Source organism: Xenopus laevis, chromosome 6L (genome assembly GCF_017654675.1).
Source record: "Xenopus laevis strain J_2021 chromosome 6L, Xenopus_laevis_v10.1, whole genome shotgun sequence".
Classification (NCBI taxonomy): Eukaryota; Metazoa; Chordata; class Amphibia; order Anura; family Pipidae; genus Xenopus; species Xenopus laevis.
The window spans coordinates 36,812,716-37,101,073 of record NC_054381.1 but is presented as its reverse complement, the minus strand read 5'-3'; the positions used below and the strand labels follow the sequence as shown (position 1 = coordinate 37,101,073).

General features: G+C 36.7%; 2 protein-coding genes and 1 long non-coding RNA gene across 3 annotated transcripts; 2 read left to right on the top strand and 1 right to left on the bottom strand.

Annotated features, from left to right (window-relative positions):
• Positions 1–46,417: 46,417 nt before the first annotated feature.
• Positions 46,418–112,240, top strand: meox2.L (mesenchyme homeobox 2 L homeolog). Its single transcript, NM_001171982.1, is given in 3 exon segments — positions 46,418–46,925; positions 105,879–106,051; positions 111,635–112,240. Coding segments are annotated over 3 exon segments (906 nt in total). The 3' UTR covers positions 111,860–112,240.
• An 18,186-nt stretch (positions 112,241–130,426) lies between these two features.
• Positions 130,427–286,709, top strand: agmo.L (alkylglycerol monooxygenase L homeolog). The gene is made up of 13 exons (XM_018267345.2): positions 130,427–130,760; positions 139,769–139,896; positions 154,748–154,899; positions 201,995–202,098; positions 212,260–212,355; positions 236,500–236,566; positions 237,958–238,023; positions 241,320–241,399; positions 242,361–242,495; positions 243,967–244,083; positions 246,972–247,054; positions 248,059–248,164; positions 286,313–286,709. The coding sequence occupies exons 1-13, from the start codon at positions 130,635–130,637 to the stop codon at positions 286,391–286,393; spliced, it is 1,341 nt and encodes a 446-aa protein (XP_018122834.1). The 5' UTR covers positions 130,427–130,634; the 3' UTR covers positions 286,394–286,709.
• LOC121394543 lies at positions 141,572–159,432 on the bottom strand. Its single transcript, XR_005961761.1, has 3 exons — positions 159,366–159,432; positions 147,046–147,105; positions 141,572–145,232 (listed from the first exon to the last, which is right to left on the bottom strand). It is a non-coding gene; the product is annotated as an uncharacterized LOC121394543 (long non-coding RNA).
• Positions 286,710–288,358: the final 1,649 nt, after the last annotated feature.

Sequence of the window (288,358 nt, the reverse complement as noted above, 5' to 3'; positions counted from 1 at the left end):
TTAAAATTTGAGGGTCGCATTGCAATTCCTGTAATTCAGTATCCTCAGGAGGAAGTGGTCTGGTGGAGACTCTGTGTCCTCTTTCTACCACAAACATACTGGAGAACACTTCTATTCTAAAGGACTCTTTAATTAAGCCAATTTTCCAGAAACAGCTTTAAACTTTGGCCTTCTGATTGTTTAGGTAGGCCTACTTCACTCATATTGTTTCTGAAAAGTCTGTTCTCCAAACCTTCAGTTTTGTCAAGTGCTGTCTTACATTCCTGTTTAATGGCATTAATGTAATTTGGAAGATGGAGATGGTGTCCTCCAGTGGCGATACTCTAGCTTCACCTCCATGAAGTGAACCATTATGTTTTGCAGATCATGGTGGAGAATCGAGAGTTTGATCTCTATTAAATCCGTGGCCATTGTAGTGTGACTCTCTGTTATTGCTGTGAGAAATTTGCTTGGCTCAGTGCCTGCTGTGGAAGAGGTGGGTGACGGTGATGGTGAGTTTCTAGCAGAGTTGGGTTGGAGGCCTTGGGGCTTGGTTCGAGCAAAGCACACAAGTCAGGCACCCACATCTGATTTTTGTTTCTGTGAGTGTTTCCTCATTTTGCTGCAGGTGTTGAGTAGCTGTGCCTTGCATTTTTTTCCGCTCATGGGTCTGGCTTGCAAAATTCCTGGCAGGAGATCACTCGGTGCAGAGAGCTATGGCAAAGTGATTCTGCTTAGTTCACCATCTTAGGTATGTCCCCCAAATGTTCGATTTTTATCATAGTGCATGCAATACTATTAGTAACTACTGTTATATCACAAAATTCTTTTGTTGCTGGAAAATAGGCTAGCATTTTTTCTTAAGCTTATATGTGCTCTTTATATGTGTTGATTTGCTTGCCTATTGTTTTAATCTATATGGAAACTTTGTACTGCTCTATGTTTGGTCCTTGGGAGTTAAATAATTAGATTACCAGTATATCTCATTTCCTTCCCCCTTGTTGTGACTGTTTTGTTAGCAGGAGTCAATTATGAAGGGGTATTAGGTATGCAATAGTAATATAAATATCTACCTGCACAAAGACCAAACATGGTGTAACTTCAGTTTCCATGTTTATCTTATTTCACTCAAGAAACAACAAAACATAGATTTTTAATGATTAATACAAAACACAAAAAGTATGTTCAGAATAAGCCATATTTATTGAACTCATGTTGAACAAGGTGTGCACTGCCATTTAAACACCTAATTAGGGCAGATATTAAGTAGAAGGCTACTGCCCATGAGCACTCTGTACCCTGGGCCAGATGTACAAGCGGTTTAAGAGTACTATGTGTATTGCATGTTGATACACACAATTTGTAGTCCACTAATGCACATATACCTACTGTATATGTAATTAAACGCACTACATTTGCACAGGAGTAAAGCAATTCATAAGATGATTGCTTTTTAATAGGTAACCAGTAAATTCTTTCTCTTTATTGGTTGCTATTAGTTCCTGTGTAAATTTTGTATTTTTCTTCAATAATCTCAAAAGGTCTTATGTCCAGCATTGGTAGATGAGTCCATTTTTTTCAAACAAGTCATCTCAGCAATTGAAGAACACCTTTGCTCATTAAATTAAGGAATTACTAGTTGTGCCTCAAAAGTAAAAAAAAAAAACCCTGTCTTTAAAATAGCAATTGGCTTTCTCCCTGCATTAACATTCTATGTGTATTGACATTAGTTACTGTCTGCAACCCTGGATATCCTTCTTTTCCAAAAAGGTATCCAGACATTTTAGACTGAATTAAATGTATCTGCCAACAAAACTTCCTCTGGCAAAGAATTCCATTATTCAACTGCTCTCTTAGTGAAAAACTGTTTCCATTGCCGTCTGTAAAATCTTATTTCCTCTTAACTTATGGAATGACCTTTTGTCTTTGTAAATTTACCAGTAACAGGTTCTCATTTAACAGAATCTTCTTCAAATGGTTTCTACAGTAGACCATATTTAAGAATCACCTTCAAATGCTCACTCATGGGTCAACTTCACTTTAAGCTTTTGTTGGAGCTTTGGCTAGCCTAGGATCCAAACCACCATATCCACCATCAACCATAAATAGGATCCAAGAGAAGGACTTCCCCCCAGATGCTATAGTGGGGTGAAATAATCCTACCTGCCATATGAGACCCTAGACCAGTGATCCCCAACCAGTGGCTCACGAGCAACATGCTAATTTTTGAATTCCAGGCTTAGAGGCAACTTTTGATTGTATTAAAAGCAGATTTACTACCAAAAAGGGCCTCCTGTAGACTGACACATAGCCAACCACTTTCCTTATGTGGCACCCCCTGTGACATTTTTTAATGCTTTTGTTGCCCCTCCCAACTGTTTTTACATTTGATTGTGACTCACTTGTAAAAGCTTTGGGGACCCCTGCCCTAGATACTCAAAGAAGAAGTACACTTACAACTTCTTACTGTCTTCTATCTTATATTAACCTCCTGGCTAGTAGTTACAGATGAAGCAACTTTGGTTTGTATGTTTGACACAGAATAACTAAACCCAGATATCCCACGTATCCCATTTCACACAGAAAATTGTCACAGCATCCCAGCTAATTAAAGCATTCGCCATTGTGAACAATGGTGCTTTGGTATGCTAATGAAAATGTTAAATGCATTAAATGAGTTAAAATGACTTTAGATAACACAGTTTCTTCAGTTAATCCCACATTTAACACACAAATCCAAGTGGCTTCATCTGTATGTTATCCATTTTACTCACTAGGGTACACTATGGGGCAAATTTACTAAAGGGTGAAGTGACTAATGCTGGCCAAAATTCTCCAGTGTGACATCATTTCGGTACTTTGCCGATTTACTAACGGGTGCAGGCGTAACTTCGCTAGCGAAAGAGACTGACGCTGGCACTCATTTGCACTCAATAGCCAGACAAAGTTGCGCTCTGGCGAAGGGACATAACTGCGCGAATTTACTAAGATGCGAATTTTACTGAACGTTACCTCTTGTGCCAGACTTGCCTTCGCCACCTCAGACAAGGCGAAGTGCAATAGATAGGACTTCCTAAAAATTTAGTTGAACATTTTTCAGGGTGATAGGCTGCAAAAGAGCGTAATTTTTTTTTTGTGGTAACCAGCTTCCCCCCTACATTTCCTAACATTTGGCACCTAAACTATACACTGGGCTCATTTGTAGGGCAATATAACAACTTTATTTTCTTTTATTAAGGTTCCCTGGTAGTGTAATGTATTTGCTGCAACATATACGCCCATTTAACTTCCCGCCGTATGCAAATTAGCCAACGCTAGCGCATCTTCACTCTGCTTGCCGAATTAACACTAGCGCAGCTTTGCTAGCGTTCAGCGCCCTGGATGCAACTTCGCATGTTAGTGAATTAGCGTTGTCTGAGTTGGCAAGTCAATAAGACAGACCATTGGGGATATGAGTAAAATCTTCGCCTTTAATGAGCAGCTTATTGATTCCACACACTTGAGACCTGATGCTAAAGGGAATTCATTCTAAACAGGTAAAAAAGTTGGAAAAGCCTGGGAGAGGAAAGGCTGTTTTAGCAGCAAACAACATCATATTTATACTCTTGGTTTTGGAATAAGATGTTGGACTGGCAGATGTCCACATACTTTTGACCATATAGTGTATTAATTAAAGATCCATTACTCCTTCCCATTTTATCTTTGGAATAACCAACATTTTTAATGTCTTTTGGACATCTTTTATATTTAAACAAAATTCAGTTTATGAAGTTGAGGTGTAATGGAATGAGCTCCACTCAGCGCTAGTAGAAGCAGGTCATGTGGTTTGGGAGGCAGACGTGTGAAATCCAATGAAGTATTCACTGTATTAAATGAGGTGTTGACAGAATTTTGGGAGACTGTGAAGAGTCATATATAAAGCTGCTAATGGCTTGATTATCTAAGGTTAGAAGGTAAGAGTAAATATATTTATTTTTCCATTAACAATGTACCTTATGGAAGTCTGATATCATTGAGGGATTGCTGCTGGATCCTGTTATTTTGCCACTAGTTTAGCAGTCTGACAGAAATCTGAGAAACCATACATGACTGATATAAAATAATAAGTTAATAGCAACTTACACATTCAAGTTAGTCTTTCTTTTATATTTTCATTTGTTTTGTCTTTGTCATCTTTCTGTAATGTATGCAAGACAAATACAAGATGGAGTTCATTTCTATGCTAACATTTAGGGAAAAAAACATTTTAAAATTGGTTTTTATGTGATTGATTTAAATTGAATGATTCCCCAGCAGCATAACATATAAATGTCTCAATGTGGCAGTACTGGTCTAGAGATACAAACCGTTTATGTTATATTTTTATATCCTTCCTTTTTGACTAGATAACAGATAAGATCATCACCGAAAGTATCATAATACAAAATGACAGTCTGACAAGTGCAGCATGAATCAGGCTCTACTTTTAGCTCAAAATTTAAATAAACATGTATTTTTTTTGCAGTGTAACCATAAATATGGATTTTGTGTACAGGATCTTTTCAGACTAACCCAGCACAGATAAACCAAATCACATGCAGAAATGTGAACAGGACCTGCACAAATCGTACACCCTGCCTCAATAGATCTGAGCAGCATCCAACTCAGTCCCTTAAGACTGCAAAATGCACCAACTACATAGAAAATCAAAGGAAAATCCTATGCGGGTGGTACAAAACACCTACTTCCCTCCACCAAATATTTTCCTCTCTTTTACCAAACTGTTGGTGATGCAGCCAAGCCAACGGGACCCTATTTCACATATGGTGGCAATGCCCAACTATCACCCCCTTCTGCAGTAAGGGAAGGCAACAGATAAAACAAGTTAACCACATACACATACCCCATACTCCGATCTTGGCCCTACTAAACCTTGGCCTGCCAAAATAACTTTATTTAAAATTATTTTCAATATACCTATACACAAGATCAATCTTTATACATCCAAGATATGCATGCAGTCTGATAACAATCTAGAGCCGGAAAAAAACCCAACCATTATCAGTGAGAGACTGCTGTACATGTCCTATTTCTGGAAAGTCTTCAGTATTTTTGCTCGAACATCAAAAGATGTTGTTGGACCAGCAGATATGAACAGTTCAGTCTCACTTTTTAGATTTGTCAAACAACACAAAATAGGGCACCAAATTCTTATGACCCTACCTGTCATAGAAGTCTTCTTGCTTGATTGAGGATGATGTGGAAGGAGACATTAATGCACTGTATGCACAACTCATGCTGAGTGCAAACAACTCCATCTCACATGCATAGCTCTTGATTTGTCAGTACCGTTAGTTTCTCCGGTTTACTTATCCTGGTTCATAAGGCAGTAGCTCTTATGTAGCAGGTATTCAAATTGCTTTAGGGGACACACTTAACGTGTGCCTTGAAGTTACAAGACCAATTGCTCTGCTTGTAGTCAGAATTCTTAGGCAACATTCATCCCACTGTAGTTTAATTTTGCTTTAATTTTTAGATATCACATTTCTATAAAACCTTCTCCTTCTCTGGTCTCCAGTGGGGTACTTCTACCTTACAGTTGTCTCTACTTTGGATGCCATACAAGCTCTCTTCAATGTATTTCTCTCCAATGCAGAATCTTTTTTTTATATAGGTCCTTTCAGGCTCATCTGCTCTATTTGCACCACTACAGGCTTCTCCCTGGGGTTCTTTCCAGGATCCTGTTTTCGCCATCGTCCTACAGTAGCTTTATTCTGGGATATCTCCTTTACTCAAACTCTATACTTTTACTTTTGCAATGGCTTGCACTGGATTAAATGAAAATATATAGGTGCGCCTTAACTTGTAGGAACTTGAAATGAAGAATCACCATTAGAGAAGTAAATAGTGGTGGCATATATCACACTCCTGCCCTGGCATATAAAGTTGCCCATAGAAGCCAGTCCGAAATGTACTTTTATTATGTGAAAAAAAAGAACACTTTTTAAAGGTAATATCTGTAGATTAATAGGTAATCTGATTTGTGATTTGGTCTTTAGTAAATCTTGGCTCTAGATACTGGCATATTGCTGGTATACACTAAAGTTTCTGTATCAGTTTCTTTCAGGCAAATGTTTCCCCAAAGGATAAGCAATGTAATATATACTTAAAATTCAATTTCCGTCTCCTTTGCCTATGTACTCATTTTTAAATATTAGTAATATGTGTTCATTGTAATTTTCTGCAGTGCACAGACCAATAAACATGCCAACATTCGATTTATAGTTTCTTTCACTGTAATTGCAATTTCTTGAAAACCACATTTTCTTGCTTTATCTGGAATGAAGCTGCCATTTTCTTTTTTCCATGACAAAGCTCTTGTTCCTTTTCCCCACTTTCTAAGCACACATATTTGGCTCATAGTTGCAGCTCTCATGTGCTGCCTCCGGCATGGTCTTCGCCAAGCACCAGCCAGTGCACATAAAGTGCAGCTTAAAGCTTTTTTGGCTCCTGTTCGTCAGTGACTCATTTTGGCCAATGAACACAGAGGACTTTGAAGCTTTTAAAAAGGTGGGGGGGGGGGCAAAATACACCATAGTTTGTTGAAAAATATCTAATTTTATTGAAAAAGTCAGGGAGAGATTAGTTGGACTAATAGAAAAGACAGTAGATAAATAAAGTAGTAATTAAAAGTTTATATATGTTTAAGGAAGGCTGACTTAATTTGCAATAATGCTATGTCTACCTGCTACCCTGTTTACACAGCTGTGTAATTAAAAATGCTATTAAAACAAAAAATGACAATGCTACGTAGTATAGTAGAGGAGGATGATAAAGTCATTTCATCTAGCTCGACTTTTTGTTTGGGTGAAATTTGTTTATATTCTAGCAGGTCCAGAGGAAGGTGGAAAAAACCCATATGAAGCCTCTTCAATTTCATTCACTACAAAAAGGCAGTTGGACCAGTCCAGGGATTAACTTTGTATGTAACCACTAGGTATGTATCTGCCAGTCCAACCACTTGTACGTATCTGTCAGTATCTATCAGTTCAACCACTAAGTATGTATCTGCCAGAACAACCACGTGTATGTATCTGCCAACTCAACCATTTGTATGTATTTGCCAGTACAACCATTATGTATGTATCTGCCAGTATAACCAGTATGTATGTATCTGCCAGTATCTGCCTGTATCTGCCAGTATAATCACTATGTATGTATCTGCCAGTATAACCACTATGTACAGTATGTATCTGCCAGTATCTGCCTGTATCAGCCAGTACAACCACTTGTAAGTATCTGCCAAAACAACCATTTCAGGGAGAGATTTCCACAAGTAAAAAAAAACCATTTTTTACACCTTAAGATGCAAACTCTTTATTTCTAATATCAAGGGATGCCTTTGTGTCGAAGGCTCTACAGGTGAATAAAGGGGCCGAGAGTTGATCGATTTGATCAATGTAAAGTGTTAATAGCACTATGGAATAAATGTGGGATAATCCCGTTTGCTGCAAAAACAGGTATTGGCTGTCTTTTCATATATTGCATTCATTACTGGCGTGGGCTAGGCCAGTACCAAATACCTGAATCCCCTCTTTTGACTTTGTGTGAAGCTGGTAAACAAATATCACTTTAATAAATCTTTCATAATTATGTGACTGGCCTGCCACTTAACCTATAGCTTGTGCAATAAATGTGCAGATACATACAGATGGAAATGAGATGAACACAATTTGACCTCCAGAGGCTGCTCTGTTAAAAGAGTATAACAAACATAAACAACTTGCTCTTATGAGGAAAAATATGGCAGCTCACATTCATACAAATAAAAAATCAAATACAGATAAATAAGGCCACCGAGGCAGACTAAGGGATCTTTATACGAACATTTGAATTACTCTTTCTTTCACAAATCTCTAAAAATATGTGTTTTTTCTATATTAATTTAAAACTCTAAAAATTCGAGATTTATTAAGTGTAAAAACCACAACTCTAATACAAAAATTCACCTGGTAAAAGTTGTCGAGATCCTATAGAAGTCAATGTGCTGATCCTATTTTTAATCAATTCAGACTTTTAGAGGTTTTTGGATTTTTCTTTTCGCTAATTTACCAAAAATGTACATTTTTGTAGCAGTTTTCGAGGTATTGATATTTTGTTTAGTGCATTGTTCAGTGTTTTTTTCCAGTCATACTTTTTATATCCGGATCTTTTAAATAATTCCATGACATTCGTGGTTTTAGATAAAATGAGACTGTTGAGCCTTCACAAAAGTATATATGCTTTTGTGGCCATTTCCAACAGTTAACCTGTACTTATTGATAAACTATACTTTTCTGTATCATTCTAAAATGTTATGTGTATTGCCCTTAAACCCAAAAAATTGGAATGTTTACAATCTGCAGGGCTCTTTAAAATAAAGTGATGCAAGTATACATGCCCTTATAATTAAATATGATATTCACTGAGTAGTGAACATATTAATCATGTGGTTTATTTCTAGAATGAACAACATAACCTTTATGTTATACATATTTTGTATGGTTCTCTACATGCTATAAGTAACTTGCTGTAAGTAGGGTTGCCACCTTTTTGGGAAAAAAAAATACTGGCCTTCCTATTTATTTATCTTTTTTTCCCTATTAATAACATATCGGAAAGTGTGGCTGCATAAGATGTCACAAGGATACATTTTTATCTCTAGTCATATCTCACAGTGGTCTGGATATCATTTTCTCTTTTGCTGCTCTTGGTATCACTGCAAAGAGTTTATAGTTATTTTGTCGATAATAATGCTTGATCTAAAGAGTATGACATTCTCTCATGATTATTTATAAAAAAAATAATGGCTGTAGTAAGGCTTATAATCCACTACTGATGTAAGTTTTCACTAGAAACACAGGATTACAAATCCAAAAAACACCCAACAGTCTGAGTGATTTACCACATCAAGGTGATTTCTAGATTTTCAGGAAACATTTACTTTTTGAATTTGGAATTGAAGAAAAAACATTGCCCGTTAAGAGAGGCAAAATCTCAATGCAAGACAAAGTAATATCTTGATCAGGTTATACACGTATAGGATCTATTATCCGAAATGCTTGGAAAGGGAGGATTTCCATGAAGACTCACCCTGCCTAAAGTCTACTAAAAGCAATTAAACACTACATGAACCCAATCAAATAGTTTTTTTTTCCAACAAAATTGATTCTTGCAGCTTAGATATCATCAAGTACATAGTACTGTTTTATTATTAAAGGGAAATTAAAATTATTTTTACAAAAATGAATTATTTGTTTAAAATGGTCTCTATGGGAGATGGCCTTTTTTAATTCAGAGCATATTGGATAATCATCATCATTTATTTATATAGCGCTGTCAAGATACGCAGTGCTTTACTGCAGTTATAGCAAACAGGGAATAAATGGTGGCTAACAAACAAGGATTACAGAATACAATGGGGTTAGAAGGACCTAGAGATTAGAGTTAACAACCTAAAGGATTAGGGTACAATTGAGACATTAGGATTATATAAACATTTTGTCATTTTTGATACAGCAATGATTAATTAAGGTACATTGAATAAGCCTCTTTAAACAGAAGGGTCTTTAAGGAGTGCTTGAAAGTTTGGAAAGAAGGAGAAAGTCTGACAGCTTGTGGCAGAGAGTTCCAGAGAAAAGCAGAAGCCCGAGAGAAGTCTTGTAGACGAGAATGGGCAGAAGTGACCAGAGGAGAAGTGAGGCGAAGATCAGAAGCAGAGCGTAGGTTTCGTGAAGGAGTGTATTTGGAGATTAGAGATGAAATATAGGGAGGGGTTTCATTATTAAGGGCCTTGAATATGAGTGTAAGTAATTTGAATAATGGGTTTCCGGATAAGGGATCCCATACCTGTACTATATATTGCTGGATAACTGCTGAGCATGATTGGCTTTAAGAAGGGGTGATTATATATACATAGGGGGAAATGTAATAGAATTCAAAAATAAAAATTTGCATGTCGCAATGTAATATTCTTCATTTGGCTTTTATTGCATTGCAAATCTTAATTGCGCATTGTGAACCTTTAACATCTGCTCTGGAATTAAATATTTTATCTCAAAAAACAGTTTCTAATTTTATACAATACATACACTGCATACTGTTGCAGACTATAAAATTCCCAATCATTATTCTAAAGTGTTTGCAAAGGCAACATTTTTTACTTTTCGAACATTTGAATGATATTTGCATAAGCAACCAATATTACATCCCCCCTTATTGTCCAAGAGCCTAAATCCATATGTAACAAGTTAGACCAGAGGGAGGCAGTAGGATGTAGAAAATAGTAAAACTCAATCACCTGTTCAAATTGTTTTTCAGGCCATGGAGAACATGTATGGCTTTGAGAAAGTGATGTGACTGATTTGTGACTAATTTGGTCAATACTCACATAAACTCTTAAACTGGAAAAATAGTGTTTTTCCCCCATAAGTTGTTGGAAACACAATCTAAAAGGAAAAACAATGTTTCCCAAAGTAACTCTTGCTGAAGTATATTGAACAAAGTCCACAATGAGCAATAATGAAGAAATGCGTTGAATATTGAAGAAATGTTGCTGTAAAAATTTCTCGGGATGCAGACAGCTTTCATTGCCCTAAAGCATTGGACAAGTGAGTAATTATCCAGAAAGCTCAAAATTACAGAAAGGCTCATAAACTCACATTTTATCCAAATAATCTAAATCTTAAAAAATGATTTCCTTTTTTACTGTAATAATAAAACACTACCTTGTACTTGATTCCAACGAAGATATAATTCATCCTTATTGGAAGCAAAAACCAGCCTATTGGGTTTATTGAAGGTTTCAATGATTTTCTCATAAACCTAAAGTATAAAGATCCCAATTAAATATAAATTGAAAATAAATTAAAATATCTGATATCCAGAAAACCCCATTTATACAGCATTCTGGATAACAGGTTCCATACCTGTATACATTTACATAGGCTGAAATTGTGCGCTTGAGATGGTTGTACTCTTTCTGTGTGCAGATTATGTCTACAGGTATGGAACCTGTTATGCAGAATGTTCTGGACCTGGGATTTCTGCATTGTTTTGCCTCTAATAAGTTATATCTTAGTTAGGAACAAATGCAAGGTACTGTTTTATAATTACAGAGAAAAAGAACATGATTTAAAAATAAAATTAATTATTTGGTTAAAATTGAGTCTATGGGATATGGCCTTTTTGGAATTCGGAACTTTCTGTATAATAGATCCTATACCTGGATATCATTTATAGTTCTACAGGCAGTCTACAGTGCAGGTGCTACATCTCACAATTCATAAACTGCAAGCAACAAGGCATCTTCAGATGAAGGGTAATTGTTCCTATTTTGTATTGTGACCTGTCTTTAAGTGACTTTAATGCAAACACACCACAAATAGTATGTTAGCAAGGAAACCTAATTCAACACAAAATATCACAATTAGAGGGACAGAGTCATGCCAGATACCAGAATGGATGCAGCCACATAAACACGAAGTAACACAATATCATCAATTCTTGTTTTACTTTGTCCAAATATGTGAATGGCTGGAAAGTTGGAAGATAATGCAAGGCTCATAGTTTAACAGACAGATTGTTCACGCCGTGTTGTCTCTCTTTTCAGAGGCCTTTGATTTTTTGTGGCTTACAAATTCTTGCAGATGGCTGTTTTAGCAGGAAACCCTTCCCCCTTCCTTAATGGAACTCAGGGGATTGCATGGATCCTGGAGTTGAAGTTCTCCTTTCCTTCCAAACCTCCTGTTTAACCCCTTTTAGTGACTGCCAATAAAAAAGATGAAAACAGAAGGAAAAAAAAAATCGCAGCATCAATGGTAAAGTTCTGCGCGAGCTCCCCGTCCATTGTAATAGAAGGAAATTAACCGTTTCGTTTTTTATAAAATAAAAATTTGTTACACAAGTGGTTCATTTTTAATGTCCTGAAAAAAATCCACCACCCTATTAAAGGACCATTTGGCTTGAATTATGTTGGGCCTATTTATTAAATATACAATTTGAAATAAATGAAAACAGCCTCAACTCCCAAAATAGAAATATACTTCCAAGCATGAATCCATTGCATGTTTAACATTTTATTAAAATTTTCCACTTTACAGCGGATGGCATATCTGCAAAACTGTAATAAACATACTTTGAAACATTATATTTAATACAGATTGCCTCGTTTAGAATTACAAAATGCATATCTACATTTTATCTTCCTATAAATGTGTATATGTTCATACAGTGATATTTATATACAATATATGTCTTTGCCTAGAAAATAGAATTTTTTCTATATTTATGAATGGGAACTAAAATAAAGCTGGTATAATTGGCCTGACAATGCTTGACTCAGTTGGCAGTGTATTTGCCAGTGTATCTGGAAAAAATTTGAATGGAATTTGGTAAGATATTGTAGGCTGAGAAATAGGGACAATTATATGGTCTTCTCTTGAAGGGTCTGCAGTGAGTACCCTGTATGGTCCTCTCAGTTGGTTCAGGCCAAACAACTGGATCATCTGAAGGTGGCCTATGACCTTGGTGACCACATCAGCAAAGATTTGCTTGTTTTTTTATTGAAAGTTTATTGGTTTCTACATGCAAATTAGAAACGTGTACAGATAACAATTATGGTAACACAGTAGTGATGAGTGAATTTCTCCCGTTTCGCCTCAGCGAATTTTGACGCCGGCGACATTTCCGATGCCGGCGACATTTCCGATGCCGGCGACAATTCTGATGCCCATTAAAGTCAATGGGCACCTAGAATTGTCCCCGGCATCGGAATTGTCACCGGCGTCAAAAATATTTTGACGGCAGCAAATTTTCACAGCAAATGCCAATTTGCGCCTGGCGAATAAATTCACCCATCACTATAACACAGATTGAGACTGCCAGCGAACGAGTCTGCTCTGGTTTTTAGCTAAATAAAAATGTGCTCGTTTGCATTGTTTGAACCCCCATGGTATATATTATTATATAGTATTTAAAATCCCTCATATTCACTTATATTCCACTGCTGCTGTTAGGAGTGGGGCATCAGACTCATGGCAGGCTGAGGTAGTGGAGGCGTTGCTTTAAAGGCAGAGTGGTCCAACAGGTCAGGGTAAATTAGTAGTGATGGGCGAATTTGCGCCGTTTCGATTTGCCGAAAAATTCACGAAACGGCTCCGGCGTCTCGTTTTTGATGCCGGCGCCCGTTTTTTTTACGCCGGCGCCCGTTTTTGATGCGAATTTTCGCTGGTTATTTGCTGGTGGCGAATCGCGCAAATTCGCCGCAAATTCGCGCCTGGCGAATAAATTCGCCCATCACTATAAATTAGTTGTGTCCTCAGAAAATATGGAAGCTAGGTGAACCAAAATATTATATGGTAACAGTTCAGTGCATTTAGGGACACAGTTGTTCATAGGGTATAGTTCAGAGTTGTAAATAAAAAAATATAGACTTCTGGTTCAGAGGTCTTCTCTTTGTCATCATACATTTCAAGGTTGCAAATGTTTCAGATGGATAAATAAAAGTTAGATTTGAAAACTAAAATCCAGGTATGGTATCTGTTATACAGAATGGTTGGGATCAGGACAAGGGCTATTAAATAATTGGGATCCGGACAAGGGCTATTACATAATTTTTAGGTCTACTAAAAACACCTCTGCATTAAATAAAGCCAATAGATTTGTTTTGCTAAAAACATGGATCAGTACAGCTTAATTAGAATAAAGTACAAGGAATCGTTTTATCATTAGAGAAAAAAGTAAATAATCAAACATTTTTGAAATTATTGGCTTGAAATGGACTCAACAAAATGGACTGAATAATGGGTTTCCAGACAAGGTATCTCATACCTGTAAATTAAAACCTGTGTGCCATTATTGAAAATAATGGCTATAAATCCACAAACAAAGGGGCACCAAGGGTATGGTCCCTCACACAATTAAGCCAGAATTCCATGCTTAAAGTTGTGGTCAGAATTTCAATCAATGATTATTTATTTATTTAATCTCTTCATTCGTAGCCCTGATAGAAGGAGTAGGAGAGTTAATTAATAACATGAACCTAACATTAATTTGAAATGGCACTCCAAAAAAACTCTGTCTCCTAGCCCAAATCTCAGCACAGGTGAGCTGAAAAATGCAATGGCTTCATACTTCATTTTTGAGATTTGCATACAGATACTGAACAAGTTTAGCAATAGCATGCAGAATAAAATAAGTACCCATTGACATAATCTGGACACAACAATCAATGAGACTGCAACATTACCTCCACTATATACAGTATTAAATTTAAACAAAGACTGTAAAGCCTCAGATCTGACCTGGGCCTAATGTCACTGTGAACTATTCCCACTTAATGCAAGATCAGGTCCAGTTAAACTTGAGGAACCCTTTGTTCAACCAGAGTGCCTTGTGACCTGCAACAACATGATTTTAGGGGGTATGCATGATCTCTAGGTGCAGCACTGGGACAAAAATGTGTGCAGAATTACACCATATGAAACACCATTGCCTAAGGTATGTATAGGTCCCTTTTAACTTGCAAGGATCACCAAATAGCGAATTGCGAAAGCTTACAAGTGTATGGCTTTCAATGCAAAATGCCAGGTCTCAGGGGCACAAAGGAGCCATGGCAGAATTTGCATTACATGAAATTTTTGCATCAAGCATATGCTGGAAGGCTGGATAAGAATGATGCATTGTGGGCACAACATTGAGTTATTATACACTTTGTATGCATTGTCAACTTTGTAAATGAGCCCTTTAATCTTTTTGTTTATTATTTATAATAATTATGTTAAATGCACCATGGGATGTATCCTTAACACTTGAAAAATATATATAGCAGCTGTCAGTGATGGGCGATCTGTGCTGAAAAACTCTAGAATTTGTGAAAACAATTGCGAAAAGCATTGTTAGTAGTCATCAAAATCATATTAACGTGAGTGACAATTTTCATACACGCAACTATTTGGTCCAAATGCATTAAAGTCAATGCCCATCTGAATAATTTTGTCACGCAACAGTTTTTATTCCCGAGCCAATTTCAACGCGCGCCAACATTTTTGATACAGCGGATTTTTCACTGCCGAATTGTCGCCGCAGTTTTGTGAATTAATTCACTTGCGGCAAAAGCGAAAATTTGCAGCAAATTTGTGTCTGGTGAAGTTATTCGCCCATAACTACTGGCTGTAGCAATCGCTTACTATATTTGACTAGGTCCTTGTCAAAAGCACAAGATCAAAGCAAAAATGTGGTTCCTTCCATTAAGACTTTTTTTAAATTGTGTTCAGGGAATAAATATATAAGAGAATTTTTAAACTGAAATGTAAGCATTGCTGAAAGATACCATCAGTCCAAGCACCTGTAAGGCACTCATTTTATACCTTAAAGAAAACTTCAAGCCAAACAGGATGCATGTGTGCCGCTATTTCCAAAACAAAGACTATTAAAAAAGGGTAAGGTGGTTATTTCTGCTAACAGGACTTCAAAGTCCAAATTTTAAAGAGGAATTTATAGTGGAAAATATCCATTTGTTCTAAGTGCAGATCCACAAAGAGAGAAACATATGGTAACCTTGAGGTGCCAGTTTCTGTTAATGAAACTGCAGAACATGTGTTAAGTTTGATATTGAGCTTCAGCGCTAGCACATAAATATCATAGAGCTTCTTGGGACTGCCTGGTCTTTGTTTAAGTCTTGTATTCTTGAACAGAATTGCAATACAGAAAAAATATCCTATTGTGTAGCTTATTGTTTAATGGTTGAAAAGTGCAAAATGAGTCTTTCAGATTCAACAACTTGAGTACTTTCTAATCGACTGTCGAAAAGACTATTATGTTACTCTATGAATCCAAAAATGTTATATAACAGGGATATATAAAATACTATATTTAAATAATAAAAATAATAATAATAATGTTTTACTTTGTATTGTTGTCAGCAAAGTTTGGGATGCATTTTGTCATGCCAACAAAATATACAGTACATGTTTATAAAAGGAAAATCATTAAAAGTGTACAGGAATTGATAATGGAGGATCAGTGCTACTTTATACCTTTGAGAAATACCCATGGAAGAATGGGGCCATTAAAAATGTTTTAATATTGATTTTCCGTTGCACCTGCAAAGGTAACAAAAAAACACAACTAGTACCATACGGGAGATTATCTGTACTACAAAAGTCTGTTAAATTGGCCATGTGTATGGTTGGTGTTTTTCAAAGGCAGATTTACAACAGGGTTTTCCAGACTGGGAAGAGACATTCTACAAAATCCACTAAATGAGAAACATTTCTTTTTGTATATGATCTCATTCAACAGCTATAGTGGAGCTGCGACCAGCCTACTGGAACCATGCAGGTATATTGATCCCATTGAGCCAAATCCATCTCCAGTAATGAGGCGAGTTTCTATTTCAGGCATTAACTCAAAAAATATGAATCATGTTTCTGAAGTACCATGTATCCTGGAAGTATTTTGACTCAATTTCTAATCACTTTCTAAGAATAAAAGCAATAACGATGAAGGATAGCGATGAGGAATAAAAAAAGGAAATGCATGGCATTTTGCTACGCTTTCCAAGATTATTACGTTAATAATGATTCAAAGCGGAAAAGGCTTGTAAAGAATATTTGGCAGTTCTGCGTGGAAGTCTGTATTATAGTTGTAATAATCCATAAAAGCACATAAACCACAGCATGAAGAATACCCACTGTAGCATACATCAATTTCATTGTCACTGAATTCTACTATACAAAACTATAATGCTACTGCATTGTACAGATGAGATCTAAATTAGGCCAATTCATCAGTTAAATGAATAATAAAGCACTGAAATGGTTTAATAAATGCCTGAAATCAGCATTGCATGTTTATTTAGGAATTGGCTAGCCATAAATCACTGAATATCCACCCTAAATAATTTATAAGGCGAGTGAACTTGAATGAATTGATACTGTTCTAATTAGAAAACACCTGGATTACTAAGAACAAGGCGTTATAATAAGCAGGCGTTCTATTTACACTGACTGTAATGTTCTTGGAAAGTTGGCAAATAAAGCACCACTTTCTGCATGCAATTAAAGTGTATGGTTTATTGCAAAGACAAGGAAATATATTACAGATGTAACTGACTTAACAGGCTACAGATATCCCAATATTTCTAATTCATCAGCTTGCAAACTATTGCAGTTAAAATTCTAGAAAGGTTGTAAAATGTGCATGCGTGCATTGGGCAGGACTAAGAGTGTTTCACTTTGATGTGGCCCCTTTTTAAACAGATGGATTAGAATGAACGTTGAACTGTAATGCTCAACAATATGGAGACACTGCAAGAGATAGAGGCATTCAAATACCCTGTAATTTAATTCATAAGGTTCAGAGTCGCCTCATATCAACCTGAACTGGCAAAACTCCATGAGGTTTGGTTTTAATCCAACTCATTTTTTGGTTCTTTGCTTAGTAGACAGTTTAATTCAGCACAATACATTGAGATGTATAGATAAAGTATACATTCTAGATATTTTCCAGAACACCCTTTTAAAGATGTGTTCTGTTTGGCATTTTTTCTTTCCATCTGCTTTTTCTTTATCGTTTGCTCTTCACTTTCTCTCCATTAAAGAACTGCACCCATACCCCAATGGCTCTTCTCATGCCTATCCTTTCCTTCTAATACAATTTACACAATGTTATCACAATCCACCTAAAAATTATTTGTTATTATTTAATCAATTAAAACAGCTAACCACTTTGTTTCTCTCCTAATGTGCTCCTGACACAATATGACCACATAGTTAGCCATGTACATTGCCTCTACTCTGCATAATTGCTCACATGCCCAATTTCTTCTCTATTCCCCCACCTGTTACCCAGCATACTACTATTTCCCACTAGATATTACGATTATCATATTTATAGCTACATTATTTTCACACACTTAAAAAAGCGTAAGAGAAGAAATAAAGAGAAGGTAGTATAGTCCCCACTCACTGCTGTGTGCTATGTAACCTATTACATACAGTATGATGCCTAAGGTAAAGAGTTGACAATTTTTTTATTAGCAAACAACTCTACAGGCTACAATTTTTCATCTCTTTAAATTAAAATGGTGGAAAATGTTCCAGTTGGTGTAAACTATAGAATATTTATAAGTCTAGTAGTTGGTCCATCAGTTCCCACCAGCTGTGGCTTAGTGCTCTTGGAAAGTCAAAAGGAGTGATCAGCCCTCATTACAACCCCTCCTCACCGCTCCGTGCTTAACTCTACAACATTAGAGCAAGGGGGTTGCATTGTGCTCTTTGCACGAGAAGAAGGAATTCATAATTTCAGTTTTTAAAGTTACCAGAAGCAGAATTCTTGGCACCCCTGGTAAACTGCTGGGGCTGCCATCTGAGTCAAGTTTCTCCCAGTGTCCCTGGGAGTTATTTACAAAATGACCAAAGTTTTAGCACATTAAAGGGTGCAAAATAAACATACCTTAGTGTTCATTCAATAAGCACTTGTGCCCAGGCCTTCCTGTTCATTGCACGTTACTGATGTGTATTAATCAGTGATCCCCAACCAGTGACTCGCAAGCAGCATATTTCTTACCAACCCGTTGGATGTTTCTCCCATTGCCCTCAAAGCAGGTGCTTATTTTTGAATTCCTGGCTTGAAGGCAAGCTTTGGTTGCATAAAAAAACAGGTGTACTGCCAAACAGCGCCTTCCATACAATGCTAGCTCACATAGGGGCTACTAATGGCCAATCACAGTTCATATTTGGCACCCTCAGGAATGTTTTGCATAAGCATTACATATGTTGTCCTTGGGGACCCCTGGTCTAAATGATGCAAGTTAGGAGATACAATAGGTAGGGGCAATAAGGTAGTTGCCTATATAGCACCCAATTCAACCCTAATGAATACAGTGCTGCCGACTGCAGACCATGCTGTATTCATAGGGAAGAAGCAGTTCTGTCTATTCTGCAAAGCGCAGCGCAGGGTTGCACTCTGCCCTGCATTACCCTGATTAAAGAAAGGCAAAATACAGTAGTTAGCTCCACTGAACAAAAATGTAAGGTACATAATGTCCAAATGTTAATTAAATATATCCATAATTAGATTTGGGATTTTGCACATAGCACCATTAAGGGAGTAAAGATATTTTTGCATTATACAATTCAACAGCCTACAGCCTATGGTATGGTATGGTAGAGGTTATTTGTTGTATCTCAGCACCATATAATTGTTATTGCTAAAAAATTAGTTTCTCCAATAGCATAATTAGAAACATATCCAAAACATAATGTTGTTTAAGAGGACAATTAACTTCACATATCATAATAGAATCAATTGTCATAGAAGATTTGGGGTAGAATTTGATAAGGTATGCAAAAATTAGCGTACAGCACCACCTGCTAGAAAGCCTGACCCAGACACACTGACCCACTACCCAATCTGCACCCACCACTCCACTATTATGCCTCCTTACCCAGACCCATTACCTGGCCCTACCTGCAATGGGCATTCGGAACTTTTTGCCTGAAACTAACCAACCCAATGCAGGACTCTACCAACTCATGGTTTAGCTTGGAGAAATGTGGACATCTGTCAGGTACAACCACCTAGGTATGGAATTGCTGGAGTCCATATGCTGGACAGCATGGATGATGGAGACATAGACAGTCTGCTGATGGCAAGTTATAAAAAACATTCACAACTGACCAAACAAAGGAACTAGTGCTATAACTAGCCTAGGTCTGGGCAATCAATGTCTTATAAACAGGCCAAGGTCAGAGAAGGCAGAGAAGGAGTCCTGAAACAGATACTAGGTCAAAATCACAATAAATTGCCAGGACTCAGGAAAAGGAAGGGAATACAGGAAACAGGGAGCCAACACCAAGGAGAAATCAACAGGGTAAAGCATCTCTAGATTATCAGAAAGTCCAGTGTTTGAATTTGGTCGGTTTCTGACACTATACCCCTGCCAGCTTCTAGCTTGTCATTCAGATGAGCAAGCTAGGGAATGACATGGACACAAGACACAGCAGAGCATTGTTATTACTACATGGTGTAGTACAGGTTTGCATTGTGCACACAGCACTGCACTCTGCATCTTGCACCAAATTTAGCCTAAGGTCTAATGCACAGTCTGCACCAAAATCTCACAGGCACAAGTGCTTTATGGAAAGGTCATCCCATCTATGCCATTAGGCTAAGGAGATTTTGACAGAGGAATAATTGCAGAGAACAGTGAAAGAAGAGCTTTGAGAAGAGTGCAAAGTAGAAGTGGGATGTCATTTCCAGTAATAATTTTGCATGGCAGTGTGGCATTAGGATATAAACCAGTAACCATCTTTCTAGTATGTACCTTGGTTGGTGGCAGAGCCACACATGCACGCACTTGTCTAAACTATAACAAACAAGGGAAAGTTGTGCTCACCCCTATTTTTTAAAACCATTAGGCGGGGGTGCAATGAGGCTGTGACCACAAAATACATATAGTCAAATACAAGAGTCCTCTGCACTCAACCCATTATCAATATATTTAAGACAGCAACATTTTGTGCATACTGCTACTAAAAAATGCCTTACCCTTTGAACAGTTTTGTTTTGAGAGTGACTGCTGAGTAGTAGAAAGAGCTTCCTTTAAGGTGGGACAGAATTAATCAGAGCACTAGTGTGTGCAAGTGATCCCTGTGATAATTTATTGGACAGATAAACATCACATACTACTTTTGTATCAATTTACCTTTTGTCTTCACCAATTGCAAGGCACATGCTTAGGCTGATCGTTTTCCAACACAAGCATGAAAAAAGTTCCTGGGGATGCCCCTGGGGACTGTGATTGCTATTTGGTAACCCCTATGTGGACTGGCTGCCTATTGGAGGCTCTGTTTGGCAGTGCATCTGTTTTTATGCAACAGGAATTCAAAAATAAGCTCCTGCTTTGAGGCCACTGGGAGCAACATCCAAGGGGTTGGTGAGCAGCATGTTTCTTGTGAGCCATTGGTTGGGGATCACTGAAGGCCCCCATACACTGTCCCATAAAACCTGCCGACAGTCGGCAGCTTATCGGCCCGTGTGTAGAGCCCCCCGACAGGCTTTCCCGATCAATATTTTTCTAACCTGTCCGATTGGCATTTGCCCGACTTTTGGGCAGATGCCGATTGGACAGGTTAGACAATCCTGTCGGATCATGGCTGCACCTATTCGTTGATGCGGTCCCGTGATCCAACCACCCATTTGGCCTTCGTTCTGATCTGATCATTGGGCCCCAAGTCCCACGATTGGATCAGCCCAATATCGCCCACTTCAATGTGGGCATATCGGGGAGAGATCCGCTCGTTTGGCGATGTCGCCACGTCTATGGATCTCTACGTCTATGGCCACCTTAACAGTTTACATTTTTACTGTATGTTTGTGAAGATTCTCATTCATCCAAGTCATGGTATATCTGTAGAAATAATTCAAATCAACTGGACTTGCTGTGTATTTTTTTGAGAAAGACAGTTGGATGACACGTGAAACATCTTCAAGAAAAAAAAAACACAGCAAGTCCAGTTGATTTCTCTTTTTACTATTTGATCATTTTGAAAAACGTAACTTTTCTCAAAGGAGAGATAAACCCTAAAAGTGTATATGGCTAAAAATGTCATAGTTTATATACTGAACGTATTGCACCAGCACAGAGCATGGGCAGTGAATCAATAAGATGGGGAGCTACTGGGGCATCTTCAGAGACACAGGTTGTGGTTGCCTTGGGCTGGTACAGAAGTTCAGAACATAATGTACAACATTTCTAGCCACCTTTTTTATTTAAGCTTTAGTTCTCCTTTAAGAACTAGTATATTCCACAGGTCACAGGTCTGTTTTTTTACCCAATTAAATGACAATCACAAAAGCTGGACCTTTTAAAATGCCCATCTTTCTCATTAGCATGTAAGTAAAAAAAAAAAATTCAGCAAGGGAATATCTAAAATAAAGTATTTCCTGCACTTTGAAGAGTAAAATGTAAATATTTCTCTTGTGTTGTAAACTCCCTCAGGAATACGTATTCTGTTATTTTGTTAAGTCACGCTATGTGCTAAAATTCTATGCCAGGCTATGATCGTGTGATCTGTTAGCTTAAAATATAAAGGAATTAAAACTATTTCCTGCAGAGTTTTGGCAATCTCACATTCCAGGAGGAAGACATTCTCTGATTAGAACAAATGATTGTAAAGGCATATGTACCCGTTTCCACTTTATAAGATTTCACCTATTTGAAATCCCCTGTGCCTCGCTACTTAGAAAATAACTTTTTGACTTAATATCCTTCAATTGTTGAAAACATGCGTCACTGAGAGATCCTAGTGAAATGTAGCAGTCCCAGGCTTCATACATTCAATACATTGGCATCTCTCATTGTGATGGGGGAGTGCCTGTTCTATATTTGAGCTCAAAAAAAGGTTAGAAACTTAGATTTCCGATGTGCATAATGAATGCAAGCATAATTACACCCCCGAGCCAGTGACTTAACAGTGTGAAATGTTCACAGGTTAACAAGAGCAGCAGTTGGAACTATAATTGTATTGAAACCCAAGAGGCTTTTTTTACAGAGTTGGAGAAGTAGTTGGACTTAAAATATAGTCAACAAATGTAGGCAGAAAAAACAAAATTACAATTAACAAAAATAAACATTTAAAACCCCCATGGTAGCATCAGTTTTTAAGAGCATATCTGTTTTAGTGCTCCCTTATTTACGCTATTGAGCAGTAACAGAAAAAGCTGGTGAAAACTTAAATCTGACAATAACTGGATGCAAGCCAATCAGCTATCAGTGATAATGGATGAAATTGTTTGGAGCTTACCATATAATGTTTCTGCTCTCTTATATTGTCTAAAATCTCTGGATATTTCATGAGGAGCATCAGCTTGCTAGGAGCATTTATCTAGTACACCAAGCCATCTTTGTAGCATACTGAACAGGAGATCTCCAGTTAGGAGTGCTACGTTTGCGACGCCGTAACATTGAGACGCGTGTAGCATTGCGCCAGTGTGACGTCATCATGCTTAAAGGCGAAATTCAACGTTACAAGGACATTTATGCCCAAATAGGTTCATCTCCTAAAAAAGTTCCTGGGTGCTCTATAATTGCTATTAGATTGATTTCTGGTTCCTGACTCTTCTGCTTTGACTTCTGACTACACTGATCGTGGCCTGACCCTGAGTTTTGCCTGAACACCAACCTTGATCTGCTTAACCCTTTGTGTACCACATATTGGACTATTTCCTTGGGAAAAGGAGTGATGAATTCCAGTCAAACGCAGTGGGTTGCTGTAAAAACAGTGCTTTTATTCACACAACATGTTTCGAGCTGTGCTCTTTATCAAGTAATAACACTTGATAAAGAGCACAGCTCGAAATATGTTGGGGCCGATTCACAAAGGGTCGAATATCGAGGGTTAATTAACCCTCGATATTCGACTGGGAATTAAAATCCTTCGACTTCGAATATCGAAGTCGAAGGACTTTAGCACAAATAGTGCGATCGAACGATCGAAGGATTATTCATTCGATCGAACGATAAAATCCTTCGAATCGAACGATTTGAAGGATTTAGATCCAACGATCGAAGGAATATCCTTCGATCAAAAAAACTTAGGAAAGCCTATGGGGACCTACCCCATAGGCTAACATTGAGTTCGGCAGCTTTTAGATGGCGAACTAGGGGGTCGAAGTTTTTTCTTAAAGAGACAGTACTTCGAATATCGAATGGTCGAATAGTCAAACGATTTTTAGTACGAATCCTTCGATTCGAAGTCGAAATCGTAGTCGAAGGTCGTAGTAGCCCATTCGATGGTCGAAGTAGCCCAAAAAACACTTCGAAATTTGAAGTTTTTTTACTTCGAATCTTTCACTCGAAGTTAGTGAATCAGCCCCGTTGTGTTGAATAAAAGCACTGTTTTTGCAGCAACCCACTGCCTTTGACTGGAATTCATCACTCCTTTTCCTATGTGTCATTGGCTTCATTGGACGGAAGCATAGTGATCGAACAGTCTAACCGAATCCAATCTATTTGCCTTGGACTATTTCCTGTCATTCCAGCTTCTTCTTTGGTCCCAACTCCAACCTGCTAGAGCTGTAAGGCTTTGACACGTACATTAAATATTTTTCCTGGCACTCGATGTGCATATTCAAAATTACTTACTACAAATAGATTGCTGTATACCACAAAAACCATGGGTCATTGAGGGGGAAAGAACAGATAAAAATAATATAGTGCAGTATTTAAAATAAAATTGTTGCACAAGCGTTATTACAAAGTTTTTTGTGCTTATTGACACTCACAGTGTTCGCAAAAACATTCATTCATTGGAACGCCAAACACTACCATTATCTACTCATTTCTCATTTCTGACCTCTCTCTCCATTTTTTCCGAAAATCTGTTTTCTGGGAAACAAAATCAGATTTTGGTGATTTTTTCAGATTTTTTCATTCGATTTTCATGATGTTTTTGGATTTTTCACCCGAAAACTCGGATTTTTGCCCGAAAACTTTGGGGTATTGCACGAAACCCAACGCACATCAAAAAATCAGTGGGACTTCTCCCATTGACTTATATGCAACCTTGACAGGTCTGAGATGCTGAATTTTCTGATTCTGACTTTTCCATCTTCGGGGTTTAATAAATTCCAAAAAATTGTGATTTTTTAAAAGTCCAATTTTATAAAAAAAAAAATTACAAATTTGTCGTGATTTTTGCATTCAGAATTTAGTAAATAACACCCTAAGCGTCTTTAATCCCATTGCCATCCATTTTTTTTTTTTTTTTTTTTTTTATCTTCCTGTGCTGTCCTTTTCTTACTTATTCAATGAAATCATTAAAAAAATAACACCTTTTGTGTAGGTGCTTTTATTGTGTGTTTAAATTGGGGATGGTTGTTTATTCCTGTAATATTTACATGAGTTTCTTTCTTATAATAAATTACTTAAACACCTAGGGAAAGATTTATTAAGGGTCGAGTTTTGTTTTCCAAGAAAAATGCCAGTTTTCAAGGGTATTTTTGAGTCTAGAATTGATTTTTCGGGTTAATTTTTTTTTAATTGTTTGAGATTTATTATACCCCAACCCTGGAAATAGCTTGAATCCAAAATTCACCATCTAAAACCCATCATGGTAATTTAGGAGTCAATGGCAGAGATCCCTTGAACCATTTGAAAATATTAATAGCCTTCATGATGTTTGAGTTTTTTTCAGTAGGTGTAACTAAAAAAACTCTATCAATTAGAGCGATTCAAGATTTTTCCCACAGAAAACTGGATCAGCTCGAGTTTTCAGGTGTTTTTTTCTTAAATTAGAAACCATTCCAGTTGTGAGTTCATTCGAGGTCTAAAATAGCTCACATAGCTCTAAAATTCGACCTTTGATAAATAACCCCTTTGAGGCTATTCAATTGCTTTAAAATATTAAAAAACAACTAATTTATTTATGGTTAGATAGAATTTAACTTAATTCGTAGTTAAAACCCTTTCTGCAATTATGCTTGTTAAAAACATTATTGAATGTTAATTTAGGATATGCAGAATGTAGTATGAAATAGTGTGTTAATTGTTGAAATGATTGAAACATGGATGACTTGTAACACATGATTCTGTGTACATGTAAATAGATACTGTAGTATCAGATGGGAAGTTTGGTTTACAAAGTAGCTGCAGAAAAAAGTGGCTTCCTTAATCTAAATGGGATGTTGTTAATAAAACCAGTGCACTTATGCACCAAACACTTTCTCCTAAAATTCCACTTAAGCAAAGTTAAAATAGCCTTCCCTTGGAATATAATGGAAATTTCCAGCCTCAGTGGTGAAATATTTATTGTTTATATTCTCCTATAAAATCTTATTTTAAAAGTAATTTAGAAATTGGCATTTTCTTCTATTCTTGGTACTGTTTCTGGTGAGTTAGAAAAGAATGGTATTCAAATAAAGTGTGCCAGGAAAAGGTACATTATGTCCTTTAGCAAATTGGCATAGCCAATGATTTTCTTTTTATTTCTAGATAATTATTTCACTAAATGTTATACGTATTTGCTCTGAGATAAAATTGCTCCTGTTTTCCATATTGAGAACATGCACAATTTTAAAACTAGTTTTTAAAAATGAGTGTATTTAAAACTCTCTATACATCTTTACAGGTACTACATTAAAATATGTTTTTGGAAAACATACTGCTACTGGACATAGATCATGCTATTTTAAAATGTTTAATGAATGATATCTTAGAAATATCTTTTCTGATTTTATTTGTATACTCTGTGTGATAAATAGAATTAATGTAATGTGTATGATGTGTGAATTAGCCTCAGTGTGATTTGCAAATGAATTACGAAATATTCAGAGCAATGAATTAATCAGCAATATTAAAACAAAAGCATAATTCAGACAATTTAGAGCCCATTGCTTGAGAATTTCCATTCGAACAATCATCAAGAATAGCGATTAGCAAATCTGCTTTTTCTGTTTTGCTTTGGCGAAAATATTTGCAAAACTGCTGAAGCATTTTCCAAAATGCATTGACATCAAAAGGTGTTTATTCGTGCAACTTTTTTTCACTCCAAATGCATTAAAGTCAATGGGTGTTTTTTTCTCAAGTTTTCGCCAGTTATCGCATTCACTGAAAATAACGCTACGTACACATCAACGCCAGGTTTACTAAACAGCGAAATGTGCAAAAGACTAAATTTATGCAAGAATATTTTCAAATTATTACCGCCACCTATGTAGTGGCATAAAAAGTATTTTTTTGCCAGAAAATTCTCAAGGGGCAGGAAATATCCCATAATACTTTTTTTTTACCCATCATTCTTTGCTGACAGGAGAGAGATCTGTAGCTATTGCTGACAGGATGTTTTGGTTTCTGCTTCTATCTGTTGCAAAAGCAGCAGTTTCAGCTCAGAGTTGTATTATTGGCAGCGGCATCACAGTCCAACGATTCCTCAGCCGCTACGCTTTTTTGGTTTCATTGTGATTGGCTACAAAACTGTGCATTTTTATGAGGCAAAGAGATTGACTGGTATGATTTCTTGTTCATATGATTCTATTGGCAGAAGGGTTTATATGATGCATAAATGTTTGATTGGTGTTACTCTGGTAATGTTGTTGGATGGTTTAATCATCAGTCAATAAAGTTTATAAGGTTTTGAAGATGCATTTCTGGCCATAAATGTCACAGTAAAAATTGCCATAATAACCGCCATAAAACAAAACTAGTTTATAGCATAAATATTCACAAAAAACGTAATTTGTCGCCAGAAAATTCGCAAACTCGATAAAATTACCACTAACGTAAGCTGGTTCTTTAACGTAGTTACCGCAATGATCGCAATGACTTCTGAACACATCGCTGTTTAGTAAACTTAGTTGCTGCGAATATTCTGACGGAAAATTATTCTCATCGATAATATGCGGAAACTTAAAGTCAAATTTACTGCACTTTAGTAAACGGACCCCTAAGAGTCCCTTCTTCCCTATATGTCATTACAGCATAAGGGGTTTGTGCAACAGGACCTGCCAAATAAGGGGTGTTTTAAAATTGCAGTGGGTTTAGCTTTTTCTGATTATAAATATGTGAGTAAACCTATGACAACTGCTATAAAAATTATTTTTTTTGTATTGTCCCATTGTCAACTAAGAGACTGTTTCAGTAACATACAGAGTATGAGTAGATATGTCTAAACACTCAGGTGTACTCTTTATTAAATTTTTTTGTACCGATCCATGTGCAATACTAACAAGAGACAGTACCCAAGGATGTTGGGCTTTGACCCGTGGTTGGGTATGTAACTTTGAGCCCTGACTGGCAATCAATCCCATTAAATGTGTTCACTAAAAGCTTTATGTGAAATTGCTCATTAAGGGAGTTATTTATCAAAATTCGAATCTATCTCAATATTTTCTGCTACAAACTCCGACCAAATCCGCTCAGGTTTTTTTACGCTTATATGCAACCTCGACAGGTCTAAGATGCCAGATTTCCTGATTCTGACTTTTCCATTCTCGGGGGTTTAATAAATTCAGAAAAATTCGTGATTTTTTAAAAGTCCAATTTGATAATAAAAATCAGACATTTTTCGTGATTATTGCATTCGTAGTTTAGTAAATAACCCCCTAAGTAATTGCTTCATGGCTGAAGGTACCTTTTTTGAAACTAACTAATCCAAATGGGCCAGACTAGCTTAAAAAATATTCACAGGAATACTAGTATTTAAAAGCTAAAATAATAGTTGTTCTACTGTGTTTGCAATTCATTTAGAAAAGAAGATAACAGGAAAATTTGTATTTATTTTTATAAACTTGTCTCTAATTATACAGTTTACATAACATTTTTGTAGTTTGGAAATAACTATTGTAATGATTACATTCCATGATGTTCACAAAGCGTGGCTTCTGTACTGTTTATGTATAAACCATTTTACCATGGCAACAATATATTTTTTCATCTTCCCATGTCTGTCATGGATCTAACAGTACATGTAATGTTACTGTATCAAAGAACTAACAAACCACCTGTCTCACATATGTACTGTTTAAAAACTTATGGCTGCAATAATTACTACTTAAATACATGTAGACTCAGCCCTGAGTTACAGCTAGAATGGAACAGACTATAGCAGAGATAAAAGCAAGCACTGCCTCAGGAGGAGGACTAGGACACAGATATGGCACCCCTTATACGTAATCCCATATCCAGAAAGCTCCAGTCTTCCAGAATAGTGTCCACTATCCAGAAAGAATCCATTTTAAGCAAATAATTCTAGTTTTATAAAATGATATCCTTTTTCACTGTCATAACAAAATTGTCCCTTGAACTTCATGGTAACTAAGCAGAATTAATCCATATTGGTGGAAAAACAATTCTATTTATTTTATTTAATGTTTAAATGATTTTTAGAAGACTTATAGTATTGGTGATCCAAATTAAAAAAAAAAATCCAGCAAACCCCAGATCTCAAACATTCCCTATAGATGATCTTTTACTCAAATCTTTAAACATATAGGAACCTGGTGAGAGTAAGTATAGGTATCTTGATAAAATTTGTTTTTTTTAGAAATGTTAACAATGAAATATGAACCATAGCCCAAATCTTTATGACTGCTGTATTGGGTTTTGTAACAGCTGTTAATGCTGAAAAGCAGCTGTCTTGGCAGGAAGGATTGTTACATCACATCCTGATAATGTGATGTCACTTCTGCAAAAAACAATGTTTATTAAAAAAAGTGAAATAAAAAAGTTAATGTTGATATGTTCACAGAATACTGTGTATCCCTAATATAGCATACTTCCTTCACTTTACATTCATCTGTATAGTAACGCTCACAATCACAATCCTTACAGTAATGCTCACAAATAATACACATACGAGAATGGAACTTTTCTCATCCTTAGATGGGCATCAGTGCCTTCTTACCAAGTCCTTGCCTTTAATACATGATACCCAGGGGTATCTTTATTTGATAGTGAGCTCTAAAAGGCATAAAAATGTTATAGTGATGTAAGGTCCTTTGTCAAAGCTGGGTACTATAGCAAACAAACCATTTTGGTTTGTACTAAGCCTCACGGACTTACTTCTATATTAGGAAGGCAACATGGAAATCATGAAGTATAAAACAATGACCCTGAATGCAACATGTCCACTCTGGAATACCAGTCAGTCAGATAGATACCAATTTTTTTTTGCAGGCTGTCCTTTCCAAAATGCCCTTGACTCTTTTTCTGGTTGATATGTAGAGTAGTATCACACATATTATTATCAGTGTGCAGGGGCTTACAGAATCTAGATGGAGCGATGCAAACCTTTAAGCAATACAGATAACCTTTTTGTCAACAGCGAAAGAGTTGAACACCACATATTCATTTAAATTTCTTACAATGCTTTCATTTGTGGTAAATATGTACCTGTTTGTGCCCAACCTCTTAATTAGCCTCACTTCTTTTCTGAACTTTGCAAGCTTTAAAATAATGTAAAATTCAGAAACTGCTAACTTATTTTGGAAGAATTCATCATTTTTACATTTTACCTAACATAATAGCAATTTCTTTCTGAAATATGTCATTACACATTTGACCACTTGGTGGGAGGAATACACAGTCCATAAACCAAAGTCATTGCTTCCTTGAACTGATTTAAAAATGGGAATTATTTTGTAATGCTAAATTAACATAATCTCAGGTATTGGAATGTTTTATATTTTTCAAAACAAATTTGATTTTTTTTTTAAATACATTTCTTCAAAGAAAATCTGTTGCCTGTGCTACTTACTGCACCAATATTTAAACTTTTCTTTATTAGTTGTTGTTTATTTTTTAAATGAGAAATTATGGGAAAGAGCAATACTCCAAATTGAGGCAAAGTTACGGTGTTTGATAAATCCAAGCCATGTACTGTGAACAAACTTTCACCTTTGTAGTTACAATTGAAAAGTGGAAAAAATTACGAAAACTTTAATGGATTCCTGAAGACGTGAACCAGACACGGTTACACAATCCTACTTCCGAAACAGAATTGTAGTGTTCCAATTTTTGAGACATTTACCACCTGCAAAACACATTTGGTATTATTCATTTGCATGCCAGTAGCGCTGCTTATATCTGACATAAATATTGTTTATGTAATACAATTTCTATTTTTATTATAAAATATAGACTCTGCACCATTGCTGTTCAGACCAAAATAATGCAGGTTTCTTGGGATGTAAAAAAAAGTGAGGGTTTTAAATTCCAGAGGCGTGACATGCTGAGCAAATGACAGGTGTGAAACCTCATATTGAAATGATTGATTTTTTTTAACCTTGTTCAGGTTAAAGGGAACAGATCAATATCCATCTAGTAATAAGAAGTAAAATTATTTTTGTACTAAGTTACACCAAATGTTTTACTTACTTTATTAATCATAATAACAGTCAGTATAATTAGACACAGGTGAAGGTTACCATGAAACTCTATTTTGCAAAAACACATTATTAGCTGTGCATGAAAAAAGCATTTTTCTAAGAGATAGTTTAACTTCACAATATTCCCATCAAACATATTAAGTTCTAACTAGCGATCAAAGATTAAGAAACAAAGCTGAAAAACAATGAGAGCTGTGGCAGAAAGATAATGGGAGCTGAAGTTCTGCATGTAGTGCTTAGAAATCTTGCTCTCTCACTGGTATAGGCTGTGTGCATTTGTATACAATATATACAATATACATATTACACTAAGGTGACCAGATTTTTGGAAAGAAATCCATGGACAGGGAAGAATGTAGCTGCGCACGCAGACCACACCCACTTTGTAGGACCCCCCCACTAACCACTCCCCATTTTACAAATACACCCGCTTTGAATATATTAATGAACGTAGTGGCAATTCCATGCATAATGCCTTCAGAACTCACTGCAGGATGGCACAAAGGAAATTTCCATGTACATTACCCCAGAATTCATAGTAGGATGGCATAGAGGCAATTCCATGTACATTATCCCAGAATTCATAGTAGGATGGCATAGAGGCAATTCCATGTACAATACCCCCAGAATTCATAGTAGGATGGCAAAGAGGCAATTCCATGTACATTACTCCACAATTCATAGTAGGATGGCATAGAGGCAATTCCATGTACAATACTCACAGAATTCATAGTAGGATGGCATAGAGGCAATTCCATGTACAATACCCCCAGAATTCATAATGGGATAGAGGCAATACCATGTACATTACCCCAGAATTCATAGTAGGATGGCATAGAGGCAATATTGCTAATTAAAGCTAAAGAAATGGTTAATGGTGGCACAATGGGACAAACTAGGTGAACCATCTAAAACTTTGCAACGCAAGAGTATTGATACGGGAATAGTGGGGGAGTGAAACAGACAGAGAAAATGAACAGAACCTTACCAGCATTCTCTGCCTGCCACTGATTGTCTGGGAGGAGGGGGGAATTTGCATCATAAGGAAAATGATCCTGCCTGATCAATCAACCGAGTCCACCGGAGGTTTGCATAGGTGCTCCTTGCCTCTTCAGTCTCCTCGGTATGTCATCATTCTGCTGCCTTCTTGCTCGCTCCTGCATCCCCTGCCTGTAGAATTTTGCTGGCCCTAATCAGCTGCTTCACAGGGATTTTTTAAAGATTTTTCTGCTTCTGGGACGCTTCACGGGGCAATTTCTTACAGGGACCAAAGAACTGAAAAGGGGCCTGTCCCCATGAGACGGGGACAAATGATAAGCTTTTATTAGACCTAGCACAAATCTGCAACTTTTTTAATTACACCAATAATATTGCAGGTTAGTTCGTGAGTGAGGTTTTTTTTTAATGTTTCAAAGTCATAGCATGGAACAGTGTTTGGGTGATTATATGACTGCCCTGTCCATTACGTTTTTAAAATGGGGCCTTATTCTGGACTTAGACCAAGAGGGGAGACTGTAATAAACATTGTTAAAGACATTGTCCACCTTTTGTCCTGGAAAAGTGGTAGAACTTTTGCAACAATTAAATAAATACTGTTTGTGCCTACTGATCCCAGAGAATTCACTTACGTATTTGGGCCTTCTTTATAAAGTCACAGAAAATGTGCAAAGGGGAGAGAAATATTCTGCAGCCAAAAAACACTCCAGCACTTCTGCACATTTATCATTCATTTGAATAACCTGTATAGGCATAATGCAAAATGATGTAAAGGGGGTTGGATTAACCTATTTGGTTTTGATTGGTTTTAACTTAAAATGGGTGGGATCACCTGGGTACCAGAGGATATAAAATGCGTAATGTGGGCCATGTGGAGTCAGTATGTACCATTTTAATGTGATATTTAATACATTTTCAATTTTCAACTTCAATTGAGTCTTGGGACATATATCTTATAGTATTTATATACTATATAGTATCTTATAGTATATATATAGTGTATTACTGAAAAAGCCATAACTTTTGCTCCGAAAGAGTAAACCACCTTTGAGTAGGCCTTAAAAGTGTGTTATGTCAAATTAAAATTCACAATACAACTTTCTAATGTAGAATATTAAATTGATAAATGTACTTTTTGTATTTCTGCAATTTTTTTAATGACCTTTTTACCCCCCCCCCAAATTTGAATTATGATTAATGAAGTGGAGAAGTAAGAAAATGTCTAATTCCCTTAAAGGGGATTACTTCATCACTCTAGTTCATCAGGCAGCTTATGGGCAAAGAAAATGCATTTGATTAATAAATAGTGTGCAGTTACTTGACTTCAAATTCAAAGAAAACGTAAACAACGTAAACATCACAATTACAAAAATAGTAGCTGTTGTTTTACAATTCTATCATCTGATCAAGACTTTGCCATCTCTTTTAGTATATGTAACATTCTATTATGTGTCACAAGAGGCTTTCAGTCTTGAGAGCATGCCTTTCTGGCAGATGCTTAAAGCGCTGTTAGTTTGACAGGAAATTTCAAATACAAAGTGTGTTTATGAAGATCCTACAATATAAATATTACTGCAACTAATACTGCATAAATCAACTGGAAACATGGAAAAGCCCGAACTGTGCACATGGCTTTCTTGTCATAAAGAAATTATAGAAGAAGCTGTATCAAAGTCTGTCATGGACATTGTATAAAGAATCGTAATTACTCTTCTTGAAGTTAACTAACATGTGAAACCACCAAGATCTGTTGCCTAACAATGTAACTATACCAAATGTTTATATGCAGAACTATTTCGATCCGTTTAATGTTGAACAAATTGTGAGCCAGCATTAAGCAACAGGATTTTAAACATTCTTGGTAAAGTGCTGTGTAATATAAAATAACAGGCCATAGCTGCAATAATCATTAGGGGGCCCATTCACCAAGCTCGAGCGAATGAATAGAGGGAAAAAAGCTCGAATTTCGAGTCGTTTTTAGTGCTCCTCGACTATCGAATTGGCGTAAATTCGCCTGAGTAGAATGATTCGAATAGATCGAGCGCAAAAACGCTACGACTATTCGCCCATTCGATAGTCGAAGTACTGTCTCTTTTAAAAATATGTCGACTGCCTACTTTGCCACCTAAAACCTACCGAATTGCTTTAAAAGCCTATGTTTTCCAAGTTTTTGATCGAATAAAAAGGCATTAGATCGAATGAAAATCCTTTGAGCGAATATTCGATCTAGCGCCTATTCGCCTGGCGACTATTCGCCCATTCGTCTATTCGACAGCGCGTAAATTCGCCTGAATTGCCTATTCGATTCTATTCCCCAGTCGAATTTCGAGGGATTTAACCCCTCGAAATTCGACCCTTGATACATCTGCCCCCAAATATATAGAATAAAATGCAGCTAAAATATATATTTAAAAAAATTCTTAATTCTTTTTTTCTATTTTATAATACAGTTCTGCATTTTATTTCAGATACAGACAAAACTTCTGTTTGTACCTGTACAAGATCATAGTTCCATGAATGTTTCCATTTTTTAAAACAGTATTTAAGAAACCCTCTCCATGTTTCTAATAAATGATAAAATATTTCCGTTGCCTGTGTATGCTTTCGCTTAGAGCATGAAGCCCTATATATCGAATGGTTGATTGACAGCGGCAGGTTGCGAAGCAGTTTCAGGGCACGTCGTTAGCAAGTGACACTGAAAGAAAATGCAAACTCTACATATGTTAAAAGGAGACTGCAACTCCAGGAAATTCTCTCGTGTTACTGCAATAAGCTGCTTGTTGTATATACGACTTTGTTGTTTCCAGTCCTATTTAGCACATAGTCACTAACAAAGCATCTCCAAGAAAATATTTTGTTTAGATAGATTTGTAACTCTGAAGTATATCCACTGAAGGTGCTAAGAAAGAGAAGAGGAGAGAAAACAAGAGGCAGAGAAAAAAAAAAAGAAAGCTCCATCGGTTTATTTTGGCCTAAAACAAATAGTTTACATGCATTTTATCATTATAAAGTGCAGGTATGGGACCTATTATCCAAAATGGGGTTTTCTGGATAATTGATCTTTCCGTAATTTGGATATTGATACCTTAAATCCACTAGAAAATCATGTAAACATTAAATAAACCCAATAGGCTGGTTTTGTTGCCAATAAGGATTAATTATATCTTATTTGGAATCAGTAATTTTTCAAATCATTTTTAAACATTTGGATTATTAGGATAAAATGGAGTCTATGGGAGACAGCCTTTCCATAATTTGGAGCTTTCTGGATAATGGGTTTCTGGATAACGGATCCCATACACACACACACACAACATGCACATATATGTGAATTACAGTCATATAGTAGTCTAGATTACAAGATATTTGCACATCGGCTCCCATAATCCTTTGCGACGTCTTAAAATTCAAATCCTGAATTTAATAAGAATATGCTACAGAATTAAGCTTCCCTTAAATTTGGGTTAATGGAATCCTTCCCTCTGTTTAGTCTTTCAGAGAATAATCAGTAAAAAAAATTTTTTTAAATAGAACAATGAAAATGTCTAACCTACGAATACTTTCGCATCACAAGGTAACACACATTTATTCTGTTTTTTTCTCATATTCTTCTAATCATTTTTGCTAAAGAGCTCCTAAGCTTTAGCCCTGTCTATGAACTTAAGGCTGCTTAACTGTGTCGGCCTGGGACACTAGGGGCCCACCCAAAAACCTTAGACCAGGGGCCCACTCTCAGTACTATTATTATTCTTTTCCTCACTCAACCTCTATTCTCATAGTCTCTATTCTTTATATACTATAATATATTATAGTATAATCTATTATTCCATCTATTTAGCCTCTTTGTTCTCAAAGAAATAGGAAATGGCCATGAAATAGGCCAAATGTTTAGCACAAGGGCCCCCTGACACCTGGGCCCACCGGGAGTTTTCCTGGTATCCCTTTAAGGCCAGTCCGACACTGACTGTGCACAAAACCATCTTGAACAACTATGGGCCATTTTAATGAATATTTACAAATCAGAAGAGAAATATTTATTGTGTTCGATTTTTCACAATTTGTTAAAACAATTAAAATGCAGGATTCACATCTCTGTAGTATTTCTATGGTTTTCTAACACCCGTAGCAAATTCCTAACAAAGCAAATCACATTTTGCAACAACAATGCTTTGCCAAATTAATCAGATTAATAATTAATATGTTATGAATATTATAGTGTGTGAATATAAATTTAAAAAATGACACATCACCCTATAAATTGCATTGCACTCCTCAATCCCTCTCATTCTCCATTCTGGTACATTTCATTTGTAACATAATGAAATAGAGAGAAATTTAATAACAATATCCAGCAAATTTATGATTTAATTCTGGAGTAGAGTGATTGCTCAATATGTATAAAAGAAACATATTTGCTTTCTTAATAAACATGGAGCAATTATTTTGCAGCAGAATTCCTAGACTTTTATGCATGTCATTCATTGTGCTATTCTGGTACGATTAATTCATTCTGCTCAAAGCTGTGAGGCCATAGTTAAACAGCACCCGAGATTTCATGAAATGCAGTGTATTATAGGTTCTAGTAACCTCTCCTACATCTGTATTAATATTTGCAGTTTAAAAAGTTCAAGGAAATTACACGTATAAGGAAGCTGAAGCAGAGGCATTTCTAGAAGTTACAAAGGTCTGCAAAACCAATTTCCCTTAAAATAAAACTCAATTTCCTTCAACAAACTGGCTTTCAGAAAACGAGTAGTCATTTACTGACTGTTGGTAGCTGCATTTCAAGTGCAGAATAAGACCTGTTTATTTTATTTGTTTTTTTTCTATTGCGGCGCATTTGAGGACACTCTGAACCATAATTCTGTTTAAAGACTTTAGGAAACAAACGCTTCTTGGTTCTTTGTGACTTGTCAAAAGTTTTGATGGATGAGTTTTAATCAGAATATAATTCTGTGCAGTAGTTTGTATATATATATATGGTGAGCTTGTGCTGCACAGGCACCAGAAGCCCAAAACATTCCACTGATTACTATGGAAGGGGCTACATTTATACATGTGGAGCAATCTCTCTAACTTGACTGTGACTTGTTTTACCACTGTGTGAATCTAAATCCAAATATTTAATGACTTGCAAATGAATTTGCAGAAATGAATTTTTGCAACTTCCTAATATCAATTCATCCTGTAATTTGGTAGCTACAATATTTAGATGAATTTGGCAGAATATTTGCACCACACATTATACATTTGTACCAAAAAGTATACATATACAGGTATGGGATTTGTTATCCAGACACTCGTTATCCAGAAAGCTCCGCATTACAAGAAGGCCATCTCCCATAGACTCCATTTTAATCAAATAATTCAGATTTGTTTTTAAAACAAGTACCTTTTTCTTTGTAAAAATAAAATAGAACCTTGAACTTGATCCCAACTAAGATATAATTAATCCTTATGGAGGCAAAATAATTCTATTTGGAATAATTAATGATTTTTTTTTTAGTAGAGATCTTAACTATGGACAAATCTTTTATCTGGAAAACACTAGGCCCGAGCATTCTGGATAACAGGTTCCATACCTGTATGAGATTTTGCAGATAAGGGGAGAACATACATACCGCTTCCAAGCACACACACAGATCATTACTCATTGTTTATAAGGGTATCATTTACAAGATATTCATGGCTTTTGTGTAATATATATATATATATATATATATATATATATATATATATATATATATATATACACACACACATAGATATGCTTCCTTAGAATATATATACAGCGTTACCCTATGTTTACTATGTTTGGATTTTTCTAGTGGGCTGGATTTACCAGTATGCCTCCATACATTGTTTGATGTGTCTTCCAGTTTGTCACATCTTGAGTGATTTTAAACAGCAATTTAACCACTTCACTGTGCTAAATTAACCTAATTGTAGCTGAGTAGTAAAAGTTGTACACCATTTGCTTTCGGCCCTTCCCACACATATTGGAGTTGATTATAGCTTGCCATAAAGAGAGTGAGGAAGAACCAAGGGATTTTCTTTAATGTATTGACACTCTGGCTGTTTTATGGGTTTGTGGCTATAAGGGCTTGTTTATTTATCAGTGAGTTAAGTGTGTAATTGGATTGAGGGTTATTATGTCCGCATGCCTGGAATACTTGCAGCAGTTGGGATATGTGTATATCTGTCTTCAAATGTGTGTCTGTTTGTCTGGATGCAGAACGTAAAGCCCCCAGGGAAATGTTACGAGTTTTGTTAGTTTTTGCACTTATTTATATGGTCTATGTTCCTACTAGAACCTAACACCTGTATGAAACAGACTATCTATCTATCTATCTATCTATCTATCTATCTATCTATCTATCTATCTATCTATCATCTATCTATCATTAGTGATGGGCGAATTTGGGCCGTTTTGCTTCGCTAGAAAATTAGCGAATTTTCGCCAGCGTCCAATTTTTTTTGACGCTGGCGGTTTCACAAATGTATTCACCGGCGGCGAATCACGGGAAATCGCCGCTAATTTGTGCCTGGCGAATTACCTTGTACCTTACCTATCTAACCTATTAAAATCAGTGTGAATGATATATCATAGAGGTCAGGGAGATTCTGAATGTTAGCAGAAATCTGCCAGCACCAACCTGCCAGCACCAACACAGAATGCATCAAGTGATACTTTGGATTACACCACACTCCATCTGTATAACCTGATTATTGTCAGGCTTCCATAACCTGTATTACAGGTATAGAAGCTGTTGTGCAGAATGCTCTGGACCTGGGGTTTTCCTGATAATGGATCTTTCCATAATTTGGATCTTTATACTTTAAGGGGCCCATTTACTAAGGGTCGAAATTCATTTTCGAATTCAAAAACGTTTGGGTACTACGGCAATTCACCACCTTAAACCTGTCGAATTGCTGTTAAGCCTATGGTGGACCTCCTAGAAACTCTGAGTTTTTGGCAAAGTTTTTAGAAGTCAAAGTTTTTTTTGAACGATCCTCGAATCGTTTCGAACGATTTTTACTTTGCTCGAAAAATCGGAAAAAAAATACTTTAACTATCGAAGTATCAAATTCGATGGTCGAATTTCGACGTTTTTTAACTTCGAAATTCGACCCTTAGTAAATGTGAACCCCTATGTCTACTAGAAAATCATGTAAACATTAAATAAACCCAATAGACTTGTTTTCAATAATGAATCATTAAATCTTAGTTTGGATCGAGTACAAGGTACTGTTTTATTATTACAGTGTAAAAAGAAATCATTTGAAAAAAAAAATGGATTATTTGCATAAAATGGAGTCTATAGAGCTTTCTGGATAATGGGTTTCTGGATTATAGATCCCATACCTGTACCAGGAAGGCAAAATCTTTTAAAAATTGATTACTTGCATTTACATTTTTGGGGGTGGTGGTTCAGGTAATGTGGTTTACAGTATATGTATATCATTTATAAAGGAATATATAGGAGAGTAAATAGAGAGTGAAGCACACACAGGCCCACACCTTTCCATACCTCTTTCTGCTATTAATGACTGCAATGTTGTTTTAGCCATGGGCCTGGCATGTGGAGCATTAGCTGAATGTCAACCCATTATGTCGACAAGTTGTGTAATTTTTATCACAATATGAACACATGGAGAGGAAGGCTTGGCAGTGGGTTATCTCCTGAGTCTTCCTGTGAAAGCTGCTGCTAATCTGGGAAGTGCAGAAATAAAAGCATTAAGAGACAGCATCCAAGGGGAGTAATTACAGGGAGGGGACTTTATCCATTATTAACTGCCTTCCTTAAGCAGAAATGATTTGACCAAAACACGTGTCATAAGCAAGTGTATGTGTGTGTGTGCCGGGTTATGCTCCGCAGGGGGTTCCACATGGTTGTAATCCTACTCTAGAGTAGAAATATGGAACGGGCTGCTTCAAAAATCAACATCAAATTGTTAGATAACCATTTCCACTGCCAGCTTGGCCATGACTACTGGGTGCAGGGCTCATGATCATACAGGGCCAAGGTCAAAAGAAATTTGCTCTTTTTTGCAGAACTGGGCCTACTGTACAATTAATCCTACAAGTAGCATCTGAACAATAATCACTGGAATGGAGGTTGGTGTTGGTAACAAGGAGGGTGGTTCAAACCTAATATTGATACTAATTCAAGTCAGCATTAGTATCAGGCTGTCCAAGGCAAGTAAATGTGTATTAATTAAATAACTGGAATGTTTGTATATATAAATAAGATAAATACATGTTGCAATGTGACCGTATTATTCCCTCTTTTTGGATGTAAAATAAATCACCACAAGGCCTATAACATTACTGCTAATGCCACATACTCATAAGTGATTTAAACTGCGACCAAAGGAATGTCCAGATGAAGTGTCAAAAGCTGAACCCTGCTGCATTACATTCTAGTGAAGTCACTGTGATGAGTTAAATCCCACAACATCTGTTTGCTTTGAAGTCTCCCACTCGAATGCACCAATCAAAGCTAACTCAGAATGACGGGAGTTGTAGTCAAGGAACAACTGTAGCAATGCTAATGTCATACTCACGGCACTCAAAGCCTTTTTATGAATAAATGTGGGAAATTGTTATATATCATTACACTTTGCAGTAAATAGGGAGATCCATAATGCACCATTAGAAACAAGTGGCTGGCACAGAACCAGATCACAGTCAAAAAGGGGTTTCCTAACAATATTTATTATACAAAAATTAAATCTGTCAGGAAAGCCTTAAGCGTTTTGTGCCTCTTTGGAGTCTATGCCTAAGTGACCCAGAAAGGCGCGAAACATGTAAGGTTTTCCTTTTTGTGTAATAAATATATTTAGCAGCACATTTTTGACTGTGCCAGCTCGTTGTGCCTAATGGTGAATTCATGAAACTAATCCAATGGTTTGGGCAGTAATAATTTTCTCTAATGAGCTAAATGTTATTATTATTATCTTTCATTTATACACAGTAGACATATTTACACAATGTTTTACAGATATTTTTCCTCATTCCCTTCAGTCCATGCCCCAGGGAGCTTACAATCTAAGGCTCTTATAGTGGGCATCATATATTTCTATATATTAGGGAAGCACCGAATCCAGGATTCGGTTCGGGATTCGGCCAGGATTCTGCTTTTTTCAGCAGGATATGGATTTGGCCGAATCCTTGTGCCTGGCCGAACCGAATGCCAATCCTAATTTGCATATGTAAATTAAGGGTGGGTAGGGTAATCACATGATTTACCATCACAAAAGAAGAATTTTTTCCACTTTTTACTTTCCTGCCCCTAATTTGCATATGCAAATTAGGATTCGGTTCGGTATTCGGCCAAATCTTTCACCAAGGATTCGGGGATTCGGCCGAATCCCAAATAGTGCATCCCTAATATATATGCAGCACTTCCATATCATTTATAGCAAACAGAGGTCTTACAATTAGTGATGGGCAAATCTGTAGCATTTTGCATCACAATAAAATTTGCGAATTTACCGAACAATTCACAAAACAGTGAAAAATGTGCGAAAAGTCAATGGGCGACAAAATATTTTTGATGTACGACAATTTTGACATTTTTTATATGCGCGACTATATTGTCCAAATGCATTAAAGTCAATGGACGTCTTAAAAAACGAAAATTTATATTTCTCGCGGTGGATTTTTCACCAGCGAATTTTCATCGCAGTTTTGTGAATTTATTCACTGGTGACGATATGCGGAAAATTCCTTGCCTGCCGAATGTATTCACCCATCACTACTTACAATGATTTAAAAAGAAAACAAGGGTTATAGAATCAAATTATGATCAGCTTACATGGACTTCATTTACAGTTAATTTTACAATTGAATTCTAGATTACAGTTTTGTAATTGTTGTGTAACTAGACCAAGTCTCACCCGCTCCTGGTGAAAATTCAGGTAGCCAGATTGTTGACTTCCTACACTAATAACTGGTCACCACAGGGGGGTAACTGGACCCATTCCCTGTGCCTTTCCTTTGGTGATTAATTACCATGGGAAAGTGGCCCATCTGGCTAGCCTAGATATGTATGTTAACCTGTCACCTAATGTTTTTCAAGTTGTTTTTTTACCCTTTGCAGGGTTTTTTTTTCAAGAGCCTAACTAATTATCATTAAAGGACTTTGCACCGTAGTTACAAATATAATTCATTAGCATTTAAATTAAAGCCACTGCATAACGCACTCCCTATGCCCTTCCAAAACGTTAATGCACTTAGTAGACTTAAGTATTTAGGTATTTTTTTCTAGATGAGGAGCAATATTTGACTATTTCCCAAAATCTAAAAGGAAAGGATTCAAACAATTATTTTGTAGGCTGAGTCTTCCTGTGAAAGCCGTCGTTGACTTGGGAAGTGCAGAAATAAAAGCATAAAGAGACAACATCCAAGGGGAGCAATTAGTAGGAGGGGGCTTTATCCATTATTATCTGCCTTCCTCAAACAGAAATGGTTTGGCCAAAACATATGTCATAAGCAAGTGTGTGTGTGTGTGGGGGGGGGGGTATGGTGTGTAGGGGGTTACACATGGCTGAGATCTTGCTCCAGAGTAGAAATATAGAATCTGGTGTTTCAAAAAACATTGACTTGTTAGATACCCCAAATTAGACCAAGCTAAATATATTAGGCACATTCTCTCCTCCTCTCTGTCCTTATGTGATCAGTTTATCACTGTAAATCATTTTTCGTTAGGCATCATTTAATTGCAAGTGTATAATAGCAAATACATTAAATAATTAGAGACATTAGAGCACTACAGAGTGAGACACATTTATACTTTGTTGGATGAAGGAGATGTAACCCTTCTACAGGTGCTGGCACAGAAATAAAACTGAGGCTAAGATAACCAAGAAACCACTAATCTGCTGTTTGGTAATTATTTAACAACTATTTTATGATTTTAATCGTGTTAACAGTTCATGCTATGCTGGACCCATTCTTTGCTGAAAGGTTGAGGCCACAATGATAAAAAAAAAACTCCCAAAGTGCCCCTAAAAATCTTAAAGTTGTTATTGAGATTCTGGGAGTTGTATATTAGCAAAAACTGAGGAGCCACATATTCAATCAAACTGTCTTACAGGTATGGGACCTATAATCCAGAATGCTTGGGACCTGGGGTTTCCGGATAAGGGATCTTTCTGTAATTTGGGTCTACATTCCTTAAGTCTACTAGAAAATCATGTAAACATTTAATAAACCAAATAGGTTGGTGTTGCTTCTTATAGGGATTCATTATATCTTAGTTTGGATCAAGAACAAGCTACTGTTTTATTATTACTGAAGAAAAGCAAATCCTTTTTAAAAATTTGGATTATTTGGATAAAATGGATTCTATGGGAGACGGCCTTTTCGTAATTTGGAGTTTTCTGGATAACAGGTTTCCAGATATGGGTCTCATACCTGTATATGTTCTTTTTATTTACATCAATAATCAACCATTTGATATATATAGTGAATAAAGTACCCCCTTTTGTAAATTATAAGGATATTATAAGTTACAGAGGAGTTTCATGACCTGAATAAAAACAATCGGCCTTTGGCCTCGTGTTTTTATTCAGGTCATGGAACTCCGAGGTAACTTCTAATATCCTCATATTTTGCAGCTGGGGGTACTTTATTTATTATAATACACAAGTTTCAGTGAGTCATGTGACAGAAATGATATCAGAACTCACCGTTTATAACTGATGACATCAGAACTCACCGTTTATAAGGATATAATTTACAAGATATTCATGGCTTTTGTGTATTATAAGGATATAATTTGCAAAATATTCATGGCTTTTGTGTATTATATATATATATATATATATATATATATATATATATATATATATATATATATGTTATGGATCCCCTGTCATGCTAGGGACACAGGACCAATGCCCTATAATCCCTAATCCAAATCCATCTCTGCTTTGTTCAGTCAGAGTTTAGTTTCTCAGCACAGTTCTTTATGTGTATTGATATACTTTGGCTTTTTTAACCTCCCTCCACATCCCACAACTTCTGGGAGATTGTTCCATGGTGCACCTACTGTTTCCGTGGAGCAGTGATTTGTCATGTTTCCTGTCGCTCTCTGTTTTTAAGAGCGTGACCCCTTCTGCTGCAGAACTCGGTACTGACAGTGTATTCACTGCACATAACACATACCATTTATTTATTATTGAGACCATTCTGCCATATGTCATTTGCATTTTTAAAAAATTATACCAAAAAAAAGTGTTAAATAAGGAACAATTAGTGAGCTATTATTTTAAATGTTTTATTAATGTTGCCGGTATTCCTCTGGGCATTGTGGGTGCTTGCATTTGTGCTTGCATTTAATATGAAGACGTAGGGGCTGAGTAATGTACGCAGGTGGTATCCAGAGCCAGCACAGACTACACCGGGCTCCTTATCATGTTCATCTTTAATCTGTATTTGGTCAGCACAGACTCCTTATAGTATTCTAATATCTCCCATAGCCATGTACAGTTATATGAAGCTCTTAAAAGTATAAGAACAAGAACCTTCTGAATTCATCATCTATGATGGGTTAAAAGTAGAGCCTTAAGGGGGGCTTTTATGTAAAGAAACCCTATAAACATATTGTAGATATTTGTTGCAAAAAAAAAAAAAAAGAGCAACTGGAGTACAGTGCTCGATGGGCATATCAAATTATTTCTTGTCAATTGCTAAGACTAACATTAAAAATGTGCAATGTGTAAAAAAAAATGATACATTCTACATACATTGGTCTATTTCCTAAATAGGTGGAATATATATACTTTTACACACACAGACATGTAATTGCGTATTCAATTATGGGATCCCTTATCCAGAAACCCATTATCAAGAAAGCTCAGAATTAAGGGAAAGCCATTTCCCACAGAGTCCATTTTAAGCAAACAATTCTACGTTTTAAAAATGATTTCATTTTTCCCTGTACAGGTATGGGATCCGTTATCCAGAAACCCATTATACAGAAGCTCAGAATTATGGAATGGCCATCACCTATAGACTCCATTTTATCCAAATAATCCAAATTTTAAAAAATGATTTCCTTTTTCTCTGTAATAATAAAACAGTAGCTTGTACTTGATCCCAACTAAGATATAGTTAATCCTTATTGGAACCAAAACCAGCCTATTGGGTTTATTTTATGTTTAAAGGTTTTTCTAGTCGATTTAAGGTATGAAGATCCAAATTACAGAAATATCCATTATCTGGAAGCCCCCGGGTCCTGAGCATTCTGGATAACAGGTCCCATACCTGTAATAATAAAACAGTAGCTTTTACTTGATAGATAACTAAGCTTCATAAATCCATATTGTTGGCAAAACCAAAAAAAATCATGTTTAAATCACTTTTAGCAGACTACTATGATAATCCAAATTATGAAATGATCCCTTTTTCCAGAAAACCCCAAGTCCCAAGCACTCTAGATAGTAAATTCTATAGTAGAATCTATTTGATTCTATTTGCACTACACACTAGGCTTCTCTGTCGCCGTGAAAGGATCAGTATTTGTCCTTATGAATAAGACAATATTGCGGTATTGTGCGGTAAGCAGTAGTCAGAGCAGATTTCAGGGACAAAACATCTGAAAAACACAGGTGTGACTTTTTACTTGGGAAAACACACATGTTTCCTATTTACTAAGAGGATGTTACATCTTCCTATTTCTCAAAACAATTTTCAGAGAACATTAGGTTATACATTAGTCAGAAGTGTGAATTCTCATAAAACAACTCACACATGTATAATGCTCACTTCCCAGTATAGAATTGTGTATATGTGCACACTCGTTGGTATAGAGTTACAATTTATTTTAGCTTGCAGGGTATTCTAGGTGTTATATATTCAATAACAGTTGGCTGATGGTTACAGGCTTGACATCCCTTAGTTAAAACTATATTTTGTGTCATATAAAACTACACAGACCGCTTGCATCAAACTTCTGGAATAGCTCTATTCTTTTCCAAATACTGCTACAGGCGAATACGTTTTTATTTTTTTCAGCTGTGAAATTGTGTCATTATATAAATGACTAAGACCTACGTGCCGTTTCTGCGTGTCCATATTAGCAATGGTCAGAAGCCTTTTCAGTTTTACATAGACAGTGCAGTGATGCTGTCGCAACTTGGAAGGATCTGTGAGTGCTAAAGTTTTGGAGAGAGTTTGTGGTCAGTACTGTGTTGCTAAGACAGCCCCCAGCTCACATTACACACTATTTATATCCTCTCTTAGCTGTTCCCCCATTAAAGCAGCTCCTTGGGACCACCTTCTGTTGGCTTTAACCTCTCCTACTCTTGACATCTGAGCAGCTCTGCAAAAGCTCATCTTGGTCAGAGCAAACTGTTTAAGCACAGGAGACTGGCCACCAGGCTGAAGACCTGGATTATCTGATCTGTACTGAAAGTGTGCCGTTACTGTTTGGGAAAAATATCATTTTACAGTAGAAAGTGACAGCGTTGTGGAGTTTAATCCTGCCAGAATCTCAAGCCTGAAACTTGAAACTTGCATGCCATGGAACACACACTATTTGGCTGCCTGCGCAGCCCTCATGCCACCTCTCAGGGCTTACATCCCTTTGCCCAGTCTTCTCTTGCCCTCCATGGAAGATCCGACCATATGTCCTATCCTGATTTATCCTCGTCTTCGTCCTCTTGCATATTAACTGGCTATCCCAATGAGGAGGGCATGTTTGGGAGTCAGCATCACAGAGGACATCATCATCACCATCACCACCATCATCATCATCACCAGCAACAGCAGCACCAGACCTTGCAATCAAATTGGCACATTCCTCAGATGTCATCTCCTCCTGCCTCTACCAGACATAGCCTTTGCCTTCAGCAGGACTCGGGACCTCCAGATCTAAGTGGCAGCCCCTCTATTTTGTGTTCAAACACATCTAGCCTGGGCACTAACAACTCAACGGGTGCAGCTTGTGTGACAGGGGACTATGGCAGACAGAGCCTCTCCCCTGCAGAAGCAGAAAAGAGGACTGGTAAAAGAAAAAGTGACAGTTCAGGTAAGGATCTTTGTGTTTACAATGTCCCAGCATGCAGCAAAAAAGGAAATCTTTATTAGCTGGTAAATTATCAAGCTGCAAAAAATTTTATTGGATCGGCATATCGCTTATACATTGCATTGCATTGCAGAGAGTAGTACAGTGGTGCAAAACTCTCCTTTTCTGTATGCCCTGGACATGCCATTAGCATCCATGTATACTGAAACTGCTTCTGACAGTTAAAATTGGACGGAGAGGGGTTTTTTTTTCTTTTGCTCCGTTGCTCAGAGATTTGTGTCCGTGCTCACTGGCTAATACATTTAGCAGTTGAAATAATACTAGCGAGACACTTGCTACAGTAACTAGCATGTATACAATACAGAATGTACAGCCTGCTTACACTATAGGAATGTTATAGAAACAATGCAAGCCAAATCGCAAGTGAAAAGTTGCTATTTAAACTTGCGTACTTTATTACAATTGGACGGACAGAAACAGTTCCCTTTTTTCAAAGCTTTCCTAATGTATTCCTATATTCCCATTAGCATCAATAGAATATAGCATTTCTTTAGTAAGCAAGATTTAATCCAAGTATAATATTTTCATATTTAATTATTGACATTATCCTCCAGAAAGCAGTGCTGCCCTCCATCTTTATTCAGCCTGTTGCAGTATCCCTGCAGTATCATCACAATGAATGGAGATCACTTGTTGACTTCTAAGCGGCCTAACCATTACGTTTACAAATACAATTATACAGCAGATAACAAGATAATTGTTTAGGCTGCCCATTCTCCGTTTTGCAGGCATACAATAGACATATTTCATCCCAGAACAGCTATTTTTTTTTTTTTGCCTGTCCCAGAAACTGCAGAAAAGTGTTAATTATATTATCAGCTAACACCTCCTCTGGGAAAGCCATACACACAGTATGCACCAAATTAAGAGTTTAATTAACAAAGTGCAAAGTGATGGGTCATATTTGATTTAATTTCAACATCAGACACTTTTGTGTCTTTAGTGTATTTACATCACTTTCACTGACCAGAATCTTTATCCAACTATAATAACAACGATAATAACTTCTCCATCATACGTGAAATACCAGACATAACACTAAAATCATCTTTTCCATTTAAAATGGCTATTAATTAACAGAAATACAATATACACTTACCTTTCATATCAGCAGCATAGGAAAGATCCCACAGTGTCATGCTAAAGATAAACATAATTAAAAACATGTACAGATATGGGGTTTATTATCCGGGAACCTGTTATCCAGAAAGCTCCAACTTACAAGAAGGCCGTCTCCCAAATAGTCAATTTTCTCCAAATAATCCAAATTTTTTAAAAATGATTCCCTTTTTCTCTGTAATAATAAAACAGTACCTTACTGTATATTTGAATATTATATTTGTATATTTGATGCAAATTAAAAAATATTATTCATCCTATTGGTTTTATTTAATGTTTACATGATTTTCTAGTAGATTTAAGGTATGATGATCCAAATTAGAGAAAGATCCATTGTCCAGAAAACCTCAGGTCCCCAGCATTCTGGATAACAGGTCCCATTTCCTTATTCATTAATGATTGCTTATAGAAATGAATATCTAATTTTATGCACTAATATTATGCCATAATTTGGATCTACTAGAAAGTCCTGTAAACTTTAAATAAACCCAATAGGCTGGTTTTGCTTCCAATAAGGATTCATTATATCTTAGTTGGGATCAAGTACAAGGTACTGTTTTATTATTACAGAGAAAAAGGAAATCATTTTTAAAAATGTGGATTAATTTGATAAAATGGAGTCTATGGGAGACAACATTTCCGTAATAAGGAGCTTTCTGGATAAAGGGTTTCCGGATAACAGATCCTATACCTGTATGTATAGATACATATATATCTGTTTATTTGATTCTCCAGTGTGTGTGAAGTTATTCAGTGGAGTAGCTTTATCCTGCCATAAGATGATGACGAGAGATAAGTGCAACTGTAATAACTTTCAGACGAGTGGCCAGTGGATTAAGTGAAAGCTAAGTCATAATTTGAGATGACCATGCTTCCAAATTCCTCATGAAGTCTTATGAGATATTGTGATTGGGATGAATGATTATACAATAGTTATGAGACATGAATGACAAATGAGTAATCCATGACATATGCTTGACCTTATTTTTCTTCCAGGCTTTGGGGCTTTTAAACAAGACAACTTTTCAAAAGTTATTATTCCAACGTTTAATTAGTCTGTCTAGGTATGCAATACTTTTAAACCTCTCTCTCTCTCTTTTTTTTTCTTCCACTATTTCATCAGTTTGGGGAAGATAACATTGGCAAGCGTTTAAAAGAAAATAAATTACCAGGAAATCTATACCTAATCACAGAGCAAAAATGACAAACTAGCTTCATTAACCATGGTGTATCCAATAACTGGGTCCTGGTGAATTTGAAAAACTGCTGTTCTTTCTTTCTAGTCACTTCACAAACAATTGTTTTAAGGGCATTTGGTTTCTGGAAAAATGAAAGGACAGCTTTGTGAAACAGTATACCTATCCAAATTATACAATCTAGAGTCAAAGTTAATGGCCCAGACCGTGTCCTATCCATTATATGTGCATATTTTGACAAAGAAAAATCTAAAGTGTGGCCGTCTAGGGGTTGCTGAACTGCACTCATCAGCTTGTAGCCTTTGGCTATGGGGCGAATGCTGTAGCTGCAGTTTATCAATAGCTGGAGGGCCCCAGGTTGGAGGTCAGTCCTGTAACATAATTTCCCTTTATGTTTTATACTGTGTAATAACTTTGAAGCTTCATCCATCACTCAGTTACTTTTTGTGCTGGGATTAGATTTGATGAGAATTCCGCCTATATGTTTTAATACATGTAAGTGATGATAAAAACCTGGTACTTATAATTAAGCCTGCTTTGGTCAGTGATACCCTTTAGCAGACCACCAGAATAGCAGCTCGAGAAAAAAGGGCAATTACGATAATCCTTATCATACCCTTTCAGCCATCTGCGCAGTTAAAAAGTTTTGCATTCTGTCTGCAGTATCATGTAGAATTAGGTTAAGGTCTAACATTACAAGCTACAATCAAAGGGCTTTCCTCTGGGACCAATAAGGAAATTAGTACTTTGCCCTCCACAATATTTTAAAAAACGGTGTGGAATATGCTATATAAACATTGATATGCATTTTAGAGCACATTTATTTAATCTGTACTGTCTTTTATCCAATTAGGATTTCCAGTGATCACAATTCTAACAATCCCCTGGCAATTTCAGTTATTTTTTGATGCATTTTGTTCAAACTGCGTAGTTAACTGCACCTACACCTTAAACCAAAATGTTTTAATATTTTTCTAATAGTCAAAAATGAAAAAAAATCTCTTTTCCTTTGTATTTTCACTGACATGGCATTCGTTTTAAAACAGGTATGAATTAATTAATATAGGTTAAAAAATATGATTTCATTCTGATAAAGTCTGAAATAAGGGGTTTTTTTTTCACATGTAATCCCACAGACAAATAAATAGTTTTCTTTAAAGAATGTGTTAAAGAAACACATTATATGCATGTATTTATTTATCCAGAGAATTCATCAAAATGAGCAAGCAAGAAACAATTCTGGTTGGTGTTTGTGGAGTAATGATTAGAGAATTTATAGGGAACACTCTCTTGTTCTGTGGATTAACGTGTCCCTGAAATTCCTAAATTGTTCAGAAATTTAACATAAAATTAGTTACAATGTATTATTCTCTATTTGTGATTTTGGATTATTTGCCCCTCTAGCATTTGGTTAAATAAATGAGTTTCCAAGCGCTTTCTCTTTTTTGTGTGCTCTTGGGAACATCATATTTACAAAAAGGCATTTATTGGAAGACTAATACTCTATCATTTCACTTTTACATAAGCGTGTTTTCAAATCACATCTTTATTGGAAAATAAGTGTAAATATATGCTATAAAATGTAATTTTCATTTTTAAAGTAACCTGCATAGCAGTATAAGAAATTTCATAAACTAAATATTCGCTGCTTCTGTAATCGTGGGTTTTAGAACATATTTTAAACTTTAATATTATTCCGTTCTATTTCTAAATGTATAGAACAAATGGGAGCTCTGTATAAAGTTTAACAATTTATTTCTCTCCTTTTCGTTCCCTCGCTCTCTGTTTCTATACATAATATTCGCAGTAAACCTTGAAAAAAAAACCCACAAACCTAATGCAAGGTTTCTCACTACAGCTTTCACATATTAAAGAACAACAGTGACATACATTTTTATAGAGAAACAGAAAAAAATTATAGACTAAATGAATACAATTATTATTTTTAGGAGAATAACACGTTTCTTATTTCTGCAACAAACTGTTGTGATGATTTCTAAAATAATACTACTGTGTTACTTGATTTTGCAAACATGGGGTTAACAGCTAGAAAAATACACTGTATATTTATCATTGACTGTAGAGTAGTGACCAAAATTTTATCAACAAAAAATGTGGTCTTGTTTTAGTGTTCAGTAGCACATATTGGATGAATACTATATATAGTATACTATAGATACTTTCATTCTGTACTGAACATTTTGGAAAAGCTCTATAACAACCCCATGTGTTCAAAATTAATTATTCTTACAAGTGCAGGCTATACATTACCCCCCCTTTTTTTTGCTTACATCGATAAGAAACAGCAAAGGGATCTTAAATTTACTTTGCCCCCAAACGTATCTGTCTTTTCCCTGCTGGACAAAGCTGCCAAAAAACGAAATTCAGGAAAAAAAGGTTTTCTATTTTTTAAATAAATGCAGGTTAAATAATAACTGTATATATTTTGTGTTGCGATAACTTGTCGTGGGTTTTTCTTTCGCTAAGACACACGGTGCCTCCTCCATTTATTTATTACCTTGACCCTTCTGCAGTTATTACTAGAAAAAATATTTGCGCTATGGTTTTTGTTGTTTCAAGACATTTTCAAAGTGAAAAACTGATTTGGTCAATTGCCTTAACTACTTTGTCAATACTATTATGGTTATGACTCATTAGGTGGCCAAAATGTGTTGTTATAAATAACACCTCATCTAACTGAAGTGCAAAGTTCATATGCATTTAGTATAGATATTTTCATGTCTTAAATTGACAACCCATACCATCAGATTACTGCCCTGGTTGAATTATTTTTGCATGAAATAGTATTAGGGTTGTTACTTTAATAATTTAAACGTCTTTAACCTTAAAGGCCAGTTTTTTTATGCCGCAAATGATTCAGATTTTTGTTGCTGTTGTTGTTCCTTATCAACATTTGAACTGAATGCAGTTAATTTCAGGCACAAATGGCCAGATAAGCCAATATGAGCCTGACTTTGGCCGTCCAAGCTCCTAGTGATAGTATGGCTTGGTAGAACAGGATTTTTATTAAATCTGAAGCACAGTCACCTTCTTATTTACAGTTTGAGGGCAATATTTCGGTTTTGGGAATGGATGATGTTAGGCAAATATTTTGACATAAAAAACAACTGGTAATGTGTGCCTGCTAAATATTAGTGCTTGTGCAGTGTATGGACTGTAGGAGACAGTGTTCACTGTGCAAATTTTTATGTATACAGTTTATGTTTGTATAAATACACATTATATGAATCGAAGAAGGTCCATTGTGTGTCTTCGTTCAATTGAGGTGTTACTCCAAAACAAAGCTAAGCATAAATTCTACTTAAGCAACAAACAACTCACTCACATATACAGTGCCCTTGAGGCCAGCTAAAACATAGAGAGAATGATATTATATGGAATTAAAAATGATGCCACTGTATTTGTTACACAGCATATACCAGGACTTAATGGATAAAAGATGACAGTGTATATCCATTATGAATGGTCAGGGATCATTTATTGTTTTTGTTTACTACCATTCAAGAATTAGAATAAAATATTACTTCTATCAAATACATTATCGTCTATTGATTGTAATAAAGAACTACAAAGAGATGCACTGTAGAAAAATACCAATAAAAGGACCAGGTTCTAGAGGGCAGAATGGAAGTTCTAAACATAGGCTTTGAAAAGGTGTGAATACCTTGCAGAGTGGAGTCCTAGGTTCGATTCCAGCTAGGGCACTATTTGCAAGGAACTGTATGTTCTCCCTATGTTTACATGAGTGTCCTCTAGGTACTGCGGTTTCCTCCTACACTCCAAAAATATACTGGCAGGTTAATTGGCTTTTTATAAACTGACCATAGTGTGTGTGTACGAAGGTATAATGATGTATAATCTATGTAATGAGTTGTGGAATATATAAATAAAAGATATTATGTACAAATAAAGGATATACAATCAATTTTAGTGTTAATTGCCACTTGAAGCTGAAAATCGGCTTACTGTTGAGCGCATGATTCGGAATAAATCAACTTTATTTACTGTTTGCCATACCTAAAATCCCACCCATATTACAGATACATATTTGAAGGCTATAAAGCATTCAGGGAACTCTACGTTAATAACCAATTACTCTGGAATTCCCACTGATATTATTTCACAGTTATACAGGTAGGGAACCTGTTTTACAGAATTATCGGGACCTGAGATTTTCTGGATAAGGAGTATTTCTGTACTTTGGATCTCCATACTTTAGTGTATTAAAACATATTTAGATATTAATAAAACCCAATAGGATTGTTTTCCCTACAGTAGTATCATGTACACGCTACTGTTTAATTTTTACAAAGACAATGGGAAAGCATTTTTAAAAATCTAAATTATTTTAGTAAAATGGGGTCTATGGGAGATGGCCTTCCTGTTATTTGGAATTTTCCTGTATAATGGATTTCGAGTGATGGATTCCATACATGTATTGTATAGTACCTCAAACAACAGTAAGTTAATAAATGAGCCCCAAGGGCTATGTAAGATGCATGCTCATTCACTTTCAGGGAAAGGTGTTGGTAGGGTGTTAGAGTACAATGATGCTGCTAAACTCGAATATACATCGGAAAGCAGGCATGTCAATTCTGACAAATAGGCACATTTTTCTTGACTTTAAAGGAAACTTTAAGACAATTAGGAAAGTCTTAATAATTATTATAATATTTGAAACTAATCTCTAAATTTCTGAAATTATGACCCTCTTTTTAATAGACTATGCTAGATGTCCTTTCTAACTGATGTTAGTGTAAAGTGTACCTTATTACCCTATAGTATATGACACTACCAGACTTGTTGCTAGCTTGAAAATAAATGATACACAGGATTCCAAGACACCCAGGGCAATTTTTGAGGCAAAAAATATTTGGGTGTCTTAAAGATATTCTTTCATTTGGGGAGTAAAGGGAAGATTCGTAGAGTAGCCAAAAGGGGCAACCATGAGTAGACAATGTGAGCCAGGGCTATAAAAATGTTGAGAAAGTGTGGCCTGAACAAAAGGAATTCTGGATAATTTCTGTTATTTAAAATTTAAATCTATTACATGTTATAGTCTCTCATTGCTACAATGGGAGACTATAATACAACAATAAAGATAATGTATTGTTATCATTTTGTTATTGCCCTATACAAGAGGGAATTGTGATCAGTTGATATGTAAGTCTGCCCAGAAGCTTGATAACTCGCAAATATTCAAAGAAAATATTATAATCTTGAGTTTTGCAAAGCTCCTCTACGTTTTTCATTTTAAGTTTGCTCTTTCATTCTGCACTTTTATTAAACTGTTAAATTCAAGCTTTGTTAATTTAACCTCCAATGAAAATGCCATATAATTACATTCTATTGCATTTCACTGTTTTCTTTGCACTAAAATATGTCTGTTTCAATGGTTAATATAATTGAAATGCTGTGTAAATATAAATTTTGAACTATATAGAATAGAATAGGGGATATGATATTATATATATGATATAAAATTATTTCTTACCCAGAAAATGTTACTGTCGTAAATAAACAATCTATCATTTGAGAATGATTTACTTATACTCTGTAATTATACAACAGAATTTTGTGTACTTGACAATAACTTACCATGTTGATGGCAACACAATCTGTTTTTGAAATTAACGTCTTTTTTGTAGCCTTAAGGAATGGTGCTCATTATTTTAGCAGGACCCCTTATCTAGAGAAACCCAGGTCCTAGGCATTCAAGATAATAAATTTCATTTTTGAGTTGTACATTTTATAACATAATATCAAAAATACTGCATCTTATTTTAGTGCAAAGAAACTCCCTAGAATAATGTGGAATTACATTGATGTTAATTCTAAATGGTATAATATGCACAAGTTTTCTGGATTCATATTTACTGTATAAGTATTTTTTCTTGGTGAATTTTCAATAAGCAGCTAACAATCTGTAAAAATACAATTACTATTATTCTGTAGGGTATTTTGGAGTAAATGTAATTTTATTTACGGGGGTTGAAAAGACCTAACTGCAACCATGAACAATCCTATGAATGCTGCAGTATTCTGCTGATTTTCTTACCCACTTCTGTTGGTTAAATAGGAATTCTGAAATCAATTATTGAATTACTAACAGGTGAAAATGAGGAGTGCCCTGTATGTATGTCTGCCATTAACTATTGATTAGACTGAACCTCATATAAGAGATTTCCCTTTAATAGCCCCTCTCCCCATTATAGGCTGCTGCATTTAAGCATTCTCTGATTTTTGTTTTGTCTGTTGGCGGGGGGGCATCTTAGGGTTTCTTTTACATGTACATGAAAATTTATTTTTGGGGGACATTCCGTGACTCCATAAGTTGTCCCACATGTATATATAGTTTCTTCAAACTGACATTTGTGCTTCTTAAAGGACATGTAAACCCCCCACACAAAAATGTAAACAGTGAACAGCCTCTTTGCAATATTTAGAGAACTCCCCCTCTGGTTGTTAAAAGGTTAACAGTAAGGCTGCGGAATCCCCTTAATCACTTAGAAATTCTTCTACTCCTCTAACCCACTCTGCCCCCTCCTTTAGGAATTTGCTTCGGCTGTTGACTTATGAGCAAGCTCACTTCTTCTCAGCTCAGATTACTGAAAATGCTCTCCACTCTAACAGCCAATGAAGAGATAGCATTGCTGGTCCCCATAGAAACTTTGCTCTAGTTGTTTGAATCTATTTTTTTTCTCCTAACCACCTCTCCCCAGCTCAGCTTAACCATTACAGTTCTCAACACCAGCAGATCCTTTTATCAAACTAAGTTGTGACTTTGTAAACCTGCATTCCGCATTGCATGGACTTTACAGCATACATGTCCTATTTGCAGATGTCAATGTTGCTGATGATTTGTCAGTGGGAAAATGGCAGCCGGGTGAAAGCTGCTATTTGTCTTAAGAAAATGTGATGGCGTTAGCAAATGAAGGGGGTATATGCAGTACAAATTATTTGGCTTGGGTGTGGAAGATATGCCCAGTTTATATAAATGGTAGGAAAATGTAGGCTTTGCATGTCCTTTAAATGATTGCAGATACTATGCAAAGTGACTGCACCCCCTCCCCTTTAGATTCTCAATCAACATATGAAGTATCAGCAGTCTATGTTAACCAACAAATTCCTTGCAACACTGCTAACAAGATTAACACAGCTGTATTAAAGTCACGTACAGTTCATGTACAGTTCACATTTTATTTACAAACAGGCCAAATGTATTTCCATTTCCAGTTTTGCACAAAATTTGCAGAAAATGGCTCTAAATAAGGGCCCCTGTTATAAATATGCCCTAATGAACAATGCACAAGGAAAACAACTTGCTTTTAGCAAGTAGGTTTTTTTTCGGTGTGATTTAGCAAATCTACTACAAGCAAATGAAACCCCATGCATCTGGAAGATTTACATTTGAATGTGAGAGACAAAAGGAGATGCAGGTGTTAAGATGCCGTGACCATTTTATGGCACTTGTGTTTTTTCAGCTGTGGTTAAAATGAAAGTTCTGAACAAGCTGTTTGTGAGTTCAAAGGTGGCTAGAAGATTAATATATACAGGTATGGGACCTGTTATCCAGAATGCTTGGGACCTCATGGGTTTTCTGGATAATGGATCTTTCTGTAATTTGGATTTTGCACGCATACTGGGTTTTCGCCGCGATTGTGCATGCGTGTGCTTACTTTTTTTTTTTTTGACACTTGAAGATAATTTTTGAAGGGAGTGGGTCTGGGCCGGCAAGACCCACTGGGTTTTTTTCCCGGTGTCGTACCGGCCCAGTCTGACCCTAATGGGAGATGGTCTGTCTGTAATTCAGAGCTTTCTGGATAATAGGTTTCTGGATAATAATATTTTTTGCGAGACCATGAATGTTATACGCTGCAGGTAATTTGGAAATGTCACTAGGATGGAACCCTCCTAACCCCTACTAGACCCCATCCCCAGATATAGATTCCAAAAAAATCTATTTTATAAGAGCTTACCCTTTAAAGGATCTCTTATGAACCTCTTTTAAATTTGTAATTGTAAAAGTAATTATTAGTGTCTTCTAATATTATCCAACTGAAACTGTGAATCAAATCAGGGAAAATATTTGTCTTGCAATTGTACCCCTTTACTCTGCAGTGCTGCAGGGAAAGATGGCACTATATAAATATTAATAATAATAATGTATTTGCCTCTTCTTTATGCTAGTTCTTCTTGTGTTTCTAACAATGACTTGGATGTTTCTTTTCAGGCCACTACAGTGTTTTATTAGGCAGAACCAGCATTGCATTCACTAGAAAGAAAGACACTGATTCTGCTCTTGATAGCAAATACATTTACAAATAACTCAAAAGGGGAATCTAAACCTCAAAAATGAATTTCAAATTGCTCTATGCTCTTCTGAGCACTTTTAAAATTTACATTAGTTTTTTTATTCTCTTTAGTTATATTAAAGCTCATATGATCTTTCCACGGCAGCTGAATTGCAATGCTGACTGCTAGGGGATCTAATGGCTGGTGCAGGCAGTATCTTTTTTCTACACAGTATCTTTCACTTCCTCCTTATGATGTTTAGATTTTAAAGCTGATAGCTGATGAGTAGAGTGATAACTGTCCATAATAGCATCTTACAGTTTACACCAGTCATTTAACCTCTGACGGCCAGAGAGCTGGTGTAGAAACAGATTGATATTGGCAGTTTAAATCATGGTTCCAGATTACCCAAAGGAACCCAGGGACCTATGATCTCTGATGGCAACCCTTCAAAAGACTGTATAAAACAATGTCAGTAATTAGGGTTTTTCTATAAGTGTAGCCATTTAAAGTGTAACCTGACATATCTATATTGAAATTTTTATTTGCAAATTATTTCTTTAAATAACATACTTGTGACTGGTGTGACCTCCTGGTTCAGGGTAATGCTGTTGCTATTTGTACATATGTTTGTACAGCAAGGGTCAAAATAGTAACCTCCAGCTGATGCTAAACTACATGCCTGAACTTGGGGAAAGTTAGGAAAAATAATTCATATGATATGAAATATATAAAACTATATATAAATTATATAAAGCAGCCAGCCCTATCTAGTGCCTGATATCACAACTGTAATAACATAATGAGCTTTTATAGTAGGGATGCCACTGATATTGACACCAAATTGCCATGGAAACAGGAAAGAACAGCTGCACAGACATTTGATTCACTATCATTTGTTAATGGATTCCGCATGTTAAGTAAGATATCAAATTTAATGCACCATGCCTTCATTTTCAACTTAACCATCATAAACAATGATAGAATGTTTATGAATCCATTAATCTGTATATATTACACACAATGGGTATGTTTCAATGCCATATGGGGTAGCAGCAGAAATAACATACTATACTATTGTACATAGAAAATTCAGGCTTTTGATCCAAGCTATTCATTTATATGTGATCTTTAAAGGAGAATTCAACCCTTAACTAAAAAAAAACCCTACCCCCATGCCCTACGTAGACCCCCCCTCCCTCCTCCCCCGCAGCCTAACTTTTTACTTACCCCTCCATGCAGATTCAGGGATCTTAGTTCAGGGTAGCCATCTTCCGGGTCATCAGTAATCTGAGACTGAGACCAGCGACGTGGCGCTTGCGCAGTTGGAGCAATCTCCCTGTTCGCATGTGCCGAAATAGACGGAGATTGCCAAAGCGACGGAAGAAGACACGAAGACCCAGGAAAGATGGCTGCCGTGAACTGGGATACCTGAATCTGCACGGAGGGATAAGTAAAAGTTAGGCCATTTCCCCGGATTAGCAGCTAGGTGGGGGGGGAGCGAGGGGGTCTACGTAGGGTAGGGGGTAGGGTTTTTTATTTAAGGGTTGAATTTTCCTTTAAATCTCCTGCATGCCTAATCTCCAGTACCCCAGCAGAAACCAGCGTATACATGTGTTTGTGGGGTGGGGGTGGTTGTGAGGAGCAGTCACAGGACCATCTGGTCACACAAATCAGAAATCCGGGCCTGCCTATACACACTTGTAAGTTGAAGGTAATACACTTTACTCTATCTCTTCTCATCCAATGTGATTTGGAACTGATAAAAAAAAGTAATAATAATAAACTGGTCACTCCAACTATGTAAAGGCTGAGGTTGTGTAAAGGTTGCCATACACATAGAGATCCACTTGTTTGGCAATTTCACCAAATGAGTAGATCCCTCCTCGATGTGCCCACCATGAGGTGGGTAATATCAGGCTGATCTGACCGTGGGCCCTAGGGCCCAACGTTCAACTCATAATGAAAGGAATACGGGCCGGCAGATTGCGGGACAGCATTAACGAACAGATGCGGTCCATGATCTGATGGGATTTTTAACCCTGTCTGATCGACATCTGGCCAATTCTTGGCCAGATATTGTTCGGGGAAGCCCATCAGAGGGTCCCACACATGGTCTGTCAGCAACTTTTATCAGCCAATGAATGGCCACCTTTACCCAGGAAGGGATCCACAAGCTCCACCCCAGCCCAGGTAGATGAATGAATGAAGGATGTGTATAGTAGCAACTCTAATTTTTAGCCAGAACAAGTAGTATGTCTATGAAGATGTCTATGAAGTATTAGTAGATGTAAGTCAAGTAGTAGTAGTTTTTGGTATTGTGTACAAACCTCCAGGACTGGCTGGGGCAATACAAGTAAAATTTGACCTGCTATACCAAATCCAATGTCCTCATAAAACTAAAAACATTAGGGATTAATCTTTAGTAAAATAATTTTTGGAGGAGACATGCACCTTGCAACATCAAATACTGGCATAGTACTGCACCTAGTATTTGCAAATACTTATCTTTCCTGGTCTAGCATTAGAGTAGGGCATCACAGGCATTCTCATATGGCATCCAGCTTTAAGAGGCCTTTGTGACTTGTGCGTGAATTATTGTTTTTACCAATGGTTGTTTATACTAGAGCTTTTCAGTTGTCAGAAGGCACAATGAGTTGTGAACAAGCATCAACTGCAGGATTAGAGGCTGGACATGCCACATGCCCAAGATATTCTTTTCTAAAACTCCTATGGTATTTTCAAAATCTACTATGCATTTCTAAAATATTTGGGAGATATATAACACTTAGGAGACCATTCTTATGAAAAGTCTAGATTTTCTTCTACTTTTTTGTTTTTTTAATAGGAAGAATGAATTCTTAACACCCATGGTTTTACCATTGCTGAAAGCGCTTCACACCTGAAGACACTGAATGAATCACTTAATCAGAGTTTCTTATTCCTTCCTCAGTATTCTGCGATTCAGCCAGACCGACTTTTTAATGTTTCATCTAATCTTATATGACAAGTCAGAGTTGAAATCAGAGAATTATATTTAGACTGACTGCCTTGAAACTCATTGCCATAAATGCTGTTTTTGTCATTTATTAGAGGAAATGAATATTAAAAAGAAACCTTCTGGAAATGTTATACATCGAATACAAAGCTTTGAAGGCTGCAAGACAGTGATTCACTATCAAAGTAAAACATCCAGATTGTTCAGTGTAACTGTGGGATGGATTCCAGGTTAAGCTTTTAAGAAAAATCTGGGGAAATTTGTAATACCCGATCTTTACTTTTAAGTAATTACTAGACTTAATGCATCTTTTAAGTATTATTATCCGGAACCGTGCAGTGGTGACTTTCTTGGATCCAGAAACGGCTAGGAAATAGATTTGCTCAATTATCGTACAAGGTTTCATATCCATGATATAATGCAAAACACAGTGAGAATGTTTTGTCGGTAGGAAATTTCAGGTGAAGGGTGCATTCAGAATGGAATGTACATAGGACTCTAGGAATAATTTTGTGGCCAAATAAAATAAACTAGACCTGCAACACAGCAGCTGCTATGCACAAGACACAATGTCTACAGAAAGCTAACAATACAAAGGGAAGTGAATCAGTAGTAAATTGATCTCATGCTTTAGGTTTCTCTGTACAAGTCAGTGTCGGACTGGCCCGGCGGGGACACCGGGAAAAAACCCAGTGGGCCCCCGCCGCGCCAGACCCCCTCTCCCAATATTAAAATGTTGAAAAAAAAAGTTGTTGGCGATGCGAGAAACACCGCTCGTGCATGCGCATGGCGGCGTTCTTGCATTCACACAGTCGTGCCGAGTTCGGTGCATCGCAGTAGGGGGGCGGGGGGCCGAAGGGGGGCCCTGGACCAGTAGTCCCTGTGGGCCCCGGGCCCCCCGGTCTGACCCTGGCCTCAGTACTTTTGCTGCAATGTTATGGCTGCCCCTGGAGAATTCATTGAATGTACAGGGACAAAAGTGATGATCAGAGAGTGGGTTGTCTGTATTCATTAAGGCATCTTCTCGCTAGCACAAAATTCCCATTGCATATACAAGGGAAATATGAATGGAACAGTTTTCCCTATAAAATATTCTACTGTAGAAAATACTAGTGAAAGGATATGACACCTCTGGGCAGGCTGATTCAGTCCTGGTAGTACTTTGAAAGGTGTATAATTTAAAACACCATATCTGAAATAAATACTCTACATCTGTCAACAGTAGTGACGTGCAAATCTGTCCCGATATATTCGCAGAACGCATTGAAGTCAACGGGCGTCAATATTATTTTGACTCGCAACAATTTTTACACAAGCGTCAATTATTATATGGGCGACTATTTTGTTCAAATGCATTAAAGTGCGTCCAAATAATCTTGACGCCAGCAAAAAGTTTGCCTCAAATCCATACCCGCCGAATAAATTCACCAATCAACAGTCGCTCTGATATAGAGAAACACTTTCTACGATATTTTACATGCTCATGTCCTATTTATAATTATAGTAGTTGCTTAAGGTTATGTGCCTAGCAAAAATAAGCAATAATACCTAACAACATTTTGCCTTGCACTGATTTACCCTAGCAACCATTCATTGATTTGAATAAGAGACTGGGATATGAATAGGAGAGGCCCTGAATAGAAAGATGAGTTATAACAAGTAGCAATAAAAATACATTTTCAGCCTTACGGAGCATTTTTTTTTTAGTTTGAATGCTGGAGAGATTTAGAAGAAAGAGGCAAATAATTAAATAACAAAAATAATAAATAAATAATGAAGACCAGTTGAAACGTTGCTTAGAATTAATCATTCTATAATGTACTAAAAGTAAACTTAAAGGGGAACCACCCGTTTAATTCAGTGAATTACTAAAAATGAACGTACTGTAAATGTGAAGAATTTTGGTCATTTGTTGTTCATCCTTTCAGTATAAAATTATAAACCATATAGACATACACAGCTAACAATAGGTAGATCATTTTCTCAGCATTTATGGGCACTATGGCAGTTGTCCCCCTTTCACATGCTGCATCACCACTTGACTTTCTATTATGCAATTCAAACACTCAACACAAATATAGGTGCAATACTGCAGCCGTGGAATACTCCACCAAATAAAAAACATTCAGATGGCACTTCCCCAATTTAAACTAACTGCTGTTTGGTTGTTATGGATTACTGCATGGGTGCATTTTGGCTCTTGTGTTAATAAATGAGTGCCACTGAGTCTGCTCTTGGCTATAAATTCACACATTTATTGAGAAAATACACCATTCCAGTTGAAGAGAATCCAACAACATGGTTTATGCAAAAACACTTCTACCTTTGATAAATTTGCCCCTAGAGAATAAAGGAAAGAGGAAAAAGGGAGACTTTGAGGGAGATATTTTTCTTAAGTTATGAGACACAAAGTTGAAAAGTACATAAAAAGACAGGCCTACTCTTTGGCAAGGTTTCTGTTTAATTGACTGAAACTGTAAAATGTGTCTGAGTTTACTTCCAACATATTAATCCTTTCTGAGAATATTACATTTTTAGGAAAATATTTCAAAGCACACTCATAATTTATCACGGGTTAAAATTCATAATGAGGCCCATTTTACTGCAAACTTAATTACATTTTATGTAATAGTAACCATTTGGGACATCCCTATATATATATATTTTGCAGCCACATCATCTTTAGAAATGAAAAAAAAAAAATGAAATAGTTTCAGTGTATGGGGATTGGCTTCCATTTTGGTGGTTATCCAGTTACAAATGTATATTTATATTTCACTGGCAAAGGAAGATCCAAGTGGAGCTCTCTTTATGAAATGTATAAAATGATGAATTTGATTAATACAGACTGTTGAAATGGTCCGGAAAAATTGTAATAACCTAAAAATAAAAGTGTTTCCTTGCCAGAACTTATGAAAAGAAAAGGGAAAGAAAAACGCAGCACAGTTTATTTCAAAACTAAAGTGCCTGTTTATAACATATATTAAAGGGGTTATTTACTAAACCTCGAATTTACCTTGTCTGGCTTTTTGGGGCAAAGCTCGAATTTTTGGGGTTTTGGCCAAAAACCCAAACAATCGTATGTGTTTGGGGGAAAAAGCCCTAAAAAGTCGTATGATTCGGGGAGAAAGCCTGAAAAAAAATCAGATTTTTCGTACAATTTTTTCTGGATTAATTTGAGGTTTTAAAATAATAAATAAGGTCAAATTGGGTATGAGAGTTTAGTTGTGTTTTTTTATTAAAATAATGAGATAAAATCGGATTTTAGTAAATAACCCCTAAATGTAAGGGTGCTGTATTTGAAGGGCATGGCCGAATTGTTCTGTTTATGATAGCATGGATAGTTATGGAACTAGTTCATAGTCAAAGTCTGTTGGCCCCATGCAACACCATGTAAAAATTCTCAAGGCAAGACTGAGCTTCCTCAAAATATAGGTATGGGATGAATTATCTGGAAACCTGTTATCCAGAGAGTTCCAAGTTACAGGAATTCTCCCATAGACTCTGTTTTATCCAAATACAGTAATTCAAATTTTTAAAAACTATTTCCTTTTTCTCTGTAATAATAAAACAGTACTTTGTACTTGATCCAAACTAAGATATAATTAATCCTTATTGAAAGCAAAACCAGCCTATTGGGTTTATTTAAAGGAGACATATAGGATAAATGAAAAAACCCAAATTTTTTAGGCAATTATAAGTAATATATGGTGTTACTTTTATATGGTACTAAAATTTACATTATCTTTAAAAATAGCCCCTTTATTGGAGCTCCATATAGATGTTCACTGGTCCCTGTTTCAAATGAGGGGTGGACGTGTCCTAATGGTCCCTAACAGAAGCACAGTAGGAGGGGGACAGCCAATCACCGCCGTGCAGTCACACAAGCAAAGACAGGCTTCAGTTCCCTATCAGGTCCTGCTAGCTGCTGATTGGTTCCTGCCCTACAGTGCAGTAAGCTGAGTGCCACTGGCTCCCCTGCACAACCTGGGATTTCAATGAGCAGGAAGTGGAAGAGAAGGGGTGGATTATTAGGGTTTTTGCAGAAATTTTCAATAAATCAACCTGAAACACTACTTTTTTAAGCACAATTCTTCTATCTGATTATCACTTGTGTCCCTGTGCATTCTTCTATTCTTCATCTAAATGAGTATAATGCACTGGTACATTCTTATTTTTTTTTTACACAAAATGTCTCCTTTAATGTTTAAATGATTTTATCAGTAGACAAAGTGTGAAGATCCAAATTACGCAAATATCCATTATCCGGAAAACCCCAGGCCATGAGCATTCTGGATAACAGGTCCCATACCTGTATTGCAATAGCTTCAACCAATGAAACAAAGTTTGACAACTTGCAAACAAACTGCACAAATCATTACAGTGATTTCTTCAATTAACAGATTCTCCAACTTCTATAGGGCTATGGTTGTAGTATCCTTTGTAGGCTTCAAACTGACTTTGGGATTAATGACACACACTGGGGTTATTGTCATTGTGACTTCTGTTTTTCGTTTGTGTTAGTAAAGGCAATGGTTACATGACTCTCTCTCAAAAAGACTCAATAGGATCTGTTCTGTTTTTTTTTTCAGGCCTTTTAATGGATTATAATGGGGAATTTTTAACTTTTTGACTCTTCATTTATAGTAAGCTAAAAACTTGGTGGGCAAGTCTCCTAACAGTGTTGATAGTCTTACTGAAGTAAGTGGTAAGAACTGAAGTTCAGAAGTAAGTACTGAAGGCTGACTGAAGTAATTGCCAACTGGATAAGATGATATTTTCATGGAAAATACAACAGCGTTCAGGCAATGTAAAATATACTCAACTAACTGCATGGAAATTGGATGGACAGCTTCACAGATATAAGATGGTGATGAAACTTTTTGTCCAACTGTTCTGGTGGGAGCATAGACTGCCAGAATCTTTGTATTACCATGTTTAGGTTATTCAGTTTTCATAGATTTAATTAGACTATGGTTCTGCTCATTGGACCAACTGAGTTGGTTCAGCTGTATCAACTTACAGTGGCTCCATATGTGTATTACAAATGAGGTCTGCATACGGCACAAAGGGGGGCAATCCTTGCCTTGCTGTCAGAGCCACCTTGCACCTGGTGCCCATAATTTAAAATAAATAGAGTATACTGTTAAAGGCCATGAGGGTACTAGGCCATCTTTCATTAATTAAAACTTGCAAGACATGACTCCTTTTTTTAAGCCAAGGGCACAGTGGGCTGTGCGGATAAATGAGGGTGAGAATTAGCCCCTACATGCTTCTTTGTCTGCACCTGGAAACACTGCATCGGACCAGGTCCAGGCACACAGTTTGGATTTCAATGTTGAAATTCATACTCTTGTGTTTCAGCATCAAAATACTTATGTTCTGTTTGCCTGTTCCTAGGCCAACTGAGTGTAGGCACAGAAGATTCGAGCATAGGGCTAATTTTTCGCCTGCTGAGAATCCTCCACTCTTAGGAAAGAGTTTTATATAAGTTGGAAACGGAATCATTATACAGCACAATTGTCAGCCTTAAAGCCCTGTTGCTGCTGTAAACTACAACTCTCAGCATTCTGTAACATGTGATTACTTGTCAGGGGTTGTAATTCCCAACAGCTGCAGATCCATGATGTTGACATCCCCTACCTTTTTGCTGAGGTTGGGTATTAATAAATAAACTAATAAAATCTCTGCTCTGAAATTCAAACACCTGCCTGTTTGGTGTGCTACTGTGTGCGTGTGCGAAACCCAGTATTAATCTGTGCAAAATCAAATTAAAACACGCTAGCATCTGTGCAAGCATAAAAATGTGTTAATAAAGTGCCTTATACATAAAGCAGACCATTAGTCAAAGAATTGTAAATAAAATACTTGGCAGAGATGTTTGAACCTGAAACACCAGGAAAAGAGCCTGAAATTGATTGATTCCTTTCTGCTATATGTATCAGGTAATTCCACAATACCTTCTGAAATAACACCTCACAAATCTCTGCTTTTACCGCGACGCAGTACAAATAGGTTTTCTTTCATTCAGGCAGCTCCAGCGCAAGACGCAGAAAAAAGAAAGTGTTTCAGAGGGAGAGAAGAGAAATAAGCCTGAATATGTGTCAGATGCTGAGTTGTTAAATGAGCACAGGAGGCACTTAAACTTCTAGTTTAGCTGCGATATGTTCCTGAAATGCTGGCGATCCTGTGTCTGAATAGTGACAGAAGTAAAGCAGATACAGATGTTCCCTTAATCAATTCCCCTTGTAAAGCAGATACTACACATGACAAAATTGCAACGCTTTACACAGTACACACTTTATGAATAAACAAAATAATACGTATTATATTATATATGCAGGAACATTCATTTTCTCTTAGTCCTGCGTGGGGTGTATCTAATGTCAGCTATCGATATTACACAGAAATCAACTTAACTAATAAATATTTTTTGACTGCAGTAACGCGCATAGTACAGTACAGGTGGTCTAAAAACTGAAAGAAAGATTAGCATCTTGTTTATGAAGAATGGGTGCAGTATTAAGCATGGGATTTCTAGACATACATCAAATGTGATTTTGTTCCTTTAATGTGGGGGTCCCCAAACTTTTTTTACCTGTGAGCAACATTCAAATGTAAAAAGAGCATGAAAATAGTATCTGGGGGTCCCAAAAAGTGTAAGGGCTGTGACTGGCTATTTGCTAGCCCCTATGTGAACTGGCAAATAGGAGGCTCTGTTTGGCAGTATCCCTGGGATTTCTGCAGCCACAAGTTGCCTCCAAGCTGGAAATTCAAAAACAACCACTTGCTTTGAGGCCACTAGGGCAAAACATCCAAGGGGTTGGTGAGCAACATGTTGCTTGTGAGACTCTGGTTGGGGATTACTACTTTAATGGCTTAAAGTGGACCTGTCACCCAGACATAAAAAGCTGTTTAATAAAAGTGTTTTTCAAATTAAACATGAAATACAAATTTGTTTATTTTATTAAAGTGGTCATAGCTGTTGTAAACTCGTTTAAAAATCTCAGCTGTCAATCCAAAATTGCCTGCCCCTCCTCTATGCCTCAGCACTTACTAGATGTCACTGTCTTCCCAACATTCCCCCTCTTTCTTTACCATTTAATTGTGTAGCCAGTACAGGGGGATGGACATCATAACCCCCATTCTGGTGTACAAACAAGATTTTCAGCTGATAACACTGTCCAGAAAATATAGTTATGAATTCCCAGACCGAAAGAAATAATATTCAAATAATTTACAGTATAAATACTACTGCCTCTTAGGAACCTTATAGGAGTGTCCGAGTGGCCTTCATGTCTATCCCCCCCGCCTTCAAATACTATGGCTGGCACAAAAATAGAAGCAGCTGGAAAGTGATAAGTAATCACCCAGTAAAGTTGCAATGCTTAAAATTTTATGCAGTCCTTAGTATTCAGTGGGATGTTGGAGCTCAGTGCTGTCGCTTAGCTCTAACACCCCATGGAGCAGAATGGTATTCTACTGCTCAAACCAATTGCTCACAGTATGACCAACTCACACATTTATCTGCTCTGATAAGTATGTTAAGTTGCTAAACACGGTTTTCTGTAAACCCCTAAATCACCTTGCAGGCATCCTGATCCTGAAAAATTTGTATTAGCGGTTTGCTGGGTCTGACTGAATTTAAGCCAAAATTGCTTCAATTCTGTTCTATATAATATATTTGTAGAACTATTTTCTGTTTACAGTATCCAGGGCCCTGAATACCATTCTTTTTAAGTTATAGTTAATTATATTTATGTTGCTGAAAATGTCAGTATTACTATTGTGGCTGCTAGCATAAAACTGCCCATCGTCTAACACCGAAGAGTCAGACCAAGGCTTTTACTTCATATTCTAAGTGAAGCTTGGGATCTTCATTTAATAACAAGAGTTGTCCTCTTCATCTAGATTGATTAGCCTTAGCTTCATAGTTAAAAGAGTAAACTATGCACTAGTGCAGTACTCCATACCAAGCAATTAGAAATTCACTTTATAGTTTCAAATAAACCAATTAATGAGGTCAGTGCAATTGCTTCTGTGTTAGTAGATGAGTTATGTTCATAGCTCTGTCTAAAGCGAGACACTCTCTCATCTAAAATGCTGAGCAGTCACATAGTAGCACTTGCAGCCATAAAAGAGTCATCTTAGGACACATAATTAATCTATTTTAGGGTGGCAAGGGGCCACGTGATTATACACAGTGCAGAGGTACTTTCATAAATAAGTTATTGATGAGTCTTAAAATGAAAGAGCCCGTTTATAGGACTAGGGTACCTGTCTGTGCCACTTTACAAGAGTTTCTTGTAATAATTACAGGCAAATATTTCCTGATTTCCCCCTGTATGACTGAGGCATTTTTTTGCATGTAAAGCGCCTGCAGAATATAAAGAATAATGATAATTCCTGTCCCCTGTTAAAAAAAATTGAAATATTCGCTGCCAATCCCACTTAAAAAGCAAATGAAATAACATTGAATGAAATATCCACATGATATATGTTACCATGTGAAATATTGTTTCATACAACATGCCTTATATTTTTAGCCCTAGGTCATTTTAAAGATGATTACCGTAACATTTATTATTAATGTAGCTAGGTAGAATATATGAAATTGGCTGCGCTGCAAGAGAAATAAAGTGTGCGGCTTAGAGTCGGTGGACACATTTTACCGAGACTGATGTGAAATATTGGAGGTGGCATAAAACTGTATGGCAATAAAAAATAGTTAGACAGAAGCAAACACATAAAATTTGAAAAGTACACTATTAGGTCAGTGGAGAAAAGTAAAAAAATAGATTTTTATATGGACGCATGCGGGAACCTATTAATGCAAAGTAGCCCTAGCAATCTAATGAGAAGTGTGGGATCATTTATACATGTCTCCAAAAAGAGGGCAGACATGGCAAAGGGGTTTTTCAAAGCTAAGATGCCATTTTTCTAGCTTTTACCCCTTTCACTGCTGACTGTATCAGCTGCCAAGCAACCGTCTAAACCCCCCACAGAATAAGCAAGAACTTGTAAACATAGCATCTACCTAGCCTGGAACTTTGTAAATACATATAATTGAACTAGTCTTTAGCTGCAGTAACTAAAAGCAATGATAAAATGAATACAGACACTAAAATGTATCCCAAAAAGAAGCGATTGGCAGAATTTCAAATAAATATGGCCAGAGAAATGGAAAAAAAGGCAAATTTGTATTTTGTATCATTCGCAAGGATTTTTGCAGCTGGGTCTGGAAGATTGTTAAGTGCAGATAGGGGATCCTTTATCTGAAAATCAGATATCCAGAAAGGCCATCTTCCATAGATCACATTTTAAGAAAAATCCAATTTGTTCTAAATTATTTCCCTTTTCTTTGTACCTTGGACTTTAAGGTAACTAAACTGCACACATCCATAATCCATCATGTTGTACCCTCCACTGAAATGGAGCACAAATTGTAATTTCATTAATGTATGAAATGCTTTATACACAGGGGGTTATTTATCAAGGTCTGAGTATCCAAACCTCGAATAATTCGTAGTTTTCGAGCAAAAAAAAAAAAATGAAATTTTTGAGATTTATTAAAGTCTGATCGTCTAAAAACTCAGAAACCCCGGCATCTAAAAGCTCTTGAGTATCTCTCTTGTATAAGACAATGGGGAAGGTCCCAGTTTTGCGTTGATGTCTGTACCAATATTCAATGATTTCGGGGTTTCAATGAACTGAAAAAAACGTAGTTTTTGCTGAAAAATCCAAACAATTCAGAGTTTTCGGGGGAAAGCTCTGAAGTTTGACTGACCATATTTTTTCTGGCTTTTTTCTTCATGAATAAGATCCATTTGGGAATTTGGAGTTGCTCGAATTTTGACATTAGAAATGCTGAGATAAATTCGCACCTTGATAAATAACCTTCTCAGTGTTTTATCTAGTTAAAGGAGCCACATAGAATTTGAAAATAGAAGTGAACAAATTAGTGGCCTGTGTGTATAAGTTAGTTAATTGGCATAACAAAAGCAACAACATTAAAAGGAAAACTATACCACTCAATCAATATTAAAATATATTGAATAAAAAAGCTCATATGTAAAATCCTGCTTCATGTAAATAAACCATTTTCATAATAATATACTTTTTTAGTACTTAAAGATATTGGACCTATTATCCGGAATGCTTGGGACCTGATGTTTTCTGGATAATGGATCTTTCCATGATTTTAATCTTCATACCTTAAGTCTATTAGAAAATCATTTAAACATTAAATACTGTAAACCCAATAGGCTGGTTTTGCATCCAATAAGGATTCATTATATCTTAGTTTGGATCAAGTAGAGGTACTGTTTTATTATTAGAACAAGAAATCACAATTTTATATTATTTGGATAAAATTGAGTTTATGGGAGATGGCCTTTCTGTAATGCAGAACATTCTGGATAATGGGTTTCCAGATAATGGATCCCATACTTGCAGTATATGCCATTGGGTAATCATAAATAGAAAATTGCCATTTAAAAAAAATAAGGGCCATCCCTTGTGAACCTAGGATTCACGGTGCACACAAACAAACCAAACAAACCAATGAAGTTAGGTCACATTGACAGACAGAGCTAAGTCTTTTGGTTCCACACTTCTTCCTGTTACAGTTAGAGCTGTAGTATTTCTGGTCAGGCAATATTTACTTAAATATATATACCAGTTTAGTAAGATACTTTAATATGCCACTTAATTTGATATAAACTATATCATCTATTGCATAAGTATTCATATATATATATATATATATATATATATATATATATATATATATATATATATATATATATATATATATATTGCATAAGTATTTATTTTGGGTGTATAGTTTTCCTTTAAATGAATATCTAAACCAGCTTGACCCTTTACATTAGATAATAAATATTAATAAGAAAGCTATTAATTACATAAACTGATATGCCGTGGTGTGAGGCTAATGGGCTGGAATTCAAATAATTAATAAGAGGAAATGAACTCAATGTGTTTGTAGGAACAGGACCAAAGTAATCCGTGATAACTTAGAGTAGTCATAATTACTGATTAAATTATTTGTTTCAGTCCTGTATATTATTATATAGAGTTTTGACAGTATAGTACTGCATTGAATTAATGCAAACATCCTTATTCATAATTTTCTACTTAATGAGAATCAATAAATGTTTTACATGCAGGCAACAGCAGCTTGGGGCATAATCTTTCATTCATTTACTAATTTGCATCAATGGTGAGATTTTAATAGTTATAGGACACCCATTTGCTATTATAATTAAATAAAAAATTTTATATCAATAAAGGTGTACAACATAGGCATTTTGATTACACAATGCTTCATTATAGATACCAAACATACTGTACCAGTAAGAAGTTTCAGCAGGCCAATAACAGTAACAATCTAGGCCTTCATATTGACCACAGGAGCCATTTTGGATCTTTTTGTGCACATGCTCAGTGTGTTCTTTGTCTAGCTAAGCTTAGGGGTTATTGGAAATCATCAAGCAGAAAATGAGGTTCATTTGTTATAGAAGCTGATATTACAGGCCTGATATACACTTGTTTATCAGCTGCAATGTAATGAGAATTTAAATAAATTACTAACCTACTTCTTTGATATTCCTTAGTTCTCCATTACTAAAGGATATAGGTACAAATGGAAGTCAGTAATAAAAGAATAAAGTATAACAAACATGTAAATAGTGATGAGTGAATTTCCATGGATTCGCAGGGAATTTCCACATTTCCCCACCTGCTAATGTTTTCGCGAGAATGTGGTGAAAATTCGCAATTTTTGGAGAGGCGAAATGGGACAGATTCGCCATCACTACATGTAAAGACAAGAAGAGACGGTCACATGACGTCCCAAGCGAATGGCAACTGCAGCCAATACAATCTATCCCACTGCCTACATTTCAAATTAAATAATGAAGACCTCCCATGATAAAACAACTACACCAAATACAGGGCATAAACTTGCAGTGAACAAGGTGCAATATGATTTAATGGCTGACACATGCTTATCAGTGGTTTCATGTAGTCGATCAATATCTCCTATACAGTTGTTGACTATTTTAAAAATAGTGGATGACCATTTTGAAACTGCAGACTCAAATATAACATAACTTTAAGCATGTTTAAAAATGGCTTCTCTTTTCCATGAACAAGAAAAATGAATCGATATGAAATATGGACGTGAATTAAATAATAATAAATAGCCTAATTGCATTTGTGGGCATATTGAATGATTTATTCACGTCTAAAATAACTGACCTATTTCCTGTAATGTTACACTTAAGTCTTTCATGAATATTTACTCGCAAGGTCCAAAATATAAAAAATTGTTTGATTCATGCGACGTGCTATAATTGATGATTTATGTTAAACTGTCCACAGATTTTCATGTTTGACAAATCTCTCCTGTTTTCTTTGAAGGCAGTAAAATTTGATAGACATCTGCATTACAGTTAGATACTACACTGGTTCAACAGTTCTTGACAGATTCATAACCCCTTAAGGCCAGCGGTAGGAAGTGACATTGTGGAAGTATTTCATGGCTTAAAATCAAAGTTATGTACATTCCGCTCACTTTTAATATACCATCAAATCTGAACAGGAACACTTATGGCGTGATTATAATTCAGTCTGCCTGGTTTGAAAAGAAAAAATAAGAGATGTCCACTTAACCAATAAATCTGTCATCACTGACTGGTTTCCATTTCCTATGAAATAAACAAATTACTATTAGGTTCTTTAGCACAGTAGACTGCTAGGAAATACAAGCCTCACTTGTGCTTCCATCATTCAGATAAGTTAGTTTGAAAATGGCAATCAACTGCAACTGAACGAGCCTCTATCCTCCAACACCTGCTAGAAAATAGGCAAAAGATTTCCATACAGCATGAATTCAAACAGAATCCTAAGTCAATACTTTAAGAGAAAGTGCTCTGGAACAGCCAAAACTAAATCCTGCGACCAGAATTACTGCTTGCAAACATCCAGCATGAATGAAATAAGTACTGTGCCCCTTGCTCTTCTGATGACTTTCCCAGCACAGGTGAATAGTTTTATGAGGAAAATAGCAATTCATATGTCTCCCTGTAAAATAGATCAATTTAATCCAGTCTGCTAAAAGTGTCTGAAATGGCGCTTCTAAAAAGAAAGCCTTTGTGTTTCATAAATATGTTTTCATTTTTGTAGAATCTCCTTCCCTATAAAATATTAATTATGAATATCTAGCCAGCTTTTGTACAAAACCTACAAAGCACAAATGTGATAGGAAAAAATGGATGGGGTTGCTTTAATGCTTTCTAAAATTTCTTCCTCCATTTTTTTGTGTTTAAATACATTACAAAAGATGTTTCATAAATATTAGTATATTGTTTGTCCAAATGCATAAGAATATTTTTTTTTGTACAAATGTTAACTGTTCAAAATAGTCATTCCTTCCTCTATAACACAACTATACATTTTTCTTTTTCATTTTTTTAAAAAAATACTGATAGAATATAGGGTTATAATTGCATATCTTCGTGTTACATATAGGAAATTATGTTTCACTGGTAGTTATAAAATATGCAATGAAATTACAGTGCAAACAAAATAATTTCTTGCGGTGAAAACGTACATCGCGCACATTTCCCTTTATTAAGGGGGATTTTCTTCTTATATATATAATTCTTATATAATATATATATATATATATATATATATATATATATATATATATATATATATAAAATTATACAGAGTAAAGAAGACTTACTTTAGTCTAACGATCCAAAAATATGTACGTTGTATGTATATATATATATATATATATATATATATATATATATAAATAATAAGATTTTCTGTTTTAAAAGGAGTTCCGGTAACTTTTCAGACAGAAAATTAGCCCTTCCTGTAATTTGTTAAAAAAAAATTATTCATGAGTAAGAAAATATATGTATGCAAAATTATAGATTGCCCCTTTTCATGGAATATTAATGCATGGAAAGATTCCCTGAGGGGTTTCTAGCCTGATGGAGGTCACCTGTTTGGGAAATGAATGGTTGGCCTGCATATAACACATATATTGACTTTACTGAGTATATTATGCATATATAAATATTAATTAAAGGCAACAAAAGTCTAGAAATAAAATACAGACTTTGTTTAACCCTGACCCCGGAGGTTTCCCTATATTTCCAGAGGCCCCCTCCCAAATTTTTTTGGCTTCATGATGATGCATATACAGAGAGCTTTAATCTCTGTTAAATATACTGAAAAGTTACACTTGTCCAGCACTCACAGACCAAACATAGGGCCACCAAAAGAGAAGACAGGTGTGGCCACAGAACGGGAGGTGAAAATACAGCAGAAATTGAGGTTTGTATTTTTATTATCTGGAGCAGTAGAAATGTGTGGGGGCAAATTTCCAATATTAAAGAAAAAAAAAAATATAGTAGTTTTAGAGGGAACCGCACTCCCTGTATTGTGAATTCAAAACTTCTTTATTCAAACGTGCAACAAGCATGTTTGGATAAAAAAGTTTTGAATTCACAATACAAGGTGTGCAGGTCCCTCGAAAACTACTTTATATCCTAACTTGACCCTGCACCCACTAGAAACTGAAGACCAGTTAGAATGCGGACACCATGCTGAATATATATATATAAGTATATAGATAGATAGACACAGTGTTAATTTAACTAATGTAGAATCATTCAGTTTGTATTATAACACTAATTTTTTGACGTTGTATTGTTGTAGATAAAAATAAAAGTAGAAGGTTTAACAGGGCCAAGTATAAATGTGGAGATGCAGCAGTGAAAATACTTTAAAATCTATTTCCTGTGCCTGCCTCGCATATCTTATTTTAAAACGAAATTGAAAAAAAAACACAAATGTGGGTTCATAGTGGCAGGAAGACAACTGTTGAAAAATATTAAAGAAAATTTGTCTGAAATCTGTAATTAAACATATTTTGAATATTTTACTGGCCATATATTTTTGATTTGGGTTGGTTCACTTGATAATCATGAAAATGTTTTATTGTATATACCTCTCCATAAAACACAATAACAATATTTTAATTCTATATCGCTATTGTAATATTGTCAACTGTATTGACAAGACATGTTATTGATTATATGATATTCCTTTTTTTGTTAAGAGAAGAATATGCCAGGAAGCATTGTCTTATGGAAGAGAAGTTATTTATGATCCGGTGACTTAAGTACTGGTTGCTGGAGTGCAGCTCATTCTTTAGTGATCATTGTCATATGAAACAACCACAAAATCACTTCTGACAATGTTAACAATACATGTTGCTAAAGTAGCAACACAAAAGTTTTTTTTTTTAAAAGACCTTTACTCACATCTGGTCTTCTTGCTAGATCTGTTGCTAGATCTGTCTGTTGTCCCTTCATTCTGTGCTGGGGAGAGATTTGGATCACTCATAAACATAAATATGGAGTATGTTGATTTTCCAGACTATTTTAGCTAACATGGTAGATTTAAAATTGATGAGCTATGTGTGCTGGAAAAAGGTATATTATAAATAGAAAAAGAAAAACAAACCAGCTGTGTTTCAGGCAAATAGAATTTTTATTAAATGTTTGGGTGTGCAAAGATTAAGAATTTTAATATAATCAAGTTATACTTTCTATCCAATGCATATACCTAAAATATACTTTTATCAAAAATGTTTATGACCAAATAACATAATTATCATTTATGGATTCTTAAAACAGTAAATGTTTACTAGAAATGTCGATATAAAATAATTTCAGTAAGTTCTTTTTTAATGTGACATGAAATACAAACCGTAAGAGTGATTGCATAAATGTAAGGAATACCATGCACATGCTTCAGCTATTTCTGAACAGTTCCTGGTTCACTTGCCAAGCATCTTGAAAGCTTGGCAGCTTTGTGGTTCTACTATATCATAGTATATTTTAGACCTACTGTATAATGAAACATTATAACTATTATCTAAAGAGAACAGGTGTAAACAGCTGCAAGAGGGTAGAAAACACACTGTCCACACAAATCAATTATGATGCCTATTTCTTGGTTAAATTCAACTATACGCTTCATGGACTCCATTTAGTGCTGCAGATCTATTTGAGGAAGCAAAGACTTTTTTGAAATATTTAAAGTCATATTTAGCTACCACTCGTGTTCATTTGTGCATATATTTATTTCAGGTAAATTAACAATTTCATTAGTAGAAAATAAACTAAAACAGAAAGATACAGTGTAGGTAGAGTTTTCGATAAGTTCAGTATGGGTGTGTTTAAGTGAAACTAGCAAAAATAATACTGTAAATAGTTTGTAAAATATCCACATATCCATATTCAAAAATATTACTGTATAAACCATACAAAAGAATAGAAATATTAAAATGTAAACAGTTAAAATGTTCAAATTAAAATAGATATTGCTGTATATCATTTATTCTTTGAAGGAAACACAATAACATTTTTGCATTTAAATACATGTTGCAATGTTATTCCATACTCCTACACTGTGAGGGCCACTTAAACAGTGAGCCTTTATAATAACAAAGAAACTCCTTTTTTTAAAAGGTATTTATTTATCAACGTTCATGAGGGTACAAGACATAGTGCATATACAATGGGATTGATACAGGCATATTCCATTTTGCCCCTCTGAAAGCAATTTTCAAAAATTTCAGACCTTGGGATCCCCAACATGAGAATAGGTGATAAGAATGAAGAAAGAAGGAAGATAGGTAGGAGGGAAAAAGCAGTATGAAGAGGGGTGGGGGGAGAGAGAGGTTGACCATTCTGCAGAGGGAAAATATAAGATGACAACCCAATATCACATTCTTTGCAAGCCTATCTAGGACAGCGACATGTTACAAAGAAACTCCTTAAGTAGTTATACGTAGATGCAAAAAGTACAAAACTGCAATAACTTTACAAAAATAAAATCTTGATTTCAATTTATAGATAAGCTCTTCTTTAGGGGACAATTTAAAGTAGTTTTTTAATGTTATTTTTTTACCTTGTATTGATGATGGTTAAAATATATATAGAACATTTCACATTTAACAATTTATTTTCTAGAGTGGAAAAGATTAATCCAAATCATCATCCACTTTACAGTTAGGATTGGGATTAAACATTTAGAGAGATGTTAGAGCTCAGCACCGCAAAAAACTCTAACACCCCATCAGACAAAGCAGTCACACACATGCCGATGATTTTGACACATTCATCTGCTTTGATAAATGTGTCCGTTCGTTCAAACTCTTTTTGAAAAATGTTAGGCTGGAAAGGGAACAATTTAAAGAAGTTTTTTAAAGTTATTTTTATACAACATTTGACATGTAACAATTTATTTTCTAGAGTGGAAAAGATTAATCCAAATCATCATCCACTTCACAGTTAGGATTGAGATTAAACATTGAGGGAGATGTTAGAGCGCAACTAACTCTAACACCCCATCAGACAAAGCAGTGGGAACCTTTGAGATGGCTTTAGCTCCAGGGTTCCCCTATGAATGAATTCCATGAATGCCTCAGGTTCTGGGGGTATTATAACATAATTCATTCTGGATATCATAAGGTTCTTGTAGCACTCCATGGTAAGGGTGCCATTTTCCAATATGCTGAACATTTTCAAACCATTAGAATATTTCCCCCTAGCACTTTTCATTGCCTGTAAATTTTCCTACTTTTCTATGTTTTTATTCATGTTTGCTCTAGGCTTTTATGGAACTTTTAACCAACTGCCATAATGCATTCTCTACACTTTCTTATTCTCAATGGGAGTATTGTCACAAGTACAAAAGTCTGTTGAAAATTCTAAATGCAAATTATTTTAAAAATACTAAGAAAACATGTATGATTACTATGCTGGAAAAGATAACTAACCCTTAATCTAATATTCAGGTACTGAAGTACTGAATCATACATTTCAGGTGACACATTTTGTTTCTAGGGTTGGTTTTCAAAAATGCAAGCCTTAAACATTTAAATTATAAGAAAGAAAATATTTATCTGTCAAATAGTTTTCCTACAAAGTTAACACGTAAATCTTTCTTTTTTCTTGTAAAAACATTTGTCATTAAAATATATTTTGCCAATGTCAGATATATACAGAGTGAATTTTAAAGAATGGGAGTAAATTTTAAAGAATGGAGGCACAGTGTAAGTGGAAGAAAAACAAGGAAACAAAAACAAGAACGGGTGATTCTCACATATCTGTTAACCTAGTGTGTAATTAGTGAACACATTTGGCATGAAGTGTGAAAAGACTCACTAGGTAAAGGTCAAACTGTTTGAAATGGCAAATGTCCTTTATTGGCATGTCTTTGGTTTTGTTAAAGTTTGTTCTATTTGCAGATGTACTAGAGATAAACAGTTTATACTTTGAATGACTTAAGACCTGTCCATCACTGTGTAATGTGAGTGTACACCCATACATTATTCTTCTTCTTTAAACTAATATAGTACTAATTATTCACTGAGATATACACAGAATTATTCTAGCACAGAGATTTTCTTCCAGAACCTATATGTAGCAAGTTAACAACATGGGGAGGCACATTTATCAAAGGTTGAATTTCAAATTCATTCGAGTTTTTTTATAACTCCCATAAATTTGAAATTCGACCAATCGAAATTTATTATTAAAATTGAATTTTTAAAACTCTGATGAATTCGATCAAATTCGCAAAACTTGAATGTCAGAAAGGCTGCAAAGAGCTCCAAATTGATCCCTGGACCTCTCCCATTGACTTAAACAGCAGTTTGGCAGGTTTTAGGTAGTGAATAGTCAAATTCTAATGCTTAAAGGGCAAGAGTATGATAAACCTGGAAAATTTAATTCAAATATTTTTAAAAAACTTGAATCGAATTTGAATAACTCCCTAGTCAAAATTGACAGTTTTGACCATAAACAAATGTGAAAATTCGAATTCAAATTTTCAGTTCGACCCTTAATAAATCTGCCCCATATAGTCTATGATTAGAATACAGGTTGAATTATTATAAATAGAAATCTTTATAAAAATCTAAAAAAAATTGCCCATGTTAATTTACTGAAACAAGGGTTCACGTCCAGGACTCAAATATAAACCTTGAGCAATTTTGTCCTAATGCAGTAACCAGTAAGCAATTTGTTTATAATAAAAGCAAATCTCATTGGTTGCTAGGAACAATCTACCAGTCTTAATAAACAAGTTCTTCTGACTTATTTTTCACACTCGTAATGCCCATATAATGGGCAAGAAAATCTGGCATTCAAAGGGGCGGATGTGGTGAACGTGGCTGGTGCAGCGGTCAAGGATCAATCACTCATTTGGGATGTTTTATTCAAAAGTACTTTTGCTGTTTTAGGAAATCATTTGGTACTGGAACAGTCTTTGTTTGAGAAGGCATTGTGCAATCACACACACAGGCTTAATAGGGGAATTCTCATAAATCTGTTAACTGGAAGTGTAAATACTGCACACATTTGGCATGTGGTGTGAATGAAGAACCCTAGGGAAAGCCACTTTGAGATTTAAAATGTAATTTGTGTCACAATCCCATCCCTGGGTACTCACATTTATCACGTGTGTTGTGAGGATCTTATAAATGTCCCCCAGTCCCTTTTTCGCCCACAAATGCTCTTACTACCCTGTTTTGTGTCTCAAATACAATTTTGTTACACTGGATGAAGGGTGTTTTCATTTTAGCCTTACAATTAAAACGAAAGATAGGAAACATTTTTATTGGATTTAGTAGAATTAGGAAGGAAGAAGTCAAGATACATTATGGGGCCAATTCACTAAGGGTCGAATATCGAGGGTTAATTAACCCTTCGATATTCGACTAGGAATTAAAATCCGTCGACTTCGAATATCAAAGTCGAAGGATTTAGCGCAAATAGTTCGATCAGGATAATTTCTTCGATCGAACGATAAAATCCGTTGAATCGAACGATTCGAAGGATTTTAATGCAACGATCGAAGGAGTATCGATCAAAAAAAGTTAGCCAAGCCTATGGGGACCTTCCCCATAGGCTAACATTGACTTCGGTAGCTTTTAGATGACGAACTAGGGGGTCGAAGTTTTTTTTTAAGAGACAGTACTTCGACTATCGAATGGTCGAATAGTCAAGCGATTTTTACTTCGAATCCTTCAATTCAAAGTCGTAGTCAAAGGTCGAAGTAGCCCATTCGATGGTCGAAGTAGCCCCAAAAAAAACCTTCGAAATTCGAAGTTTTTTACCTTCGAATCCTTCACTCGAAGTTAGTGAATCGGCCCCTAAATTTAATGTAATAAATGCTACAGAGTTTCAGGTCTATTAACCTATATGTTGTTGTTTTTCTCCCACCACTGCCTTCTGTAAATTTATATTGAGACTTTTCTTCCAGTCATTGTGCTGGTAATGAAGAGATGTAAAGAGGTGATTAAACCAGGCTATATATTATCTTATGTAATAGATAATGTCACTTTAGATGCTAAATTGTTAGGAACAGCAAATAGAGATTTTTATCTGTTATGTTTATTGTGCCACGTATTCCACAGTGCTTTACAGGGATTATACACATTCATATCACTTCCTGTCCCAGTGGAGCTTACAATCAAAGATCCTGCTGGTCTTTCTGTTTGCCATTATTTATAGGACTCATATTTTTCATAATACTCAAATAGAAATATAGATGGGCACATATATGTAAAGACTATAAGGTTAATAGCACACAGGACAATTCCACTATATTTAAATTCCTGTGTTTCATGCAAACACAATCCCATTTTATTTGGAAAGCAGCACAGAATGTCTGGTTCATGATTGAAATTATTAACATTGTTGGATTAAATGTGAGAAATCTTCAGGTGTATTGAGTCTCACATAGACTACAATGTGAAATGATTAGTGATGGGAGAATTAATTCAGCAGGCACAAATTTCCACATTTTACCGCCAGCGAATACATTTGCGAAACTGCGATGAAAATTCGCCACGACAAAAACATTTTCATTATTGCACGTCAAAATAATCACACACATAAAATTGTCACGCATCAAAGTTATTCGGACGCCCATTGACTTTAAAGCATTTGGACAAAATAGTTGCGTGTATGAAAATTGCCGCTCGCCTCAAAATAATTTTGATGCCCATTGACTTCAATGTGTAAAGCAAAATTTTTACCATTTCGCTAATTTTTCGGTAAATTCACAAATTTTTCAGCGAAGTGAAACGGCACAGATTCACCCATCACTAGAAATTATCCATTGCCATTCCATTTGTTGCTGACTTTGGCACTGGAAAGTAATGAAAAACCTGACAATTCTGTAGCCTAAGGACTTTACCACTAGCAGACATTTCTTTTATATACACAGTGTCTACAGAAGCAGAGTGCACAAACTAACAAAACAAAAGACAAACTGCTAAAGGATATTTACCATTTCAAAGAGTGTATCTACCCTAGGAACCTCCCTTAACACCCCATGCCAAATGTGAGCATTATTCACTCTCCCAGTTCACAGATATAAGTGAATTATCCTGGACAGTCTTTTCAAATGTTAGTTTTTTTTTCAATAGGCTATGTCGTTATATTATCCCTCTACACATAATGTAGGTAGACATAGTGCTCTTGTGGTTTACTGGTTGTCTAAGAATCATTCAAATGATTCCAGTGAAGGTCATCACTGTGCCTCCCTTATTTGTTTTCAAATCCAGCCACAATTAGGCTTTATAGGGGTGGTTCACCTTTAAGTTTCTTTTTAGTATGTCATAGAATGCCCAATTCTAAGCAACTTTTCAATTGGCTTTCATTATTTACCTTTTTTAATTATTTGCCTTCTCCTTCTGACTCTTCCTAGCTTTCAAATGGGGGTCACTGACCCCATCTACAAAAAAATACCCTGTATGGCTACAGATGTATTGTTATTGCTACTTTGTATTACTCATCTTATTTTTCAGGTCCTTTCCTATTCATATTCCAGTCTCTTATTCAAATCAATGCATGGGTCTAGATTACCCTGGCAACCAGACTGCTGAAATTACACTGCAGAACTGCTGAATGTAAAGTATAACTTAAAAACCACAAATAATAAAAAATAAAATTTGATTGCAAAACTACATAATACTAAAGGTTAACTCAAAGGTGAACAATCCCTTTAAGTTTAGTTGCTGACATCAGAAATTGTGATAGCTTGCTTGATTCTGAACTACCCATAATGTTTGGGAATCTATCATCCCAAATAATGAATCCAGGAATGGGATTAGTTATTCAGAAACTCGTTATCCAGAAAGTTCCAAATTATAGAAAGGCCATCTCCCATAGACTCCATTAAAATCAAATAATCCAAATTTTAAAAATAATTTCTTAATAAATAAAACAGTAGCTTGTACTTGATCCAAGCTAAGATAAAATTAATCCTTACTGGAAGCAAAACCAGCCTATTGGATATATATATATAATGTTTACATGATTTTCTAGTAGACTTAAGGTATGAAGATCCAAATTATAGAAAGATCCATTATCCGGAAAACCCCAGGTCCCAAGCATTCTGAATAACAGGCCCCATACATGTACTAGGAGAAATTTGTGGGAAACTGTTAACTTCTGATAAACTTATCCTTTTAGTGTGTGCTCAAAGTGTACATAAGTATCTGAACATAATTTTTTACTATGCTCTTATGTAAACATAGCATCCAGAACCAATTTCATGAAGGACAGCCACGCTGCCAACTGACTTGATTAGCTGGAATATGAGTATATGTGCATTTAGTAAATCAGTTCATTAGATACTGTAAGTAAATCTGCACGTTTGAGCAATTTGTACTTTTGGGTAGTTGTCGTAGATTTATAGAGCTTCCCAGCAGCTGAAGTTGGCAAGATGGATGAGTTTATATTAGACCTCACATATTCTATGTGTATAATCTGTTTGTTGGAAAGGTATAAATAGTCACATGAAACACATGAAATGGTAATCATTATTATTATTCTTTTGATTCAGCTTTACAGGGATTATATTGTCACCTAGCTTAGTCTACAGATGCTGTGTTTACTAAAGGAAGAAGGAAATGATCCAACACATGGCACTATGGTCAGGTAGTATCGTCAGCAGTATGGAGGAGGGGGTTATAAAAATATCTATCATGAGCCTCTTTTAACACTTGATTTCCAACATAAATAGCCTTTGCTTGGAAAAAAATGCAGATGATTGTTTCCGAACTAGCTTGAGGCTGTTTGCAGACTATTGTGTCACTTTCCATTTTCGAAGTCATAGTAAAATATAGTCCAATATACGGTATATATAATATTAAGTTCAGAGAGGGAATTGAAACCAAAACTAGATTTTAATGTTAGTTAATTCATGTGTTCTTATAGTGGCCTTTACGTTTACAGTACATATTTAAAGAGAAAGCAAATTTAGGAATTAACTATTAGCATCTGTAGTTTAGACTTTGCAGTGGTTTTTATATTTCTTCTTCTGAGTTTTGTATCATTGTTATATCATTTAACTCCTGGAATTTAAACTGCTTTGTACAGATGGGGTCCTGGGTTTCATTCTAACTACGTTGCTATCTGCAAGGAGATTATTTATCTTCTACCTGTCTTAATGTATTTATATTTATCTGCATGATCTGCCTGCATTTCTGTTTGTGCTCCTGAGGAAGACCCCCCCATGATATTGAGATTTTCATTTGTGTTATTGTAGTTTTTAATGGCGCCTGCATAAAATGTTAGTGTTATAGAAGTAAGGAATAATAATATAATTTCCCCTTAAAAGCATATAAACGGGAGAAGGTTTTCTTTATTATGGTTAGTATTGTTATTATTACTTGTGTTTCTCTTCAGGCCTGCTTTGTATCCATATATATCCTTTTTTTCAAATCTGTTCAGATGCAAAGGCCAGAGACACAACCAACCCTATTTTGGGCAGATATAATTAGATGAGATCAAGTTTAGATCAGACATAAGTAACATGGCCAGTCACAAGCCAGCAACACTATCCTATGAATCTTGGGTTGTCTTTAATATTAATCTCTATTTCCTCTTTATTATACTGGCTTAAAGCCCATTTCACATAACAGCACATGCTTTACATATGTCAGCCACTGCAAATACTAGACATAATCCAATACTGATCTGATTAGTTGCCCAATTTTGACTAGGTACATAAATCATAATTTCTGGTTAGGAATTCCATTTCGCTTGAGTTCTTGTTCATTCAAATTTTAAATATATTCTTCTAGAACTACTTACTCTTGAATCAGATGCCCCCCACATTAAGGGGGTTATTTATTAAAAGCAGTGTTTTTCCTGAAAAATTCAAGTTTTTCAAGGGTAGTTTCATATTTTTCTGGATAAAAGCAACCCTTACATTTTTCGAGATTTATTATACCCCGAATCTGCAAAAAGCTTGAATATGGATATACTCCAGCTAAAACCTGTTATGTAGAAGTCAATGGCAGAGGTCCCATGGACATTCGAGTTGTGAGTTTATGATTTACAAATTTGACCTTTGATAAATAACCCCCTATTACAGTATATTCAACATAGTTCACTGATCCTGTCACACCCAGCGAGAACCTGGGACAAATCCACTATAGCGCGAAGTCCCTAACGCTAGCGCAAATTCGCCAACGTGATGTAATTTCGTTACTTTGCTGATTTACTACGGGGTGCTGGCGTAAATTCGCTAGTGAAGTGGACCCACTCTAGTGCTACTTCGCACCCTTACGCCAGATGAAGTTGTGCTATGGCGAAGGGATGTAACTACACAAATTCACTAACTTGCGCATTGCGCATACTGAACATTACCTCTTGCGCTAGACTTGCCTTCGCCACCTCAGACCAGGCGAAGTGCAATAGAGTAGATAGGGATTGCTTCAAAAACAGTTGAATTTTTTTCTAAGTCCCAAAAAACGCTGGCGTCTTTTCCTTTTTTAAGGGTGATAGGCTGAAAAAGATCGTAAATTTTTTTTGGGGGCACCCTCCTTCCCCCCCTACATTTTCTAACATATGGCACCTAAACTATACAGTGGGCACATGTATAGGGCAATATAACAACTCTATTTTATTTTATGAAGGTTTCCCAGGCTTGTGTAGTGTAATGTATTTGCTGCTACATATACGTCCATTCTACTTTAACTTGGCGCCGTATGTAAATTAGGCATCGCTAGCGTAACTTCGCTTTGCTTGACGAATTAACGCTAGTGCAACTTCACTAGCGTCGCCTCCCTGAGCGCAAATTCGCATTTTAGTGAATTTGCGTAGCGCTGGCAAAACTACGCCTGGCGAAGTGCGGCAAAGCTGTCGCTGGCTCAACTTCGGATCTTAGTGAATTTGCCCCTTTGTCTTTTGTCTATAAACGCCTAGAGAATCTTGCCTTGAACCCTCTCATTATTTAGTGTTCACTTCTGTACATTCCATTAAAACTCTTCCAACAAGGAGCATATACATTGCTAAAAGCAAATTACATTGTACTGTGCTTACCGGCCTCAGACTTTTTGGCAAGGTAGATATTATATTTCTCATATATATAACTTATATGCCTAGACTAAACTTCCTCCTAATATTTCTAACATTGTTTCATCGCTTAACACCCACTCTGATACTCTTGACCTTCATTTCAGTGTGCTCCAAGGATCAGCCCCGGGACCACTTCTGTTTTCTCTATACACCCTTTTACGAGGTGACCTCACAAAATCCTTTAAGCAGATGGTATACAAAGCATGCTTTCATACATTTTTATAACCCCGGTTTTTCTTCTACTGGCCAAGACAATGTCTGCCATAATTGCCTCATATCAAATATGTCCCAAAACCCTGCTATTGTCTCTATACATTTTCTCAAACAATTTGCTGGTGCTCCTACTACAGTATTACTACATCAGCAGGCAATATCAGCATAAACTCCCGTGCTTCTTAAAATAACCTTCCTGTGTACAATTCCCAATTACTTCCTCTCCTGCCATATTCTCACCATATAAAAACTGTCAGTAAACACTGATGAATCTTCCTATTCACTCCTCTTTCATAATTTCAACCACCATAGAACATTGATATAAACTGTATGTCCATAATTGTCTACTCAAAATTATTTTAAATAAACAGGATTGTTTTACCTCTCATAAGGATCAATTATATCCTAGTCAGGATCAAGTATAAGGTACTGTTTTATTGTTACAGAGAAAAAGAAAATATTAAAAATCTGAATGATTTGATAAAAATGGAGTCCACGGGAGACTGACTTCCCATAATTCTGAGCTTTCTGGATAATGGATCGCTGGATAACAGATCCAATACCTCTATATACAATTTAATGATTTGTATAAAATGATGCACAAGTTTAAGTATCTACTCCTTCATAGAACCATCCTTTTATGTAATTTATTTAAAAATCACTCCCTTGTTTAAGGAGGAAAACAATAAACTACAACTGTAAGATTCCTCCAAGACTATTGTTTACTAGTTTGGTTGAGGTATCTGTGTTACCATGATGGGTTGAACTGTTGATTATATTATTGTTTTTTTAATTGTCAGTCATTGTCATTGTTAGTGTTCAAGTTCTTCCAGGAAAGCTATTAATGGAAAGGAAGAGGGGGTGCTTGAATCATTAGTAAAGGGAAAATCCACTCAATAGGACAAGCTGTGAAAAAGCAGTACTTCTATTGCAACCTATTACAAGTGTTAAAGTCAATAAAGTACTCTTTATGAGTGATGGGTGAATACATTTGGCAGGGGCGAATTCGGGGGGAACTTCCATGTTTAATAAATAAATTAGCGTAACTCCTGCAAAAATTCGTCGGCGTCCAAAAAATTTGGACACACGTCGGAAAAGTCTCTCGCATCTAAACCGTCATTCATCAACACTATTCGGACGCCCATTGACTTTAACGCCAGCATCCAAATTGATGCGAATTGACGCGGGCGGCAAAATTGACGTGAATTGACGCATGCATCAAAACTGACGCGGGTGTCAAAATTCGAGTTTCACAAATACTTCGCTGTTTCGCAAATTTCACTGGAAATTCATGAATTTTTTAGTGAAACGGGAGAAATTCACTCATCACTGCTCTTTATTTAAGTATGAGCTCACCTAGATTATGCAGAGTAGTTAGTCCGCAATGTGTACATTCATTTGCTGGAGAGAGTACAGAGACATGCATCTTAACTGTTTTAAGGAAACATTTCCACTACGAGAAAAGACTATCAAAGCTCAGTTTGGGATTCCTCCTTAGAAATACATTAGAGGGTATTATAGATGAATAGCTGGGCATTTTTCCTCAAAGAAATGAAAAAGAAAAATAGGACCCCTTTTTTAGGCAATGGGAATTTCCACCTAAAGCAACACAAATGGTTCTGCAGTTTACAGAGAAAGACAGTTGTCAAGAGTTAGTTTTTCCCTTCAGCGATGTTGGAGGTGACGATTAAAGGTTGAACTAGATGACCAGTTGTCATTTTTTTAACCCAAATTAACCATGTAACTATAATACATAATCTTGAAGGCAACTTTCTCTGTACTTTGTATTACAGATAAAATCTCTGTATTGTAAAAGAAGATATTTAGTGACCTCTGCCCATGAATGTACAGTAAATTCACTTAAAGAATATGGATATATAGCATTTTAATAAGCCAGACAAAGTGATTGTGAAATTTCTGTAAAAGAATGCAGTGACTAACTGGTATCTGAAGTAATGACTACTGAACATACAGGTATGACACATGATTATGCTTCACACAGATATCTAGAAGATAAACCCACGGTTATCAGACACAAACATATTTAAATGATTAAGAAGTGCAGACATTGTAATGTTTAATGTGCATTTGTATTGACTGATTAGAAACCACTCAAATAACAAAAATATATGAATTTTTCTTAATGCTATTCAGAATACACATTCACTCCTATTTTTGTCCTTTCACATTCTAAGTTGACCATACACACTAAGGGGCCCATTTACTTAGTTCGAGTGAAGGAATAGAGGAAAAATAGTTCGAATTTCGAATGTGCGACCATCGAATGGGCTACTTCGACCTTTGACTCTGGCCTTCGACTCGAACAATTCCTACTAAAAATCGTTCAACTATTCGATAGTCAAAGTACTGTCTCTTTAAAAAATTCTTCGACCCCCTAGTTCGCCACCTAAAACCTACCGAGGCCAATGCTAGCCTATGGGGAAGGTCCCCATAGGCTTCCTAACAATTTTCTGATCTAAGGAATATCCTTCAATCAATGGATTAAAATCCTTCGAATCGTTTGATCGTAGGAATAGCGCTAAATCCTTATATTCGAAGCTGAAGGATTTTACTTCGGCAGTCGAATATCGAGGGTTAATTAACCCTCGATATTCGACCCTAGGTAAATGTGCCCCTGAGAGTTTGGAGAGGTACATAAACGAGCTGATCTCTGCCCAATTTGCCCACCCATGTGTTAGGTCAAATCAAGCTGATCCAATTATTGCCCCTCCCCCGGGCAATGAATTTGGACACACGTCGGAAAAGCCACTCGCATCTAAACCATCTTCATCAACACTATTCGGACGCCCATTGACTTTAACACCAGCATCAAAATTGATCCGAATTGACGCGGGTGTCAAAATTTACGTGAATTGACGCATGCATCAAAACTGACACAGGTGTCAAAATTCGAGTTCCACAAATACTTTGCCCTCGGGATTTTTAACCTGCTCTGCTAATTGTCAGATATTGGTAGGGCAGGCACAAGGGGCCCCGACATGGGTCAATAAGCTGCAGACATAGTCTTGAGGGACTGAGTCGGCAGCAAAGTCTTGTTTCCTCTGGGAGCATAGCACTTGACACTGAGGTAGCAGCATTTCTATTAGCATGAATATATACTGCCAAAATTACCTAGTTAGAATTATGTTTCTATATTTTTCACTGGAATTTCAAACAAGGTGATCGTGAAGAACAAACTGTAGTTAGAAAGGGAAAATGTTCAGTTTTAAAATACTGATACCATACTTAAATCATTTGGGTTTGCCCCAGTTTCCCACAATTTAATCTGATCTGGCTGAAAGGTATCAGTGGACATATTTAACAGTTACCCAGTAGAAAACTCTAAAAATGTAATTCTAATGAAGAGAGAGAGTTCTCCTCTTCAGAACTGAGCTGCACTGAGCTTTCACTATGTCAGTTGTAAGTGCCAAGAAGCTGCTGTAGGTTTCTGAGTGCTGGTCTCAGGTGGCACTTGCTTATATGCTTTTTTTTGATTTTAGAACAATCTGTAACAAAACCTAAAATATAATGAATTAATAAATGCATAAATATACAAGGGATGTCCAACATGCAGTGCTCCTTTACTGAATTCTAGCTGGTAAAGGTGTACAGACTGAACATCCTTGATATGTATCTATGTATATTTGTAGTGTCGGACTGGGACACCAGGGGCCCACCCAAAAACCTTTGACCAGGGGCCCACCAATTAATCTTAGACCAGGGGCCCACTCTCAGAACTATTTTTCTTCCTCTCCTCACACAACCTCTATTCTCCTAGTCTCTTTTCTGAACATACTATACTCTATTATTGCATCTATTTAGCCTCTTTGTTCTCATATATATATAGGGAATGGCCATTAATGTTTAGCAGCATGGGGCCCACTGACACCTGGGCCCACCGGGACTTTTCCTGGTATCCCGGTGGGCCAGTCCGACACTGTATATATGTCTTTATATAACACTACTGCATACACATTGCTGTAAATTTCATGATACAGTAATAGTGCAGGAGGAAATGTATTATCTGGAATCCCTGGGACAAGGAGTTTTAAACACTTTAAACAGTTTTAAACATTTGAACATGAACATTTGAACAGGATTGTTTTGCCATCTATATGGATTAGTTACCATCAAGTACAAGGTACTGTTGTATGATTACAGAGCAAAGGGGTCATTAAATAAATTTGAATTTTAATATATGCTTGGCTTTCCCGTAATTTAAGCTTTCTGGATGCAGGGTGCTACATTCAGCATCATGTTTCTTTTAAATCGCAATAGCTAATAGGCATCTTTATATCTTGCTGATCTGTGTTATGCTTTAGGGGTTGTATGGCCACAAATTGCTTTAGCCTAAAATATATCTGTAATGGATATACTAGATAATAACAAATTGTTGTTGGCCTACAGATTGGCTTTCAGAGGATGCTCAATACCACAGTACATAAACAGTCAGAGAACCCAACTTTATATAAAATCACCATCATTGAAATAATATAAAAAATATATTTAAAAAATTACTGATACAATCATTATTTTCTTTATTTTTACAAAGTACATTTTCTGACCCCAATATGCCGAATTTTGTCTGCCCAGTACAGATGTCACTTTTTTTCTGTACTGGTTATGTGGTTCTTTAAGCTAGTTGTGTGGGTAAAATAAGCATTTGTGGAATAATATTCTCTTTGAGTCAGATGCTACATGTGACAGCAAACACTCTGCACAGCTGAATTTGGAGGGGGCAGATATGGGTTGAGAACTTTAGAAGGGTTGGTTAAGGGTGTAACGTTGGGAAGATTTTAACCTGTTTATATGACTTTCTCATCTACACACAGTACATTTATCATTTTCTGTTTCGCTCTAAACTGAGCAGCAATTATATCCATTTGAAGAGCTCAATTATAAAATGATGACAAAATTAAAAAGTAATTCTAATAGAATATAATCTATTACGCAAAATATAATATATGCCAAAACACTTGTGGGTAATATTCAAAATATCAGCAGACTGTCTACTCATGTTTCTCTCCTTGTCCTTATTATTCTAGGTAATACATGTCTGTTGATGAATGTAAATGTAGCCCTTTCATGTCTGGTCCAAGGGTTGGAATGTGATAACGTTGTAGTTTATTACACTGGAGAGGGTGATAAAGCATCTCAGATTCCAGTATGGTAAGGCTGGTGATTAAAGGGTCTGTGACACTAAACAGTTTGATCGGTGGAACGGTGCTTAATTTTCAGTATTGTATAAAAAAAAAGAACATTTGGAAAAGTATTGATGAGCATTAATATATATTATTAATGGCAGTATAGGATAATATACAGTATATAGATATATGTAATAGGAAAAAAGGTATACTGTAGCACTCAATAGGTCTTTATTGGTTCAATAAATACATCTATCTATTTATCTATCTATCTATCTATCTATCTATCTATCTATCTATCTATCTATCTATCTATCATCTATCTATCTCCTTTTATTAATTCCCCCAAAGTAAATGTCAAGGGGCCATGAATTTATACCCTGAAGATTTTAATCACACTTAAATGAATGAAAACTAAGATGTGAAATGAGTGAAAAAATTATATATTCACACTCATTTAGGATTATAGGTTAATGACCATGGCCTCAGATTTATGACAATAGATTGCACTTCTTCTTTCAAACTGGTTTTGGATGCAGTCTATATATCAAGAACTATCTCTCTCTCTCTCTCTCTCTCTCTCTCTCTCTCTCTCTCTCTCTCTCTCTCTCTCTCCTTATATTAATTTATTAATTCCCCCAAAGTATGTCAATGTCAAGGGGCCATGAATTTATATATCTATCTATCATCTATCTATATATTATTCCCCTCAATGTGTAGGGGCCGCCACTTCAAACAAGTTTCTGCATAAAAATGTTAGAAAAAAAGTTAAAAAGCAATGTAAAAGTTTCAAAGACATTGCAAACACATCTCCATTCTGGCCAATGCACAGATGGGCTTCTTGTAATTTGGACCGTTCTCAGTATCAGATAAGGTTTTCAGATAAGAGATGCCATACCTGTACTTTTTTAGTCAATAGAACATTCACTTATGAAAGGAAACCCAATAATGGAACCTATAGCTTCCAACAAATGTTATGCCTATGCTTCCAACAACTTTGGTCTATTTTAGATGTAACGTTTGTAGCCAAATTAGCTTTTAGTATGATTTAAAACTCTCAGGACAATGAATTTTAACCACAGAATAATAAAGGTAACGTTTTGTTCAAGCTGTTCATTTAGTATTGCCACCTGGCAAAAACAGATGCCAATGTTATTTAAAGGGAAGAAAGATTGAAATAAAGGAAGGTATTTTTCCCCTAAGAAATGGTGACAATCCCATGCCCATTTAATGTTTCCACATTCAAGCTCACATGAGAATTCATTGTTTTCTGAATATTCAGACTACATCTGGATCAATCATTAGCACAGAAGCATTGCATATTTCGGAATGACTCGTTTACTGGTGGATTCAACAATTGTTTGTAGCACAGGACTTATTCTAGTTTATACAACCCAGACCTTTTAGTCTAAATTAATTTTTATTAGTTTAATTTTTTTCTTTTATCACTTTTTAAATAATGAAATATATTTAGTGTAAATACCCAAACCAAACTTGAATCCATCCCATAGGCTTCAGTAGGACAACCAACTTCATATTTGCTGAGACAGCCATTTTGGCTCTAATTACACAAGGTCCTCTCATTTTCCCAGTGGGCTCCTGGCATGATTCAATACTAAGCAATCAGTCATCTCACTGCAAATGTGCATCTCCAGTACCATTACTGGCACGGCATATAGAGCTATTTAGAGCTGATGCTGATACACTAGAAGGATCCATGAACTAGTTGCTTTAACTGAAAGGAAAATAAAATGAAATGAAAAGATAATACAATAACTAATCTATTTTAACTTTGATTTACATCATAAATACATATTAGATACATTAGGAATTAATTAGAACTATGGTTTAAATCTGGGGTAGTGATGTCTTTTTAAAAGTCAAATAATAATGAAACCGTTGGCTGTTAAAACATAACCTTCATTGTGAAGGTTAAGAAGAAGAACACCATAAATCTAAAGATGGTTGCAAGTGATGACATTTTTGTGGGCTGATGGAAGGCCATATTCCATCGATTGGATCTCAGACACTGCCAAATTTACATTTAATTTATGATTGATTTAATTTCACTTGATTTGAGTGAAAAGTGCCAGTAGGCTTTCCAGTAATGATTGACTACTTTGAACCAGTGAGTTAGAATGTCAGAATGATCATATGTAACCCTAGCGGTGGACTTATGGTACCCAAAAATTGTTTGCAGCTAGCTTAAAGCTACACACATGTAACCATTTTAGAGCTGTTATGGTTACATGTTATTTTTGGCTGCTTTCACCACTTATTAAAAGGCAACACAATGAAAAATTGTGATCATTCAGACTCTGTTCATAAAGACTTATTTCAATGCCTGGATATTTTAAAATGCAGAAATAGTAGTACTTGTCCTACTTTTCCTGTAGTCACAGATGTATTCAGAGATATAGGCACATCCGGATGTGTCTGCATGTGTCAAGATCATTGGGGATCAATGATTCTTATTTTTTCTTGCCTTTCTGTCTGTTATGGCAAAAGAATGTGTAGTAACTTGGACAGATGATAAAGTCCCATGTAAGAGCCCTTGTTTAACATTTTAGAAAAACATATGTGTGTCATTCTTCATTTTAAGGAAGGAAGGAATAAAGAAAAATGAAAGAATGATGGGTGGAAGGGATGAGGAGAGATGATTGCATTTAAATGGTAGTTGAGATGGTCCCAAGTAATTCAAGAAGCTTATGCGTTTCTTTTAACTTTTATGGGGTGACACAATTTCAATTCTTTTAGATTCAGATGGTCATGTATTGTGCCATGACTACTGCCCCATACTTTTAATTTAAGACATGTCATAGAGTATGACAAGATGGGTTTTACACAACCATGAAATCATAGAGGAAGTAACAAGTATTCCTGCAAGTACCCTCTCATCTCAAACTGGGCCCCATAGGACCCACCAGAGAATCTTCTTGAAAGGTTAATGCCATTGCTTTCAATGTAAAAGTAAATAATTATTTTCCTGAAAACTTGACTTATTTTAAAGTTACATACATACTCCAATGTCTGAACACAATCCCTTTAAAAATAACATTAATGAAACTAAATAGAGGCCTGGAAGTGAGATTACATTTACTTAATTGCCAAGAAACTACACCGAGCAATCCTTAATGCTATACATGCTCTCCATTTGTTCAATTATTAACTATTTCTCAAACAAGATGAGATTTAAGCATTGATGGGTAATTTATTATGTGTACACTTCTTGTCAATGAAGATTAATTTCATTCTTTCAGCAAAAACATTAAGAAATTAGAGAAGTAGAAAATTAAACATGTCATATTTTCCAAAGGAAATGAGGAAAGTCTAACTACAGCACGAATTAAGGCAGAAATAATACACAAAGGCAGGAATATATATCAAATATGTAGGGGTGATTCAATGTAAACAGCAAAGTATAAAGACTTAAGAAGAAAAACAGCAAAGTATAAGAGAAACTGTATGTGTCTGTCAACATTGTTAAACACTACCAATAATCTTTAGATTCCATTCCTCGTACTAGAATTTAAGTACTGTAAACTAAAGAAATGTAAGCAGATTAAGTTATTTTTTCTCTGTGGTTTTATGGGTGGGGATGCTTGGTACAGATGAAAAATAAGCCACATAATGTTGCTTTTTTAATGTAGGAAATTAAATGAAGGTTCAGCCATGGCATGTCATCAGTTTTCTTTCAAGTTAGAAGTAGGAATCAGTACAGTGTATGCAGTTTGGTTATTCTATTTTAGATCTGGACTTGAATTATAATTATGTGAAAACCAGTCCTTTGTAACTGATAAATAATCAGTTCATTGACCAATTATCCCCATACATTGTAGGCCAACATTGGACAGGAAAGCTGATCAGTAGTCAATTACAGCAAAGATAATGGCTCAAGTTCAAGTACCCCAATGCATGTGTTGCTCCAATATAAATTACAAAATTGACCCCAGCACTCCAACATATAGCCCCCTAGGAAAACCTGTGTTGCTCCAATATAAAGTCATGGGGGCAAATTCACTAAGATTCGTAGTTGCGCCAGCGTCCGCTTCGCCGCACTTCGCCAGGCGTATTTTCGCCAGCGCTATGCAAATTCACTAAAATCCGAAGTTGCGCTCAGGGGAAGCGTAAGGTTGCAATGTTGCATTAGCGTTAATTCGCCAAGCAAAGCGAAGTTACGCTAGCGATGCTTAATTTGCATACGGTGCTAAATTGAAGTTACAATGGAGGTATATGTAGCAGCACTACACAAGCCTGGGAAACCTTCAAAACAGCAAATAAATTTTTTATTTTGCCCACTGTATAGTTAAGGTGCCATGAGTTAGGAAATGTAGGGAGGAAGGAGGGTAGCTCCAAAAATTTTTTAGATTTTTTCAGCCTATCACCCATAAAAAAAAGAAAAAACGCCAGCGTTTTTTAGGACTTAGAAAATTTTTAAACTTTTTTTGAAGCAATCCCTATCTACTCGATTGCACTTCGCCTGGTCTGAGGTGGTGAAGGAAGTCTGGCGTAAAAGGTAGCGTTCAGAAAAATACGCGCGTCAGTGAATTTGCGTAGTTACGTCCATTGCGCAAATTCGCTAGGCGTAAGGCTGCGAAGTAACACTAGCGAATTTACGCCAGTGTCCGTTAGTGAATCAGCGAATTAACAAAAATGCGCTACGCTAGCGAATTAACGCTAGCGTTAGGCGCTTTGTCCTTTAGTGAATTTGCCCCATGGTATCTTACTGAAGAGTGTATTGTATAAGATAGCATAATATATAATTTAAAGGACAATACACATTTTACTTGCATATCCACCAGGTTGAAGAGTTTTTTTTCAATCATGCTTTGCTTTGTGTGTCCATGTGTTACCAACTTTTAGAGAGGACTACAAGCAACCTTACAGCAATTTCAGGCCAACCTGGGGAGAATGAAAGTATTAGAACTTTTTTAGATTTAAATCTTCACAGAGCAAGCTGCCAATAAATTATATGTGACACATGTCTCGATATAAAGTTCATATATCCAACTTGTTACCTTGTCTTTTCATTCTCTCAGATGTCTTGCACAGCAAGGCCTCCTAACCAGGAAGGAAGGTGCGTAAAAGAAAATTGCCTGTCCCAGCCACAGCAAGCACCAAATATTAAATACTGTAAATGTTACCACATGTTCTTTCAAAGAAAATCATTGCTCATTCAGTGAAATTATATTTTACTGTTAGCATCCCTTTGGGATGTCTTGTATTGCACATGCTGCTTTTCAGCAGGCTGGGATATACAGTTTCCTTTGCACTTCTCACAGCTTCCTGACTAGGAAATGAGTGTAAAGAAAAATTGTTTTCCCATCTGACTAAGATAGTATATTTAATATTTTAAGTACTATCAACCATACTAATATTAAAGACTGTAATTTAGTCTTAGAAAAGCAGTACTGCTATATTGCAAATTGCTGAGAATGTTATCAGAATCATCCATATCTTATTCTTGAAATTGATACTGGCATAATCAATAATCTTCAGGCTTTATCCTATATATATAAAGACATAAGAAGTGCAATGCAGATTTTGTGAAGTTAGATAAAATGTAATTTTTTAAAAATAAATATAATTTACACTCGGGTAGGAATTTATATAGGACAAACTGGTGAAAACATTTAAAGAACAATTGTGTGGTAATTTATATAACTTGGCTCAATTTGTAGCAGATACACTCAGAGACACTGTCAAGTTGTCCATGCAAGTTGAGGGGATCCAGCAGGAGCTGGATAGACCCAGTTGGGTTGTCCCAAGTCAATGATCATATCACATTAGGAGCCTGTGGAGAACTATTGGTAGAGAGCTACACCCCATCCAGATGCAGAACTGACACAGTTTTGAATCCAGAACTAGTGATGGGCGAATTTGTCCCATTTCGGTTTACCGCAAAATTTCCAGCAAACCTTGCGATAAATTAGACGCCGGCTATATTTGGCATGCATTAAAGTCAATGGGAATCCTCGTCTGCCGAATAAATTCGCCCATCACTATCCAGAACTAATGCTTTTTTGCTGAGCTCCAACTTTTTGGAGGACAAGAATAGATGCAAAAGGTTATAAAGCAAATATATATATAATTTGTATTAAGTGTTTGACCATATCCTACCTGCCTGCCTTTCTTCTCACTCACTACAGCTTTGCTGAATATGTCTCTCAAAGATACCTAGTAGGTCTGTGTCCACTGTAAATATTACCAGCTTTGGAAAAATGCCCCACAAAATTGACTTACTATCATAACAGGTTAGAAATGGTTTCCACTGAAACTGTTTGAGTAGATAAACTGTTCTAACATTGTGCCAAAAAAGGGGCTTTTGAAGTTCAGAAATGTGTCATGCTGTGTGGATGCCCTTGAATATGAAGTGGCTAACTTATTGGAGAGTGAGTCATGAAAGCACGAGTATTCAGTATGGTTGATTGTGTTGCACATTTCCATTTTAATCTTTGTGGTGTGACACTAGCCCCACCCTAACATTTTATTCTCAGTGCAGCTGGTTACCCACTGAGCATGGCATACAGAGAGTGTGTCAGGCATGAACTCTGTGACTGTGGATTTGCATTTAGTTGCCACATGAGCAGCTGACAGTTTAGCAGGTCTGGAAATAGGTAGCAAAGTGCTGTAAATGCGCACATAAGCAATGTTCCATGCACTGCGGATCCAGCTTCTTCTGGCTGGTACCTACAGTGATGGCAGAAAGATTCCATAGCACTTCCAAACTTTATAGGAGCACAACTGCTTTTATTGTACTCAGAGATCAGTGAAGTGAAACACCATCTTCAGACCATTCCGGATGTCTGGAAAAAAGCCCCGCCACAAGAGTTAAAACTATTTTTTTAAAGCATCACCTAGAAAAAAAAGAAGCCGTTGTATATAAAAGCTTCCGATCACAGCACTGTAACATTATGTTTACCTTAAAATAGATATTTCCTGATAGGAAAGGTAGTCTTATAGCCATAAATGAAGAAGGATTTGAATGACCTGCATCCAGATGAAACTGATTATGTTTAAAGCCTGACAGTGTCAAGTTTAGCTGATAATGAAATGTGGGAAGGATATGGCAGGGTTAAGTAAGGAGAGAACAGGGCTGGGACGAACACAAAGGGAGAGCGGGGAAAGAGTTTAGTATTTTGGATCTAGCGAAATCTAGCCCACTCGCATACATTCATGTGTTTGGTAATCTATTTTGCAATAAATGATTTGGGGGCACATTTACTTAGGGTCGAATATTGAGGGTTAATTAACCCTCGATTTTCGACTGCCGAAGTTAAATCCTTTGACTTCGAATATTGTAGTCGAAGGATTTACCGCAATTCGTTCGATCATACGAAAATTAAATCCTTCGAATCGTACAATTCGAAGGATTTTAATCCATCGATCGAACAATTTTTTTTTTCGACCATAAAATTGTTAGAAAGCCTATGGGGACCTTCTCCATAGGCTAACATTGCACCTCGGTAGGTTTTACTTGCCGAAGAAGGGGGTCAAAGTTTTTTTTAAAGAGACAGTACTTCGACTATCGAATGGTCGAATAGTCGAACGATTTTTAGTTCGAATCTTCGATTCGAAGTCGAAGTCATAGTCGATGGTCGAAGTAGCCAAAAAAAGCATTCGAAATTCGAACTTTTTTTATTCTATTCCTTCACTTGAACTAAGTAAATGTGCCCCTTGAAGTCAGTCACCATTATACTGTAGGTGTTCAGCAGTCCTCTGGCACAGCAGTGGAAAGACCTTGTACTTTTAAGGGTAACATGTAATGGAAGGACCTCCACTACTGCATACACTGCATACACTACATACCAGCATGCTTGCACTCACTCTCACTAAAATACTGCATATTGTGAGCCATCAGGAGGGCTGTCTTCTCCCCATTTATTAATCATCCCTCTGGATGCATTTATTTATTGACATGTTATGCAGATTAACATGCATTCTTGGGCGTTACAAATGTCTGAGCCACATGTTACAAGTGCATAGGTCATTAGACAAATGTCACACGGGTCTGAAACTAGGTTGAAAATTAGCTCCTTATCTTGCCTGCACCGGGACCCATTGCACTGGCCCTGGAGGGTGGTTGGGGATCACACTGCTTTGGGCCCCTCTGAAGATTTTTTGCAGAGGGGTCTGGTGCTCTCTAGTCACACCACTGGTAGTGTTTAATCCAAATCCAAGAAGCCATAAGCAGAGCATAGCATAATGCCTATGAATGTAACATATTGTGCAAAGTGTAAAATTCAAATGCAAAGCATCTGAAGTGCAGCATTTACAGCAGAACTTAGTTTTATTACAGAGCTGGGATTGCCATCTTTTTACTTCTCAACCATGGGCGTGGGGTGGGGCTGGTGACATCAGGGCTGGGGGCGGGTGATGTTGGAGGCTGGGCGGATGCTTTAAGGGATGGGTTTGATGATATTGTGGGCTAGGGCGAATGATATTTACATCAATGTCCTGTCGGACAGGCTGTTTTCACCTGGACAGCCCCTCCAAAAACCAGGCTGTCCAGGTGAAAACCAGACAGGTGGCAACCCTATAAAGAGCTTCTCTCATATGTGCTCCCCTATGTGGGCAGGTCCAGATTCCCCATCACTTCCTATTACATCACTAGTTAGTCCAGAACTGCTGCTACCGGTGCTGACATAGTCCAATATACGACACGTATGTTGTGATGCACATTTTTCTTGCTGCATTAGTGCACAAACTGTAATTTTGTGGTGGAGCATCAATAACATCATTACCATTCAGTTCACTTGCAGTTCCTTTTCAGATAGATGCTCACGGCAAGTTGCTAAGGCAAGTTGCTAAGGAGCATTTATTGCGGGTATTGTGAGTAGCATAGATACCAGTTCAGATTTAAATTCATTTTAGACCTTTGCAGTTGGACTAGTCCAACTAGTCTGTGATCATTGGGTACTTCATAAAAAAAATCACATGTGATAGAATTATACAGGTGTAGCATAACATAAGCATTACCTTCTACTAAACACAAATCAACAGGAATAACCTGAGACACAGTAGCTTATAAAGCATCCAATATTTTCACTACAGCATAAAATGCCTGAGGCAAGCAATACAAGCACATACATGTGCACCTAAAGGAATTTAAATACACCAAGGTATGTTCAACAAAAGTTTAATATATCATTTGTGTTTAAAAATTCACCTATTCTGATTTCTTAAAGAAAACACACCTATTGTTATGTTATCATGTATAGAGTGTGTTTGAGATTATCAGAAATGCATGAATCACAACTTTACCTAAGCAAAACCCCCTACAGAATGATCAAGGGACACTGCAGTAGATCAAGTTAAAACCCCCACTTTGTTCTCTTGCTTGGGAGCATGTGTGTGTGCATGTGTAATAAGGCTCTTTCTTTAGTTCACACCAATTTTTTGTTGCTATTAAGTTACCACCACTTGTGTTTGTTAGTTTTTACACTGTGCATTTTTGCTTTGCTTTTTCTGCCCCCAAAGGAACTGATGAACTTTGCAAGCTAATGCTATTCACCACTCATCGCTTTGTTATTCCTGCAGGAGTGAAAGCCTACAGATATTCTCTCTCAGTGAGACATAACACCCCATGTGGGTGTAGAACAACTGATAAATATGTACTAGTTTTTTGTATATCAGCTCCACTGGAACAGGAAAAGATATGTATTATATATAATCTTTAAAGAGCACTGCAGAATATGTGAGCGCTGCATAAAAAACCCTTAATGTATTTATTGTAAGGCGAATCCTGGGTTACCAATATCTGTTGTTGGCCATAAGCCATATCAGCTTTCATATACAGGCATAGGATCTGTTACTCGGAAACCCGTTATATAAAAAACTCTGGAGTAGCTGAGCATATCAGTTAAGACAGTGGTCCCCAAATGTTTTTGCCCATGAGCATCATTCAAATGTAAAAAGAGTTGGGGAGCTACATAAGAATGAAAAAAGTTCCTGGAGTGTCAAATAAGGGCTGTGATTGACTATTTGGTAGCCCCTATGTGGACTGGCAGCCTACAGAAGGCTGTTTGGCAGTACACCTGGTTTTTATTCACCAAAACTTGCCTCCAAGCCAGGAATTAAAAAATAAGCACCTGCTTTGAAGCCACTAGGAGCTACATCCAAGGGGTTGGTGACTGGTGAGCAACATGTTCCTCACAAGCCACAAGTTGAGGAGCACAGAGTTAAGGGATACTTAAGAAACCATATGAATATCAAAATGACCACCCTAAATGAAACCCTAATGATTGTCAATCTCTACCATTGATTTTCACAAGTACATTCAGTTTGAACATAATTAATGATGATAGTTTGTCTGTTCAGCAGCTTCTAGGCAGTGTAATGCACCAGATGTGGCTCTAACCAATAAAACATTGGTTGAAAATCATTTCACACCCAGCAGAAGCAGATTCTCATGACATACTTTTGCTATGAATAGCTATTAACTTTAAAAATCAGTTAATAATGAGACTGATTTAAACAAGCCCTTTATATTTCCATTGTAAAACTGACAGTTGTTTGCTTTTTCTTCTTTTAATGATCATTTGCCAGGCATTCTAGTTCCTGCCTTATTTGTTTACTATTAGACACACATCTTGAAGTACTTGTGACCCAGTGTGACTTAACACTCTCTGTTTTCACTTGTTATAGGTCAAACTAGCAGCTGATTTTATTTTCCAAGTACAGTAGATATATATACAGTATATATATATATATATATATATATATATATATATATATATATACAGTATATATATATATATTTATATACAGTATATATATATATATATATATATATATATATATATATATATATATATATATATATATATATATATATATATATATATATATATATATATACCTACAGTCATAACTAATGATTAAGTGATGTTCCATATGGTTTGGAATAACCTCATTGTATTACTAAGTAAGTTGTTGCAGTAATGAAACATTGCCTTACATGAGCTTCTGTATTCGTGCAACAGATGTCTCCTTAGCAATGTTCTCAAACTTTTGAACTTCATATGCCACAACCACATGCCACAATCTAATATGCATATTGATTGAATCTATCTATCTATCTATCTATCTATCTATCTATCTATCTATCTATCTATCTATCTCTGCTCAGCCCATATCACCTCCCTTTCAGTTAAATGGGAACAACCAATTATAGCCAAATGCTATCTACCACTGCTCAAAAATATGAGTTTTCAAAACATTTGTAGTGGGTGCCTACAGAACGCATTTTAGGACATTCTGCAGCAAAATACCTGTACTGCATGCAATGTCCTATGCCTTCAGAATGGCGCATCGGTTGCTTTTGCCGTCACCCATCGTCCAAATCTGCAATCACACCTCCGTCCTCTACCCTCCCTTCTCAGTCGGCACTTATACGAACTCCCCCGTCAGCCTTCTGCCCTCAGCCTTCCACCCTTTGCCCTCAATCCTCCGCCCTCAGTCCTCTGCCTTCCGCCCTCAGTCCTCTTCCTTTTATTCCTCTTCCTTCCGCCCTCTACCCTCTGCCCTCGCTGCTCAGCACTCCCCCCTCAGATCTCTCTTTTCAGCCGACAGTCTTATCCATAAGTTTCTAAAGTGGTGAGCGAGGGCGGAAGGAAGAGGACTGAAGAAAGAGGACTGAGGGCGGAAGGCAGAGGAATGAGGGCGGAAGGCAGATTACTGAAGGAGGAGGATGGAGGGTTGAGGGTGGAAGACTGAGGGAGGAAGGCTGAGGGCAGAAGGCTGATGGCGGAGTTCGTATGACTGACGACTGAGAAGGGAGGGTAGAGGACGGAGGTGTGATTGCAGATTTGGACGATGGGTGACGGCAAAAGCAACCGATGCGCCATTCCGAAGGCATAGGACATTGCATGCAGGACAGGTATTTCGCGGCAGAATGTCCTAAAATGCGTTCCGTAGGTGCCAGCTGACCCATGCTCATCTTTTGTAGCAGGTGCAAGTGACCTATGATTCCTCCTATTCAAACTAATGGTAAATAGTCTGCGGGGAATAGCAGTGATTTTAAACACTGCAACAAATTACAGTGATTAAACCTTTATGCAGGTTTGGTAAAAAAAAAATCTAAGGACCCAAATCAACATTGCCATTTGTTCTCATTATCAAGGTGCTGAATGCTATGAATTTTATTAGAAACATACAAATAGAAAAAGTCTTTCTTGTATGCTCGTAGCCAAAACAAGTTTTTGTAAAAGAGCAAAAAAGAGATAATATTATCTCAAAATATGTAAACACTGCATCCTTCTAACACCAGATTTCCAGGTAAAGCTAATGATTCTTCTAGAATAGTAAGGTATCGTTCAAAGCAAGCCAGCTACATCTGAGTTTGGTCAAAGTGGTACTGGGTTGTAAATAAACCTTTAAGGATATACAGCACAATTACATCACTGGTATTTGGTTTTTGTTTGTAATGAACCATGTATACATTCTACACGTATACAGTAAAAAAAAAAAAACATCAGTTCATAAAGAAATCCTGTCTGTGATCTTGGAATTTTACCAGCTCTGTCTTTAGAATGTGTCAGTTTATTTGACTGATTCATATAATTTAATATACACTATGTACAGTATTAGCATATCCTATACCAAATGTATTTTTAGTTAAAAAGAGTACAGAGGGTCATCTCCCTAAATCCCATATGGCTAAAGTTTTTAGTCTTAACATCGATCACAGAGCATTCAGGAAAGAGTCCTTATAAAACATTACAAGACTTCTGAGTAAGTTGTAACATCTGCAGAACAGATGCAAATGGATATGAAACCTGCCAACATTTTTTTGGGCCTTTCAACCCTTTTTCCACCAGAGAAAAACTATGAGGGCCTTCATTTGAATGATGTGAAAATAGACAAAAAGGTCAGAAAGGGATGGTATCTCCAAGCTCAAATCCCTGAAGGGCTGTAAAGCCAGGATATTTCCAGAAACAAATAAAAAAAAAATGAGATTAACTTCACGCTATTCGAAACAAAGTACAATGTCTGGTAAGGTAAAACAAAGACAAAGGTAGACAAACAAAGGCAAAAACAGTGTCTCAAACAAAGAGGTATAAAAGGAAACTGAAATGATTTAAACTATAAATTGGATGTTATCCATGTATCTATTTCAGTGCTGGGCCTAGACAGGGAAGCATGCACATGATCATGCATGTGATCACACATGTGCACTGACAGCAGTCGAAGGATCTGGAGACTGGGAGATCAGCTAGGGGCCAGGGGATAAGGACCCAGAGTAGGGGTAGGCAAAGAGAAGAGGTTCTTGGCTAGGGCCCTAGGCACATGCCTCTTATACCTACACCTAGTCCTGGCCCTGATCATTATATATCGATGCTGCTTATTTAAATGTTTTATATAATGTAGTAGAACATTATTACACATGGTATATCAAATCTATCTATCTATCTATCTATCTGTCTGTCATTAGGAGCCAATACTCCTGCCTGTATATTAAGGAGTATAGTAGGAAGCTAGATTTATTGGCAGAATCCCACACAGGGAGAACATACAAACTTATTGCAAATATTACTCAAACTGTAATCAAACTCATGACCCCAGTACTGCAAGGCCAAGATGCTACACACTGAGCCACCTTTTTTTATTTAGCAATAAGCTTTAAATTGCTGCAATTGTGTATGTTGATTGATCTGCCAAGTGTAATGTGTCCCCCTCCTCTGAAAGGGCTAATGTGACAGTTTAATTACACCACTTCGGCAGTGAACTAATACTGGATGGAGCAGATAAGACTTAGGGCAAGGCCAGACGTAGCCTTTTTTGTGGCGTTTTTATGTTACATTTTTAAAAAAGAACAGCCAGGCGTAAATACGCCACTGAAACCACATGTGACCGTCAACATGCGTTTTTCAGCGCGTAGGATTCTTTTCCCAACATGCACTTCTCATTGTTCTCATCGAATTTAGACGCCATATTTAAAATACGCTGCATATTTACGTAAAGTGTGCTTTCAAACGTGCAGATCCCATAGAGTCTATCGATTTGGTAGCTTCTTGGCGTATTGGCGTTTCTGCTAAAAAACGCCAATACTGGCATCCTGTGGCGGATTTCAGCTTGCAAGCGCCCTGTGTGAATTGCCATAGTGCGTTTTCCATTAGTTTCAATTATTGTAAATGCAATTCAGTCAATAGAGTAACTTGAAACATTCAATGTACTGCTCATATAATCATTTGTTAAGTATTTTATTTATTGTCATTGGCAAAACTTTATTTTTTTCTTAATTTTGCCTGGAGTTGAACCAAAGCATGTGCTTTTAATAAAGATTTGCATTCTTGTTTAGTGACTTTCATTGTAATGAGTCCATTGTTGGTTGGTATGAATATTATTTACATTTCTTTCACAATAGGAAAAAAAGAAATGATATAAACTTGTTCTTGTTCTTTTCACAGATTCCCAAGAAGGAAGCTACAAGTCAGATGTGAACAGTAAACCTCGGAAGGAAAGAACAGCATTTACAAAAGAACAAATTAGAGAGTTAGAAGCTGAATTTGCTCACCACAACTACCTGACAAGATTGAGAAGATATGAGATAGCAGTGAACTTGGATCTTACAGAAAGACAGGTATTTATCATAGCTATTCCATTGTTCTCTATAAGAAGTATAACAGTATAACAGCTTCCTTTTCACGGCTTATGTTTATTCCTGAGTTAAGAGGTCTCAGAACTATACACATGCCATACAAGGCCAACTGGCAGCCCCAATGTAAACTTGAATGTATTGTACGCTTATATACCTGGAATTTACCTCGAATTTCAAAAACTCGATTAATTATAAAGCACAAAAAAACTTGAATGTAGTAAAGTGCATTCTACTCATCATTTTCAGTCTACCAACTTTCAAGAATATTCAAAAAATTTGAATTGGGAAAACTACTGACATTTTGCCTAGGTGAACTCGCACTGAATCTTACATGAACTCACCATTTTACATTCAAGTTTTTTGGGCTGAATAATTAACCCACCAAAAAATTAAATCACTCTATGTAAGTAAATCTGCCCCTTAGCATGGACAATCTTAAATGGTGTTCTTTGTGCCACAATGAGCCTCTAACCCTAATACTGTTGCCATGATTTCTTTTTTTTATTTGACTGGCTACCAGAATGGATGGGTGCTGCTGATTTAGACACCTACTATTTTAGACACCTACTATTTTTGTGGACTGACAAAATCACTGTAGTCATTGCTTAAATTTGCAAAGGGAAATCATTATGCTGTCTATAGTAATGTGCAAATTATTAACTGCAAATGTAAAGCAGATGACCTGTGCTTTAAAAAATGTCTTAAAAAAGAATTAGAAAAGGCACAATACCAAGAAATGAGGGAGTTCCCATCGTTCACTACAGTGATGAAAACAAGTATTTCCAGTTCTCCAATTTAACTTTTTGTGTGAGACGTGCAGAGACGTGCAACTAAACTGGTTAGGGGATGGAAGACTTAAATTATGAGTGTAGACTGTCAAGGTTGGGGTTGTTTTCTCTGAAAAAAAGGTACTTGCAAAGGGACATAATTACAATTTACAAATATATTAGAGGACATTATAAACAAATAACAGGGGACCTTTTTACCCATAAAGTGGATCACCGTACCAGAGGCCACCCCTTTAGACTAGAAGAAAAGAACTGTCATTTGAAGCAACGTAGGGGGTTCTTCACAGTCAGGACAGTGAGGTTGTGGAATGCACTGCCGGGTGATGTTGTGATGGCTGATTCAGTTAATGCCTTTTAGAATGGCTCGGATGACTTTTTGGACAGACATAATATCAAAAGCTATTGTGATACTAAACTCTATAGTTAGTATAGATGTGTGTATATATAATTTTTGTGAGGGCATGGAGGGGTGTGTTTTTGGATGTTGTGTTTTTATTTGGAGGGGTTGAACTTGATAGACTTTGTCTTTTTTCAACCCAATTTAACTATGTAACTATGTAACTATGCCACTATGTGTGCCAAGGCTGAGACAAAGGGTAGCCAGGACAAGCAACCATCTAAGGCACTTTTATGCATGGACAAAGCAAAAAGATATCAGTAACTGTGCTCCCCATATTTTTATTCAGATCACCACGTGAAACAGGAATAGTGATGGGCGAATTTATACAGCAGGCGAAATTGCCGTGAAAATTCACCAAGACAAGACAATTCTGACGCCGGTGACAATTCTAGGCACCCATTGACTTTAATGGGCGTCAGAATTGTTGCCAGCGTGCGAATTGCCACCGGCATTGGAATTGTCTCTGGTGTCAAAAATATTTTGATGCCGGCGGGAAAATTCACGTTCCGGGAATTTTTTGCAGTTTCGCGAATTTCGTGGGAAATTCGCGAATTTTTTGGCGAAGCAAAATGGGAGAAATTTGCCCATCACTAAACAGGAATGAAATACTCAATAATCAACCCAATGATCACTGAACTCCTCATACCATACTTTCTACTTAGTACATTAAGGGTTTACAACATTGCATGAAGAAATAAAACAGGTGAAATGAGGCCTACTATCAGTATAATAGCTAATTCAATTACTGAGTTATAATAAAAAAACAAACATTATATTAAAAAATGTCTTGCTTTCAAAATAACACATATTTTGTAAAAAAATAAAGCATTATTTAAAAAGTTTTTTGTTTGATAAGGTCAAACAAATTCACCACTAGAGGGCCCACTCTTTTCTGATTCTTAGTTAGTAGAGCAACTATTACTGCCTCTTATATTTAAAAATAAATATACTGTACACAGTGACATTTGCCTATTTCTAGAAAAGCATATTTATACCTTACTTAAAATTGGGGTATGTTTTCCCTTTAAGGGCAGTTCAAACATCCCTACAGATAAGATTAACCAGGAGGAAGCTGGCAGTGAAAGAGTCACAAGAAGAATTTCTTTTAAAGAAAACTACTCTATAGTAATCATTGTGCCTTTATAAACAATAACGTTTCTTGCCAGCAGGAAAGTGATGGAAACACTGAGCTTTCCAAGAGAAAGAAGAAATGTAATACTCAAACCCCCCCAACCCACCCCGTCTGTTTGAATAAATTGAAACCTTCACATTTCTTAACCATGCCGTTATTTTAGATTGGATTACACTACGGATGTCTAGTCTGCCACAATCCAAGAATTGTATGACTACAATTCCCAGCATCCCTCAACATTCTTAAACTGTTCAATGATGCTTACAGCTACTGTTTAACAATATCTGGATAAACTCAGGATACATCATTATAATTAATAATAAAGTGTAATTATGAATCGTCAACATATTCCACAGCACTGTGCAATAGATGTGTATATACACTGAACATACTGATTTACATACAAAGCAACCAATAACCGATACAAGAGGTAAAGAGGTCCCTGTCCTAAAATAGTTTACAATCTAAAAACATCTAAAACGTTCAGACTGCTGACATAGAGGGGGTTATTTACTAAAATCCTAATTTATTTCATATTTTATTTTACAAAACCACGACCAAACTCCCATGCCCAATTTTAGCTGATTTATTAACATTTTTAACTTTTAATTGGAGTGGAAAATCGAGCAAAACCACCATCGCTCAAATTTTTTAGGCGTTTTCTTAAATTTTCCCAAATTTCTAAATTGTGAAATCAAGCAAAACCAGATTCACTCAAATTTTTCAGGGTTTTTCCAAGTCTGCCCAAATTTTTCAGCCTTTTTTCCCAAATTGCTCAAATGTTTTGAGTTTTTAAACTCAGCACAAACCAAGAAAACTTCAAATTGAGATCCTGTAGGTGCCTCTCCCTTATAAAGGACCTCGACAGGTCTGAGATATTAACATTCGGATTTTAATAAATAACCACTAGAATGTGTATTTTCTACTATATACAGTAGGGCAATGTCTGTTTTATTTTTTGTTTATTTTTGTAACATGACCACTCTTAAAAAAAAAGAAAGAAGAGATTCGCAGTATGATTTCCAACTAAATGATAAAAATAGCATTCCATAACTTGTGTGCAAGGTAACGCATTCATATTCCACAAACTATTTAAGCAACAACTTAATCATCATTCTGAGGACAGGATGCCAACCCAGATTGCTGACTAAGGGAAACATGCTAGTTAGCAGATGCACCCAATAGATCAGTCTGCAAATGCTGATTTAGAAGTTGTTTTAATGCCATCTTTACTGTCACTGACAACATGTATTTCATTTCCATTTACTACTATGGAATGGTACAGTAAATGTTGGCATGGTAAGCCAAGCACTAAATTTAGGAATGTATCCTTTGATATTTGAGATTAAATAAAGTACTGTAACTGCACAAGGGTGTAGCTTGCCAGATATATATATATATATATATATATATATATATATATATTTTTTTGGGGGGGGTTATCAAGGTCTGAATTTATCTGAGTATTTCTAGGTTTAAAATTCAAGCAACTCAGATGGACTTTATTTATGAAGAAAAAAGCCAGAAAAAATAGGAAGTGATGGGCGAATCTCTCGCTTTTCGCTTTGCCGTAAAAAATCATGAAATCGGAAAGTTCACGAAAAAATCTTGAAATTCAGATGTTTTCACAAAAAATTAGAGCAATTCGAAAGTTTTCACTAAAAAATCAAGCAATTCGAACCTTTTCACGAAAAGAATCGAGCAATTCCAACCTTTTCACGAAAAAATCGTGAAAATCACCGGCAGCAAAACGTGGGAATTCACTGCGACTTCGTGCCAGGCGAATTTATTCGCCCATCACTAAAAATAGGGACTTTTCCTGAGCTTTCCCCGAAAACTCCGAATTGTTCGTGGTTTCTGCACAAAAAACTCTGAAATCTATGAAAAATCTTGGTAGAAATTTATAACAGTATTTGTGTAATAACTTGTAGACTTCGGTATTTGGAATATATTCTCTGATAAATACATATGAGAATATATTTTATTTAATACAAGTTCCCCTGGTGTTGCAGTGTACCACCACAAGGCTGCATTGCGTGTTAAAAAATTTGACATATTGAACCCAAAATTGCACTTTGCCTTCTGCACAAGTAAATGACATAAATGTATTTGTTGTTCTACTGCTCCATCATCAGCATTGTCTGCATGTGCTACATTTAGTCTTCATATTCTCCAAAGCGTCCTACCCACAATATACATTAACATGTAGCGGAAGTATCAAATAATGTATTGAAAAGAATCCTACACTAAATTGTCGCATTAATGGATATGCCTTGAGTCGAAAATATGTCTTCCTTATATATGTACGACAAGCGTGGCTTTATCTGTATCCTCCTCTTGTTCACATTGTTTTGAATAAGCCTGATTTCATAAGGCTTTCCTTAGGATTTCCTGTAGACATTAATCTTCCTGTTAGAGGGCAGATGGACCATTCAGCAATTGTACCATTGTGATTCTCATCACAGGGGAGTTGGCCAAGACGTGCAATGAAGACACTCACTGGTCCTGCCATAAGATTCATCAGTTAACCTCGTCACACCCTCATTGCTGCAACGGGTACATTGACAAATACAATATCTACAATCTCAAAAGCCATATGAAACCAATTATCCCATTAGTATTTATTACTAACAGCTCATGGATGTTTTTGCCATTTGCAGTTTGGTAAATAACCCCCTAAAGATTTTTATTTACTGTATTAAATATGCATCATATTAAAATCTGATTTGATTCTACATTGAACAAATTTTTAACTAAAATTTCTTACCCTCGCTGATACAATGGGTACATTTCTGAGGTTGTTAATAAATTACATCAATAATATACCTGAAAATCCAGCCAACCACATTCTTACTTTTTAAAACATATATATAGAATGTTCAATTACAACCTAAGGATAAAATAAATATAAGGTACCTGGGGACAGATTTAGGGGATCACACCCAAAATAAAGTTCCAAAACTAGGGCTGGTCCTTGTAAGGGACCAAAAATGAGGATGGAGCGGCCTAATGAGAATGGCAATTACAGTAGAATTTGGGGTAAATAATTTCTTGCTGTTTATAAAACCATTTTAAAATTAGCGCCAAACTGTTTAGGTTAGCAGGTGAATAGATGGCAGTAAATATACATCTGGTAGATAGGCTCAATACAGCATTTGAAGGCTTGGTTTGACATTGTAGGGGAGTAGTGTAAATAATTAGCAATTCTCAATGCAATTATACAATAATTTTATTTTTATTTAAAGGTCAAAGTTTGGTTCCAAAACCGAAGAATGAAATGGAAGCGAGTAAAAGGGGGCCAACAAGGAGCTGCCGCTAGAGAAAAGGAACTGGTGAATGTAAAAAAAGGAACTCTTCTACCTTCTGAGCTTTCTGGGATCAGATCAAATAGCCTTCAGCATACAGCTGACTCATTAACCAATGATGATAGCCACGATAGTGATCAAAGCTCTGAACATGCACATTTGTGATTCCAAAAAAATAAAAGACTTTCAAGCAGTTTTGTTCTCAGGAAGAAATTGCTACATGGCAAGACTTATTCAAACAATGTCGATGTACACAGATATTCTGCTGAACGAATCTGTTTGTATTTTTCTTTTTGAAGAGTTTACTTAAACACCACACTAATGTCTTAAAAAACATGATTATGAAGAAGGGAAAACTGGTTTGGAACATTCCAATAATTAAATGATTACAAAACTGATGACTATGGGCAGGTATACTTGCTTAAGCTTGCACTGACGTTTACTCAGAAAACAGTTTACTTAATACAAAGATAGTTTTCAGTTTCAAAAAGGCAGTGATAAAAACCCGCTATTTTATATGCAAAACTAAAACAAACCAAAAAAAAATAAAATACATTTTAGCTCTGTAAATATTCATATCGCAGTATCACTATGTTCACTACTTTTGCAATGCATTAATGTATGAAGTAAGCATTGAACAAAAAAAGACTTTGCAATATGACTTGTATCTTTCTCTATTTAACAACATCAATCCTGCACATAAGTTCAACCTGGAAATATTTATATTATGATTATTATTATTAAAGTGACTTCCTCAAAGAGATTTAATTCTTTCTTGTGATGTCAGGGATGTCCACGCTAAGTGCCTTGAGTTGTGAAGGAAAAACTTCCAACATCCTCTGATATTTATCTACCATAACTGTAGTTCTAACATCTCTTTATTGGTTGTTGCTGAGACTAGAACGTCTTACTTTGTTTGCCCTGAAATTCAGAATGGTGAATTGTGTTTACTACATTGGAACACAGAAACACAGATGGACAATTCAACAGTTGCCACAGATAATGCAGTTTCCTTGAAACACAGTTGTTCAGGTTAATGTGCTGTAATGTTGAAAGTACTTTTCCATTATCTAGACCAGGGATCCCCAACCTTTTGAACCCTTGAGCAACATTCAGAAGTAACTAGCTTGAAAACTGTTCTTGGGGTGCCAACTAATGGCTGTGATTGGCCATTTAGTAGCCCCTATGTGGATTGTCAACCTACATTAAGGCTCTGTTTGGCAATGCATCTGGTTTTTATGCAACTAAAACTTGCTCCCAACCCAGAAATTCAAAAATAAGCTCCTGCTTTGAGGCCACTGGGAGCAATATCCAAGGGGTTGGAGAGCAACATGTTGCTCACAAGCTACTGGTTGGGGATCACTGATCCAGACCAAGACTGTTTAAATTTGAGACAAGAAGAATATTATGTCTTCATGCGTGCCCATTTATCTGCGTTACCTTCAAATACTCAGGGTAATATTGTATGTACATTTAGCATTGAAATACAGTCGCTTTAAAGCCATGATGGAACACCATGTAAAATATCAGGAGTCATTACTAGTGATGGGCAAATTTAAAAATTCTTGAGTGTCAAAATTGTCGCGCACATAAAAATTTTGCGGACATAAAAATTGTCGCACGTCAAAATTATTTGGATGCCCATTAACTTTAATGCATTTGGACAAAATAGTCGCTCGTGTAAAAATTATTGTCCTTCAAAATCATTTTGCAGCCCAGTGACTTCAATGTATTTCACAATTTCGCATATTTTTCAGGCGAAGTGAAGCGACAGATTCACCCATTACTAGTCATTACTGAATTAAATTGTGTAGCTTTATTGTGGTATAAAAGGAGGTGTCAACTTGGAAAGAAATGGGTAAACCCAGCTTGAGTGCCACAGCTTTTTACACCACCTTTCAAACCAGAATGCATTGCTGTCTGAATTTACTGTCCAAATAGTGTAATTTATGGTGTACCTTTTGGTTTTAGCCTGGCGAAAAAGGAAATACGGACCTTTATAAATACAATGATTATTCCTTTTATAGTGGATTACAGTATCTCTAAAATTGTGATATACTGTATGGCGTTTGATGCACCCATATGGACTATAAAAAAAGTTGTTTATACCATTTTGGGTGTAGAATCTTTCACAAGGCTTTATAAAAGTGCCCATTTAGCAAACAGAAGCCATTAGCTCAAATCAAATGACTGGGAGATCAGAGTGTTCAGTGATTTTCCAAATTTACAAGCTAAACTAACACATTCTTGACAATTATCAAGCACTAGCACAAAAAAGACATTTGCTCAAAACATGGTTATTATACTGTGTCACTCACTCATTTACTGAATTTACAGTGTAGCCAATACAAAAAATCAGTCTATTCCACATCCTGGACCCCCACCCACACACACAGAATCTGCAGCAGCTGTGGCCAGACAGGTTAGATGACTGTAGGGTTGGAAGGAGGGGGAACTAAACTGGGACTATCGGTATGTCAGACAGGGGACTGCCTGAGGAAATAAAACAGAGGGATCAGCCAGAGGAGACAGACAAGGTATTATTGGACTGGGTAAATTAGCAGGTGATCAGAGTGACAGATTGGGGGTCCAGCTGAGGAAACGAACAGGAGATCAGGAAGGGGAGACAGACAGGTATCATTGGACTGGGGAAATTAGTAGGTGATTTGAATGCAAGATGGGGGGATTCAGCTGAGGAAACAAACAGGGGATCAGGCTGGGGAGACAGACAGGATATGACTGAATCTAAAGCTCTATGAATACATAATATTCCATGCGACTCTCATTCACAAGGAAAACCAGGTGAACCTTGAGGTCCCTCTTAGCCTAGGTAGTAGAAAAGTACCCAAACTACTCACTTTGTTTACATAAAGGTGGATACAAAACAATAATGGTTGCACTTATTAATGTGTACTGATTGAAGGAACAAAGCCAAAATTAAAGCTAGCAATGCATTGTCTTAACCTTGTAAAAAATGTTCAATAAAATTCTCTTTAACTACCATAAACTGCAGTGTTATCATTAAACTCAATGGTTTTGTCTAAATGTCAAAAGGTTGTATGAAATTGTTATACTTTTTTAAATGATTCTTCTTTCTGAAGAATGCATGTAGTAAAATAAAATGTTTGTGCTTTAAAAATATTTCTATTTTACCTAAGCTGTTGTGATCTCTGGTCACCGAGTTTTACGCTGATCCCAAAATTGGGAAAAAAGTGTGAGCAGGGCTGCTTAAAGAAACCAGTAGGTAAAGATCATATTAATGGAACCCAGCACACCCCAATCCCCAACAAATTTGTGGAGGTACTGCTCTTAACCAAACATAATAGCTGGAAAAACCATAATATAAATAAACTACATATTCAAAGTTCTTCACGGAATCAGTACTTGTATTGTGTTAGTGTTGCTATTTCTATTATTTACATTATGCAAATATATATATATATATATATATATATATATATATATATATATATATATATATATATATATGTAACGGAGAAAAAGCAATCCTTACTAGTAAAGAAAAAGTTAATAAATCATATTTCATTGGATCATTCCATGTGTCTTGTAGAAAATTTGTGAGCACTGAAAATAAGAATATGACTGGGGCCTTAGAATTCTTTTTTTGAAAAAACTAAAGTAAAAAAAAAGAAAAGCAACACATCCATTGCTTAAAATACTGCCCTTTCAGTTGTATAAAATGGCGAGTCTTTCATTTGTGGTGGAATCTTTTTTTAAACGTTATTACTGATGAAATGATAAGCCTGGGGGAATGACCCCTTTGTCCATTTATTAAATCTGACCTGGGGGATGGGATTGAGACATCGTTACATCAATAATCCAGCCTACTGCAACATTCAGTCAAGAACAAATAGTACAAGAAATAAATTCCACTGCAGCACCGCTTAGTTGTAAAAGTGAAAAATGTAATTTATTCCAGGCCAGGCCTGGTTGTCTGACCTAATGAATTCAATTTTTAACTTCTGCAACTAAGAGATGCTGCAGCTGTATTTTTTTCCTGTATCTCTATGTAACTCCTGGCAAGAGTTTCCAGACTACTTTGCACCCTCTTCACAAGTTCTTACAAGGTGGTTGAAGCACACACAACTTTTACTATTTAAATAGAAATACTAAAGACTTAGCACCAGCAGAAGGAGCACCACCCAGAAGAAATATGTATCTTAAGGTTATGAAAGTGGATTGAAAAAAACAGGTTTTTGAACAGCACTGAATTAATTTTTGGGAGCTCTATCATCCAGAAACCCATTATTCAAATTTATAGTATTGCCTTTTCCCCATAGCTCTTGATCTTTTTATAATATATGTACACTATACAGTATATGATTAAATACTTTAAGTTGTCCTACAGCACGGTGCTCTATATTATCAAAACACCCTAATCTGTAAAATCCCCTAGTCCAATACATTCTGTATAATTGATCCCATATTAGTATAATATTTATAGATGTGAGTTTCTCTTATAGGCCTCTTAAATATGCTTTCACTGGCTTCTAGTGTTTCTCACTTTTCACAAGCATTTCCTAATGTTTTCCAAACATCTCATTTTATGGATTTTATATGGATGTTTTAATAGCCACCAGCTTTTTTGCATCTATCCAGTGAGCAGAGTTGACCACACACTCAGTTTCCAACCAAACTCTATGATAGCATGTGCTTGTATGGGCCCCTAAAATATTATATTGTCTGAAGAACTTTTGGTACATCAATGGTCACTGGCCAAAATGCAAACCTGGATGATGTCCAAATATGACCAAACCATGAGTGACCAAACTTTGCTAATGACTACTGTGTGACACTGTTGGATTGATATAGAACAACTTGAACCATGTGTGGCCCAGTGAAGTTTTTTCCATGACTGATATTCTGAAGTGCAAGACATTGAAACTAGTGGCTGCAAAAATTTTCATGTTTTTTTTACATCTTCCCTACTTTTCTTCTAGGGACCTTTTCAAATTGATTTTTGTTAATCGGTTATGCAAATTGCCAGTGAATTTAGAATACCCTTTATTTTTATGCTGTGTAAAAACAGCAGGATAATACACCAGACATCGCCAGGCTTTGCCATGTAAAAAAACGGCACAACATTTTTACATGTTTTTACTTAGAGTGACTTCCGCCGGAAGCAATGTAAAATAATGGCGGCAAATCTGGTGTTTGCATGGCGTAAAATATTCGTTGTTATTTTACACAGCTTTTTACACCATTTTGACACATTTTTACACCATTTCTGAGAATTTGGTTTTACACAGCATAATAAATATGCCCCTTAATGTAAAATATAAACATGTCACTAGTGCTACCTAAAGGGGGCCTTATTGTTTTTATGTGCGTAACGCTACTTGTGGCTAGGCAGACCAAACGGGGTTAATGTCCAGCTAATGATTAGAGCAAGGGTTACACTGACTCTGACACTTCAGGCAGGGCCTTCGCTAAGAGGAATAATAAAGGTGTGGTATAGTGTACCTACAATTCCCACAGGCTACTGTGCAATAAAAATAGAAAGAATGGATGCCAGGAGGTTCTTGCAGTAAAAACAGATGATAACAGTTTATTTGTCAGAGACAAATGATCAATAGGGTTACTTACAATAATGAGGCACATTACAAGCAGACTAGTACAGGCAGATGAGACAGCTGGGAATGTGCCCCCCCTGAGTATGTAGTCAAGTAGTAAGGCAGACTTCCAAGTAGATATACCTTGAAGTGGTCAGGGAGAAGAAGTCTAAGCCTGACACCCTATCCACTGTGGTCCCTTCACTAAAGGCAATATAGGAGCCTTGGGAAGCTACTCCCTGCTACTATCCTTGGTGGAGCACAAAGCTTCTCTTTCTCTCTCTCCTCACTATCTTACTCTCCTAGAGAGTCTATAATAGATATATTTCTGCCACTCACTAGCCTCATTCACGGTCGTCCCTGCTCCCCGACTTAGACACTACAAGTACTGGTCCCTCTAGGACAAAAGGGCTTTACTGGGCCTTGGTGTACCCAGGAGAACATCCAGATGGTTAGGACACCTGATGACAAAAAGGAATTTCATCCCTTTACAAGTACTATAGTAAAGTGGTCATAACACCTCTTGGCCAATAACTGGGATAGGTGAAAAGTAAACTAGGAGGAAGGGTAGGGATTTAAAGCCATAGGGGTATATTAAACCTATGGGTCCCTACATGTGCAACTGACAAGTACAAGAGATATACACATACTGTATACACAGGCAAAAATGTGCAAAGGTAAAATATAAGGGGATGAAATATAAAGTTTGCTATGAATCTAGTTACCTATAGACACCAATAAGCATTTACTGTTCATTTGCTTAAAAACAAACATCTTATTGGTTGCTATGGGTATATAGAAACACAAGTTCCTTTATTTGTACAGAAAACTGCTAGTCTATCACTGTTTGCATATAAGTTTATGAAGAACAGTGTTTAACACTTCAATTGCCACATAAAGCTGCTTTTAATAAACCATCTAGAAAGAACTAAAGATTTTGGCAGAACCATCTGTTAAAACCACCGGAATTTGGAAGCCGTTTAGCACTAGATGTAGTTATTAGTGGAAGCAAGGTTTAAAATCCATTATCACAAATTTCCATAAATACTGCCAACATTATCTAATAGATGCAGTTAGACATCAGCTATACAAACTATTCTTTGCAGCTCCATCCATTCTCATTATTTACTTACCTCATATAAAACAAATCACATTTAAAGGCTCACTAACATGAAAGATTTTTCCCTTGCAAACCGTGATTATCCTCAGACATTAAAAATGTTCATTTGTTATCATGACTTCCTCTGCTTACTTACATTGGTCATTACTTTTGCAAAATGACAACGGTCAAATCAAAGGAGAGCCCCAAAAAAACTATTCTGTGGAAGATTTAATAGAGACAATGACATGATTGTATAAATTCGCCTGGCATGAATTTGCGGCGAATTCCCGCGTTTCGCTGCCGGCGTCAATTTCCAATTTTCACAATTCTTGTGAAAACGTTCGAATTGCAAGATTTTTTCGTGAAAACTTTAGAATTGCTTGATTTTATATTGAAAACATTCAATTGCTAGATTTTTTCATGAAAACATTTGAATTTCATTATTTTTTGATGAGAACGTTCGAATTTCATAATTTTTTCGCGAACTTTTCACAGTTTTGCGAATTTTGCGGGAAATTTGCGAATTTTTCGACAAAGCGAAACTGGAGATTCACCTATCACTATTACATCATAAGATGTAAGCTGTATGATTTTCAGCATTCAGCTTGATATGGGATGTTACAACATGAACATGAACTAGGTATGTACTGAATCTACATCTGATGGTGTGTTTAGGTGAAAGGTGGAAGACAATAGGAATCATTCAAGAATGCTACCAAAAACGTGGGTGCTCTAAAATAGATGCATATTTTAATGTAACTTAATATATTAAGTTACTTATATCCAAGCACGCTAATGCACTTTCACATGCTTGCCAATGCGTCTATCGTGCTACATGAACAGTGTGCAATTGCCCTTTTTGATACTGGAATCATGAAGTGAGCAAAACTCTGGACCGGGAGGTCACTACTGTGTTATTACAGAGTGTTGCATCAATAACCAGTGATTTGGATACAAACACTGTTTTGAGTGTATGCTCTGGTAGAAATGCAACCGCCACTCTGAAAATGCTAAATGCAACTTGCACAGAGCTGTTATCTTCACCTTTTTCTTTGGGAGTTACCAAAGTTTTGGCGCCATCCCACGTCTCCTATCATCCTACAGAATTCTTCAGATTTTTCAGAATCCGATTTTTTTGAAAGTTCCCCTTTAAATTCCTGGTGTGCATAGCGTCAGTTCTGTCAGAGCATGATGTCACTTCCGGGTCACAACAACAGTTTTCAATAACATGCCCTTCGACTATGTGGATGCCAAGGTTCACAGCTCGGTTTGCTTCAAATCTGTATCAACATGCATGTGCTATTGAATTTGTTTTTATGCATCAGACAAAATTGAAGAAGACCCATTTACACTGGAATTATGGGGCAAACATGGCATCATGGGTAAAAAAATCTGACACACATTGTCAGTTTGTACACTACACTTTGTAAATTTGCAAATATTATAATAATTTCCTGCATATCTAATTTTACATATTCTGTAAATGTAACCTATTCCAAATGTGATTGAGTTCTTTAAGTACTGAAAGTACTAGAAATCAATACTGGGTTCAGACCTATCCAAAAATGTTATTAAGAAACTAAAATGTTCATAAAACCGATGTATTGAATTTCTCTCTTAGCTGGGAAATACTTCATTCAAGAGTTACGGTGTTTCAAAGATCAGCTTATTTATCTTTAGCACAAATCTATTTAGATCATTGCCTGTGGTACTTTCTCTTCTGCATTGTATAGAAAAGATCTTCCTTTAAGACAAGCAACTGATAAATCTATAAATTATTTCTTGCAGTTAAACATCAGGTCAGATGTTTTTAACCAGATGTGAGACATCTACAATATATACAGTATAGATGAATCAGGCTTAACATAACAAAAGCAGTCGTCATGTCACACAAAGTCATGCCGCCTCTTAAAATAGTTTGTTCTACCTATCAGGCCTGGACTGGCAGTCTGTAGATCCTGGCAAATGCCAGAGGGGCTGCTGTAAAATGTCATAGACAATCACTTTTTATTGGGCTGTTGGCAGTGTCGGGCCAGGCCGGCCAGGCACCCTAGGCACCCTGACCAACTGTGCCAACTCTCATGTGCTGACATGCACGCATACGATACAGCCGTCTTGATAGAGGAGAGAGGTGACCAGATTGAGGGTAGGAGGCAGAGAGGGTTCGTGCCTGGTGCCCCCCTAGCTGAGTGATCTAGGCTCATGAATACTCTGCCTACCCATAGTTACAGCCTTGGCTGGTGAGAAACTGTTTGGGACTCTGTTTGGGCTGTTTGGGTATCTGTGTACCTAAAATACCAGGATCTATTTTGATTCTCACTCTAGACCTGCTACCTATACTGTTTACTTTGGAAAGTTTAAAATGAAATCAGCATCCAGATACTGTCCTATCATTAAGTTGGCAACATAAAGGTCATGGATGATATGTGACTCATATTAATGCAATATGGGGCTATGTATTGTTGACCAGCTTGCTCTAAATAAATCACATTGGCTTCCCCTCTTTGCATGAAATGGCTTTGAGTGGGCAAAGGACGAGGATTACGGGGTTCAGTCTATATTTGCTGAATTAACACGCAATCTAGTGATAGATTTAAGAGTTTCAAATTAAATAAAAGTTAAGAGAAAGTTTTAAAAAGTGTATTGAAAATCAGTAATTAAACAAATGCGGACTAGGCTAACCTAAAATGTTATTTGATTCTAAGGATGAAATTTCTAACTATAAATCATTGGTTATATCATATCTTGATTATAAGATGCAGCTTTGAACATATAACTAACAGAATAACAATTTTAAAGAGGAACATCATGCAAAAGGATATGCAAGGTCAGTGCAAACGGTATCTAGTATGCTTTTCTGTCTGTCTGTAGATGGCAAGATCCAAGAGGAAGTTCAATGACACTAGCAGTTCTGGTTGTTTGTCCCCAAAGAAGATCACTTTATGTGACCCGAAATGTCAGATTTTGATGATAAGGTCTGTGAGTATGTTATGCTTTGTTGATGAATATATTCTTCCACTTTACAAAACACTGGTATGGCCCCCTCAAGAGCATGCTGTGATATTTTGGTCTCCAAACAAAAAAAGTCACCATAAAAAATCGCCCGTTAACTTTAATGCATTTGAACAAAAAAGTCGCAGTGACAAAAAAAAGTTTCCACATGAAAAAAATTCCCACTGACTTTAATGCATATAGAGCGAGAAAAATTGTTGTACGCGACACGTGTAAAAAAAACCTTGAGGCCCATTGACTTTTTCGTGAATTTTTTTGAAGTTTCACAAATTTTCCGTGAACAGATTAGCTCATCAAAATGAAAAATATTATAATTAAAAAAATTAAATAAAAATTCATTTTAAAGCAGAAAGTGGGGTAAGAAATTCAGATTCAGAAGCTTATTTGAGAAATAGTTTATGTAAATACCAAAGGAATTGGGTCATTTTTAATATTTGCAGACAGATTATTTCCCTTGGTATTTTCATTCATGCACAAGTCCAGTAATAACATTCTTTTTATATTGCAGAAATCATTTTTAATACTCTGATATTTGAATAGTGCCACATTGTTAAGACAGCAAATCGTATATGCAGCTGCATAAATTTAGCTACGTATAAATTCCAAAGGAAATGCAATGTGAAAATCAATTGAAATAAAATGCGCGTGTGACAGGTACAGTTATTGTGTAAAATTCTAGAACAAATTATAGTTGCCCAAAACAATGTGTTGACAGGAGGTTTGCAAGGCGGCAACCACAAGTCTGTCTTTACATTCTGTTCACACCTGAGAAATAATGGAAAATTCTTACAGATAGGAAATACAAAGATTACATTCTGGAGTAATTGCTCAAAATTAAAACATGTTCACATCAGCAACAGTTTAATGGCAGAGAATAAAGGGTTTACTGAAAACATGGGCACTTAAGCAGCATTCTTGAGTTTGTCAGTGGTTAGTCTCATTTTATAGAAGTTTTCTATAAAATATAGATCTACAATAAAAGCAAATCAGAAAAAATATAAATGATCATAGTACAAGGGGCGCTGCAATGATTTATGCTGGGTTTAAGAGAATATAATATTACAACTTTGGAGAAAGTTATGTACAAAATGATTAGATGAAAGAAAATAGATTGAAAATGTACAATTGAGTGCACATAGCAGGTCTGAAGAAATAAGAAAAATGTCACATGTATTATAAATGCCCTGCGTGCAAGTTTTACAGAATACATGTACAGCTTCTTCAGAAAAAACATTTACTTTCCATAATATGGCGACCAAAGTAACATTATATTTCCTCTTAATTATGAAGCTCATTTTGTTTTGACTTCTGGCAGACATTCCAACTCCTTGTTTTGAAATAGTAGAATTAATAGTGTGCTGTATGTGCCATGTGAGCTAAGTGAAAGAAAATATAGCATGCTTTGGGCCAGATTCAATTCAGTGAGAACAAGGTTGATCAAGTGAAAAGTCATGGACAAGATTCAGTTTGAGATGCAGAAAATCCAGAAAAACTAATCTTACAGTTTATCAAAAGTTGATAGTTTATGAAAACTCCATTGATGTCTATGGGAAAAAACTGGAACAGAATTTGGAGAAATTTTTTTTCTCCTCAAATTGAATCCTGTTCATGAGTTTTCATGTGATAAACCAGGAGATAACTTTTTCTCACTTAAATGGATCTGGCCCTTTATCTGTAGCATTTATTTACATTTATAGTAAACTGTCAGGGTTGCCAACTGTCCGGTTTTGACCTGGACAGTCTGGTTTTTGGAAGGGCTGCCCGGGTCAATACATTTCCAAATTTGGAAAACCAGGCAGAATCCTCCCAGATTGACACAGTGATCGTCATGTTTTAGCCCTGCCCCATGACTTACTGAATTTGCCCCATGACGCCACCAGCCTGCCCCACTGTCCGGACTGTGGTCCAGCAAAACTTAGCAACCCTTTAAATTGTTGTCTGCCAAGCACTAATATGCATCTGGCCGATTCAGATGAATTTAGACAAATCAAGATAAAATAATTGACTTCTTAATTTACCACCATTTATCTTTTGCTTCATCACTTTATCAACCTTATTCTACTGTAGATACATTATCTCTCTAGAAGCATGGCAACATTAAAGCGATACTGACATATTCCTATAAAAATCATAGGAACGTTTTGACTCTTCTGTCTTGCTTCCGTGTTGCTGGGCTGGGGGAGGGAGCGATCCTTCCATAGGCTGAAGTCCTGTTTTCATTCGTAAATAACCTACGGAAGGATCGCGCTGCCCCCAGCCCAGTGTCACTGAAACTGCACAGAAGGTGGTCTTTTAGCAGTGTCGGGTCAAAGCAGGTTCGCGGGGCTGGGGGCGGCTTTGAGAGGGGCTTTCAGGTAAAATATTCCAGGTGCAGCAGCAATTACTTAATACTGACACCTTCCTATGAAGGTCCTATAGGAAAGGGTCAGTATCTCTTTAAGAAGGGTTACTAATAATGAATTCCATCCAATTCTGTCTGCTTTACTTGCTTTACTTGCAAACACACAGACAATTCAATCCACGTGTGTCCTTTACAGATCTTGCATTGCTCAGCCTTACCTAGTACTGCACGTCATCTATGGTTTTACAGGGGACACACCTATAGAAACATTTTAATAAAACACATTTAGCTTATGGGTTTTAAAAAAACAATTTGCAACAGAGTCAGGCATAGGGTTGAGGATAAAGTAGAATTAGAATGGAGCCATTTCAAACACTGAAGAACAAAAGTGTTATTTTTTGAAGGTGGAGCAATAACATTTAGCAGCCTGTAAAACTCTTGTGAAGTTTAAACCCTGTGGTGAGACCATTAGATGTTAATCTAGCTTTAATTGCAAGAGTGCCACATATACTGGAGTTCACTGATGCCTTTTTGAGGCTATGCAATACCTGCAGAGATCCAACCCCCACTAGGGACACACGAGAAGTGTAACAGTAGAAACAGAAGCACTGACAGACCAAGGCCAAGGTTTAGGGCAGGTAGAAGACAGTGAGAAGTCTAGAGCAGATAGACAGCAATTTGCAGAAGGCATGGTCCAGACATGGATCATACTTGTAAGAAAGACAAGAAATCAAACAACAAGGCTCTAGCAGATTCTAATAAATTATAAACAGCCTGCATGGAAAATACCTTTTAAAGATGACATACTAGACAGCCAAACTGACAAATGCCCATTATTTATATGGCTCAGAAATATTTACTACACTGCTGATTGGAATGCCGAAAAGAGAGTATTAAACTTAGTGAGGCAATGCAAACATAAGCATTGTACTTATAATTAATTATTTGGATTTATATGAACATTGAATACTCTAAAGATTTAGACGAATACCAAAACAAATTCAAACCCTATTTTGCATATTTAAATGATTACATTATAGCTGAAGGCCTATGCCTTCAGCAGAACCAAATGTGGCCAACAATTTAATTGAAATGGCAAAATTGGACAGAACTCCAACCACATCCTGGAATCAGTAAATATTTTTATAAACTATATAAAACATGAAATTTAAACCTATTTGTGCAAAACATTGATGGTATTACTATAAATGTCATGTGATGTCAGTATTGCTTAAAAAGCAAGGGTAGATGGACACCGCAGCTGCTTGTTTTTTTTATGCAGGCGTTTATGCAGGTGTATCTGCACTGAAAACTATAGCCCCAATTTTTGGATATGAAATTTTAAGAAAAAAGAAACTGCTCAGAAGATTGATTTTGCTCTATGGGTGGGATGCAGTGAAGAAGTTAAAAAGAGATCTAGGGGGTTATGTAATAAAAGTCCTTAACTTTGCCCACGAGCAGAAACCCATAGAAACCAATCAACAGTAGTGATGGGCGAATTTATTCGCCAGGCGCGAATTTGTGGCAAATTTGCGTGATTCCCCGCCAGCGAATAAATTTGCGAAATGCCCACGAAAATTCGCCCATGTCAAAAATGAGACGCCGGCGCCGTTTCGCGAATTCTTCGCCGTTTCGCGAATTTTACGGCGAAGCAAAACAGCGCAAATTCGCCCATCACTTATCAACAGGTAGAATTTATTGGTCACATGTTAAAATGCAAACATCTTATTGGTTGCTATGGGTTACTGCTCCTGGGCAAACTTAGCTCATTATATTACATATGGGGGCTAAAGTTTAGCAAAGAAGTAGGGAAGGGTACATTTTATGTTTTGGGGTCCTGTACCATCCCAAGACAACCACAGCTCTTTGACAGTGAAAATCTGTGCCTCCAAAGATGCCCATAGTAATTCCATTAACATCAGAATTTAATTGTCCTGTAACATCAGTATCTATGACTGGAAAACCTTGTTTTCTACCTGATGATTTGTGATGACCCCTAAGCTTAGTTTCTCAACAAATTCAAACACCCCTAACAATATCCAGGATGGTAAGTTCTGTGACAATTTTGAAGACCTGGATCATTACTATTACAGGACTGCTTAAACTTTTGGCTGGTGCATTAAGCTTGGTACAGTAATTTCTAGCCATATTTAATTTTAGTGTTTAGTTCTCCTTTATGGGGCAAATTCATCAAGGGTCGAATATCGAGGGTTAATTAACCCTCGATATTCGACTGGGGAAAGAAAACTATCGAACTATTTGCGCAAAATCCTTCGACTTCGATTTTGCGCAAATAGTTCGATCGAACGACCGAAGGAATAATCGTTCGATCCTTCAATGATTTGAAGGATTTTAATCCAATGATCGAAGGATTATCCTCCAAAAAAAACTTAGCCAAGCCTATGGGGACCTTCCCCTTAGGCTAACATTGGGTTCGGTAGCTTTTAGGTGGCGAACTAGGGGGTCAAAGTTTTTTCTTAAAGAGACAGTACTTCGACTATCGAATGGTCAAATAGTAGAACGATTTTTAGTTCGAATCCTTCGATTCGAAGTCAAAGTCGTAGTCGAACGTCGAAGTAGCCCATTCGATGTTCGAAGTAGCCAAAAAAACACTTCGAAATTCTACATTTTTTTTCTTCTATTCCTTCACTCGAAGTTAATGAATTGGCCCCTAAGTGTTACCACCCTCCAATTTGCAAAACCCTCCAAACAATTTGTAATGTCAGAATATTACTCTTTGGCCCCTGATTTGCTGCAAGACCCTCAGGGACACAAGAGTCCAAAACCGCACACTATAACAATGTTCAGTGTGTGACTTGACAAAGAGTCCGTGGCTCAATATTACTAGATATAATACTATAATACTAGAAATTTGCCAAAATGTATTGGAGTCAATGGGAAGACAGATTTACAGTTTAGCTATGCAATAGCATTTACATTGCTCTACCTGGTTAGAGAAGTTCCTTTCTACTATGCTACAATTGTTCTTCATAGAAAAAAATATCTTCCAACTATGGCACCCTGTCAGCTCCTTAGATAGACATGGAAAAGCCTGGGAAAGGCTCTCATTCCATTGGTTGATGTGGAAGAGAATGGGCACATAACAATGACATCTGCGTTTTTTCTGAAATGTTTTCCCAGCGCAACAGACCACAATTTTGTGGACAGAGCACATGGTGAAATTCTAGAGCTGTAGCAGGCAAAAAAATGCACTCTATGTTCCCTAGTATTCACTTCCAGTTTCTCTGAGGCATATTTATCAAAGGGTGAAAACAGAATTCTCCATGGCTTTCTAGGGGAAACTTCAGTTGTCTACTCACTGGTATAAGTTTTTGTAGGCATATTTATCAAAATGTATATATTAACCTTTAGATTAATATGCCCCAAAAAAGTATAAGCAAGTTTTTCCTTTAGACAACTGTTCTATGTCCCCCTCTGACTTTCTGTCTGTCTATAAAAATATAAAAATAACTGCATCACACAACTATACTATTTATACTTGGATGTAGATTTATTGTATAAATACAAAACATACTCATTTAGGACTGTTATTCAGTCATAATTTTATATGTTAAGGAGAAACCCTCCAAAAGTGGTATATTTCAAATATTTTTATTTCATTGGCAATGAGTAGTCTATTTCTTCCAAAGCAAATACCAAAGAGACTTTTGCGAACTTTCTGCTGCTGATTTATGAGTGGTATAGCGTGCAGTGGAATTCTTGGCTTTCTGTATTCATTCAGGGAGTGGTATAACATTATTTTATTTTCATATTTTCCTTCATTTTTTTCATGCTGCTTCGCTGTGAAACAGTGTCTCTTATAACAATACTAAAAAGTCAATAATCATGAATAATTGTTCGTTTTATATTATTTGTCAATTTAATTAAGATCATTTGTATTTTTTTTTCAGAAAAAAAAACCATTCTTGAATCTTTGAGAGAATTATATTGGAGTGAAAACAGTTATAAGTTTATTTAGTAACATTTCTTAGATATGTTAGTCCATTGAAATGACTAATTTTTATGATCAAAACAGCCCAAAGATAGTGTTATATGTTTTTACATCTTAGCTGTTGGAAAAACTGATCTGCCAATTTTGATCTAAAACAATAAAACTAGAGACACCTTCTGGAGGTGTAAAATGACCCTAGTGTTATGGATCAGGATTTGCTCATTCCTCAATTCTCTTTATATAGATTATATTATAGATCTATTATAGATTGTAAACCCTAATGACCAGGGCCTTCTGTATCTACTTTTTTATGTGATCTCTGTGCTCAGTGTGTACACCCATTTATTGTACAGCACTGCAGAATCTGTTGGTGATATATATATATATATATATATATATATATATATATATATAGAGATATATATATAGATATATATATTTGTGTTAATAATTATAATAATAGTTCAGCTCTGCTTATTTACCACTTTATCTCCATCCTATAACTATCCTCCTAATTTATGCTTATGTCCTGTTTTTCACAGGGCTACTACCCCATCTTAAAGAGTCCACCTCCGATTAGATTAGTAACCTCAAGCAGCATGACCTATTACTATCACCCATATACATTACTCTATATTGAATGTTTATATCCTATGATAATAGGCATATAGTTGACATATTGCTGTTTGAAAGGTACAAAAAACTCAGCTCAGTTATTTACTTTCTATGACATGTGATCTGTATATGTGCTATGAGACAAGCAATGTTGTATGGATGTATTATTTGAAAAACATTTTAAAAAAACAATAAAAAACAAGTTACAAAAAGAAATACCTTTCGTTGCTTTTCTGAAAGAGTTGGAAATGCTTTGTCTGTGGCAAAGCTGGTGGTGCCAGGAGGGCACAACTGGGGAATGCTGAAGCAAGGGTTCAAAACAACATACGGGTAATTTTCTTAACCCAAACAGAAATGCAAGAACACCAAGATCGGTAAGAGCACACAATGTTCATCCATGGAGCACTTTTAATAGATTCCCTGGGCACTAGCGATGGGCGAATCTGACCCGTTTCACCTCGCCAAAAACTAGTGAAGCATCGAAAATTCACCAAAATGCATTGAAGTCTATGGGCAACAATTTTGCCAGTGACGGCTTTGCAGCGATCACAACACTTCACCAGGCGTAAATACGCTACGACAACGCTAATTCACTAAAATGCAAAACTGCGTCCAGGGCGCCGAATGCTGGTGAATATTCGCTACTGTTACTTCAGCAATCAAAGTGAAGATGCACCAGCGTTGGCTAATTTGCATACGTCAGGAAGTGAAAGTTAAATGGACGTATATGTTGTAGCAAATACATTACACTACACAAGTCTAGGGAACCTTAATAAATAAAATAGAGTTGTTATATTGCCCTACACATGAGCCCAGTGAACAGTTTATGTGCCATATGTTAGGAAATGTATAGGGGAACCCCGTTACCCAAAACAAATTTAAGGACTTTTGCAGGCTATCACTCTGAAAAAAGGAAAAGACGTCAGCGTTTTTTGGGACTTAGAAAAATTTTCCACTAAAAATTGAGGAAGTCCTATGCATTCCATTGCACTTCGTCTGGTCTGAGCTGGCGAAGGAGGTAACGTTCACTAAAATCCGCATCTTAGTGAATTTGTGGAGTTACGTCCATTTGCCAGAGCAAACATTCGCCTGGCGACTGAGTGCAAATGATCGCTAGCGTCTGTCTTTTTCACTAGCGAAGTTACTCCTGCGCCCGTTAGTAAATATGCGAAGTGCCTGAATGACGTCGCGCTGGCAAAAAAAAAACGCTCATCACTACTGGGCACCTTGCACCAGCTTGAAAAACCTTGCATGAGGTTCACAGCATACAGAGGGCACGGGCCAGCTTTGTCCTTAACACCTACCATGCTAATGTCATTTACTTTGCTGTATCCCCGTGTTGAAATAATGACATTTTTACACTCACTGAGGCCAGAAAATGCAAATGCAGCTTTCCTGCGAGTGTGAATTAAATTATCAGCACTAGAATATTTTACGCAAGCGGGTGCCCATATTCTTGGATTTTGGGGGAAATGCAGCAATGTGGCAATTTTCACCCATATTAGCACATTATACTCTCATTAGTAATAAGTAAATATCTTTGTTTTTTTATTTCCTTTTTTACCCATACAATGTTCTAATTTAGGTCTTTTGACTATTTTCATTCTGTTTTTTTAAGCACTGATCACTGTCCAGTATGTGAAGGAACAGGCAGGGGTGATCCTGGCCCCTCCGCCGCCTGAGGCAGCAGCAGTTGCTGCTGCCCCCCTCCCCCGGAAATTCGCTCTTAAAGTACCAGAAGCAGCATTTTTGCTGCCCCTGGTACCTAGTGGGGCGCTGCCGTCTGAGGCGACAGCCTCAACTTGCCTCATTGGCGAAGCACCCCTGGGAACAGGTTCCCACAGGACAATGATCTGTTCTGCAATTTCTCTACAGGTAGTGACACAAAATGATAAAGTTCAGCATTGACCTTATTTGTTTCAGCCTTATTTCACACCGACACAAGGGAAGGCTCAGATTCTTCTCTATCTTTGGACTTGAAGCTCTGCGGCTTTATCTGGATTCTCAGTATCTTATCTTTGTCCTATGCAGCAAGTAATATCTCAATCTCTTAGCCGATTGTGAACTGCATGGCTGTATTTGAACTTTTACCCAAGTCACGTGGCTGGCTGTTTTTCAGTGTCATTCTGTCTCAGATTTCACTGTGTGTATAGAAGCAGGAAGAGCAGAGAGTGTGCAGCACCCTGAGCTCCCAATGTTTTATTTCTCAGCTTGAGCACCTTTACATAGGTCTCTAACCAGTCACCATACTCAGCTTTCATAAAAGCCACATACACAATAAATCAGAGTGAACTGGAAACCTGCCTAAACATATTTTTTAGCTATTTTTGAAACTCCCAGCAAGTATGGGGGGTTTCACAGGCCAAAGTGAAGTATCTGTATCACAGGGAATCCGGATGATGTTTTATGTCCTCCATCCGAACGAAACCTCCTTTAAAAATGTAGAGGATGTACCAGATTACGTGGATAAGGTGAGAAACTACCTAATTGTTTTCAGATGGCCGGTGTAAGCAATACAGATCACTTAAATGTGTTACTATAGTTTTACCCAAGCATCACAATTATCCATAATCATTATATATAGGATCTACATCAGCAGATGTGAACTTAACCGCTTACATGCCAAGGGGTCTGCACTGTATTGTCTAGCTGTGTGTCGTCTGCCTTCTGTTGAGAGTGAGGGTGATATACAAACAAATATCTTGCACTCAACATACTGTACACATAAATGATAACAATATGATTCTGTATTGCATGTTTTATACATTTACAAAGCATTCGTTTGGGTCCGAGCTTTATTTGCTTTTATGCACGCCACATGCTTTTAGCACATTCTACATGGTTTTGCATGTGTTTATGTGTTTAGCAGAATTTGCACTTGGTGCATGCTAATGTTTACACTGTGGTTTGTTTTTTATACAATCTACACGCTAAAGGCAAGTTTGCCATGCACCTAATAGTGTTTATTAAGAGCTAAATAAATATACATGCTGTCAGCAGTTCATTTACTAGTGCAAGGGAACGTAGGCCTTGAAGCATTTGCAACTTTGGATCTTGTTGTTTGAGCCCATGAAAATCAGTATATAAGTTACATTAGTTGGATGGTGAAGGAAAAATGTTTTAATGAACTGCAGTATATTTTAAAGATAAAATATGCAACATGGCAAAAAGAATCCATTCCTTTGAAAAAAGTAAATCATTCTAGATGATAGTTATGTAAATGCTGTTATTTTAAAATCTGGAAAGTGTACTTAAAAGCAAGAACTGAAGAGAAGTATTTAATTGTCAGACAGATCTTGATGGTTGTAGAAGCTGCAAAAAAACATCTAAGATATAGCGCAAAATCAGTACTAAATACAAAGAAGGGTGTACAGGTATAGGACCTGTTATGCAGAATGCTTGGAACCTGGAGTTTTCCAGATAAGGGGTCTTTGCAAAACTTGGATCTCCATACTTTGTCTACTAAGTAATTATTTAAATGTTAATGAAACCCCAAAGGATTGTTCTGCCTCCAATAAAGTAGTGTTTTATTATTACAGAAGAAAGGTGAATAATTAAAAAAAATAAATAAATTATTTGATTACAGTGGAGTCTATGTGGCATGTCCACATGTATAATTGGGAGCTTTATGGAAAACGGGTTTCCAGATAACGGATCCCACACCTGTACCTGCATATATGATTAGACTGCAATTTAATCACAATTAAAATTTCTGCACATGTATAACAGTAAATCTAAGGCTAATTGTTTATTACGTTTCCTATCAGAATCCAACATTAAGGTCAAAGATTTTAGTATTGAGTAGTAGATTTAATATTTTTAAGGCTTTGGCACATCTGCCATTTTTATTGCTGCTTTAATATTTGGTATCAAAAGACTACTGATTGGCACAAGTAGTGACGGGCAAATAAATTCACCTAGTGCCAATTTACAGCGAATTTCTGCCTTTTGCCACCAGTGAATAAACTCCTGTGAGAATTCAGCAGGGAAAATTCGGCAGCCTCAAAATATTTTGGCCACGCATCCGAAAAGTCGGTCGCATCAAAATTGCAGTGTGTCAACACTATTGGGACGCTCATTGACTTTAATGATTGAAATTGACACGAGCGACTTTTTGGGCGCAATAAATTATAAATAATTACACTGAGTAACCTCTGCATAGCACAACCGGTGTCACTTCATCTGCAGTTAAACTACAATTACTCACTGCAGTTAAACTACAATTACCTGCAGCATGTTCAGGCACAGAAGGCTGACAGGTTGAATGATTGAACAAGCTGGAGGAGCACAGATTGGACATCCCTGATGTAGGGGAATTGGTATGAGGTACTATTGAAAGTTTTTAAGTGTTTTTAGGTGCTTGATACACTTGACATTTTTGTGCCAGTGCTTTAGTAACCTGGAAGAAATGGACTGCTGCTTAATTGAATCTAAGGATATAAAAGGTAATTTTCGAAGACCCTGAATACAAGTTCTAGAGCACCAAGTGGCCCCTATGCTAATGTAAAATGTAAACTTCTATCCAGGGTCTTGCTGTTGTCTCTAACTCACATCATATAATCCAGGCTGTAAACACTGTCTCCTTTGCACCTTGTGTCTGGTAGGTGCAGGAGATGGGGGGCCTATGTACCACCCAACCCAGCCTTTAGGAATACAGGGCTGCTGAACACAGGCAAAGCGCTTGAGCAATAGGTGTGCAAAGTCAAATGTGCATTTGTCTAGAGTTCAGCTTTAGGCATGGGAATGGCATATAGTGTTTTTTTCACTGTTGTATTTCAGCAAATGGATAAATACTATAGGGAAATTATACGTGACATAACTGATGGAGACAACCAGCCCTATGATGTTGTTACCTATCTATTGGGGAGAAAGGATCCTTAGGGCTGGTTTCATGGTTTTATTTAATGAGGACTGATCTATTCCATGGTTGAATAGGTTGAAAATCAATAGCAATGACACATTTTCCCCATCAAAATGTAATAGCTAAATCTATGCCTCCCTATAATGCCACTCTATTAGACTAAACTCACTATTATTTTGCCAACACACATATATAGATTCCAACATTATTTTACTCAGCAGAAATGAAGCCAAAAGCTTTATCTTTCAATGCCCTTTAATGATATTATGTTTGCCACTGGGTGTTTTGCAATAATGCGTGCTGCAAAAATCAACTTTATTATCAGTTATACTTGGACCAACGAGTCCACAAAGTTCAGGGTTGAGTTGTTTCTAACAAGTGTTATAATAAAAGACTAAATCATTTTCTGAAGATCTTAAACCCCACGCCAAAAATTACACTGCATTTATTGTATAGCATGGTAGCTCAGATTTTTGTCTCTGCAGATGTCAGTGCTGGGCTCCGATTCTTTTCAGGCCATGCTGTGCCTGAGCTTCAGAATGGAAACAAAATGCATATAAAGTCTTTCAGGAAATGCTAGGCGAATGGTCTCCTGTGTCCATCAAAAGGAGAGCATCTTTTGAATTCTAACCTTCTGGTACTAAACCTGGACCGCTTGCACAGACTGTTTCCAAATCACCCTTCCACTTGCTGGAGAAATTGTGGGGCCCAAGGCACGCTCCCACATATTTTTTGGGACTGTCCCTCCATACAACAGCTCTGGAAAGAGGTAGCAGATCTCATTAGCCGGATAATAGCCCATCCTGTCCCATTGGATCCGATAGTTCTCCTACTTGGTAAACCCATCCCCAAATTACGTAGATGTGGTCAGGCTTTAGTGAATCAGATCTTAACGGCTACACGCCTAGCAATTGCCTCCAGATGGAAGGACCCAACTCCGCTAACTAAGCCTGAAATAATCCAGAGAGTTAACAGCAACAGAATATTTGAGTCAAACATTGCCTATATGCAAAACAGGATGGATTATTACCTCAAGGTCTGGTCGTTGTGGGAACTTAGGGGTTTGGCCTCGTAGCAATCATTGAAAACCTTGTGCAGTCCTTCCCATATTATGCCATGATGCCCATGTCCCTTTGGCTCTATCTCCATGCCTGAGCCCACCTCCTCATTGCTCATTCTGTCCCCCAATATGTATGTAGTTTACCATAGCCCAAGATAATGCCTGCCTTCCATAAAACCGATGCAAATGCTTGTTGCACTACAATGTCTTTTGCTGCCATTGGAGCCCTTTTTATTTTCTTTTTCTTTTTATGTTGTTTTGCACTAACCTGTGACATATGCATTTCTTTTACGTTTGTATGTACCACAAAGTGCTTTATTTACTGAAAAATTGCAAATAAAAAGTTACAAAAAAGAAAGTCTTTCAGGAAACTGGAAAGAGTCAGATGCAGAAGGCAAATAATTCAAAAACTATAAAAAATAAATAATGAAGACCAATTGGAAAGCTGCTCAGAACTTGCCATTATGTAACATACAAAAAGATAACATAAAGGCAAACTGCCCCTTTAAGTCTTTTTTATTTTTAGACTAATGCCAATACACGAGGCATGTAAAACATGGGGAAAACATGGTCTATGTTTCATACCAGACTGTGCTAATATTAATGAAAGCGAAAAGTAGCAGATTGAGGAATAGTGAGAGTAAGATATATATATGAAATAATATGGGGTAATATGGAATATCCTCAGCCTGTCTCAGGTTGTCTACAGGCCCTACAGGCTGCATACTTATGTAAATCTATGCATACTGGGCATCAAAATGTTAATTAGAAGGAAATACCAAAACAGAAATAGCAAAATGGCTTTGCTTTTGCTTTGCTTTTACATTTACAATTATGAGAAAAGATATTTAGGGTGGCCAATTGCAAGTTGTGCTTCTGTTTGACTCTCCTCTGAAGTGTGACAGAATGGGATCATCAAAGCAACTCTCAAACGATCTGAAAACAAAGATTTGTTCAGTATCATGGTGTAGGGTTTAAACTGTCTGTTTCAAATATAAGGAATGTAATCAGGAAATGGAAGGCCACAGGCGCAGTTGCTGCTAAACCCAGGAAAAATACAGGAACGACATATTTGGAGGATTGTGAGAATGGTTACAGACAAGCCAAAGATCACCTCCAAAGACCTGCAAGAACATCTTCCTGCAGATGGTGTATCTGTACATCGTTCTACAATGCAGCACAATTTGCACAAAGAATATCTTATGGCAGGGTGATGAGAAAGAAGCCCTTTCTGCACTCACGCGACAAACAGAGTCGCTTGTTGTATGCAAAAGCTCATTTAGACAAGCCACAGTCATTTTGGAACAAAATGCTTTGGACTGATGAGACAAAAATTTAGTTATTTGGTCAAAACAAAAAGCGATTTGCTTGGTGGAAGAAGAACACCACCTTGCAAGACAAACACCTGCTACCTACTGTCAAATTTGGTGGAGGTTCCATCATGCTGTGGGGCTGTGTGGCTAGTTCAGGGACTGGGGCCCTTGTTAAAGTCGAGGGTCGGATGAAATCAACCCAATGTCAACAAATTCTTAAGGATATGTTCATGCATCAGTCACAAAGTTGACATTACGCAGGGGTTGGATATTCCAATAAGACAATGACCCTTAAAGATCTACAAAGGCATTTATGCAGAGGGAGAAGTACAATATTCTGGAATGGCTGTCACAGTTCCCCGACTTGAATATCATTTGAAAATCTATGGGATGATTTGAAGCAGGCTGTCCATGCTCGGCAGCCATCAAATTTAACTTAACTGGAGAGATTTTGTATGGAGGAATGGTCAAAAATACCACCACCCAGAATCCAGACACTCATCAAAGGCTATAGGAGGCATCTAGAGGCTGTTACATTTACAAAAGGAGTCTCAACTAAGTATTGATGTGATATCTGTGCCCACAGTTATGCACCTGTTTAACTTACATATTTTCTGTTAATCCAATAAACTTTATGTCACTTCTGAAATACTACTGTTTCCATAAGGCATGTTATATATTAAAAGGAAGTTGCTAGTTTGAAAGCTCAGCCAATGATAAACAAAACTCCAAAGAATTAAGAGTTGTTCCCAAACTTTTTCATATGACTGTAGAATATAAATGTCACAGTATAAAGCCGTTTAGTAATTAATACAGATAAATACAACATGGCAGCACAGAAACTAGTACAATTAGCATGAGAATCTAATAATCAGCCTTGTAGCATCAGATTATATAAAAGGCCAAGCTCATTATATGCTTGATAGTTTGTGACAAGCCCTAAGATTAGCTTCTCAACAGCTGCTCAAAGCCTACTGGATCCTGGATCATTGCTGCTATTGAGAAGTTAAAACCTTAGGCAGGCACAATAAGTTCAGTATATAAAATATGACATTTTTAGCAATATTAATTTTTATGGTTTACTTCTCCTAAGTCAGGCTGGGAGCAAAGACGTATGTGGGAGGGACTTGGGCTATTATTGGAGGTTTGCTTGTCACTCGTTGACTTGACCAGGTAATGCTAATAAGGACGACTCTCCTAATGATGCCAGATATTTAGCAGAGGAAAGTGAAGGAAAGGGGAGGTACAGGAAATGATTTTTGCTTCTTTTGCAGAAATTAGATTGCAAGGTGAAAATTTAACTTCCACGTTTGCAGACAGTGAAAAAGAACACACACACAAACGAAAACAAACGCGCGCGTCATTTTATCCTTCCCTCTCCTTCCATGATAAGTCTGAGCCATCCCATTGTCTATATAAGGACATACACATAAAATATATGGTTTATTCATTATAATGTGTGATACAAAGGACCGAGATATTATCTGTTGGTTGTCAGATGTATTATTACTTATGCCTGTGTTTGTAAACTAGTGCAGGTATGGGACCTGTTATCCAGAATGCTCCGGACCTGAGGTTTTCCAGATAACGGATCTTTACCTAATTTGGATCTTAATGCTCTAAGTCTACTAGAAAATCATGTAAAAATTAAATAAACCACATAGCCTAGTTTTGCTTCCAATAATGATTAATTATGTATTAGTTTGGATCAAGTACAATATACTCTTTTATTATTACAGAGAAATAGGAAATCAATTTTAAAAATTTGGATTATTTGGATAAAATGGAGTCTATGGTAAACAACCTTTCTGTAATTTAGAGCTTTCTGGATATAGGTTTCCGGATAATGGATCCTATACCTGTAGTAATATATAAACTATATATGGTACTTTTTGAATAAACAGCAACATAGTGTAGTAGTAGATACCATTAACAGTCGACCAGAGCTAATGTTAAAAACCACATATGTTTTTATGAAATTGGCAACATCGGAGCCCTTTTTTCCATTGAAATAGCAGTTGTAGCCTAGTGGATAGGAGGTCCAAATGTAGGGCATGTGTGTAGCAGTATACTGAGTGAAAAATGTATGTTATTTTCCCTTTCCAATTCAATGCAATTCAGCAAAAAAAAAAAAAGCCCAATAATAGTTTTTTTCTCTTTATTTATTGTGTTTTTACAACAAATACATATATTGTAGCTTCATATACTTCTCTAAAGAGTAAGATCTAACATTATTTATAAATCTAACAAAAAAACACACACAAAAAAAAGATTTTATATCTTCCAGGGTAGTTACTAATAAAGATAGTCTTAGACAATGTAGGCTTTATGTTTTGTTCTTAGATGGCCAAAGTTTATATGCTTCCTGTATTATTCTTTTCTCTCTCAGACCTCTTGGAACTGCTTTTTCATATTCTAAGTTATTAGTTACTTCTTGTTGTATTTGGTAGATATTTGATATCTCCTTTTTCCCAGTTCCTAGCTATCAGGAGTTTACAGGTATTTAATACTTGGAAGGTCAGCATTTCCAGGCTCTTATTTGACAAGTAGGTTTAACAGCATTGCTTCAGGAGATAATGGAATATCTTGTTGAGTGACCTTTGTAATCAATGATCTTGCAGCTAGCCAGAAACTTTGTATAGTATCACATGTGATAGTATGACGTGTAGCATATCTCCAATATCTTTGTTGAGCCCAATAATTTTAGTGTAGTTTGCTACAAAAATGTTGCGCAGCAAAACGTGTCACAAGATAAAATATTCAACAAAAAAGTTTCACAAATTTTTCTCTGTTTTGCAATTTTGTTTTGGCAGTTTTGTGAAATTTTTGACAAAGCAAAAAACAGCACCAATTCTCTCACTACTAATGGGGTTAAAGAATAAGACAACCTGTACAGTACCTGGAGTTACAGGGTGGAAATTGAGTCACTGGTTGACAGTCTGTGGTGGTCTGTACTTGATAGGTAGTCACAGAATTGACATCAATGTATCCTATATCTACAGCATGGGACTTTAAAAAATTTCCCCTAGACCATCTCTTCCCAAGGTGACCCAAAAATAAATAGGCCTCTGTTCCCTATTTAGGATCTCCACCATTAAATCAGGTTAAAAATGGGATGAGCATCCAACTGTACATATGAACAAATATTGTGGTGAACTTAATAAATGGCACAATGCAAGCAATTTTTCTCCGCGTGCATAATGTTTCCTTTGTGGATTGTTACAAATATTTGGGAGCACGTAGCAACTCAACCACCAACAGGATGGAAGACTGCTTATTTTGTTCTGTCGCCAGTACAGCATATGTAATAAAACATCCTACTGAAAAATTAGCTAATTGGTGTCCAAAAAATTATGTAACATTTAAGGAGGTCTTACAAATGCACAATATGCAACTAAATTCAGGAAATTTCTATTTCTCTGTTTGTGTTAATTATTACATAATGGGCCATTGATCTTTAACCTGTGAGCTGCTACTTGCAGGTGCAGCAATAGGGGTCGGGTTTGGGACACTTAGGGGGTTATTTACTCAACTCCGAGTGCAAAAATCACGAAATATTGTGATTTTTTTAAATAAAATCTGACTTTTAAAAAATCACGAATTATTCGGAATTTATTAAACCCAGAAAATCCAGTATCTCACACCTGTAGAGGTTGCATATAGTTCCATGGGAGAAGTCCTAATGATTTTTTGATGTGCGCTGGGTTTCGTTTCGTTTGCGTTTTTTGGCAAAAATTTGAGTTTGCAGGTGAAAAATCCAAAAAAATCATGATAATCTGAAAAAAATCTGATTTTTTTCACAAAGCAAATTTTCCAGAAAATGTATTAATAAATAAGCACAAAAAACCCGAGAGGATTTGATCGGATTTTAAAGCAGAAAATATTGAGATAAATTCGGACTTTGATAAATAACCCCCTTAGCATTTAACTAATGGGGTGAAAGTGCCCTAACCTGTAAATAAGAGAAAGGTTAATGGCTAAACCATGAGGGTCTGTATAATTTAATTTAACTAAGGTCCTCATTTCAGGACACATATACAAGGGACACTATAAAAATGCAATAATTTTATATATTTTATACTTATGTTAAAACTCTGACCTCATTTAACCTGAATAAGAAATATATACATTTATTATTTTAGCCATGCATGGACTTGGGGAGGAAAGTAAGCTGTTTATTAGTGTATGTGTTTCTAAAATCTTTTACTGTCAGAGCTGAATTTTATATTAAAATTTATATTGCAGGCCACCGTTTATTTCTTGATTATGTTGATACTCGAAATGATCATCAGCTGGGCTTGGAAGGGGCAACCACTTCGTATTAATGATGGACTGACTTCCCTTTCTGCAGGAGTTATTTCACGTCTGCCAGAGTAAGTTAAATTGGTTTGTGGTTGGAAAAATCTTACTTCAGTTAGTGGACTGGAAGAACTGCAAATCTTCAGTGCCAAAGACGCTTCTTTGCAGAGCAATAAAAAACCTAGTCAGACAATATTTAACATAATTAAGCAGTTCTCGGTAGTATATCAATGTTGTATATATATATGTATTCCATGTTCCAAAATATATCTATCCTATGTTAAAATGTAAAAATCACTATTTGTAAACTTAATTAAAACCTCCATCTGCATCAGCCTAACCAAATTGTTAACAGATATATTTGAAAAGAAAATATTAAGACTTAATCCCTTCTAACCACCTGATTCTGACATCACTGCTCTCTCTCTGCCAAACATTTTATAAAATAGGAGCCTCTGTGCTGGACATCCTATGGGGCTGAGGATATACACGGTGCTATTTTCCAGAGAAGACTGTTGTTTATGTTGAGACAGAATCAGACACAATTGGCTCTGGCTAGTGCACTGTATAAATGATGGACAGAAAGCCATTGCTGGAAATTCCCTTTGGCTTAGGAAAATATCTGCATGTATCAAGCAGGTCCTCTGACTTCATTCACAAGGTTTCTCAGCTCATCAATTTGATAAAAAGGAGCAAAATAATAAACAGCCTTTGGTAAACTCTTCTGCTCCTGTAATTTTGACAATGCACTTGCTTATAAAAGACACAATCCTTTATCTGTGCTGTTTTTTGCAGTCTTAAAAAAATGCTTGAATTAAAATAGAATTTAAAAATGAGCATGTGCTGAAGAACAAATGATTCACTTCTGTTTATTTCCATGACTAATTTATGTTACATGCTGTACATGGAGCCTTAGAAAAATTCTAGCGAAAATACACGTTGAATTAGCAATTTTTTGTACTGGTCATTTGCAGTAGGATTTATGAAAAAATAAAAATAAATTAACTTCTTGGTGCATTAGAATGTGCTGCTCATTTTCTATAATAAAATGTGTGCATCATGGGTTTGGGAAATGTTTTAAAGGGGTTAACTTTTAGCATGTTATAGAATGGCCAGGCTAAGCAGCTTTCAAATTGGTCTTCATTATTTCTTTTTTTTTATAGTTTTTTTTAATTATTTGCATTTATTTTCTATTTCTTTCCAGCTTTCAAATAGGGACTGACCCCATCTAAAAAGCAAACACTTTGCCCATTTACTTAGCTCGAGTGAAGGAATAGAGGAAAAATAATTCGAATTTCGAATGTTTTTTTTGGCTACTTTGACCATTCGAATGGGCTACTTCGACCTTCGACTACGACCTTTGACTTCGAATCGAACGATTCGAAGTAAAAATCGTTTGACTATTCGACTATTCGATAGTCGAAGTACTGTCTCTTTAAAAAAATTATTCGACCCCCTAGTTCGCCACCTAAAACCTACCGAGGTCAATGTTAGCCTATGGGGAAGGTCCCCATAGGCGTCCTAACAATTTTCTGATTGAAGGAATATCCTTCGATCGATGGATTAAAATCCTTCAAATCGTTCGATTAGAAGGATTTAATTAACCCTCGATATTCGACCCTAGGAAAATGTGCCCCTTTGTAAAGCTACAAATGTATTGTTATTGCTACTTTTTTATTACTTAACTTTCTATTCAGGCCCTCTCCTATTCATATTCTAGTGTCTTATTCAAATCAGTGCATGATTGTTAGGGTCATTTGTACCCCAGCAACCAGACTACTAAAATGGAAATCTAGAGAGCTGTTGAACAAAAAGCTAAATAACGCAAAAATCACAAATAATAAAAAATTAAAACCAACTGCAAAGGCAAACAACGCTGTTAAGTCTATTGCAGTTAAATTATCTTCCCAGACAGTAGAAAGTATAATAAAAAAGACCTGTAGGTAACAGAGATTTAATTTTTTTATGATTGCTTAATACAGGCCAGTATTTTAATGTACATGTTGAGTTAAATTGTAACCCAATCATATAGACTTTTTGAGGGAAATGTAATACAAGTCATAAACAGAACACAAATAAGAATACAAATTAGCATTTTGCAATCTAATATACTTCATCAGACAGTTACTGTATAGAATTATGGATATTATTTGTCCATCACACACTTTTAAGGCTTATATGAGGGTGTCATAATAGTTTGGCACAAAAATCACAATCACAAAAAATAGTAAACATAATTAATTAATGTGCTAATAAGCCAGCCAGTTTATTGGGAGCAGTGGAATTGACATTAAGCTTTTTAATTTATTGGTGGTCAGTGTAGTTTACACCTGCTGCTACTTTTAAGCTTCTATGTATCCATTGCTTGATACGTAACTTACACAAGCTTTTATGTAAGTTACATAGCATAGTTACTTCTATGCAAGTTAAGCCATTTTTGTGGAAGTTACGTCAGTTGCATACGCTTTAACTAGTGATGGGCGAATTTCAACCGTTTGGCTTCGCCAAAAAATTTGTGAATTTCCTGCAAAAATCGTGAAATTTGCGAAACGGCAAATAATTCATGGGAAAATTGTGAAAATCTGCCATTTTTACGAAAAATCCTGAAAATTGGAAATTGACGCCCGTGTCCAAGCTGATGCTGGCATTAAAGTCAATGGGCGTTTGAATAGTGTTGACACGCCGATTTTGCATCCGCATCCGAAATTTGTGGAAAATTCACAAATTTATTCGCCGGCGACGAATCACGGAGATTCGCCGCAAATTCGTGCCAGGCGAATTTATTTGCCTCTAGTTTTAACGTAACTTTATACGTCAGATTTATTATAGTAATCTTATACGAGCAAGGTGATTGCACTTTGTTATTACTGCTATAGAATCCGATTATCTTCTTTCGACCTTGGATTTTTTGGATGGGGGGGTCTTCCATAATCATTATATCACCATTTATACAGATCCATGCAGCATAGTTGCCATCAAGAACAAAGTACTGTTTTATTATTGCAATAATATTTATTACTAATATTATTTGCTTAATATGTAAACAATGGAAGATAGCTTCACCTAATGGGAGCTTTCTGGATAACAGGTTTACGGATAAGGAACATTATTCCTGTAAAGACTTTTTTTTAGTTTCAAAGTTCTGTCAATCACTCTTTAGTTCCTAATATGACAAAATATTTCTCTGTCTTATCATTTACTTTGAAAGTTTTGTTTCAATGCATATTTTCTCCTTCTATGAATTACAAAACGGTTGTTGCTCAATAGTGTATTCTAATGAGGAAGAACAGACTCCTGAGTCTTAGGTCTTTTAAATTCAGATATACGTTGCCCCCAAAGTAACAGTGCATTTGATCTTGGTTGGTTGCACAGGTATTGTGTTCTAGAAATCAGTCCACATTTCCATTCTTACTCTGTGGAACTGTCCAACTGTATTACTGGAATGGGGAGATTTATTTTAAATGCTTGTATTCAAATATTTTATAAGCTTTGCCAGTGTAGTACCCAACTGCACATCCAGCCTGACAGCCATGCTACAGTCAATTACAGAGACGTTATACTGAGTGCTATTATTATGACCTCTGAGGTTTGTTGGGCAGGGTAAAGTGGAACTGGGAAATTAGTGTCAGGAACCTGATGCTGATGGGCCTTGATTGTTCTGCTCATGATGTCCAAAGCAAGGTTAATTGATTGGTTGATGAGTTATGCACATTTTCTAAAGGTAGTTAAAGTACATTTTGATCCCACATGACAGTTTTGTAATACTCTGGAATATATTACTTTCAATGATGATGTCTTTCTAGCAGTTAGAATATTTGCTTTTTTTTTTACCAAAACATTTTTACATGAATTTGAGATCTTAATTAAATAAACCCAATAGGCTGGTGTTGTTTCCAGTAAAAATGAATGATATATTAGTTTGGATCAAGTACAAGGTACTGTTTTATACAGAGAAAAAGGAAATAATTTTTAAAAATTTGGATTATTTGGATAAAATGGAGTCTATGGGAGACAGCCTTTTGGTAATTCAGAGCTTTCTAGATAACAGGTTTCCAGATAACGGATTCCATACCTGTATAAGAAAGGAAATAATATACCCCCCTAATCTAAAGTATATTAGGAGTCAACAAGGAGATCCATGCCCTGATTAAATCACAAAACTGTAGGCATACAAATTACATCACTGTACAGATTATAACTGATGATATCACCAAGAACTATATATATATATATATATATATATATATATATATATATACAGTTCTTGGTGCATATGCATAGCTTTTGCATATTTTAACTATATTAGTTACTGCATTAGACTGGAATCTCCTAATGGAATTAAATACAATGAAATATATGATGCCGTAAATAATGGCTTATATGTAGTGATGGGTAAATTTTCGTCAGGCTCGAATTAGCGACAAATTTCTTTCACTGCCAGGCTAATAAATTCGCAAAATTGCTGCGAAAATTAACTGCTGAAAATTCGGCGGCGTCAATGTTTTTGACGTCTGCAACAATTCCGACGCTGGGCACAAGTAAAGGGACGCCGATTGACTTTAATGTGTGTCAATTTTGAGGTCTGTGAATTGACGCCAGCGTCAAAATTTGCGTTTCATAAATTTTTCCCCATTTCATGAAATTCGCAGGAAATTCATAAATAAGTGAAACGGGACAAATTCACCCATCGCTACTTATGTTGGCTTGACCAGAAAACAACTGTTTTTTTATTCGTAAAAATAAATGAAGGTGTTGAAGATTGTGCCATACATGATATGCTCTTCATTTTGCACCGTGGACTTTTAACACACATGTCTTCCCTGAAAGTATCATCGGATAGACTAACAAAAGCTCTTACATGATGCTCATTGATATTTCATCCAAGCAGCCAACTTGGCAGTGTGCGTAGAGCATCTATTAAGAATGCACTCAGATGAGGGACTGCTGAAGCTATTAAAATGCACTGTGTGTAATATCACTTCATTACTTGACATGGAACGCAGTGCATTCATTCTCCTTGCTGCACTGACTCTACTGAAGCAATGACTTTTTTTTCCTAATTGATTAGCTGTGAAAATCATTTTATAGCAGATGGACACCCCGCAGGTACTATATTTTGTCATATTGCATAACTCCTTCGAAGCCTTTAGAGTTTTTAAAGCCGCGCACAGCAGCTCGTACAAATTGTAGATCTGCCAGTTTCATGAACACCAATTAACTTGAACGCTGAGCTTTATATTCAACACATTTTCCTTCCTCGTTATGATACAAACTGTGGAGAATGGAAAGAATGGAGTGGAAAATAGACAGAAGGTGAAAAAAAAGAACCTTTTTTTCCATCATAGGTGTGAGGAAATCTTGTCAGAAACTGCTAGTAATATCTGCTGCTCGGGTTTCTTCCACAGTCAAACTAATTTCAGTAGGAAGAAAAATAAGAGAAACCTGACAGAAATTGTTAAAACAATATCTTGGCCGAAGCCACAGCATCAGGGGAAATCCTGGTGAAAATCATTAGCAGCTGAAAGTTAGATTAACACACCATTGATTGTATCCTCTCTTAGGGACTCATTTTTATTTTACCTATTTGTAGGAATGGTTTGCCACATCCTTAAAATCTATGGCACATACTATATCTTTTTCAGATTACTAGCTCATTAATCACTAAAATGCTCTTCATCATAAAGTTCCCTTTTAATCTGCTTTAAATCAGGAGGTGTAGCAGCTTTGAACATCCTGATTAAAATAAAATGCATTTGGGATGGCTATTAAAAAGCTTAAAAAAAAAAAAAGCTATATACAGTGAATAGGCTGGTTTAAATTTAAATCACAGGAGCCTATAGAAACATCTTTTGCTAATTTAACTTACAACTATACAGTATTTTTATTTATCCCTAACCAACATTAAGGGGCCAATTCACCAAGCTCGAGTGAAAAAACTTCGAATTTCAAGTCGTTTTTTGTGCTCCTCGACTATCGAATTGGCGTAGAGTAGACTGATTCGAATAGATCGAGCGCAAAAACGCAGCGACTATTCGCCATTCGATAGTTGAAGTACTGGATCGAGTGCAAAAACGCTGCGACTATTCGCCCATTTGATAGTCGAAGTACTGTCTCTTTTAAAAATACTTTGACTGCCTACTTCGCCACCTAAAACCTACCGAATTGCTTTAAAACCGTATGGGAAAGTCCCATAGGCTTGTTTTCCAAGTTTTTGATCGAATAAAAAAAGGCATTCAATCAAATGAAAATCCTTCGAGCGAATATTCCACCAAGCGCCTATTCGCCTGGCGAATTCGACTATTCGCCAACGCGTAAATTCGCCCGAATTGCCTATTCGATTCTATTCCCCAGTCGAATTTTGAGGGATTTAACCCCTCAAAATTCTACCTTTGATGAATTTGCCCCATACTAATAATTATTTCTTCATCTTATAATACTTAGGGGCAAATTCATCAAGGGTCGAATTTCGAGGGGTTAAATCCCTCGAAATTCGACTGGGGAATAGCAGTCAAAGTATTTTTAAAAGAGACAGTACTTCGACTATCGAATGGGCGAATAGTCGCAGCATTTTTGTGCTCGATCTATTCAAATCATTCTACTCAGGCAAATTTACACCAATTTGATAGTCGAGGAGCACAAAAAACTACTTGAAATTCGAAGTTTTTTTTACTTCGAATCCTTCACTCGAGCTTGGTGAATTGGCCCCTTAAACAGTATTGGTCCAGATTCAATTGAGTGAGAAAAAGTTATCTCATGGTTTATAACGTCATGGATGAGATTCAATTAGAGAAAAAACTTTTCTCCAACTTCAGTTGCAGTTTTTTTCCATTGACTTCATTAGTTTTAATATATTACAATATATGGACAAACAATCCCAGTTTTGTTTAAAGGGTAAGGCATTTTTCAGTAGCAGTATGCACAAAATGTCTCTGTCTTAAATATATTGAAAATGGGTTGGGTGCAGAGGACCTCTTTTATTTTTCACATGATAAACCATACGATCAGTTTCTGAATTGCATTGCATCTCAAATTGAATCTCAAACTGAATCTCAAACATGAGTTTTCCCGTGATAAACCTTTTTCTCACTGAATTGATTCTGGCCCATTAGGTCATTTTCTTCCATATGGTCCCAGTTATGGGATCTATTAGGTTTAATTCATGTTTAAATGATGTTTGAGCAGATGTAAGGTATGGAGATACAAATTACAGAAAGATCCTTTACCTGGAAATACCCAGGTCCTGAGCATTCTGGATAACAGATTCCGAGCATTCTGGATAAAACCTGTAATAAAAAATAAATAAAAAAAACTATGCTTTGAGTTTCATAAGTACATTCAGACCTCTCATAGACAATAAGACTCAAAGTGATAAAGTCAGAAATCCTTAATTATGATATGTATGCTGGCTATTATACCAAGTTTAATACAAGCCCATGCAACTTAAAATGTGCATGATACATTTGATAAATTATCTGTCTGATGCTTTGCCAATTGCATTATGTTTGACCTTCCTACAGGTATAAATACATACTTGAAAGATGATGGTAACTAGTGATGAGCGAATTAATTTGGCAGGTGTGAATTTGCGGCAAACTTCCGAGTTTCGCCGCCTGCGAATAAATTTGCAGAAATTCACGAAAAAAAATCACGTTTTGCAAATCTTTTCCTTTTTTGGGAATTTCGCAGGAAATTCTCGAGTTTTCCGGCGAGGCGAAATGGGATAAATTCACCCATCACTAATGGTAACCTAAAAAGTAAAAGTATTACTGGGCCCTAGACCAACATATATTTACTGCTCTCAAAAGTTTCAGAAATATAACCTGTTTCATAGACATGTTGAAATCACTGATCCTCACTTGGCCCTCTGTTTAGTGATAGGCGAATTTATTCAGCAGGTGTGAATTTGCGGCGAATTTCTTCGTTTTGCCGCCAGCGAATAAATTCCCAAAATTGAAATTCAATTGAAATTGAAATATTTAGACGTCTGCAACAATTCTGACAAAGCTGTGTTTTGTGAATTTTTCACTGGTTTGCGAATTTCTGCGCATCGAAACGGGAGAAATTCGCCCATCACTGCCTCTGTACTCTTGGGCTGCTTCCCAATTACAGGATCTGCTTCTCCTATCCTTATACCCCTGTGTTGGATCTAAAGGTAGTTGAAACTGAAGTTTAGAACTTACTTGTAGGGGCACATTTACTAAGCTCGAGTGAAGGATTCGAAGTAAAAAAACTTTGAATTTCTACGTTTTTTTTGGGTACTTCGACCATCGAATAGGCTACTTCAACCTTCGAGTATGAATTTGACTATGATTCGAACAATTCGAACTAAAAATCGTTCGACTATTCGACCATTCAATAATCGAAGTACTGTCTCTTTAAAAAGAATTTCGACTACATACTTCGCCACTTTAAACCTACTGAGCTACAATGTTAGCCTATGGGGACCTTCCCCATAAGTTTTCTAAGCTATTTCTGATTGAAGGAAAATCTTTGATCGATGGATTAAAATCCTTCGAATTGTTCGATTCAAAGGATTTAATCATCCGATCAAACTATTTTTCCTTCGATCGATCAATCGAAGTATTTGTGGTAAATCCTTCGACTTTGATATTCGAAGTCGAAGGATTTTACTTTGATGGTCGAATATCGAGGGTTAATTAAAAATCTAAGTTTTTTTTGGGAAAAACTCGGTCAAATATGGACCGACTCCATCAAAAACGGACCTATTCGACCAAAAAAAACTTAGACTTAATTTCGGTTGGTCTTTTTGAATTTGCATTTCAAAGTTTTTTCAATTCGAAATTCAACCCTTGATAAATATGCCCCAAAAAGTAGCTCAAAATTCGAATTTTTTTCATTCGAATTTTCACTTTGACCCTTAAAAAATCTGCCCCTTAGTCTCTGATGGGACATTTATTAAGAACAAACTAATTTCAGGATGTTCCTTTCAAATATATATATATATATATATATATATATATATATATACATATACATATATATATATATATATACATATATATATATATATATATATATATATATGCAACATTAGGCATATACATTGCATGAGAAGAAAAATGCAAAGACCTTAAACCACTAATTGCATGCACATGTCCATTAGATCAGAGTTTTTCAAACACAAACCTTAAGGTCAAATTATGTCATTAAGAAGGATGTTTTTACAGAAAGGTTACCATCCTTGAATAATAGAAAACCAGATCCACAGATCAGTCTAAATATGAAGAGGGCAGCTTCTTGCATACAGGCAGCAAATGGAAAAAAAGGTATCATTGAAAACTTATCAGCTGAAATCTGGAAGCACTGTAAAAAAAAATCCGGAACTTGCAACCAGCCGTCTGGAAGTCAGACTATTGAAAACATTTTCTCCACTTCTTCTATCTAGTCTACCCACCTGTTAAATCTGATCCACATTACTAAATCCAAGCAAGTTCACAAACTCCAGACTCACAAATACCAAGAGACTTACAATCACAACTTTTGATAGCTCAGTCCTAATATCTGAATTATGGACATTTTGTTTATGTTTTGTTTCTTTATAGGGAATCTGTTACATTGTAAAAGACATGTAAAAGACACCAATATCTTCCTGGACATTATAAATGCTGAACCTGGTGAAATGATGAATTTTCTATATCTAATGTTTTACTACTTGAATCTGCAATTCTACTCCTGGCTTTGTTTTGAGCTCTCATTAGCAGACCTTTCCATTAAAGTACCTTACCCATAACTATTTCTGTGTATCAGTAATATATAGCTCTCTGGATTATATATATATACTTTATGTTCAATTTTTCCACAATGTGGCAATTAAAAAATATTTAAAAATCTCCCACAAATCAATAGTATCACCATGAGTTAATGATAGTCTATAGAAAATCAGAAGAAATCAGTCAATATACAGTATATAAGAATTATTTAGGACTCCATGGAAAATGGTATTCCTATATTTTGGAGTTTTTTTGTTTTCCCGACAATGGACACAATATGGGGGTAATTTATGAAGGTCCAAATTTATCTCAATATTTCTCATATCAAACTTCGAGCAACTCCGAATTCCCGAATGGACCTTATTTATGAAGAAAAAAGCCAGAAAAAAATAGGGTCGGGCAACTACCGAGCTTTCCCTGAAAACTCTGAATTGTTCCGAGTTTTCCGCAGAAACTACGAGTTTGTTTGCGACAAAACCCACAAAATAATTGGATATCGGTACGGACATCAGATGCCGGGATTTCAGATTCTGAGTTTTTAGACCATCAGACTTTAATAAATCTCGCAAAATTTGTTTTTTTTTTGCTCCGAAAACTACGAATTATTCGAGGATTGGATATTTGGAGCTTGATAAATAACCCCCTATGTGTATAACATAGTAAAAGCTTTTATACACATATTTATGCATTTGAGTTGCAGGTTTGAGTGCACCTAAATGCTAATTGATTTAATTATATTCTGCCTGGTCATGAGTTGCATTTTACTCCATTCACGTTTCATTGCAGTTTTTTCAGATACAACAAGCTGCATATTCTGCCGCTTGATGCACATTCAGAAATTAATAGAAAATAGGGTTGCATTGGGCCCTAACACAGAATTTTAATAAATTGTGGAAGTGAACATGTTTTGAAGAGCTGACCAGCAATGCCTTAAAGAAATATTTCTAGGATATTTTTCCTTTTACGAATCTAATTTTCCTTTCTAGTTATTTATTGAAAGGCCCTTCTTTGTAGGTTTACCACATCACTCAAGGTCAGTACATCACTCATCCACCATACCGACATTACAGTTGCTGCTTTGGTTTCATGTTCCTTACAGTTAAGAATATGTGTAGGAGATTCAGAAGAGTAGAATGTCAGTAGCCACCTGGAATGCAAAATGCCTAGGCTGGAATGAGGCTGGAAGTTGTACAGCTATGTAGTCTCTTATCCCATACCACTCCTCACCCCTGACAAAAATAAATTAAAAGGTACACCAAAAACCTTGAAGAGCAATGCTTTAATTAAAATTGCTTAGACAAATACCTGTCCTATTTTATTATCAACTCAAATGAAATGTAGTGGTAAAATTGCCAAGCACAGTCAATAAAAATATCACCTATTCATCTGAACACATTTACAAAGCTTTTAATAGGACAAGCAAGCAATTGCAAAACTGTTTTTTGTGAATTACACTCTAGGGCTGAATGTAAGTATGAATATAGATGTGCCATTAATTACAGTCCTATTTTTGCCTCAGACAATTAATAGTGTTAAGTAGCAGCGTTTAATACCTTGTTTGTCTCAGATCCATATCTACATATGCAAAGAAGGGGTTTCCCTCATGTCTGAAGGCACTTACCTTACATAAGGTAAAAGGCTGGTCGACAGCATCAATATATCTGCTGCAGAAAGCATCTAACACCCTATAAATGCAGCATGCTTTATGTAGGTGGTAGTTACATATCTTACTGCTGTGCATACAATGAGCAGATTTCCAGCCTGTTGACAAATTATGAATTAAGTCCCAGACAAATGGCAAGAACCTTGGTAGAGCTATCATAAGTGCATTTCCCATTTAAAAGAATGGTAGCTAATTATTGGGAGGCACTTTATAATCAATGTGCAGGTAAAAAGTAGAAGGCCAAGTGCATCAGCCATTAGCAACCAGAAAGATGGGTGCCTTTAAACAGATGACCATTAAATGATTTCTGCCGATTGGTTGCTATTGGTTACTGCACGTGATATGTATTTTATGACATTGTCAACTTAGGTTTTTTTTTTTTCTGCTGCACTTAACAAACATTACAGACCACATCAGTACCTGCCCCAATGGAGCCTACAAAAGTAAGAGACTTACAGTGTAACTCTTAGTACAAAGAGCTGGTAACAAATTCTTGATTATTGATATCCTGGGAAAACAGCGATGAAGATATAAGCTATTATGGGTACCGGGTATGTTCTATTGTTTTTTCTTTCATTTTGTTGACACACACATTCTTGACATTGTTGGTGGGATGCTAGTAGATGTAGGTTAACAGCAGGAAAACCAGGTTTGGTATATGTAACAAACTTCTATATTTATGCTTTTCTGTGTCCTATCAACTTACGTAATGAGGTCCTGTGAGATGACTTGTGACATCAAGTATGGTGAGAACTGTGTTGACAAAACACTCAATTGGAGTGGTTTCTTTAAATTCTTTTTTTCTCTGTATATCTGTCTGGGGACCAGCAGGAAAATCAGTAAGGTCCCTAAGATATCTAAGTGCCCTAACGACGGCCCCATGCGGACCGAAACGCGTTGATACACCATGCAAAATTAAAGATGCACTGAAACAAGTTTATTCTTTGTGGCTCTGAGTGCTTTTGTGGACTATTTTATATTAATATATACAGTATATATATATAGTCCAAAAGTTCTAACGCACTCTGAACTGAACGAACAAACTGTATTATCCAATACGTCCAAAAAAATCGGTGCACACTGGGATTAATAGAAAATTTAAAAATCCATACTTTATTAATTACATTAAAAAAAACTGGCCAACGTTTCAGTCTCTGCCTAAGACCTTTGTCAAGACCCTGTCATATATATATATATATATATATATATATATATATATATATATATATATATATATATATATATATATATATATATATGAGGTGATTTTAAAGGGGAAGTCCGGCTTCCAAACCAAAATTTGTTAAAGAGGCCCACAAAACTCTGAAACCCCTAATATATCAATCACAGTTACCTGTTTCTTTAAAAAGTATGAATAAATGCAATTATCTATGCTGAAATCCAGCTGTTTAACAGTTCTTCTCTTTCTGCATCATTTGAAATCCTGGCAGGGAAGGAGGGACTAAACACTGATGTTACAAATTGTAACAACTTCTCCACAGTTTACAGACAGCATGCAGGAACTACATAACCCACAATGCATTGCACTTTGATGTTCTGTTCCTTATTGAAATCACATGTGCAGGGAATTGTGGGGTATGGAGGATGCAGGCTAAGGACAGATGGCTGTTGACACAAAGTAACAGTAGTCAACCAGGTCAGCAAAGTAGTCAGAAAGATCAGCAGGAGAGCAGGGGGCTAGGCTTAGGGAACTGTCAGAAACCATTATAGATCCTGAAAAGTCTGCATATTTTTTAAATGATGTATATAGCAAAGTTGCTTGAAATTATGTTTATTTTTCACAAAGCTTATGTTATGTTTTTGTGGATTTCCACTTTTGTATTGCATATTCAATGTGTTCCCGCATATGTCTCATTTCAGCAGAGAAGCACAAAATAGGATTCATGATGTTTAATTGCTTCTAACGAAATTAAGCTGACTTTTATGTTTTACTTAAAGCCGATTTTTCTTGAGTGCATGACTTACTGAGTGCAATAAAATGACATACCACCGAAGGCAAATACAAGATAAAACAGAACCTGTAGCTGGTGTGTGTTAGGCATGTTTCAGATCGATTTGTGTCAGCACTATTATGTTCGGTGACAAGGCTGTAAATTGAAGGTCTGTTTAAAGCCTGGCACCTGTGCAGGAAATAGGAGATTTTAGTTACTGGCAGTTTTACTTTATTTTGCAAATGGCAAAACTTATGTCTACCTGTTATCCCCTCATGCCAATTGAAACCATACTATAAAAACCCTTTCCCCCTGTCTGCAACCAGATTTTCTTCTGGTATAAAAGGCTTTGTAGTTCTTTTGTTATGATAACTACATTTGCCCTTGATCAGTATGTTGTTTAACAACATAGAATAACAGCATTTTCCAGAATACTTTAACCAGTTAAAAGAAAGCAAGTCAACTACAAAGCACAGATTTGAAATGTGTTAGCTGGTATACTTATATCTTATGTGGTGCCATTTGTCCCAAATACTTTCTGTATACAAAAATATTCCTAGAACACAGAATAAATGTATCTCATGGTGCATAAGTATTGGTGATCATATAAACAGATAAAATAATATACAAAAGGCCAATTTCTATCATCATCATCATCATCATTTATTTATATAGCGCTGTCAAGATCCACAGTGCTATTGAAGAATGAGAACAAAATCTGGGGGTTTTTTTTACAATTTTTGCCATGTGCAGATTCGCTGCAAAGTTCCACATTCCGCCAGTGGTGAAAATTTAGACTGTAAATGAAGATGTTGTTCTAATGCTCTTGCTTGAACTTATTATAGCGCTTTATATAATAAAGAACCACTGAAAGCCTCAAAAATGTTTTGATGGACATTTGTGCTTCCTTTTAAATATACACCTCCATACCATACCATATGCAATACAAGGTATAACCCAGCAACAAATAAAATGTTTGCTTTTAAACAGTTGACTAGTAAATGTTACCTGCAGGTTGCTATAGGTAAATAGACCCTTAGTTTTATTATATAACCCCCAAGGTCTTTAAAGGTGTCATAAATAACACTTTTATCAAAGGTTATTTATCAAACTCCGAATTTATCTCAATATTTTCTGCTACAAACTCAGATCAAATCAGTTTTTTACGCTTATTTCAGATTTTCACAAATATTTCGGACTTTTTTCATCCGATTTTCATGATTTTCGTAATTTTCACCCAAAAACTTTGGGGTATTGCACATAACCCAGCGCACATAAAAAAATCATTGGGACTTTTCCCATTGACTTATATGCAACCTCGACAGGTCTGAGATGCTGGATTTTGAGATTCAGACTTTTCCATCCTCTGGGTTTAATAAATTCTGAAAAATCCGTGATTTTTTTAAAGTCAGATTTTATTTAAAAAAATCACAAATTTTTCGTGATTTTTGCATTCCGAGTTTAGTAAATAACCCCCTTAGCTGTTATACAGTAAGAAAGAAACATATACAGAAAGTTATTTATTTTTAAGAAATAAAGCACTTAGGTTTAATAGAGTCTTTATATTCTCTTAATACAGTGTTGCATTTAGAGGATTTGAGGTGGCCTCTTACATCTACATATGGAACAACTACAGACTGATTGAGCTGCCTTGGGATTCTCCGTGGACCTGGTGGTTGACGTTCCTTGGTGTAGACTTTGGATACTATTGGTTTCATCGCTTTGCTCATGGTAGGAAATCATCCAAATTGTGGGTTAATTCAATATGAATGACACAAAGAATGATGTAATGTGAGAAAGGGTAGCTTCAGAGCATTGGTTTTAAGAGGAATGCTGCATATCTCAGACTGAGACCTTATAGGAGCATAGCCTGCCAAAAAGGTACTAAGCCAACATTTTTCTTAAAAAACAAGGTAACAACTAGATTACCTTAGTATATTTTTTCAACTGTTAAACATCAAATTACATCGTTCTACAGCCACAAATTTGTCATACAGTAAATACACTTATACTTACACTTACTTTAAATCCTAACTGTATTTATTAACATTTACTTTCTTTATCTTGTGGAAAAAACAAGCATTAATAGTGCTGAAGCTTGAGTCATTTGTTTCTAAATATCATGGGGGGCTTGTTGGGAAGCTTAAGTCACTTAATTACTGGAACTATCAATGATTATTAGCATAATGAGTGAGGATGGGTGAGGAAAGGGCTACCAGTTGCCTAGCCAGCTTTTATTTTAAAATATGATTATCAAATGAATGAAGTTGAACGGAGCAACGAGTGTATTAATTGAGACCAAATAGAGGATAGACTATGGGTAATGGCACATGGTGGTTCCCATTCACTTTCTCATTTGCCAGTGCAGGTCTTAGCAAAAATTGGAATAGAACTGTGCCATCATCTCACTGCCTCAAAAACCAAATCAAGAATGGTGTACTTTAGAACTTAGAACTTAAAATCCCTTGGAACTACCAGGGAACGTAGAACTTAAAAAAAACCCTATGAACAAGGTACGTCTGTCCATTCTAGCCTAACACTTTGGTGCTGGGATCTTCTTCCTCCTTTATTGACATATTAAAATATACATTCTTGCATATGCATAACATTACAGTTTATAGAAAATGTTTCAAAGAATCTATATTTGTATGCCTACAACTCTATGGAAACCATAAGAAGTAGTACAAAAACAAAGAAAACAGCAAAGTATCTTTTTCCAAGCTCTCTTGGGTTTTCAGCTGAAATAACGGATAGTTTCTGGACGTATTGAAAGGAAATGATGAGTTAGATTAAGTATCCACATGGAATGAAGCCAGACGTATTATTGTTAGATTTTCAAAAATACATAAAATATTAACTGTGCCTTTCAAATGGGACGTGTATCTATAAAGATTATTTTTTTAACATAGGAAATCCTGATATATTACTGGTCTTAGAAAAAAGCAACTGTTTCACTTTATTTTTTAGGTATTTTGTAGGCTTTTCTCTTTGTTCATCTCAGCGTATGTAACCCACTGGGAAATGGTCAGGGAAGCAAGTTCTATGATATTTGGCTGACCCCCTTATTGCAGGGGATATAACAACAAATGCTTATAATTTTTTTTTAAATATCATCACCAGTTTGTATTTTTTCATTTGAATATATAAAATAAATTCTCGGTGAATGCATAATTATTTCCCTTTTTTCTTTCTCCTGATTTTTTTGAAGGTGTTTAGGGATGGGCGAATTTTTTCGCCTCGTTTCGCCGAAAAAATGACGCCCATAGACTTGTATGGAGACGTGCGTCAAAAAAAAGATGCGCGACAAAATAATTTCGCCGAGCGACAAATTTGTTTTGACGCCCATAGACTTTAATGGGCGTCTGCGACATTTCGCCCGCGGCGAATTTTTGTCGAAACGAAACGGGTCAAATTCGCCCATCCCTGGGTGTTACTAATTTTCCTTCCATTTTTTTTTTTTAGAAAAAAGGTTTTCCTTTATTGTATTTGACAGTTTAAACTGTTAAAGCAGACCTGTCATCGTAACAAAAAAGCTGTATCATTAAAGGCCTTTTCAAATTAAACATGCAGCCCAAATTCTTTTTTAACTAACACATCAATACATTTTATAAATTTATTTAAAAATATCAGCTGTCAATCATATATTGCCTAACCCGCCTCTTTGTGTGAGGCATAGAGTTGGGGCAGTCAATTTCTTTTCACTTTCCCTTCTGCAATTCCCAGATGTCCCTGCCCTCCTCACATGCCCCCTCCCTCCTCACCATCTAGAATTGTGTACCCAGTACATCAGGCCCCCATTCTGCCACATAAAAAGGATGATGAAAAGTTTGCCCTCATAACAGTGTTACAAAATGGTGCCTGTCCATGTGCTTTAATTGTGGATTACAAAAGAATGAAGGAAACAAGATTTAACAAACACAATAGAAAAGTAATTGAGATTAGTTCTTAAGGTGACAGGTCTTAAATGGCGAGTTAACAAAAATTAATATATTGTCTAATAATTTTATTCAACTTTGCAATCTACATTCAGTACTAGTGATGGGCAAATCTGACCCGTTTCGCCAAAAAATTGCTAAACGCAGAAAAATCTCTGAAATGCATTGACTATATACTACAACATTTTTTTCAACGTGCAAACAATTGCGCAATAAATTAGAGTCTATGGGCATCATTTTTGTGGCAAAACTTGGCAAAAAATTTTCCTCATCACAATTCCTTACTAGTGATGGATGAATCTGTCCCATTTCGCTTCACCAAAAAATTAGAGAAATTCTAGAAACATTTGTGAAATGGCAAAAAAATTGTGAAATGCATTGAAGTCAATGGGCATCCAAATAATTTTCACACAAGTCAAATTTGAAATGAGCAAAAATTTTTTTACGAGCATTGCTTTTTTTCAAATGCATTAAAGTCAATAGGCATCTGAAAAATTTTGATGAGCGACAATTTCTATGCGCCCTGCAATTTTGACACATGACAATTTTTTTGTGTCGCAATAAATTTTCCATGGCAGATTTTTGCGGCCGTTTTGTGAAAACACTAGCAGGCAGTGAAACGTAGAAATTTGCCGTAAATACATTCACCCATCACTATTCATTACACTATTCATCCCTTTCTCTTCTCTGGTGATTCTGTTGATGCAATGTAAGACAAGGCAGCTGATTAACAGACCTGTCTTTTAGACTTCTGAGGCTTTTTTTTTTTTTCTGAGGCTTTTTTTTTGTTTAAAAAATAACAACCAGGAGTTACGCAACAGCTGCTTTCAATAGCAATTGTTTTTACAAATATTTTTAAAGGCACTGAAAAGTTTTAATAAATGGATATTGGAAAATTGCTTATTGTGTTTTCTTTTGTAAGGCAAGTTTTTATTTTGGTGTTGACTTGCCCTTTAAGGCTAACCAAAGGTGTGGCAGACTTGATTAAGCAGCACAATACAGAATATCAAGTGATTAGCATAGTTGCTGAGAATTATAGTCAGGGTTCCCATATTTTTTCAAACTTAACTGGTGCTCCACTAGTTAAGCACCTCCATTTATAAAGTTCCATTTGAGTGTTAATCATTTTTTTCTAGTGCCAGAGAGATGCAGGTGGTGATTAATCCAGTGCATTGCTGTAGTTTTCTTCCCATAGAACGTTCTTATAAATTCCCTAGTGCTATTCAGTGGTACCAAGAAATCTAATAGGCCGAACAGACAGATCTGGGGATCAACTTCATTTCAACAATTGGAAGATGCAAATTTCACTGCATGATACTGCAGATACTTGTAAGCATGCAGGCTACACATGGGGACAAAAAGACAACATTTAGAAGCCAACAGAAATACATATTAATCATATTTGCAATTAATTGCTCTTGCTGGTTCTGGCTGAAGTCACTTATCAATCACTGTCCCCAATGGAAGTACTTCTATAGGTCTATTTATCATGCTGGGTAAAAAGTGGAGTAAAACATTACTTGTGATGTTGCACATAGCAACCAATCAGCAATCAACAAATATCTCAATGTTAATGTTTTACACAGTATGATAAATAGGCCCCCTAGTGTGTTCTTCAACTGCACTTCAACAGCCTATCATTGGTGCTAGTATACAAGGAGGACTTTCAGGAAGAGTTGTTGATAAGTTAGAAAATAGAAAGAAACCTGGACAGGGTGCATGATTAACTGCAAATCATTAAAATTGTTGAATACTATTTATTTGTGCGAAATAATAATTCATTGTTTGTTTTGGAGCATCAGGGTCCTTAGGAAAAGTTCACACGATACAAAGCTACAAAATCAGAAAATTATAAAAAAAAAGTCCTGCAATATGGAGGGAAAAACTAAACAAATTTGAAACTTTAAATTAATAATCAATGTAACACTCTGGGAGTGGGGGGGGGGGGGTCAAGTGATATCCCTTCTATCCACAGCTGCTTTTCAAGTAGGACATCTGTTACTTACGCTCTTTCTCAACTGAGCTCCCAATGAAGTGATGGAGAAAAGAGTATTGCAGCTAAACAAAAATAAATATTGGAATAATTATATGCAATAATATGACATTTACTGGCCACCTGTTATTGGTTGCTATGGGTTCTGCACCTGGGCAAACGTAGTGACTTTTGTTACATATGGTAACTGAAGTATGCTATACTGTTACTTACTAAAATTGCGATATATGGGGTTCCTGTCCTCATTGTTTACTAAGGTGTTGGCTTACCATAGGGTTCTAGCCTTATCTCCATGTACGATCGCCTCCTCTTACCTCCGGCACAAACGGTGATTGGCTCTAGATTAATGCGTCTGTATGAGTAATGCTCCCTTCTTTATATTTAGCCTGTTAAAAGCTGTTTCATATTTTATGAATGAATATTAAAATCTGTAAATGATAAAATCCTGGCTCCCAAAGACAAAGAGTTGTAAGGGGAAAAATAATTGAACTCAACTAAGCTCAGATAGCTTTCATTGGTACTTTGGAAACATAGAAAATATCCCAAATGTGATATACAGATACTTTGGAAAATATGTCACAAGGACGGGAAGAAAGTGTTCAGTATAAAGTCTCAGCTTTTATGAGATTGCAGTCTGGGAATTATACACAGAAGGAAATAACTTGCAGAAAAAGGAGGCAAATTTTGAATTTAGGCCCAGCCATGAGACACTCAGCCATTTATTAATACACTAATTCCTATGGAGAAAGCAGCCCTACAGTCCGTAGGCAACAATATCAAAGTACGGTAGTGACAAAAGTAAAATATCCGTATCAGTAAACCCCATTTATATAGGGAATAATAGGGAATAAATTACCCCTCTTGTAAAATATAAAGATATAAGTTACTGAGGAGTTGCATGACAATATAAAAACACGAGGCAAAAGGCAGAGTGTTTTTATACAGGTCATGGAACTCCAACTTCAAAAATCCTCATATTTTGCAACTGGGGGTACTTTATTTATTATAATACACAAGTTTCTGTGAGTCATGTGACAGAAATGTCATCTAATGACATCAGTACTCACCGTTTATAAGGATATAATTTACAAGATATTCATGGCTTTTCTGTATGATAAGGATATAATTTACAGGATATTCATAGCTCTTGTGTATTATATGAAATAAATCTAAATTTTAAAAATGTCCTTTTTCTCTGTATTAATAAAACAGTACCTTTTACTTGATCCCAACTAAGATATAATGAATAATTTCTGGTGGGAAAACAATATTATTGGGTTTATTTAATGTTTAAATAATTTTTAGCAAACTTAGGGGCAGATTTATCAAGGGTCAAATTTCGAAGTAATGGGAGTCTTTTTGAACTCCCATAACTTTGAAACTCAAATAAAAAAAGACCAATCAAAATGTATTAAAAAAGATAGAAGTTTTTAACTTTGGGTGAATAGGCTGTATTCGAATCATTCGAATTGAAGTTTTAGCGCATTCGATCGAATTCAATTCAAAGTATTTGCTCCATAAAACGTACATTTTTCAAAGTCCACCAAATGACTCCAAATAGGTTCTAGGAGGTCCCCATAGGCTAAAACAGAAATTCAGCAAGGTTTTGGTGGTGAATGGTCAAAATCGAAGTTTTAAAGAGACAGTACATAAAAAAAATTCAAATTCGAATCGAATTTTGGCCTTTTTGATAGTCAAAGTACACAAAAATAGCTTGGAATTCAATTTTTTTTACTTTGAATTTTCACTTTGACCCTTGATAAATCTGCCCCTTAAGGTATGGAGATCCAAATTGCAGAAAGATCCCTTATCTGGAAAACCCCAGGTCCCGAGCATTCCGAATAATAGATCCTATACCTGTACACATAAAATATCACATAGAAATGCAACTTTGTGTCCAAAGAATACAAATCCTGTGCAGGTTGACAGTTTCCCCCACATTGCAGCATTTTTACCCAATGTTCCAGTGTTATTGAATTCATGCTAAAAAAACATGCAACATACAGTAACTTGTGCTGGCTTTGTCATGTTCATATAAGGTTAGGTTTTCTGGTCCAATAAGTAGACTGAACTCAACAGAACTACTACAAATTTTGACGTGAATCTTGAATATTTTCTAAAAGAGATGTTTTGCTGGAAATTATATCTTTCAGATTAATATTGAGTAAGTTATATTAAATTCAAGTAATTATTTGGTTTGCTGGCACAAACATTTTCTGGTCTGATTCAGTTAATTTCATTTTTTAAATACAGTTATACCCAGTGGCATAACTACTGGGGGAGCAGGGGGTGCGATTGGGCCAGGGCCCGCACCCCCTCAGGGCCCCCCCCGGCAACTCCCACTGATTCAGGGACTTCAGCGGCAGAAAAAATGGCGTGATTCTACTGACCCGTTTAAAATTGGGAAACCTCCTTTTTGCAGAATACTGGAATTGCAGGACAACCAGCACCTAATTTCCAATTTGTATAAAGTTCTGCGATCCAGCAAATATGATAAAACCAATGCTAGCCTATTCAGAACTTGGATGACTAACTGTATGTCTTACCTATACACTAAAAGAAAATCCTCTAGTAAATTGGAAAAGGTTTGGGGATCGTGGCCAACCCCTTAGGCACGGTGAACGGATAGATCTATTGTGTATAATATGTATACTTGTTATTGGAGACTATCAATACCCATATTCGGAATTCACCTATGCAAAAACTAACATACCATCGTATTGTTGTTTTCCAGACAATGTTGATTGATTTTTTTTTGTTTTTTCTCTTTTTATTTCCCTTTTCTGTTTTTCTTTTTATTACCATACTGTATAATTCATGTTATTATCTTTTCAATAAAGGTTATGATGTTAAAAAAAAATCTTTGTATTTAGACACAGTGCTTCTAACACAATGGGGCAGATTTATCAAAGGTCGAGGTGAATTTTTCGAATGAAAGTTTGAACTATTTTTGAACTAATTTTTTGTACTTCGGATAGGGAATAGTCCAAATTTGATTTGAATTAACAAAAAATGTGAAATCGAAATTTATCGAATATTGTCTCTTTAAAAATTCGACTTCGACCAAACTTCAAATCTAATTTCATCGATTGCGCTATTAATTTGATTCGAACGATTTGAATACGGTCGAATACGGACCTATTCGATCAAGAACGGACCTATTCGACCCAAAAAAACTTCGACTTAATTTCGAATATCTATGTTTTTTCAGTTCAAAACCCTTGAAAATATGCACCTATGTGTTTCTTACTTTGTGCACAACATAACATTTTAACTCAGATATTAAATGAACAAAATATTAAAGATAATTAGACTGACAGATAGATGCTGCCTTACAGCATTAGGTTCCTCCATTTGGTTCCAGCCTGGGCACTGTCTATAAAGAATATGTATCTTCTCCCTGTGCTTGCATGTATTTCCTCCCTTACTCTGGTATTTCACTCCCACACTCCAAAATAAAAGAGACAGATTAACTGGTTTGTTATAAAAATTGATTATAGTGCGTGATAGGATTCTTTTGATTGCAAGCTCCACTTTGGGCAGGGACTGATAGCAAAAATGTACAGTCATTAAAGTCATAAAGAATATGTTCACGCTATATAAACAAAGAATAATAGATTAAAAAAAAACATGCAAATGGAATGGAACAATTGCAGAATTACATAACTTGAGATAAGTACACATATTTTCTGATGGCCAAACTTTCACTTGGCATTTGTCTGAAGGTTCAATTATCTGATAATATTTGACTCTTCTACTGTTTCACTAGTACAATAAAAAATACATTCATTGCAATCTAATAATGTTTTCATGGAAAAAACATATAATAGCTCATCAGGAAAGACTCACTCATTCTGTGAAACATGAGTAGCCTTAGATCAAGGAAAACCATTGCCCATTACGTGAGACGAGTGGGAAGCTGAACATATGCCATGACTTTTAATAGAACAACTTATAGTGAAATGCCAAAAATAAGTGTAATGAATAAAGGAGGTAGGAAAGGAGGAACACATATTCCCTTTAAAAGCAACTAGAAAAGTACTATTTAATTTTGGCATGTTTTTGTATACTTGCTCTAGATGTATTTGTTTTAATATTGTAGAAAATCATTTCCTATATGACTGCAGGTAAAGTTTATTCCTTTCGGGACTATTACAGGATGTTTTCTGTTAACCTCATCTCTTAGTGGAGAAAGAAAAATGTCTTGCCTTTTTACAGTAGGTTATTTGCCTGCAATTATCTCTAACTGAAAAAACAGTTGTTAGGAACCTCATTTCAGTTCTTAAAGTTTTAAAAAGGACACAACTAAAGCATCTGTATTGCCAGCAATACAGGAGACATTCCAGGTGTATTTCTCTAAACCAACATTTAAAAAAGAAAAGGAAAAAATAAAGAAATATGTCATTATCAGAATTTGTATAAAACAGAATTATAACAGAAGATGGGACTGATGCAGTATAGTTAGTCGAGAGAAGCGAGGTGTACTTTATTACATTTTGGCAGAGGAAAATGGAAAGTCAGAAGGCTGAAAAGGATCTCTTATTGTATGCTTCCCATTTCCCCCCACTAGACAAATCCCTTTTCCGGAAAAGGAATTGCTAACAATGTGAAACTGAGTTCATGTCTTGGGGGAAATAGTGGGTGTAAAAAGGAAAATTGGAAATACACTTAAAAGACTTTCTAAAACACACATATATATCAGCTTTTCGCCTTTTGAGTTTCAAAATTAAATCACGTTGAATTTCCTTAAACAAGAAAAGCATGATATAAATTGATTAATATTCATTAAATGAATGTGTATAAATGATTAAAGACACATACATTGTAGAGTTCTATACAGAATGTGTGTTGCATTGAGCTGTCTAATAATATGACTAATATTCCCTACAAAAGTAATGATGATGATGATAGGTGAGACCTGAGTACATGCCACCATCTAACCGAGCAATAAGTGGTAGAACCAAGAGGATCACCATTAATTTATCATAATTTTGGGGTGACATGGATTTGACTCTGTGGAGGAGAACATCAATGACATTCACACATGAATTTTGATATTTAGTTTTTATATCAGTCTACCATGCTACTTGCAGTCTACCATGCTACTTGGTTGCATCAAATCCAGGATTTAGTTTGGACTTGGTTCAGGATTTGTTTCAGCTGGAACTGAATGCAGTTCCTTAAATGCATGTTACTTTTTGTCACATGAACAAGGAAAGATGTAATCATTGCATTACATTATTTTCCATGGTGGGATATAATAAAGCATACATAGGGCTCCAATCATTTTGAAACAGAAACACCCACTTATTGTTTAGACCATAATAACTTTTGTTGTTCTCCCTTGTATACTAAATACTGAAAAACAAGAACAGGAACCTGTGTCCACTAATTCATTTATAGTAAGTGTCAGTAATTTCTTTTTTGAAGATAAGACTTGCTTTATATACAGGTATGGGACCTGTTATCCAGAATGCTCGGGACCTGGGGTTTTCCGGATGACGGATGTTTCCGTAATGTGGGTCTTCATGCCTTAAGTCTACTAGAAATTAATTTAAACATTAAATAAACCCAATATGCTGGGTTTGCTTCCAATAAGGATTAATTATATCTTAGTTGGGATCAAGTACAAGCTAGTGTTTTATTATTACAGAGAAAAAGGAAATCATTTTTAAAAATTTGGATTATTTGGATAAAATGTCTATGGGCGACAGCCATTCCGTAATTCGGATCTTTCTGTATATCGGGTTTCCGGATAAGGGATCCTATACCTGTATATATATATATATATATATATATATATATATATATATATATATATATATATATATATATACTTGAAGAAGTTATAGAAATACCTTGTTACCAGTAGTTTGTAATTTACCCAAATAACGGAACAAGGAGTTATTTATCTTATATAGCGAAATCCTGTCTAGAACACTAGACACTAGTCAAATCAGTGTACAATACATAAGACCATGTTCAGATTCGTCTGCAAAGCTTGGCTAGAATGCAGGTTTCCTTGGCTCTGTTCATTTACATGTCTACTAATTTGCCGTTTTCTTTTCTATTGTTGTGTTATACAGTAGTTTTTGTCTTTCTATTCTTTCCTTGGACACAAAAAAGTTGTTAGTTGAAATGCTAAATGCATACCAATTACATTCTTATCAGCTTCCTCCATATCTTTAAAAAGAGATAAAGAACATGAAGTTGTTCATGAAAGGATGTGGAAAAAGGAGCTGTTTGACCTCTATAGAACTTACAACAATGAAGTATAAACCTTTGGTAACCAAAGGGCAAAGTAAGCTTAAAAAGGGCAGCTAACTGCCTCACATTAAGAAACCAAGGGACACACAATACACAAAATCAAAAGGAAAATTATTTGTCAGACATATATTTGTCAGACATGTATTGCTTCAAGATATATATATATATATATATATATATATATATATATATATATATATATATATACAAAAATTGTCAGGAAAAGACTAAAATAGTCATATAAGACTGGTAGCTCACTATCACCTATACTCTAAAAATAAATATAATGGTTTAAACTAATACAGTAAACTGTATGACAGTTTTAAGTTTTTCTTTTCAAATCCTCTAGCAAAATGGAAATGGTTAGGCATAGGGAATGACCTTTGGCTCCATGTTGTAATGATGTGACTTTTACAAAACGAATGCAGTAAATAAAATAAAAAAGCTGGATTTATTATATGTCTACCACCCTGTTTCAGACATGATCTACTTTCTGTATCGATTGTGCCAGTAACTGTAAAAAAAATGTTTGAGGCACACAAGATTGTAACGTAATTATGTGTGAAGTTCCAATCCATTTCTTTCCCAGCAAATGTTTTATTTTATAAATCTGACGCTTCCTTTGGATCACTGCAATATTAAAGAATTGTTTGCAGCCCAAGGCATGTTACCAAGTTCCTGTCAGTTTGCGGATGTTTGCAATCCCATGACACCCACGAAAAAAAGAGTGGGATGAATTACCCTAGAGAGCCACTGGGAAAATACACAGAAGAAGAGTACAGTATATTTCCATTCCCAGGGAGGGGACAAGCTATTTTGTGAATAAATCAACTGAATGTATGTTTGTTGACATCAAAATAATCTTTCTTTTTACCTGGTAATGTAATTCTAACATTTTTAAAGCTAATATGAGAGTAGGAAAATTCAGTTTTAGTTCAGCATTTTTAAAAAGAAGCTAATTCTCCATTAATCAGGATTTTTCTTTGAAAACCCCATTCTGCAAGCATGGAATGAAATTTGACATGAATTAAAACACTTTAAAATATACTATATTGTATGAAAATGCTATCTGTTTTATGGCATGGTAGTTTTGTTAAAATTTTTTTTTAGAAATGGTAAAATGGTTGAAACATAAGGGGTTATTTGCAACTTCTAAGTACAGTTGCGGCCAATGTACCACCCTTGTCTGTTGCAATGAATTGTATAGAGGAACCCTTGAGCTAATGCCTCTCTCTGGTGGCAGTAGCTCACACAACGGCCTGCATCAATAGGCACAGCAAACTTGAATTCAATTTATAAAGTAAAAAAATTAAAGCTTGAATTCATGTGGCTTTTTCACAATTTTTGGCAGTTGTAACTTTTTAAGTTGTCACAAGTATGGCCTAGGTAAAGATATCAGTCCCTCAGGGTCTCTGTACAAGTGTTAGGTGCTTAGCTCAATGTTCCAAAGCTAACGGTTCTGGACAAGCAAAGGGGCACAATCGTCTCACTGGGATACTGGAAGGAAGAACACCACCAGAAACAGGCAGGCCGGGCCAGCACAAGCACAGAATCGTCAGACAAGCCGGAATCAGGATAGGAGAACGTAGAATAGTCAGTAGACAGGCAAAGGTCGGATTGGAGAGGTCAAAGAAGTCACAAGCAGGCTAGGATCAGGATCGGAGAGGACGGAGTAATCAGGCAGGCAAAGGTCAGGATTGGAGAAGTCAGAGTAGTCAAGCAGGCAGGCAAGGGTAAATACACAGAGGATAAATGAGAATCACTTAGAAATGGCATTAGGAATAACCTAATTGAACCTAACAATGGGCAAGGATCTGCACACTGATTTTTGAATTTCGCGCCATTGCGCACTGACGTAATCACGGCAGCTTGAATGCGCCTATAAAACCTGGAAGTGCACGCCACGTGCGCCCTAGAGGAAACCACACAGGAGGGGAATAGATGCATGCGCCCGGCGTCCCCGCTGGAGGCATGGCGGGCGCCTCAGCATGCCAACGGTTAACCCACTGGACCACCAGGGTTAGTCCTTACAAGAGGTTTTTGAAACCACTACTAAACTCACTTTCTTTAAAACTACAAATGTCATGACATTTGTTAAAAGATCTGAAGAAAAAAAGTCCTAACTGAAATTCACGCACTCAACGCACTCAAAAAAAAGAAAAAAAAACCCCAAAAACCTTTAAAAGTCTGAATTGATTTAAAATGGTCCAATAGAATCAGCGCAGCTCGTATTGACTTCTATAGGACCTTGAAAACCCGGGAAGTTTTGTATTTGTGATTTTTATGTTTTTTTCACTTTTGGGCAGATTTATCAAGGGTTGAATTAAAAATTTGAATTTTTGAGGTTTTTTTATGGTCAAAACTGTCAAATTCACCTAGGGAATTGTTAAAATTCGATTCAAGTTTTTTTTTAAAAATTCTAATTTGATTTTCGAGATTTCTCATACTCTGGTCCTTTAAGAACTCAAATTTGACTATTCACTTCCTAAAACCTGCCGAATTAATCAAATCGAGTTTTTAAAACTCAAAATGAGTTTTTAAAACTCAAATTGAATTTGATTCAAATTCTATTTGAGTTTTCAGGTCGATCCTATTCATCCGTGTTTAGAAATTTTTTTTTTTTTATACATTTCGATTCATTTATTAATTTGGTTGAATTTCAAGTTCATGGGAGTTTATGGAGGTTATTTACTAAACTCTGAATGCAATATTCATGATTTTTATTTATAAAATCGGACCTTTAAAATATCACAAATTTTTCGGAATTTATTACATACCCCGAAGTTTTCAGGTCAAAATTCCAAAAAAAAACCTGCGAAAATCGGATGAAAAAATCCGGAAAAAAACGTGAAAATTGGGTTTTTTCCCGCAAAGCACATTTTTGGGAACATGTAATAATAAATAAGCATAAAAAACCCGAGCAGATTTGATCAGAGTTTGTAGCAGAAAATATTGAGATAAATTCCGACTTTGATAAATAAATTTTGACCCTTAATAAATAGTTAATAATAATAATCATTTAAAAAATAGGAAAACCACCATTTTTTTATAGATTTGTGAAAAAAAAAAGAAATTTGATTGTTAGTAAATGGGTCCCTTAAGGTAATAAACTAATAACTAGGCCCTGTTTTCTCAAAAGACTATAACTCAAAGTTCAACAAAGTTTATAATTTTGCATCTATTGATTGTGTCTTGCAAAGCACCAGATGAGGTCTGAAAGATAATTAAATTCAAACATTCTTGGCAGGAGACAAAAGACTCAGAATTGCCCCCTGTTCATTCATATGGGAATCTCCTGTACTCACAGGTACACTTGTAGATCAAGAAAATATTGCTCAAGAACCCTAGCTAATGCATCAAAGGTTTCATGGAGTGGTTCTTTGATAGTCCTCAAAATGTGCCTTTGCTTTTTTTTAACCAGCTGTCAGTACCCCTCATCCCTACTCCAAGGTTATGTTCCCAACATGAACAGAGTGTAGCACCTACCCTGTATTTGCCCAAGAACTTACCTTTCAATGCAGGGGGGTTCACCACCTGCTTAATGAACACACTTGGCAAGTGTAATGAAACTAGTGAAGTATTAGAAATATCCTGTAATGTCTTCAGTATAAATATAACTCCTTTTAATTTTCCTTTTTATAGTTCCTGGCCCTTTATAGCCATGCACAGCATTCACTGTTATTATACTAAATTGTCATGCCATCTTACCTTACCCTTCACATATCTAGAGATTGCTATGATATTTTACTAAATATAATTTATAATGTCCAGCAATAAGAAATCTTGTCTGCATAGAGCTCTTTTCTAGATTTCCGTGATCTTACATGCCACCCAATGAATCTTAGACACAGTAGAAAACCTGTAGACTTTAATTCTGTACAGCTGTTAGTATAAATGACACACATCGCACATGGAACAGAAGTCAGGGCTACTGTGTCTCACAAAATTGATAAATGAGCCCAATGGAACCCTGGGCTTTTGTGTGCATTGGTAATTATGACAAATACTAAATATCTGAGCCAAATCTACTACCCTATAGAGCTGTGGATGGATGTTGCTATTTTCTGAGAAGAAACTCTCTGGTGATTAAGTGTTGTTGACCTTGTTAGTAGGAACATCATAAATCTTTTCTGACTGAAAGTTTCTGGCAATGCAGGTTGGAGAATGGACAAAAGAATCAAAAAGCAGGATGTAATTTTTTTTCCAGTAGTATACATGTGAGGATTGCCTGAGGGACGCAACAATAATATAACAATAGCCAGGATTAGAAACTTTGGTTCCCATTCAGCTTTGCATTACTTTAGGACTCTGATTTTTTTTTTTTTTAACTTACAACATTCATGCTGAAAAACTGATTTGATTTTTGCGGTACTTGTATTATATTTATTATTTTCTGTTGTTTATTAAGCACCAAGTATGTGCTATATTACTGTACAGGTATACAATCTATTATCCGGCATGCATGGGACCTGGGGCATTTGAATTACCATACCTTAAGTCTGCTAAAAAACATTTAAACATGAAATAAAGCCAAAAGTATTGTTTTGCCACCAATATGGATTCATGCAGCTTAGTTACCATCAAGTACATGGTACTAGGGGTCATTAACATCTGCAGGTGCATTTCATTGCAAATCAAACATAATTGCATGGATGTCCACCTGGCAGCATTTCTGGTGTTTGTGAGTGGTGTCTGTCTGTACCTGACTGTAGGCAACTGCTCTGCACCTATTGACACTGGCAGGACCGCCATCAGAAATCGCAGGGCCCCGTACGACAAAATTTCCTGGGCCCCCTGGGCTGCGCCCACCATAAGCCCCACCTACAGGTCCGCCCTCCCCACCACACAGGTCCACCCCCCACCACACAGTAAAAAAACAAAAAAAATATTGGGGTGGCTAGGGTTCCCACATGTTAAAAAAAAATAAAAATATATTGGTGGTCAGGGCCCCCCATAAAAAAACATTTGTGGCCAGGGCCCCCCCGGCTAATCAAGTAAGTGTGGCGTGGCCTGGGTCCCCCTTACCCTCGGGCCCCCTACAACTCTCCCCCCTGTCCCCCCCTGATGGCTGCCCTGGACACTGGGTATAAAGGGAAACCTTGAGCCACCGCCTGGTCAGGAGATAGTGGTAGCTTCAGTGTTCCCCTGTACCAACAGGTGCAGCAGCACTCGATTCAGAACTGAGTGGCGCCAAGTACAAATATATGGCAGTGCAAGGAGCTTTTGTAGATTTTGGAGCATTTTGGAGCAAGTACTAGTGATGGGCGAATAAATTTGGCAGACACTAATTTGCTGTCAATTTCTGCGTTTCACACTAAGCAAATTCACTCACGAAACTGCGGCGACAATTCGGCAGGCGAAAAATCAGCTGTGTCCAAAAAAATCGGCGCGTGTCAAAATTGTCACGCACGTAAAAATTGTCGGGAATCAAAATTATTACTGTTTTATTATCATAGAGAAAAAGGAAATCATTCATAAAAATTAACAAGTGCTATTTTTAATGCATACTTAAAATCATTTGTTTCCCTTGGAAAAAACTTGCCTTGTAGAGGGCCCTGTTGCTCCCTGCATCTAGCACCAAACTTATGTGAATTAAGTGCCTGTCACCACTCATCCCTCATGAATACAAAGCTGAGCAACAAAGGCAGTATTGCAGTGATGAGGTGGTCGCAGGTTTCTGCACCCAAAAATGGTGCACAACAACGTGTTGCAGTTTTTCAAAGCACTTTCAAACACACAACAAGTGTAAGTAATAGACTACTTGGATTTTCTAAGGGTTTTTATATAGGAGCACTTTAAAGCAACACAAACAATTGAAGTCATTTACTAGCAGGAAAACATTGTGCAAACTGCAAAAAAAGGGCACCATCCACCATTGTTTGCATTTTGCACACTGCCTTCCTTATTTAAAGAATTACTGCAGTTCTCTGTTATCTGGCAAAGCATCTTTGTGGTCCTGAATCGCTATTACTATAGCGTTACACAAGTGTTGACAATAATCATCAGACTAAGCGTGCATAAAGCCTAAACACATCTTCACAAAAATCACTCCACTGATACTTGTGACCTTCTGCCTTCATTTTTTTTTGGAGCTCGTAACCTGGAGCATAAGGATGGGTGACTGTGAGATGTATTTCATTATTGACAATGTAAAGTGATCTTGTGTTAGCAAGGTCTGCAGAAACGTCTGTCCAAGAGAAAATGTGCCAGCAATGCTCTATGGAATTATTCTGTGAATAAATGAAAGCTGTATTCCAAAGCGTTGCAGGTACTGTTTTAAAACTGCACATCCAATTAAAAGAAAGCAGATACAGTCCAGGGCTATAAAACTGCAATATTAGTTTTACAGATTTGTACGTTTAAACTCTGCATAAGTATTATAATCAGTTGTTGCTGCTTCCCTGTTTCTCATCTAATTTTAAAAGTGTCATTCTAAAAATATCTTCATGTAATGCAAAATTAACATACTAGACTTGTTCTTGCCATATATACTCTACCTTTTCCTCAGCCCTTTGCCATTTGCCTGGCAAGCTGCAACTCCAGTAGTGCATGTGTTATACATTATGACTTTTCTTGCTCTCAAACTTAAGGAAAGGTTTCCACACTGACTCCTCACCCTTTATAGATATTGCACAAGTAGTTGTGAACTTTTTATTTGCTGGAACTTCATTACAAAATCTTACTGACAGTTTCTCACCTCGCAGATGTTACTTTAGTATTGTGCACAGTACATTCCCTATATAGATCCCCTTATTATATTTACTGTCATAATGACATAGTCAAAGGCAGTGTATTAGTTACAACTAGGAGTAATACTTACTTAAAAGGCATCCCGTTTCCAGAGTACTGGCACTGGTGCTTCACTTGGGGTCTATCTATCTAGAAGCCAATCTATACTGGCAGGTGATGCCTAGGGCACTTAAGCGCAGTTAGGGGCATAACAAACATGCGCCAGGCTATCGCATCAATTTAAAGAAGAATGAGTGGCAGGGAGGAGAATTTGAATGCTATGGTTGAAGCTGACTCTGGCCCTTGTTCCTCTACAGCAGTGATCGCCAACCAGTAGCTTGGGAGCAACAAGTTGCTCACCAACCCCTTGGATGTTGCTCTCAGGCAAGCAGGTGTTTATTTTTGAATTCCAGGCTTGGAAGCAAGTTTTAATTGCATAAAAACTGAGCAGAGTCTCCTGTAGGCTGCCAGTCCTCATAGGGGCTACCAAATGGCCAATCAAAATCCTTATTTGGCACCGAAAGGGACTTTTGCATGCTTGTATTGCTCCCCAACTCTTTTTGCATTTGAATGTGGCTCACAGGTAAATAAAGGTTGGAGATCCCTGCTCTATAGTTATGCCACTGGGCTCAGTGTAGCCTTTGTTCTACTAACTATCCTAAACATATGTTACTTTTTCCATCTTGCCTTTTCTACTTCTTAGTATGCCAATCTGGAAACCAAAGGACACAAATCTTGTAAACCTTGGTGCTCCTGGCATGCACATTGCAAATAGTAGACAAGCTATTCATGCCAGTGGGCACTACAGTGTTCTGTCCACTTCCCACTCCTTTAGTATGCAGTGCTGAAGTTGGTGATTATTTCAGGAGGATGATATAGTAAACTGTGTAATAATTAGAATTGTAAAGAAGAAAAGGTCAATTCGGTGTTTGTGCTTCATTACAGACCCAAACTATTGTGTTAGGATGATAGGAGCGTAAACTCATAAATGGTAGTTTCCTTACAGCGCTTTTAAAGCCATAGTGGATACAAATGTTTCTAGGCCAAGAAAATTGAGAAATGGCCATTAGACTTCCCCTTTTGACTGGAACAAATGGAATTTTCTCTGAAGCAAAGCAAAAGTTCAACAACTTGAAGGTGGTAAGATTATAGAATGCTCGACCTGTTAATATTGTAATGGTTGATTTACCCATTGCCTGTAACTGTGGCTTTGTTTTTTTCTTAAATAGTGAAATAACCTGAGCTACTGTTGCCTAATGTAGGTCAGTGATGCTGGAAGATACACTGTAGGGTTAGACCTAATGTTTACAGTCTTAACTTGCTTAGCAAATAATAGGTGCCACTGCTATTATTGGTAGTAGTAGCAAGTATTTTTTAAAGTGGCAGCAGATTCTCAGAACTACAAAAAAATAGGTCTTACGACTGGTACATTATACTCTATTTTAATTTAAAATTCATATAATGCACCATTCCAACAACAATGTGACCCTGTAAATTATCTTGAAATGCTTGTAGGTTGTGTTCAATAGAACAGATTGATAGAAATTGCTTTCAAGATAGATAGATAGATAGATAGATAGATAGATGATGATGATAGATAGATAGATAGATAGATAGATAGATAGATAGATAGATAGATAGATAGATAGATAGATAGATAGATAGATAGATTAGATAGATGATAGATAGATAGATAGATAGATAGATAGATAGATAGATAGGTAGGTCAATTTTAGCCACCATAAATGATTTCATGACTTTTAAAATGTCCTTACAGATTAATAAAACAGATCTTGACTGTGTCATTCATCATACAGTTTAATGAGGGGAAAATACATTTTATCATAAAAAATGCTATTGATGGTGATATGGTTATCTGGAACTTCATTGGGTTATTATCTTTATGTATATATGATTAGCGGGTGTTTACTGTATGCTCTTTCCAACAAGGTATGGAATAACATGGATGACTTATAGAAAGCACCTCAGACCACAGACAGCTGCTTCATCTTTCCAGGAGCTAAAACTCATAAAATTAAGTTTGCACCCTCATAAAAACACTTTTTATGACTCCCCACAACCTCATTCCAAAGCCTTTAGCTCACCACTTGCTCTAAGCCACCCACACGGTAATCCAGGCTCCACAATCTACCTTATTAATAACATTTCCAAAATCCAGAAGTCATTTTTTAACTTCATGGCCAGAGAAATTATTAACCAATTCTCTTAAAATATATAACACATTTATACACATATACAAACACCCTGATGAACTCATCATTTCAATTTAACCAGTGCTACCATAGTAAAATACATGAGATACAATTGTAAACGCCACATTCAAGTTTCATTAAACCACAACAATGTTTTTATTCATATTCCACCTTTTTTTGTAATGATGTATATATTAAATAGATCTATTTTTAACTATAAATAAATACCTACAAGGAACTCAACCTGACTTGAAAAGTTGGTAAATCACAAGGTTATTATTCTAACTGCCTTTGTCCAGTGGTAGGAAATGAATAGTTCTAGTTCATTAGTTGTTGAGTTAAGGTTCAGTTCATTTCACAGCTGAGATACTTTCTTGGTCAGTTCACTGTATTGAAGATGATAATTTGTCTTTTAGTGTAATGTAAAAAGTAGAGGTTCAAATAAAGTAGGGAAAAACTGCTCCCTTAAATGTCTTGTATATTCCTGACCTTATACAATAGGGAGAGTTAAACTAATAGAAGCAGAAACCTTAATGAAACACATCACGATTCATGGATAATAGATTTAACGCTAAGGGGGTTATTTACTAAACTCCGAATGCAAAAGTCACTAATTTTTTGGAATTTATTAAACCCTGAGGATGGAAAAATTCAAATCTAAAAATCTGGCATCTCAAATCTGTCGAGGTTGCATATAAGCCAATGGGGGAAGTCCCAATGTTTTTTTTATGTGCGCTTGGTTTTGTGCAATACCACAACGTTTTCGAAGTTTTCTCCTTTTGCATTTCAGGTCAAGCTCCTTCAATTTTTAGGAATATTGTCGGTAGCATCTGGAAAATAGTTTGAAAGGAGTAATATTTCTCCCAAATGTTATAATTGTCCCCATTTTTCTTTAATGCCACCATATGTTAACCATTAAAAAGTGTTATAAATGATTAGCAGGATGGGAACCTACACTAGAAGCCAGAGTTTATAAAAGTGATCTCCAGATTATCTTCCTACACAGGGCAGGATGCACATCTCATCACTGCAGGCAGAGGATGCAAGCATGGGTGAGTGGCAACAACGTTATGTCCAAGGAAGGAGAGCCGGGAAACACAGAGCAAAATAAATTAGCCATTACCTGTTTTGTTTATCCCTATGCAGCTGTGTAAAGTCCACTCACACAATTTTCTAAAAAGGTAGAAGAGTTAGCACTGGACTGGATGAACACTGGGAATAGCAGTGCAGACACGTTTGGGTAAAAGAGACTCTAAACTAAGCTCCAGTTAGCTGAACATTTACAGAAAATGAATAAAACCAACTTTGCCGAAGCAACTCACATTGACATGAATTCACCAGTTTTTAGATGCTGAATTCTCCCGTTTGAGTTTTTTTGCACTTAATAAATGTCTAAAATTTTAGTATTGGAAACCCCAATTTTAATTTGTGAGGTTTTTAGTGTTGGACTAGATGAACACTGGGAATAGCAGAGCAGACACATTTGGGTAAAAGACACTCTAAACTAAGCTCCAATAAGCTGAACATTTACAGAAAATTAACGAAAACCAATATTGCCAGGACAACTCACATTGTTATAAACTCACCAGCTTTTAGATGCTGCATTTTTTTCATTTGAGTTATTTACACTTATTAAATCTCTAAAATTTGAGTATCGGAAAGCCCAATTCGAATTTGTGCGTTTTTGCGTTAAAAACTAAAATTTAAATGTTAATACATTTTCCACATGGGGGCAAATTTACCTAGGGTCGAATATCGAGGGTTAATTAACCCTCGATATTCGACTGTGAATTAAAATCCTTCGACTTCGAATATCGAAGGATTTAGCGCAATTCGTTCGATCAAACGATTAAATCCTTCGAATCGAACGATTCGAAGGATTTTAATCCATCGATCGAAGGATTATCCTTCGATCAAAAAATTGATAGGAAGCCTATGGGGACCTTCCCCATAGGCTAACATTGGCCTTGGTAGGTTTTAGGTGGCGAACTAGGGAGTCTAAGGGGCCGATTCACAAAGGGTCGAATATCGAGGGTTATTTAACCCTCGATATTGGACTGGGAATTAAAATCCTTCGACTTCGAATATCGAAGTCGAAGGATTTTAGCGCAAATAGTGCGATCGTACGATCGAAGGATTATTCCTTCGATCGAATGATAAAATCCTTCGAATCGAACGATTCGAAGGATTTAAATCCAACGATTGAAGGAATATCCTTCGATCAAAAAAACTTAGGAATGCCTATGGGGACCTTCCCCATAGGCTAACATTGAGTTTGGTAGCTTTTAGATGGTGAACTAGGGGGTCGAAGTTTTTTCTTAAAGAGACAGTACTTTGACTATCGAATGGTCGAATAGTCGAATGATTTTTAGTTTGAATCCTTCGATTCGAAGTCGTAGTCGAAGGTCCAAGTAGCCCATTCAATGGTCGAAGTAGCCCAAAAAACACTTCGAAATTCGAAGTTTTTTTACTTCGAATCCTTCACTCGAAGTTAGGGAATCGGCCCCTAAGTTTTTTTTAAAGAGACAGTACTTCGACTATCGAATGGTCGAATAGTCAAACGATTTTTAGTTCGAATTGTTTGATTCGAAGTCGAAGGTCGAATTAGCCCATTCGATGGTCGAAGTAGTCAAAAAAACACTTCGAAATTCGAAGTATTTTTCCTCTATTCCTTCACTCGAGCTAAGTGAATGGGCCCCATGGTGTCTCTGTGACACAGAGGATTGCCTTTGATAATGAGTTGCTAAAGTGTTGCTTGCTTTACCATTATTGTACTTATTTGTAATATAGCTCCTTTTGAAACGTTTCCATAGACGTTCCAGTTCTAGCAAGAAAAAAAAGTCAAAATAAGGATTTGTAACTTCAATATTCAGTATTTGTGCAAAACAGATCATCTTCTCCTGGGTTTAGGGTGTGTGAGTGAGTGGGAGCAGATAACAGTCTCTCTTCTGTGAGCAAAGGCAGCAACTGTACGGGAACTGAGAGCACAAGGGCTTTACATACAGAAGCACATATAAATAGAAGAGTCGTATAAATAGAATAGGTCCTCTTGATCTAGGTAAAACTCTGAAATGCAACAGTAGCAATTCATATCTTGGAATTTCCTTTCTAGAAATCCTGGGTATGCCCTTGCTTCTACTCCAGGACTCTCATATTTATATAATATTAATGGATGGAAAAACTATATTGCAGTCTGCCTGGTTCTGCCAGGAATATTACATACTTAAATAAATTAAAAATGCGCCAAAAATAAAATGAAAAAAAAAAAAAATGGCAGCAGAAGAATCCAGCTGTGCAGAAATATTGCTACTTTATAAATGTAATATTGTCTCGTGCTGGTTGGCTCAGGTAAAATGTGGTTATATGGTATGTAAATATAGAGGGTTTTTGAGAGGTGGCAGTGGAATAGTGTTATGCCACAAAATCAATACCGTTCTACCATATCAAAGACATAACAAGCTACAGTCAAGGGATTACCTCGTATTTTCCCATTAAGGAAGTGGCATTTATTGGTGTTGGTTGGAATATGATTAAGATACAATTTTCTTTAGAAGGATTATGGCAGCACTATGATATTTCTAACACCTTCCAGCTCTGGATGGCACATCTGATAGACTTTAAAGGGTACAAAGGTTTAGTATACCCTTCTGCAGTATATGAATGCTGAAGCTTAAGAGTGCTAAAGCCTAGCTCAATTTCACTTACTGTTCTGGCGTAGAGCAGAAAGCACATGGCAACTATGATTTGAAATATATTGGTGTACATTATTTGATATCACATTTACAGAGTATCTCAAAATTTATGTAGTACCATTGTAACGTTTTGGAACTGTGGGTACCTTAAACATTTAAGAATGTATGCTTTTTCTTTACACTGTTAGTGCATGTATTTAGAATATAAAATCCATATATAGGGCTGATGAAAGTCCTTGAAAAGGACTTCTACTCTTTGGATAGCAGCAAACAGGACTTAATGATGTTTCAATCATTCAATCCCAATATTCTATTCACAGAATCTGTGGACATACAATAGGTACCATAACATACTGTTCAAGTTACATTGCATAGTTATATTGTCTCCTTATTCTAGTTAGAAAAAGCCCCAGTGAAGCATACCCCTGGTAGAGATGTCGCGAACTGTTCGCCGGCGAACTTGTTCGCGCGAACATCGGGTGTTCGCGCTCGCCGGAAGTTCGCGAACGTCGCGCGACGTTCGCCATTTTGGGTTCGCCATTGTTGGCGCTTTTTTTTGCCCTCTCACCCCAGACCAGCAGGTACATGGCAGCCAATCAGGAAGCTCTCCCCTGGACCACTCCCCTTCCCTATAAAAACCGAAGCCCTGCAGCGTTTTTTCACTCTGCCTGTGTGTGCTGAAGAGATAGTGTAGGGAGAGAGCTGCTGCCTGTTAGTGATTTCAGGGACAGTTGAAAGTTTGCTGGCTAGTAATCGTTTTGATACTGCTCTGTTATTGGAGGGACAGAAGTCTGCAGGGGTTTGAGGGACATTTTAGCTTAGGTAGCTTTGCTGGCTAGTAATCTACCTTCTACTGCAGTGCTCTGTATGTAGCTGCAGTGGGCAGCTGTCCTGCTTCTGATCTCATCTGCTGACTGCTGCAATAACAGTAGTCCTTGTAAGGACTGCTTTTATTTATTTTTTTGTTGTTTTACTACTACTACTACTACTACTATAAGAGCCCAGTGCTATTAGTCTAGCAGTGTTGGGGAGTGGGACTGGTGTGCTAATCTGCTGCTCCTAGTAGTTCAGCAGCACCAACTTTAATTTTTTTTTTTTAATATTCATTTTTTTTTTATTTTACTTTTTTTTATTTTACTACCGCTGTAGTAGTGTATAAGTTGACCTTTTAGGCATTATTTGCCCTGTAGGCATTATTTGCACAGTGTTTTCTTCAACCCGCCATCTAGCTGTGTGACCTTGTTCACATTCTGTCTAAATATCCATAATATTACCGTCTCCAGAAAAAACACCGGAGTGACTTTTTTCAAGCAGCCATAATATATTTTACGTAATCCGTATCCACCGCTGTAGTAGTGTATACGTTGACCTTGTAGGCATTATTTGCACAGTGTTTTCTTCAACCCGCCATCTAGCTGTGTGACCTTGTTCACATTCTGTCTAAATATCCATAATATTACCGTCTCCAGAAAAAACACCGGAGTGACTTTTTTCAAGCAGCCATAATATATTTTACGTAATCCGTATCCACCGCTGTAGTAGTGTATACGTTGACCTTGTAGGCATTATTTGCACAGTGTTTTCTTCAACCCGCCATCTAGCTGTGTGACCTTGTTCACATTCTGTCTAAATATCCATAATATTACCGTCTCCAGAAAAAACACCGGAGTGACTTTTTTCAAGCAGCCATAATATATTTTACGTAATCCGTATCCACCGCTGTAGTAGTGTATACGTTGACCTTGTAGGCATTATTTGCACACTGTTTTCTTCAACCCGCCATCTAGCTGTGTGACCTTGTTCACATTCTGTCTAAATATCCATAATATTACCGTCTCCAGAAAAAACACCGGAGTGACTTTTTTCAAGCAGCCATAATATATTTTACGTAATCCGTATCCACCGCTGTAGTAGTGTATACGTTGACCTTGTAGGCATTATTTGCACAGTGTTTTCTTCAACCCGCCATCTAGCTGTGTGACCTTGTTCACATTCTGTCTAAATATCCATAATATTACCGTCTCCAGAAAAAACACCGGAGTGACTTTTTTCAAGCAGCCATAATATATTTTACGTAATCCGTATCCACCGCTGTAGTAGTGTATACGTTGACCTTGTAGGCATTATTTGCACAGTGTTTTCTTCAACCCGCCATCTAGCTGTGTGACCTTGTTCACATTCTGTCTAAATATCCATAATATTACCGTCTCCAGAAAAAACACCGGAGTGACTTTTTTTCAAGCAGCCATAATATATTTTACGTAATCCGTATCCACCGCTGTAGTAGTGTATACGTTGACCTTGTAGGCATTATTTGCACAGTGTTTTCTTCAACCCGCCATCTAGCTGTGTGACCTTGTTCACATTCTGTCTAAATATCCATAATATTACCGTCTCCAGAAAAAACACCGGAGTGACTTTTTTCAAGCAGCCATAATATATTTTACGTAATCCGTATCCACCGCTGTAGTAGTGTATACGTTGACCTTGTAGGCATTATTTGCACAGTGTTTTCTTCAACCCGCCATCTAGCTGTGTGACCTTGTTCACATTCTGTCTAAATATCCATAATATTACCGTCTCCAGAAAAAACACCGGAGTGACTTTTTTCAAGCAGCCATAATATATTTTACGTAATCCGTATCCACCGCTGTAGTAGTGTATACGTTGACCTTGTAGGCATTATTTGCACACTGTTTTCTTCAACCCGCCATCTAGCTGTGTGACCTTGTTCACATTCTGTCTAAATATCCATAATATTACCGTCTCCAGAAAAAACACCGGAGTGACTTTTTTCAAGCAGCCATAATATATTTTACGTAATCCGTATCCACCGCTGTAGTAGTGTATACGTTGACCTTGTAGGCATTATTTGCACACTGTTTTCTTCAACCCGCCATCTAGCTGTGTGACCTTGTTCACATTCTGTCTAAATATCCATAATATTACCGTCTCCAGAAAAAACACCGGAGTGACTTTTTTCAAGCAGCCATAATATATTTTACGTAATCCGTATCCACCGCTGTAGTAGTGTATACGTTGACCTTGTAGGCATTATTTGCACACTGTTTTCTTCAACCTGCCATCTAGCTGTGTGACCTTGTTCACATTCTGTCTAAATATCCATAATATTACCGTCTCCAGAAAAAACACCGGAGTGACTTTTTTCAAGCAGCCATAATATATTTTACGTAATCCGTATCCACCGCTGTAGTAGTGTATACGTTGACCTTGTAGGCATTATTTGCACACTGTTTTCTTCAACCCGCCATCTAGCTGTGTGTATTATCGTTTCCAGAAAAACCAACTGAGTTTTTGTTGTTGTTGTTGTTTTTTAAAAAATAATGCCAGGCAAAGGCAGGCCGCCACGCAGAGGCCGTGCTAGGGGCCGTGCTGCTATGCAATCCTGTGGCCCTAGCAAATTGCCCAGTTTTAAAAAGCCAATGACCCTGAACTCCCAAAATGCTGAAGAGGTAGTTGACTGGCTTACACAGCACACCCCATCCTCTACCGTTTCTAACTTTACCACAACATCCTCCTCATCCTCCACTGCTATGGCCACCCCACGTAACACTTCCTCCACCACCGGTGCCCCTTCTTCACTGGGGTCAGAGGAGTTATTTTCCCATGAGTTTCTTGAACTGAGTAATGCGCAACCATTATTGCCAGAAGAAGATGAAGGAGATGAGGACCTTACACCAGATTTAATTCTGGCAGAGAACACGACAGAGATGGACATAATGAGTGATGAGGAGGAGGTCCCCGCTGCTGCTTCCTTCTGTGATGTGTCAGAAGAAATTGATGCATCTGAGGAGAATGATGATGAGGAGATTGATGTTTTGTGGGTGCCTAGTAGAAGAGAGCAAGAGGAGGGTAGTTCAGATGGAGAGACGGAGAGTCAGAGAGGCAGTAGGAGAATAAGACTTAGAAGAAGCAGGGAGGACAGCCCGCAGGGATCAGTAGGGCAACAACATGTATCGGCACCTGTGTTCAGCCGGCCAACGCACCCGCCATTGCCGCCAATGCCGCCAACTTCTACTGTTACCGCCAGATCGCACACTTCCAAAAAGTCAGCAGTGTGGGATTTTTTTAATGTGTGTGCCTCTGACAAAAGCATTGTAATTTGCAATGAGTGCAGTCAGAAACTGAGCCTTGGTAAGCCCAACAGCCACATAGGTACAACTTCTATGCGAAGGCACATGAGCGGCAAGCACAAAGCACTTTGGGAGCAACACCTCAAAGGCAACAGGCAAACTAAAAGCCACACTCCTTCTGGTCCAGCATCTTACTGCTCTACCTCTGCTCTCCTTGACCCGTCTGAACCACCCTCCACTCCGCCTTCCACCTTGACCACCTGTTCCCATTCCCAGTCATCTGCCACCAGCCAAGTTTCTGTGAAGGCCATGTTTGAGCGTAAGAAGCCAATGTCTGACTGTCACCCCCTTGCCCGGCGTCTGACAGCTGGCTTGTCTGCACTCTTAGCCCGCCAGCTTTTACCATACCAGCTGGTGGACTCTGAGGCCTTCCGCAAATTTGTAGCAATTGGGACACCGCAGTGGAAGGTACCCAGCCGCAATTTTTTTTCTAAAAAGGGAATACCACACCTGTACCAACATGTGCAGAGCCAAGTTACCGCATCTCTGTCACTTAGTGTTGGGCCAAAGGTCCATATGACTACTGACGCATGGTCCTCCAAGCATGGTCAGGGCAGGTATGTCACCTACACTGCCCACTGGGTGAACTTGGTAATGGCTGGGAAGCAGGGAATGGGTAGCTCAACAACAACAGTGGAGTTGGTGTCACCGCCACGGATTGCACGCGGTTCTGCCACCACCTCTACTCCTCCATCGCTCTCTACCTCGTCTTCTTCTTCTTCTTACTCTGCTGCTGGGTCCTCCTTCTCCTCCTCCACACCTGTGCACCCCCAGCTCCCCCTAGGCTATTCGACGTGCCAGGTACGCCGTTGTCACGCTGTCTTGGGGATGACGTGCCTGGAAAGCAAAAACCATACCGGATCTGTACTCCTGTCATCTCTGCAGTCACAGGCCGATCGGTGGCTGACCCCACACCAACTGCAGATCGGAAAAGTGGTGTGTGACAATGGAAGCAATCTGTTGGCAGCGTTGAGACTAGGCAATTTAACACATGTGCCCTGCATGGCACACGTGTTAAATTTAATAGTCCAACGTTTTGTCTCCAAGTACCCAGGATTCCAGGACGTTCTCACCCAGTCCAGAAAGGTGTCGGCCCATTTCAGACGTTCCTACACAGCCATGGCACGCCTTGCTGACATTCAGCAGCGCTACAACATGCCAGTCAGGCGTTTGATTTCTGACAGCCAGACTCGCTGGAATTCAACGCTCCTTATGTTGGAACGTCTGCTGCAACAACAAAGGGCCGTCAACGAGTACCTTTTTGAACTGGGTGGTAGGACTGGATCTGCACAGCTGGGGATTTTTTTCCCCCGTTACTGGGTGCTTATGCGCGATGCCTGCAGGCTCATGCGACCTTTTGAAGAGGTGACAAATATGGTCAGTCGCACCGAAGGCACCATCAGCGACCTAATACCCTTCGCTTTATTCCTGGAGCGTGCCGTGCGACGAGTGACAGATGAGGCTGTAGACCAGCGTGACGAGGAGCTGGAAGCGCACGATTTCTGGTCGGAATCACCAGAACGAACCCAGGCACCTGCTGCAACGCAGGGAGAGGTGCCAGAAGTGGAGTCAGAGGAGGAAGGTGGCTTTGTGGAGGAGGAGGAGGAGGACCAACAGGAGCAGGCTTCCCAGGGGGCTAGTGGTGACCTTTTGGGGACCCCTGGTCTTGTACGTGGCTGGGGGGAGGAGACCGTGGATGATGCAGTCCTTGATAATGAGGAAGCGGAGATGGATAGCTCTGCATCCAACCTTGTGAGAATGGGGTCTTTCATGCTGTCATGCCTGTTGAAGGACCCCCGTATCAAGAGGCTTAAGGAGAAGGACCTGTACTGGGTCGCAACGCTACTAGACCCTCGGTACAAGCATAAAGTGTCAGAAATGTTACCAACATACCACAAGTCCGAAAAGATGCGGCATTTACAAACCAGCCTGCAAAACATGTTGTACAATGCTTTTAAGGGTGATGTCACTTCAGGAACTCATCAACATTCCAGGGGCAGAGGTGCCAGTAATCCTGCCACGAGCACACCTGCAAGGACAAAGCCCTTTGGCCAGTCTGTAACGTCAGACATGCAAATGTTTTTCTGTCCAAGGCAGCGCCACAACCCTTCTGGATCCACCCTCAAAGAACGCCTCGACCGGCAGGTAGCGGACTACCTGGCATTAACTGCAGATATCGACACTCTGAGGAGCGATGAACCCCTGGACTACTGGGTGCGCAGGCTTGATCTGTGGCCAGAGCTGTCACAATTTGCCATGAACCTCTTGTCTTGCCCAGCCTCAAGTGTGCTCTCAGAAAGGACCTTCAGTGCAGCAGGAGGGATTGTAACTGAGAAGAGAACTCGCCTAGGTCACAAAAGTGTCGATTACCTGACCTTTATTAAAATGAATGAGGGGTGGATCTCGGAGGGTTACTGCACGCCGGAAGACTTGTTCTGACTTCTATGCAGCTGTCCTTCTCTTCAAGCCTCATGACTCCACACACAGCTGTCCTTTAGCGTCCTCCTCCTCCCTCCGCCACCGTTACAAACTAGGGTGCAAACCCTACTGGTTTAATTTTTTCTGGCCTCTGTGCTTCAGTGGCTGCAACCAAAAAAACTGGGCAAACAATGTCTACAAGGTCAACGTATGGCAAAAAATGACTATTTTCAGCATTTATATGGCATATTTTTTCTGGCAACTGTGCTTCAGTGGCTGCGTCCAAAAAAATGCATATTTTCTGCATTTATATGGCATAATTTTTCTGGCCTCTGTGCTTCAGTGGCTGCAACCAAAAAAATGCATATTTTCAGCATTTATATGGCATAATTTTTCTGGCCTCTGTGCTTCAGTGGCTGCAACCAAAAAAATTTATATTTTCAGCATTTATATGGCATAATTTTTCTGGCCTCTGTGCTTCAGTGGCTGCAACCAAAAAAATGCATATTTTCTGCATTTATATGGCATAATTTTTCTGGCCTCTGTGCTTCAGTGGCTGCAACCAAAAAAATGCATATTTTCAGCATTTATATGGCATAATTTTTCTGGCAACTGTGCTTCAGTGGCTGCGACCAAAAAAATGACTATTTTCAGCATTTATATGGCATAATTTTTCTGGCCTCTGTGCTTCAGTGGCTGCAACCAAAAAAATGCATATTTTCAGCATTTATATGGCATAATTTTTCTGGCAACTGTGCTTCAGTGGCTGCAACCAAAAAAACTGGGCAAACAATGTCTACAAGGTCAACGTATGGCAAAAAATGACTATTTTCAGCATTTATATGGCATATTTTTTCTGGCAACTGTGCTTCAGTGGCTGCGTCCAAAAAAATGCATATTTTCTGCATTTATATGGCATAATTTTTCTGGCCTCTGTGCTTCAGTGGCTGCAACCAAAAAAATGCATATTTTCAGCATTTATATGGCATAATTTTTCTGGCCTCTGTGCTTCAGTGGCTGCAACCAAAAAAATTTATATTTTCAGCATTTATATGGCATAATTTTTCTGGCCTCTGTGCTTCAGTGGCTGCAACCAAAAAAATGCATATTTTCAGCATTTATATGGCATAATTTTTCTGGCCTCTGTGCTTCAGTGGCTGCAACCAAAAAAATGCATATTTTCAGCATTTATATGGCATAATTTTTCTGGCAACTGTGCTTCAGTGGCTGCGACCAAAAAAATGACTATTTTCAGCATTTATATGGCATATTTTTTCTGGCCTCTGTGCTTCAGTGGCTGCGGCCAAAAAAACTGGGCAAACAATGCCTACAAGGTCAACGACGTTGACCTTGTAGGCATTGTTTGCCCAGTTTTTTTGGCCGCAGCCACTGAAGCACAGAGGCCAGAAAAAATATGCCATATAAATGCTGAAAATAGTCATTTTTTGCCATATACGTTGAGTCAACGTATGGCAAAAAATGACTATTTTCAGCATTTATATGGCATATTTTTTCTGGCCTCTGTGCTTCAGTGGCTGCGGCCAAAAAAACTGGGCAAACAATGCCTACAAGGTCAACGACGTTGACCTTGTAGGCATTGTTTGCCCAGTTTTTTTGGCCGCAGCCACTGAAGCACAGAGGCCAGAAAAAATATGCCATATAAATGCTGAAAATAGTCATTTTTTGCCATACGTTGACTCAACGTATATGGCAAAAAATGACTATTTTCAGCATTTATATGGCATATTTTTTCTGGCAACTGTGCTTCAGTGGCTGCGACCAAAAAAACTGGGCAAACAATGCCTACAAGGTCAACGTATAGCAAAAAATGACTATTTTCAGCATTTATATGGCATATTTTTTCTGGCAACTGTGCTTCAGTGGCTGCAACCAAAAAAACTGGGCAAACAATGTCTACAAGGTCAACGTATGGCGAAAAATGACTATTTTCAGCATTTATATGGCATATTTTTTCTGGCAACTGTGCTTCAGTGGCTGCGTCCAAAAAAACTGGGCAAACAATGCCTACAAGGTCAACGTATGGCAGTTGTTTAAAGAGAACAGTAGATTACTAGCCAGCAAAGCTACCTAAGCTAAAATGTCCCTCAAATCCCTGCAGACTTCTGTCCCTCCAATACAGAGCAGTATCAAGCAGATTACTAGCCAGCAAACTTACTATCATCTGTCCCTGAAATCACTAACAGCTCTCCCCCTACACTATCTCTTCCAAGCACACACAGGCAGATTTTTCAGATACATTTTTGCCCTTGATCCCCCTCTGGCATGCCACTGTCCAGGTCGTTGCACCCTTTAAACAACTTTAAAATCATTTTTCTGGCCAGAAATTTTTTTTTTAGATGTTAAAGTTCGCCTTCCCATTGAAGTCTATGGGGTTCGCGAACCGTTCGCGAACCGCTCGCGTTTTTGCGCAAGTTCGCGAATATGTTCGCGAACTTTTTTTCCGACGTTCGCTACATCCCTAACCCCTGGAGCTCTGCATGATTGAGAAGGTTCTTAGGATAGAATTAATATTGTAAATTCATATTATACACACTGTAATGGGGCAGATGTCCCTCTTCATGCTGTTTCCTGAGAAACCCTGATAGTTTTGGCAATTTGAAAAATTACTGTCCTCTCACATGTAGTTTAGGCACTTGTTTTAATACAGTGTTAAACCGACTAGTGCTTCAACCTGTTCCCTGACTTGCATGTCATTAAGATGTAGAAATGATGAAACCTTGAGGGGAGGTACACAGGGAATGTTGGGGCTCCATTGGGCCTAATGCCAGTGTACTTAGATTACTAAACTCCGAATTCAAAAATCACAAAAAAATTGTGTTTTTTTTTGGACTTTTAAAAAATTTATTAAACCCCGAGGGAAGAAAAGTCCAAATCAGAAAATCTGGCATCTCAGACCTGTCGAGGTTGCATATAAGTCAATGGGAGAAGTCCCAATGATTTTTTGATGTGTGCTGGGTTTCTTGTAATACCCTGAAGTTTTCAGAGTTTTCGGGTGAAAAAATTGTGGAAATCTGAAAAAATCCGTTTTTTTTCTGGCAAAGCAAATTTTCAGGAATATGTAATAATAAATAAGCGTAAAAAACCCAGAGCGGATTTGATCGAAATTTGTAGCAGAAAATATTGAGATTAATTCGGACTTTGATAAATAACCCCCTTAGAGTCAGAAGTAAAGTAAATCTAGAGCAAATGGACTTGCTGAGTAATCATTGAAGGCGTTTCACTACTCATCTTAGTAGCTGCTTCAGTTCACTGACTGGTATGGGAAATCCTAGGCATATAAAGTCTTCCAAAAATCAGAATGTTACAATGTAGAGAGGTGACTAGTGATGGGTGAATTTATTTGCCAGGCGCGAATTCGCGGCGAATTTTAAAAAAAAAAAAACAACGCCGCTGTCAAAAACAAGACGCCGGCGCCGTTTTTGTGAATGTTTCAGTGAAGCGAAACACCCCAAAATCGCCCATCACTAGAGGTGACAACTAAAATTCACAGTGGTTTTGAAAGATGAGAGGTTACTGTGATAGAATTACCAAGGTGTCATGCAACTCAGAGAAGAAGCTGCTCAGATGAGTAGTGAAACGTCTTCAGGATTACTCAAACTAGTCCAGTTGCTCTAGATTTACTTCTACTAGATACACTATGACCTGTCCTGGATGAATGAAAACCTTCATAGACACCTAGAGCCAGATGTCCTGTCTGCCACTAGTATGCAGAGTGTGGCCACTTGATCTTGCACTTGGGCCTGGGGACAAAGTAAATGACCTACTTTATACTGTACACGAAATTCGTGAAACGGCGATAAATTCACGAAATTCGTGCCTGGCGAATACATTCGCCCATCACCATCAGTAATGACACATCAGAACATCTGGAAAGGGCCACATGAGTCTTCTGCATCTTTTTACCTCTATAGATAATGGAAGCATTTTACATACAATCCTACTTCTTTAAATGGAAATGAAATTGATAATTATTCAAGGAACAGATTGTAAACACACTCCATCTGCTACTGAAATACCACTTACAATTACATGCCTGTTGAATAAAGAAAAATATATTAGTCATGTAATTTGTTCGTATTACAGTTCATGCACAAATAATTGACACTTGCTATGACTGTGACTCACATAACAGACTACTGCAGCAAAACATGGACAAAAACAAAGAAAGAGCCAAGTGTTCCTACTAAAACTTACCATAAGATGCTCATTAACACCGGCTCATCCTAGCTGCTATACTTTTAGCAACCAGTACAGGTATGGGATCCATTATCCAGAAACCTTTTATCCAGAAAGCTCCAAATTACAAAAAGCCTGTCTCCCATAGACTCTATTTTATCAAAATAGTTAAATTTTAAAAAAATAATTTTCTTTTTTTTCTATAATAATAAAACAGCAGCTTGTACTTGATCCAAACGAAGATATGATTAATCCTTATTGGAAGCAAAACCAGTCTATTGGGTTTATTTAATGTTTACATGATTCTCTAGTAGACTTAGGGGCACATTTACTTAGCTCGAGTGAAGGATTAGAAGGAAAAATACTTTGAATTTCGAAGTATTTTTTGGCTACTTCGACCATCGAATTGGCTACTTCGACCTTCGACTACGACTTTGACTCTGAATCAAACGATTCGAACTAAAAATCGTCCAACTATTCGACCATTCGATATTCGAAGTACTGTCTCTTTAAAAAAAACTTCGACCACCTACTTCGCCACCTAAAACCTACCGAGCACCAATGTTAGCCTATGGGGAAGGTCCCCATAGGCTTTCCTAGCAATTTGTGATCGAAGGAAAATCGTTCGATCGATGGATTAAAATCCTTCGAATCATTCGGATATTCGAAGTTGAAGGATTTAACTTCGACCCATAGTAAATGTGCCCCCAAAGGTATGAAGATCCAAATTACAGAAAAGATCCATTATTCAAAAAACCCCAGGTCCCGAGCATTCTGGATAACAGGTCCCATACCTGTACTGCTTTCCACAGAGAGCACAAAACAAGCATATCTGGAGGAAATTACAGACCTTTGGGGAAAATAAAATAACAGTTAGAGACAAACCCAAGTTTTTGTCTTTGCTTTTTTTAGGGTCAGGGCACACGCTCAGATTAGGGGAGATTAGTCGCCCAGCGACAAATCTCCTCTTCTTCGGGGCGACTAATCTCCCCGAACTGCCTTCCGCTGGTTAGAATGTAAATCACCGCCTCGGATGGCACTCGGATTGCTTCATTTTCCAAACTCGCCCGAAGTTTTCTTGTGAGCATGTGCCCTGACCTTTAAAATCAGCTCTGTGAAAATCGGTTTCCATGCCATAGATAATAAATATTAGTCTTTTATCGATACAAATTACACGTGCATCAACATATCTAAGTACAAAGAACAAAGAATGCATTATGCCATGTATTTCTGTCATTCTATTTTTACAAGTGATTTCCTCCTTAATTCCTTTAGGATTACAAAGGGCTCGGATTACAAATGTGGGCACTCCAGTGGGTCTAAATTTTTCTGTTATTAAAGGAGAATGATGAGAAATTTATGAGGCTGAAAATGCTTACAGCAAAATAAAGCAAGCAAGCAAGCTGGAAAGCAAAGACACAGCATGCTTAATTTGATCTAAGTACCATTTTCCTGTGTTGTGGATATTGCTCTTAGCTGCCATCTACAAGCAGATAGATAGTATTTCAGTCACAGCTTCCATGTTTCCTGTCTTGGACAATCACAAGGCTAGTAAGGATATTAACATTGAAAAGTAGTGAGTACAGTAAGTTCATTGGAGTTCATGGTAAATATACTGAGCAGTTGTTTTCCCCTGTGCTCACAGTGCCCGTAACAGAGGCATTTGTTATTCTGAACAATTTTACTATAGCAGTGCATTATGGCTAGAAACGATAACATGCCATAATATCACCTCATTTGAACAGTCTGCAATCATACACCAGCCCCGGACACTAGAGACTAGGTGAACAATTCTGCAAGTTTTAAATTCCATATAATTTTGGCATTTCGAAACGTACTAATTGCTTCCGATGGGGATGGATTTTTTTTTTACTCTATATCTGAAAGGAATATAAACGTGCACATACAGAAAGTATAATGAAATCTCAATTTTACATACCCTGATTATATGTTTCCCCTAATTTTACACTTTTTTTTGGGTTCCCATCAATTTATAATGCATTTCCCTGATTTAACATTTTTCCAGATTTTGCACCATTTTTTCTGGTCCCCTGAAAAAAAAATGTACTTGTATATTCTGTATATATGTATGAGTGGTTTCCATTTTAGTCAATAGCATACCTGTGCCAACATTTGAAAGAAAGAATGATGGGAAAAAAATTTTTGCCACTCGCAGTGCAGCAACATTTTTTGACCATGCCCATTTTATGGCCAAACCTACTAAATACAATGTCCCCGTTACATATGGAAAGTTTTTAACACATTTAGGGCCATGTTTTTTGCGTTATTACAGTTTTGCAAATGAAAGTGAAATTAATTTTTAAGCTGAAAGTCTCTGTTCTCCCAAGAGACCTGTGTGCGAAGCGAAACAGGTCACATTTGCCCATCATAACTTTTGATATCTATTTTTCAAGCATATGGGAAGAGTCCAGCGATGAGCAAAATTTTTCGCAAGGTTTCACTGTGAGAAAACACACCAATATATTATGCGCTGAAAAAGTTGCTGCAACAAAAAAAAAAAGTCACTGTGGAATGGGAAAAAAATTGCTTCAAAAAACACCCAATGCATTTTAGCAACATTTTTAGCAAATTGAAGCAGGAGCGATATGGGACATATGTCATATGTTTATTATGGCACCAGTATCGAATACAGAGGGTGGTTGTTAATGATACATTCTCTGCTTGGAGTAAGGCTCTTAATGGGATCCCTCAGGGCTCGGTATTGGGCCCACTTTTATTTATTTTGTTCATTAATGAGGGGAGGGTATTGTAAGTAATGTATCAGTGTTTGCAGATGACACAAAAATATCCGGTCCAATTAATTCCACCCAGGATGTGGCTTCCTTGCAACAGGATCTTGACAAACTGGCAATCTGGGCAGCTAAGTGGCAAATGAGATTCAATGTTTATAAATGTAAAGTCATGCACCTGGGATGTAAAAATATTCAAGCCACTTATACCCTTAATGGGACTGCACTAGGCAAATCCATTATGGAAAAGGATCTTGGAGTCCTTGTAAATAAAAAACTTGGCTGAAGCAAGCAATGCCAGTCAGCAGCATCAAGGGCAAATAAGGTCTTGAGCTGTATTGAAAGGGGCATTGATTCACGGGAGGAGCTAGTCATTCTTCCACTGTATAGAGCACTGGTAAGGCCCCATCTAGAATATGCCGTACAGTTTTGGTCTCCAGTGCTCAAACAGGACATTATTGAATAAGAGAGGGTACAGAGAAGGGCAACTAAGCTGGTTAATGGTTTGGATAATTTCAGCTATGAGGAAAGACTGGCCAAATTGGGGAGGCTCACACTGGAGAAGAGGCTCTTAAGGGGTGATATGATAACTATGTATAAATATATAAGGGGATCATATAATAATCTCTCTAATGCTTTATTTACCAGTAGGTCCTTCCAGCTGACACAAGGTCACCCATTCCGATTACAAGAAAGGAGGGTTTATTTTTTACAGTGAGTGCTGTGAAGATGTGGAATTCTCTCCCTATTTCAGTCGTACAGGCTGATACAGTAGATAGCTTTAAGGAAAGGTTGGATGGCTTTTTTTTTTACATGGTTATGGAAGATAGCTCATAGTACAAGTTGATCCAGGGACTAGTCCGACTGCAATTTTGGAGTCAGGAAGGAATGTTTTCCCCCTCTGAGGCAAATTGGAGAGGCTTCAAATGGGTTTTTTTTTTGCCTTCCTCCGGATCAACTAGCAGTTAGGCAGGTTAAAATAGTTGAAAGGTTGAACTTGATCTTTTTTCAACCTAACTTACTATGTTACTATGTAACTACTAAAGATCATTGTTGTTAGCAAATAATTACTTTTTATTGATTTTATTTTTCTTAATAAAGCTTCACCCCCTTTCTTAACATTAGTTCAATTAATACAAATTGCATTGAACCTAAATTGTGCCTGTTGTATTAAAAAATATACTTAGTTTTGTTACTTTTGCACTATACAGAGCAAATTCCGAAATTGAAAGTAAAGTCATATTCTGCTTCCAATTCATAAGAGCACAACCTAAACAAATCTCCAGTCCACTTATAAGTCCTTTGTATAAACAAATCCTCCCTTCCACCTGCTACAGCCTGTTAGGTTTTAAGATAAAGAGCAACACATTATACAAAGGGCTTCTTAATGGACTGGTATTTTCAGCTTCAGGGCATGCTAGGTCTTAACCATGGAATAGCGCTAGAAATAGTAAAGCACTGAAGCAAAGTGTCTGCCAGGCTTCTTGCATGCAATTAATTTCTGAATACACCTGAGGTGCTTTCCCTTTTCTTTGCGCTGAGCTTGCCAAGTTACGCATTATGTCCTAATTACAGTGTAAAGTTTCCACTTGGCTGGTATTTTATGCTTGATACTTGAAACCTATGTTATTAATAGTGAAGAAAGATAAAAAGGCCAGTATATTTTTCTCAAAAGAGGTGGCAACTTTTGATACAGGGACAGAGAGGTGGCATTAAGTACTTTGTGTTCTGCATTGCATTAGGCAAAATATCCAATACAGTTATACACAACTGCTGATTTATCATATCTCTGTGCAATATGTTGTAATCTACATTTGTATTAGACCCTGATGGGAATTGTAAAGGGAATTTAAGAAATAAAAAATGGATATAAGGATGTGGCTAGCTCTGTTTAACCGCAGTATAGAAAACTCCCACAGAGCAAATGTAACATGAACGGGCAGAGGAGTACAAACAGCTGCACACATTACTCAATGCAGGCGAATACATAGAGACAGAGGTTATAGAGTAAACGTCATACACAATTAAACCTTTCCAGAGCCCAGAACTAAGGATTTTGATGATATGCTATATAGCACGGAGATAAAAAAATGCCCTACCATTTTCTAAAATTAGGGGGAAATAATGCCATGTCTTTCCATCCTTGTGATGGTGTAACTCTTCTTTAGCCTATGAATAATGCCAGGATGGCACTTGCCTTGCTACAATATTTTGTAGGTCTGGCCATCAGGCAAACTCTGTGCTGTGGGAAGAGATGGGACAAACTGCACACACATATGATATATATAAACAAGGGAAGTTTATTGAAATAAATAATACATTATAAATAAACATTTTGACAGTTGTAAATAAAGCAAGGCTTTGTGTAACTCAGTATAGATGTCCCAGCAGAATAGATTTTATAACAATGTCTTTAACAAAGTCTCTGTATGTAACAGTTTCTGTAAATCCCATTTCTGATACAAGAAGGGTTTAGTATTTAACAAGGCGATAGGAAAACAATCTTTGCCCCCAGAATATAAACTCATATGCCTCAAATGCTGTATCGGTGCTGTAGATTACAGAATTTATCGCATTAAAATACCAATGTTCCAAAGATATAGATTCTTGGATGCCAGGTCATTATTTATCCCATGAAAAGAGCATGTTGGATGTTTGAGGCAGGTTAGCAGACACTTGAAGGGGTTCTGTCATGGGAAAACATGTTTTTTTCAAAATGCATCAGTTAATAGCAATCCTTCAGCAGAATCCTGCATCCAGTTTTCAAAAGAGGAAATAAATTGTATGTTTAATTTTTGACATGGGGCTAGACCTGTTGTTAGTTTCCCAGGTGCCCTTGGTCACTCTTTACTGCTGCACTGCAAGTTGGAGTGATATCACTCTCCCAGCAGACCATCAGCAGAACAGTGGGAAGGTAACCAAATAACAGCTCCCTTACACAAGGTAACAGCTCCTCCTTGAGAACATTCTCCTATGAAAATAGCACTCAACAGTAAAAATCCAAGTCCTACTGCGACTCCTCCAATTACAGAGAGTAGGGGAAACAATATCTTATCTGAAAGCAGTTCCATTGTGAAGTGATGGCTCTTTTTGAAAGCACAATATTAGGCAAAATGACCTGAGATGGCTGCCTCACTTTGTTGGTTCAGGTATAAAATTTTATATGGTGAATTATGGAGTATTATTTGTATTGTATTGTAGTGTAATTTGGAAATAAAAACTACACCATAAAAATCATGACAGAATCCCTTTATATAATAATTCTGGTCTGCTTTTCCCAGGATTTCCAGCACAGGATCATTTTCCTAAGTAAATATTTCTGCCTTCATTAATTTAATCCAAAGTCTCCAATAATAATGAACGAGAACTTATTAAACAATGATTGTTCAGTTTTTCATTGGAGTCGGCTTTTTAGTTGTTCAATCAATTCTAATTTAAGTCCATTAACAGCTGTGCTTCTTAGCTCCTATAAATAATCATGGCTTTCGGTTTATCTTCCCTTTTACCTAACATCAAGGTCTTCTCCAGTAAGTTCAGCTTGTTTTGCTTTTACATTATCCAGCCAAATATTTGATCTTTAGCTATTAATCCTTCCAGTAAGCAGTCTAGATTTGTTTTATCAGCTACTGATGGATATGTTCATCATGCAGTTAAAGTGACTCTCACCAGCACCACAATTCAAACTGTTCTGTTGAACGATCATATCAATAATATCATACCAATGTCATATATTAGGACAGTGTGAACCATTTCCTTTTTTCTGTTATTGAGATTTAAAAAAAAAAATTCTTGCTGTGCTTTTTCAAGTTTTTATTTTGCAGCTTATTTTGAAGCTACTTAACAGCATCTATAGATTTAATATAGCCCCTAATATTTCCATGAAGATAAAGCGACTGAGATCATCCTAGTGCTAGGGATGAGCTGCACTAGATTTTAACCATGTTTTGATGGGAAAAAAATGAAGACAAAACACAGATTGACTCCAATGCATTTGTCATAAGAAAAATAACTCAGAGAAATGGCCATTCACACCAATGAATTTGAAATTAAATCCAAATGGCCATTGACTCAAATGTAACTTGGCAACAAAACCCCCCATTGAATTTGGAGGGATTGGGATATCATAATTTCTCAAAATTTTCCAGGATTTTGCTCATCACCAGTGCATGGTAGACTGATTATCCAATAAGGTCAAAAGAAGGGTCTTAACATCTGTGCAATGTAGCTACTCAGTGTATGTCAAGCACTTGTTTAGCAGCTGAATATGTGACTCTAAACAAATGAAATACAATTGCCATTTCATAGGTGTCTAAGCTGTCTTAAATATGCGTATTACTTTTAGGTAGTCAGGCAATTATTATATAGAAAGAAATGAATGGACGAATGCTGAGCATGGGATACACTTCTCACCTACTATATCATAATAAAGTCCAGCAATCGATATAAAGAAGACGTAACCTCAGCAGATCAACAGTAGTGATGGGGGATAAAAAAGGCCCATAAACTCCAATGCATTGTAAAAAAAATAATGAGAAATGGAAAAACTTACCATTGACTTTAATGGGGTTCACACATTTTCGCTGTTTGTGTGTGTGTTTTATTTAAGCTAAGCTCTCTTTTATGATTGATTATTTGTTTTTCCAGATTGTTTTTGCATCCTAATATAACATTTGTTGTTTTTGAAGGATAAGGTTTTTTTGTACAGATATATAGTATATTACTTGGCTTTAGATACATAGTTCATAGTACATTATGGCAATAAGTAGGTGATACAGGTATGGGACCTGTTATCCAGAATGCTCGGGACCTGGATATTTCAGAATAAGGAATATTTTCGAAATCTAGGGGGCCGATTCACTAAGCTCGAGTGAAGGATTCGAATGAAAAAAATTCGAATTTCGAAGTATTTTTTTGGTACTTCGACCATCGAATTGGTTACATTCGTTTGAATTCGAACGAAATCGAACGAATCGAAGTAAAAATCGTTCGACTATTCGACCATTCGATAGTCGAAGTACTTTCCCTTTAAAAAAAACTTCGACCCCCTACTTCGGCAGGTAAAACCTACCGAAGTCAATGTTAGCCTATGGGGAAGGTCCCCATAGGTTTGCTAACCTTTTTTTGATCGAAGGATTTTCCTTCGATCGTTGGATTAAAATCCTTCGAATCGTTCGATTCGAAGGATTTAATCGTTCGATCGAACGAAAAATCCTTCGATCGATCGATCGCAGGATTAGCGCTAAATCCTTTGACTTCGATATTCGAAGTCGAAGGATTTCAATTCGAGGGTCGAATTTCGAAGTATTTTTAACTTCGAAATTCGACCCTTAATGAATCTGCCCCTAGGTGTTTAATAAATGGGCCCCTACATCTATTAATTCATCCTTTAAAATAACCTAAACCCAATAGTATTGTCTTGCCTCCAAAAAGGATGAATTATATTAATTATATCTTAGTAAGCTTCAAGTACAAGGTGGTGTTTTATTATTACAGAGCAAAAGGATATCTTTTCTAAAAAGTTTAATGATTTGATTTAAATGGAGTCCATGGAAGATAATGGCCTTCCTATTTTTGTTTTGATAACTGGTTCCTAAATAATGGCTCCTATACATGTATAAGGTACTCCTCATATTAAGGTGTGCTTGGGGAGTTGGGCCCTCATTCAGTTTGTTATACCTGGGATAATTAAATAAAATGATCTTGTGTATTTTTTTTTATTTTAAAAAACACACCCAGACACAAACTCGGCAGAAGAGGGAGCAGTTAAACATGCCAGTCTCAAGTCTTGAAGTGATTTCAGGCCATTTGGCACCCACCATCTTTGTAATTCAGAGGGACACTACAATTGAACATCATTTAAGTAAATCGATCGACCAAATGCTAAAACCTGGCCACAATATGGATTCCTTATACAGGTATAGCATCTATTATTCAGTATGCTGAAGTTTTCTGGATAAGGGGTCTTTCCATTATTCAGATCTCCATTAGTGAAAGTTTTGCCATGAAAACGATGTCCCTAGACTCCAATGGTTTAAAAAAAAATTGCCACCTATAGACTTCAATGCATTTCGGCGAATTTTCACTGTTTCAGGAATTTTCAGAGAAGGAAAACAGTTCAGATCCGCCCATCACTAATCTCTATACCATAAACCTGCTAAAAATCATTTCAATTGGATTGTTTTGCCACCAATATGGATTCAAACAGCTTAGTTTGTATTAAGTACAAGCTGCCGTTTCATTAATACAGAGAAAAAGAAAATAATTTTTAAAAATCTGAATTATCATTTTTAAAAATCTGAATTATTTGCTAAAAATGAAGTTTATGGGAGATAGCCTTCCCCTAATGCTGACATTTCTGGGTTTCCAAATAACAGATCTAATACATTTACAAAGAACAGAAGAGTAAAATAAATATACTATAAAAGGGCAAGGCATATAGCACTAGAAAAAATAAAACCTAAGTTCATTAGACATTTGTAAAGTTTTAGTAGCCAAGAGAGAAATTTCTGGAACATCTGGATATGTTTTCTTTCACCAAATGCTTTCCAAAGCCACTGCTTCCAGCCCTAAGGAAAGTGGTAACTGCAGAGCACATACCATAGGATTATACTTGCTTGCCAAAAAGAAAAGACACTGATTTAATGTTTCATCAGTAGCAGAGACCTCTTGGACGCCACTGGATACCTGTATAATTTTCCAGTTCACATTTCTTGTTACACATTCGCAAACGGAATACTCTCCAGCTTCTGCACACAGAAGATTTCCACATCTGCAGTACAGAAGCAATTGCTTATATTGAAAAAAAGGTTTAGTGAGAGGATGATTTGCTTTACCTGCTGCCTTGATAATTTAAATTAAATACCACCCAGCGGGTACCAGGCACGGCGATGTCCAACCCGGTCAAACACTTGAGAACAACCCCAGGTCACAAGTGAAATTTTTGTGGTGCTGTAAAGACTGAAACGTTATTAGGATTTAAACACAAATTGTTGTGCTTATGTCATGTATTCATCATACAGTATATAAACTCTGAAAGTTATGTCTGAATACAGTAGCTTTATTGTACCTTTACAGAGGGAATAAACAACAGACATGCAGTTAAATAAAGATCACTGTAGGAACAATGGCTTTACTGAATGTAAGCACAGGTATAGGATCCATTATCCAGAAACCTGTTATCCAGAAAGCTCTGAATTAAAGGAAGGTCCATTGTAATCAAATAATTAATCAAGAATTTCCTTTTTTGTCTTTAATAATAAAAGACTTGATCCAAACTAAGATACAATCAATACTTATTGGAGGCAAAATATCCCTTTTTTGGTTTATAATGTTTAAAAGATCCAAATTATGGAAATATGCCTTATCCAGAAAACCCCAAGTCCCGCGCATCCCAGATAACAGATCCCAAACCTGTATTCGTATGACGTTCTACTTGTGCTCATTTATATTCTCTGAAAATTTTAGATCAGTATTCATAAATTATACAACACAAATACATGTATGGGATATTTTATCTGCAAACTCATTATCCAGACTCTGGATGCAGGTGCTTTTTGAATGAGCACTATGAGGAACACCCTTCAATGCTCTATAACTTGCTCTCAGGGTCATAGTAAATGACTGCTCATTTCATTTGAGAATTTTTCCTCATCTAATTCATTTACTCATCTAATTTATTTCCATCAAACTCTTTCCATCCCTTTCCCAATATACGGCAGACATAATTGCTAATTGAGAATGGCTAGTGGATAATTTGCTTGTTTTGGCTTTAATCCTTTACAGAAAGTGGTTTTGTATCCACACTTTGTGCAAGCCTTTGATTTTTATACTTCTCAAGGTTTAGTTTATACTTTAAATTCTTTCACCTCCATGACACCTAGCAGTCATACCCAGCTGGTTTCCAAGTCAAACTCACACTTGGATAGTACCTGGGGTATGTTATTGCAGCACATTTTATTTTAAGCTTCACTGGAAACTCAGCTGGTCTCTGCAGCTAGTTCTGGATACCATGGACAGACTACTAATGAGGTATAGCTTGTATCATTCCACAGCACTATTTGCTTATAGATGGCTAACAGCAGTTTAATATATTTTCATCCATGCTTTAAAAAACATACTGCAGCTAGACCTCCATTTTATTTGTTTAGCTATGCATTTGCCATATGCAATAATAATGTCTGGTATTCAATGGTCATGTACGGCCACTCTTCCAATTACTGTATGTCTTATGGGCAGGGATCCTGCTCCCCTCAGTTGCCAATGCCACTGTAGAATGTGCACAGACAGTCCCCACATACAGTTTCCTTACCCAACACAAGGGTTAATCTCAAAAAGTCACCTGGCAAACTTCTCTGTTGCTTATTTTCAAGGGATTTCTCCAGACTGAGATCAGTCTTATTGCTTTCTGTTTTTGCGTTGCTACACAAAACTCTGTTTTGGTGATTCTTTAAGTGGAATTACATTTTTTTCATTATAATATTAATTGTGATTAGCAGTCAATAGCCTGTGTCCAAGCCCAAGAGTACAAGAGTAAGGAATAGTTATAAAAAGCATATGATGCAAATAAAAAAACATGCAACTTTATCTGCAACCTGACCTGTTACCAGCTGACCACCACAAAACTATAAGTGACATCCCTGAACAAGTGTTGCCATTAAAGTCCATTAGTGACATCAGTCAAAGTGTCAGGAGCGCTCCATCGCTTCCTACCCAAGATGGTGGAGCCCATGGTTTGGGGTGAAAATTTAAAATCAAAGGATGCAGAAGACCCGGTTCAGTGCCCGAATATAGGTCTTACTATTATTATTATTATTAATTTACTAAATTATTTTTTGACTTGATTTCTGATTCCTGCTTTGATTCTGACTACATTAATCACTGCCTGCCCTGACTGTTGCCCAGATTTTGACCCAAGATTCTTAACCCTTTATATACTGCATATTGGACTTTTTCTGTGCTACAGCTTCGTCGTTGGTCCTGACCATTTACCCCAGTAAGAATGTTAGGCCAGGTGGATATCCATTCTAATTATGTGCTCAGCATAGAAGCAAGAAACATACAACTGCTAGATTGATGGCAGAGGTACTTATTGTCAGCTATGGGAATAGCTTGGCCATCATATGCACATGTGCAAGATACTACAGACAGCAAGTTGCCTCAAAGATTTTATAACACTAAGGGGCAGATTTACTAAGCTCGAGTGATGGTTCGATTTGGTTGAATACAAATCCTTTGATTGATCTCTAAAAATGATTTTTATTCGACTGCAGGATTGCCAAATTTGTTGAAAAAACTTTGCATTCGATATTCAAATTCGAAGTTATTTTAATTTGATGGACAAATGTTGAAGTTTTTTGTACTTCGAATTTCGACCCTTGATAAATCTGCCCCTTAATAACACAGATTCTTGCAGGATAATGATATAAACCTGCTTCTTCCTTTATTGGAGTGTTTTCCTTCCTTGGGTTGGTGTGTATATAACATTTGATGTATCTCAATGGCTTGGTCCTAAGGAATGACAGCAAGTTGCCTCAAAGATATTATAACACTTAAGAACTCCAATACTTTTTTTTGTCTCTGCATTTATAATGTTTATGATATTTTATGTAATCTCAGAATCTATAAATTACCTCTTTAAGTCAATGTGTGCAACATATTCAACATATTATTAGTCCAAAGACTGTTCTTTAACAGTGTATCATATCTGCAATTTAAATGATCTGTTCAGTGTAAAATCTGGGTAAATAGACAGGCTGTGCAAAATAAAAATGTTTTCAATATAGTTTAGTATAGTATAGCTTTTGAATGTGCGTAGAAGTAGAGGGTAGGAGAGCACCATACATTAAAATATAGTCATAGTAAGTAATAAGCAAAAAGAGAGAAAGATCTGACCATATAATTGCACCTTCCCATCTGTTACATCCAAAACCTCATGTGTATGTTATTAAAACTTAACTTTTAATAAATTAGTAAAAAAAAAGTCCAGCATAGTTCATTTAAAATAAAGGTTTAAAGTGGAGGGGCAGAAAAACCAAGGGCAGAGGTCTGGTCTAGTATGAGTATAGCAGAAGAATCAATTATATGGTCAGTTCTTTCTCTCTTTTTGCTTATTGCTTATGAATGTGACCTGAGTGTTTAGGATGAAAAGCAAACTAACTCAAAAGTTATGTCCCATGTGGCTCTCCTTCAAGTCATTAACTGAGCAAGAGTTAACAAGATGCAAAGCAGGTAGTGTTTTGGCTATTATGGCTGACTATATTAAAAACATTTTATATTTTGCATTGTCCATCTATTTACCCAGTTTTTATTTTTACACCAAACTGTTCCTTTAAGACAACTTGTTTGTAGAGATTCAATGCTTTATACAGAACATTCTGTTAAGAGCTCAACTGCAGCTCCGTAGTATGATTTGTAAGCAATATGACTTTTCTCTTGTGTAATTCAGAATGTTTAATTTATTTATTGTTTTCTTTCCACAGAGGTTAACATAATCTGGGCCGGGCATCAGACCCATCACAGCTCAGAGGATTACAATTTAACCACAGCTTTAAGGCAATCTTTTATTCAAAAATATTTCTCTTGGGTAAGTAAAAGATTTGCTCATTTTCATAAGCTTTAATAAAGATTTGGCACCAACGATAATGCTCTCTAACATATAGTAAGTATTTAATAGTATAACAACTCTGGCATAAAATCAAATATAGAATACAGGTAACTCACAAGCGAATGAATAAACATGAACAATATTGGTATCTGCTTAGACCCTTTTTATTTAGCTAAATCTGAGAATAGCCACCAACTCCATTTTGGAGGTTTTGTATTGATGTGGATACTTTCTTCTGGCATCAAAAGATACACAATAGATACAAATGTGTACCCCCATTTCATAAGGGTGAAATAATACCTATGGTTCTAAAATTCTTAAAGCTACAGATGGTTTTAATCAATCATTTATGGTGTGCATGACAGAAATTTACATCTTCATATGATCAGAATCAATATAAAAACATGCTTTATCCTGATCTGAATCCCCCTGTACATTCGATCCTAGATAAGTCTAAAACTGAATAAAAATCTTTAATTGCATAGTCATGTCTATTTATTCTTAACTGATATAGGTGTTCACAGTGGGGCTCATTTATCAACACTGGGCAGATTTGTACCTGGGCAATAACCCAAACCAAAAACTCATTCCTTAGCATATTGCAACAAGCTTCGGATAGATAGAAAATAAAAGCAAACCTTTGATGGATTGTCATGGGTTACTGCTGAAAAGCAAATCTGCCAAGGTTAATAAATGAGGCCCTGTATGTTTCTAAACTTTAGGCTGGCATGAAATGTATGCTCTTCTAACGAAAGACACTCTAAGGCTAATGCTGCATGTATTGCATGTCTGCATCAGAAACACCTGATACCCTGCCCCTTGCCTTCTGTCTTTAAGCTCAATCATTGGGGTCAATGAAGTCTAGGGAGGATATTTAGGGGCAGATTTACATCTGGTCGAATATCGAGGGTTAATTAACCCTCGATAATCGACTGCAGAATGTAAATCCATCGACTTCGAATATCGAAGTCGAAGGATTTGCCGCAAATAGTTTGATCGAACGAAAAATCAATTCGAAGGATTTTAATCCATCGATCGAACGATTTTTCTTCGTCCAAAAAAACCTTAGAAAGCCTATGGGGACCTTCCCCATAGGCTAACATTGCACCTTGGTAGGTTTTAGGTGACGATCTAGGGGGTCGAAGTTTTTTTAAAGAGACAGTACTTCGATTATCGAATGGTCGAATATTCAAACGATTTTTAGTTCGAATCGTTCGAAGTCGAAGGTTTAAGTAGCCAATTCGATGGTCGAAGTAGACAAAAAAATCATTCGAAATTGAAAGTTTTTTTTATTCTATTCTTTCTAAATGGGCCCCCCAGTGTTTTCCAGATGTCAGTAATAAACTGGTGCAAAATGCAATGTGTGACATTAGCCTTAAACTTAACCGTGGTTATGTGTTACTACTAATTTTACTGCCAACTGTCCTATTACTAAAAAAACACCAGTCTAAATATATGTACTATATAGGAATATCCTGCTATCATCTGAGGTTACTCTATTGCACAACTTGCAGTTAAACTTAAAGAATGTTAAAAATAGATGATTTTTATACAAGACAATGGAAAAGCCTTCATTTGTGTCAAAACTAACAGGACATGGTGCATTAGTAGTCCTTGCAGCATCACCTTATTCGACTGCAATATCAATTTTCTATTTTTAAAAGTAATATCTCTGGGTTAGCTTACCACCGCATATTTCTTTAAGCAAAGCATAAACAAGCTGAGCTGTACTTAATTACACCTGTTCAAGCTCGTGTGCCAAGAAAAAAAAATCTGAAGCGCATAGAAATGGAAGATTGGATTCATCGGCATCTCTTATGGCCCGTAACAGTTTGTGTTGCAGCAGGTGCCTTGGAATCCTAAAAGGTCATTTCATCAAGCTAGTATTTAAAACAGGAAAAGACTGCTTACAGACCCTCTCTACCATCAGTGGATTCCAGTGCTTCTATGAAACCAAAGAGCATAAAATATAACTTTCCTCTAGGAAATACCCAGCAAGTGTTTGATTATTTTTCCTGGGCAAATCTAGGATCTATGTGTGAATTCCAGTTCTCAGTACTGCAAAATTTCTCTCAAGAATAGATTATAAAGATAACCTTTATAATATTATAAAATATATCTAATTTATACTGAAATAGTTCATATTATACTTTGTAGATTTTGCATTAATAAATAAATAGCTAAAATATTCATCTAGTCCTTTGCAAAAGTATTCAGGGTTTAGGCCACTTCTAATTTGCTCAATAATAAATTCTACACTGACATTTTGCTCTTTGTCATAATTTAATTTCAAGAAGCTTAAACAAATTGTCCAGATGATTGACAAATAGGGGTCAAGTGCCATGTTTTTGCACACCATGTTTTTGCCCCGCCCTGCACTTTGTTGAATGGCCATAGGTCTCTGGCCTCTATAATGAAGCCCCGTGAATGTAGTACAGGTATGGGATCTGTTATCCAGAAACCCATTATCCAGAAAATTCCAAATTACGGAAAGGCCATCTCCCATAGGGGCAAATTTACTAACCTCCGACGGCTTCGCTCACAGCAATACACTCGCTACACTTGCTAGACTCGCCAGGACAAAGCTAATTTACTGGAGAGCTGCTGAATAAAAAGCTAAATAACTCTAAAACCACAAATAATAAAAAATGAAAACCAATTGCAAATTGTCTCAGAATATCACTACGTCATACTAAAAGTTAATTTAACGGTGAAAAAAACCCTTTAAGTGCTATGAGAATGAACATTAAAGAGCGATTTTGTGCCCTTTAGTGCTCCTTCACTTGTGGCAGGGGCCTAAATAAAAGGCATAACTTTTTTGTGAAATAAAATCTCTATTTTTTTGTCTTTAAGTCCTGACCACTGGGAAAAAAAAAAAAAAACATTTCATATTTAAAAATCTTTTTCAGAGTTTAAAATGAATCTAATGTGGAAAGGATTTTATCAATCCAAAAGCCCGTAGACTTGAAATGTGTTAAAATTAAGGCCATGCTTGTTCTTTTATTTCTGCAGCTTTGTGAATCGCTTCTGTTTTATAATTCTTCACAGCCTTAAATGAGATAAATGTTTAACTGGAAAATGCCAGGAAACATTCAGGAATCCCCAATTTGACCTTTGATAAATCATCCCTCCCCATTCTGTGTTGAAAGGGGAATGTCTGCTTCCTGATCTTACAACATGCTAAGTTGTGTGTTTCAACACACACATTAAAACAGCTTGAGATAAATTCTTTCCTTTTCTTAGAATCCTTGTTTGCCTCTATACTTTCCAACTTCCAAAGGTCTTGTGACTGCTTTGACAATTAATGGACAGCGTATATATAACTCACAAACAATACTTGCAAAGTCATCACTTACAGACAGAATATTTGTTAAACCGTCACTGCTTACTTTACATTTCTAAGACAAAAAAATGAATGGAGCTAAAACCAAGTTTCCCAGTGAAGCACTGGGAGCATTTTAGGTTTTGTGGAAATATTCATCATAAAGTATACTTGTTTACTGAAGATTGCATTTTCACATTAAAGCTAAAAACCATATAGCTGAAACATGAGTGCAACTGTTGCCAAGTTTCTTTTCTTTGAATTTCTAGCTGAAGCAGCTTATCTTTCAAGGCAAGAATGTCTCACCAGATTATCTTAAGTTATTAAATATTTGGATTGAAAATACTGTATTTGTCCAAAAATGTCAGCGCTTGACATTGTTGAGAGGAAGAGGAAAAAAAAATAGTATAATGTAATTTATAGCGTTGTGACGTGTGCTTAAATTGCCTACTTCATATCTTGGTATTTCTGCCTCCAGATATTTCCTCCTAGGAACACTAAAAAGCTATTCAAATGAAATAAATATCCTTGTTGTTAAATACTGTATATATTATATGACATCTTTGGATCCAACATGGCCTGTTGTGACCTAAGTTCTGTCAAGTAGGCGCTTTTAAAAGCGTTGTTCACCTTTGAGTTAACTTGGGGGGATGGACTTATTTATCAAAGTCCGAATTTTCTGATTATTGTAATGAAAAAAGTCTGATCAAACTAGAATCCACGATTGGACCTTATTTATTAATAAAAGGTCAAGATTTAATGGGATCTGGTACAAACACGAAAAAAAAACCAATCGAAAAGACGATTTGAATGAATTTTTTTGCAAATCGCTCAATTTTTTGGGCTTTTTTCCCTATAAGGGTTTTACTCTTGAGCGGTTGTAGCTGCGCTCCCCTGCGTTCCATTTTTCTACGTTCAGCCACAGGGGAGTGCAGGAATAGACGCATTACATTTTTTCCAATGGGGCTGTACTCACACAGGCGCGTGTAGGCGCCGAACGCAGGAAAAATGCAGCATGTTGCGTCTCAACCTGCGTTCGGCACCTACACACGCCTGTGTGAGTACAGCCCCATTGGAAAAAATTTAATGAGTCTATTCCTGCGCTCCCCTGCGGCTGAATGCAGAAAAACGTAACGTAGGGGAGCGCAGCTACAACCGCTCGTGAGTAAGAGCCCTAAGTCTGAAATAGCCAGATGTTCGGGCTAATTCCAGTGCAAACCACAGAAAATTCCAAATAGGACAGGGAACTCTCCCATTGACTTATATACAACCTTTGTAGGTCTGAGATGCCGAATTTTCAGATTCTGACTTTTTCCATCCTCAGGGTATAATAAAATCCCCCCCCCAATTTTTTTTTGTTTATTTGTTTTTTTTTTTTGGCATTTGGACTTTAATAAATAACCCCCTTAGTATGATGTAGAGAGTGATATATTTTTTTATTTCAGGTTATTCTTATTCAACAGCTCTCCAGCTAATGCATGGATGCTAGGGTCCGAATTACCCTAGCAACCATGCATTGATTTAAATAAGAGACTAGAATATGAATAGGAGATTGCCTGAATAGAAATGTGTGTAATAAAAAGTGGCAATAACAGTACATTATAGAGCATTTGTTTTTAGATAGGGTCAGTGACCCTTATTTGAAAGCTCAGAAGAAAAAAGGCACATAATTACAAATCTATAAAACAAAATAAAGACATATAGAAAAGTTACTTAAATGAACCACACCTTTAAGGAGAGGTTGATCAAAAGAGATATCAGAAAGACTATTTTTCCAATAGTTAATTGATTTAGCACCTACTGTATATATTAGCAGGAAGAGAGTGTGTGACATTAATTCAGGGAACTCAATACTTTTTATATAAAAGGTGCACCCCTGCATGAATAAGGCATATTATACTGTATAAAGAGGTTTACCAGTCTAACTAAGGTTTAATATTGAATTTGTCTATGGTAAGACATAATTTCAATCTAAATGTTGCCTGCTTTTGATTTGGCAGCAAAAGTGTGATCAGCAAGTGAGCTGGAACCAGTTGTAAGGTTAAAATAAAAATATGTGGTGTAAAACTCAAAATGCTCCGAGGCAGCAGACAGTCTTGAGGCAGGTTATTTTCACATATGGGGAAAGGTGTAAGGAAAAGCATGAGCACATAGTGAAAATGCAGAACTACAACTGGGAAACGATGTGCATCCATTGGAAGGGAATGGAAAATTAATAAAGCTTCTGGAATGAAAAACATTTTCAAGTTTTTATAATAGTCCGGGCTGTTGAAAGTGATACAGGCTATAAACATCTGTGCGCCGAAAGGAGCATCAGTATTGTATTTGCTAAAAATCAGCTTTTTTCCCTTATATCTTTAACTTTGTACAGATGGCAACGTTGAAAATGGAAACAAACAAACAAAAAATAAAATAAAAGCTTTTGTACTTAGGAATTTACTGTAATATCCCTCTAACTACTTATTTTTCATGCAATGGGGCAAAGCCATATTTGTTTCCTACCCTCTGCATTAAACTTGATCAAAAAATGAGTTCTGGGTATTGGACCTTTAGGCCAATATATAATACAATATTTATTTCTTGTTTTCTTGTTTTCAGAAAAGGTAATGAACAATGTCAATTAGTGTATTTACTAACCTTCCTTTTGCAAACAACCAATCATGTCGCTCTTACCAGATCAATGGTATCAGCAAACAGTTTCTAAGGATTCGTTTTTCTTCCCATAAATATCCAGTCATGCCTCCAGGCATAATGGAACAGTCACTCCTCCTATGTACAGTATCCTGATGTACAGCACATGTTTACTCCTAACAAGAGTAAATGAGTGTTTTAGGATCCCATTTTGTTACTGTAACCAAAAACAAATGTACTTTATGTCCTCATTTCCTGTCTTTAAAGCCCAATAACAAATGGGCTACAGTAGATAAATCTTAAAGCTGCAGAACTTATAATATCTAAGTCATTGCCTTCCCAAAGTTTGTAATGCTTTGTTCCGAGTTGCACAAATTTTTTTAACATCAGAAACAATTATTAATATATATTTATTTTGGTTAGGTTGAAGAATTAGCATTAATTCCGTTGTTCCTGACAACATCTTTAGCAATGACTCGACTAATATATACTGTACAGCCAAAGAATCAGTCAGTATTCCAACTCCACATACTTTGTGGCAATTCGAATTATCTGTATCATTGGTTATATCTGACTGCTGAGCCCATGGGGTTGATTTGTGAGCCACTTCCGTAATCATAAATCAAACAATATGCCAAATATAAAAGAAAATATATGGCTGATAAAACGCAAGCAGATTTGAACTGTGGGAGCCAATATAATTAGCCAATCGAGGAATTTGAAAATGAGATCTTAATGCATTTTGATTTGTAGCCTTTCTCCTGCGGTGGCATATTGTATTGAATTTCAATGGTTTTATAAAAACACCTGAAACCAGTAATAGATCCCTCGCAAACCATGTAAATTGGATGCAGAGGTAGCAAAGCATAAAGTCATTTTAAAGTGGCCAAATGTTACCAATGATCGCAGGTTATGTTGCACCTGTAGACCATTAGTCCCATTTTAGCTCCATGTAAAATATTACACAAGCAATTTGTTTTCCCCAGAGAATTCATGTATCTAAACCTGGAGTGTGCATAATGTATTTGAAACCTCACTATGGGTTCATCTGCACATACCCAAATCCATTATTTCTTTCAGCTTAGGTTAAAAAGTAAACAGGGAAACGGTGCCTATAGTTTATAGTAATATCTGTTTTGACACTGTACACCTGGAAACACTTTCAACTTGGTTAAAACCCTCTGCTCCGCAGGCACCTCGATACAAAACATCTTAACGATACTGCTTTACACCATATATTCTTAAACCTGCAGAACAATATAAGCGGTGACCTTCTACAAGACTTGGGATGGAGATCTCAGTGAATATGTATAATGATGAGAAAGGATATTCCCAGGCACAGTGTGACTTGCAAGACAAAGAAAATCTTTTGAAATATACCTTCCTTTTCTGGTGTAAGCATGTCTGGGAGCACCATTCCTATTGATGTTTGATGGTGTGCAGCAAGCATTATCCTGGAGGCACCTGGCATTCTATGTTGCAGAAGTGCAGACATATGTAAACCATATATATTCAAATCCACGAGAAAAAACTCTCTCCAGTTCCTGTCATATTGAAATTCGGGTGACATAAAATGTTCCACATACAGTACATTTGTATACATATTGTACATACGTTCTAGAGAGGGTTTACTTCCACTACATACGACTTTTGGGTCCAAGTATAAAATGCTCTCTATTTAACACATAAAGCACATTTGAAACATTTAGGGGAAGATTTATTAAAGTTAGAGTTGTGTTTTCCACAAAAATTTGAGTTTTCGCAGATTTATCGAAGTTCGAGTTTACAATTTAAGTTTTCAAGATGTACCTGTATTTTTTGGTCTAAACTCAAATTTTCGGGTTAAAAGATGTATTATACCCGACCGTGTAAATAGCTAGAATCCGATAATTCACCATCTAAAACCTGTCATTGTCATGTAAGAGTCAATGACAGAGGTCCCTTGAACCATTTGAGGATGTTAAAAGCCCGTTTGATGTTCAAGTTTTGCCCAAAAACTTGAATGATTCAAGTGAGTTTTTTTTTTTTTGCAGAAAACTCGATTAATTTGAGTGTTCAGGCTTCTGGCTTTTGCCATTCGAATTGTTTCTTAAATAAGATACCATTTGAGTTCATTCGAAGTATAAAAACTCTAACAATCGACTGTTAATAAATAACCCCCTAACTCTCTAACTAAACTGGAAAGGGTTTGCGTATAAAAGAGATCAAAGGGGTCATTTGTGAACATAAGTGCAATTCCATATTTTTTACCTGTAATGCAGCATAATTATGGTGTCATTGCACCTGTGATCTAAGATCTGCCCAAGCAATTGCACCCAATTGGGGGAATCTAAAAATAGTTTTGTCAAAAGACCATTGCGAATGTTAGTGACCAAGATTTTCATTATTTGTGTCCCTTTTTAACCGATTTTAGACCTCAAGGACTTCCTTGCAGAGTTTTCAAACAAATGGCTTTTGCAACCATGCGTATTGTTTGTAAGAAAATTTTGCAAAACGCTTTTGTATGCCGAAATATTTAACGGAACTCAAGAGAAGGTATAAAGGCTAACCTTTGCTGAGCGATAATCAGCGTTGTAGCCGGCAAATTATTTTACATTGCAAGCAGTGCTAAACATTCTCAAAATGTGATTTTAAACATTGCTTGTGATTTTAATTACATTCCCCCTAATGTGTAAAAAAATGACATAAGTGTGCTTGCATTTTGATTGCATATTTAAAGGGTAGTGCCCAAAACATATGGTTACTGTGTACAACTAAAAATCTGTAGTTATACTAGAGATAGATTTCCTTTGTGCAAAGATAACACGTTTAGATCACTACTGTTCGTACTTCGTAATGACTGCTGAATTTAAGGGATTTTTTTATGCTTCCAAGTATTTTAGTATATATCCCTCTTGACCCTTTCCAATAATTTAATTAAGCAATTTAATGAGTTGTACAAGTCTTTTAAACATACATATACAGAGACACACATACACACACATACTTATACATACATAACTTTATTATGTTTGACTTTGTATACATTTCATGATCAAAAGGTTGACAGAAAGAGATGAAATCATCATCATCATTTATTTATATAGCGCCGACAAGATACATAGTGCTTTACTTAGCGTTTACATCATTTATTTATATAGCGTCGACAAGATACACAGTGCTTTACTTAGGGGCAGATTTACTAAGCTCGAGTGAATAGTTTGAATCCAAAAATATTCGGATTTCGAAGTAATTTTGTTGGGTACTTTGGCCATTGAATTGGTCAAATTCATTCGAATTCGATCGAATCGAATGATTCGAACGATTCAAAGTAAAAATCGTTCGACCATTCAATAATCGAAGCACTGTCTCTTTAAAAAATCCTTTGACTCAATACTTCGCCAAATAAAAGCTACCGAATTGAATGTTAGCCTATGGGGCCATTGTAGACTTTTTATGATCGAATAAAAATAATTTGATCTATCGCTTAAAATCGTTCGAAACGTTTGATTCGAGGATTTTATCGTTCGGTTTTTATTCAATAGTTCCATCGAACATTTTGCGCTAAAATCCTTCGAATTCGAAGGATTTTACTTCGAGAGTCGAATTTGAGGGTTTTTTAACCCTCAAAATTTGACCCTTGATAAATCTGCCCCTAAAAGTTTATAAACTAAAGGTTAGGGTACAATTGAGACATTAGGCTTTTAGAAACAATTTTTTGATTTCTGATACAGCAATTATTGCGGTATTAAAAATAACAAAAGACTAAAACGTTTGTTTGGTGATATTTCTGTATAAAATTGCTTATTTAATACATTTTGCTGTGAAAACGAATGGGCCTATTTATTTATCTTTTTTTCTGATCGAGTTCTTAAAGGGCAAAAAAACCCCTTTATTCATAAAGATTTATTATACCCCAAAAATCTGAAAATACTCACGCTAAAAACTGTCGAGGTCATGTAGAAATCAATGGCAAATTCTGGGTATTCGGGAGACAACTTGAAAAATCAAGAGATTATGGAATCAAGCTTCAAAAATGTGTAAAATTTGAATTGTCGCACAATTTTGTTGAAACTTTCCTGCATTAAATTTTTCAAGCTTGATAAATTACATTGAGTTACATTGATGGACGGAAGTTAGAAGTCTATTTTTCATTCTGTTTTGAACACCTTTATGGATAATATTTTGTAAAATCATTTTCTTTTCAGATGTTCTACTGGCCAATGGCATTTTGTATCCCCCCTTCAGTGTTTGCTGTCCACATTCAGTTCAACCTTCTTTACCAGTTCTGGATCCACACTGAGGTAAACAATACTTAAAATCATACCTTAAGTCTTTGCCTTGGGCACTGTCTTGGAAATCCGCTAGGAACTGATTTATTGTGTATGAAAAATCTTTGTCTGACTTCTTTAAAGAAAACCATCTGTTCATTTTTAGTTCTTTTACTGAATATATTGCTAAGTTTATAGGAAACAATGAGACCAGTTGGTCTCAATTAGATAACATTCTTTTGTTAAATCTGTATAGTATCAAACCCTTTTCTATTTTATGTAACATATGTCTGTATCTTGTAACTTTTTATACCTTGATAGGAAAATATTTTTAATTTATTTCTGTGCAAAAAAAAAAATCACCCAAAAATCACAAAGGGCAAAAAAATGATTATACTGCATTATCAGTATACAGCTTTCCAAAATAATATTTCAGGATAAGTCAATCGTTTTTATATAAATATTGTATTCAGATTCTTATTGGATCATCATTTTGTTATATATTTGCATTCACATAATGATTCCATTAAATGTCTAATTAATCTAATACTTTTTATTCTAATTATTCTAATAATAATTATTCTAAATACTAATTATTCATACCAGTTGTTTGCCATTTTAATTTCTTCTCTTACTTATCTAACACTTTCTGTTACTGGTAAATATCATGACATGTTCTTAAAGGATCCAAATCTGTTAGATAAATTGGGTAAAAAAATCCATGCTAGAGTGTCTAATATTTCATATTATAAGACATTTCTGTTGCCTGTATGAAGGGGATGTTGCTTTTATGTTGTGTTTTTTTCAGCATTTGTTGGGTAATCATGTTTGGAATAAACAAAAACAAAACTGAACATATATTAGTACAGCATTTCGTGTGTCCAGGACTCTAAACATATTAATATGTCACCATATGGACCAGGTTGGTGTAGGCTGAACTTCTATTGGACAGGAGAGGTTTTGAGTAGAAATTATGTATTTAGGGCTTAATTGTTTCTCAAATTGTGATTGTTTTTCTGTTCACTGTTTCTTACCTCTTGCATATGCTGATGTTGCAGTTTTTGGAGTGCTTTTGGGTGCACATTTTAGGGGTTGTTTATTTTAAAGGCACAAGTACTAGAGTGCAAAGGGGCCCAAGTGTGTATCTCATAGTGCTCACTTAAGAAGCACTTGCAGAGCGCCATGTTAAGAGGTGCCGCTAGCCTGAATGATGCACAATTTAGGGGATAACCAATTTAGTGATCCCTGTCAGCACTGAATTTGTGGGGGAAGCTGCAGAATTCTGTGCTCCAAAAGGGAGGGTAGAGGCCTGCAGCCATTCTTCAAGAGCACCACCCAGTGTGCAAAGTACAAACAAATGCCAGATTGCAATCTTTCTTGCACTTTTCTTGCACTTTACACATTGTGTGGTGCATTGTAAATTACCATTTTTATTTAAGTATTTATGGCTTACTAGTACAGGTATGGGATACATTAACTTGCAACCCGTCATCCACAAAGCTCCAAATTATGGTAAGGCCATTTCCCTTAGAGTTCATGGGAAATAATTCTAATTTTTAAAAAGATTTCTTGTTTCTCTGTAGTAATAAACAGTATCTTTCCCTGATGGTAATTAAGCTGCATAAATCCATATTGGTGGCTAATATTGGAGGGTTTATTTAATTTTTAAATATTTCTTTTAGCAGACTTGAGGTATGGTGATGCAAATTATGGAAAGATCCCTTATTCAGAAACCCCAGGTCCTAAACATTCTGTATAATAGATCCTATACCTGTACCATGTTAACCCTAAGCAAACAGAATTTGTTCTCGTCTGGTAGTGTCTTTAGAAGTTCCAAAAAAGAATATAATATATACGTAAGTAGTAAGTAATTTAAAACCATTCTAGCTTTTCATAATGAATAAATCACATTTTCCTTAATGTCACCATGCTCACATTGGTTCTCTTTTTATTGTGACATATTGTGACTGTTTCCATGATCCTGGAACAAACAAAACACAGCCAGTGGGTGTTGTGGGATGGTCCAACAGCTTGTACTCTTTTACTTTAATGTGCTTGGTGTGCAAAGAGTCATGAATTCTAACTCTCGAAAGCCTTAGGAAGTGATATGAAAATATACAAAAAGTGCAACAATCACAGAGAAGCAAGCTGAGGATATGATTCTGAAAAAAGCATGACTGTGAAAGGCCTGGAGAGGTGGGAATATGGGGAAAACCTTATACTTACCGATAAACTCGCTCTCTGGCAGTGACCTTGTCCCCCAAAACCTCTGTCCCAAAAAGCAGACAACACCATTTTCTGTTGGATAATGATGGCCGCCGGTTCTTTATTAACTTTTACTTGCTCAAACATTCAACCATCAATAAGCTGTAATAATTATTAACTGTTTATAAAACAATTGACATTTTTTAACATCCACAACATTCCATTTCGGTTTTGTAACCCTATAGAAATATTATTTCTAACCTGTCCTGATTCCCTTGGGCAGATGGTCCTGGGATTACCATCCTGTGCATTGTACCTCTGTACCGCTGCACCCCTCATGATTATTGTTTACCCATCAGCCGCAGTACACAGACTCAATGGTATTTTTCCTTTTGCCACCAGGAGACCCCATAGCCGAGTTGGCCAGCTATCCAGTGTTCCTCTTTCTCCCTGGAACCATCATAGTTCCTCAATTAACTCCCTGCTTTCCCAGGACCACCCCCCTTTTTGTCACCCCTTCGTCCTGGAAGCCCCCCCTGGCAACCAGTTCTCTGTCTACTTACCATTGGCTCCACTGACATGATAGGAAAAGGAAGTAGCCTTCTCCCTCTATTTCCATTTTCCCCTAAACCCCCTTCCTGTACTCACCTATTACTACTTCCTCTTGTACTTCCTTTTCTCTCTCCCCCTTGCCTTCCAGTCATGCCCTCTTTTCCACCCATACAGGCTCCATTGTCTCTATATGTCAGATTTTTTTTTGGTAAATAGCAGTAGGTCAGAAATATTTGGAAAAATACTGATATGACTATTAGACAACCACATTCAAATAATGCCTTTAAAAACTATGCTTTAACCTGTATTTATCTATCAACTATTACTTACCTGCCTGCAGGTAAGTACAGGGCATAGAAGGCATTCGTAAACATAAGTATTTTCCTGTGCCAGAGCCATTAGATCTACCAGATGTAAAGGAAGAGTATCAGGAGTGTAGGCAGCAGGAGAGGGCCAAATGCCCCAGAAATGCTTGTACTGTTCTACTATTGATAATATATTGGTAACTGTGTGCACTGAGAACTGTGAGAGTCTGCAGACCTCTAGTTTATTCCATTCTAAGTGCTCAACTGCAAAACGTTCATTCCTTTAATGGTGGCGTGTTCTCTGAAGGGTTAATTTATCCATTGCTACTAAAGGTATTATCACCCCTGGTACACCACGTTACACATATGCTATTTGGTCTAATCAAAAGTTAAACTGGAGCCCTCAATTCATAAATTGCAAACTGCTTGGAACTTCCCCCCTCTGGAGTTAGCTATTATTATAAGATGACTGACTGCTTCAACTTGTTTTATTTCCTATCTTAAAATATTTTCATTTTGGTGTATGCTCCAGAAATTTGGCTACCTCTATGTTACATGCTTACTGAAGTAGAAAACTGCCTCATCAGATAGAAAAACAGTTGGCATGGTATAAATCAGGATATCCGAAGCATTACAGTGTGTAAAACTGGGGAAATGGTCATTAATCCCACTTGTTCTTCTGCTACCCACAATCCCTGTAGAGACTTTACATAGAAAATACGACCACAAACGCCATCTGTGTAAATATTTTGACATGGCGTCTTAAATTTAACACAACAGTTCTTGTGTGCAGGGCTATGCTTTTTATTGCTTAACTAGCTCAGTATTTATGTCAGAACAAATAAAAACACAGGAATCAAAGGTCTACGTGCACATAAAACACTGACTGAAACTAGTTGCAATACAAAATATGGTCACATTCATGTTGTTGCCCTATAAAGCAAAGAAACCATTTGTTAAAACAATGTTACCGATAAAATGTTGTACTGTATAAAATACTAAACTTAATAGGGATGTAGCGAACGTCGGAAAAAAAGTTCGCGAACATATTCGCGAACTTGCGCAAAAACGCGAGCGGTTCGCGAATGGTTCGCGAACCCCATAGACTTCAATGGGAAGGCGAACTTTAACATCTAGAAAAGACATTTCTGGCCAGAAAAATGATTTTAAAGTTGTTTAAAGGGTGCAACGACCTGGACAGTGGCATGCCAGAGGGGGATCAAGGGCAAAAATGTATCTGAAAAATCTGCCTGTGTGTGCTTGGAAGAGATAGTGTAGGGGGAGAGCTGTTAGTGATTTCAGGGACAGATGATAGTAAGTTTGCTGGCTAGTAATCTGCTTGATACTGCTCTGTATTGGAGGGACAGAAGTCTGCAGGGATTTGAGGGACATTTTAGCTTAGGTAGCTTTGCTGGCTAGTAATCTACTGTTCTCTTTAAACAACTGCCATACGTTGACCTTGTAGGCATTGTTTGCCCAGTTTTTTTGGACGCAGCCACTGAAGCACAGTTGCCAGAAAAAATATGCCATATAAATGCTGAAAATAGTCATTTTTCGCCATACGTTGACCTTGTAGACATTGTTTGCCCAGTTTTTTTGGACGCAGCCACTGAAGCACAGTTGCCAGAAAAATTATGCCATATAAATGCTGAAAATATAAATTTTTTTGGTTGCAGCCACTGAAGCACAGAGGCCAGAAAAATTATGCCATATAAATGCAGAAAATATGCATTTTTTTGGTCGCAGCCACTGAAGCACAGTTGACAGAAAAATTATGCCATATAAATGCTGAAAATATAAACTTTTTTGGTTGCAGCCACTGAAGCACAGAGGCCAGAAAAATTATGCCATATAAATGCAGAAAACATGCATTTTTTTGGTCGCAGCCACTGAAGCACAGTTGACAGAAAAATTATGCCATATAAATGCTGAAAATATAAATTTTTTTGGTTGCAGCCACTGAAGCACAGAGGCCAGAAAAATTATGCCATATAAATGCAGAAAATATGCATTTTTTTGGTCGCAGCCACTGAAGCACAGTTGCCAGAAAAAATATGCCATATAAATGCTGAAAATAGTCATTTTTTGCCATATACGTTGAGTCAACGTATGGCAAAAAATGACTATTTTCAGCATTTATATGGCATATTTTTTCTGGCCTCTGTGCTTCAGTGGCTGCGGCCAAAAAAACTGGGCAAACAATGCCTACAAGGTCAACGTCGTTGACCTTGTAGGCATTGTTTGCCCAGTTTTTTTGGCCGCAGCCACTGAAGCACAGAGGCCAGAAAAAATATGCCATATAAATGCTGAAAATAGTCATTTTTTTGGTCGCAGCCACTGAAGCACAGTTGCCAGAAAAATTATGCCATATAAATGCTGAAAATATAAATTTTTTTGGTTGCAGCCACTGAAGCACAGAGGCCAGAAAAATTATGCCATATAAATGCAGAAAATATGCATTTTTTTGGTTGCAGCCACTGAAGCACAGAGGCCAGAAAAATTATGCCATATAAATGCAGAAAATATGCATTTTTTTGGATGCAGCCACTGAAGCACAGTTGCCAGAAAAAATATGCCATATAAATGCTGAAAATAGTCATTTTTTGCCATACGTTGACCTTGTAGACATTGTTTGCCCAGTTTTTTTGGTTGCAGCCACTGAAGCACAGAGGCCAGAAAAAATTAAACCAGTAGGGTTTGCACCCTAGTTTGTAACGGTGGCGGAGGGAGGAGGAGGACGCTAAAGGACAGCTGTGTGTGGAGTCATGAGGCTTGAAGAGAAGGACAGCTGCATAGAAGTCAGAACAAGTCTTCCGGCGTGCAGTAACCCTCCGAGATCCACCCCTCATTCATTTTAATAAAGGTCAGGTAATCGACACTTTTGTGACCTAGGCGAGTTCTCTTCTCAGTTACAATCCCTCCTGCTGCACTGAAGGTCCTTTCTGAGAGCACACTTGAGGCTGGGCAAGACAAGAGGTTCATGGCAAATTGTGACAGCTCTGGCCACAGATCAAGCCTGCGCACCCAGTAGTCCAGGGGTTCATCGCTCCTCAGAGTGTCGATATCTGCAGTTAATGCCAGGTAGTCCGCTACCTGCCGGTCGAGGCGTTCTTTGAGGGTGGATCCAGAAGGGTTGTGGCGCTGCCTTGGACAGAAAAACATTTGCATGTCTGACGTTACAGACTGGCCAAAGGGCTTTGTCCTTGCAGGTGTGCTCGTGGCAGGATTACTGGCACCTCTGCCCCTGGAATGTTGATGAGTTCCTGAAGTGACATCACCCTTAAAAGCATTGTACAACATGTTTTGCAGGCTGGTTTGTAAATGCCGCATCTTTTCGGACTTGTGGTATGTTGGTAACATTTCTGACACTTTATGCTTGTACCGAGGGTCTAGTAGCGTTGCGACCCAGTACAGGTCCTTCTCCTTAAGCCTCTTGATACGGGGGTCCTTCAACAGGCATGACAGCATGAAAGACCCCATTCTCACAAGGTTGGATGCAGAGCTATCCATCTCCGCTTCCTCATTATCAAGGACTGCATCATCCACGGTCTCCTCCCCCCAGCCACGTACAAGACCAGGGGTCCCCAAAAGGTCACCACTAGCCCCCTGGGAAGCCTGCTCCTGTTGGTCCTCCTCCTCCTCCTCCACAAAGCCACCTTCCTCCTCTGACTCCACTTCTGGCACCTCTCCCTGCGTTGCAGCAGGTGCCTGGGTTCGTTCTGGTGATTCCGACCAGAAATCGTGCGCTTCCAGCTCCTCGTCACGCTGGTCTACAGCCTCATCTGTCACTCGTCGCACGGCACGCTCCAGGAAGAAAGCGAAGGGTATTAGGTCGCTGATGGTGCCTTCGGTGCGACTGACCATATTTGTCACCTCTTCAAAAGGTCGCATGAGCCTGCAGGCATCGCGCATAAGCACCCAGTAACGGGGGAAAAAAATCCCCAGCTGTGCAGATCCAGTCCTACCACCCAGTTCAAAAAGGTACTCGTTGACGGCCCTTTGTTGTTGCAGCAGACGTTCCAACATAAGGAGCGTTGAATTCCAGCGAGTCTGGCTGTCAGAAATCAAACGCCTGACTGGCATGTTGTAGCGCTGCTGAATGTCAGCAAGGCGTGCCATGGCTGTGTAGGAACGTCTGAAATGGGCCGACACCTTTCTGGACTGGGTGAGAACGTCCTGGAATCCTGGGTACTTGGAGACAAAACGTTGGACTATTAAATTTAACACATGTGCCATGCAGGGCACATGTGTTAAATTGCCTAGTCTCAACGCTGCCAACAGATTGCTTCCATTGTCACACACCACTTTTCCGATCTGCAGTTGGTGTGGGGTCAGCCACCGATCGGCCTGTGACTGCAGAGATGACAGGAGTACAGATCCGGTATGGTTTTTGCTTTCCAGGCACGTCATCCCCAAGACAGCGTGACAACGGCGTACCTGGCACGTCGAATAGCCTAGGGGGAGCTGGGGGTGCACAGGTGTGGAGGAGGAGAAGGAGGACCCAGCAGCAGAGTAAGAAGAAGAAGAAGACGAGGTAGAGAGCGATGGAGGAGTAGAGGTGGTGGCAGAACCGCGTGCAATCCGTGGCGGTGACACCAACTCCACTGTTGTTGTTGAGCTACCCATTCCCTGCTTCCCAGCCATTACCAAGTTCACCCAGTGGGCAGTGTAGGTGACATACCTGCCCTGACCATGCTTGGAGGACCATGCGTCAGTAGTCATATGGACCTTTGGCCCAACACTAAGTGACAGAGATGCGGTAACTTGGCTCTGCACATGTTGGTACAGGTGTGGTATTCCCTTTTTAGAAAAAAAATTGCGGCTGGGTACCTTCCACTGCGGTGTCCCAATTGCTACAAATTTGCGGAAGGCCTCAGAGTCCACCAGCTGGTATGGTAAAAGCTGGCGGGCTAAGAGTGCAGACAAGCCAGCTGTCAGACGCCGGGCAAGGGGGTGACAGTCAGACATTGGCTTCTTACGCTCAAACATGGCCTTCACAGAAACTTGGCTGGTGGCAGATGACTGGGAATGGGAACAGGTGGTCAAGGTGGAAGGCGGAGTGGAGGGTGGTTCAGACGGGTCAAGGAGAGCAGAGGTAGAGCAGTAAGATGCTGGACCAGAAGGAGTGTGGCTTTTAGTTTGCCTGTTGCCTTTGAGGTGTTGCTCCCAAAGTGCTTTGTGCTTGCCGCTCATGTGCCTTCACATAGAAGTTGTACCTATGTGGCTGTTGGGCTTACCAAGGCTCAGTTTCTGACTGCACTCATTGCAAATTACAATGCTTTTGTCAGAGGCACACACATTAAAAAATCCCACACTGCTGACTTTTTGGAAGTGTGCGATCTGGCGGTAACAGTAGAAGTTGGCGGAGTTGGCGGTATTGGCGGCAATGGCGGGTGCGTTGGCCGGCTGAACACAGGTGCCGATACATGTTGTTGCCCTGCTGATCCCTGCGGGCTGTCCTCCCTGCTTCTTCTAAGTCTTATTCTCCTACTGCCTCTCTGACTCTCCGTCTCTCCATCTGAACTACCCTCCTCTTGCTCTCTTCTACTAGGCACCCACAAAACATCAATCTCCTCATCATCATTCTCCTCAGATGCATCAATTTCTTCTGACACATCACAGAAGGAAGCAGCAGCGGGGACCTCCTCCTCATCACTCATTATGTCCATCTCTATCGTGTTCTCTGCCAGAATTAAATCTGGTGTAAGGTCCTCATCTCCTTCATCTTCTTCTGGCAATAATGGTTGCGCATTACTCAGTTCAAGAAACTCATTGGAAAATAACTCCTCTGACCCCAGTGAAGAAGGGGCACCGGTGGTGGAGGAAGTGTTACGTGGGGTGGCCATAGCAGTGGAGGATGAGGAGGATGTTGTGGTAAAGTTAGAAACGGTAGAGGATGGGGTGTGCTGTGTAAGCCAGTCAACTACCTCTTCAGCATTTTGGGAGTTCAGGGTCATTGGCTTTTTAAAACTGGGCAATTTGCTAGGGCCACAGGATTGCATAGCAGCACGGCCCCTAGCACGGCCTCTGCGTGGCGGCCTGCCTTTGCCTGGCATTATTTTTAAAAAAACAACAACAACAACAAAAACTCAGTTGGTTTTTCTGGAAACGATAATACACACAGCTAGATGGCGGGTTGAAGAAAACACTGTGCAAATAATGCCTACAAGGCCAACGTATACACTACTACAGCGGTGGATACGGATTACGTAAAATATATGAATGCTGCTTGAAAAAAGTGACTCCGGTGTTTTTTCTGGAGACGGTAATATTATGGATATTTAGACAGAATGGGAACAAGGTCACACAGCTCGATGGCGGGTTGAAGAAAACAGTGTGCAAATAATGCCTACAAGGCCAACGTATACACTACTACAGCGGTGGATACGGATTACGTAAAATATATGAATGCTGCTTGAAAAAAGTGACTCCGGTGTTTTTTCTGGAGACGGTAATATTATGGATATTTAGACAGAATGGGAACAAGGTCACACAGCTCGATGGCGGGTTGAAGAAAACAGTGTGCAAATAATGCCTACAAGGTCAACGTATACACTACTACAGCGGTGGATACGGATTACGTAAAATATATGAATGCTGCTTGAAAAAAAGTAACTCAAGTGGTTTTTCTAGAGACGATAATATTATCAATATTTAGACAAAATGTGAACAAGCTCACACAGCTCGATGGCGGGTTGAAGAAAACACTGTGCAAATAATGCCTACAAGGCCAACGTATACACTACTACAGCGGTGGATACGGATTACGTAAAATATATGAATGCTGCTTGAAAAAAGTGACTCCGGTGTTTTTTCTGGAGACGGTAATATTATGGATATTTAGACAGAATGGGAACAAGGTCACACAGCTCGATGGCGGGTTGAAGAAAACAGTGTGCAAATAATGCCTACAAGGCCAACGTATACACTACTACAGCGGTGGATACGGATTACGTAAAATATATGAATGCTGCTTGAAAAAAGTGACTCCGGTGTTTTTTCTGGAGACGGTAATATTATGGATATTTAGACAGAATGGGAACAAGGTCACACAGCTCGATGGCGGGTTGAAGAAAACAGTGTGCAAATAATGCCTACAAGGTCAACGTATACACTACTACAGCGGTGGATACGGATTACGTAAAATATATGAATGCTGCTTGAAAAAAAGTAACTCAAGTGGTTTTTCTAGAGACGATAATATTATCAATATTTAGACAAAATGTGAACAAGGTCACACAGCTCGATGGCGGGTTGAAGAAAACAGTGTGCAAATAATGCCTACAAGGTCAACGTATACACTACTACAGCGGTGGATACGGATTACGTAAAATATATGAATGCTGCTTGAAAAAAAGTAACTCAAGTGGTTTTTCTAGAGACGATAATATTATCAATATTTAGACAAAATGTGAACAAGCTCACACAGCTCGATGGCGGGTTGAAGAAAACACTGTGCAAATAATGCCTACAAGGCCAACGTATACACTACTACAGCGGTGGATACGGATTACGTAAAATATATGAATGCTGCTTGAAAAAAGTGACTCCGGTGTTTTTTCTGGAGACGGTAATATTATGGATATTTAGACAGAATGGGAACAAGGTCACACAGCTCGATGGCGGGTTGAAGAAAACAGTGTGCAAATAATGCCTACAAGGCCAACGTATACACTACTACAGCGGTGGATACGGATTACGTAAAATATATTATGGCTGCTTGAAAAAAGTGACTCCGGTGTTTTTTCTGGAGACGGTAATATTATGGATATTTAGACAGAATGTGAACAAGGTCACACAGCTCGATGGCGGGTTGAAGAAAACAGTGTGCAAATAATGCCTACAGGGCAAATAATGCCTAAAAGGTCAACTTATACACTACTACAGCGGTAGTAAAATAAAAAAAAGTAAAATAAAAAAAAAATGAATATTAAAAAAAAAAATTAAAGTTGGTGCTGCTGAACTACTAGGAGCAGCAGATTAGCACACCAGTCCCACTCCCCAACACTGCTAGACTAATAGCACTGGGCTCTTATAGTAGTAGTAGTAGTAGTAGTAGTAAAACAACAAAAAAATAAATAAAAGCAGTCCTTACAAGGACTACTGTTATTGCAGCAGTCAGCAGATGAGATCAGAAGCAGGACAGCTGCCCACTGCAGCTACATACAGAGCACTGCAGTAGAAGGTAGATTACTAGCCAGCAAAGCTACCTAAGCTTAAATGTCCCTCAAACCCCTGCAGACTTCTGTCCCTCCAATAACAGAGCAGTATCAAAACGATTACTAGCCAGCAAACTTTCAACTGTCCCTGAAATCACTAACAGGCAGCAGCTCTCTCCCTACACTATCTCTTCAGCACACACAGGCAGAGTGAAAAAACGCTGCAGGGCTTCGGTTTTTATAGGGAAGGGGAGTGGTCCAGGGGAGAGCTTCCTGATTGGCTGCCATGTACCTGCTGGTCTGGGGTGAGAGGGCAAAAAAAAGCGCCAACAATGGCGAACCCAAAATGGCGAACGTCGCGCGACGTTCGCGAACTTCCGGCGAGCGCGAACACCCGATGTTCGCGCGAACAAGTTCGCCGGCGAACAGTTCGCGACATCTCTAAAACTTAACTGAAATAAATAGTAGGGATATGGGGCCTTTTAATATAAGTTGCACATAACATTTGTAGGGTGCACCCATTTGTTGGATTCGGTTTTAAATTTTGCACCCTGCTTGTAGGAGACAGCAGTTAAGGTCCCAGGGTGTCGTCTGTGGCAGCTCAGGAATGGCAGGTAATGTACCCTGCTTGCCAGATCACCGTGCCAGAGAAATGAATGGTGCATTTAGTGTGTTGCACATAAATAATCCTCATTTTGCTACCTTTGCCACAAAACTGTTGATTTTAGTCCTGTATCTTTTAATTGCACATAAATAAAATAAAATGCATGCATATTCTAAATTCATTGTAAAAGTCCTACTGCATGTTATAACATATGAAGGGGTGGGTCACCTTTATGATAACTTTTAGTATGTTATAGAATGTCCCATTCCTAGCAACTAAATTATATATTTTTTTTATAGTTATTTAATTATAAACCCTCTTCTTCTGCCTATTTCCAGCTTTCCTGAAAGCCTAAAAAGTATTGCTTATCTAGACACTCTTCTATTCATATTCCAGTATGTTACTCAGACCACTGCCTGGTTGCAAGGGTAAATAAGATCATAGCAACCAGATAGCTAATGAACAAAAACCTAAATAACTGAAAAACCACAAAAAATTAAGACCAGTTGCAAATTATCTCATCATACTTAAAGTTCATTCAAAGGTGAGCTACCCCACTAATAGTTGTTTTCCTTTCCCTGTCTATGGTTGAAACACATCATGGGCCAGAGGTTGGGAGTGAAGATGTTAACTGGATTACACCCACTGTACACCCAGTTGTCTAAATGGCATGCAGCAATGATTTGAGCAGGTAAATGTTCTTTAGTCAACAAAACTAAAGAACAAAAGGAGCCCCAAAAGTTCTGTTCTAATGCTGTTTCAACAGTTGTACATGTATAGGATCTTTTATCCAGAACGCTTGGGACCTGGGGTATCTTTCCATAATGTGAATATCCATACCCAAGTCTACTAAAACATAATTTAAACATTTTAACAAAATTTTAACATTTTAAATTATTTGTTTAAAATAGAGTCTTTGGGATAATGGGTTTCCAGATAAAGGATCCCATACTTGTAGTAGTGTTTGTGGTTACTAATTGATTTATTCAATGATTTAGGTCAATTAAGTTACTAATGAAAACTCAAAACTAGGGGGTGGGGTTCCACCACAAATATTTACTTTTTATATCACTTACAGCAAGGGATAGTATGAATGAGGTGGGCTCCAGTAGACTCCTTCTTTACACAGCCTCAATGGTCGTGCAACGTTTTGAAGGTAGAAGCGCTGTGAAATATGTTGGCGTTAAATAAATACATGTTAATAATAAAGGTACTCCATTAAAGAGATACTGTCATGGGAAAAAATCTTTTTTCCAAAATGAATCAGTTAATAGTGCTGCTCCAGCAGAATATTCTGCACTGAAATCCATTTCTCAAAAGAGCAAACAGATTTTTTTAAATTCAATTTTGAAATCTGACATGGGGCTAGACATATTGTCAATTTCCCAGCTGCCCCAAGTCATGTGACTTGTGCTCTAATAAACTTCAATCACTCTTTACTGCTGTACTGCAAGTTGGAGTGATATCACCCCCTCCCTTTCCCCCCCCCCCCAGCAGCCTAACAAAAGAACAATGAGAAGGTAACCAGATAACAGCTTCCAGAAAGCATTTCTTTCCTAAAGTGCAGGCACAAGTCACATGACCAGGGGCAGCTGGGCAATCGACAAAATGTCTAGCCCCATGTCAGATTTCAAAATTGAATATAACAAAATCTGTTTGCTCTTTTGAAAAATGGATTTCAGTGCAGAATTCTGCTGGAGTAGCACTATTAACTGATGTGTTTTGAAAAAAACATGTTTTCCCATTATTTTCTCCATCAATATAATAATCTATAATGAATATGTATACAAAAAGCTGCAATTATCCAATTATAAAATAGCATGGGCTTTATTGCAACAAATATGCAATGAAATGCCCAACTAATCCACCAATGAACGAATCGCACCCTATTTATATTGATTCATATGCTTTAGGATCTCTTAACCATAGCTTTACAAAGAGAATAGATCCGGCTCTGAGATTTTTTAAAATCTTATTAAATACGACAAAAATGCAGGAAAAAATTCCAGCTGCAAAAACTTTAAGGCTGACTTAACCCTGCTCACCGTAGACATTGGTTGGTCCGGGTGCACAGAGCCCCGGACCCCACTCTTGAATATAAACAGCGGGTTCTTCAAGTCTGCTACACAAGTGATTAAACAATGGAAGCTTATGCTGCGAATCTTACCCTGCAGGGATGGTGACCCGGGTGCAGCCAGCCCCGAGTCCGTCACTAGGAAGGAACGCCAAGATCAGGTAGAAGAAATGCAGATATGTAGGCCGCGCACTCCTGGGACACCAACACGAACCGCTCGTCTCCATATGTTTAAAAGGTAAATTCTTTATTTTTAAGACATACAATCAATCAAACAACAATAGGTTGGTGGGAAGAAACCCACGTCCTTGGAGGGGATAGTCCACTTCTCCGGCATGTTGTGACTTATCGTCGCTATATAAACGACTTATTGTTTGTGTGGGCAGAGGGTGACACCCTGTTTGGGGAGTTCATCAATAGTCTTAATAATGAGACCCTAAATTTAAAATTTACATATAATTTCAACAAGAAGAGTATTGCCTATCTGGATCTCTGGATCAGTGAGGAAAGTGGGAGGATTGTAACAACAGTCTATACTAAGTCCTTTGCGGGGAACTCCCTACTGAGGGCGGACTCCTGTCAGCCACGTCATCTTAATGATGGAATTCCTAGAGGACAGTTCCTGCGCTTGCGCAGGAACTGTAGTACGGTGGAAAAGTATGTAGAGGAGTCTTGCATACTCAGAGATAAGTTTCTCTGCAAAGGATATAAATTTGAGGGCTTACAGAAGGCCTTCCTTTCGGCACTTGAACTAGATAGGAAAGATATAATAAAACGCAAGGATAGAACTAGTCAATGTAATTCAGTACTGAACACTGCCCCGGTAGAGGGTCAATCTGGAGAAAAAGAAGAAAGAGAAATGAGAAGGGACTTAGAGGAGAAGAAGGAGAAAGGGAAAAAAATAGTCCTGAGTACGAGATACAGTATACAATTTAATAGGATCAAACATATAATAAATAGGCATCTCCCGATATTATATGGGGACCCAGTGTTCAGGCAATTATTGGAACCAGGCATTCAGGTGGTAGCCAGGAGGGCTCCAACACTGGGCATGAAATTAGCACCTAGCATGTTTAATAAGGAAACTGGACGTAATACATGGCTGGATAATATTGGAATGTTCAGATGTGGAGCGAAGAGATGTGTCACTTGTGGAGTAGTCCAGGTTTCAGAGATCTTTACCTGCAGTGTTCAAAGAAAACGTACCAGATTAAGAGTTATATTAATTGTAACACTAAATCGGTAGTGTATCTAATAACCTGTCTAAAATGTTTCAAACAGTATGTTGGCTGCACGATTAGAAATTTAAAAAATAGGATACGTGAGCATATTAATGATATTAAATCAGAAAAGGTGAATACTCCTGTGGCAAGACATTTTAGGGAATGTAGTGGTGGAAACATAAAATGGATGTCAGTGCAGTGAATAGAAAGAGTGAGTTTGGGCCCTAGAGGTGGTGACTTACAAGCTAAAGTTTTGAAAACAGAAATCAAGTGGATATTTCATTTACACACCAGACAACCAGAAGGGTTAAACTCAATCTTTGACATTAGTTGTTATTTTTAAAAGTTTTTCCCATATAGCAACATTGTGTCTGTCTGTGGGTACTACTTATTTATACATTGTTGCACGATCGCTATTTCAATAAGTGAAGATCGAATAGTTACAATGTCTTATATATTTGAGTCTCCAAATGTTAAATTATATTATATTAAAGTGTATTTTGAAGAATAAATTTAGGGCAAAAGCAAACCAAATGTCACATAAATGAAATTTTGTAATTATTTAAGATGTATTATACAAATTATATGGTTCATACTTATATGTCATACCAATCAAAAAACTAATTTATGGAATTATCCATGCCTTTTGATATTAATATTGTGTGTAACTGACGTGATTTTTTAAGCGGAACGAAGTAATGGTTTTTTCCAGCTTTTTTTCAGTGTTTTAATTAACACACAGGTGTGTTGGGGGGGATATAAATCGATGTAATGTGACAGGAAGTGAGGTCTCTGAGGAAGTGAATTATCGCGAAACGCGTCAGACCTCAGACGCTATTGTTGTTTGATTGATTGTATGTCTTAAAAATAAAGAATTTACCTTTTAAACATTTGGAGACGAGCGGTTCGTGTTGGTGTCCCAGGAGTGCGCGGCCTACATATCTGCATTTCTCTTAACCATAGGGCCATATTGCTATAAATGTGTGCAAAAAGAGATACAAATACACCAAACACAGGCAATTTAATGTCATGAAATGCTATGTAAAAGTATGCATTTATAAGTTGTGTAATGATTTATAGTGAATATGTAGCTGAGTGTGAAATTCTGCCATAAAAAGAGATGTTAGCATGAAAAAGGCTCAGTATAAACTGCCACTGAATGCCACAGTCTTTTAAACAGCATTTAGCCTACCTTATATGCCAGAAATCCTTTGCAGTATGAATGTGTCCTAATGATTTTAATGGCTTATGCCAGGCCTAGCATGATGTAAAATTATGTTACTTTTGGTTTTAGTTTGGTGTTAAAACATTTTTTAAAAAAAATAGTGATTAGATCTTTGAAATTGATTAACTGATTATGAAGTGTGACATAAATTTTTGCACCTGAAAACAATAAAAATGTGTAACATTTATTTAAATAGATAAGGGATGGATCCATTATCCGGGAACACATTATCCAGAAGCTCCGAATGGAGTCTGTGGCCATCTCCAAGTAATCCAAATTTTTAGAAATGTTTCCTTTTTCTCCATATTAATAAAAAAAAAAAACGTGTGCTTGTTCCAAACTAAGATATAATCAATCCTTATTGGAAGCAAAACCAGCCTATTGGATTTGATTAATGCTTATGACCTTTTGTTTATATACAGGTACGGGACCTGCTATCCAGACTGCTCTGGTCCTGCGGTCAAGGTCGGACTGGGCCGGCGGGACACCATGAAAAAACCCAGTGGGCCCAGGGCCACATGGACCCCTGCCGGCTCAGATCCCCTCCACCGATCTGCTGGGCCCCCCAAAAAAACAAACAGTGGCGGCGAGAAGCAGACCTTGCACATGCGTGCTGGCATCTGCGTGCCGTGCTAGCTTTTGCGCATGCGCACCGCTCCGGCATTTGTGCATGCATGCCGCCGTTTAAGCATGCACGTGGGCGCCCCCAGTTTTCCAGATAAGGATCTTTCCTTGATTTGGATTAGGTAGGGTGCAACAAGGTAATATACTTTTTTAACTTTATCCTGCACATAGAGAAATTGCTACAGGTCTCTGAATAGAGAGCAACCCCTTGTTAGCCCCAATTAATGTCATGGGAAAAGAGGGAGTCATTAGACACACAAGTTTGGGAGCACGGTAGGTATGGGCATCAGCAAGCCCTTTACTTGCCATTGTATCCAGTGTAAGGTAGAGGGCACAGCTGTCCTCTTTGAATGAATATTAAAGGGAGCATGTGTATGTAACTGACCCCTACTGACTGTCACACAGTAAGGCTCATGTACAAAATCAAGAGCAATGTGCAAAAGATAATACAGCCTCAAAATTCAAGAATAACCGCTGGTGCCCACAAAATGGTATGGGACCTGTTATCCAGAGTGCCTGGGACCTGGGGTTTTCCGGATAGCAGGTCTTTCTGTAATTTCGATCTTCATACCTTAAGTCGACTAGAAAATCTTTTAAACATGAAATAAACCCAATAGGCTGGTTTTGCTTTCAATTAGGATTAATTCATTATATCTTAGTTTGGATCAAGTACAGTACAAGCTACTGTTTTATTATTACAGGAAAAAAAGGAAATCATTTTTAAAAATTTGAATTCATTGGATAAAATGGAGTCTATGGGAGACTGCCATCCCATATTTCTGAGCTTTCTGGATAATGGGTTTCCGGATACCAGATCCGATACCTGTACTAGGGCTCCCTTATGTGTGTTGGCCCTAAGCTTCACATCTTGCAAGCAATTGCCTGCAATTCATCAGAGCAGGTTGAACCGGTGCATCCAGGGGCGATCCTGGCCCCTCCGCCACTCTTAAAGTACCAGGAGCAGCATTTTTGCTGCCCCTGGTACCTAGTGGGGCGCTGCCGCCTGAGGCAACAGCCTCAACTCGCCTCATTGGCAAAGCACCCCTGGGTGCATCGGAGCACATCCCAAGGTGTAAGGCCTATGTGATATCTTTGTGAATAGCATATTAGTGCCCAAGATTTTACACTTTGCAATGATCATTTTGCACATTTTTGCAGCCTGCTCTTCTGCAGCATTTCTGGTCTTTCAGGATTTAATTATTTTCTTATTGTTGCTGCTTTCTATTCCTACCACCTCATTAACATAAAGTGACTCTGCCTAACATAAAAACAAAACAAAATGTGGGCTGCATTACCCTAGCAACACCTAAGTCTGCTATAACAAATTCAGTGAGAGCTGAGACCTTGAATGAGGCATATTATAAGGTCAGCTGCTGCTGACTGAGTTGATCCCAATGCCATCTGGCCTACATGCTAATCACCACCAACATTCACTAGCATCCACAACCATAATTAGCATAGGTTCCAGCTGACAACCTGCTACTGCTGTAATTTACATTTCTAACAAATTAGTGATGAGAGAGAGATAAGGTCAACACTTTCCTGAATAACTTGTTGTACATATTGACACATTCTGTAGATCTGCTAGATTTTCATCTTTAGGAACACTTGACAAACATAAGGGCATCTTCATGGATATGCTGAGAGATGCTTTTTTTCATTTACGTACTATAATTCTTAAATATCCAGACATGTGCCTTTGTCAGTCCTGGTGCAGCAGCAAAGAGGCTAGTGAGAACATTTGAGAAGCAAGACTTTGAAGACGAAGACGTACAAACTGAGCAGCTGCTAATTCTGATTGCCCAGAAGTATAAGGTCCCAAGCTTGCCCAGTAATCAAGACGAGAACTGTTATGAACCCTACTAACACCCACACTTGTCAACACCACCTGTTTCATGTTTTACCCATGTCTGTGATATTAACGGCACATTGACAAACTGAACGTTGCTTTCCTTTTTTTTTATTATGTGAAGTAGTGCTTCAGCTTTAAAGCTACATGCATGCCTATACAAGAACATGCTTAAAAAATAAAATATGAAAAGTGAACTGTTACTGTAGTTAAAAATTATCATACAGGTTACGGTATCTCCCATTCAAAAAACATTTATCAAGAATTATTCCAAATTATCTAAATTACGAGAAGGCGATCTCCCATAAAGTACATTTTAAGCAAATGATTAAAATTTTTTAAAATGATTTCCTTTTTCTCTGTAATAATAAAACAGTGCCTTGTGCTTGATCCTAACTAAGATGCATGAATCTATATTGGTGGCACTTAAATACTTTTGGGTTTATTTCATGTTTAAATGATTTTTAGTAGACAAAAAGGCATGGAAATCTGTTATGTAAAGAAAAACTCCAAGTCCCAAGTACTCTGGATAATAGATTCTACACCTTTATTTAGACCTGGTGTTGCCTTATATTGATGAACATACTGATGCATTACTGGCCCACAAGACAGGCCCGGAGTAGTGATGGGCGAATAAATTCGCCTAGCACGAATTTCAGCGTTTCGTTGGCGATGAATAAATTAGGAAATATGTTGTGAAAAATTGCCGGCAAAAGTTCGCCGGCAAAAATTCGCCAGCGTCAATTTCCGATTTTCACGTTTTTTTTCGTGAAAACTTTCAAAATGCTAGATTTTTTGTGTGAAAAGGTTATAATTGCTACATTTTTTCGTGAGAACGTTTGATTTGCTCTATTTTTTCATGAAAACATTCGAATATCACCAATTTTTCATGAACTTTCCGATTTCACTATTTTCCGATGTTTTCGGTGAAGCTAAAAGGGAGAGATTCGCCCATCACTAGTGGAGAGGCCACCAAGGCCCAGGCCTAGGGTGGCAGGATTTTAGGGGGGCGGCATGCTGCCCAACCACACCCACAATAACAGATATGATCATTTTTTTAAATTTCGTGTGCGACAATCACCATTGCTAGGCCCCGATGATGAAAATTTTAAAAGGGAAGGGACGGGGCAACGAACGACAACGGACCTAGGGGCACCTGCTATGTAAATCCGGCCTTGACACAAGATACTGATGGTTTTGCGGGGTTGTTTAAAAGTGCCTTAAAACAGCAATATGGATAAATACAGGGAACAAAAGCATTGTGGACTCTCTTTACACTTGAATGTATAATGCGCTTGCTTACTTTGCACTGGCAATGCTAATCCTGCATCTGAAGGCATCTCTATAAATCTCTGTATATATCTATCATTGAGAGTCTCTACATAAGGTCCATCGAATGGCCAAAGTGTCCAGTTTACTCTAAATGTAGAAGTGTTTACAGTAATGGCTTTATAGACTATGCTTAATCCTGACAATATGATCAGAAACTTGCTTATATGGGTTGCGGGAAGTCATACAGCAGATGGCTCTTCTGGAGAAGCCTACAAAATATCACAGACAATGAGTAAACTCTCTTCAAAAATCTTTAAAACAAAGTCCTCCTAAAAGACACTTTGTGACCTGACCTTGGCTATCGATGCATTTGTTATTGTGGATTGCTAATTTTAATACAGATAAAAGGCAATTCTGATATTTTTGACATTTATAAACACAGTAAGAATGTATCCTGGACAGAATGAGAACAGAATCGAAAAACCACACTAGCACACGAGACTTGTATCTGCAGGGAAAGCCCTTGCGAAAGTTTTTACTGCGGTGGTGCAATGTTTCGGGGCTCCACCCCTTTGTCAAGCATACTACACACAGGTGTGGATGAACATTATAAAGGCAAACCAATTAGTGAGTAATTATACAAAAATGAGAGAAAAATGTGAAGAATATCAATTTCAATACAAAAATTACCAAAGATACAAAAGATAAATCAGCATCAAAGAGAAGTTTTTTTTAAAAATACTCTGGTTCTTTCGCAAATATTGTACTTGGGTGTCAATATAAATAAACAAAAAATAGTACTTTTGAGTCAGAATGAGAACAGTACATCCTAACTGCTAAGGGTATACTGATCCTAAAAAATAATATTTACTAAAACTTGCCTACTCCATCTGACATTGAGTTATTAGTCCAGTAATTGCAACAATTTTCATTGCATGGTATCTTGCACAAGGCTTCGACAAGAACACACTTAACATACTTCTCATACCGTCTGCTACTACACTTGCTTGAATGCCCAGTTAAGTGTTGAATTACATTTCTTAAAGGGCCTCCTGGCTCAACATTCTCTAAAACTAATTTGGCTCCATCTGTTGGCATGTCCTTGTGTGCTCTGGGGCACGCCATAATTCCTTATGCTCTTTTGTGTTCTATGCTAGTGATGGGCGAATCTTAACTGTTTCAGTGAAAATACGCAAAGCAGCAAAAATTCACCGAAATGCATTGAAGTCTATGGGGCATATTTACCAAAGGGTGCAGTGGCTAACACTAGCGTCAATCCACTAGCATTACCGCCCACAGGGACATCACCAATTTACTAACGGGCGCAGGTGACAATTCACTAGCGAAAGAGACTGGCGCTAGTGGTCATTCACACTCCTTCACCAGGCGACAATTCACTCTGGCGAATGAACGTTACTCAGCAAATTCACTAAAGTGCAGATTTTACTGAACGTTACATCCTTCGCCACCTTTGCCACCTCAGACCAGGCGAAGTGTTTTAAAGTCACTAGATCTTCCTCAATCTTCTGTCACTTACATTATATTCTGTGATCCGAAAATGCATCCAAAAAATGCTGGCGTCTTTTCCTTTTTTCAGCCTAATTGCCTGCAAAAGACCTAATTTGAATTTTTTTTGAGTAACTGGGTTCCCCCATACATTTGCAAACATATGGAACATTAATAGTGATGGGCAAATTTGCGCCGTTTCGCTTCGCCTAAAAATTCGCAAATTCAGGAAAAGGCGGCGACGTCTCGTTTTTGACGCCGGCGCCCGTTTTTGACTCTGGCACCCGTTTTTGGCGCCGGCGCCCGTTTTTGCCGCGAATTTTCACGGGTGTTTCGCGAATTTATTCGCTGGCGGCGAAACGCGCAAATTCGCCGCGAATTTGCGCCTGACGAATAAATTCGCCCATCACTAAACATTAATTTTACAGTGGGCTCATGTGTAGGGCATTAGAATAACTCTATTGTCTTTATTAAAGTTCCCTGTCAGAACAAAAGGGCAAATAATTAAAAGCTACAGAAAATAAATAACAAATTAAAAAGTTGCTTAGAACTGACCATAGTTAACATAAAGGTGAAGCACCCCTTTAAGACATGATAAACATTTGTGTGTGCAAAAGAAAAAAGGTGTGGTACACTCAGGGACCAATGCATATCCCATTTTTGCACTATTATGTACACTCATAGATTCTGACACAGTACCTGGATCTTTGCCAAGTTAGATTTCTGCCTTCATACTTATCAGTCAAAGTAACAACCAAACAATAAATGATTCATGAAAGGCATGAGGTCCATTGGACAGTAGCTGGCAATACTAGACAGGCAAGACTATCTCTGTGTTTGTTTACACAATCCATGAGGACCTTCAAGATTTTTTGATTCTCTAGTTTTTTTTCACTTGCCTTACCTCATACGTAAATCAATTTTTATACCCATATTAAATACTCAAGGAGCTCTCACGGTGTGAATTTATATGCTTGTGAAACTAAATCTAAGGGGCAGATTCACTAAGGGGCAAAGTGGCTGTCGCTAGCGACAATTTGCCAGAAATCTCATCTGCGGAGACATTACGATTCACTAACAGGCATAGAAGACATGAGACTGTCACTAGCATTTGTTCGCACCCCATCGGCAGGCGACTTTTCACTCTGGTGAACGGTTGTTACTCCACAAATTCACTAAGATGTAAGTTTACTTTACACCTCAGACCAGGGGAACTGAAAAATCGAAGCTATATCTTCCTCAATCTTTTGTCAGTGACATCATATCCTGTATGCCGGAAATGCATTAAAGTTGTAAAAAATGCTGGCGACTTTTTCTTTTTTTAAACTGGGATTGCCTTCAAAAGTCCGAACTATTAAAGATTTATGTGTGAACCATTTTTTTAAACTAATTTGAGGGTTATGCCACATTTATTTAAGGGTGGGCTCATGTCGAGGGCATTAGAGGATCTCTTCTGTCTTTATTATGGCTCATTGGACATGTGTTTGAAAAAGTGACCACTTCAAGCATTTGCACAAACATTACTATTAAAGACGTCCATATGACTTTTAGGTACCCGCCCTATTCAAATTAACCTAAACACAAAAGTGCTAGAGAAGTTTCGCTGGGCAGAAATGAACGCTAGCGAAAAATCGATATGAAATGCTCGCCCAGCTGAAGTACCGCTAGCGAAAATTCACCAGAGTTAGGCTGCTGAGACACAACTTTGCATTTTAATGAATTAGCATAGTTGTAACGAATTGCGCCTGGTGAAGTGGCGCGGAGTGTGGCGAAGTTTGTTTCTGGACAAAATTCACCCTTTAGTGAATTTGCCCCTAGGGCTGTCATATATGTAGTCAGACAAACATTTCTGGAACCAATAGCTCATAGCAACCAATCAGGTTTAAGTGTTCATATACAATAATAAAAAAAAAAACCCAGCTAAAGGTTATTTCACCTGGGATCGCTTTGCTTGGGATACTAGCCCTTAGTTTAACTAGAACTGAATTTTGAGAATTATTTTTTACTTTTTAATCTTATCTATATGGTCCTGTGTTAGTCTTTTGTGTGTAGGCATATGATTTTATATTCTTTTGAGTCAACTTTTGGTAGCCCTGTTCCAGCAAAACAAATGTCATCTTACTGTTTATGGTATATTTATTTTAACATGTATGTTCCATAACATTATATAGTGGAACCTTAATACTGACCATTTTTACATTTATTTTGTAAAAAAAAAGAATGTAATGTGTTGTTTTTTTTTTTTGCAATATATATAACAAAGCTACTATAAAATAAGTTTTTTCCTTAAAATCAAAATCATGAAAATATTTTCCAGGCTGGTGTGGCATTAGCCTTTGGCAAGGGATTGTACCACTGAGCATAGACTACATAGACAGCGATATGGCTCATGCCTCATGGGATTTAGCCGCTAACTGATCAATATTAAAATGAGCCCAGATCAGATATGGGCTATAAATGTCTAAGCCTTTATCCCACATATGTGCCAAGTGGTTGTCAGTTAAGCACTGTCTATTTGCACCTTTACCTGAAATAGATTAAGTCTTGAAATTAATAAAATATCCTCTTTTTCTTTCTAGTTAATAAACAATCTTGGCCCTTTAGAATGGATTCTAAATACTCCAAGTCATCACAGAGTTCATCATGGTATGTCATAAATGTGCACTATTTTTTTTTTTGGCAGCACTTACTGGTTACTTGCAGAAGTGTCAGGCCCCTACTTTGTGTCAGTGCTTTTTCCATGCTAGAATTATCTGTCCTGCCTCTCCTATACTCAGAATCCTTCCACTGATACTGATACAAAACATCATTCCAGTCTACACTGTCTTTGGCTTCTTCTTGTAAGACGTAACCATTCATGTTCTTTTACTTAATAAGGAGTAAAATGTGCAATATGCCATATGCAACATTCTCTGCATATTTTCATGCATGTGCATTTTCCTTTTCAGTAGAATGCAGTTTTGTATCTAAATGTGACTGTAATCCAACCCCCTAATACTGATAATAGACCTAACAAGAGATGATTTGCTCACTGTTCCAGTAGCACTTTATATTTGAACTTACTGTAATTACAGAGAATTACATTAGTAGCAATTGGAATACTGCAGGTATCCCCTATATGACCTATGATTATTGCCCAATACTCTGCAGAATTTTTTTTAAAAAAATCCTGCATCAAGGGATACTGGCATGTCTAAAAACATATGAAGAGAGTTGCTAAATGGAGTCACATGTAGGCTACAGTACAGTTTAATGAATGAAGAAAAACATGCAGATTCAGTGAAGGTGGGCAGCTATCCTAACTCATGTACAGTATTTTTGTAAGTTTCTGGGAATTCATACTTAGATACCAGCTACCTATCAGACCAATACAGGCTAATGGTTGATTATGGAAATTGCTGCCACGCACTAAAAGTTGCTCTGCTACATCGATAAGCCCCTGTCACTATACAGGACATGGCATATGAAGATGATTCCCATTCACTATTAAATGGGGTGTGATTTTGTGCATTTACTGAGTGAAAATGCTCTTGTGAAATGCTAGAAATTGTCCAGTGTTTAATTAACCTGAAGAATAGGCCATTCTATAACTCTGGCCTGTGTGATATGTACGTGTTGTAAAAAAGGCAACACTGACATTTTCCAAACGAGTACATTTTTTTACACTTGGCTACAGATAGGGGTGAATTTCCATTTTGTGCACCTTAGGCCAGGATGCTGCAACCCTTCCAGCTATGCTTGCACCAAAAAGCCACTAACTATAATTGCACAATGGCCCCACAAATCTTGCTGCCCTAGACTAAGTTACAGTTTAATAAATATGTACGGCTTTACACAGCCATAAAATGGTGATGTTTGTTTTTTTTTTTTCTTCACCTGTTTTCACGCTGCTTTATAAATGTGCATATTTGTATTAATCATTGGGGACAATAGCACTCAGAAATGAGAAAACCCATTCTTGTACTTATGTTATAGACAAACTAATGTTTCCTGCATGAATGCTATATTATTATCAAGTATAAATTTTAATTTTACAGGCAGAAATCCATATTGCATTGATTCCAACTATGGTGGTACTCTTATCATTTGGGATAGGATGTTTGGTAAGTAATATAAATGAGATCAATGGCAGCTTTCTTATTTATAGATAGCTCATGCAGTAGTACAAGTTACCCCATGCTTAGACCAAGTGAAGGGTCTCTGCAGGCCCCCCTACAGTTAGGACACTGATCTCCAATCAGTGGTTCATGAGCAACATATTGCTCACCAACCCCTTGGATATTGCCTCCAGTGGCTTCAAAGAAGGTTCTTATTTTTGGATTTCTGGCTTGGAGGCAGGTTTAGTTGCCAGCTGCCAGCCCACATAGAGGAGATCAAATAGCTAATCACCCCCTGTAAATTATTGCATGCTTGTGATGGTCTCTAACTCATTTTACATTTGAATGTGGCTCACAATTAAAAAAAAATTGGGGACCTCTTATTTACATCCACAAATCTCACATACAAAAAAACCCCTTTATATAGAATTGCTGATGCTCATCAGGCAAAAATTTGATAATTCTAAATATGGTTATTTCTTTGCTCTTGTTGGGGTCAAACAAAACAAGAAATACAGATTTCCTGGATATAAAAACAAACCCATCATGCTATTCCTACTGAGGAGGTAAGGAGAGGTAACAAGACGAAAATAATGTATGTCATTTTATCCAGCTTGGTCATGGTCATACACAGTACATAAAGATGGAGTTGGAAATGTGTACTGTCTATGAGGTGCACATTGACCAAAAGGAGAGAAGCTCATTTAAGTTCCAGGGGTCGATTTAGAAAAGGACTCTATAGACCGTATTTTTGGAACAATAGCTTATAAGACATAAAATAGCTCATGTTGGAGACAGATATATGCTTATTTTATTTGAAGGTAAATTCAGACATTATGATGCCTTTGTATTGTGACACATGGTCACTTGACCAATACACAGTTGAACTATACTGGCCCACGGGGAATAGCAGGGCTTGAGATAGGAAGGTTGGAAAAGGACACTATAAGCAAGCCATCATTACACGTGGGTTCTTATTTATTATTTTACCTAGACAATGTCAAGACTGGGTCCAATTATATTCCATAATCAAGCCAAAGTCTCCCAAAGTTTAATTTTTTTCTTCCCAAAAATGTAAATCTTTAGGAATTAGACTTTAGGACTGCTTTTTGGTCAATGTTATATCAGAGTTTGACTAAAGAATATAACTTTTGTTCTAATTAGACACACAAAGTAGGAATGGCTGGCCGACCCAAAAGCCATAGTCTCACATTAGAACACCCACAGCTTTTTACCATTCAGCTAGAACCAGTTTCTAGAACCTGAAACAGGTCTTATGCAGCTACAGATAGAAATAATTTTAAGGAATTAAAAATGGGAAAGTGGTTAAGGAGTCGATTTCCCCTCTCCTTCTTTGGCTAAATGTGTGCATTGATTATGGAATATAATCGCTCCCAGCCTTGACATAGTCTGAGTAAAATAATAAATAAGCACCCTTTTATTTACCCATTTACAAAACCAACCAAAAATGTGTTGAAACTGACCACCTAGAATATGAAATTTATTGTACTCCATCTGGAATCCAATTTGCAATTACAGCCAAGGCACACATTGTATTTCAGCTGTAATTGTACAAATGGTGCCAAAATTGCCTCTGCTGTGGCTTTTTTGGAAGAGACACATGCTGCTATTAACAGCAATCTGATTAAAAGGTAATAGGCCGTTAAAAGGGGAAAAATATATATTTAAAGGCAAATGTCATGTAAAATTAACTTATATTATAAAAAATTTAACTAAATATTAATATTTATGTGTATAATGACTAGTATTTGTGTGTTTACTGTATGGGAAGTGTCTGTTAGAGAAGAAGGCACATTCTTATTCCATCTTATTCAGTTACTTCTCTCTTACAGTATTGGCTAAATGTTACCCCAGTTCAATTTTAATTAAAAAAAAAATGCAAAACTGACAGATGCCTGCCCATGCAGTGACTACACTACTATAGAATGGAATGCCTAATATATATATAGTTCTTTGCCAATAATCAATATCGGCCAATACTTATAATGCCATGCAAGATCAATAGGATCACTTCTGTACAATGCATAATACAGTGCATTTTCCTTCTTCAATAGGTGCTAGAAGATATAATATTTTTGTCTTAATTTAAACCGTTCAAACTTCTGGATTTTACTTACACTATTAAAGCAGAATAATCCAGGCTGCAGTTTCTCTTAAAAATATGAAAGAAATATTGTACCCCTGGCTGCTCTGTGCATTTATATAGTTATGGTTACTGTAAATACCCATATATTTCACAACAGCAAGCAGATTACTTGGCTGCCAGGATGAAGAGAGAAAAAAATAGATTCTTAAGGGCTCATTTACTGAAAGGGATAAGCGGCAATGTGCAAAAAACCGGCACAAAATAACATGCTTCTGCCCATAATGCGCCTCCTTTTTTTGAGTCAACTCAGTGCACTTTTTTACTTTATCACGTGCCACTTTTGACACCCATACAGGAGGCACAAAGGCTCACTGACCTTAAAGGGATGTCTTATATATGCTTCATTCTAAAGGCACTAAAATATCATCTATAGGTGAAAATCACATACTATTTCAACTACAGTTCTAAACCCTTGTTAAAAAAATATCTTGTTATTTCAGTTTCAACTCAACCGTGATATAGTGTATAAAACAATTTCTACATATGATTTCTCCTGTTATATAATCCTTTTCTAATTTACTGGACGATAGTTAAACATCTTAAATACCTCTTGAAAGAAATTCAATGCTTAGTCGTTTTATATTATACTGTTAAACTCTCCGGAGCAATAAACTGCCTAGCATAGCAACATTCTTTTGGCAGCTTAATATTTAATAACAGAATTTTAATTTTGCCCAGTTAAAAGTAGCACATAGTGTAATTACGTGCTATTAAGTTGCAATTTAATGCAAGACTCCTGTGCAGTTATATGATTACTCATGCAAGGGCTAATCAATTTACAGAACACAAACACCAGCCATTTGTGAAGTACTGGGATTCTGATACTTGGCATTACCGTGTCTAGAGCTTGAGAATTTCCCTCTGGCTCCTGACTGACTGAGCTGCAATCAGCGAGCTGAAATTATATATACAAGTGATAGATTACTTTATCCTATAAATATATTTGAAAGTCACTATTTATACCTTTTTGTTTATGTAACAACACTCGCACAGGGCAAATAAAAGTTCAGTAAATGAGTTCGTACAGTTCGATAAATGACTTTGAGTGGAAAATTAATTACTAAAATTAAGAGTATGCCATCAGGGAGCTTTTGAGCTGTTTTAATGATTTATGTTTTCATTTTCTCTCTTAAAGGAACTTTTGTGCCAGAGAAAGAGAAAGTTTTGTACGGCCTAACACATCCAATAAACACATTTGAACCTTTTCAAGTCCAGGTACAGTAAACATGGCATTATTAAGTGTGGAGGGGTCCTCTTACTTGAGTCTGTTGATTGAGAGCAAACTTAAAGCGGATTTGTTTTGACATGAACAATGACTCTCACATTGGTATTCACTGATTAAGTGGAGGTAAAGTGGGTCATTGTTATCAAGAATAGAGGTTGTAAGTGTGAGGAAATACTGTGAGTGCCAAAGTTTATGAATTTGTTTCCACCAATGCTCTGTCCCAGTTTCATGCTTGTTATTCTCCCACAGAGGGCAACATCATTATACCTACGGGTTTAGCTCTGTGAGGGTCCAATGTTGGGGCAAAGCCAAAGTGCATTAACAGTTTTCCTGGAATTCATGTCAACATTTTATTTTCCCTAAGAAACCTGGATAGACATTGCATGAGTTTCTCATGTTTTGAGCAGTTCTTGATAGCAGCTAATGGAGAAATAGAGGCACTATCCAGTCATGCTTTATTGCTCATATCCCCATAAGTATACAGAAACATATTTTCATGAAGAATGTATTATCTCTTACAAAAAAAAACATTAGTATGAAGTGATGATCTGCCATGTTAACTGTTTTTAATGTGACAGTAACACCCCCTTGCAAATTAGATGATCACAAATCATTGCACAAAATAATTATATTCGATGTTTTGCGTACCTCGTGAAAATAAGTATTTAGTACATCTTGATTGCCTTCCCAAATTCTCATTTACTTCTCGCATGTCAATTCATCACCCTCCCTGTTGATTTCATCCTAGATTTGGCTGGAATACTAATGCCTTGCCTTGTAAACTGCCTCATTTACTTTGGGGAATTTGATAAATTACATTTCATGTTGGCTTTCTACACATGGTTCCATATGTTTGATGTTTATAAACATTAATAGAGATCTCTTACTAGAGAAAAGACACAGTGTTTGCATGAGCAGCAGTAAGATGTAACATTACGTGTCTTTCCTTAGATACAGCACTGTGTCTACATTTGGAACACTTTCTGGGCGACCCCTGGATTCTCCAATAAATTGTCTGTTATATTTAAAGGGCCAGGGTGGGGACCTGGAAAACCTCGACTTGGCCTCCCTGAAGAAATTCCAAAGGTACAGTTAACAATTTAAATCTTCATGAGGTCAAATAAAATGGTGCAGGTTTATGAACAATTTAAATACAGAGAATTAAAATAGATGACATACAGTGCCATCAGAAAAGGTGCAACTTGAGAGTTCAAACTGGGGTATACAAATGCCTCACCATTTCTCATTGACCATGTATTACTGGAACAGTAAAGACACAATGCCACAGGGAAACATGTTTATTCCCAAATGCGTTAGTTAATTCGAACGTTTTCACTAAAAAAAACGAACAATTCGAACATTTTCACTAAAATCGAGCAATTGGAAAGTTTTCACTTAAAAAATGGAGCAATTCATACGTTTTCACTAAAAGATCGAACAATTTGACCGTTCTCATGGAAATATCGAGCAATTCAAACGTTTTCACGGAAAAAATTGAAATTTTCACCGCTGAATTTTCACGGGAGATTCGAGAATTTATTTGCCGCCAGCGAAACGTGGAAATTTGGTGCAAATTCGTGCCAGACAAATTTATTCGCCCATCACTAGAGCCAATATTTACATTCTTACATTCCCAAATCTTGTGACTGATAAGCTCTGATAAGCTTCATTATCTCTTTACTGCTGCACTGCAAGTTGTAAGAATGTCAGAATATCATGCAAATAGAGGCATACAGTATACTATATGGTCAGCCTATTAGATAATTGGGAGGTAACAAAATAGCAGCTCTTCTGCACACCTCTGTGAATGATACAGCTGCCTGAATTAAAAGGAGCTCCATGTTTCTATTGCCAATTGCAAATGTAGCATATGCTCTTCAGCTGTTTTTCTGCTGCTCCTCCACTGTTCAATGTTGCACCCCTATATACTACTAGTGATAGGCAAATTTATTCGGCAGATGCAAATTTGCAGAGAATAAATTCGCGAAACGGCAGCGGAAATTCGGCGGCGTCCAAAAAAAATGGCCGCCGGCGTAAAAAAAAAAAACGACGCTGGCGTCAAAAAAATGGACGCCGGCATAAAAGACGGACGCCGGCGCCGTTTCGCAAATTTTTTGCAAATTTTTTTGCCTGAATTTTAGCTGAGGTAATGTATCCGGGTGCAGGCACATCAAGCATCGCTATATCTGGCACTAGCCTAAGCTGCTACCACTGCCCTGGTTTGGAGAAAGACTAGTAATACACGTAATTTGCTGCCTACAATAATATAGCCCAGTGAATTGCACAGATATAGTAGGGTTGACAACCCATTGAGTTTTAAAATTCTTTGCCATTAAAAAAAAAAATAGGCAAAAAATAGGTTAGATCTATATATTCCTTGCTGGAGATCACATTTCTATGGCAGGAAAACAACAATCAACACCCCCCAAAAAGACATCTTTCATTGTATATACTAATATATAGCAGTTACAGTAAATTTGTATTTATATTAACATATTTCTGAAATGTTGAAAATAAACAAAATGCATGAATCACCATTATCATTTTTAACTTTTAGATCACCGGTGAAGAGAAACCTTACAACCCCAAGTCATCAATATATATTCAGTGCTATGCAATGATTCATTTTCTGCTCTTGCTTGCTGTCTATGTGCATATGTTTGAAGCCAAAACGGTAAGTACTAATTTGATTTGTGTAATACGTGAACTTTGCAAGTCAGTTTGACCCTTACTCCAAGTCTTTGGAATTTAAATTATGTGGGTGACCTGCTGTATTTGTAAGGACATTTCCTTTGATAACTCTTCATCATATTATTCCCCAAAGATAATCCCCTTATAAGACTTTCTCTTTTTTGCTTCATTCACAAATGAATAATGTACAATTTATTTATAATTTGCTTAGTGCTGGATGACCCTCTGAAAGTGACATAGTCTGGCAGGTTTAAAATATATGCTTTGCTAAAATATGTAGATTTACAACATAATCTTAATCTTACTCCTTACACTGGAGGAATGTACAATGCACCTGCAACTGCAAAATAGATGGTTCATTAAATCACTATGTTGGCGGGAATTTAACAACATCACAGATAAAGTAACATTATCTATTTTATTATGTATGACAGTCATCTGTTTGTGGCTGCTTACTTTGGTTGATATCTTCATCTCTCCAAGTCAGTCCAGAGTCTCAGCAAAAAAATAGTTAACATTAATTTACTGTACTTCTGTGAAAAACATTTCTATGCCAAAGGGGAGATGTATATCTGATCTAACCTGTTTTAGATACAAAAAGGTTCCTTAGATCTTACTAGTACTGAAATAAATTTAAGACAGACAATGGTGTAACTACTATGGAGTAGTCAACACAACTATTGGAACTGGTGTAGGGAAAAAGGTGGGTACGGTTAGGACCTGCTTTCTCCCCCCCCCCTCTCTCTATCCTGCCTGCAACTGTGCCTCCCAATATATGCATGCATAAAGGGAATCAGTAAATTGGATGTGTCTCACTTTTTTGAAGGTGGCCCTTATTTTTGTAATAAGTGGAATATAATTATATGTAGTTGAGTCTGCTAAAAGGACATCTTTTTCATTCAGCTATAAATTTAGCTAATTTATAAAAGAAAATCAAGGTACTATGGCCAAGGACTGATAGCTGCATACATTCTTCTTAAACAATGATGATGATGATGATAATGATGAATGACCTTATTCAAAGTGGTTCCTCTCCATAAAACTGCCTTCCCTCTAATATATGGGTAAATTAGTCATTATTTTCAGAAACTTTATCTCCCAAACATGTCTTCCAGGGTTTTTAATGCTTCATATTACTAACCTGTGCATGTGGCCTTCTGCTTCTTTGTTTGCTAGAAAGGACATAAGTTGGCCTATTTACTGACATTCCAAAAGATCTTAGCACAGCTATGAGACCTGTTATCCAGAATGCTTGGGACCTGGGGTTTTCTGCATAAGGGGTCTTTATGTAATTGGATCTCCATACCTATAAGTCTATTAAAAACCATTTAAACATTAAATAAACTCAATAGGATTATTATTTTTAGTGAGGAGCACATTTTTTGCCAGGCATGGATTTGCGGAAAAATTATGCACATCACCATCTGCCAATGTTTTCCCTAAACTGTGAAAAAAAATCCACTGTGAAAAAAATTCACTAAGACAAAATTGTCACGAGATAAAAAAGCCACCATAAGAAAAAACACCCATTAACTTTAATGCATTTGGAGTGAGAAAAAATTGTTGCGTGCGTTAAATATTGTCACATGTAAAAAAAATTGTCACACAATAAAAAATGTTGACACCTATTGACTTCAATGCGTTTGGTGGATTTTTCGCTGTTTTGCTAATTTTTCCCCAGTTTTGCAAATTTTAGGCAAAGTGAAATAGGACAGATTCACGCAACACTAGGGGGCACATTTACTTAGCTCAAGTGAAGGATTAGAAGGAAAAATACATCGAATTGGCTACTTCGACCTTCGACTACAACTTCGACTTTGAATCAAACAATTTGAACTAGAAATCGTTCGACTATTCGACCATTCGATAGTCGAAGTACTGTCTCTTAAAAAAAAACTTCGACCACCTACTTCACCACCTAAAACCTACCGAGCATCAATGTTAGCCTATGGGGAAGGTCCCCATAAGCTTTCTAAGTATTTTTTCATCGAAAGAAAATTGTTCGATCGATGAATTAAAATCCTTCGAATCGTTTGATCGAACGAAATGCGGTAAATCCTTCGACTTCGATATTCGAAGTCAAAGGATTTTACTTTGATGGTCGAATATTGAGGGTTAATTATCCCTCGATATTCGACCCTAAGTAAATGTGCCCCTAATTATTTTATTAAAATGGATTTCCAGCTCCATTAATTGCTTTTAATGTAATTAGACAAAGAAACAAAACACAAAATATTCTATTTTCAATAAAAGATATAACTAAATCATTTTTTAAGCTTATCAAATAACTTTATGACAGAACTATCATAGTTATATATATTTACTCATATTGTAGCGGTTATTAAATATTGGGGTTTTTTTCACAGATAGACTTTATTATTCTGCTGCCCCTTTTTAACCTAATATTAGTTGCATCAGCTGCAAACAACTCAGTTTTGCACTCAGTTTGTTAGAGTAGGTTGCCATTCTTTGCTTCATAGCATGAGTGAGTTGTTATATATATTATTATATTGAGGAACTCTAAATATGTCATACAGTACATCCTTATTTAAGAATTGCCATGGTTAGAAATATACTGTCACTAGTGATGAGTGAATCTGTCCCGTTTTGCTTCGCCGAAAAATTTGCGAAACTACTACACTATAACAAACTACTACTAATAAATCTGCTTTGTATCCCACATTAAGATGAATAAACAACATACTTATGCATACTTTTCGCTAATGTCACTAGTCACATTGTAGCCTTTTTTTCACAAAATGTTTGCTATTTAATTTTTGAAGACTAAATTGTTGAATAGTTTTGTCCCTGAACCCAACATTTTTTTCTGCTTACTCATAATATTTGTATATTTTTTTAATGTTGTTATAGATATTAACACCTGTGACACTTCTTGTGAGGACTGGGTACATTCTGCTAACACTGACATCTATTGGTTTCATTTTTGAAAAGAGGCAAGTACAGGGGTACAAGGTACTGTTTTATGATTACAGAAAAAAAAGAAATTATTTTTTAAATAACAATTATTTCATTAAAATGTCTATGGGGCAAAATCACTAACCTGTGGAGTTGCGCAGGCTTCGCCGTACTTAGCCAGGGCACCGCTAATTCACTAAAATCCGAAGTTGCGCTCAGGGAGGCGAACGGTAGCGAAGTTGCACTAGCGTTAATTCATCAAGCAAAGCGAAGTTACGCTAGCGATGCCTAATTTGCATACGGCGCCAAGTTAAAGTACAATGGACATATATGGACTCAGCAAATACATTACACTACACAAGCCTGGGAAAGCTTCATTAAATAAAATAGAGTTGTTATATTGCCCTACACATGTGCCCACTGTATAGTTTAGGTGCCATATGTTAGGAAATGTAGGGGGGAAGGAGGGTACCCCCAAAAAAATTTACAATCTTTTTCAGCCTATCACCCTTAAAAAAGGAAAAGATGCCAGCGTTTTTTTGGGACTTAGAAAAAATTTCAACTTTTATCTACTCTATTGCACTTCGCCTGGTCTGAGGTGGCGAAGGCAAGTCTGGCGCAAGAGGTAACGTTCAGTAAAATGCGCAACTTAGTGAATTAGCGTATTTATGTCCCTTCGCCATAGCGCAACTTCGTCTGGCGTAAGGGTGCGAGTAGAGTAGGTCCACTTCGCTATAGAATTTACGCCATCGCCCGTTAGTAAATCGGCAAAGTAGAGAAATGACGTCACGCTGGCAAATTTGCACTAGTGTTAGGTGCTTTGCGCTTTAGTGAATTTGCCCCTATGGGAGATGGTCTTCCCATAATTTTTAACTTTTTAAATAATGGATTTTCAGATAATAGATTCCCATGCCTGTACTTAGACAGGTTTAATAAAGCATTGCTAAATCCACATTAGAATTTAATTAATTAGGGCAAAAACAAGGTTTCATCATTTTATACAACTGTTTGCAAATTCTAATGTATTTCTGTTTACCCCTAGACCTAAAGCTTCCCTTTTGGAGACTATGCGATGCTTACTTTTCCTCTTCCTTCAAAAATATGATTTTATGACAACAGACATTCCATATTTGGTAATAATATGTGAGGTAAGAAATGTGCCATTATTCTGTATAAACCACTTTTTATTTTCAAAATAACTGTATTGGAACAATGCTAGCCATTTTTCTCCAACAGTGATTGTTTGTACAAAGGGATGATCACCTTTGGAACTCAGCAGAATGGGCCAACATGTTTGACACATTTGCTGATTATGTAACGCTAGTTCCAACACAATGCATGCTTTGTTTTCATGGTGCCTGTTATTCAAAGTCATATTTTGCTTTGGTGCCGTGCCTGTGATTTCTTCATTGTTCTTTCTTTTTACTGAGTCAAAATGTTAAAATGTTAAAATATTCCCTTAACAACATGCATTAGCTGTGCATTATTACTGCAGTGTTTGGCTTGCTTTGACCCATTTTTATCCCACTATTTATGGCATGTTTATGTTCACTGAGCCTTTGCTTTAGTCTGCACTTGGTTTCCACTGCACAGATCCGCTCCAGATTCTCCTGGCACTTCATAAACTAGTCTAAACTCCATCGTAGCTTTCTTAGGTGTTCTCCTAGTGTTTACCAGGTATAAGGATAGTGGTTTTCAAGATGGAGTTTGGAGAAGTTTATGAAGTGTCATATGAATGCAGAGCAAGCTATAAAGTGGAAACCAATTGTTTTCAGCCGTATGTGGAATAAATTCTGAATTGTATAGGATACATGTGCCTGTTTCAAAGAATTCTTTCCAACAATTTTCCCCCAAACCACAGGATGCTTCTAAAAATCGTATGGAGTAAAATGAAATCAATATAGTGATGCAAATATAGGAACAGATTAATGCCAATTATTCTACCCTTGCACATAGTATTATATATATATATATATATATATATATATATATATATATATATATATATATATATATATATAGTGAATAAAGTACCCCCCCTTGTAAAATATAAGGATATTATAAGTTACCGAGGAGTTTCATGACCATATAAAAACACGAGGCCGAAGGCCGAGTGTTTTTATACAGGTCATGGAACTCTGAGGTAACTTCTAATATCCTCATATTTTACAACTGGGGGTACTTTATTAATTATAATACACAAATTTTAGTGAGTCATGTGACAGAAATTACATCACTACTCACCGTTTATAACTGATGACATCACTACTCACCGTTTATAAGGATATAATTTACAGGATATTCATGGCTTTTGTGTATTATATATATATATACACACACACACAACGTTTCGATATTATATATATATATATATATATATATATATATATATATATATATACAGTATATATATATATATATATATATATATATATATATATATATATATATATATATATATATATATATATATATATATAATATATATATATATATATATATATATATATATATAATCTCCAAAAATGAGCCACACTCACACCCACCCTAAGGCCTTACTCAAACACATGATGCTCTTTTTTACAGTTTGTCTTACAGTCACTATTGAATGTATTTATGTAAATACTAATTCATATGGTATTGCACAGTGTAGAAAAAAGTATTCAGTACAATATTTCAACTATTCCTGACTGCTAAGATGTTTGATTCTCTTAGGGGTCATTTACAACTGCAAGTGCAGTGAGCTAAGTGCAATTTTGAGAGAAATTCCCATATTTTTTCGCCAGCATTCATGCATTTGCCCGGGGGAGTTGTGCATGACACAGTTGCAGCAGATGTGTCAGAATTAATACAATTGCACTAAAAATTTGGTACAATCTGTTATATACTGAAACATAATATTCACGTGTGAATTTGGTTGCAAGGCCCTGCCTTTTTTTACACTTTTTCATGCCGGAGGCAAATTTCCAGCATTTTCTGTCAAAACACCCTTTAATTCCAAAATAACACAACTTGAGTTTGTAGAAATATTTGCATTTCAGGGAAAATGGCTAGATTTGGTTAAAACATTAGATCTTTGAACATAGGATTATTTGAAGAGCTATTTCAATTAGTTGGTAGACTAAACTCACTTGCACCTTCAGTCTTGTTTCTAAATTAAAAGCAATGGAAACTGGACTATTTTCTCTTGCTAATGCCAATTGACAGCAAAACGAATACAGGATAAAAATGTCAGAATTGATTTCCTTATTGTGTGAAGCAGAATGGAACTCTATGTTATAGTAAGTTTTACATTTTTTGGAATTGTGTCTCGCAGTATTTTAAATATTCAAGCAGAAAAGTCAACATATAAAAACAGTTTTAAAAGGTACACGGTGATTACCAACAATTTAAATGGGTATAGGAAATTATTAAATATTGAAGTATTTATACTTAGTAAGTATCTATCCAAAAGGGGGTGGTGGGTAGGGGGGTATAAGGAGTATATGTATGATGGGTATATTTTAAAGTAAAAGTACTTGAATACTTGTAAATAAATGTGTACGTCTAATGACCATACTATAGATAGTATAGTAGAGTAATAAATAGTAGAGTTTCATTACAGTATATCATTAATATCATCAATATTGCAGGCCGTCATTCTGCCTTGTGACACGGGGGTTTGAATTAGAGCAGGTGGCAATTAATTACATCAATGATGAGTGCTCATCTGGACCAGTAGGAGAATGGGGCCATTATACTTAAAATCAATAGCAACGCAAGTATCTCATGAATTTGCTTAAACTGGTTCCTACAGCTTCAAGAGTTTGGTTTAGCCTAAAATACACCTTGACCCAAAACAAGTATTTCCCTGGACTCTTCCCCAACCAAACCGAGATATACAATTGTATATTTAAAGCATAGCTTTGTTTTGATTACTTTTCTTTAGTTGACATTTCTTATCTTTATTTTTTTCCACTAGGGAAAATTACACCGACTTAATTGTTCAATTGTCTTTCCTGCATATGTTTTATTCTAAGCAATTTTAAAGGGAGTCTGTCATTATTTTTATGGTGTAGTTTTTATTTCTAAATTACACTGTTTACACTTCAAATAATTCACTCTACCATATAAAATTGAATTCCTGAACCAATAAGTGTATTTTTTTAGTTGTGATATTGGTGTGTAGGCAGCCATCTCAGGTCATTTTGCCTGACCATGTACTTTTAGAACGAGCAAGTGCTGTACTATGGAACTGCTTTCTGACAGGCTATTGTTTCTCCTACTCAATGTAACTGAAGGTGTTTCAGTGGGACCTGGATTTTACTATTGAGTGCTGTTCTTAGATCTACCAGGCAGGTCCGGACTGAGAATTAAAATGGGCCCTGGCATTTCAGGTACACAGAAGCCCATTTAGCCCACATAGAGGCCCAAACAGCCCCCTCCAGCCTACTAAATACTGACTTTGTATGGGACCTTATAGCAGCCCCTCTGGCATTTGCCAGAACCCATAGATTGCCAGTCCGGGCCTGCTACCAGGCAGCTTTTATCTTGTGTTAGGGAGCTGTTATAGTGTATTAAGGAGCTGTTATCTGGTTACCTTTCCTTGTTCTGTTGTTCGGCTGCTGGGGGGGGGGAGGAGGTGATATCACTTACATTTGCAGTACAGCAGTAAACAGTGACTGACGTTTATACGTCAGTCACTGAACTCATTATATTTCCTCCAAGATCTTCCCCTGTCATTCAGATATCACTCACTGTAAACAACACCACCTTTCATTCCACCACACAGGCACGCTGCCTAGGAGTCATCTTAGACTCTCATCTGTCTTTTTCACCACACATTCAAACACTTGCAAAATTTTGCCGTATTCAACTGCGCAACATTGCTCGAATACGACCCTATCTCAGTTCAGATTCAACTAAAACACTGATTCAGTCTCTCATCATCTCCCGCCTTGATTACTGCAACTTACTCCTCACAGGTATTCCAACAAGTCACCTTTCACAACTCCAATCTGTTCTTAATGCGGCCGCTAGACTCATTCATCTAGCTCGCCGTTCAACATCAGCTGCTCCCATATGTATGTCCCTTCACTGGCTCCCAATCTCTTCTAGAATCAAATTCAAATTACTTACACTCACATTCAAGGCCCTTAATAATGAAACCCCTCCCTATATTTCATCTCTAATCTCCAAATACACTCCTTCACGAAACCTACGCTCTGCTTCTGATCTTCGCCTCACTTCTCCTCTGGTCACTTCTGCCCATTCTCGTCTACAAGACTTCTCTCGGGCTTCTGCTTTTCTCTGGAACTCTCTGCCACAAGCTGTCAGACTTTCTCCTTCCTTCGAAACTTTCAAGCGCTCCTTAAAGACCCATCTGTTTAAAGAGGCCTATTCGATGTACCTTAATTAATCATTGCTGTATCAAAAATGACAAAGTGTTTATACAATCCTAATGTCTCAATTGTACCCTAACCTTTTAGTTTGTAAACCCTATTATTCTCTGTAATCCTTGTCTGTTATCCACCATTTATTCCTTGTTTGCTATAACTGCAGTAAAGCACTGCGTATCTTGACAGCGCTATATAAATAAATGATGATGATGATGACGTTTATCAGAGCACAAGTCACATGACTGGGGCTTCTGGGAAATTGACAATATGTCTATCCCCATGTCAGATTTCAAAGATCCACCTGTACTCCTTCACATATGTCCATTTTGTTTATTTGAAGAGTAAATATGCATGTGCATAGATCAGAATCTAAAGTTTACAAAATTAAGAATATAAGAGCAAAGTTGACTAACAGAGCAATTGAAACACATTGACAAACGAATACTCATATTTATAATATTAAATATATGACATAATTATGAACCTCTGTTCACCTCTAATTACATTCAAGTTTTTGTATGTTTTTCTTGTAGACTAGACACAAAATTTCACTGCATTTCTGATGGTCTGACAAGTGACTTATACAGTGGTAAAACTACTTGTGTCTGATGTTTTATTTATTTACACATTCCATTTAATTGCCTTTGCAACTGCTTCCTGGTACTGGCTGATGCTGTTTAGCTTCCTGTCTACTACAGTTGCTAAATTTCCTTCTCTTTCACTATTCCTTGAAGATATCCAATTTACTGTGTAAGCAGAATACATACAGTATGACCAGGGTCTAGGTTTATAATCTTAAATGTGGCTGAATTACATCTAATCTAACACTTTGTTGCCCAATTTTCAAATATTTTTAAATCATTCTGTAGTAGGATGAAAGCAATAGAGAACTAAGAGGTGGCACATTTCACCCCATCGCACAAGGACCTGAAGCCAGAAATGTTGCCAGTAGGGCAGAGTATAAAGTGTGAACAAGAAAGCAGCTTCTATATTTTTAAATCTACATACAGTAGCTCAGCTTTATTTGCAAATAGTGATTGGCCTGTTTTACTTCGCCATAAATTCAGCAAACAATTCAGCAAATGCAATTCAGCAAATGTCAATAGGTGATTTTGTGAGTTTATTTTTTAAACCGAGCAACATATCCTTTAGTAGAATCTAATTTTTTGCCTTACCTAAATACTGGGCCAGATTCAAATTGTTGAGAAAAAACTTGTCTCTTAATTGAATTCCAGATTTTCCAATACATTTGTGTTGAATTTTAATGAGATAAACAATTAGGGGCAGATTTATCAAGGGTCCAATTTCACAGTAATGGGAGTTTTTTGAACTCCCATAACTCGAAATTCGAATTAAAAAAGACCAATTGAAATATATAAAAAAATCGAAGTTTTTTTTGGCCAAATAGGTCCGTTTTCGATCGAATAGGTCAGTTTTTCAATCATAGAAATCAAAGCAGCGCATTCAATCGCATTCAATCGAATTTGATTCTACGTCTTTCCAAAAAAAACTTTTATTTTTCACCAATTCCACCAATTGACTCCAAATAGCTTGTAGGCTAAAACAGCAATTCAGCAGGTTTGAGATGGCGAATGGTCGAAGTCGAATTTGTAAAGAGACACTACATGATAAATTTCTATATCTGAATTTTCTAATTTTTTTCAAATTGTAATTGAATTTGGATTATTCCCTAGTCGAAGTACACAAAAATTAGCTCGAAATTAAAAAAAAATGTAATCTTTCACTTTGACCTTTGATAAATCTGCCCCTTATATTATCCTCATGGAATTGAGTCTGGCCCATTCTTTATTTATATCTGTAAATTATAAAAATTGAATCACATGGCTCCATCTAACTCTTTCCTTGAAGGTAGGCTAGTGACACCACTACATTTCTACTTCCAATGGTTGACATCTCCTAGTGAGCGTGAGGTCTGTTTATTGTAAACAAAAAAAACAAAATAAGGGTCTCAAAGACCTGGAATGATTTATGTTGTGGTACTATTTTCTGAGTACAGATAAATGAGAAATATTATTTCAGCTGGATGACTGGCTGCTTCAAAAATGCATGTTTGCAATATCTTCTAAAAATGTCTGCAATTATACAGTAAATAATGAATTCACATTTAAATAATGCATCTGATGAGCTCACCCTGTCTGATGGCATGTGTAATGTAAACATTGTGATTTAAGGAAATACTCTTTCCTTTGCAGTAAAACTCTTTCCCTACTACAATGAGTCCTTTGTATCCAGGATTATGTTTAAAGGGAAAAAAGAGATGAGTGTTATTTGCCATGGAAAGTTTTTCTCTTTAGGGAACAATGAATCTGGCTGGCAAGAAGAGCCTAATTTCACGCCTTCTTTCATGACAGACATTTAGTGAACAACAGTAGATATCCAAATTCAGAGTTTTAAGCTCTAATAACTTTTTTATTTTGAAATGTTATTATAACTGCTCTGCATTGTTATTGTGTGCCGTCCATTCTTACAATCTTAGCTTACTATCACCCTAAACATGTATTGTTTATCTTGGCACCTCATCTTCTTATGTGTGTTCACGTTTCATATTTTCATTCATAACATTCCATGGGGCCAACATACAAGATCCACATGTTTCTCAGCATATATCTAAAGCAGCATTGTCATTTAGAAAGCAAAGATTGACATTGTAAAATGCCTACAAACAAGAGGTGGAGCACAACCAAAGATAATAGGCAACTGCCACATTTATTTCTTTGCAATGTTAATGTATTCCCCCTCCACAGTAAGATGCTTTTGGCCAGAACAAATACAATCTTTGCACTTTTTATTTCCATTACAAAATAGGTGTTAATCAAATGTCTCTTTTTTTTTATGTGAATCCTTGAAGATGTGTTTTATTTAGAAAATGGTCTACAAAGCCAGCACTTAGGGGTTACACTGTGCATCCTCTGATAATGGAGTGTGAAGGTGATCTTATTAAGGAAATGCTACAGGATGGCATTAGTAGTGAACCAGGCAGAATGGACTAACTATTAACAGATGGAAGACACAGTAACTTAACACTTTTTATGGGAAGTTCAAAATGAAGTTCAATATAATGCCTATTAAGTACTGTATGCATATTTAGAAGCCTCTAAACAGACACCAGATGTCTTTGTGTGTGTTGAACACCTGACCACCAGAGACATCAGGGCTACTCAGGATAGTGTGTCCAGTTGGGGAAAGAGGTTAGATACACAAACTAACCTTTGCATTAGAAGACCTAAGTAGTTTATTGTTTGGTTGAGTTTTAAGACTGTAGAAGGCTCTTACTGCACTTCTTATGAGCAACTTCACCTTATCTTCACAATATGCTTGAAAAATATAAATGTATAAATAAATATATATATATAGTATGAAATATGAATCTATTTTAATTAGAAATTCAACAGTTAAGAATAGGATTAAGTATTTACTAACAATGAATGGAACAATGAAAAGGATAGCATGAGGCAGAATGATGACATGAGATTATCAACTAGCCTGAATTTCAATTTTGTAACAAAATTCCAATTCATTATTCCCAGACTGAAAAATATTTGGGGCAGGATCCTCATTCCCATTATGCATTCAAAATCCTAGCAATTACATATTTATTCTGTTTATTGTGTTTAGCTCTTGTAAAGCATTGCATACATATATTAAATAATAAATACAATATAATGTAATATAATACAGTAGTTAGTGATGTCAAAGAATATCCAATTTTTTTAACTTAACTTATGCTTTTATTTGACACCATCAGCTAGAACTGTTTGAGTTGAAGTGATCTACCATGTGGATTGAATAAAAGGATTAAAAGAGAAGGAAAGGTTAAAACTAAGTAAGTCTTATCAGAAAGGTCCATCTAAATATACCAGTAAACCCCAAAAGTAGCGCTGCTCTGAGTCCCCTGTCAAAAGAAACACAGCATTTCTTTCCTTCTATTGTGTACACATGGACTTCTGTATCAGACATCCTGCCTTCAGCTTAAACCTCATTGCCCTGGGCAAGAGCATGCTCAGTTTGTTCCTCTTCCGCCCCCTCCCTTCTCTACTGTAATCTGAGCCCAGAGCAGGGAGAGACTCAGGCAGGAAGTGATGTCACACCATGTTAATACTGCAGCTCCTATCCTAAACAAACAAAGAGTTTCTAGAGCTATTTACTCAGGTATGGTAAAACATTCTACAGAATAAATATAGCATTCTAGCTTGCACTATTGCAGCTAATCTATTGGCAATGAAATACCTCTGTAGCTTTCCTTCTCCTTTAATGGAATTTGAACATAATTCTCAATTGTCATAATTTCAATACACTCTACCACAAAAAAATATGGGAGAAGGGGAATATGTGTAGATTCTTTTGGAAGAACAGTTAAAGATTTAAACATGATCACATGATCTTAGACCATGGGACCAAAATAAAAGGTCACAAAAATAACTGAATATTATGCACACAACACAAAGGCAGTTACTTAATCCATACAATGTAGATCAGTCAATAAATTAAGTTATGGAAGAACAAAAGGATGCTCATGTACATTAGGGTTGTACTACGATTAGAAAGTATAGGCATGTGTCTAGGATGCAATGTTGGAGGGGAGTCCAATTCCAGTGAGGTAGTGAGTAGGCAAGTGATTGGGAATGCATGAGTGGGGGAGATGGAGGTGAAAGGTATGGAGGTGATTGAGGCATGTGGTGCAGACAAGCCAGTTACACTTTGTCAAGTAGAACTTCCTCATGCAGATATTACTTGGCCTGGCTCTGCTTACCAGTGCATGTAAAGTTTACAGCTGTGATGACCAATAGTCACAGTAAGCTTTTTCAGAGTTGACAGGATCCGAATAAGGATATGGGGCGGATTCCACTGTTTTCATAGAGCTGATATACTATAGTCCTTATATCGCAGTTTGAAATAACTAACTACATCTGCATTCATTGTAAAGGCATGTGTTTTAGTTGCCTGTATTCTGATTCCAAGAGGCACTTTTAAGAATGCATTGTACAGAGTGTACATTGATTGTCTAATCAACATTTTCCATTTTATTTCCATTTATTTTTCATTCCTTCATTTGTAAAAAAAAATGACTTCAGAAAGTAATCTGAATAAAGTGGCACTATGCAGTTTGGGCTAAAATTACATTTGTTTCCATCTTTCCTCAGGCATGACAGCACAGTCATTCTTTACTAGAGCTTATGCGAATGAGTGAGCTGGCTTCACTCACAGTTAGAGGCAATGATGTATGAGTCCAGATGCTTTAGCCAATTGACTGTAAAATTGTTGTGCATTTCTGGCAAGGCAGCCCACCTAAAGCTTTCACAGTTTCTCAACCCCCTCCCCTACTGCTAGCCTGACACGCCACCTTAGGTAAATCTGCTCATTATCCTCTTCCTGCCTCCTGATTTTAGCTGAAGAGAGAAAAACTCTGGAATCTATTAGACATATCTTCCATTGATGTGATTTGCACGTGAATGTGGAAATGTGAGACTTTGGAAAACTCAGCCAGCAGCTGCAGATTCAGGTGGCAGAATCTAAGTTTTTTGTTCAGCGAGTTCGTGAAAAGAAATGTCATATTTAAAATGATTTCTAGCTGGATGTGTTTTTAATAAACCATGGGTGGGGCAGAAGAATAAAGTTCACGAGAGAACAATTCACCAGAGGGAATTCAGATTTCCAAATGATGAAGATCAAATATAGGAAACAGTAAGAAAATGATGTGGGTCGGATGAAAATTTACACAAATAGGATTTTTTTCACATTTATTTCATAAAGTAAAGTAAAATAAATGCCTTTACCCTATAACGGACAGATCAATGCATATGTTTCCTCCATTAAATAGCCTTTCTGCCAGAAAGTAATATACATAAAATTAATATAAATAATGCCAATTGCAATAGTAAAACACAATGAAGAAATTTCAAACGAAGGAAATTCTTGACAATAAGAAATCAGATAACAATTTGATACTTTGACTGGGATTTTCTAAGGCTTAAATACGAAAGCCAACATAAATATATTATATCATATTCATAACTAAAGCAGGTCCATAACTAAAACAGGTTTGTCTTCTACTTCAGTCCTCATGAATACCATATTTTTCACTAAATTCCGAACTCTGATCTAAAATTCTTTTATTCTTTTTATGACAAGTTTGCACACTGTAACTGTAAGAAGTACATGGATATTCCCTAAAGCCCAATTTTATTGCGACAGCTATGATACAATTTTTCTTTGGAAAATGTGTTTCCCCTAATAGAAGCTTGCCTAGCTACATATAAAACATCAGCAATCACACCAGACAGTTGAAATTGAAGACATTAATCTGCTTACACAAATATTAGGAGGAAGTTAAAAATAAAAGAGCAGCATAGGATAACTTGCCCTAAAATAAATGCCATGTGTGAAAGGGAAAATGTCGCTTATCTGAAGTTTTGAAAAAACATAGCCGACATGATCAGTAGGGGGATCCAGTATTTAGGCAACTTTTAGAGCCAGGTATCCAGGTAGTGGCAAGGAGGGCTCCAACACTGGGTATGAAATTAGCACCTAGCATGTATAATATGGAAACTAGATCTAACACATGGCTGGATAATGTTGGAATGTTCAGATGTGGAGCAAAGAGATGTGTCACTGGTGAAGTGGTTCAGGTATCGGAGATCTTTACCTGCAGTGTAACGAAGGAAACATATCAAATTAGGAGCTATATTAACTGTAATACCAAGTCAGTGGTATACCTAATAACATGTTTAAAATGCCTTAAACAGTATGTAGGTTGCACGATCAGAAATCTAAAGAACAGGATACGTGAGCACATTAATGACATAAAGGGGCCGATTCATCAAGAGTCGAATATCGAGGGTTAATTAACCCTCGATATTCGACTGGGAACTAAAATCGTTCGACTTCGAATATCGAAGTCGAACGATTTTGCGCAAATCCTGCGATCTATCGATCGAAGGATTTTTCGTTCGATCGAACGATTAAATCCTTCCAATCGAATGATTCGAAGGATTTTAATCCAACGATCGAAGGAAAATCCTTCGATCAAAAAATCACAGGCAAGCCTATGGGGACCTTCCCCATAGGCTAACATTGACTTCGGTAGGTTTTATCTGCCGAAGTAGGGGGTCGAAGTTTTTTTTAAAGGGAAAGTACTTCGACTATCGAATGGTCGAATAGTCGAACGATTTTTACTTCGAATCGTTCGATTTCGTTCGAATTCGAACGAATTTAACCAATTCGATGGTCGAAGTACCCAAAAAATACTTCGAAATTCGAATTTTTTTCATTCGAATCCTTCACTCAAAGTTAGTGAATCTGCCCCAAAATCAGAAAAAGCGAATGCTCCCGTGGCAAGACATTTTAGGGAGTGCAGTGGTGGAAATATTAAATGGATGTCAGTGCAGGGAATAGAAAGAGTGAATTTGGGCCCTAGAGGTGGTGATTTACAAGCTAAAGTTTTAAAAACAGAAATTAAATGGATATTCCAATTACACACCAGACAACCTGAAGGGCTAAATTCAGTCTTTGACATCAGTTGTTATTTTTAACTATAATAACCCATTTTATATGGTAACACTGAGTATGTCTAGTGGCATTATATATTTATACATTGTTGCATGATCGCTTTTTGAATTAGTAAAGATGAAACAGTTACAATATTTTTACATATAAGTCTCCAAATAGTAGTTATTATATTAAAATTATATTTTACAAATGAATTATGGATTAAAGCAAATTGTATGTCACATGAATGAAGTTTTGTAATTCTCCAAGATATGAAATTTAGATTATATGGTTTATGTTTATATATTATACCAATCAAAGAACTAACTTATGGAATTATTCCTACTTCTAGCATTTATTTTATCTATAACTGACGCGAGTTTTAGTGAGTTTAAAAAAACGTTTTTTCAGTGTCTTAATTAATGTACAGGTGTGCTGGGGGGGATTTAAACTCGGTGTAATGTGACAGGAAATGAGGTCTCTGAGGAAGTGTGTTGTCACGAAACGCGTCAGACCTCAGACGCTATGGTTATTTGATTGTATGTCTTAATAAAGAATTTACCTTTTTAAATAATTTGGAGACGAGCGATCTGTGTTGATACCCAGGAGTGCGCGGCCTGCAAATCTACTGTTGAACATGATCAGTAGTAATGCATTTGTCATTAGAACATAAATTGGAAACTTTGCTGAAAGTGAATATTCAATGGATTTCTAAGATGCACTAAAATCTAGAAGCCCAAATGGAACAAATACACTTCTAGGGCCTATACACTAGGTGGCAGATTTATCAAAGGTCGAATTTCGAAGTGAAATATTCTTCGAAATTTGACCATCAAATGGCTATACTTCGACTTCGAATATCGAAGGGCGAAGGTTTTTTACCGAATTTGACAGTTTCGTGGTCAAAGTAAAATCGTTCGATCGAACGGTTTTACTTAGACTACAAAAAACTTAGAAAAATGCTTTAGAAGGTCCCCATAGGCTAACATAGCACTTCGGCAGATTTCATTTGGTTAACTATTGAAGTCTAAGTTTTTTTTAAAGAGACAGTACTTCGATTATCGAATATTTGAATATTCGAACTATTTTACTTCGAATTGAATTCGAAGTAAATTTGAAGTCGATGGATGAAGTATCCAAAAAATTACTTAGAATTTAGAATTTTTTTACTTCGAAAATTCCTTCAAATTCACTTCGACCCTCGATAAATCTGCCCCTTGGAGACTTATTTATCAAAATTCAAATTTGTGTATTTTTAGAGGTTTTTTTTTTCCACTTCAAATAAATTCACATTAAAAAAAAACATTGTACAAGAGCAAAAACATTTGAAAAACTCAAATTAAAAAAAAAAATACTTCACTTTTGCCTAGGACAACTCCCTTTGAATTCAACATGAATTCAGCAGCTTCTGATGGCAAATTTAAATTTGAGTTTTTTGAGTTTATTATGCTTAATACGTTGTAACTAAAATACGTATGCATAAGTACGACTAATATGTTCAGTCTGCACCTACTGCATTTTAATTTTGCTTAGTTATGGCATCATGCCTCCACCTAGTGGGACATGAGTGTATACTTGGTATTGCCCCACTAGGCATATAAAGACATTCAAATTATGTAGGGGTTCCAAGTGCACTTAGTCCTGGACCATCAACAATGGGAGTAGAACAGACAATAATTTCTAGCATGTATTTATGTGTAACATTGTTTGCATGACTCATTTGAGATCAGATCACATGGCTTTGTGCAAGCCATTTAAGTTTTTCCACATACATCACTGCAAAGCAATTCTGTATGGCCCTTTGAGTGCAGGATTATTATCCTTCTGAAATGGGAAAGGATCAGTCCTTAAACTGTTACCACAAAGAATTGCTTCATTTAATGTAGTGTATCCAGTGAAGGGTGTGCTAAATAGCCAGTTGTAATAGGAGGGTTTTCCACAAATGTTTGGCCATATGACACAGTGGATACCTGGGAAAACGTTACACCAATTGAAAACATTGTTACATCAGCCATTCAACAGTAGTTCTGAGAATTCTTGGGAACACTAACTTTCAAGTTTCTTTCTACGTTTTTCTTGTCGTATCTATAGGACCGAATAGGCATCTTGCGCAAATGTTTCCCAAGCTGGATTTTAGGCTGGGCCCTTCATTCCAGTGCTCTTGAACGCTTGGGGTAGGGAGAAGCCAAACATTTTGAGACTCACTGCTGTAGATGGGGAGACAGAAAATGGGTAAATGTGGAATGTGTTTGAATGAAGTTTGTAGAATGCAATGTTATTCTAGACAATGGATGTAAAGATGAAAAAATTAAAACAGAGAGAAACTGGTAGAAACTAGATTTGTACTACACAGCTAAGTGTATTGAGAAGGAAATGTGGAGACAAACATTTTCAATTGAAAGTGTGATTTCTTTTCCATGTAGTCTGGTATAGAAACATATACACTTAGGAAAACAAATTCAAAATTGCATTACATACGAAATTATGTGTATTTTCATATAATGCTTACTCCAACATTCTTAGGCTACATGCATATGGTATTTAATACAAAAAAAATTCATCTCAGGATAAAATCCTTGAAAATGAACAGTTAAAATGATCTATTGAATCTGACCTCGTATTAATTGTCAAGGTCATGTCGGGATGTTTCATTATTTAGTAATATTCGTTTAAGTACCTTTGTGTGTTTATGTAATACTCCTTAACCATTTCCCTATATTCCACAGTCATATTATGCATTATTTAGGATTGAACCTATTTAGAATTTAATCTAAAACCCACCCTCCAAAAAAAGAAAGAAGATTTTTAGATTTATTTTTGAGCTGAGAAAAAAGGGAGATGGGCTTGTGTAGTGTTGTATGAAATATTTAATTAGCAATAACTGTATATTGTAAAAAAAACTATAAAGTTACTTTCAAATGAAAAACCTTAATTGAAGATATTAAAAAAGTTTCTTGTACAGGCACCACAATAGTTATTACATATTTATAAGAGCACAACAACACTGTTGAGAGGTGTCTGTTCAAGATTTACTTTATAAGCTAAGAATTTGTTTGCCTAACCTGCAGGTTGTGTGACTTGCTTTAATGATATGCAACAGACACTCCATCATCAAACAGCAACATGTCTAAAATTATTTTGTAAATTGTACTGTAGCTAGTGTCCATTTTTAAAGGGATAAAAAAAACCTTACAATATTTCTTTACACAGTGAAATAAAAATATCTGGCATTCCAATATTTAAAGATATGATTTGAAGACCTAATATTAATTCTTCCCAAGACACTTATTAGGTTCGCAGTAATAGAGCTTTATTTTTTTATCTTGTTTTTAGTGCTTTATTTCATTTATAATACAGAAAAGCCATGAATATCCTGTATATTATATCCTTATAAACGGTGAGTTCTGATGTCATTTCTGTCACATGACTCACCGAAACTTGTGTATTATAATAAATAAAGTACCCCCGGTTGCAAAATATGAGGATATTAGAAGTTACCTTGGAGTTCCATGACCTGTATAAAATATATAAATATATAAGGTCATGAAACTCCTCGGTAACTTATAATATCCTTATATTTTACAAGAGGGGGTACTTTATTCACTATATATACACCTTAAAACTTAATTTCAAGCAAACTATGACTTAATTTTTTTTATCCCACATTGACATAAGATGATATTATTTTTCCAATTTTTCTCTTCTGTTCAGGTACAGTATCTTGTCCTAATTGTCTACATAAATGCTATTTGTTTAACTGCACCTTTCAAATGTGTTCATTTTAAAGGGACTCTCTTGTCTGCTGTCAATAAGCCTCTCAAAACATCCCCTCGGTGTGAATATAGAGGTGGAGCATTCAAGCAAAGAGTAAACTCACAATAGCATCACTAGCTTAGACCATATCAAAATGCAAAAGAGTTCACTGGTGGGCAGATGCTGTAAAGGTGACTTGGTTTTGAGGACCCTTGATAAGTAGCTACAACCCATTCATTTTAGCATTATCAGAACTGTTTTATGTATCATATTTTTGTAATGCTAATGCAAAATATCTGCGATAAATAAAGTATATAATTTTTATAATGACAATATAACGATATACGTTTTTACAATGGTGCTCATTTTTAGACATTTGCTGGGTAAATCAGTCCAATCAGTTCCACTATTTTAATTTTATTTCAAGCTTTATTCATTTTTTCTTTTTTTAATTTGCCTTTTTAATAACTCAATTCACGAGAAAGCATTTCTAACTGTTAAGTTTGATGAACAACTATGAATAGTTTACGAGTGAAATCGTTTCATCCATTATAAGTTAATGTTTCACTGTATTTAGAAACCTGTACAAGTAATTATAGTACTGGATTAAATGAATTAGAAAAACATGAAAAATTCCCAGCCTGCTTTGGATTTGCTGGATTTTTAAGCAGGTATACGTTTTTTTTTCACAAGATGGGACCTAAATGATGTTTAACTTAACAAATAGCTGAACATTTTAATTACAGCTAATGAACTTTTAATGTGCACTGCTTGAAAAATAAAACTATCTTGTACATTACAACAGTGAGGCACTGTTGATTTACAAAAGCCGGCCTATTCCTGAAATGGCTGTTCATTTAGTAACCGGCCTACAATTATAAAAACATGTTTTGCTTGGTGTCATTATGGATGTACTCATTTACATTAGTCCTTTCTTTATTCATCACGTTTATCAACAAAAAATGTGTACTTCCTCATAAATATCACTTTTCATAGTGAAAGAAAGTTCAGCATTTCCAAGTATTTCTCATTATAGTGGTCATTATAGCACTTGGGACATTGTAAGGATTTATAAGAGGAATATTTATTAAATTGTAAAAAAAAAACTCAATCCCATGTCTATGAACTGTGACTGACAGAATACTAATGATGCCTAATGCCTCCTCTAAAAGTTCTTGAATGTTTTTCAGTGGTAGTGGAGCAATGTCGATCAACAAATAGTATTAAACATTTGTTTGCACAGTGTTATGTTAAGTCAAAATGTTTTTGAATTAAAATATTCAGGGACCGTACAGTACGTCAGTATGAGATTTTCGATCAACATTCAAGTGACAGAATGTGAGAAACACAGAGGTCAATTCAGTTAAACAAATGTGAAAGGTGTTTTTTTCCGGATGTCAAGGAGCCATAGTTTCGTTGGAAAAGAAATTGTGCCATGTGGCAGAGTAACAGCTGCCAAAGAAACCTGTACTGAATATAAAGCAGTACATCATGAATTTTATTATTTATGAGAAATGACAATGCTATAAAATGATAATATAAAAAAAAAATGTGTGCAGGTTCCAAAACTAAATATGGTTCCTATTTCTGTAAATGTCACTTTTTACAAGCCTGCAAATGAAAATATTTGTATTGATATTATCACTATTATAACAGGGTAATTTCATTCAGATTTTAAAAGAAAAAAAAAAGAAAATGTTGACCCCTATTTCTCAGTTGAGGCAATGGCCATATTTATATAGTAGCAGGGTAAATAGGGCACACACTTGTTCATTAGGTTCAGCCATGTAATGTGCCACCTGACATTATAGATTCTGAGAAAGCAAAGTGTATACAGATGTAGAGGCCTATTTATTAAAGTTCAAATTTTAGTGTTAATGATTAAACTCTTTCCCCCATATGTAATAAATGGTGCTAAGTTTGCCCAGGCAATAGAAAGCAATAGAAACCAATACGATTTTTGACCTATAAATGCTTTTTGCTGATTTGTTGTAATGGCTTACTGCTCATGGGAAAACAGGGAGTGTCTTTTATTACATAACCCCATATTTCTCTTCAAATTGGAATGTCATGAAAGTTATTAAAAGATCAGATTATAAAAAGGATGAATGAAAATAGTCGCTAAGTGATCCGAAAAAAAATCAAAAACTTAAAATTTTGTGTTTGGATCTTTAAAACCTCTAAAACCATTAATGAAAGCTAGATCTTGCAAGAAAAGAAGGGCAACTTCCATTGACCTTGACAGCTTTTACTTGGCAAACATTTGTATTCATGAACTTTATGGATTTTACTCTTGATAAATGATAAACAATTAAGGATTAAGGAACTATGAGAAACATGTGATTGTTTGAACTAAAAAGCCCAAATCTGAAAAAGTTTCCAGAACATTCTTAAATTGTCTTCTTAATGTTGGCAAAGCAGAGTATATCATGGATCAACAGGTTAGTCCTTCCCTGTTAATCCCTTTTAAAGTGAACTTTTTTTCTGTGATACAGGAGACAAATACAGTCAATAAGATGGAAGATCTGCCAATACACACACACAGATGGTCAATTGTATTAACCTAATTCATCAGCTCCATGGGCCAATTGTAATGACCAATATTCAATAATTGCAGCTCCATCTTTTAAACCCAATTTTCCTCATACATGAACCAATGGGTTTGTTTGATTCTGACCTACAGAATCAACGTTTCTGCAATAGCATTCACAATTCGATACCTGCCTTTGATGATTCTATAGCATTAAGTAATCTTTAATTCTCTCATTTTTCCAAGCGTATATCTTTCAGTGGCCTCTCTTTCTATCGTTCAACTGTATGTTTCTTTTAATTCTAAACTCTAGCTCTGTGACCAGACATTGGTCTTAACATTCAAATTGTGCTAGCATTATAAGTAATGGAGTGTTAACATTTAGAGGCATATTTATAATACAAAAAATGGTGTAAATGTTGGTTAGAACTAATTAGCTTATTTATAAAGGTCTGCGTTTATGCCAGATGCTTAAAATAATACCATTGATTTACACCACTATACACCTGGTCTAACTATTGAAGTAAAAAGGAAAGTTTCAGTAGCTAACAATTTCTGCCATAAGACGTTTTACAAAGTGTATGAAGACGGGACCCTGTTTTTACTGTGTTTTGAAGTGATGGATTCCGTCTTCTTTCCATGATTCTCTGTAGAGACAGACTATGCATTCTTTTTCCATATGCAGGCACTAATATGATTCTAGACACCTCCTAGCGATACATAGTAGAAGGTTTCAGCCACACAGTCACAGCTGTGAACAGTACCCTTTCCATAAATGTGTTTTAATTTGTTTTAGGTGAAAATAAATGTCATAGGCAGTGTGCAATTTGCATAATACATTAATGTGATCATTTAAGCACTTATTTTTCTCAGCAAAGAGTAGAAATATTCAGCCAATTTAAGAAAACGTTATATCAGACAAAGGGAACATTCTCCACAGCAGTGATCAGAAGATGTAGAAAACATCTGTGCTACTAGTCAAGTATCAGACTACTTCACACACCTACATAGCTTCTGCTATATGTTCATGATCCAGCAATAACAGAAATTATGTCATGCAGAATTTTAATAGAACAGAGCTAGGATTACAAAACACCAATAATGTATTTTGCCAAGCATATTAAACTATGTATCTGAGGATTCAAAAGGGCAATTTTAAAAGTCACTGCAATGCTTGCTTGCAAATATATTTTTCCTATGCCAGTGTATGCATAACACACAAGTATTGGTGGTGGCCCGTTCATCAATAAAAGACAGTGCAAGAGGAAGAAAAAGGAACTATAAGGACATGCATGCTACATAAAAAATAGGAAAAGAAAGAGATAGAGAGAGAAATAGAAAGACGAAGGAAAGAAAGAAAGGGAATGTGGGAAGAGGGAGATATATTTCTCATATTCCTATGGCAGGAAGATATTTTCCCATATTCCTGTGACAGGAAGCTTAATGCTCCAAGCTCCTTTAAACATTTTGGGATAGTGAGAGTTGAGCGAAAGGAGGCCATTATACTGTATATATATATATTAGACACTGGGGAAATAAAGTTTTTAGAGACAATTCCCACTTTAGGGGACAGATTATAGACTATAGAATTCAATGGGAATTGTCTCAAGCTTCTTTATTTATTTTCCTATTTTCCTCCTAATTTCCTTCCCTGGCGCCTGTTTCCCTGCCCTATCCACCCATTTTCCATCCCATCCCCTACATTTTCTTACCATGTTATAAGTTGGATACATCTCCCCACCCAAATGGCATCATTTGTACTGCATATATGCCCTCCATTTGCTATAGCATCGTCACATTTTCCTTAAAAAAAAAAACCTCTTGGCCATTTTCACATAATCAGTGACATTTACATCTACAAACAGTGCATGTACATAAAGACCCTTATTCAGTGCACAGGCAGAAATGACTGATAAAAAGTCCTGCTTGGACTGATCAGTGTAAAACTTAAACCAAGCTCAGGAGAAGAGGTTAGGAGAAAAAATAAGAGGAGAGTTTCTATGGGAATCAGCAATGCTATCTCTTCATTGGCTAGACTGGAATGGATGTTTTTTGTAATCTGAGAAGGTTTACTGCCTAAGCTTGGAACTGAGCATGCTCAGTAGCCAACAATAAAAAAAAAACCCCGAAGAGAGGGCCAAGTAGGTTAGAGGAGGAGAAGGAATCCCAGGTGATTAAGTGGATGCTGTAGCCTTACTATTAACCTTTAAAAACAGAGTGGCATGTGTTTAAATACTTAAAAGTATAATTTGTGTGGGGGTTTACATGTCCTTTAACCCTGTGAAATACTTTGCAGCATATTCATATATACCCATGGGCAAAGTCTCAAATGATCCTCTTATAACATTTTTTTCACTTTTTCCTGTTTTGAGCAATTTGAGAAAAATAAGCATTAAGTCCTATGGGGAAGATGCAGTCCAAATCATTTATCAAGAACACCTATGGGTTCAATTTCAAAGCTGTACTGAATTTCAGATTGCAAAAACATTGCTATACACAGTAGGTTACCCATTATTTAGTGTAGCAATGGCTGGTCTATTGTGCAAGGAAGATGTCTGACTTCCACCAAAAGTGAAAAATGGAGAAAACCAAGGAATGTGCACTCATATTACTTTGTATCTTGCATATATTGAAAAAGATAAATATATTATTAAATATATATATATATATTTATCCATGTAACAAGAGAGCAGCACTCATAGGACTTGTTGAAAAACATACAATATTTATCAACATTTTAGAGAACCTTTGTCAAGGTAAAAAAAGGTTCTCTATGTAAAATCCAGAAGTGTTGATTTCTAAATAAATATTTTGAGTTTCCCTATATGCTATATAAATACCTATTTATCCAGGAGGCACCTGGGCTAATAACCTTCCATTTGGAGTGCACCACATCACGTATATGTATGTATATATATAAAAAACATTAAATATTACTATGATATGGCTTTCTATTCCAGAAAAAAAGAAGAGCTCTCCCAAACAAGTCATTTATATTATTTTCCTGTCATAGAGCATTAAATACTGCGGTTAAAACACTCCAGATAAGTACTAAAAAAAATATGGCTTTGTTTTCATGAAACCATAACATTTCCGGATCCCACTCCTTCATCATAATTCTGCTTTTCCCAGCTTCTTATTGTCCTTTTGGCTAACAAAAGCATTTTAACTTGTGACCTTCTTGAATACTCCCCACCCTCTAGACATATTTCTTCCCACCTACCTGATTTGTCAAAGAGCCATTTCTTGAAAAAAGTACTTTCCAAAGTTTCACTCTCTGGAGCTTTCTCTTCCTTTCCAAAACACCTACTCCCCATTATCTTACTAGGACTGAATTAACAGTTGCTTTATTGTCTTTTCCTGGACTTTATTAATCTGCTGAAAGCACTTTAGCTGATGTTTTTTGCTTACATTTTAATAGTAAATTGTACCTTTAAATACATTTAGATCTCCATTCTTTATTTAATATCATTTAAATGATAAATTAGTCTGTTAACAAAGCCCTTAACAATTAGCAAATTAAATGTTTCTGTTTCCTGAGATTACTCACAAATTGCAAGATGTCAAACGTTTCGGTAAAGTAAGTCTAGACTAAAATCAAAATGAACATTATATGCACACATGCTTAATTTTACTTTGGCCTACCTACTTTGATTTGTTGGCCTATGATTGTCTTCCTGTTGTGGGAAATTAAAGGAAAGAATGTGCATTCTCAGCTCATAGGAGAATCCCAGAGCATGGAAAGCTCCAGTCTTTTTATAATGTCTAAAAAGAAAAAATATACTTACTAAGCTCAGGGGACCAATGAATTTTCCTTCTTTCCTTGGAAACTCACTGAACCAAAGTTACAGAGAGCCAACCAGATGATCTTTTTAAAAGTGTTGTTTTCGGCAATAATTTATAAAATCTTAAAACAATTAAATTGTTTAGTGTTGTTTAGTTAGCTTAATTTTTAACAGTTTGCTAAACAATTTCTTATGGAACACACTTATCCCGCTAATTAACATTTTGTATAATAAAGTTACTTATTTTAGATTTAGAATGATTTTGTTTTATATGATATGATATGGATATGATGTACTGTAGTTTTATATTTATACTATATAAATGTGTAAAGCCATTTTGGAGCTATACCATTCATTGGCAAAGAAGACTCCTTGTAACTCCCAGCAGAGAATGCATTACACAGGCCTCTCTCTCTAAGATGAGCCCATGCTGGATGAATGGAGGATGTCACACACACTTAAAAAGTCTTTGAATAACTGTGGTTCTTTAAAACAGGGTTAACTGTTTATTATCTGGAACTCACAAAAGTGTTGCAAATGTCACTTCCACTATACAGTTTTTTCAGATATAGTTATTTCCTTGAGGGTATTAGACACAGGCAGGGTATAAGCTACAGCCAGTAATAGCAGTCACTAAACAATGTCCAGTCCAATATAAGGGCATCACTGTTACATAGTTACATAGTTAAATTGGGTTGAAAAAAGACAAAGTCCATCAAGTTCAACCCCTCCAAATGAAAACCCAGCATCCATACACACACCCCTCCCAACTTTTAATTAAATTCTATATACCCATACCTATACTAACTATAGAGCTTAGTATCACAATAGCCTTTGATATTATGTCTGTCCAAAAAATCATCCAAGCCATTCTTAAAGGCATTAACTGAATCAGCCATCACAACATCACCCGGCAGTGCATTCCACAACCTCACTGTCCTGACTGTGAAGAACCCTCTACGTTGCTTCAAATGAAAGTTCTTTTCTTCTAGTCTAAAGGGGTGGCCTCTGGTACGGTGATCCACTTTATGGGTAAAAAGGTCCCCTGCCATTTGTCTATAATGTCCTCTAATGTACTTGTAAAGTGTAATCATGTCCCCTCGCAAGCGCCTTTTTTCCAGAGAAAACAACCCCAACCTTGACAGTCTACCCTCATAATTTAAGTCTTCCGTCCCTCTAACCAATTTAGTTGCACGTCTCTGCACTCTCTCCAGCTCATTTATATCCCTCTTAAGGACTGGAGTCCAAAACTGAACTGCATACTCCAGATGAGGCCTTACCAGGGACCTATAAAGAGGCATAATTATGTTTTCATCCCTTGAGTTAATGCCCTTTTTTATGCAAGACAGAACTTTATTTGCTTTAGTAGCCACAGAATGACACTGCCCAGAATTAGACAACGTGTTATCTACAAAGACCCCTAGATCCTTTTCATTTAAGGAAACTGTGATGTCCTCCATCCCTGCTTACGTCCCTATGCTGGTGGATGACACTTGGGGGCAGATGTATGAAGGGTCGAATATCGAGGGTTAATTAACCCTCGATATTCGACTAGGAACTAAAATCGTTCGACTTCGAATATCGAAGTCGAACGATTTAGCGCAAATCCTACGATCGAACGATCGAAGGATTATTCATTCGATCGAACGATTAAATCCTTCGAATCGAACGATTCGAAGGATTTTAATCCAACGATCGAAGGAATATCCTTCGATCAAAAAAACTCAGGCAAGCCTATGGGGACCTTCCCCATAGGCTAACATTGAGTTCGGTAGCTTTTAGCTGCCGAACTAGGGGGTCGAAGTTTTTCTTAAAGAGACAGTACTTCGACTATCGAATGGTCGAATAGTCGAACGATTTTTAGTTCGAATCGTTCGATTCGTAGTCGAAGTCGTAGTCGAAGGTCGAAGTAGCCCATTCGATGGTCGAAGTAGCCCAAAAAACACTTCGAAATTCAAAGTTTTTTTAATTCGAATCCTTCACTCGAGCTTTGTAAATGTGCCCCCTAGTGTACTAACCCATCTGTTCTCTGTGGAGCTGCTTTGCTAACTGCTCTCAACCTAATTCTCATTCCTAGAGTGAGCTATTACTAGCTAATTTTTCCTTTTTCTCCTACTGAGGCTTTCTTTTTAGCACCATGCAACCACTCCAACAAATGTGGTTTGAAAAGAAAACAACTTCATGGTGCCTCCCCTTTAAACAAAAGAAACACCAGATAGCCTTGGCCAATAAAAAACTTCCAATATATGCCTTAAGATGGAGATATATAAACAGCTCTCTCCACCTAACTTTGAACAGGCCCAGTCCAATACTGGGTTGAACCCTTAAATGGACTTTACCTGTTTTTCCTTGGAGCTAGATAAGATTATAATATAATAAATAGATACGTCACAAGGTAACAACTCATGCATGTTGGATTTTTTTTTCAAGACTACTAGTAGCTCAGTGGATCATCAGTATATAAATGTATAACCAAGTCAATTTATGAAGTAATGGATGTCTTTCTGACTTTTTACTACTGATGAGGCTGTGATTGGTGAAAGATTTTAACCAAAACCACTGGCAAGGTTTTTGAAGTATTTAGAAGCATCTTTTGAACATTGTCCCGAGCATTCTGGATAATATGTCCTGTACCTGTATTATTATTACTATTAACAAGTATTTAAAAAGTGCCAACATATTCCACAGCACTGTGCAATAAATAAGTTTATACACTGAGCATGCAGATTACATACAAAAATACAACCAATAATGATACAAGATGTTAAAATGGCTCGGTCCAGAAGAGCTTACAATCAATATTTAGCCAGGTGCTATAATACAACAGAGCACAATTTCTGAAAATCCCTTTCTTTGCATGCAGTACAAGTAAAATAAAAAGTGTTTGGAAAAGGACCATAAATAGACGTTACTAGAGCAACAAAATAGAGGTCCAGTTGAAAAGTAGCATAGTAAGATCCAGACACATGGCTGCACTTTGTACTGCTGCAGTGGTATATTTATCACCCTGATCCACTTTAGATACACCACAGGCCTGCAAAGTTTTTAAAAGAGACCTATTATATACTGATTGCGCATAAATATTTAGTTTACCAGTGTTTATATCTACTTAAATGTAGTTTAATTAAAATAAATTCTCCATTTAAGGGGATTATTTACTAAAATCTGAATGTATCTCATTGCCAAACTCCCATGCCCGATTTTGACTTATTTATTAATAAATTAACTTGTTTTAACGGGATTGGCGAAAAAATTTAACAGAAACCAGAATGGTACGATTTTTTTTGGCCTTTCTCCTGAAAAGCTTGACTTTTTGCTTGAAAACCCCAAGAAAGTCAGTTTTTTAGGATAAACTCAGTGCAGACCACAATAAGTTCAATGTAGGATAGGTGCCTCTCCCATTGACTTATACAGTACCTTGAAAGATCTGAGATGGCAGATTTTTGGATTCTGGCTTTTTGCAGCATCGGGGTATAATAAATATTGAGAATTTTGATTTTTTTTTTCTTTCCATGAAAAATTCGAGTTTTTGCCCCAAAAAGCTCAATCAGAAAAATTTGAGGTTTAGTAAATAAAGTCGAAGGATTTTGCGCAATTTGTTCGATCGAACGATCGAAGGAATAATTGTTCGATTGATTAAATCCTTTCGAATCGAACGATTCGAAGGATTTTAATCCATCGATCGAAGGATTATCCTTCGATCAGAAAAAACTTGGAAAGCCTATGGGGACCTTCCCCATGGGCTAACATTGACTTCGGTAGCTTTTAGGTGGCGAACTAGGGGGTCGAAGTTTTTTCTTAAAGAAACAGTACTTTGACTATCGAATGGTCGAATGATCGAACAATTTTTAGTTCGAATCGTTCGATTCGAAGTCGTGGTCGAAGGTCGAAGTAGCCAATTCGATGGTCGAAGTAGCCAAAAAAATACTTCGAAATTCGAAGTATTTTTTATTCTATTCCTTCACTCGAACTTAGTGAATGGGCCCCTAAGTGTCTGTGTGCTTGTTTTAAGCCTGTTTATTATGAATAGGTGTCTTCTTTATAGGTATTTTAGAATATTGACAAATTTCCTGCACAGGGATGCACAGCTTTATGGGGGCCCCTGCAGGCAATAAAATGTCCCCAAACCACAAAAAATTATTATTACTATTATTAAGATTATTGTTATTATTAACAACACTTAATTAATAAAGCACCAACATATCTCACAGTGCTGTACAACAGAACACATTTCAGCAGAACTGTCGATGAAAGGACATGTAAAGCCCAATTCACTGGGGGGGGGTGTCAATTGGTTTAAGATCCCTCAGTGTATGTAATTATTCATTTTTGTTGATGCTCCTTTGCAAAAAAAGGGAAAAACCAAATGCAGTCCCACAGAGCCATTTTAAAACACTTTACCAGGTGTTTTTAGGGCAGACTTATACTTGGCCCTGCACTACAGCATAAAATCTGCAAATTCTACATTAATGCCTTTGCACAAATCTTTCTGAAAACAAATGCCTGGAAAAAGTAAAATGGCGGAATTTTTTTCCTGGACCAGTACATCTGTTGATAAAAGTTGAAAACTACATATTGGCACATTGTTCTTTGCCCATATTAGTGGAAGTAAGAAGAAGATTTAGAAGAAGATTACTGAAGGCACTTATAGTAATTCAGTACTTACAAGGTTAAGTCAGTTCCTGCTATTAATAAGAGTTGATTCATGAGCTTGCCTAGGTTTCAGATGCTTTAGCTGCCCATAGTTATGGCAGCCGTAGTAAATACACGCTAAGAGTTATAGTCATACATATACATGTAATTATGTGCTTTATTCAATTATATACAAACACTGATGAAATTAAAGAACTCAAACTGACAATAAAGAAAAGCCCCTACCTACTTCGCTCCCCCATACTTCAATATGTCTGAAAATGTCCCTAAAATATTTCACACCTAACAGTGCAGAATAAGCGCAGCGAAGCTTGTGGGCACCAACTTCCAGAACTCCAGTCTTCATCTGTATCTGTGTATGCGCAGTTAGAGCAGTCTTCCAGTTTGTACCGACTGCGCATGTGACAAAAGTGCCCGAAATTGCCAAAGAGGACCGAAATTGAGGACCCAACAAAAATTTAAAACATCCAGAAGATGGCACCCACAAGCTCTGCTGCGCTTACTTTGCACTGTTAGGTGAGAAATATTTTGGAGACATTTTCAGACCTATTGAAGTATGTGGGGGGAAGCAGGGAGGGGGGATTATCTGGCTTAGTAGGCAGAGGCTTGCAATCTGGTTTTAACAACAAAACTCCACTGAAATTGCCCTTACCCTTAAATTATGTCACTTCCACCTATGGAACATATACAAAATACGATCATTTATTACCCAAGATGCAACCAAAATTCTTATTCACTCTCTTGTCATATCACGTGTAGACTACTGTAACTCTCTTTTAATTGGCCTTCCCCGCCAGACACGGTCACCTCTCCAGTCCATAATGAACACTGCCACCAGGCTTATACACCTCAGCAACCGCTCCTCCTCTGTCATGTCACTCTGCCAATCTCCGCACTGGCTTCTGCTACCTTTCAGAATAAAATTCAAATTATTGACCCTGACATTCAAAGCACTTCATAACTCTGCCTCACCCTACATCTCTGAGCTCATCTCTAGATACTCACACCTATTTAGAGAAGTCTATCTTCTGCTTAGATACCAAATGCAATACTACATACAGTACTACATCTCTCATCTCTGAGCTCATCTCTAGATACTCATCCAGCCACGTACTACCCTCCTCTACTGACCTACTACTTAACTCTTCTCTCATTACCTCCTCACATGCTCGCATTCAAGACTTTGCAATGGCTGCATCCCTCCTCTGGAATTCTCACTTGTGTGTGTCTCTTAAAACACACCTATTTAGAGAAGTCTATCTTCTGCTTAGCTACCAAATGCAATACTACATACAGTACTACATCTCTAACACACTTAATTCTGATCTTGCCCACTCCCATACTTTGTGTCTTATTCCCTTCCCTTTAGATTGTAAGCCCATTTGCACAGGGCCTTCCTCGCCTTTTGTACCTGTATTGGTTGTGATGTATGTAACATATGTTCTGTGTAAATATTTCATGTGATGTGTGTATAAACACATTTACTTTACAGCACTGCTGAATATGTCGGTGCTCTATATATTCCTGTATAAAATATAAATACATGTTAACAATAATAATAATAATACATATTATTGCTTAAAGGTTTCAGCAATACTATTTAATCCATTTGAATCATGCAGATTATCTTTCCTTCCCAATTGCAATGTATCCCTGAAGCCATCTTTATCAGAAGGAGTGGTAATATATATAATTATAACAATGCATATATTATCATATCACACAATCTTAAGATAAGATGTATGACATGGTCAAAATGCCAAGCAAGTTATTTGCAGCACTGTAGTGGCCTAAAAAGCCTCATCAAGGGGCAGATATGTCATGTTTTCAGTTCTCATCCATTGTCAAGGTGATCATTAGAGAAGAATGAAAACTAGTCAGTTTTGAATTGGCTGTTAATTTAATCAATCGGTCTAATGTCACACAGTGCATTTGTAGAAAATGCAATGTTTGCCACTAGACAGTGAGGAGTTCCTTCATTGTATGTAAAACAGAGAGAAACCTGGACAGGAAACAAAGTTTGGAACCTGAAATGTTGCTAATCCAGTGGGGTTTTAAACACAGACAGTTAGGTACTGATGAGAAACCAACTAAAGACTGGTTTCATCCTTATCGGTGGTTCATCAGTACAGAGGTTTCTGATCAGCATAAGCAAAGCATGAACTCCAATCAACCTGAGCAGAAGTTCCATTGGTTAATCGTGGTTATATTTTGAAATCTGCAGAATGAAATCACACTTGATTTATATCCAGTGATTGCTATTACTGGCAGGGCCGTATTTACTGTATATACAGGCACCGAGGGCTTGTGCCTAGGGAGGGAACAGCCCACGGGTGCATATATACTAGATAACGTTTTTCAAAAACAAATAAAAAACTCTCCCCAGCCACTGCTGGAGTCTTGCCTTGTAAATCTTACAATGAAGGAGTTAGAGTGTATTGTGCACATCGTGGCACAGTGACTGCAGAAGTAACGTCACATATAACCGGAAGTGGCCCCAGACCTTAATACAGTTGGCCGGGGCTTGCTGTATTAATCAAAAGAATGCAGTGAGGATGAGACAGAACATTGGTAATTAAATAAAAAGGATCATGAACCAATAATCATATTGATTAATTTGTCAATGTGGAAGTTTGGGGGTACAGCTGTATGCACAGTGCTTTTCAAACTGTTGATCAATGGGCAAACATTTACACATTTTTGAAGCATATAAGCAGCAATAGAGATATACTGTATCTTTTTTTCTCAATATTGCAAATGTGTATGATAATGTCAAATGCAGAGGTGGAATTTCTGTGCCCAAACAAGGAGCATGAGAAATGCCAAACCTCATCATCATTTCCTTAGTTTACCATAGGGACTTTCAGCATAATAGAACATCTTTACTCAGTGGTTCAGAAAATTCTCTACTCTAAGCTCTGCTGTGGGAATTCAGTAGGATAGAGGCGTAGAATCATTGTAAATGTTTGTAATTTGCTTAAATGTGGATATCCCTTTGTGCAGAGTATAGTTAAAAACGGAAATAAGCAAATAAATAATTAGTGAGATCTTTCTCTTTCTGCACGTGTGTGTGATAGACAGAGATATGAATAAACAGAAAAGCAGGAATTGTTTTAAGGATCAAGTGAAGGCTTCAAATCATTCCATACAGTATTTTTCCCCCAAAGAAAAATGACCCATATATCACCCACCGCACACTCACCTAACTAATTAACAATTAAAATTGTGCAACGGTATAATAGTTGTAATAATACCAGCCATAACTTCATTTGTTACTAATAGTGCAAAAAACATCAACCAATACAATGCAGAATGAAAATATATACAGTAAATATATATACATATATCTATTCAATAAAGAGGGTCCGCACTACAATGTCCATGTTTCTTAAAGTGCTTTATTCCATATACTTCACCAATGTCTTGGCTCCTAGAAAAAGGCCCCAAACAGGAGAAGAAATGTTGGTGATTTTTAAGGAGTAAAGCACTTTAGATAACAATAACATTTGAATGCAGACCACCCTTATTGTCTTTATTATAATTTTTGACACTTTAAAGTGGGTTATTTACTAAACCTCAAATTTTTCTGATCAAGCTTTTTGGGGCAAAAACTTTTTAATAGAAAAAAAACCTCCAATATTTTCGAGATTTATTATACCTCGATGCTGCAAAAAGTTTGAATCCAAAAATCCTAAATCTCAAACCTGTCGAGGTCCTGTATAAGTCATTGGGAGAGGCACCTATCTCAATCTCAAGTTATCGTGGTCTGTGCTGGGTTTAGCCCGAAAATCCGACTTTTTTAGTCTTCGGGCAAAAAAATTGTACGATTTCTGGAGAAAAGATTGTACGATCCGGGGTTTTTTTACCATTCTGATAAAATCTAGTTAATTTATTAATAAATAAGGCAAAATCGTGCATCGGATTTTGGTCAAGCTTTTTTTTTTGGGACAATGAGATAAATTCGGATTTTTATAGTAAATAACCCTGGAAGAGTTTCCATGAATAAATCTGTTTAGTTATACTGTCCAAAATGTCCATGGTAAAAAAAAAGATTTGCAATAAGGGCTTAGATTCAACATAACATTATATCTCAAAAATAAGTCTTTTTTTATTAGGTTGTTGAGCACATTTTTGGCAAAATGCAAGGTTAATGTCTAAAGTTAATATATGATACAGACATAGATTTAAGGATTAGTATGCATCAAAGTTGATGATTTTTTCTACTCAAAGCCCAAACATCAACGTTAGTCCTCTAAGGAACATTACAACAGACAAATGTGTTATTTTAGGTATACTGCCACAGAGCTATTATGTAAAGCATAGGACATTATATATTATGTATTAGATAATTCTGACAACATTACATTTAAAATAGTTGTTTTTGCCAGGCAAGGTGTTAACTGCACAAAACTTCTTTAAAATGTATTTTAGCAAGAAGAAAAATCCCTACAAATATCCATGTCTTGATTTGAATGAATGAAAAATATGATTGATAAAAGATGTTGATCACTGTATCATATATTTTGTGATACACACGCATATGCACCTCTGACATTTTATTTTTATATTACCTATTCATTTTTTTCTTCAAAAGTAGATGCATAATATAGTGGAAATTATTTTCCCCCTTCATCATTACTCCACTGAATATAGAGATATTTTCTTGCATGAAAATTCAATCAACATATTTATTGTTGCAAATATTCATAAAATGTTGGTCACTTGCAGACCAGCTTGATGTTAGTGTTGGTACCACAATAACCTATTCATTGTCTTGCTGTTTTTTTCTTTTTAATTTTTTAAAGCAACCATCAACCATAATTAATTAAGTTTTCATAATTTACTAAGGGGCATATTTATAAAGGGTCAAATTTTGAATTGAAAAATTTCTAGATTCGAATTCAAAAAGACCAACCGAAATAAAGTCTACGTTTTTTTTGGTTGAATAGATCTGTACGAATCGAACGAATAGCGCATTCGATCCCCAAAAAAACTTTGATTTTTCAAAGTCCACAATTGACACCAAATATGTTCAAGGAGGTCCCCCATAGGCTAAAACAACAATTCGGCAGGTTTTAGATAGCGAATGGTCGAAGTCAAATTTTTAAAGAGACAGTACATGAAAAGTTTCGATATTTAAATCTTTTCATTTTTTTCAAATTCGAATCGAATTTGGACTATTCCCTTGTCGAAGTACACAAAAAAATAGCTCAAAATTAGAATTTTTTTCATTCGAAACTTCACCTCGACCTAATTCACAATCTGCCCCTAATTGTATGCTTCTGTGCATGGGTGTTTAAAATTACTACACTCTTCTCAGGGAGAACCGGTAGCATTACCATATCACAATGCCAGTGCATTGGTGGCAAATTAAAAATAAAAACGGTTCGATGCCTGATTGTACAGCTTACTCACTGGCTTCAACACTGTGGGGCTTACTTACTAAAACTCAAATTAATCAATTTTTTTATGAAGACAATCCGACCAAACTCCCTTCCACGATTTTAACTCATTTATCAGTAATTTTTCTAGAAAAAATCCCAGTATTTTCTAAGAATGAATCTGTCCATTGCATCCATATCCAAGAAGTCACACCTCTGGGTTTGACTTTTTTTTTTTTTACCTTTCTTTGAATCAACTAGCAGTTTGACAGGTTCCAGGCAAACAGATTGAACTGGAAGTGTGTCTTATTTCATATAACTTACAGTTATGATAACATCAATTACGGTTAGGTTTTGTGTTTGTGCTAAATTTGTCTATTTTAATATATTGTATTATATATTTATATATATATAAAAGTGTCATTACATTAAGAAATTAGGGTATTGCAGCATTGTAATAGTAATTTTTCTCCTTGTTTTTTATTATGTTATATTTAATCTGAACAATTGCTACAAATTGGCTTAACTCTTGTAACACCATGTAGTTAGACTTGTTTTGCATGCTCCATGTGCCAGCATCCCCTTTCTTCTTAAAAATTTGTTTTCAATGGATTTCTGTTTCATCCAAATTTAAATTTTTTCCCTTAAACTCCAGAGCTTGTAAGTAAAGCTCCTTACCTAAAAAAGATGTTGATTTTCCAGCTCATTGAGTGGAGACTGAATAGGAAATGAGCCAACCATGCACATGGCTTCACCTACCAAGGAGGACTGTCTGGAAATATTTGATGACTTTTGGAAATACACCAACTTAAAGTGGCATAAATTATTGAGATGTCACAAACATTGCAATGTATATCCATTACAGCATCATTAATGTGTAAATTAACCAACTAAATAAATACTTATTATGCTATAGATGGGTAATTTTTTTACTAAATTATTAGATGGACTTTTTTATTTTTATAATGTTTTTAATAATTCGCCTTCATTTCTGCATCTCTTCACCCTCAAAACTAAAAATTTGGCATGGCTTTTTATGGAATACAATAACGAAATCACAGCACCATCCAAATTGTGTATAATCTTAAAAAAGCCTTTATTGGGTTTCTTGCTTGGAAACGTGAAAAAAGGCCACGCAGGCCTGAAACGTTGTTTGTTCGAGATCTTTCTTTATTTGCGTTTTAGAGCAACATTAACAAGATTTTAAGTTGATTGCTGAAACTAGTGTATTTACATTTTCTTCTCCGTATATGTGTAAATGCACACATCTGGTTTCTCTTGCACATGTTTTAGCCCATATTTTTCATTCTGTATACATGATATCTTTTAGCATTTCTCCTTCTAGGAAATGTTTGAAAATCAGATAATATAATGTTGAAGCTATGAATTTTCATGTTGTATATGACAAATTCAATATATCATTAAAATAGACAGAAATAAGATAATAACAAATGGGAATATATATTCGATAGGGAATATAGAATATTCTTTCAGTATTTGATGATTAGATTCCTCTTTTCTTCCTCCACTATCTCCATCATGTGAGAATGAAAAATGAGTACAGGAATTTTGTTTGAATCATTTCCATGTTTTCATTATCCAAAATAAGAACATGACCAGGTTATCCTGTTGATCCTACAGCAAATAATTCATTCCTATTTCTATAAAACATGTTTAGAAGTCATTTTTGAATTGGAAAGGAGCACAGATGTTTTTCTCTTTACAAATTTACATAGAGTAGACTGTGGTTATAATCCAGAGAAGCAAAATGCAAGGCCATTCCTATTATTTTTTTTTTAGAAATAAACAAATAAACATATATTTGCTGATTTAAAGTATTTGATAGTAAAAACCTACCCTCCTGGCTCTGTCTTATAGATAAAAGATAACATTTTGGGATTGTGAGAATATTGTATAGAGTCACATGTCCCGTGTAACCTTGGTCTAACTTGACTAAGCATTAAGAAAAATACACTTATTTTTTTCACTTTCCTACACAATTACCAAACAGTTACGCACAAATTAGATAAGCTAATCGATAAGCTTTTATAAAATGTATTTCAGAATGTTGTTCAACATGCAACATATCCTTCGATCAAAAAATCACAGGCAAGCCTATGGGGACCTTCCCCATAGGCTAACATTGACTTCGGTAGCTTTTAGCTGCCGAAGTAGGGGGTCGAAGTTTTTCTTAAAGAGACAGTACTTCGACTATCGAATGGTCGAATAGTCGAACGATTTTTAGTTCGAATCGTTCGATTCGAAGTCGAAGTAGTAGTCGAAGGTCGAAGTAGCCCATTCGATGGTCGAAGTAGCCCAAAAAACACTTCGAAATTCGAAGTTTTTTTAATTCGAATCCTTCACTCGAGCTTTGTAAATCTGCCCCTAAGGGGCAGATTTATCAAAGGTTGACGTGAATTTTCGAATGAAAAAAAATAAGAATTTCAAGCTAATTTTTGTGTACTTCTACTAGGGAGTAGTCCAAATTCTATACGAATTTGAAAAAAAATTGAAAATTTGAATATCGCATTTTATCATGTACTGTCTCTTTAAAAATTCAACTTCGACCATTCACCATCTAAAACCTGCCGAATTCCTGTGTTAGCCTATGGGGGACCTCAAATGGTGGACTTTGAAAAATTTACGTTTTTTTTGGGAAAAACTTTGAATCACTATTCCTTCGATTTGAACAATCCGAATTCGGCCAAATACTGACCTATTTGATCGAAAACAAACCTATTCAACCCAAAAAAAACTTTGACTTAATTTCGGTTAGTCTTTTTGAATTCGAATTTTGAAGTTTTTTCGAAATTCGACCCTTGATAAATATGCCCCTAATTATACCAAAAATGTCTTGCTTAAACTGTAGTTCACATGTATCAATTAAATGTTAGCACTTGGTTAATAAATCCATTATAACACAATGCCAGCTCATCATAATTGGTGCTAACATCTTTCTGTAATTGGTTATATAAAATATAAATAAACACACATATATTATAGCAAGTTCTTATGCTGTTCAGAATTCAGTTATTCTGTTCTAGTTTGGGTAAGATCTCTTCTTTTCAGACCAGGCATGCTGTCCTAGTCTAACAGTATTTAACAAAGAATAGTGTTTGAATGAGCTTACAAGTGGTATTGGTTGGAGAAGGTGTTAGTAAGCAAAGAACAGTTGGTTTATTTATTAAAGGTAAACTATTAGTGGATTTAGGGCATTTTGAAGCCACGCTTATTCTATTTCTGTAAAATTACAAATGCCACAAAAGAAATTAGAAGATCCGAATATAAAAAGTTTGAAAGTTTGAACAGAAAAAACGCAGAAGAAAATACAAATACCTCTAAAACCTCTCAAAATTAGAGTTTTTTTGAATAATTGCTAGCAGAAAAAATCTGAAAAATTATCTAGTCTGAATGGCTAAAAAAAGTCAGATAAGATTAGAGCAGCTCCCATTGGAGAAGTTTGTATTAGAGATTTTTGTGGTTTTTACACTTAATAAATCTCGAATGTTTCAAGTTTCAGCAATCCAGATGCCGCCCCCCTCCACTCCCACTCTGCGCTTAAAAATTTGCGTCAGAGCGGGTGTAAGAGGGCAGTATCGCTAGTGCATTAAGCGCAATGGCGCTCTCTGCACCAGCGGAGCCGAATTTCTGGGTTAAAAGCTCATAAAGTTACAAGAGGCAGCTTTTTGCCACCCCTTGTAACTGGTCGCTCGCTGCCGCCTGAGGTTAGGGTCTCACATTGCCTCATGGCAGAAGCAGCCCTGATACAGTGATAACCTGTCATTTTCTTTGCAATATTTTCAAATAATACCAATAGCCCTAACAGGAGACAAGTAACATCTTGACTGTAATGCAGTTTTGTTTGCTTAATCAATGGCTGACCTTTTCACCAGTCTAAGCCTTGCCCAATCACCAAGACCCATCTTACCATCCTGTTTTATGCTTGGGAAGAGAAATGCCCACTCTGATAACCATATAGGAATTTTCGGCATGAGCTGGTATGCATTAGACTTGAGAGGACAAGGACAAGGTTGAAGGCCTTTTAATTTCTATCAGTTTGATGAAAGGAAGATAAAATGGTGCATAGCTGATGTAGAGGTCACTTGTCAAGGCTTAACCACCCACTGAATTAAAAGATCATTTGAAAGTTTTGGGCTGTACTGGTAACAAGTGAAAGTCTACCTCTACATCACTTTTAGACAATTAAAGTGTATTTCCCATTTTCTTTGATGTTATTTGCTGCACATAAATCCATGTACTCTAGACCAGGGGGTCCCCAACCTTTTTTACCCTTGAGCTACAATCAGATATAAAAAGAGTTGGGGAGCATAAAATATGTTCCAAGGGGGGGGGGCAAATAAGGGCTGAGGTTGGCTTTTTGGTAGCCCCTATATACTTGCATTCTACAGGAGGCATTTGTTTGGCAGCAACATCCAATGGGTTGGTAAGCAATGTGCTGCTCATGAGCCACTGGTTGGCAATCACTGCTCTAGACAGACATGTCACCCTCTGGTAAAAAAACAAAACAAGCACATGTTTGCGTATTGATTGCTACACATCACCATGGCTTTTTTTGATTTCTTAACGATGTTTAGCAAGTGTAAAACGTGCAAAATGTCACAGCAGAAAATGTGCAGAGATGCGTGACAAGGAATCTTGACTTCATGAATCGTTAAATCTTTATGTTAGAACTCAGTTCTTATTATTGTCCTTATTTTTCTTGACAAGGCGTTGTCTTTACAGTAACTGCAGTCACATTATTATGCTGCATTCAGCGGCACAGTTATTGTTTCTGCTGATAACATCACCCGTACGCCGAGCAGCACTTCTGGTGTAGCACGAGAGGTTCACTTTGTGACCTGCATTATTCTGGCAGTTACTGGAAGTCTATATCATGAATGCTATATATATATATATATATAAATGTTTATATAAACACACAAGACCCATGAATATCCTGTTATAAAAAAAAAAGATCCTTTGAAATGGTGCTTACCGTATTCTATGTTTTATACTTTGACCTAGAATTCAAAATTCTAAATTGCATTGTTATAGCAGCACATATAAATTAATTGAGGTCTATGGGCAGAGAAATCTGAAGTTCACGGAAAATAAATTCCTAAAATACTGGAAATGTGCAGAGTGAGTGGTGTGCAGGCGGGCACATGGGGAGGCACATTTATTAACGGTCGATTTTCGAATTCATGTGAGTTTTTAAACTCCCCAATACTCCCATAAATTTGAAATTCAAAATAAAATCGAATTTGTTAAACTCGGACGAATTTAACAACCCGAAAATCCGACTCGAATTTGATCTGAATTTCATCAAACTAGATTCTAGTTCTTCTCAGAAAAAAACTCAAATGTCAGGAAGGCTTCAAACATCTCCAAATGTATCCCTTGACCTCTGCCATTGACTTAAACAGCAATTTGGCAGGTTTTTGGTGGCGAATAGTCGAATTTAAATTCTTAAAGGGCCAGAGTATGATAAATCTCGAAAATCAAATTTGAATTTTTTTTAAAAACCCGAATCGAATTTGGATAACTGTCTAGTCGAATTTGGGGGGGGGAGAGGAGAGAGGAAGATTGTAGGTAGGGTAATTACTAGTTCTATTAGCAAATGGATAAATATATTGTTTGTCAAAGGATTGTTAATATCTATATAATGGTCTAATTTGTATACTGAAAATAGAACCATGTCCTCCCCCCAGGGGGGCCCAATTATTAGCCTACTGTCACCTGGGCCCCCAAGTAAAGTAAAAGTAAAATGGAGTCTCACTGGAAAGCAATTCCACACCACTAATCTCCCTTGTCATTCTCAATTATGATAAACCTCCTACTCCACGTAAGACTCACCCACTCCCTTTTAATCTCCACCCCTTTTGTGACTCACAAATTGTATTATTTCATCTTGGTCCCTCTGACTACAGTACTCCTGTATCCCACTGATGGAAGCCCTGATTGGAAGTATTCAGCCTATCTGTTGGCACCTTTAAATTTTATTTTAAGTCACTCCATTAATTATAGGGTATTATTCCTATAATATTAAACAATACACTCATGACTGACGGATGCTTAATCTTGTCCTGCAGACACAGACTCCCCCCCCCATTTTATTTAAAATTATAACCATCCATTGTAACCAATATATGTTCTTTGTATTTCCCCAATGTCATTGCATTGGGGAATATGTTGCTTCTTTATAAATAAGAGATCATCTGAAATGTGAAATATACAAAGATATATCTTGTACTGATAATGCAATAAACATTGAATCAAATACTGAAACTCTGATTTTTTAATTTTCTAGGCCACATTTTCCTTCTGCACTGCTGCGTGGGGATTAAAAGCCATAAATGAAGCGATCACCGGGACGAAAAAACTGGAATAATTTAGCTATAGCATAAACATATGCAATCATTCTAGCAAATGTACAAAGTAAAATGTACCCAGAGCAAAACTGTTTTATGTTAATATGATTAACCCAATTCCTTTTTTGCTCTACAGTAGATACAGGCCATGGAATACAACCTTTCATGTTGAGATAGTACATCTCAGTTCATGTCATATGTGATCTTCAATAGCAAATGGTACAACATTGGAATGAGAATGAAGTATAATGTAACATATGCATTTGCAATGTGTAAGAAACAAAATTTTAAATAATAATACCCCCCCCCAAATAAATGGTATTGTTGCTTTGTTTTCAAATAAAATGATTTCAAACCACTGTTAAAATGTATAATGTGTGTTTGATATAAGTAGTAGAGGTAAAGGCTCTTGTATTTTATTAGTTATGATTTGAAATATACAGATATTGTTTCTCCAGATGTGATGCAATTATTTGATTGTGGGCTTATACAATGGCTACTTGCAAAAGTAACAAAGAGGAGTCCACCAGGGGTGTTATTACAGAGGAAGCAAGTATAGGGCTCCACGGGGCTCTAATTCATATACAATTTTAATAAATATTGCTAAAAAACGTCAACCTCTAGACATTTTTGGGGCCTGAAAAATAATTTGCTTTGGGGCCCAGTAATATCTAGTTACATCTTTGGAGCCCACCCCACACTAAGGGGGTTATTTATTAAAACCCAAATTGATCTCATATTTTTATTAAACCAAGTCCGACCAAATTCCCATCCATGATTTTATTTTATTCATCAATAAATTAACTCGAAGTAAGGTAGGGAAACAAAAATCTGAATTGTACTAATTTTTCAGATTTGATGAATCGCTTGACTTTTTTTAGGTTATCGCCCGAAAGCGCAGAATTTTTCAGATTATCGGACGAAACCCAGTGTAGATCACAATATTTTCAAATTGTAAAAGGAATATCTTCCACAGACTTTTTTGCAGCTTTGGGGTATAATAGATATAATAGATAAATTATTATTTCTCTAAAAAGTGTTTTTGGCCAAAAAACCTCGAGCACAAAAAAAAAGTTTAGTAAATAACCCCTTAAAAGTATCTGTGGCACTATTTCTTGATGTTTGGTCACTTTGGTATTCAGTTAGTGGAAATACAGTTACCTGCAAAAATGTTAATAATTCACCAGTGTGAAAAATATTTTAGGGAGCCGAAACATCATTTCATCAGGTCAAAAGGAGATGCAGAGACTCTGAAACATGGTTGTGGCTAAATGGGGATCCTAAATTGGGTTTCCTTTGGTAACTGCCATCAGTCAAAATATTGGTTGTTCCTATGTACAGTGTATTATACATCAATTGGGAGTCCACATCTGATTAAGCCCAAGGGACTCGCCCCAGTTCTCAGGTAATAACATGCAAAAAATTACTTTATCCATAGGTGTACACCTATGACTAAGTGCCGGAGGGTGCGAAACGCGTAAGGTGGGCCTGGTGGGGTCAGTTTGTACCTGAGTTTTAATGCTAATTTAAATAAAATTATATTTTTTTACTGAAAAAAAGCCTTGGGACAGTTATCTTTGGATAAAGTAATTTTTTCCTATGTACAGTATAACATAATTCTCTCACAATAGATGTCTGAGGTTTCAAAGGAAATGACTGCCCTAAGAAATGTAATAGGAACAACTACAAGAACGCCCAAGATTAGGAGCTGGACATGACCGCTTAAGATGTCCAACCAGAGGTGTAACAACTGCACGTTGGGCCCCCCACGAAAAATCTTCAAAGGGGCCTGGCACACACCTACCTGGCCCTCCCTACACCACCTGCCTACTTGTGTTCCCCACTGCATGCTGCATACACAAAGTAGGTAAGAGAGCTGTTAGGGAGAGGGAATTGTAAAGGAAGCAAAACCTGCAGTCACCCCCCCCCCCGTGCATGACAATTCTTTATCAACCAATCCCCACAAGGAATTACAGATACCTGAC

Excerpts from the sequence above, each read along its gene's own strand:
- agmo.L (XM_018267345.2), top strand. The coding sequence starts at position 130,635 with ATGGGGGGTTTCACAGGCCAAAGTGAAGTATCTGTATCACAGGGAATC. Across the intron at positions 130,761-139,768 it reads TACCAGATTACGTGGATAAG|GCCACCGTTTATTTCTTGAT; the intron begins GTGAGAAACTAC and ends TTTATATTGCAG. Across the intron at positions 202,099-212,259 it reads TTCAAAAATATTTCTCTTGG|ATGTTCTACTGGCCAATGGC; the intron begins GTAAGTAAAAGA and ends TTTTCTTTTCAG.